Here is a 239,288-nt window from a genome sequence, read left to right on the forward strand (position 1 = left end):
TCTGATGGATATGGGGGAGCCTTTATCCAATCATTAAATATTTTTATACAGTTATAAATTTATCCTTTGCAGATCATGCACCTTCAATCTACTCCTGAGGAAGATGACAGATCCACGAAACATGTCACATTCTTGGATGCAATTTATTATAAAATCATACATTAATATTGTGACTGGATGCATAGATTAATATTACAATACAACTACAATTGAATTTATAAGATATTTTATAAATCATCTCTATATTACTAAATTGTATTGTGATGAGATGTGTACAGAGGGATTAATAAATATGCAATCATGTGTATTGGCTATACAGCTGTTTATTGGGCACATTGCTTCATTTGAAGTCTCATGACTTGATGTATATAGACTGTACCCACCATCTACTGAGTGATAGACTTCAATGAACCAGGTCATATTGTGCAGCTAGTCTACCTTGTACAGATAACTCACTAATACCAGAGGAAAGTGCCCGAGACCAAATAGGCTCCTGGCTTTACCAGTCTAAAAGCAGTTTTGAGCCCTATGGTTATTGCCAGTGTGGAATTATCACTTTTATTCCTCCATAATCACAGAATGCATATTGTGCAGTATGGGGGGTTATTTACGAAAAGGAAAATCCACTTTCCACTACAAGTGCACTTGGAAGTTCATTCACTGCAGATCCAAGGGAGACATGCAAGGAGGGGAAAAAATAAATAAATAAAACACCACAATAAAAATCAGCAGAGCTACCCCTCAGATTTACAGCGACTGCACTTTCAAGTGCATTTTCATGTGCACTTTTACAAAAAGGCAAATCCACTTTGCACTAAATAACCCCCATGGTCTGTTCGGCCTACATCCTTTCATACTGTAGGTTAGACATCAATAGAGACAATGTACCCACCATTGTTAGAAATCGATTTTGCTCTTGCCATTATATTAAAATTGCATGTGACCGCCTCAAAAAGAAAAGTTAAATTAAATGAGAACATCTTATGTAATCGTGGAAAACGTATCTACACTCAAGTGTTTTGCCGATTTATAAATGGAATGTTTTCTTATAAAAAGGTTAATGTGGTGCGCTTTCAGGTTACTCTAGGGCAAGAAATGGGTGCTCAAGGGAAATATTGCACACAAGTGGCTGCCATTAAGAATGGCCTGCAAACATCACTCGTCATAAGATTCTCTTGCTTGTAATAAGAAACGGTTCAGTTAACAAGGATGGATGGTAAAACCTCACTTGTCCAATACTCCCTAAAGAGACCCTATCTCCATATACTAAGAAGTAAAACACAGACAGGCTGATCGCTGTTCTTATGAGCCTCAAATTGCTGCATGAATGTTTCTTTTTAAAGGGCAGTATGTGACAAGAATGTCTCTTCAAAGACAAAGTCCAGCTTTTGGGGGAACCACTAAATCCATGTTTTTTTTTTTGCAGATGAGCCTCCAATGCATGGCAACTGCAATCAGTGGATCACATGTGCAACAGGAGGATCCTGTATACTTCCTCCAACTATTTCCATACTGAGGTACAGTCTTTCATGTTAGAGAGCTGCAGGAAAATGTCAATGACCTACCAGTGCAGCGATCACTTGTGTTCCATTGAGAACTACAAGTCTATCTACCGTGGCAGCAGATGGGACTTGTAGTTCATCGATCTCTCTGAATGAATGGGGGGTGGCTGTACAGGTGAAGCCCCCCACAGCAGCATTCATTTCAAATCTGACAGCTGCTGCAGGGGAGAAGATCACCCACAAGCTGTCGGGAGGGGGTCCTCTTGGCACCCCATGATTCACGCTAAAGGTGTGTAACAGAAGTAAAGATGGCATCCACCTTTAAAAGGGCATGTTCCCAATAGTGTAGCCGCTGCCCAATATCCCAGTGACAGCAGCACGGGAAAAAGTTCCGATACTAGCTGTCACTTTTTGAAAATCGGCGCAGGTACCGGCTACAAGACTGACTGAGAGAACACACACATATACACAGTGGAAATTAAAGATGAATGGATTACATTTTTTTTTTTTTATCGGTACTCACCTCTCCGCCAGCTTCCGGGTCTTCAGGGAGTTCCGTCGGAGATCCGGTGACGTCACAGACATTGACATCACTGGACGACTCCCCCCCCCCTCCCTTCCCCAAGTGCCTCCATCTGCTAACAAAGGGAAGGAGGAGTCTGGTGACGTTGAAGTTCTGATTGAGCATAATGCGTGGGGGGGGGGGGGGGGGGGGGGAGGAGGAGCTACAGATGACGTCACCCACTGCTGTCCTATGGAACCAACACGATTGTCGCTTTACATGCTGTGTTTTTATCATCTTTACGTGAGTAGTTTGCGTTTGAACACAAAAATGAAATCTTATACTTAACCACTTCAGCTCCGGACCAATAAACACCTTAAGGACCAGAGGTCTTTTTGCAATTTCGCACTGCGCTGCTTTAACTGGTAATTGCGCGGTCATGCAATATTGCACCCAAACGAAATTTGCGTCCTTTTCTTCCCACAAATAGAGCTTTCTTTTGATGGTATTTGATTGCCTCTGCGATTTTTTTTTTTGCGATATAAATGGAAAAAGAGCGAAAATTTTGAAAAAAAAAGATATTTTCTTCTTTTTGTTATAAGAAAAATCGAATAAACTAAATTTTAGTCATACATTGAGGGCAAAATTTATTCAGCCACATGTCTTTAGTAAAAAAAAATGTCAATAAGCGTATATTTTTTGGTTTGCGCAAAAGTTATAGCGTCTACAAACTAGAGTACATTTTCTGGAATTTACACAGCTTTTAATTTATGACTGCCGATCTCATTTCTTGAGGTGCTAAAATGGCAGGGCAGTACAAATCCCCCCCAAATGACCCCATTTTGGAAAGTAGACACCCCAAGGAAATTGCTGATGGGTATGTTGAGCCCATTGAATATTTATTTTTTTTGTCCTAAGGGATTGAATAATGACAAAAAAAAAAAAAAAAAAAAATTTTTTTACAAAAAGTTGTCACTAAATGATATATTGCTCACACATGCCATGGTTATATGTGGAATTGCACCCCAAAATATATTCCGCTACTTCTCCCGAGTATGGGGATACCACATGTGTGGGACTTTTTGGGAGTCTAGTCGCGCACGGCACCCCGAAAACCAATCACCACCTTCAGGATTTCTAAGGGTGCAAATTTTTGATTTAACTCCTCACTACCTATCACAGTTTCGAAGGCCATAAAATGCCAAAATAGCACAAAACCCCCCAAAATGACCCCATTTTGGAAAGTAGACACCCCAAGCTATTTACTGAGAGGCATGTTGAGTCCATGGAATATTTTATATTTTGCCAAAAGTTGCGGGAATATTACAAACTTTTTTTTTTTTTGCACAAAGTTGTCACTAAATGATATATTGCTCACACATGCTATGGGCAGAAGTCAAATTACACCCCAAAATAAATTCTGCTGCTTCTCCCGAGTACGGGGATACCACATGTGGGGGACTTTTTGGGAGCCTAGCCACGTACGGGACCCCGAAAACCAAGCACTGCCTTCCGGATTTAAATATAAAATGCTACCAAAAAACCTGTTAGCGATGGCAGGGATCAGGCCTGACTCTGCGATCGCTGCAGTTATGTGTTTAGTGTTTTGTAAGTGACAGTGATCGATCGATACTGCACTTGGGTGGGCTGGGCAGAGGGGCAAAACGCAGGTGCTAGCAGGTATCTGGGCTGATCCTGCTAACAATGCGTTTTTTTGGAACCCTAAACTGCTGGGGACGCTAGTATAGATCTGATCAGATCAGATATTGATCTGTTCAGATTCTATACCACTACGGGAGGTGTATGCTTTGCGTGTGGGTGTTAGCGGTACTGGCACTAACCTAGCGCTGCCTGGGGCGACGCAGACCCTGACCCTAAAACCTAATTGATATCACCCGCCGGGTGATCAGGGGGTTAAACCTTTATTGGGTAATAAATGGTGGGTGCCCTGATGCTATAAAAAACAAACTAACCAGAGTCACCCGTAACACTTATACGGTGATCAGTGGTGAAAGGGTTAACTAGGGGCAAACAGGGGGTTCAAATTTTTATTAGGTAGTATATGGGGGTCCCTGGCGCTATATAAAAACCTGACGGGGAACCTAAATAACTAACTGGCTAACCAGCGTCACCAGTGACACTTATACTGTGATCGCTGGTGAAAGGGGGTGAAAGGGTTAACTAGCAGCAATCAGGGGGTTAAAACCATTATTGGGTAGTATATCGGGGTACCTAGCGCTATAAAAACCTGGCGGTGAACCTAAAAAAATAACTAGCTACCTAGCGACACTGATGCAGCGTTCAGAAAAATTATCGCTTAGTGACACTGGCAAAAGGGGGTGAAAGGGTTAACTCTAGGGGCAATCAGGGGGTTAAATCTTTATTGGGGGGTGATAGGGGGCTACCCTGGACCTAACACTAACTGTCCTGACAGTTTTTACTGTCACAACTGACACTGAATGCATTGATCAGTAAAGAAATGATCAATGCAATCAGTGACACTGTGACTGGGGGGGCGTTTGTGTGCCTGTGTACCTACATGTCAGTGTAGTGTTGGTGCACACTTACTATTAGTCTTCTCCTCGTAGTCCGGTCAAAAAGACCGCCCCGAGGAGAATGACATCACTTCCTCCTTCCTGTGTAAACAATACACAGTGGGAGGAAGCTTCTCATTGGCCAGGAGCGATCCAGAGGGGGTGGCCGAAAACCAACGGCCATCCCCTCATCACGGAGCGCTCCTGGAGCGAACCGGACCGCCGTAACCAGCGGGAGGGGGTCCGATCGGACCCCCCACCCGCTGGAAGGCAATCACGTACATCTACGTGATTGTGCCTGCCTGTGCCATTGTGTTGACGTACATTGGCAATACGGCAGTCCTGAAGTAGTTAAGCGGTGAGCACTTAGATCTTTTCTTTCTACCCATGGCCTGGCATCTTTGCTGAGATCTAAGGAGATGTGAGAGAAGTTTATGGTCCGTGTTAACCGTTTTGATACCGACCTGTTTGCACAGGGGTCCATGCCATAAAGTGAGAGCCATTAGTGAGACCGGAGGTGGAGGGATTTTCACGCTACCTGTGAGAGGGGGGGGGGGGGGGGGTGGGAGAAGACTTACATCAGTGCTACAGTTTGAATTTAAAACGTATTTGTGTGAACTGTGAAGTTAAGTCATGGATTGTGGAGACTAACTAGTGTCGGGTGATTGTATATACTAGGGCCGAAACAACTAATCGATTATGAAAATAATCGATTACTATTTTCATAATCGATTTATCGGCCACTGACATAATGGGGTTAAAAAGAAAAACTAAAACGAGCCCTTTATAGTACAAAAAGAGCACATCGCTACTGTAAATATTACTTTCACTGTCCCATAGTAAAAAAATGAACCCCTTAGCCCTTGTACACACGGTCGGACATTCCGACGGAAAATGTCCGATCGGACAGTGTGGGGGCTCCATCGGACTGTTTCCGTCGGAATATCCAACGGAGAAAGTTTTAGAGCTGGGCTATAAACCTTTCTGACAACATGATCCGATCTGACTTTTTCCGATCGTTTGTAGAGAATTCCGATCGGACAAAGTGCCACGCATGCTCAGATCAAATTCCTAGACCAAAGCTATTGGCTACTAGCCTGAACGTAGTCCCGTCGTAACGAAATAACGTCATCACGTTACGTACGATCGGATTTTCCGACAACTTTGTCCGACCGTGTGTATGCAACACAAGTTTCGGACAAAATCCGTCAGATTTTGTTGTCAGAATGTCTGACCGTGTGTACAAGGGCTAACAGTTGCCATTATTTGCTCTTTTTGTACTAATTTGTTTTTTTAACCCCATTACGTTACTAAACATCTCAGGCCTGGGTCACGCCTCTGTGTTTTTTGGTGCTTTTTGCAGAAACGCACTGCAGTTCATTTCCATGGTTTCCTATGGGACACGTTCACATCCATGATTTTTTCAGCTGCTGCGTATTTGGAAAAGACAAGGACTTTTTTTTTTTAACGCAAAACTGTGCTATTTTGTGTTTTTCGGTTCAATATACTTCAATGGAGAAGCTGCAGAAAAGCATGTAATAACACAATTTGTGTTTTTTAATATGCCCAACAACAAATTGGCCAAAAAAAAAAAATGTAAAAATGCAAAATTACTTTTTTTTTTTTAAAGGTTAGTAACCGATTAATCGAAACAATAATCGGCCAACTAATCGATTATGAAAATAATAGTTAGTTGCAGCCCTAGTATATACCACTGACTAATGCAGAGTTGCAATGCAAGGAGATCAGCTAAAAGTAGCTGGATTTGTATGTGCGTTTTAATTTTTCTAATTTCGATTAATTATATCGATTAAATGAACAAATTTTTAATTACTAACAGCCCTAATATATTGTTTGTATATATTTATATGCGCACATCTTATTTTTTTTACCTGCAAATTTTTATTTTTTTTTTAAGTTTTATTCGTTAACCACTTCAGCCCCGGAAGATTTTACCCCCTTCCTGACCAGAGCACTTTACTATTTGGCACCGCGCTGCTTTAACTGACAGACAATCGCACAGTCATGCAATGCTGTACCCAAACAAAATTTGCATCCTTTTCCCCCCCCCCACAAATAGAGCTTTCTTATGGTGGCATTTGAGCACCTCGATTTTATTCTTTGCGCTATAAAAAACAAAAAGTAACAATTTTGAAAAAAATAAATAAATTTAATTTTTACTATAACATCCCTCCCATTAAAAAATTCTTCATCAGTTTAGGCCAATATGCAATTTAACAAAAAAAATGTAGAAAACACACAATAAGCGTATATTTATTGGTTTGTGCAAGTTATAGCGTCTACGCACTATGGGAAAGATATATGGCATATTTTTTACTAGTAATGGCAGTGATCTGCGATTTTTTGCTGTATTTCGACAGACAGATCAGAAAACGTTTGACACATTTTTGGGACCATTGACATTTATAGAGAAATCGGCACTATAAAATATGCACAAATTACTGTATAAATGTCATTGGCAGGGAAGGGGTTAACACTAGGATGATCAAGGGGTTAAGCGTGTGGGGATGGAACTAGCTAGGAGGGATGACAGATCGCTGTCCCTACATTGTAGGAACACACAATCTCTTCTCTCCTCTGACAGCACAGGGATTTGTATGTTTACACACAAATCCCCACGCTGGCTCTCGTGCATGCAATCGCACCCGCTGGCCACACGCATTGGTTCCCCTGCTGTGCAGTGAGCGCCCTCTGGTGGCTCCCCTGGGGGCAAAGCCATTTTATACATACACAGGATTTCACCCCCGAGACTCATTCTGCCACAATATATTTGTATGAGCAAGTCGGGAAGCGGTTAAGCTGAACTACGGCCAAAACAGGTAAATACACAAATGAAATACAGGCACGTCTAAAAAAAAAAAAAAAAACCATCAAGATAATTTATCTCCAATAAATTCAATTCAAAAAGTGAAAACTCATTATATACAGGATTCATTACACAGAGTGGTACATTTCAAGCATTTTGGCTTACAGCTAGCGAAAACCCAAAATACAGGATCTTAGAAAATAAATTTTTTTTTTACAGAAATGTTGGCTTACTGAAAAATATGCCCATGTACAGTATAGCATGCACTCAATACTTGGTTGGGGCTCCTTTTACACAAATTACTGCATCAAGGCGGTCTGGATGGAGAAGATTAGGTTGTGGCACAGCCGAGGTGTTATGGAAACCTAGGTTGCTTCGATAGCAACCTTCAGCTTGTCTACATTGTTGGGTTTGGACTCTAATCTTCCTCTTGACAATACCCTACAGATTCTCTATGGGCTTAAGTCAGGAGAGTTTGCTGGCCAATCAAGCAGTGATACAAAAGATCATTAAACCTGGTATTGGTTACTTTTCCTGGTCCACCGCTGTAAAAGGTCATGATACTCACTGCTGAAATTGTACCACTGTTCTGCCATGTACTGTACAAATTAAAAAAAATCTTATGTTAAAGAAAAAAAAAAACCTGGTATTGGTACTTTTGGCAGTGTGGGCAGGTGCCAATTCCTGCTGAAAAATTTAATCAGCATCTCCATAAAGCTGGTCAGCAGAGGGAAGCATGAAGTGCTCTAGAATTTCCTGGTAGAGGGCTGCGCTGACTTTGGACTTGATAAATCACAGAGGACCAACACCAGCAGATGACATGACTCCCCAAATCATCACTGACTGTGGAAACTTCACACTGGACCTCATGCAACTTGGATTCTGTGCCTCTCCACTCTTCCTCCACACTCTAGGACATGGGTCTTCAAACTACGGCCCTCCAGTTGTTCGGGAACTACAATTCCCATCATGCCTAGCCATGTCTGTGAATGTCAGAGTTTTACAATGCCTCATGGGATGTGTAGTTTCGCAACAGCTGGAGGGCCGTAGTTTGAGGATCCCTGGTCTAGGACCTTCATTTCCAAATAAAATGCGAAATTATTTTTTATTTTTTTGGAAAAAAAAACAGTCAAATCCTTTTTCTCCTTAGCCCAGGCAAGACTTCCTATGGCGACTCTGGGTCAGGAGTGGCTTGACACAAGGAATGGAACAGTTGTAACCCATGTCCTGGATACGTCTGTATGTGGTGGCTCTTGGAGCCCTGACACCAGCCGTACTTCACTCCTTGAGAATTCCCCCCAAATTCTTGAATGAGCTTTGCTTCACAAACCTCTCAAGGCTGTAGTTATCCCTGTTGCTTGTGCACCTTTTCCTTCCACTCAACTTTCCATTAATATGCTTGCATACAGCACTCTGAACAGTCAGCTTCTTTAGCAATGACCTTTTGCGACTTGCCCTTCTTGCGGCAAGTATCAATGACTGTCTTTGGGACAACTGTCAAGTCGGCAGTCTTCCCCATGATTGTGTAACCTACTGAAGCAGACAGGAAACCTTTACAGGCGTTTTGAGTTAATTATCTGAGTCTACAACATTCTAAATTTTTTGAAATTTGGGTTTTCATTAGCGTTAAACCATAATCATGAAAATTGAAAGACATGCTTGAAATATATCACTGTGTGCAATCTACATAATATATTGAAAAAACTGAAAGAAAATTAACTTAATGCTATTCTAATTTTTTGAAATGCACCAGTAAAAAAAAAAAAGTTATCCGTTCTGCTTATCAAAAAGATAGCATTTCTGTCAATCCGGATCTGATATTTAAAAAACAGCACAAAGCTGTCTGGTAGGGGGGAAGGAGACCTTAAATGTATCTGCTGCAATTTATAATATAATATAATATAATATATTCGACTCCTACTCACCTCCAGCCTGGGGCAACAGAACGAGATGAACTTGTTCACATCTCGGCACCATGCGATTTGCCTGCAATGCAGGTTCAAAAGGGAATATGGGATACACACTCCTAGGAAGACTATTTGCATACAGACTTCCCTAGTAATGCCCACATGCGACGCAAGATTGCAATCCAATAAAAGAAAAAAGGAGTGGCGCATGGACAGTCAGGCTAGGGTTAGACGATACCAGAGTCCCCTTAGCCAGGAAATTAGTTGGGCTCTGATTTTCTGCAGCTATGAACGATGTAAGCAGCTGACAATTGTACAGCAAAAATCAGTAAGCAGTTGCAGTACAGGAGCCTGTACAACTATTCGAAACTGAAGAGAAGGCTGGAGTTCACCTCTAAATGAAATCAGTAGTGACCCTCCACTTTGAAAGTTAGCTGTCAGGTTTTGGTCTTTATAGTCACCTCATACAAAACTGAAGTCTTCTTACTGCAGTGAGTGTACCTTCCCATTTTTGTAAGCTCATAACAAGAAGCAAGCAGGGCAGGCAGCTGTGTAGTAGATGACAGGTGTTGTCTCCCTCCTAATATTACGCAGCCCAATACTACAGCAAAGGAGGACAGCTCACAAGAGCATGCACAAGATGAGTATTGAGCTCTTCGACTTAAAAGCGGAGTTCCATCAGTTTTTATTTTTATTTTTTAAAGTCAGCAGCTACAAATACTGCAGCTGCTGACTTAAAATATGGACACTCACCTGTCCAGGGCACCCGAAGCCGATCTGTTCCTCGGTTCCCAGGTGGAGGCGCCGCCATCTTCGGTAAGGGAATCAGGAAGTGAAACCCGAACTTCAAAAAGCGGAGGTTCCATTTCTGGGTAGAACACCGCTTTAAAGTGTTACTAAACCCAGGAACTCTGCATTCACCATCTCTGGTCTCCCACAGTACATGGAAATGCAATAGTTTTAGTAAATATAAACTGCCAAGTACCTTTTCTTAGCAGTATATAGCAATCTTGTGACTTCTATCAGTGCCAGGTTAAAGTTTGAAGGGGTTTTCATACTGCTCTAGCTGTCCTATGAGGCTGCAGGACCCCCGACTGTCTGGAAATAGCTGAGTGCATGTGATCAGCACAGGGCCCAAAAAATAAATAAAAAACCACCCCACAAACTTTCTAGCAATACACACCAAACTGAGCATGTGCAGCCTTTCCTACCCTCTGTACTGCCCGGATATGAATTGCGGAAATTGGAAGGGGAGGACAGAGAAGACAGGATCAAGCAGCCTTTTTACACAACGCAGAGAATTAACCCCTTATGCTCCACAGTGAGTATAACAAGCATGCTTTACAGCATATACAGGCCAATTTTACCGTTTTGGGTTTAGGAAAACTTTAAGTCCATTGTAAAACAAAATAATATCTGTCAGTTATCTGATTGAATAAAAAGAATCCTTCAACACACTGAGCAAAAACAGAATTTAATTTGATAATTTACAGACAGCCGGAGCCAGTACAGAATAAACAAATCTGCTTATATACTTTATTATTAGTGCTTATATTGCTAGAAATAAAACATCTGGATTTCTTTTGTAGCATACGGAATCGTTCAAAAAACATTGCGGACTTTTCCTAACCATTATTTTAATTTATATAATAAGGAGGACAGATGGCGAGAAAAGGTGTGTACATCTGCTCCTACCTCAGGGGGCGGAGCACGCACCACCCGACACCTCGTCAGTCCTTGACACCTCAGTGACCACTCCCTCTCTTACTCACAGGGACTGAAACAAAAATAAAGAAAAAAACACAAACTGTTGAAACAAACTAAACGTCGTCAACTGAAGTGTCCCTTGAGAGTGCTGGCATCTTTCACTTTCAACATAAACAGTACTTTCCTTCAGTGCCATTCAAGCTGCTGCCAATATGCAGCCTGTAAACCATCAGCAGTTAGGATCAATGCTGTACAAGACTGCTGCTCGCTCCCCTTTAAGAATTCAGGAGGGTTCTCTGCTGGCATAAACCCAAACACACGTCAGAAACATGCTGGAAAGTGAGAAAGACAGGATCCAGATCACGTTGCATTGACTTACAGAGGAGACCGTATCTTCCAACTCCGCATGGGCGGAGGGGGAAAAAAAAAAAAAAAAGAAGAAAATATACAAGTAGTTCCACAGTCCAGCGACTGGGGACCGGAGTCCGTGGAAGAGCTTCCTCAGTGTCGCCTCATTTTTACTTTGCGGGCCGGGCTTCCCTCATCCTCCCCTGTGTCTGTGTAGCTGTCCACATACTCGTAGGGCCTCCTCCAATAGTTCTCAGAGCTGACAATGCTCCTTCTCCTTGGTTTTGGTAAAAGTACAGATCTTCGGTTTTCTTCTTTATCCATTTCAAGAATACGAGGTCTGAGAAAGGGGGGCAAAAAGATCAGGTTTAAATTATGGGCATTCAGCCGCTAGTTGAAATGGAATTCGTGCACATGTCAATCAGTGAAAGGGTTGTCACACTTTATCAGCACTATAATCAGGACCAAAAAGTCAAAGAGTAAATAAAAAGTTAAACTATTTTTCATTTTAGATGCAATAAAATGAGGGTTATAACCTTATAAGTCTTCTTTTTGCCGTGTCCCATCGGGAGGATTTCCCCCATCACTTCCTGATCCACAGCCAAAACAAAGTGAGGAAATCCTTCCAAAGCAAGAGAATTTTGGCGTCACCAGAACTAGTGTCATCATTGAAAGATTTCCACTTTATTAGTGTTCTGATGTCAACCCAAATTTTTTTTACTTTTAAAAACCGTAAACAGGGCAAATAGAGGGTGAATCTCTCTAATGGAGGCGCAGACAGCAATCAAATACCTCTCCACTAGGGCTGCAACTAACGATTATTTTCATAATCGATTAGTTGGCCGATATTTTTTTAACCGATTAATCAAAACAAAAAAGTGGGTCAAATTGACGTTCGTTTTCAACCACAGTGACGGGAAAATTTGGAAATAGAAAACTTCTTGATCAAAGGAATTTTCAGATAGTGTATGTGATTTTTGTTCAGAAATTAAGGGAAAATTTCAAACAAAAATTCTTTCATTCAGCGAATTTCACCTGAATATTCTCATCTGAAAATTGATCCGTGAGGCCAGCATAAGGCTTCGTACACACCTATGCAGTTTTTGCTGTTGATTTGTTTCTGCACTGCTTTTTGCTGTGCATTTTGATTTTTGTGCACATGATTTTACTGCAATTTGCTTTTTTTTTTAATTTTTTGGGGCAGAGGAAAAAAAAAAAAAAAGAAAAAGCACAGTTTTGCATTAAAAGTCCCTAACCCTTTCCAAATATGCAGCGGCTGAAAAAAAGCATAGATGCGAACGTGTCCCATAGGAAACCATGTAAATGAACATATAAATGTGAACCAGGCCTAAGATGTGTAGTAACATAATGGGGTTTAAAAAAAAAAAAATAAAAAAAAAAAAGCAGATAATCACTACTGGAAGGGGTTAATTTTTTTTCCCCGTAGAACAAAGTAATATTTACAGTAGTGATTATATTTTTGTACTATAAAAATGGCTAATTTTTTTTTTAACCCTCATGTTACTGGCCGATTAATCGATTATGAAAATAGTAATCGATTAATTTCCTAATCGATTAGTTGTTTCAGCCCTACTCTCCACTATATTTAAAAAAAAAAAAAAAAAAAAAGAAGAAAAGTTTTAAACAGCTCTCAAAACCACTGCAGGCTGCAATATTTGCCCTTAATCCAAAGCCATGTCCCTTACAGTACTTTTAGAATTTCAGCTTTCTAGACTTAAGCACTTGCTTACGGCACTGTCACCTCCTTTCTGCCCAGGCCAATTTTCAGCACTTAAACTTTGAATGACAATTGCATGGTCATGCAACTCTGTACCCATATGACATTTTAATAATTCCTCTGAGCTCTGTAGTGTGTAACTTCAGCTCCCAGCCCCTTTTTTCTGGATTTTGAAGGGATGTAAAGAAGTGAAAACTGCAGATAAACAGGTACAACTTATGTAGGAGGATTGTTCTCATCTGCATCACCTGAGGTCATTAAGTGTGTGTGTGCATCAGCAGCCACTAGTTCTACCCTGAAAGAATAAGGAAACAGGATGATTTAACTAGATTTAAACTAGAGTGCAAAATCTGGTGCAGCTGTGCATAGAAACCAATCAGCTTCCAGGTTATTTTGTTCAAACTTAATTGAACAAGCGGACATTAGAAGCAGATTAAGGCTGGGTTCACATTTCAGCGATGCGGGAACGCCGCAAATCCGCTGCGGGTTCCCGCATCGCATACCTCCCGGCGGCAGTTCACACTGCCCTATGCAAACTGCTGGGAGTGTCAGTGAAACGTTAATGACACCCCCAGATCAGTTCGCATATCGCAGTGCGATCTGCAAACTCTGACAGGAATCGGATCGCATGGTGTGAACACCCATGCGATCTGATTCTGCTGTGGACCAAAAAATGGGTCCTGTGCAAGTTTGGCCCGGGTGCGATGCGAATTCAGCCATACTATCTGTATGGCTGAACTCACATCGCAGAGATCGGATGAGATTTGCACTGCAATGTGAATCACATCCGGTTCTCGTCACCGCTGCAATGTGAACCCAGCCTTACTACCATGAACAGCTGCACCAGATTTTTCATTCTCCTGTTTTAGTAAATTAACTTGAGTGCTGGCAAAAGAACAAACAATGGAGGTGTTCTGCAGTGCAAACAGCATGCTGATAGAAGGAAAGAGCAGAGATTAGCTCTGTGTGCCACTTCTTTCACTGTGCAGTCACAGGATGGGGGTAGGCATAGGACCAAACTGTGTGGCAAAGCTGTATAAATCTCAGGACTGAATATTCCAATTACGGAAGCCTTCTAAGATGACACACACCCCAACAGGGGAAAAAAATAAAAGTTAGCTAAACAAATTTAGGAGTAAACTGGAGAAATCTATAATCACTTCTATACCTGTGAGCTGCGTCAGGATCAGCTTTGCGGTGGGATCGTTTTGGTTTCAGGATATGCTGCCTGTTGTTCCCAGACAGTCGTTCAGGATGATAAACTCCACTAAGGGCCTTTTCCAAACGTGGAGCCTCTGTTCTAGTTCTGGCAAGAAGAAAAAAAAAAAAAAAACACACTACTATAAATACCAGCATGTAGATGTAAGCAGAGCAGGACTACAAAGAGAAATACAATTTGCTTGCATCAGGTTGACAAAACGCAGGACCATGTATGCCTAAAACAATTAGTGTTGGTACCCAACATTTTCAGGCCTATTCACTGCTGTCAAATTAAGATCATCAGCCCTTAGACACAGTGGCTGCATTAATTTTCACTTTTCAGTAAGTACAGAAAATGTTGATTTTGCTGTGTCCTTGTCACTTCATGTGACCACAAAACAAGGTCATCTTTCTTCTGTAAGAATAACCCCACACTGTCCTAGCTATGGAGGAGTGTGGATTGCCTTAGCCCCGTGCCACTGCATACAGCATGGCTCCAGAGGGGGATCCTTACCTCCAACAGCTCCTTCAATGTCCAAGCAACTACAGCCTTCTTCCTAGCAGTCACAGACCAATCACTCGTGGCAGGGACAGCTGGAATCTTACTTTCCCAGGACCCACCGACAAGGCCGCGAGGCTTCCAAGATGGCGCCGACCAGGAAGGCCCAGAAGGCCGCAAAATCCTCCCAACTCGTCGCAGCTCAGCCTCAGAAGAATGCAGCTTCCCCTATCCCCTCCCCAGGGTCGGTGAGTGAATCAGCCACTCCTGCCTTCCCAGATAGAAGCTCTGAAATGCCCGACTTCCTTGGGGAGGACGACATCAGACACCAAATTTTATACCTCTCCGCCAGAGAGAACCTGGAACTCTCCACTAGCAGGGTAGAGAAAGCCTTTACAGAAGACTCTGCACAGCTCAAGGCTGACATCTCACATCTGGGCACCAGAGTAGAATCCTTAGAGGAGAGAATCAAGGAAGCTCTCCCTGTCATTGCTATGCTACAGGCTAAATGCCTCATGCAGGATTAGCAGATTGATACCTTACTATGTCAATTGGATGATGTGTAAAATCACAGTTGGAGGGCAAATATCAGGATCCAGGGCCTGCCAGAAGCCATAGCTTCCAGGGACATTATCCCTACACTGGTAGTCATCTTTAGGGAAATACCGGAACTACCAGCCTCTGCTCCCATTGAGATAAATCACGCACAGAGCACCCAGACCCCCCCCCCCCCCATCTCAAGATGTGGACAATCCCAGAGATATCATTTGTAAGCTTCATAAGTTCACGCTTAAAGACCGCATCATTCAAAAAAAAAAAAAAAAAAAAAATGCGTGGCAAGCCCTTTGATTTTGATGGAGCACATTTTTCTATCAAGATATCTCCAGACGCACCCTCATGCAGCACAGAGCACTTTGCCCCCTCTTGTCTGCAATCCAGAACAGACATACCACTGGGGTCCCCCCCCCCACCCCTTCTTACAAGTGAACCAAAGATGGCAAACCGGACACCCTACGCACCAAAGATGACCTCCCACATTATCTGCTCTCGGGTTGGACTCTGGATTTCCCAGACTGGAGAGGACTGTCTGACGTCTCTGCGATACAGCTTCCAACATTGGTTGACAACTGAACGCAGAAGTCGCAAGAGAGACAGACAGCATCCGGCTCCCGATACCTCGCTGGTCCCCTCCACTTCCAGAGACTGACAGAACAGGCTCTCTTGGACTCCATGGTTGCATCAGATCTTTTGCCGTTGCTGTGGGGTAACCCTGCTCCCTTACACAACCCTTTTCCTAGACTGTCCCACTTGATCCTACATTACTTTACCACTGCCGAGACTGTTCCAGAGAGCGCCTATATCTACCCAAGACACACGACACCCTGTTCTGGGTTTATTATCTGACATACACATTGATATTGCCCACGTTATAGTTTGGTATATCCCGAAATTGCCGCCACAGACTTAACTAGCAGTCTGCGGGCACTTGATCTAGATAAGGCAGGGCTCGACAAAACCCGGGCGCCAGGTCGCATTGGCGACTAGAATTAGCGACTGGCGCCTGGGGCAGCACAGCTGGGGGTATCCTGTCTCCGTGGACCCCCCCAGCGTGATTGCGTCGGGTCGCGCCGCCGGCGGCCGGTAATTGAGCCCCCGGCTTTGAGGCCTTCTGTGATGCTAGCTATTCCCTTCTGTGATCCTATTCCTTCTGGAATCTGGCGCCATCTTGTGGTGGCCGTTGGAATTACAACCATTAATGCTAATAGATCTCCTTCCATTTACTTAGAAAACCTAAACATTACATACATATATACATACATATATATGTATATATATATATATACATATATATATATATATATATATATATATATATATATATATATATATATATATATATATATATATATATATATATATATATATATATATATATATATATATATATATATATATATATATATATATATATATATATATATATATATATATATACACACACACACACACATACACACATACATACATACACACACTTTTTTTTTCTTTTTTATTCTAACAAACTAGAGAGTAAAATGGTGGTCGTTGCAATAATGTCTGTCACACCATATTTGCACAGCGTACTTACAAGCGCACTTTTTTTGGGGAAAAAATAATTTATTTAAGAAAAAAAAATAAGACAACAGTAAAGTTAGCCCAATTTTTTTTATATTGTGAAAGATAATGTTACGCCGAGTAAATTGATACCCAACATGTCATGCTTCAAAATTGTGCCCGCTCATGGAATGGCGACAAACTTTTACCCTTTAAAATCTCCATAGGCGACGTTTAAAAAATTCTACAGGTTGCACGTTTTGAGTTACAGAGAAGGTCTAGGGCTAGAATTATTGCTCTTACTCTACCGATCGCAGTGATACCTTACATGTGTGGTTTGAACATTGCTTTCATATATGCGTTCGCTTCTGCACGCAAGCTTGGCGGGACAGGGCGCATTTAAATTTTTTTTTTTTTTCTTATTTTTAACTTTTATTTTTATTTTTTTTCACTGTTCTTTTAAAAAAAAAAAAATGTGTGTCACTTTTATTCCTATTACAAGGAATGTAAAAATCCTTTGTAATAGAAAAAAGCATGACAGGTCCTCTTATATATGAGATCTGGGGTCAGAGAGACCTCACATCTCATATTTACACTAAAATGCAATTTAAAAAAAAATCGTCATTTGAAAAAAATAAAACAAATAAAATGTCCCTCTAATAGCTATGGACAATGACTTGGAGACAGGTGAGGGGCTGGGGGCGCTATCTTCCCCTCACTCGTCTCCATGTCAGGCCAGGGACAGGTCCAGATCGCCATCACGGACTTGGCTCCTAACTTTTTTAGCTGGCTCCTAGATTCCAAGCAAATTTGTCAACCCCTGAGATAAGGTATCCCCCCCAATCCAATCTTGGCAACTTGAAATATGCAGTGGACTTCCTAACGCTATGCTAGGAACATGACAAATGTGGTTGTATGCGCAAAGAAGCATGATCAGGCATGTGTACAGCTTTAACCCCCTCAGGTGAAACTGTGGTCCAGTCTTCTAAAATTACCTCAGGAATAGTACTCCCAACTGTACAATGTAACCCCTGAAAGCCCAGGTGCCCAGACTGGCGGCCATCCAGGAATATCAGGCCTCGGTTGATGTTCCTCCCTTGACCACCGATCAATGCGCCAAGCTGGAGCTAAAGATTACTCCCGATGAGCCAACAGTGAAATCCTTGCCCAACAGAAAAAGCCCTGGACCTGACGGATACACCAAGGCATGCTATAAGGCTTTCCTTGCCCTCTTGGTGACCCCCATGTGTAGCTACTTCATCTCCATAGCTGCGGTCAATACTATGCCCCCTGAGGCACTGCTGGCTCACATCATAGTACTTCCAAAAGAAGGCAAAGACCCTACAGTCCCAGAGTTATTGCCCATATCCCTCAACATTGATGTTAAATCCTGGCAAAAATTATAGTGAACAGACTGAAACACCTTATGCCCCATATCATCCACCTCGATCAAACAGGATTCATCACAGGTAGAGAAGCTAGAGACAATTCCATTAGAGCAGGGGTCTCAAACTGGTGGCCCTCCAGCTGTTGTGGAACTACAAGTCCCATGAGGCATTGCAAGGCTTACAGTTACAAGCATGACTCCCACAGGCTGAGGCATGATGGGACTTGTAGTTCCGCAACAGTTGGAGGGCCGCCAGTTTGAGACCCCTGCATTAGAGCTATCCAACTGATCCACTGGGCCCGTACCTTCCCAAAGCCTTATATAAAATTCTAGTGACGGATGCTGAACAGGCCTTCCACTGAGTTGATTGGTCATATCTGCGAGCGGTGTTAGAGACCCAAGGGTTAGAACCAGGTATGCAGACATCAATTATGGCCCTATACTACACACGTACAAGTTAAAAACAGGGTGCTTTCCTCCCAGTTCCCAATCAGAAATGGCACGAGACAGGGGTGTCACCTTTCACCCCTCCTTTTCGCCTTGGTATTAGAGCCGTTATTGCGTACCGCAAGGGCGAATGCAGATATAAAATGTCGGAAGGTTGACAATGCTGAACACAAGCTGTCAGCGTACACTGATGATGTGCTGTTCCACATTTCAGAACCCCTGACCTCGTTGCCAAACCTGATCAGAGAACTTAAGCATTTTGGACTGATTTCCAATTTCAAGATGTCTCAAAGTCATAAATCCTACCCACTCAACTGACCCCCTCTTTGGCAAGTAGCTTGCAGGCCGCTTTTCCCCCCTTTACCAGGTCCTCTTAAATATTTAAGCATACAGCTAACAGACCGTTTTGATACCCTTTAAACTACCCCCCCCCCCCCCCCCCGGTCAAGAGACCTTTCACAATGGACCAGGACTGCCTTTACGTGGCTAGGTCGAACAAACATAAAAATTAACATTGTGCCACGCATACTCTTCTTCCTACAGAAAATACCAATACCCCTGGCCAGAGACTTCTTTACCCTGATCTCTAGCATGCTGTCTGGGTTTGTTTGGAACGTGCAAAAACCCAGAATAGCTTTGAGTGCGCTAAAGAGTTCGGGTAGGTGGATTATGAGTCTGGGACATACAAAAGTATTATAGGGATATCACTCTTCAGAGGATCCTCAATTGGCGCTTCCACACTCATTCCAAGCTATGGGTCAAACATAGCATGTTTGGCAGGGAGGAACCTGATGTAGGCACTGTGGCTGTCAAGGGAACACAGGGGGCTGTCTTACACCGACGGTCCACGTTCTTTCCGTCTGGGCCTGGACTATCCCAATCCTGAACCTGGCCCTTCTGTATTGGACCTATGCTGGGGAGAGTGTGGACACCGGGGCACACTTCTACATATGGTGGGAGTGCCTCCTGATCAAGCCCTATTGGGAAGACATTAAATCCCAAAAACAAAGATAATCCTACGCCTGGATATCCCTCTATCCTGGTCCACTTACTCCATGTCCCTCAGAGCCCAATTAGTTGATATAAGAAAAGTGCACTGCCACATTTGTTGGATATGGCCAGACACTTACTGGATTTACTGGAAACAGCCCAAATTTCTACAAGGGAGGAATGGATTAGCAAGGTGAATGACATTCAACTGGCAGAGCACTGGATAGTGACCTGCAGGGGTACGTGAATTCAACATTATATGGGCACCCCGGATGGACTATGACCAACCCAGGGCACATATTGTCCAGTCTACAACTTAGCACTGCTACAGCTGGCAGAACCGACCCTTGGATCCCGCAAGGGTAGAGATACTCTTGTTGCGAGATAGCCTTCCCTATTCCCTCTGTAGGTTGTCTTGACCTCTGTGCGGCTCGCTCCATGCAGATCTGAAGATTCCACATAATACTTCACTTACATTATACTAACTGGATTTATAGCTATAGTGCCTTGCTGCTGAAGGGGAAGCCTCCCTTCCAGGGGATGGCATCGTTTTTTCCTTGCAGCACCAGATGTTTGCCACGTGCACTCCTGACCCGGATGGTGTGCTGGGAGAGGAATTTGGTCCCCCTCTCCCGGCATCACTGCCAACAGGATGCCCAATATCCTTTATAGAATTTCCAGAAACGTGGGCGGGCTTAGTGCAGGCTGTAGTGCTTGTCAGTGTACGCATGTACACAAACTTGCATATCTTTAGGATATTGTCCACGTGGGCTCAGTCCCAAGCTCTGCTCCATCCAAAGACAGCAGAGCTGACCCTGCAAAACCCTTGCCTGAGTTTGATTGTATCCAGCTCTGGCTCCCACTGCTGTCAGACTTTTCACCTTCATGCACTATGCACGAAGGAAAAAAAACAAAAAACACACACAAAAAAGTGGTTCTACACAAAGTTTAACCTTAAATGCATTAAACAAAAACCAAACAACCCCCCTTTCAATAGCAGGACCAAGCCACTGTATGTATGTATGTATGTATGTATGTATGTATGTATGTATGTATGTATGTATGTATGTATGTATGTATGTATGTATGTATATATATATACATACACATACATACATATACACTCACGCAGCCCAGCTTGGGAGCACGCCTGCACAAGTGCTGTTTGCTATGGAGGTGGTGCAAAACCACTGCACATAGCAGGTAAAAAATATTATAAACCCCCCCCCCCATTTGGGTGGCAAAAATATGAATGCAATCTACTCAGGGGGTGGTGGTACCTCTGGGGGAAATCTAGGATGGAAAAAGGGCCTGGGGGTCCTAGTAGATGATAGGCTCAGCAATGGCATTCAATGCCAAGCTGCTGCAAGCGAACAGAATGTTGACATGCATTAAAAAGGGGATCAACTCCAGGAGATAAAATTATAATTTTCCCACTCTACAAGACGCTGGTCCTGTCGCACCTGGAGTATGCTGTCCAGTTCTGGGCACCAGTACTCAGGAAGACCGTGCTGGAGAGAGTCCAGAGAAGGGCAACAAAACTAATAAAAGGGCCTGGAGGACCTCAGTTATGAGGAAAGGTTGCGAGCACTGAACTTATTCTCTGGAGAAGAGACGCTTGAGAGGAGATATGATTTCAATTTACAAATACCGTACTGGTGACCACACAATAGGGATAAAACGTTTTCTGTGAAAGGGTATTTAATGATACGCGGCCATTCACTTAAATAAGAAAAGCAGTTTAATCTTAAACTGGGCAGAGGGTTATTTACTGTAAAAGCAGATAGGATGTGGAATTCTCTTCCACAGGCAGTGGTTTCAGCGGGGAGCATCGATAAAAAAAAAAAAATAAAAAAAAAAAAATAAAAAAACGGATTAGATAAGCATCTGGACCACAACATACAGGGATATACAATGCAATACTGACATAAAATCACACGCATAGGTTAGACTTGTGTCTTTTCTTAACCTTGCCTACCATTTAATACAATAGAACTGGGAAGGCTCAGGAGGATGATGCTGCTATAGACAAAGTCAAAGTACTCTGTTTATGTTGATTGCACGCATCAGTCCTAATGGAGCAACCAAGATTTTATTAATTTAGGCTTTACTGCAGCCTTTACCATGAAAGGAGAAAATTTACCATATGCACAGTAGAACAAATAAGGGTTAAACAATTTGACAACGTATTGCTCCCTGTTCCCTCCTGTCCCAATGTCAGACAGATACACAGACACATGAGGATAGGTAGGTAGTAACACACACATGGGGTCTTAGGCACATAACTTGACAGCATTTTTATCCTTCACCACTAAATAAGAATTCTGCTGCCAAGTGTCTGCACATGCCATCTGTCCTTCTGAAAGTAGCGTCTTTTATAGTCAGGGGACCCCCAAAACATAGTGCTAAATGAGGATACAGATTTGAGAAGAAAAGTCAGTATCTGCAGTGTTGGGTGCGATAGACTCCAAAAAAAAAAAAAAATAAATAAAGTACAAAACACAGGAAAAGACAGCTGACTAACAGTGGAGGGAGGAGAACGCAGGGTGAAGCCAACCACAGTGTAGTTAGTTTCTCCTACACAACCAAAAAGGAATGTGACTATTTGCCTAGGGGGAATCCGAACTGCTTGGAACACATCAAGAAGTAAAGGCGGCTTTTCCCAACAGCAAGCCTCATAATTTGTTCCACTACACGAAGACATATTGTTTTGGTTTAAAACGAAGCTGCGTTTATAAGCTCATGTGTGACTTTCATTAGGTTGTAGCAGTAAATTGGCTTTAAACTAAAAATATGACAGACAACTGTGCAATTATCTCAATGTATATGTCAATGAGTGCATATGGTTGTTGTGAGAATCTGGACACGCCTTTTGTGGTTGAAATAAAAAAAAAAAAAAAAAAAAAAAAAGTGTTCAACTTACTTTCTAAGTATTACCACAGCACGTCTCTCCTTTATGTCCTGAGGTCTAATGCAGTGTGTGATTTCATCTGCTGCATACCCACTGCAAGAAAAAACAAAACAATCTTAAAAGGCTTGTCTTATTTAGTAATCATATTGCTCTCTTCTGATTATTAGAATAAAAATATAGGACTTCTAGATAAATGTGATCTCCAGTTTGCACAGCACTATTACATTGAGTCACAGTGCACTTCCAATACGATTCAATAAAAGAAACAAAGGCCCTGCTCCTTGGAGCTTACGATCTAAAAAAAAGTCAAAGTAAAAACACGCAGAACTAATTTTACTTGGTTGTGTGATGTCTCCCCCCCCCCCCCTCCTTTACGTTTGCTCTACACTGTGGGCCTCTGAGTGTGGACCTGCCCGTGGGGGCAGTTTGAACCAAGTTACATCTCTTTATAAATCCCAATAAAAAGATTAACACGCACACCACATCTGTTGGGAAGACTGAGAATGGGGAAAAAAAAAAAAAAAGAAGGGGGAAGTTTTGCATGTTTGCATCCCCCCCCACAGATGCTCACCCCCCATTTTCAGTCAGATTCAGGAGGTTGCAATCGGAGCCAGAAATTAAGACGTGCTGAAGCCTGCTAGCAGCTTGCTTAACCTCCCTGGCGGTTTCCCCTCCAGCTCTGTGGGCTCTGTCCTCCGCCCGATGCCTCTGTCGCGGCACACGAGGGCCGAGCCCGGCGGCAAGCTCAAAAAAAGTGAAATATTATAATACATACAGTACACTGTAATCTTACAGATCACATTACTGTATGAAATTTCACATCCCTTTTGTCCCCAATGCTTTGTCCAGTGCCCTGCATGCAGTTTTATATAGAGGTCGACCGATATGGGTTTTTCTTCGGCCGTTATTTAGAAATCGTGGCAGCCGATGGCCGATATATACGATACCGATTTTTTGGGGCCCATTTTTAATCCCCCCCCCCCTTCATCTCATAAAATCTAACAGATACCTTTCACACTGGGGCATTTTTCAGGCTCTTTTGGGCTAACAGCACCTGTAAAGCGCCTGCATAATGACTCCCCTGCAGTCTGTGTGGAAGCCCGAGTGCTTTCACACTGAGGTCCTGCAAGCAGCACGTTTGGAGTGGTGTATACCGCTCCTCCACCACTCCTGCCCATTGAAATGAATCGGCACCACTGCCATAGCGCATGCAATTTGGCAGCGGCACTTCACGGGTGCATTTAACCTCTTCCTCGGCCGCTAGCTGGGTTACAAGTGCCCCACTTGCAGCCAAATAGCACTGCTAAAATGACAGTAAAGCACTGCTAAAGCTAGCAGCGTTTTACCATCAACACCTGCCCACTCCAGTGGGCAAGCAGCCTTAAAGCGGAGGTCCACCCTAAAATGGACCTCCGCTCATCGGAATCCCCCCCCCTCCGGCGCCACAATTGGCACCTTTCAGGGGGGAGGGGGGGTGCAGTTACCTGGATAATCCAGGTAACTGCACCCACTTCCGGGATAGCTGTCTGCGGAAAGGGGCGTAGATTACGCCCCTTTCCGCAACTGCCCCGCTGCCTGCTGGGAAACAGTTCCCAGAGGCAGCGGGGACCGTCCGGATTGCGCCGCGTGGCTCGCGCATGCGCAGTAGGGAACCAGGAAATGAAGCCGAAAGGCTCCATTTCCTGATTCCCATACCCAAGATGGCGGCGGCAGCACCCGACAGACGACCTAGCGATCGGCTTCGGGTGCCGACATCGCGGGCGCGCTGGACAGGTAAGTGTCACTATTTTAAAAGTCAGCAGCTGCAGTATTTGTAGCTGCTGGCTTTAAAAAAAAAAAATAAAAAAAAAAAAAAAAAAAAAAAAAGCGGAGTCCCGGTGGACTCCCGCTTTAAGTAATAAAGAAAAATTCTTACAATTAAAACATTTATTAAACAAAACTCCAACCAGTTCACTTTTGTTTGTTTTTTAATCTAAATATTATACAAAAACAGGTAATCAAAACTTTTGGACGAAAAAAAAAACAAACACTAACTTTGATTTAAAAAAAATAAAAATAAATAAAAAGACCGCTGCGCATATACACCGTGTGACAAAATATTGCAACCGCTATTTTATTCCCTAGGGTCTCTGTGTGTAATAAATATATATAATTTTTGCGGGTTCCAAGTGATTTTCTAGCAGAAAATACAGGATTTTTACTTGTAAGCAACAAGTGTCACAAAAGATTTAGTCTTTAAATGATTAAACTGAGAATTCCTACACACTGAGTTGAGTTCATTCATAAGTGTAAACATTGTATCTCATTGGTCTTTTCTTGGCAGACTGCCCAGAGAGGAAACAAGTCCCTTCACTGAAGACTCAGGCAACTTGCATTGACTTCTATTACAGAAGTCATTCGCAAGTCGCTCTGAAGGTATAATTGGCCTTTTTATCAGCACAATCGGCCGATGCCAATTAAAAAAAAAAAACTGCAAATATCAGCCGATATATCGGTCAACCTCTAGTTTTATACGATATACACTTATTTTTGGCTAGAAACTGGAGATTATCCATAGCAACCAAAAAGTGTTCCTTTACATCAAAAGTGGTTTTAGACCAGCTAGAAAACAGTGATAGTAAATTAGAACACTTGCAGAATTGAGCGATAGTGAATCGTGGGTAAATTCATTTTATTACAATTATTTTAGAATTATATTTTATGATTGTGTTTCAAACTTCATCATACCCAGGATATCTAATAGACTCTTGTTTGACAGATTTAAGTGTGTTATTGCCAACAATTACAGGCCCACAATAAAAAAAAAAAAAAAAAAAAAAAACGCAAATTTCTATGCAAAATAATTGTACCGCTTTGAGTCGCAAAAATCTGACATTCATACTGCCAAGGAGGTTAAAGTGTCAATCGGCACTCCCACTAGGATCTGTGTTCAACATTTACAAACTGGAGTTGAATGGTGCTTTCAAGGCTAGCAGAAAGCCCTGCAAACGCTTTGTCAAAGCTTGCTGCTCAGACGGCCCCTATAAAAGCTGAAGCCCGTGTGAAAAACAGGTCCAAGGTATAGATAGCGTGGGGATTTTAAAAGCAATCATTCACTAGCAATATTGCATCAAGCAGTAACAGGCACTACTGGCAGAGAAAGTACACGTTTATTCCTTGCTCCTGCAGCACAAGATACGAGATCCTGTTTCACAGCCTACACTTTCCTAATATGGATTACTGCAAGGGCAAGCAGGAGTGTTTCCAAAATTGGAAAACCTGCCCGGGTCACTCAAAGTCCCCGTCAGCTTAACCTTAATATGTGACAGAAATCACGCACATGCATTCAAAGTGTAAACAAGAAATCACGCTCTGGACATGGATGTTGATAAAGTCAACATAAAGAACAAAAACATAAAAAAAAAGTCTTATCTTTTATCTCTATCCCTCACACATACAGAGGGCCCAAAAAATTTACACACTTTAACATATGCAAAAAAAAAAAAAAAAATGACTAGCTTTATATAAACTACTGTACATTATGTTTGAGTTAAGCAATCACATTAGGTGTTCAAAATGGTCACCATTAGCATCCAGACACTTCATTCCCAAACTACTACATGAACAACATTGACTAGACCAGCATTTCTCAACTCAAGGCGTCCCAACAGGTCCCGTTTTCAGGCTTTCCATTATTTTTCACAGGTGATTCGATCAGTTTCACTGCCTTAGTAATTACCACAACCGTTTCCTCATAGGAAAATCCTGAAAACATGACCTGTCGTGGTGCCTTAAAGCGGAGTTCCACCCAAAAAGTTGAACTTCCGCTTTAAAGCACTCCTCGCACCCTGACATTTGGCATGTCAAAGGTGTACCCTTTTTTGTGAGACTTCCTGTCTTCCTATCTTTGGCCACCTAGGCGACACCTCCTCTCAGCCTAGGTAGCCCCTCCCTGCAATCTTCTGGGACACCACTCAGGTCCCAGAAGATCGGCTGGCCAATAGGAGAGCGCAGTGCGCGCCCGGCCGTGAAGCCGTAAGCTGTCATGGATGGGTGCCCAGTTACCATGACAGCGCCGAGGAGAGGCGCTAGCCTCCAGGTAGCCACATCACTGGACTGTGGGGCAGGTAAGAGTTTTATTAAAAGTCAGCAGCTACGCTTTTTGTAGCTGCTGAGTTTTTTTTTCTAGCTTATTAAAAACGGGTGGAACGCTGCTTTAGAGGACTAGAGGTGAGGAAACCGTGGACTAGAGTGTACATGGGAATTGCTCCGCATGATGTTTCAATTTCTTCCTGAAGTACAGTCAGTGTAGGTCGTTTCCTATGGTACACCACATCCTTTAATGTTCCCCACCGATAGAACTACAGGGGTGTAAAGTCCATGGAATGTGGAGGGAATGGAGCAGCACCTCTACATCCTATCCAATGTCCTGGTAGAATGTCAGATCGGCTCCCCTGTCTCAGTGGTAGTGAACTGCTGCCCCATTGCCCCCAGTGACTGCCTCCTTGCTAGAAGCAAAAATTGCTCATCCGCACAAATGGACGCCAAGTATGAAATCATTAACAGTGCGACTACAGACAGCTTTAGGGGGGAAACAATATATACACATTGCTGTCATAAGTCAATAGGGAAAAAAAAAAAAAAAAAAAAAAAAAGAAGAAGAAGACAGATAATGAGCCCGGGTCATGTGATTTCACAGCTACAGGTACTGTGTCAAGAAAAGCCCAATGACAGCTGAGAGTTGCAGGAGCTGTGACAATAACATAGCCTTTCTGCCGTCAGCACTCCATCCTCTCTGCAGCAGCCGCTCACCAACACAAGGAAGCCAGTTTGCTGTACAGTTAACTGCCGAAGAGAAGCCATGTTGCAATGCAAGAACCACACTGACAGGAGGAGAGAGCAGAGTGACAAATAAGATCAAAAACAGTTTTGCCTCTCCTTTCACTGTCTAGTCAAAGGCTTGTGGGGGTTTGGGGGACTAAGTTCTGCTAAACTACAGAGAAAAATAATGTCTCTGCTCTGCCAGACAGGGCTTTATTGTGAGCGTCATTCAGAGCGGTGTAAATCTGAAAACACACAAAGTGCCAATTTCTGATGCTAAAGGGTTTCAGTACAACAAGCCTTGAGACTTAAAGTGATATTAACCAGTTGCCGACCGCCGCACGACGATGTACGTCGATAGCATGGCACGGGCAGGCATATTGGCGTACATGTACGTCCCTTGCCTCCCGCGGGTCGGGGGCCCGATCGGGCCCCCGCCCGGTGCCTGCGGCGGTCGGTATTCGTGCGGGAGCGATCCCGGACGAGGGGACGGCCATTCGTTCATGGCCACCCCCTCGCGATCGCTCCCGACGAATAGGAATCCCCCGTGACATCACTTCCTCTCCTGTAATGTAAACACAGGAGAGGAAGTGATGTATTCTCTCCTCCGTGTCGGTATTTTTCGTTCCGACACGGAGGAGAGCGGATCGGTGAGTTGCACCAACACTCTACACACACAGTAGAACATGCCAGGCACACTCACACCCCCCCTTTACCCCCCGATCACCCCCCCAATTACCCCTGCCCCCCAGTCACAGTGACACCAATGTCATTTTTTTTTTTTTTTTTTGCATTGGTGTCATTTGTGACTGTAATAACTGTTAGGGCAGTTAGAGTTAGCCCCCTTTAGTTCTAATGTACCCCCCTAACCCCCCCAATAAAGGTTTAACCCCGTGATCACCCCCCGTCGCCAGTGTCACTAAGGCTGGGTTCACATTGCAGCGGTTTATGAGAACGAATGTGATTCGCACCGCACTGCAGTGCAAATCACATCCGATCTCTGTGCGATTCGAGTTCAGCCATTCGCCGCACCCGCCGCACCCGCCGCACCCACCGCAAATTCGCACGGGACCCTTTTTTTGGCTCGCAGCAGAATCGGATCGCATGGGTGTTCACACCATGCGATCCGAGTTTGCAGATCGCACTGCGATATGCGAACTGATCTGGGGGTGTCAGTAACATTTCACTGACACTCCCAGCAGTTCGCATAGGGCAGTGTGAACTGCCGCCGGGAGGCATGCGATGCGGGAACCCGCCGCGGATTTGCGGCGTTTCCGCATCGCTCCAGTGTGAACCCAGCCTAATAAGCGATCATTTTTCTGATCGCCGTATTAGTGTCACAGGTGACGCTAGTTAGGCAGGTAGGTATTTAGGTTCGCCGCAGCTTTTTATAGCGCCGGGGACCCCCATATACTACCGCATAAAGCCCCCTGATTGCCCCCTAGTTAACCCTTTCACCAGTGATCACCATATAACTGTTACAGGTGACGCTGGTTGGTTAGTTATTTTTTATAGTTTCAGGGCACCCGCCATTTATTACCTAATAAAGGTTTAACCCCCTGATCACCCGGCGGGTGTCATTTGTGACTAATAACTGTTAGGGCAGTTAGGGTTAGCCCCCTTTAGTTCTAAGGTACCCCCCTAACCCCCCCAATAAAGGTTTAACCCCGTGATCACCCCCCGTCGCCAGTGTCACTAAGGCTGGGTTCACATTGCAGCGGTTTATGAGAACGGATGTGATTCGCACCGCACTGCAGTGCAAATCACATCCGATCTCTGTGCGATTCGAGTTCAGCCATTCGCCGCACCCGCCACACCCGCCGCAAATTCGCACGGGACCCTTTTTTTGGCCCGCAGCAGAATCGGATCGCATGGGTGTTCACACCATGCGATCCGAGTTTGCAGATCGCACTGCGATATGCGAACTGATCTGGGGGTGTCAGTAACATTTCACTGACACTCCCAGCAGTTCGCATAGGGCAGTGTGAACTGCCGCCGGGAGGCATGCGATGCGGGAACCCGCCGCGCATTCGTGGCGTTCCCGCATCGCTCCAGTGTGAACCCAGCCTAATAAGCGATCGTTTTTCTGATCGCTGTATTAGTGTCACAGGTGACGCTAGTTAGGCAGGTAGGTATTTAGGTTCGCCGCAGCTTTTTATAGCGCCAGGGACCCCCATATACTACCGCATAAAGCCCCCTGATTGCCCCCTAGTTAACCCTTTCACCAGTGATCACCATATAACTGTTACAGGTGACGCTGGTTGGTTAGTTATTTTTTTATAGTTTCAGGGCACCCGCCATTTATTACCTAGTCTCACTAGTGTACCCCTAAATTTAGGGGTGTCTACTTTCCAAAATGGGGTCATTTGGGGGGGTTTGTGCCATCTTGGCATTTTATGGCCTTCAAAACTGTAACGCCCTTAGAAAGCCTGAAGGCGGTGCTTGGTTTTCGGGGCCCCGTACGCGGCTAGGCTCCCAAAAAGTCCCACATATGTGGTATCCCCGTACTCAGGAGAAGCAGCAGAATTTATTTTGGGGTGTTATTTCACATACGCCCATAGCATGTGTGAGCAATATATCATTTAGTGACAACTTTGTGTAAAAAAAAAAAAAAAATTTTTTTTTTTGTCATTATTCAATCGCTTAAGGCAAAAAAATAAAATATTCAATGGGCTCAACATGCCTCTTATCAATTTCCTTAGGGGGTCTACTTTCCAAAATGGGGTCATTTGGGGGGGTTTTGTACTGCCCTGCCATTTTAGCACCTCAAGAAATGAGATAGGCAGTCGTAAACTAAAAGCTGCGTAAATTGCAGAAAACGTACCTTAGTTTGTAGATGTGACAACTTTTGCGCAAACCAATAAATATACAATTATTGACTTTTTTTTTACCAAAGACATGTGGCTGAATACATTTTGGCCTAAATGTATGACTAAAATTGAGTTTATTGGATTTTTCTAATAACAAAAAGTAGAAAATATCATTTTTTTTCAAAATTTGCGGTCTTTTTACGTTTATATCGCAAAAAATAAAAATCGCAGAGGCAATCAAATACCATCAAAAGAAAGCTCTATTTGTGGGAAGAAAAGGACGCAAATTTTGTTTGGGTACAACATTGCATGACCGCGCAATTACCAGTTAAAGCAGCGCAGTGCCAAAGTGTAAAAAGACCTCTGGTCATTTACCAGCAAAATGGTCCGGTCTGAAAGTGGTTAAAGTCTAGTTTTTTTTGGTTTAAAAAAGAAAACATGTTATACTTACTTGCTCTGTGCAGTGGTTTTGCACAAAGCAGCCTGGATGCTCCTCTTCTTGGGTCCCCCACCAGAGCTCCCGGACGCTCCCTCCTGCCACTGCTTGGTATGAGGGCACCCGAGCCAAGCCAGTGCTGTGGCTCGGCCCAGCCTTCTCTCCTCATTGGCTCACCGATTTGGACAGCCGTTTGTGTCTTAGCCAATCAGGAGGGAGAATCCCAGACAGCCGAGGCTCTAGTACAAAATCACTGGATCAGGAGGGGACCGCGGCGGCTGCACACAGGCTTTTTGTTTTTTGTTTAATAGTCATGCATAGAAAGGAAAGAGAAAAAAAAAAAAAAAAAAAGTGGCTTTACCCAAAATGGACGATGCACAGGTTGACTTTTAGCTTACCACACATGGCACAATCTGTACAACCAGTATTTGATCTACCACTTGTGATACAGGTCATTTTCTTTTAGAGCTTGTTTAAACCTGCAGCTGGGGGGTCAAGCTGCGTTTTTAACCACCCTTTAACTCCCTGTCACAACGCTTTGCTTCATGGCCAAAGCAGGAATTATACCTCGTCGCACTTGGCAGGTACCACTATCTGAACGTGACCCATTCAGTTGAATCGGGCTACGCTGTAACTGCAAACAATGCATGTGCTTGTCTGGCATTTAAGGGGGGGTGTTAATAAAGAAACAAACAACCCCCCGTCTGTCAAATACTCTCTGAAAAGCGATCTGAATACAACACTCACGGGGTTATTTGTACACTACAAAGAAGAAAAAAAAAAAAAAAAAAAAGGCTCATCAGTTTAACTGGCATCAATACCAAGAAGGTGTTATGCACAGATATGCAAAAATGGACAGGAATGTATGATGCAGCAACACACCCTACCATAAAAATAAAACATTTTTTATAAAAGACAACTGCAATTTTCTCTTTAAAACGTGGATGCCCTTTACTATCCTTTCAGGATTGCCAAAAAATAAATTTTAAAAAATCCTAAAAATGGGAAAAACACAAAAAAAATTCCCAGAAAAACTTTCTAAAAATAGAGCAACTTACAACCAAGGAGAGTTGGGTCACAACAAAAATTTTATAGCCGTCTGGAAGTGGCTTGTCCGGTTGCCTTCAGGTTCCACCGGGTAATACAAATATAATCTGAGGCTTAAAAGCTAATTACTATGTCCTGTTCAAGTGGATTACATAAAATGCTAATAAGGTTATTCAACAGAACCCCACAGTGATCAGTCATCAGATCTGTCAGAACAGCACAAAGAAGGCAGTAATGACAATGAAGTCAATATATTGAGCGCACAGGCTCAAAAGGCTGACAAATGCTGTCAAAACAAACTACCACACAGTCACAACAGACTACGTACACCTGATGTCTTGTATAAAAAAAAAACGTTTGGAAGGACCTGGAAATAAACATTTGCAGGAAGTAACAGCGCGTGAATCAACTGCTTTGTTTAAAATGAGCATTTGGCAGGATATGTTGGCTGTGTGCACCTGGCACACGGATCACGTTCCCTGGACTGCACTAAAGAAGAAAAAATAAAAAACACCCCACACAAGCACATTGGGAGCAGGTGGGAACGTTGTTGCAGGAGAGACGTTGCATGAGACACCGCATGTCTTCTGGAATAAGCTGAACCAACCTGCCTACCTATGGTCTTCTGTAGGCTGTAAGTATGCACAGCTCCTGTGCGCCAGGATCTCTGACATCGCTGATCAACCAAAAGTTTGGTTAGAACTTTAGCTATCCCCATTATCCTGGAAGTTCATAAAATCTATAATTCAAGAACCCGATACTGAAAGGTAACAGTTCTCAATAGCCGTTTCAATTAAGCCCAACAACTTACTGCCCCCCCCCCCCCCCTCATGCCAAGAGGCCGACACTTAACTGTGCCGACCTCAAGTGTACGACTTTCTGGAAAGAGCAAGGATACTGACAGCTGGAGCAACACAGCGAAAGCTAAATTAGACCTTCGGGATGCTTCACTTCATACGCACAGCCCTTGTGAATAAAATGAAGGAAGCGACATGACTAATTGCATCCCAATATCACATGGCAGCATGGCGTTCACTTTTAAAATGGAAGCCAGCACTAGGAAATGCAGAAAGCCAAAAATACTTGTAATCAAGTGAAATACAGAGATTCCATTGTCAAATTCCTAAAAATACCAGCAGCTTCAGTATCAGTCACTGCATTCTAACAATCTGTGAATCCAGTACTGTCCAGACAGGGGGTCAGGGGTCCTGGAGCCTCATAAGACAGTCAGAGGACAAAGAAAACTCATACAAGCTTTAAAAAGGGTGTTGTAAAGACTTTTTTTTTTTTCAAATAACAAACGACATGTTATACTTACCTCCACTGTGCAGCTCGTTTTGCAGAGAATGACCCCAAACCTGGTCTTCTGAGGTCCCTCGTCAGCCGTCTCAGCTCCTCCCCACAAGAACCAACCACCTTCATGTGAGCTCTCTCACATGGTGGTTAGTTCTTGCAGGCGTGCATCCGTGATACAGCCGGCGGCTATAGCTGCTAACTATTACTCGGCCCCGGCACACCACATCATTGGATGTGATTGACAGCAGCACGAGCCAATGGCTGTGCTGCTTTCAATCCATCCACTCTAGCCAATCAATGGGCAGGCTGAACGGCAAAGAGGACATCGGGGGCGAGCGCAGCAGGTGAACGGGCTCAGGTAAAGGGGGGGTGGTATTGCCAGATGTTTTTTCACCTTAATGCATAGGATGCATTAAGGTGAAAAAACGCAAACCTTTACAATCCCTTTAAGCAGGCACTGATAGAAGTCACAAGACTGCTATATACTGCTGATGGAAAAAGTTATTTAGTAGTTCATATTTACTGTGGGAGACCAGATATAATGAACGCAGGTTCCTGGGTTTAGTAACACTATCACAGCAGCACAAATGACGGAATCCTTGCGCTGCTTCTCTAGGCCAGTCGGAGCTGCAAAAGGCCGATATCAAGTCAAACTCAAGTACTTCTACTGCTTGCATTAAAAACACACAATATATTAGTGAACACAAAGCTGCATTCATTTGTCTTTTATACCTGCCTGGAGTTCCTGATCTCAACATCTGTTCATGCACAAGGTTTTAAAAAAACAAAAAATAAAAATAAAAAATTACATCAGCATGATACCCCTTTCACACCACACCGCCCATTGCGTCGGCGGTAAAACGCCACTATTTTTAGCTGCGTTTTACCGCCAGATTTGCAGCGCAGAAAGGGGTAAAACCGCAGGCAATAGCTGCGTTTTGCCGGTGGTATTACAGTGCTGCCCCATTGATTTCAATGGGGAGCAGTGGTGGAGGAGCGGTAAACACACCACTCCACAGAAGGCTGGCAGGACTTTTTTCTGACGTTCTGCCAGCGCCCTCGGGCTTTCACACTACACACAATGGTGCAGCTTCTTTAGGACGGATTGCAGGCACTATTTCTAACGCTATAGCACCTGCAAAATGCCCTGGTGTGAAAGGGGTCTTACAGCTAGTATTCTCAGAAGGCAAGATCTGCAGTAGCCACCTCGATATGCTCTCAGTACCACCTTCCTATAAACTAAGATGTGTGTAGAGGTATGCTCTGTATAGACATTTTTTTTTTTGGGGGAGGGGGCCTCCCCCTTTGTCAGGGCTGTGATGGCAAGTACGGTCGGGACTGATCTGGAATCAAAAGCCAACTACTATATGGCCTTTTAGATGCTGTCAAATAGAGAACTGCCATCACAGCCCTGCAAAGGGGGAGGCACTTTCCCTCAAAAAAAAAAAGTTGCCTTTACTCAGCACTTGGACAATTTTAATAAACCTTAAGTGTAATGAAACTCTACACTAAGCTCACCTCTAGAAAAATTGAGCCAATAAAGGAAGGGAGAGACCCAGGAGAGCTTCTGCTCTTGTGCACATCACTGATTGGGATCAGGCAAGTATAGGGGGGGGGGGGGGGGGTGGGGGCTGCACGCTGAATGCAAGAAGGTAGAAAGCCTTTAGAACCACTTTGATCTCTTCTGTACTATTCAAAAAAGGCTTTGGCTGGAATTAGTCTTTAATATGCAGTATGTTACTGGATCATGGGGAATCTTAGACAAACACAGGGAGAACATACAAACCTCATGTAGACAAAAAAAAAAAAAAAGTCAGTCAATGTAGCAAGGTATTCACCATTTCTAAATGATATTAATCTCTTGGCAAAGCACATACATTCAGTTGTTCTGCACACACACAAAAAACAGCCTGTTGAAGTTATCAGATTTCAAAACAAGTAACCCATCAGACCTCGGTCATATGATTGCAGACGTTCAGCTCTCATTTGGAAACATAAGATGGGGAAAAAAAAAAAAAAAATTCAAAAAAGCAGCTATAAACCAATACAGCTCCCTAAAAACCCCCTTCTGTAAGACCCCTTTCACACTGAAGACCGCCCAGGACTAGCGGTAAAGTGCCAGTTTCAGCAGCGCTGCATGGGCAGGAACGGGGCACTTTTAACCCCAAAGGGTTAAAAGTGCCACTGCCGAATCACTTTGGCAGCGCTGCTTATAGATGTCAATAGCAAGGAGGGTTTAGAAGTAGTGTATGCACCGCTCCAAAGATGCTGCTTGCAGGACATTTTTTCACACTGGGAAGGCATGAGAGGAGTTTTACGGGTGCTATTTTTTAGCGCCAAAACGTCTGTAAAGAGCCTTCAGTGTGAAAGGGGTCTAACTGAAAGACCAAAGTGCAGCAACATAAACACAAAATCAGCACAAGGGACATAACTTGCAGTCATTAGGATGTGTCCCTTGTGCCAACTGCATTTCTTTTAGGTGAAGTCCTCCTCTGTGCCCACCCAATCCCCGCAATCTTCTGGTGTAGTGGTGTTAATAGAAATAAAGGCCTATCATAGGCTCATAGCAAGAGTGCCTATTTCCACCCAGCTGCTCCATTCATAGAAGCACTACTTCCAGCTTTTATGAAGGGGGGCAGACATATCAATCAACTGAACCCTTCTCCAACCATAGACTGTTTCTTACTCACAGAAGCAGTACAGCTTCTATGAATGCAAGAGCTGGGCTGAAAAGGTGGGCACAGTCAGGCTTTCCTGACAAAAGCCTGTGGCAGTCTTTTAGAACCAGAAGATTATGGCAGTGTGTGTTTGGGGCAGAGAGAAATGTGTGGTGGAAAAGCATGGACAGAGAATTTCCCCTAAAAGAAAAAGAGGCATCCACACAAAATGGCTACACTCAAAGCATATGCAGAGTATATCTTGGTCTGGAAGGAGGAGAAAAACCTCAAATCCACCGTAAAAAATTAGATATATTCCCCCCCCCCCCCCCCCCCAACAGCTTAGGTCGGAGTCACTGTACTAACAATCCAACGTTAGTACAGCAACCTTCCCTGATGTTCTATGCACCCCCCCCCCCCCGCAACACTCCTGTCAGTGCTCTCAGCCATCGGCTGAGAGCACATATTGGGAGCCGTTCAGCTGCTGTTTTCCAGCATGCTCATCTGACAGAAGCCGGCTGCCATATACACAGGCCGTATGCCGGCTGTATTTATTGAACTGGCCAACATTGCCTGACATTCAGCCCGTGTGTACAAGCCTTTGTTAGGATTTGTTTTACCCTTGTCATGAAAGTGTTAAGAAGCCAGTAATCCTCTACAGAACTATATCATATAGGATCCAAATATTTTACAAAACAAATAGGCTTTCATTGGGGAGCCAAAAAGAAAACCCCTTTAGGCTGCTCTGGGATGACACGTTTTACAAATATGCAGCCTACTACTATCTAGAACTTAAAGGTCGTTTTCATAGTAAATGGAGTCACAGATGGTCTGCACTAGAAAGCGATGGGATATTCAGACACTCAAGTGAGCTGCAGAGTGATGAAAGCCTACCAAGCCAACAGCAACCCCCCCCCCCCCCCATGATCAGCAGCAGAGGGCCAGTGTAAAGGACTTACACTTTTTCCCTGCAATGTCCATTTAACATCTAAACCTGAAGTGAGCATCACATGCAATTACTAGCTTTATTGCTATATACATAGAGGATGTACTATGTAACATACATACATACATACAATGTTGAAATACTGCTAAAATGTTATCAAAATAGAAAGATGACTGGATTGTGGGGTTATTTGGCTTTAGGGAAAACACACACTCATGCTGCAAGCATTGGTCAAGTCTCCATATGGAATGTTATATTGGTACATTCCGCTATGGAACCAATGCCACATCATTGTGTCTATAGACTCCTGTAAGACACAAATTTACTAATCCTCAGCCAGTTAGCCATACAATCCTGCAATTGGCAGCAAGGCGGCTGTGTGACCCATCTAGCCTGGTATTTGTCCCGTCAGATGTGTGTGTAATCAATGACCTATATCACACAGAAAAGCAGCCTGGGGTGTTCTTGTGTCCTGTCATCAAGGCATTACCCTGGATTTACTGTGACACATCCTGCCATCCTAGCTTGTAAACACCAACTTATCTTAGCAGCTCAGCAGTCTGGAGACCTCACAGGCGCCAGCTGCAGTTGGAGAACCACAAGTATCAATCTCTTGCATCAGTCTATTACTCTTCCATGATTATGGAGATACCTGAAGTTCAAAAAGCTATTAAAAAAAAAAAAAAATGTAAAAGGCAGCCCCCAAAAAAGGACAAATGCCACAAGAGATTTGAATGCAACTGTAATTACAGTTTTCAGATCTAAAAAATAGGGTTAAAATATAAGTGGCGTTTGAGGTCATGTCATGCTTTTTTTTTTTTTCTTCTATTACAAGTGATGTTTACATTCCCTGAAATTGGAATAAAAGGGATACAAAAAAAAAAAAATAAAAAATAAAAAAATAAAACACGTATTGTTAAAGCGCCCCATTCTGACCACATACGTAAGTCACGCCCACATATGTAAACAGTTTGAGGTATCGCCGCGATCATTAGAGAGCGATAATTCTAGGAAAAGACCTACTATAACTCAAAACTGGTAACCTGTAGAAATTTTTAAACTTCGCCTATGGAAATTTTTAAGTGTTAAAATTTGTCACCATTCCACAAGCGGGCACAATTTTGAAGCATGACAGGTTGGGTAGCAATTTACTCTGCGTAACATTATCTTTCACAAAAAAAAAAAAAAAAAAAAAAAAAGTTTGCGTTTGCAAATACGGCGTTACAAAGTTATGCAACGACCGCCGTTATATTCTCTAGGGCATTTAAAAAAATTTTTTTATAGATAGAGAATATATAAAAATAATTTCGGGGGTTCTAAATTTGTAGCAAAAAAACCTGTTCAACTTGTAAACACTAATTATAAAAAAAAAAAAAGCCCAGTCCTTAAGTGGTTAAATTGTACCCGGTGCGACTGCAAGCTGAATCCTGACAGCTGTACTTACATCAAGACAACTGGCCACATGCCCGCTGAGCTCTGCAGCCTCACGGTGATCATTTGGAGCTCTATGAGTTTATGACAAGCCTTCATACACTTTTATATAGCAAGTTTATTAGCAACTCCACTTTTGTGGGGGGTGCAAAGAAAAATACAGCGCATACAATTGCAACACGAGTCATATTGCAATTGAAGGTTATTAAAAATTACCTCTCTCTTTCAATCTGCAGCCCTGTCATTTTCTGAAAGTGCAATATGGCTATGTGGAGCTGTTCTGTATACAGAATATGTACAAAGCGCCCCCCCCCCCCCCCCCCCCCCACGAGAAACTTTTCCTGCTTGCGTGATTGGCTCACCGATTTTACCGGAAGTCTGCCCCAATATACAAGTCAGATTTCAGGCATCCCCTGCAATAAAATTTCGTTTTGTGGGATCCTTCCAATAGGAAATCACATCTGAAGAGGTGCAGGCCCAGCAGTTTTCCCTCATTAGGGCCCTGCAGGTGCTGCAGCTGATAATTATGAAACCAAAGATTTCACTTTCCTACATGGACACCATTATACCCCAATCCCTATAGTTGCCGATGGGACTACAGGCACCAGCATGCCCTATCATCAAGTCTTTTACTAAGCTGCTTTTACTACATTTTGAAGATAAAGAACTTCATAAAATGAGACGACTTCACCCTCCATGCTTGTAGTTGAAGCTGCAGATCCACAGAAAAACTATTTTGAGACACCAGTTGTGTGCAGTATATTACAGAAGAACTATAAAGTTCAGCATCACTTGCACAGACAGGAAAAGTTGGCTTTTTCAGCAGAGCTAAAGAAAGTCCGTAAACAAAAGTATTAACAACATTGTGAAGTCACACTACTTGTGGAACCCCAGTCAGACCCTCATCATCCCCCCTAAGTTACCTGAGCAAGGTGACGCTACCCCTTCGCACAGGCAAGAAGAGCACAGGCTCAGAAACACGGATGGGCTTGAACTGAAACTTGCAGCCGAAGCACAAGGCCGAGTCGCTGAAGAAGGACACGGAGACGATGGGTCGCTCGAAGATGTGGATAGGGTCCACGTGAGAGACTATACAACCGCCGGGCTGATAGTCATTGATAACAGCGCTGTTTACAAAGCCGTCGGGGATGAGGCGGTGCTCCACCAGGCGACGGATGACCAGCTCGTGTACCCAGTCCGGGATATCATCCACTTCACCCTTGGTGTAAAGAAAAAATATAGAATCAATGAATAACCAGAAGTATTTTTCATAAAGAATGCAAAATAAAACAGGCTGAGCAGTAATATGAAAGGTCTGCTTACACTTTCTAGACCCCTTTCACAAATCACCTACTACCTGCAAGACGTAACTATATTTAAAATAAATAAAAAAGGGAAAGTAGTTTTTTCTTCAACTCGTTTTCCTGTACCCCCCATCTTCCACATCACAGGGAATAACAAAGTAATGGAAAGGGTCTTTAACATGGCCCTAGATAACAGCAAGACCTGAGAGGGGTTCAAATGCTTCAACCCTCTCTACCCAAAACTAAGAAAAACTGTTTGGTGGGACAAATGCTTATAAAATGCAGCAGTCGCTGTGAAAGACGGATAACTAACATTCCCTGTCTGGTGTACAGAGAAACCAAATTTGATTTTCTCGCATTACTGCCTGCACGGTGTCCGAGAGAGTACCCACCTGGGCTATGCTTCTGGTTCCTTATGCAGAGTACACAGGTAGGTGCAAAATGTTCTCTAGTTGGGGCCCCTCTTCCTTCTCTACAGGTACATCACAGTGCCTGGAGGAGTTGGCACCGGCTCGCAGTATGGAGAAGCCCACTTAAAAAAGGGATTGTTAAGTCTCATGGTTTTTCACCTTAATGCAATCATAGTACCCGTGTTCCCCAGGGGTACCTACCTTGGCATAGAAACCCCCCCCCCCCCCCCATCATAGTACCCCTGTCAGGTCATGTGTTCTCCAGGAGTACCTACCTTGAGGTAGACCCCCCCCCCCCCCCGATCATAGTATCCCTGTCAGGTCATGTGTTCCCCGGGAGCACCTACCTTTGTGTAGACCCCCCCCCCCGATCATGTCACGTGTTCCGAGGGTACCTACCTTGGAGTAGACACCCCCAATAAAAGTAGCCCTGTCAAGTCACGTGTTCCCCGGGAGTACCTACCTTGGTCTAACCACCCCCTCCCCAGCATAGCACAGGTCATGTGATTCCCGGGGAGAGCCTACCTTGGTGTAGCCCCCCCCAATCCTGTCATGTGTCCGAGGGTACCTACCCTGGAGTAGACCTCCCCCCCAATCATAGTACCCCTGCCAGGTCACGTGTCTCCCGGGGAGTACCTACCTTGGTGTAACCACCCCCCCAGCATAGTAACCCTGCCAGGTCATGTGTTCCCCAGGAGCTCCTACCTTAGTGTAGACCCCCCAATCATATCACATTGTCATATTTCGAGGGTACCCACCTTCCAATCATAGTACCCCTGCCAGCTCATGTGTTCCCCAGGAGTACCTACCTTGGGATAGACGGCCCCAATCATAGTAGCCCTGTCAGCTCACGTGTTCCCCAGGAATACCTACCTTGGGATAGACCCCCCCCCCGATCATAGTAGCCCTGTCAGCTCACGTGTTCCCCAGGAATACCTACCTTGGGATAGACCCCCCCCCCCGATCATAGTAGCCCTGTCAGCTCACGTGTTCCCCAGGAATACCTACCTTGGGATAGACCCCCCCCCCCCGATCATAGTAGCCCTGTCAGCTCACGTGTTCCCCAGGAATACCTACCTTGGTGTAGATGCCCCAATCATAGTACCCGTCAGGTCACATGCTCCCCCAGGGTACCTACCTTGGCGTAGACCCCCCAATCATGTCACATGTTGCCCGGGAGTACCTACCTTGGAGGTAGACACCCCCAATCATAGTACCCCTGTCAGGTCACATGCTTCCCCCCGAGGGTACCTACCTTGGTGTAGACCACCCTCCCCCATCATAGTACCCCTGTCAGGTCACGTGTACCCCCGAGGGTACCTACCTTGGGGTAGAGCCGCTCCTGCCCGGGGCCTCTCCTCTGTAGCTGGGCCCCGTACGTGTATCCTTCCCCGAAGAAGTACTTGTTGCGGAGCGGCGCCCGGTCCACCGTGTGATCCCGGTACAGCCCCTTCTCGGCCCGGGCCACCACCTCGTCTATCTTGGCCTCGATACCGGCACACTCCTCCGGGGAGAAGAGCCGCACCTGGCGGACCCCGCTCCGCACCTTCCGCGCCTCCTCCTCTTCCTCCTCCGCTGCCGCCACCGCTTCTTCTTCTTCTTCTTCCAGCTCCGCCTCCTCTTCCTCCGTGTCCGAGGCCGGCTGCTTCCTCTTCCTCACCTCGCGGGACTGCAGCTTCTCCCGCAGGTCGCTGTAGCCGCTGGCGGCCGACATGACTGGTCTGCGAGGTCGGGAAGGGGGAAGCTCGGCACTGCTCGGTCACCCGGGGCTGGGCATGTCCGCCGGTTCACTCACTGTCCTCCCATTTACTTTCTTCCCCTCACACCGGAGAGCGGATACCACTGCGCCAGCACCGTCCAAGGCCCGCCGACGTCACTGCTCCGATCTGAGGGGATCCTCTCTACCATTGGCCCGCGGGCGGGTCAATCAAAAGAGTGGGCGGGGAAACGTGCCGAGACGGTGTGCGTGTCCCCGCCACGGCCTACGGAGATCCTCTCTGCTATTGGCTCATGGTCCTGCCAGTCCTAACAATGGGCGGGGCAAAGAGGAGGTCACGTAGGACCCCCAGAAGCCAGGGCTGGCCATAGCTGTGCCTGCACGGACGTTTTACATAATACCCCAATGTTAGGGCTTTTTAAAACAACAGACGCTTGGGAATGGCGGCTAAGACAATTCAGGAATATTTTTGGGGCTGGCCTGCGAGAGTTTTACAGTCAGATAAGATTGTGTTAAGGATTAGGAGCTTCTGGCGCCTTTTGTTTTGGAGGCTTCACGAGAGAGTGTCGACGTGACCAGAGTAACGTCTCCCAGGGGGTGGAGTACAAAGATGGCCGCCGCACTGGGGGCTTCTGGGGTGCACCAAGGTGGCCGACAATGTTCGCGCGCTCCTCATGTGTGGAAGCTCCACTCCAAATCTACCGGGGGACGCTTTAATACAGTGACAGACCGGGCTTTAAAGTGGAACTCCTTCCAAACCCTCTTTATTAAAATGTAAAACCAAAACTATATATATCTTTTAGTTTTATTTTAAATAGGAGATGGATAAAAATCTATTCATACTATTTTTGGCCATCAGGCTGCATTCACTCCTTAGCGTCACATTTTTGGGCCTTTGTATGACTGTTTTTGTAAATATTTTTTTAACCACTTCAGCCCCGGAAGAATTTACCCCCTTTCTGACCAGGACATTTTTTCTTTGCGATACAGCGCTGCATCGCTTTAACTGACAATTGCGCGGTCGTGCGACACTGTACCCAAACAAAATGTATGTCCTTTCTTCCCCACAAATAGAGCTTTCTTTTGGTGGTATTTGATCACCTCTGCAATTTTTATTTTTTTTGCTCTTGAAACAAAAACAAGAAAGGCAATTTTATAAAAAATACATATATTTTTACTTTCTGCTATAAAACATTTTCAATTGCAAAGATGTAAAAAATACATTTTCTTCCTCAATTTAGTCCAGTATATATTCTTCTACATATTTTTGGTAAAATAATCCCAATACGCATTGGGATTTGCGCAAAAGTTATCGCATCTACAAACTATGGGATACATTTATGGAATTTTTATTTCTTTACTGGTAATGGTGGCAATCAGCGATTTTTAGCGGGATTGTGACATTGCGGCGGACAAATCGGACACTTTTAAAACTTTTTTGAGAATAAATATTGGGGTGAATATTAAGGGTCAATATTTGGGTTAGGGGTACATATTGGGGTTAGATTAGGGGTTAATATTAGGGTTAGGATTAGCGATAGAAGTTAACGTTAGGGGTTAATATTAGGGTTTAGGGATAATATAGGGGTATGGAATTTTTATTTTGTTTTTATTTCTTTACTAGTATTGGTGGCAATCAGTGATTTTTTAGCGGGATTGTGACATTGCGGCGGACAAATCTGACACTTTTTGAGAACCAGTTACAGCGATTACTGCTAAAAATATGCCAAAAATATGCACTGTCACTGTACTAATAACACTGGCATAGAAAGGGGTTCACACCTAGGGCGATCAAAGGGTTAACCCCTAGGAGGTGCTTACTAATTATGTGGGGGATGGTCTGGCTGGATGAAGACAGAGATTGGTGTTCCTGCTTAGCAGGACCACAAGATTTCTATCTTCTTACCTGTCAGAAAGGCGGTCTGCCTTGTTTACATGGGCAGATCGCTGTTCTGCCTCCCTGGGTCAGCAATTGTGGGCAGACATCGGGTCCGCCAAAATGCTGATTGACTCCCCCTCTATCCAATCGTCGCCGCAAGGTTATATTGCAAGAAATGATGTACAGGTACGTCAATATTTGGGTTAGAGGTACATATTGGGGTTAGATTAGGGGTTAATATTAGGATTAGAGATAGGAGTTAATGTTAGGGGTTCATTTTAGGGTTTCGGTATAATATAGGGGTTAGAATTAGGGGTTAATATTAGGATTAGGGGTTAATACTAGGGTTAGGGGTTAGAATTAGGGGTTAGGGGGTCAATATTAGGGCTAGGCATTAATAGTAAGATTGAGGTAAATATTGAGGTTAGGATTAGGGATTAATATTAGGAGTTAGGGGTCAATATTAGGGTTAGGGGTTAATATTAGGGTTAGGGGTCAATATTGGGTTAGGATTAGGGGTAATATTAAGGGGTAATATTAGGGTTAGGGGTTAATATTAGGATTGGGGTAAATATCGGGGTTAGGATTAGGGGTTAATATTAGGGGTTGGGGTCAATATCAGGGTTAGGGGTAAATGGAGTTAGGATTAGGAGTTAATATAAAGGTTAGGGGTCAATATTAGGGTTTGGGGTTAATATTAGGGATATGGAGTTAATGTTATGGGTTGGGATTAGGGATAGATTTTAGTATTAGGGGTTAATATTAGGATTAGGGATAGATGTTAGTATTAGGGGTTAATATTAGGATTAGGGATAGATGTTAGTATTGGGGGTTAATATTAGGATTAGGGCTCAATATTAGGGTTAGAGGTTAATATTAGGATTGGGGTAAATATTAGAGGTTTGGGATAGGGGTTAGTATTAGGGGTTAATATTAGAATTTGGGCTCAATATTAGGGTTAGGTGTCAATATTAGGGTTATGATTAGGGAGTGTAATATTAGGGTTTTTGAATTATGAGTTATTTTTTTTTTTTTCATAAATTATTTTTTATTACTTAATAATTGCATTTGAGCAGAAAAAACATGCTAAAAATGCCTAAATCAAGTGTTTTCAGCCGTTTCTATGTAAAAAAAAAAAAAAATGAACACTTAAAAAACACACAAATCTGCCTGATTTGAGCTACAAAGAAAGCTCCAGAACTATTTTGAGCTTCAGGCGACTTGTAGTGCAGATGTAAAGTGTCTCCATAGAGAATTATCTACTTTTTTCACCTCCAGAATTTTAGAGCTTCAAGCTACAAAACTCGGAGGTGGGAATGGGGCTTTAGTGTCCCACCAAAGAGACTTTTCTTCACTTCCTGTTCTATAGATAAAATAGGAAGTGAGGGAAAATCTCTCCAAAGTGAAGGGAATGGAAATCCCCTAATATTTGTCACCAGACCAGGAGTCCTCATTATAAGATTTCCCCTCATTGTGGTGAGGTGAATTAATAATTTCCCTCACTATTATGCCCTGTACACACGGTCGGACATTCTGACAACAAAATCCGCCTGATTTTTTCCGACGGATTTTGGCCCAAACTTGTGTCGCATACACACGGTCGCACAAAGTTGTCAGAAAATCTGATCGTTCAGAACGCCGTGACATACAACCAAGGGCGGACTGACAACTCATGGGGCCCCCGGGCAATAGGAGATTATGGGGACCCCGGGCAATAGGAGAAGATTATGGGGCCCCCAGGCAATAGATTACAGGGCCACACAGTATACACACACATACAGTATACACACACAGTATACACACACACAATACACATACACACACTGAAAGGTACTGGAGAAGTGGGGCAGCTATAATCTTGGGATTTAAAAAAAAAACACAGATTTTTACATACTGTCCCTGGTTTTATTGAGGCTGGCAACCCTGATGGGGCCCCTTGGTGGCATGGGGCCCTCGGGCAGTGCCCGAGTGCCCGAATGGTCAGTCCGCCCCTGCGTACAACACGTACAATGGGACTATAAAGAGGCCAGTAGCCAATAGCTTTCCTCTCATAATTTATTCTGAGCATGCGTGGGACTTTGTGCATCGGAATTATCTACACACGATCGGATTTTAACCACTTAATAACCGGCCTATAGCCGATTAACGGCTATAGGTCGGTTTGCTATCTCTGAGAGGCCGTTAATTAACGGCCTCCCGGAGAATCGTTCGTGCGCGCCCCCTGGGGCGCGCACGCCGGAACATCCGTGCTCGCCGAGTTCACGGGACCCGGCGCAACACGGATCGCGGTAAAGGACCAATGGCAGCGGTCCTTTACCACGTGATCGCTCCGTCCAATGACGGAGCGATCACAAATGTAAACAATTCGGCTTGCCGGGTCAAGCTAAGGTCATCAGTCTCCTCTCCTCACACCGATGCAGCGTGAGAGGAGAGGAGAACATTCCAGTGAAAATAAAAAATAACCGTGAGTGCCCAGCAGTGCCCAAATAGTGCCACAACAGTGCCAGAACAGTGCCAGAACAGTGCCAGACCAGTGCCAGACCAGTGCCATCTATCACCTGTGCCACATCTGTGCCACCTGTGCGACCTGTGCCACCTTTGCCACCTCTGTGCCACCTCTGTGCCAGCAGAGCCACCCCAGTGCATACCAGTGCATACCAGTGCCACTACAGTGCATACCAGTGCCATACCAGTGCCACACCAGTGCCACACCAGTGCCACCTGTGCCCATCAGTGCCACCTGTGCCCATCAGTGCCACCTGTGCCCATCAGTGCCACCTGTGCCCATCAGTGCCATCTGTGCCCATCAGTGCTCATCTGCGCCACTGCAGTGCCACATCAGTGCCGTCTGTGCCCACCAGTGCCGCCTGTGCCCACCAGTGCCGCCTGTGCCCACCAGTGCCGCCTGTGCCCACCAGTGCCATCTGTGTGCTAATCAGTGCCACCAGAGCCACACCAGTGCCACCAAAGTCACTATAGTGCCCATCAGTGCCACCTGTGCCCATCAGTGCCACCTGCGCCCATCAGTGCCACCTGCGCCCATCAGTGCCACCTGTGCCACTGCAGTGCCCCATCAGTGCCGCCTGTGTCCATCAGTGCCGCCTGTGTCCATCAGTGGCGCCTGTGTCCATCAGTGCCCACCTGTGCCCATCAGTGCCCACCTGGGTGTTAGCTTTCCAAAATGGGGTCACTTTGTGGGCGTTTCCATTGTCCTGGTGCTCCAGGGCCTTCATAAGTGTAATAGGTGGTTGAGGTATTAGATGTGTAATTTATGCTCCTAGAACGCCTGAAGTTGCTACTTCAATGTTGGACTTGTGTATGTGGCCAGGCTGTGTAAAAGTCTAACACATGTGGTATCACCGTACTCAGGAGGAGCAGCAGAATGTATTTTGGGGTTTCATTTGTGGAATGTATATGCCGTGTGAGAGAAATAGCCTGGTAAAATGACAATTTGGTGTGAAAAAAAATTAAAATAAAAAAAATCTTTATTTTGCAAAGAATTGTGGGAAAAAATTACAACTTCAAAAAACTAACCGTGCCACGTACTAAATACCTTGGAATGTCTACTTTCCAAAAAGGGGTCATTTGGGGGGTTTTTGTACATTACTGGCTTGTTAGGGTCTCCAGAAATGAGATAGACTGTCAGTACATCAGCTGTGATCAAATTGATACATTTTCAGTGATTGGCACCATAGCTTGTAGACCCTATAACTTTCACGCAGAATAAATAATATCCACTAATTTGGGTTATTTTTACTAAAGACATTTAGCAGTATACATTTTTGGCCAAATTTATGAAGAAAAATTACTTATTTGCAAAAAATTTTAATAGAAATGAAGAAAAATGCTTTTTTTTACAAAATTTTCGGTATTTTTTCATTAATAGCACAAAAAATAAAAAACGCAGAGGTGATCAAATACCACCAAAAGAAAGCTCTATTTGTGGGAAAAAAAGGACGAAAATTTCAGATGGGTACAGTGTTGCATGACCGAGTAATTGTCATTCAAATTGTGAGAGCACTGAAAGCTGAAAATTGGTCTGGTTATTAAGGGTGTTTAAGTGCCCAGTGGTCAAGTGGTTAAACAATCGGATTTTGTTGTCGGAAAATTGTAGATTCAGATCTCAAACTTTGTGTGTTGGAAATTCCGACGGAAAAAGTCAGATGGAGCCCACGCACGATCGGAATTTCCGACAAAATGCGATCCGGTCGCACATTTTCCCGTCAGAAAGTCCGGCCATGTGCACGGGGCATTAGACAGCAGCGGTCACCAGGATAACTGGAAAGGATACATTTCCCAATGGGGGGCTCAGAGAGTGATAACAACCCCACGGAGGTTCTAACAGTTCCCTAATTCTATTCAAAATGAAACAAACCCGATGTCAGATTTGTAATCCTGTGTGTTGCCCCATAAAGGAGAAATCCCACCACCTATTGTCCTGGTGACTCAAGCGGAAGTGCAGAAATGTCAGTGTACACAAACTTAAGCCCCCTACACACGATCCGAATTTCGGCCAGCAAAAGTCCGATGTGAGCTTTTGGTCATAAATTCCGACTGTGTGTGTATGCTCCATCGGAATTTTGCTGGAGGAATTTCTGCCAGCAGAAGAGTGAGAGCAGGTTTTCAAAAGGGAGTGTCACTCTTGCTGTGCCTTCTGGGAGAGGGTACTTAGGGTGCGGATGTCACGTGTTTCGGGATTCTGGTCCAGAAGTGCTTTCTGACTGTTTGGTCCTGGTCCTCCTGACCAGCCCCCAGGACTGTCATGGCCTGGGGTGCGGATCGACCCGACTTCAAGCCTCGGGGATGGCTAGCCCGAGGTAAAGAAACTGAAGGAAGGATTCGGAGGTGGTCCGGTGCCGTCTCAGTTAGTGGAGAAGCCCAGCAACTGTGAAGGTTTCCAGGGGAGGACTCTTCGGGAGAAGGCCACGCAAGGGTTGGCTTCTCAACAAGAGCCTGGACCAGCGGGAGACCCCAAGTGAATCCAAACTCGTGTGGTACCACTGGGCTGGCTGCAAGATACTGGTGCCATACAAGGGTTCTACAAGTTGTCTACAACCTTTCAGTTTCACTAAAGTGCTCTACACCAAGTCTGTGGCAGAGACTTGTATCTGATTTAAACACCTTGTTGGCTGCTAGACCTGGTGAGAGAAGGACTATCCAATAAGAGTGAGGATCCAGTTGTGAATGGCTGTTCTCTGGATTACCTGATATGAGAGGTGGGTTTTTTTTCATAGTGGCTTAACACTAAGAGTACCTGGACTTTTTCCCTACCTAAACCCTCTAACCCCACGTTGAGAGACTGTGTTTGTTAACTATCTTTTGCAAATAAAAATCCCTTTGAGTGGATCTGGTGTCAGTCTCTACAGTTCTTGGGCCATCTACCTCGGGAAACCCCTAGATACGCACAAGGTGAAGAAGGTTAGCCCAATTATTTCAGCTGCTCCTTCGGGGGTCAGTGCTACATAAATAACAAACACATCACACTTATCTCCACTGTGCACTCCATTTTGCACAGAGTGGCCCTGATCCTCGTCTTCTGGGGTCCCCCAACAGTGCTCACGGCTCCTCCCCGCATCGGCAAACCACCTAGGAGAAGCGCTCTCCTTGGGGGTCCCCGTGCGGGCATGCTCCCGAGTCCAGCATTTGAGTCTATAGACACAGAATGCTGGACTTGGCCCCGCCCCCTAGGGTTTGAGCACTTAAAGCGGAGTTCCACCCAAAAGGGAAACTTCCGCTTCTTACTCCCATCCGGTGTCACATTTTGCACCTTTTAGGGGGGAGCAGATACCTGTCTAATACAGGTATTTTGCTCCCACTTCCGGGCATAGATACCGGAGCCACCCACGGGTATCTACACCACTTCCGGCGCCTTCTCCGCCCCCCCCCCCCCCTGCTGTCTTCTGGGAGACACACAGGTCCCAGAAGACAGCAGGGATCCAGTGGGATAGTGCAGCGTGAGTCACGCATGAACAGTAGGGAACCAGGAAGTGAAGCCACAAGGCTTCAGTTCCTGATTCCCTTACCAAAGTAGGCGGCGGCAGCACCCGACAGCCGAGGGATAGATCGGTTTCAGGTGCCGACATTGCAGGAGCCCTGGACAGGTAAGTGTCCTTATTTTAAAAGTCGGCAGCTGCTGTATTTGTAGCTGCTTCCTGCATGTATCACTTCTGACAAGTTTTCCTGACACCAAGAGAAAAAAAGGTGATGGGGAGGGAGCTCCAGCACACAGCCTATGATTGACAGCCTCAGTTCTGTTCCTGTGGGCAGTGTGAAGTGTGCGCTTTGAAGAGATGTAGAGAAGTGACGACGGCAGATAAACAGGTACAACTTATGTAGGAAGCTTGGTCTTGTGTAACACCTGAGGCCAGTCATTTCACTGGGTATATGTAAAGGCGTACAACCACTTGAAGACCAGTTCTGTAATTAGAACTGAGACAGTAAATAATGCAAAGCACAAATATTTGAGCTAGAAAATAGGTGAACTTTAGTAAACTTGGATGTGAAGTCTTTCTAGTGGAATCCATCTCCCGCGCAGCCCGCGCTTCCTGCGTGTTCTGTGATGTCAGGCGTTGTTAAGTGCAGCAAGGTCTCCGGGCCTCTGAGCTCTACAAGACTCAGATCTTCTTGTCCTGCTTTGAACTTCTTATTTTTCTCCTCACTTGCCTGTCATTCCGATTAGGCAGATGTAGTGCGCCTTCAAATGCGCTTTGACAGCTCCTACATTCACACAACACAACCCCTTTGTCTCTGGATACCGGGCCACCGGCAGCACAGGGTTAAAACTAGCTGGAGCGTGTACCTGTCATGTCACTATTCGCAAATCTCTTCAGCCCATGTTATACTGTGCGGGCCAAGCTGGCACTGAGCTAGTGTTCTCTTCAAGTTGTAATTTTCTTTACATGCCAGGAAATATGAGACAGCAGTCAGGCCCCTTTTAAAGCAAACCTGTCGCTTCAAGTTAAAGCTGAACCCCGGGCGCAGAAACGTTTATTTAACCATTGGCGGACCACCCACCGCCTTTTTACTGCGGCAGGGCCGCCCGCTGCACCGGATCACATACATAGACAAGATCCAGAATTTCCAGATAGGAGGCGCGTGCACGCCACCCCATCTGTGCTGTCATTCGCTACAGCACAAGTCGATTAAAAGGTCCCGGCCAATGATTTGTGATCAGCTGAGCTGATGACAGTACAGAACCCTGTGTTTACTAAAAACACAGGGCTTTGAACACGGAGCAGCAATGCGACTGTTTTATGTCCCTGCAAAGCAAGGACAGAAAACAGTTCCATCTCTTAGTAAAATCAGCCCACATTACACATTGTTAGGCAGTTAACCCCTTCCCAGCCAGTGTCATTAGTACAGTGAGAAAATATATAGTGACGCTAAAGGTGAATTAATGCATTATGCATTAAGGTGAAAAAACATCTGACAGTGCCGGCCCCCTCAGCCCCCTTGTTTTACTTACCTGACCCCTTGAAAGTCCCGCGCTCTTCACATCCTCTTCGCTGCTCAGCCTGGCCATTGATTGGCTGGAGTGGATGGATTGAAAGCAGCGCAGCCATTGGCTCGCACTGCTGTCACTCACATCCAATGACGCAGCTATAGCTGCTGGCTGTATCACGGGAGCTCGCTCGCAAGTGCTTCTCAACATGGGAGGGAGCTCGCATGAACGTGAGAAGTACTTGCGGGGAGAAGCAGAGACAGCTGCCGAGGGACCCCAGAAGAGCAGGTTCGGGGCCACTCTGTGCAAAACGAGCTGCACAGTGGAGGTAAGTACAACATGTTTGTTATTTTTTTTTTTTCATATAATTCTCTTTACAACCCTTTTAAAGGTCGTCAATTCTGCAAACCTCTCCAGGCTGTCTGGTTATCATGGCAGCTGAGTGCAGTAGCTGGATCTCCGGATGACAGCAGGAAGCAGACAATCGCCGCTGTAACCAGTGTGGAACGCAAGATGGCATTGGGCTGGGCGTGATGTCACTGCGGAGCGCTTGTTAGCATGCTGATGTGGATGGGTGGTAATGCGTTTCAAAGCTTCCGCTTCTTCTTCACACCTGGTAGGGTGATGGACCTGTCAGTCTAATATAGGGAAATGAGTGGGAGGGGCGATCATTCGCTGACCTGACAGATATGTCAATCAATCGATTAGTACAGTGACAGTGTATAGTATTATCACTGATCATTGTATTAGTGTCACTGGCGATGTCAGTTCCCATCCCCAGCTTCAGTTAAAAAATTTTTTTTTATGTTTGGTCTTTTTTCACTTATATAATAAAAAAATAAAAAGATCCAGCAGTGATCAAATCCCACCAAAAGAATGCTCTATTTGTGGGGAAATTAAAAAAAAAATGAATTTGCGTACAGTGTTGCCAGTTAAAATAGTGCAGGGCTAAATAGCAAAAAATAGCGTAGTCATCAAGGGGGGTAAAACTTTCCAGAAGCTAAAGTGGTTAAATATATATATTTAGAGTTTATAAATATTATCTTATATAGTTCCTCAATAGCCACAAAGGATATCCATTTTGTGGGCACCAATTGCCTCTGCAAACCCAGATGTTACCATGTAAAATAGCAGTGACATAATCACTGTGCTGTACATAGCCTGTACAGGAAGCTGTGGGAGGGGCCCAACAGGCTCCAGCCACTACAGGCTGCCTGCAGATAACTACGGAAGGGGGAGGAGACCAGACCAGTCACCCTGCACAAGGAGAGAGATCAGCAGTGAGCGGTCTTTATTACAGGAAGCTCCTGCACAGAGGGGAAGTCTCATGCCCTGTACACATGGTCAGATTTTCTGATGGAAAATGTTCGATGGGAGCTTTTTGTCTGAAAATTTGACCGTGTGTAGGCTCCATCAGACATTTTCCATCGGAATTTACGACACACAAAATTTGAGATCTGGATATCAAATTTTCCGACAACAAAATCCAATTGTGTGTACACAATTCCAAAGCACAAAGTGCCACGCATGCTCAGAATCAAGCAGAAGAGCAGCACTGGCTATTGAACTTCATTTTTCTTGGCTCCTCGTACGTGTTGTACATCACCGCGTTCTTGACCTTTGCAATTTCCGACCAACTTTGTGTGACCGTCTGTATGCAAGACAAGTTTGAGCCAACATCCGTCATAAAAATCCATGGATTTTGTTGTCGGAATGTCCGATCAATGTTCGATTGTGTGTACTGGGCATTACAATGGATTACTGCTCAGATCGGGAAGATATACACAAAGCATTCCAAAATTAATCCCTGGTTCACACTGAGCTGCAATAATGAAACCATCACGATTTCACTCCCGCATATCAGTCCCGATTTCGGCGGCGATTTCAGACATCTGTGCGGGTTTCTGCACAGACGCCAATGGAAATTGCACCCCAAAATCGCAAGAAGTAGTACAGAAATTACTTTTTGAAATCAGTGCAGCGCCGTGAATGCAGCGTCGTACCAATTAGGACTCTGCCATTCCCGGCAATTGCTGCCAATTTGACATGCGATTTGACGTGTCAAATCTCAAGTCAAAACGCACCAGTGTGAACCAGGACTCAAGGAAGAATACCCATGGCTCTTGTATTTATATACAGGAGTTCAGCTTTAAATGTCAGTGAAGTAAAACACTTTCTTTACAGCAGAGCTTTGAGAAAATGTATTTTATTTACAATTAAATATGAGATAAAATGTGTTAAAACACCATGAAAAAAAAAAAAAATACAAAATGTATTTCAAGAAAAAAAGTAAAATACAGAACTTGTTATATCTATATATAAAACCAACAAAAATATTTGACCAAATGTCTATAAACAAGACACGCATCTCTAATTACACAAATGAGTTGCATAGAAAATAGGCACTAAGGCGACCATATACAATGTAAAAAAAGGTGACCATTTAGAGCGTCATGATATAACCCAGCGTCCAATGCTGTGAGCTCTGCTGGGCTCTTCTCTCTGCCTGGAAAGATGGCGGAGGGTGCTTTTTGTTTTTTTGGGTGATTTGATTGTTTTGAAGGAAGCAGGACATTTTCTGGATATTTTTTTTTTTTTTTTTCCCTATTCCAAACATTTTGCACGTGAACTTATTTGTGATCTGTTAGGATCCTTGCACACGGTACTGATTTATAAACGCTGGATATTCCTGGTAAGTAGGGTCCGTATATTGCGTGCATTCATGTGTGTGAAAATTGTGCTAGCTCCCAAAATACCAAATATTCAAATAAAATAAGGTACCATTCAAGGGGGAGGTGTGATTTATGCACATACACACAAAAATACTGCCCAATAATGTAAATTTTTTTGATCGTGGTGCTGTGCTTTGCGGGTGCTGCAAAAATTATACGGCATGTCGCATTCAGCAGGCAGCACAGTTGGTGGGGGAGGAAAGGTAAGTATGCACTGCTGGGGAGGGAGGTACTAAAAGCAAACCCGAGGATTTTACCGAAATGGGCAAAGCACAGATTTGCTTTAAAACATCATAAAGGGTGATATCTCATAGAATTTAGAACAGTGTTTCTCAACTCCAGTCCTCAAGGCGCCCCCCCCCCCCCCCCCCCCAACAGGTCATGTTTTCAGCCTCTCCATTACTTTGCACAGGCGAATCGATCAGTAATTTACGGTTTCATCTGAGGGAAATCCTGAAAACATGACCTGTTGGGGGTGCCTTGAGGACTGGAGTTGAGAAACACTGATTTACAATCACAATATTCAGACCTTGAAACATCTGCTTTCCTTGGTGCTGATATTAGCTTTTGTTCTTATAATGTAGCATTTATTTTCCATTAAATGGTATCTAGTCCCAAAAACAAAAATGTCATATTTGTTTCCTGTTGGTCTCTTAACCCCTTAATGCTGGCACCTCCTGGCCCTTTAAGAGGTTTCTGATGCCAGGAGGCGGAGCCGAGTTTCTGATCATGTGACTGCCTTGGCTGCAACAGTGGTCACATGATTGGAAAGCTCCCACTCACAAGTAGAGATCGGGAGCTTTCCATTAGCCGCCGGTAACTGTGGCGGGAGCACGCAGGGCAGCTCTGTTAACATTTTGGTATGCATATATGTGGCCTCTCGGCAGTGGCATCGGGAGAGGGGGGGAGGGGGGTGGAGCCCAAAATGGGTCCCCGAAAAGCCCCGGGTCTCAGGCATGCACCATTCTATTATTAGCCCGCCAAGCGGGGACCGATCGGATCCCGAGCGCCGCCGAGTGTAGCCGAGTGACATAGCAGGTCCCGCCTTCTGGAGCCTGCAGTGCATATGATGGACGTCCCACTGGTCCAATGCTGGGACCGCAGGACGTGTGACGTCCATCATAGGCGCTGTAGGCTCCAGAAGGCAGGAATTATCACAACCCCCCCTCCCGTGTTGGCCTTGGACTTCGGGCTGAAGCCCCTGGTCTTTTTGCCACCTAGCAACGCCCCTGCTTCTCGGTGTGAAGGCCCACCCGCCAAGATGCCGCATATATAGATACAGTCGGTTCGAAGAGGTTAAATATATCATTGAAGAAAAAACTGTTGATCCTGCCAGGAAATCTGGTGAGCTGATAACTTCCTGTGTCCCCTGCCTCTGCTGCACTGTTTTCAGTAACATTGTTCCCCAGGTAACTCCGCAACCCCCCTCCCATGTTGGCCTTGGACTTTGGGCTGAAGCCCCTGGTCTTTTTGCCACCAACAACACCCCTGCTTCTCGGTGTGAAGGCCCACCGGCCAAGATGCAGCGGGTGCAAAGAGGTTAAATATATCATTGAAGAAAAAACTGTTGATCCTGCCACGAAATCTGGTGAGTTGATAACTTCCCCTGCCTCTGCTGCACTGTTTTCAGTAACATTGTTCCCCAGGTAACTCTGAGGACTACAGAACCACATCCCTCTTATGGACAATAGGAGAGTGCCAGGGTTCTGAAGTACTTATTTTATTTCTGTTGTCGAAGTGAACAATATTATTGACTAAGTGTTGTCACCCTATGATAGGGAATGGTACTATCAGGATTTCCCAGTGAAAAGAAACAGGGAGAAAAAAAGCCTGAAAAAAGAAAACTAATGCAGCCACCACATCTAAAGCCTGGCAAGCTGCATTACATGACATTTTTGTTTTTGGGTTTGGATACACTTAAAAACAAACCTTTACAGAGAGAAATACAGAGACTGCCATTGCTGACTTTCTCCTGAAAATGCTTGTTGCCTGGCTGTCTCTGGATTCCATACCTTCTGTGACAGGAAGAAGTAAAAATCATGCCGATGAGAAAGGTCAGAGTGATATGATCAAATGATGTGAAGTGAAGTGAAGTCCCAGCTCATGATTTTTGCATTCAAATAGTCATTGACTTAAAATACTAAATCAACTGGATCAGCACAACAGCCATACAACTAGCATTTTATAATATGTTGCTTTAGGCAGTCCTTATATACCAGTGATAGCGAACCTTGGAACCTCAGATGTTTTGGAACTACATTTCCCATAATGCTCATGCATTCTGCAGGGTACGTGAGCATCATGGGAAATATAGTTCCAAAACATCTGCAGTGCCAAGGTTCGCCATCATTGTTATATACTGTGCTCTATTCTGATAGAAGTAGCTGATCAGCTTCCAAACATTTTGGTTGCCATGGCAATTTTTTTTGTTTCTCATTAAGACCCCTTTCAGGCTGAAAGCGCCAGACGTTAACGATAAGACCCCTTTAACACTGGGGCAGTTTTCAGGCGCTTTAGCTCTGGAAATATCCTCTGCTAAGCGCCTGAAAAGCTTTGAAAGAGCAGCAAAATGTGAGTTTTTTACCCTTCTTTGGGGTTAAAAGCGTCCCGCTAGGGGCCGAAAAGTGGCACAGAAGCCCCGCTAAAACTGTTTAAGGTACGCTTTTGCAACTCTTTTTGGTCCCCCGCGGGACACGTTTAGCCCCCCCCAAAAAAGGATTAAAAACTCACGTTTTGCTGCTCTTTCAAAGCGATTTTCAGTCGCTTTGAAAGCGCTGCATATTCATTCCAATGGGCAGGGCATTTTGGGAACGCTAAATACAGCGCTTCCAACCCGCCCCAAAGATGCTGCTTGCAGGACTTTTTGTAACGTCCCGCAAGCGCACTGGAATGAATGGGAGGCCTGAAAAGCGCCCCGGTGTGAAAGGGGTCTAACACTATGCTCAGGTGTTGACCAGCTAAGGAGTAGGAGTGGCCACAGGTCCAAAATTGTAAAATTCTTACACATGTACATGACAATGATAACCCCATGGACCCTCCAAACTGTATTTTGTTTTCAGAATCTGCTTTGGGATTCTGTTACGATTGGTCAGTTTAGATGCAAATATTAATTAGCACTGCTAAGAGTTCTATAGGAGTAATAATAAGAGTTTGTGTGGAATAACTGATATAAGGTGCAGAGTGAAGGCTCCTCTAGTGGCAGCAGTGGTTATAGCAGTGTAATCTCGCTGGGAGGGAGGGTCAGGCGTTTGTCACGACTTTGTAGTAGGTTCTCGACATGTACAGCAACCACTCTGCACAGCTCCAGGCCCTGTAGGAAAGAGAAGAGATGAGGTGACAAGGAGAACATTTACTGTATACATGGGGACAGAATCATGGATCACACAGTAAGCTGATACACTATTTTGTCAAAAGTATTGGGACACCTGCCTTTGCACGCACTAGAACTTTAATGGCATCCCAGTATTAGTCTGTAGGGTTCAATATTGAGTTGGCCCACCCTTTGCAGCTATAACAGCTTCAACTCTTCTGGGAAGGCTGTCCACAAGGTTTAGGAGTGTGTCTATGGGAATGTTTGACCATTCTTCCAGAAACACATTTGTGAGGTCAGGCACTGATGTGGAGGAGAAGGCCTGGCTCGCAGTCTCCTCTCGAATTCATCCCAACGGTGTTCTATTGAAATGGGGTAAGAAAACCCCATCTCATGTGCCGGGGTTGTATGTTGGGTGTATGTTGTTTGTTATTCTTGTTTTTTTTTGTATGAAAAAATTATAATAAAAAATGAACTGATAAAAAAAAAATGTGTTCCATTGGGTTTAGGTCAGGACCAGAGGCGTTGCTAGCTCTACAAAAGATCTGGAGCTAGAGTCCATAGCAGCGTAGTAAAGAAAGTCACACGCTTGGGCGGGTATATACAGTAATATACGTGTGTGTGTATATATCCCCAGAGAGCCCCCCCCCATATACATCAGGGTCCTCAAAGAGCCTCCTCCTTATATCAGGGTACTCAGAGAGCTCCCCTAAATCAGGGTCCCCAGAGAGCCTCCCCCTTAAATTAGGGTCCCCAGAGAGCCTCCCCCTTAAAATCGGATCCCCAGAGAGCCTCCCCTTAAAATCGGATCCCCAGAGAGCCTCCCCTTAAAATCGGATCCCCAGAGAGCCTCCCCTTAAAATCGGATCCCCAGAGAGCCTCCCCTTAAAATCAGGGTCTCCAGAGAGCCTCCCCCTTAAAAACAGGGTCCCCAGAGTGTCTCCCCCTTGCATCAGGGTGCCCAGAGTGTCTCCCCCTTGCATCAGGGTCCCCAGAGAGCCTCCCCTTGGGGACCTTTGCAGAGACTTGGGACTATAGGTTCCAGATTTGGGGCTATAGCCCCAAAAGCCACCCCCTAGCAATGCCACTGATCAGGACTCTGTGCAGGCCAGTCAAGTTCCTCCACCCCAAACTCACTCATCCGTGTCTTTATGGACCTTGCTTTGTGCACTGGTGCGCAGTCATGTTGGAACAAGAAGGGGCCATCCCCAAACTGAGCATGAAATTGTCCAAAATGTATTGGTATGCTGACGCCTTAAGAGTTCCCCTTCACTGGAACTAAGGGGCCAAGCCCAACCCCTGAAAAACAACCCCACACCATAATCCCCCTTCCACCAAATGATTTGGACCAGTGCACAAAACAAGGTCCATAAAGACATGGATGTGCGTGTTTGTGGTGGAGGAGTCCTGACCGCAACACAATAGAACACCTTTGGGATGCATTAGAGCGGAGACTGTGAGCCAGGTCTTCTCATCAAACATCAGTGCCTGACCTCACAAATGTGCTTCAGGAAGAATGGTCAAACATTCCCATAGACACACTTCTAAACCTTGTGGACAGCCTTCCCAGAAGAGTTGAAGCAGTTATAGCTGCAAAGGGTGGGCCAACTCAATATTGAACCCTATGGACCAAGACTGGGATGCCATTAAAATTCATGTGCGTGTAAAGGCAGCCATCCCAATACTTTTGGTAATATAATGTATGTATATATATATATATATATATATATATATATATATATATATATATATATATATATATATATATATATATATATTTTTTTTTTTTTTTTTTTTAATACCAGGAGCTTGGGGAGGGGGGACTTTGAGACTCTGATTCAAAAATATGCCAATAAGACTATTCACTTATGAATATCACAAACATATGATAAAATTAAAATGTGCATACAGTAAAATGAAGTAACAGCTTTAGGGCCGGTTCACACAGGGGGCGATGCGAGGCGACACGACTTGCCTCGCCTTGACCTGCCGCGACCTCAGCGGCGACTTGCAAATGACTTCTGTATAGAAGTCAATGCAAGTCGCCCCAAGGTCACCCAAAAGTAGTACAGGAACCTTTTTTCTGAGTCGGAGCCACTCGAGTCGCTCCTTTTAGAACGGTTCCATTGTACAGAACGGGGGCGACTTGTCAGGTCGCGGCGAGGCAAGTCGTGTCGCCTCGTGTCGCCCCCTGTGTGAACCGGCCCTTAGCAGAAAGTTAAATGGACCCCATTTAAACAATAATGCGAATATAGAATAAATACATTTAACATAAATCCCACTCTACTGTTTATGAAGGATGTAAAATGTATATGAATGCCAAGATGAGGGCAATGATTGCTGGGGCATGCTAGGTGACCACATAACATACCGCCTCTTATCTGGTCTTGTTAGACATCCAAGGGTAAAGCAAAGTACAGAACATACACAGAGGAGAGAGAAAGGAGCATTTCAAACACAGTCACAGCTGCACCCTGTTATTTAGGTTTATATATGAAATAAATATTTTACACAAATTATAAAAAAAAATGTAAACTTAAAAAATATATATAATTTTACTTCATGGGATGTATGGCCCTGGTTGATCCAGAACACTTTTATAATTGTATTAATGGCTCCTAATGCATGAAACAAACTCTTTATCAATATTATTATTCAGATTATGCTTAGATTTCATGCAACTGCAATAAGGACTGAAAATAGAGCTCCAGCTAAAAACTTTGTTAGTTTTAGATTGGGAAAGGGTAATAAACGTTAAGAGCTTTTTTTTATTACTGTTTTAATTCTTGCTGACAAGAAGTAAAAGTACTATTTAGGGACACAGACAACAATAAAAACATGACAGAGTTTCCATCCCTACTTTCTGTACTTTCTGCTATGATTAAAGACTACTTACTTTCTTGTTTTTTTTTTTTGTTTTTTTTTTTACTGCCTACTACAAGACCAGATCTTTCACGTTAAATATAGGCCACACTCCTTACAATTACTTTAAAACTGATCTCCAGCTTTTAGTGACGTTTAAATAGTTTGGAGTATTTCTCTGAGAGCTAGTCCAGACAAACGATTAGAATACCCTCACTAACACTTGCATAGGCTGGAAGCGCAGTATAAATACATACCTCCCAACATTTTGAGATGGGAATGAGGGACACCTACTAGAAAATGTATGTAGGCATAGGACACGCCCCCTGTCACCCCCCCCCCCTTAAAAGAGAATTAACCCCAAAAAAGGTTAATTAACCACTTAAGGACCGCCGTATTGCCAATGTACGTCATTACAATGGCACAGGCAGGCACAGGCTGGCACAAGCACGTACATGTACGTGCCTGCCTTCCAGCGGGTGGGGGGTCCGATCGGACCCCCTCCCGCTGGATACGGCGGTCCGTTTCCCTCCAGGAGCGATCCGTGATGAGGGGATGGCCGTTGGTTTCTGGCCACCCCCTCTCGATCGCTCCTGGCCAATGACGTACTTCCTCCCACTGTGTATTGTTTACACAGGAAGGAGGAAGTGATGTCATTCTCCTCGGGGCGGTCTTTTTGACCGGACTACGAGGAGAAGACTAAAAGTAAGTGCACCAAAACACTACACTGACACATAGGTACACAAACCCCCCCCCCCCCCGATCCCCCCCCGCCCCCCCCCAGTCACAGTGTCACTGATTGCATTGATCATTTCTTTACTGATCAATGCATTCAGTGTCAGTTGTAAAAGTAAAAACTGTCAGGGCAGTTAGTGTTAGGTCCAGGGTAGCCCCCTATCACCCCCTAATAAAGATTTAACCCCCTGATTGCCCCTAGAGTTAACCCTTTCACCCCCTTTTGCCAGTGTCACTAAGCGATAATTTTTCTGATCGCTGCATCAGTGTCGCTAGTGTCGCTAGGTAGCTAGTTATTTTTTTAGGTTCACCGCCAGGTTTTTATATCGCTAGGTACCCCCATATACTACCCAATAATGGTTTTAACATCCTGATTGCCCCTAGTTAACCCTTTCACCCCCTTTTGCCACTGTCACTAAGCGATCATTTTTCTGATCGCTGTATTAGTGTCGCTACTGTCGCTAGGTAGCTAGTTATTTTTTTAGGTTCACCGCCAGGTTTTTATATCGCTAGGGACCCCGATATACTACCCAATAATGGTTTTAACATCCTGATTGCCCCTAGTTAACCCTTTCACCCCCTTTTGCCAGTGTCACTAAGCGATCATTTTTCTGATCGCTGCATCAGTGTCGCTACTGTCGCTAGGTAGCTAGTTATTTTTTTAGGTTCACCGCCAGGTTTTTATAGCGCTAGGTACCCCGATATACTACCCAATAATGGTTTTAACATCCTGATTGCCCCTAGTTAACCCTTTCACCCCCTTTTGCCAGTGTCACTAAGCAATCATTTTTCTGATCGCTGCATCAGTGTCGCTACTGTCGCTAGGTAGCTAGTTATTTTTTTAGATTCACCGCCAGGTTTTTATAGCGCTAGGTACCCCGATATACTACCCAATAATGGTTTTAACATCCTGATTGCCCCTAGTTAACCCTTTCACCCCCTTTTGCCAGTGTCACTAAGCGATCATTTTTCTGATCGCTGCATCAGTGTCGCTAGGTAGCTAGTTATTTTTTTAGGTTCACCGCCAGGTTTTTATATCGCTAGGTACCCCGATATACTACCCAATAATGGTTTTAACATCCTGATTGCCCCTAGTTAACCCTTTCACCCCCTTTTGCCAGTGTCACTAAGCGATAATTTTTCTGATCGCTGCATCAGTGTCGCTACTGTCGCTAGGTAGCTAGTTATTTTTTTAGGTTCACCGACAGGTTTTTATAGCGCTAGGTACCCCGATATACTACCCAATAATGGTTTTAACCTCCTGATTGCCCCTAGTTAACCCTTTCACCAGCGATCACAGTATAAGTGTCACTGGTGACGCTGGTTAGCCAGTTAGTTATTTAGGTTCCCCATCAGGTTTTTATATAGCGCCAGGGACCCCCATATACTACCTTTTTTTTTTTTTAACAAATTCTGTTTATTAATTTTGCAAAACATACAAAACAATGGACGCGCCTATGACACATCCACAGGCCAATGGCCAAGACTAACTAACATCAACAACTAACTAATCCAAACCAATCACCCCCCCAACAACCTCCCCCCCCCCAACCCAGAGTCACAGCCCGACCGGTACCCTTGTACCTTCCCTTATACGTTCAGTGTCTGAATCCTGCGATAAGTTAAGAAATTAACAGAATACTCGTCAGGACAGTCCCACATACATGCCTAAATCATCAACAGTTCACATTAGCAAATTCCTCCTTATGCTTCACCTTTGCCCCCAACCCGACCACCTCCTTACTATATAATATCAACCTACGGTGGTGCTGGAATTAAGCCAGGAGTGCCAGACCTTATCGAATTTCTTCATACACCCTCTGGTCTCATAGGTGCGTTTATAATAAGGCAGCATCGTGTTCACCAGGTTTTTCCAAAAGGAAACCGTCGGGGCCCTTGTTTTCTTCCAATGCAAAAGAATGGACTTTCTACCGTAAAACAATAGGATACTCAGCATTGTTCGCATGGCTCGTGAAGGCACCACCTCATCAACCAGGCCAAACAGGCATATTCTAATAGTCTTAGGAATAGGTACTTGAATCAGTTCAAAGATGCACAAAGTTATGTCTTCCCAAAAATCCTGTACAAGTGCACAGTCCCAAAAAATATGGTTAGCATCCGCTGGGGAATGAGAGCACCTCCAGCATTCCGAGGAGACGCCTGGAAAAATCTTACGCAACCGGGCTGGGGTATAATAGCTTCTGTGCAAAAATTTGAACTGGATCAATCTGTCCCTAGCGGACACCAGATGTTGAAACGGCCGGACCCACAGATCATCCCAGTCCTCCACTTGAGCATCCGGGACCTCAGTTGCCCACCTCTCTCTACATTTTGCTATAGCCTGAGGTGTGATTTGGAACATTTCCCTGTAGGTCACTGAGAGGGGCTTGACCAAGTCCTCCCCCAACAACAACCTCTCCAAGGCTGACGGCATAGACTCCACCCTCAACTCCCGAAACTGCGTTTGGAAGGCATGCCTAATTTGCAGAAATCGGAACAAGTAACTATTTGGCAGGCCATGCCTAATCTGCAATTGGGGAAAGGTCTGCAGCTCCCCGTCTCTGGTGATATCCCCCACGGTCTTGATACCGGCCACCACCCACAACATGGGGTCCGGGAGGTTATAAAAATGCGGCAAGGTCGGGTTCATCCATAAGGGAGTAGAAGGGGACACCCCTCTAAAACTGGGACACGTTAATTTAACCGCAACACCCCATGCTCTGATAGTAGCCTTCATGGACAACGTCAATGGTAGCTCCGATTTGGTACCCCTAAACAGGGCGAAGCGCAAACTATCATACGCCCCAAGGTGAGCCGCCTCCAACACTGTGGCCACATCCCCATCATCAACCGTCAACCATCGGCGTGCAAACACCAGCTGCCCGGCGAGATAATACTTGTGCCAATCGGGTAGAGCCAGGCCCCCCCTCTCTCTGGGTTCCTGCAGAACTTTAATTCCCACTCTGGGTGTCCCAGGGGCCCAAAGAAACGATGAGATTATACTGTCTAGTTTGCGGAAATAGGACTTCGGAACCCAAACCGGTGCGTGCCGAAGAAAATATAACACCACCGGGAGAAATTTCATCTTCAGCAAACTAATCCTTCCCATTAAAGACAGCGGGAGTTTAATCCACGTCTGCGTTTTCTTCTTAAGGAGCTGTATCAGGGGTAGTAAATTCAGGGCCACATAGTCTTCCACTCTCGCTGTAACCTGCACTCCCAAGTATTTGAGGGACTCAACCCACTGCAGTGCCATCCCGGGGTCCGCCCTATCTCTTGCCGCCACATCAATGGGTAAAATTGAGGACTTCCCCCAGTTCACCCTTAGTCCGGAAAACTGAGCAAAATGATCTATAATCCCCAAAGCCACTGTCAGGGATTCCCCAGGGTCATTTAGGAATAATAACATGTCGTCCGCATACAATGCAAGAGTCTCATCAATTGTCCCCACTCTAATATGACCAATGTTACTCGAGGACCGCAATGCAACAGCAAGCGGCTCCAGAGCTAAGGAAAACAAAAAGGGCGAGAGAGGACAACCCTGTCTCGTCCCCCTGCCCACTGCAAAGAAGTCAGACGTGGCCGAACCCAGTTTAATCGCCGCTCTCGGCTGGGAATATAACATCGCTATCCATCTTCGAAACTGTGGACCGAACCCCATGACCTCCAACACTGTGTTCATGTACAGCCAGTCCACAGAGTCGAAGGCCTTTTCAAAGTCTATGGAGACCACAACTCGGGATGCGTGCGCATGCTGTTTAACCACTTTCAGACCGGACCATTTTGCTGGTAGAGGTCTTTTTACACTTTGGCACTGCGCTGCTTTAACTGGTAATTGCGCGGTCATGCAATGTTGTACCCAAACAAAATTTGCGTCCTTTTCTTCCCACAAATAGAGCTTTCTTTTGATGGTATTTGATTGCCTCTGCGATTTTTATTTTTTGCGATATAAACGTAAAAAGACCGCAAATTTTGAAAAAAAATGATATTTTCTACTTTTTGTTATTAGAAAAATCCAATAAACTCAATTTTAGTCATACATTTAGGCCAAAATGTATTCAGCCACATGTCTTTGGTAAAAAAAAAGTCAATAATTGTATATTTATTGGTTTGCGCAAAAGTTGTCACATCTACAAACTAAGGTACGTTTTCTGGAATTTACGCAGCTTTTAGTTTACGACTGCCTATCTCATTTCTTGAGGTGCTAAAATGGCAGGGCAGTACAAAACCCCCCCAAATGACCCCATTTTGGAAAGTAGACCCCCTAAGGAAATTGATAAGAGGCATGTTGAGCCCATTGAATATTTTATTTTTTTGCCTCAAGCGATTGAATAATGACAAAAAAAAAAATTTTTTTTTTTTTTTACACAAAGTTGTCACTAAATGATATATTGCTCACACATGCTATGGGCGTATGTGAAATGACACCCCAAAATAAATTCTGCTGCTTCTCCTGAGTATGGGGATACCACATATGTGGGACTTTTTGGGAGCCTAGCCGCGTACGGGGCCCCGAAAACCAAGCACCGCCTTCAGGCGTTCTAAGGGCGTAAATTTTTGAGTTCACTTCTCACTACCTATTACAGTTTTGAAGGCCATAAAATGCCAAGATGGCACAAAACCCCCACAAATGACCCCATTTTAGAAAGTAGACACCCCAAGCTATTTGCTGAGAGGCATGTTGAGTTCATGGAATATTTTATATTTTGCCACAAGTTGCGGGAAAATTACAAACTTTTTTTTATTTTTATTTTTTTTAACAAAGTTGTCACTAAATGATATATTGCTCATGCATGCCATGGGCATATGTGAAATGACACCCCAAAATAAATTCTGCTGCTTCTCCTGAGTACGGGGATACCACATATGTGGGACTTTTTGGGAGCCTAGCCGCGTACGGGGCCCCGAAAACCAAGCACCGCCTTCAGGCTTTCTAAGGGCGTAAATTTTTGAGTTCACTTCTCACTACCTATTACAGTTTTGAAGGCCATAAAATGCCAAGATGGCACAAAACCCCCACAAATGACCCCATTTTAGAAAGTAGACACCCCAAGCTATTTGCTGAGAGGCATGTTGAGTCCATGGAATATTTTATATTTTGCCACAAGTTGCGGGAAAATTACAAACTTTTTTTTTTTTTTTTTTTTTTCACAAAGTTGTCACTAAATGATATATTGCTCACGCATGCCATGGGCATATGTGAAATGACACCCCAAAATAAATTCTGCTGCTTCTCCTGAGTACGGGGATACCACATATGTGGGACTTTTTGGGAGCCTAGCCGCGTACGGGGCCCCGAAAACCAAGCACCGCCTTCAGGCTTTCTAAGGGCGTTACAGTTTTGAAGGCCATAAAATGCCAAGATGGCACAAACCCCCCCCAAATGACCCCATTTTGGAAAGTAGACACCCCTAAATTTAGGGGTACACTAGTGAGACTAGGTAATAAATGGCGGGTGCCCTGAAACTATAAAAAAATAACTAACCAACCAGCGTCACCTGTAACAGTTATATGGTGATCACTGGTGAAAGGGTTAACTAGGGGGCAATTAGGGGGCTTTATGCGGTAGTATATGGGGGTCCCTGGCGCTATAAAAAGCTGTAGCGAACCTAAATACCTACCTGCCTAACTAGCGTCACCTGTGACACTAATACAGCGATCAGAAAAACGATCGCTTATTAGGCTGGGTTCACACTGGAGCGATGCGGGAACGCCACGAATGCGCGGCGGGTTCCCGCATCGCATGCCTCCCGGCGGCAGTTCACACTGCCCTATGCGAACTGCTGGGAGTGTCAGTGAAATGTTACTGACACCCCCAGATCAGTTCGCATATCGCAGTGCGATCTGCAAACTCGGATCGCATGGTGTGAACACCCATGCGATCCGATTCTGCTGCGGGCCAAAAAAAGGGTCCCGTGCGAATTTGCGGCGGGTGCGGCGAATGGCTGAACTCGAATCGCACAGAGATCGGATGTGATTTGCACTGCAGTGCGGTGCGAATCACATCCGTTCTCATAAACCGCTGCAATGTGAACCCAGCCTTAGTGACACTGGCGACGGGGGGTGATCACGGGGTTAAACCTTTATTGGGGGGGTTAGGGGGGTACCTTAGAACTAAAGGGGGCTAACCCTAACTGCCATAACAGTTATTAGTCACAAATGACACCCGCCGGGTGATCAGGGGGTTAAACCTTTATTAGGTAATAAATGGCGGGTGCCCTGAAACTATAAAAAAATAACTAACCAACCAGCGTCACCTGTAACAGTTATATGGTGATCACTGGTGAAAGGGTTAACTAGGGGGCAATCAGGGGGCTTTATGCGGTAGTATATGGGGGTCCCTGGCGCTATAAAAAGCTGCGGCGAACCTAAATACCTACCTGCCTAACTAGCGTCACCTGTGACACTAATACGGCGATCAGAAAAATGATCGCTTATTAGGCTGGGTTCACACTGGAGCGATGCGGAAACGCCGCGAATCCGCGGCGGGTTCCCGCATTGCATGCCTCCCGGCGGCAGTTCACACTGCCCTATGCGAACTGCTGGGAGTGTCAGTGAAATGTTACTGACACCCCCAGATCAGTTCGCATATCGCAGTGCGATCTGCAAACTCGGATCGCATGGTGTGAACACCCATGCGATCCGATTCTGCTGCGGGCCAAAAAAAGGGTCCCGTGCGAATTTGCGGCGGGTGCGGCGGGTGTGGCGGGTGCGGCGGGTGCGGCGAATGGCTGAACTCGAATCGCACAGAGATCGGATGTGATTTGCACTGCAGTGCGGTGCGAATCACATTCGTTCTCATAAACCGCTGCAATGTGAACCCAGCCTTAGTGACACTGGCGACGGGGGGTGATCACGGGGTTAAACCTTTATTGGGGGGGTTAGGGGGGTACATTAGAACTAAAGGGGGCTAACTCTAAGTGCCCTAACAGTTATTACAGTCACAAATGACACCAATGCAAAAAAAAAAAAAAAAAATGACATTGGTGTCACTGTGACTGGGGGGCAGGGGTAATTGGGGGGGTGATCGGGGGGTAAAGGGGGGGTGTGAGTGTGCCTGGCATGTTCTACTGTGTGTGTAGAGTGTTGGTGCAACTCACCGATCCGCTCTCCTCCGTGTCGGAACGAAAAATACCGACACGGAGGAGAGAATACATCACTTCCTCTCCTGTGTTTACATTACAGGAGAGGAAGTGATGTCACCGGGGATTTCTATTCGTCGGGAGCGATCGCGAGGGGGTGGCCATGAATGAATGGCCGCCCCCTCGTCCCGGATCGCTCCCGGACGAAAACCGACCGCCGCAGGCACCGGGCGGGGGCCCGATCGGGCCCCCGACCCGCGGGAGGCAAGGGACGTACATGTATGTCCTTATGCCTGCCCGTGCCATTCTGCCGACGTACATCGGCGTGCGGCGGTCGGCAACTGGTTAATCTGTAAATGGGTAAAAAGTCGTCTTAAATTCGTGTCCGTGGACTTACCCGGCATAAAGCCAGTTTGGTCAATATTAACTATCGAGGGAAGCACCGTAGCTAAACGTCTGGCCAGTATTTTGGTGAGAATTTTTAAGTCCATATTAAGCAGGGCAATCGGTCTGTAAGACGCACATTCCAAGGGGTCCTTTCCCGGCTTCAATAAGAGGACCATGTACGCCTCCATCATAGAATTCGGGAGGGAACCTTGCGCAAGACAGTGTCTCAAGAGTGCATGAAGTCGGGGGGCCACCAGGTCCACATTAGCTTTGTAAAAGTCTGCTGGGAACCCGTCCGGGCCAGGGGCCTTACCTGGGGGGGAATGCAAAAATCGCTGTCTGTACCTCCGCAAGCGTTATTTCGGCTTCTAAAAGGTCCCGGTCCCCTTCGGAAAGTCTAGGAATAGGTAGGTCACCCAAGAATGAAGTCAATGCTGACTGATCATAGGAAGGGATGGGGGAATACAGTGCGGAATAGAATTGAACAAACTCCTGCATGATAGCCCCCGGATCGCTAATCAGTCCCCCACCCTTCTCCCTAAGAACCGGGACACAGGTGAGGGAGCCATGACCAGCCACCAGCATTGCCAATAGTTTCCCATTCTTGTCGCCCTCAGCAAAAACCGTCTGGGCCTGTTTAACTGTGTCCGCACGAGATTGACTCGTGAAATGAAGCGAGAGCGCGCGCCTTGCCCCCAACAGGGCCTCGTATGTTGCACCTGACGGAGAGTCCGCGTGCGCCCTGGCTTTCTGATTTACCTGTTGCAGTAAGTCATCCATCTCTGTCCCATCAGCCACCCTGGCCATTTTTATAGCTGAAATAAAGTGCCCCCGCGTCACCACTTTAAACGCATCCCATACCACACTTGGGTCAGCCGACTCATCGTTTATAGACCAGTATGTTTGCATCTCCCCTGATACCTGGTCCTGGACCAAGTCATTTTGAATCCAGCCTGGGGAGAGCCTCCAACCCCCCCTCCTCCCCCCTGATGGAAATGTCAAGATAACTTCAAGTGGATTATGGTCTGTCAGTTCCCCCGCTTGGTAAGTCACCCCAGTCACATATTGCAGCAGTAACTTGTTCCCAAACGCTAGATCAATTCTCGCCGCCGACTTGTGAGTCGTCGACACATGCGAATACCCTTTCTCCAGCGGATGTTTCCATCTCCACAATTCCACCAGTTCGGTCACCGAGCACCAACCGAGCAAATCAGCCGATACCCCCCTGTGCGGGTTGGTGGTATCCAAGGCCGCATCAAGAACGGCATTGAAATCCCCCAACCATAGCACAGGAAGGTGAGCATACGGTGCGAGCTTGGCCAAGAGATCATACAACACCCTGACCTGAAAAGGTGGCAGGACATACACATTAATCAATACCATTTGTTTGTAAAAGACATCCAGAACTACAGCCACAAATCTGCCTCCTGGGTCAGAGATAACTTGATGAATTTTATAAGAAACATTTCTAGAAATCAAGATCGAAACGCCTCTGGCGAAGGTGGAATACGTCGAGTGTAATGCTCTCTGTATCCAAGGTTTGCGCAGAGCTAAGACCCTGCTACCATCAAGATGGGTCTCCTGTAGGAGGATGATGTGTGGCTTGGACATTTTAAGAAATTTAAACACAGCAGCCCTCTTTACCTGATGACCCAACCCTCGGACATTCCATGAAACAATTTTTACATCATCCGCCATTAAGCATATTGACCATACATATATCAAGGCATCTGTCTAAAGGTAGGATAAGTGCACTCCAGACATAAAATACACAAAGTTTGTATTGATACCCTATAGGAAATTTCCCCAGTCGAGCTGTGACTCCCAGAAACCCCACCCCTGCCTGTATACCAGTAACAACCCCAACCAGTCCGGTATTTAGCTTTGTCCTGAACCCCAGAAACACCACAAAAAAAACAGTTGTGGTATTGGCACTGCCATGCCGCAGTGATCGGTAGTCCTGCAGAACCAAAGTCAATCCTCTCCCACTCCACATTGACGCTCCAACTCACATAAGAGCCATGTAGCAGGTTATAGTGAGCATCCGCCACAGCACGCAAACAGGTGCCACCCTTCCAAGAGGACCGTTTGTCAGGTTCAGGGTACACGGGCTACCCCCTCCCCCTTCTCATACCCCAATGCAGGTGGGCCCACCTCACCCAGAAGTTCCCCAAGGTAAAATAAGGAAAACGAGCGAGGCCAGTCCAGTCTTCAAAACAGGGGAGAAGAAAAACAAAGGCAACTGTGAGTATAGAATCCCCAGGAGCAGACCCCAACAGTATTTCCCCCCCACAGGTTCAAGACCCACAAAAGGAGCAGGCCAAGTGGACTGAGATTTATGGCCAAAATAAAAAAAAGGGGGAAAAGAAAAGGGGAAAAACAAGGTATAGTTGATTCGTGTTAGCTGTGGGCACCGCAATAAAACACCGCCATGCACTCTGGAGGGATAGCATTACCAGGACATAACAGTTCCGAGGGAAAATCCTCTCACCAGCTGAAGAAGAGCGCACTCACAATTCCTTGTCCATCCAGTCACTGGCCTCCTCAGGATGTTCGAAGAACTTAACAGCCCCCTTGTATTGTACCCGGAGCTTGCTGGGATAGAGCATACTGTACTTTATCTCTTTCTCACGCAGTCGACGTCGCACCTCAGTAAAAGATCTCCTCTTCTGTTGCGTGGCTGCAGAGAAATCCGGAAAGAGCATTATCTTGTCATTGCCATGGCGCAGCTCCGGGACCTTCCTGGCTCGGGTCAGGATCACATACCGGTCCCGGAACTTCAAAAACCGGACCAGGAACGGCCGAGGGAAAGCTCCCGGGGGTCGGTGACCCGTCGGGACTCTGTGCGCCCGTTCCACCACATATGTAGGCGGCACCTCAGTAATAGACAGCAGTTGTTTAAAGAATTGTTCAGCAAAGTGCGCAGGTTGGTCACCTTCAGCGCCTTCCGGCAACCCCACCACTCGGAGATTATTACGCCTCTGACGATCTTCAGCGTCAATAGCCTTATGTTGCAGCGCTTTGACCTGCTCCCTGAGCTCCGCCAGCTGAGCCCCATAACTGTGGGACGTGTCCTCCACCTCTGACACCCTCGTTTCCACAGTGGTTAGGCGGCCCCTTATCTTGTCCAGGTCATGTCTGATCAAATTGCATTCTGAGGAGAGGTGGTCTATACGGCCCACAAGTTCAGCTTTACTGGCATTGATGGCTTCCAATATGGGCCTGGTAATGGCATCAGTATCCACCGCTGAGGCCGTGGCTGACAAGGGCTCAGCTCCTTCCTTCTCCCTCTGCTGCGCCATCCCCCCTCCTGTATGCTCTGCCCGCTGTGAGGATGGTAGAGGAGACAAGATGGCGGGGGCGGGGCTTAGCTCCGTGCCTCCCGCGGACTGTGAATGGCGCTGGTCCCTGCGCGCTCTAGCTCCCTTTCGGGCGGCTGATGATGGCATCCCCAGCTGCAGCTCACCTTCCCCCAGCGGATGCCGGTGATCGGTAGCGGATGGCGGCTCAAAATCGGTCGGATAATGATCCGGAGGTGCGGAGCTGTGGAGGCCCGCTGCTGCCTCGATCACATCCGGCCGGAAGTCCCCCATATACTACCTAATAAAAATTTGAACCCCCTGATTGCCCCTAGTTAACCCTTTCACCACTGATCACCGTATAAGTGTTACGGGTGACTCTGGTTAGTTTGCTTTTTATAGCATCAGGGCACCCACCATTTATTACCCAATAAAGGTTTAACCCCCTGATCACCCGGCGGGTGATATCAATTAGGTTTTAGGGTCAGGGTCTGCGTCGCCCCAGGCAGCGCTAGGTTAGTGCCAGTACCGCTAACACCCACGCGCAAAGCATAAACCTCCCGTAGTGGTATAGAATCTGAACAGATCAATATCTGATCTGATCAGATCTATACTAGCGTCCCCAGCAGTTCAGGGTTCCAAAAAAATGCATTGTTAGCGGGATCAGCCCAGATACCTGCTAGCACCTGCGTTTTGACCCTCTGCCCAGCCCACCCAAGTGCAGTATCGATCGATCACTGTCACTTACAAAACACTAAACACATAACTGCAGCGATCGCAGAGTCAGGCCTGATCCCTGCGATCGCTAACAGTTTTTTTGGTAGCATTTTATATTTAAATCTGGAAGGCAGTGCTTGGTTTTCGGGGTCCCGTACGTGGCTAGGCTCCCAAAAAGTCCCCCACATGTGGTATCCCCGTACTCGGGAGAAGCAGCAGAATTTATTTTGGGGTGTAATTTGACTTCTGCCCATAGCATGTGTGAGCAATATATCATTTAGTGACAACTTTGTGAAAAAAAAAAAAAAGTTTGTAATATTCCTGCAACTTTTGGCAAAATATAAAATATTCCATGGACTCAACATGCCTCTCAGTAAATAGCTTGGGGTGTCTACTTTCCAAAATGGGGTCATTTTGGGGGGTTTTGTGCTATTTTGGCATTTTATGGCCTTCAAAACTGTGATAGGTAGTGATAGGTAGTGAGGAGTAAAATAAAAAATGTATGCCCTTAGAAATCCTGAAGACGGTGCTTGGATTTCGGGGGCCCCGTACGCGGCTAGGCTCCCAAAAAGTCCCACACATGTGGTATCCCCGTACTTAGGAGAAGCAGCAGAATGTATTTTGGGGTGTCATTTCACATATGCCCATAGCATGTGTGAGCAATATATCATTTAGTGACAACTTTGTGCAAAAAAAAAAAAGTTTGTAATATTCCCGCAACTTGTGGCAAAATATAAAATATTCCATGGACTCAACATGCCTCTCAGTAAATAGCTTGGGGTGTCTTCTTTCCAAAATGGGGTCATTTTGGGGGGTTTTGTGCTATTTTGGCATTTTATGGCCTTCGAAACTGTGATAGGTAGTGAGGAGTTAAATCAAAAATTTGCACCCTTAGAAATCCTGAAGGTGGTGATTGGTTTTCGGGGTGCCGTGCGCGACTAGACTCCCAAAAAGTCCCACACATGTGGTATCCCCATACTCGGGAGAAGTAGCGGAATATATTTTGGGGTGCAATTCCACATATAACCATGGCATGTGTGAGCAATATATCATTTAGTGACAACTTTTTGTAAAATGTTTATTTTTTTTTGTTTTGTCATTATTCAATCCCTTGGGACAAAAAAAATATTCAATGGGCTCAACATACCCATCAGCAATTTCCTTGGGGTGTCTACTTTCCAAAATGGGGTCATTTGGGGGGGGTTTGTACTGCCCTGCCATTTTAGCACCTCAAGAAATTAGATAGGCAGTCATAAATTAAAAGCTGTGTAAATTCCAGAAAATGTACTCTAGTTTGTAGACGCTATAACTTTTGCGCAAACCAAAAAATATACGCTTATTGACATTTTTTTTACTAAAGACATGTGGCTGAATAAATTTTGCCCTCAATGTATGACAAAAATTTAGTTTATTCGATTTTTCTTATAACAAAAAGAAGAAAATATATTTTTTTTAAATTTTTTTCGCTCTTTTTCCATTTATATCGCAAAAAAAAAAAATCGCAGAGGCAATCGAATACCATCAAAAGAAAGCTCTATTTGTGGGAAGAAAAGGACGCAAATTTCGTTTGGGTGCAATATTGCATGACCGCGCAATTACCAGTTAAAGCAGCGCAGTGCGAAATTGGAAAAAGACCTCTGGTCCTTAAGGTGTTTATTGGTCCGTGGCTGAAGTGGTTAAACCCCCAAGTGCTTTTTTTACCACTACTATTCCTTTATATTGGCTTTTAAAATGTACAAATGCAGCAATTTAGAAATCAGGTGAAAGTTTTAGCACTGGGAAACATTATTTGAAAGATAAAAAGTGTTTTTTTTATACAACTATATAGATCAGACCAAAATGAGGGACAAATGAGGAGGAATGAGGGACAGAGGGACATTGCTCCAAATCAGAGACATCCCCTCCAAATCAGGGACAGTTGGGAGCTATGTAAATAGTATATAGTAAATGGCATATAGCCTCAGCACTGTGTTCTGGCAGAAGAATGGGAACTTCCCACCGCACTCCTAGAGCAAGGTCAAGTGGGGTTGCTCAGCCATTTATAGGGAGCTTTTTATTGTATGAATGAATACAAAGCTTTCTGTGATTGGCTGAAATGGGCAGATAGCGTCATGATCTCCAACTCCAGCAATAAGAGGAAGCTGTGTATTCATCCATAGAATACAAAGCTGCCTGTGAATGGCTGAGCAGTGCTAAGCCCAAATCGATTTTCTTCCAGGAGTGGGATGTGAAGTTGCCATTCCACTGCTGGAACCAAGCTTTGTATACTGTATGTAAGCTGAGGCTACATAAGGTTCATACAGCGCTCCCAGCTGCTACATATGTTAGCGAAGTTAATAGTTCATTTGGACCAGCTATTCAAAATGAAAATCTGGGGATTAGCTTTAAAAGCAAGAAGAGATCTCAGTACTGATCAGATCACCCGTATTATAACCCACCATAGATAAAACTTTTGTTATCCTGAACTCCATGTTCTTTGTACTGTACCCAGTGGACCACACAGAGCAATGTCTGTGTTTTTTGGTATGGTTCTGTATCAGAAAGAGGCCATGTGTTACCTGTTCCAGCTGTAGTTGTGTTATCCGTTGTGATGTCATGTCACCCAGCAGTATATCCACATAAGGGTAACTGAACCCCGGTGCTGGACGCTGAGTTCTGGTGCTCTGGATGTCCTTCAGAGGGAATGTCACCATCAACTCCTGCAAACCAAAAATTGAAGTGTAACTCATACTGTGATGTCATTAAAAAGTAGCAAAAAAGCCTAAAAAAATAAATAAAAAAATCCATAACCAGACACCTGTTTTTCACTAATATTATCTGAAAAGCCACAACCAGACCGAGCTACGTCACCAATCTTCTCTCTAAATATCACACAAACTGTCCTCTCCGCTCCTCTCAAGGCCTCTTGCTCTCTAGTTCCCTTGTCTCCTCCTCCCATGCTCATCTCCAGGACTTCTCCAGAGCCTCTCCCATCCTCTGGAACTCTCTACCTCAATCTGTCCACCTATCTCCTTCAGGGAAGCCTATCATGCCTCCAACTAACTGAACTTTTATCACTTCCATCATCTCATCCTCCCCAGTTATAACCTTTTGTACCACTTACCCCACCCCAAGTAGCACAGTGGCGTAGTCATTAGCACTCTCATCTAGCAGCAATAGGGTTGCTGGTTCAAATCAAGACCACAACACCATCTGACTGGAGTTTGCATGTTTTCCCTGTGCCTGTGTGGGTTTCCTCCAGGTACTCCCGTTTCCTCTCACACTCCAAAGACGTGCTGGTAGGATAATTAGGCCCTGTCTATAAATTGTCCCTAGTATGTGTTTGTAAGTGCGTCGGGACCCTACAGGGTAAGACTGCACTATATCAAGATTCAACTCAACTCAACCCTATTAGATTGTAAGCTCTTATAAACAGGGCCTTCTCAACTCTCTTTATTTTATTGTATTGTAAACCTACTGACTCCCATTTTATTGTACAGAGCTGCGCAAACTGTTGGCGCTATATAAATCCTGTATTATAATAATATTAATAATTGAAGGGGTCGATTCAATAAAGGCTAATAGACAGTGCACTTTTGCAAGTGCAGTTGCACTCGTTTTCCCCAGAGCTTTGTGAATCTGGAGAAGCTCTGCTGATTTCCATAATCCAATCAGGTGCAAGCAAAAATGCATTTTTTTTTTATATTTTCCTTGCACCTGATTGGATATTTTTTACAAAGTGAAGCTTCACCACTCATTCCCATTCATCAAGTTCTGGTAAAAAATGAGTGCAAATGCACTTGCAAACCGCACAGTCTATTTGCCTTTAGCAAATCAGTCAATAAGTCTCAAAGTGGAATCAGGATCATACACACTGCTAGCCCTACAGATGACCATAGCTCAGATGAGGTTTCTGGAGAGGGCTGGGGAAAACTGAGGGATGGTGTCTCTGGGATTAGGGGTCTCTCCAAAAGGGGCCCTTGCAGGGGCTCTCTGTGAGACTGTAAGGTGCTTCAGGGCCTGGAGGGAACTGTGGGAGACTGTGTGTGACACCATTGTAGGTTGGGGGTATTATGGGGAACTGGAGGCTCTGCAATATGCTGGGGGGGAGGGGGCACTGTGGGAGGCTGAGTGGAACTGTGGAAGGTTGGGAGGTGTTGTGGGGGCTGAGGGGTACTGCAGTCCATTATAGAAGGTTTCAGGGGGCACTATGGGAGCTGGAAGGCACTGTTGGAGATTAGAGGTTCTGCAGCTAGTTGGAGGCCTGGTAGGAGAGAGACCACAGCCTGGAAGCAGGCCAGTGCCCAGTGGTTGAGAACCACCAATGTAGACAACTGAGGGATATGTTTACTAGTGCAGGAAAGGGTTTTCCCATGTTTGAACACAGCAGCGACTCCCTTTCCTCCAAGGAAACTAAAAATCTTTTCCCATATGTGTGCTATAATGGCAAACTGGAGTGAAAAGTTGTGTATGTATCAACTAAAGGTAACTAAATCTGAAAAGCAAGTATTTCATCTATGAGCTTCTCATATGCGGCTAATCTAATCACAATATAGACATTCCAAGGCTCGCATTAGGTCCCCCCTTATATAAGATGAGTTTTGAATAAGCCATATTCCACCGCCAAAGCCTGGTGGTTTATATGCAGTTGGGGCAATCATGTCACTGTAGGTCCAATAATTGCTACACAAACTAAAATGTAGATAGTGTGCACAGACCAACATAGGACTATGATAAATGGCAGGTAGGTGAGTATGATAATGTGGGTATGTGGCCTTAAAATACTTAGCATATGGCTGAGTTTGTATAAATCACCATTTAGGTGATCTGTAGAATATCAACAGTAGACCTTCAGACCTCCAGAGAGGCCAGATTTGAGATCAGGCCTAAAGTGCCCCTTACCTAAGGTGACAAGGCCACCAAAGGCATGCTGACCACATAACTGAATTTTAGCACTGTCACCCACCCTTACAAGAGCAGCAGGAATCTGACCCTGAGGGGCATGTGAAGCATCTATTTCACTATCACTGGAAGTAGTATGCCAGCTCTGCAAGACCTGGATACCTTAGGGCAGGGATGCCCAACCAGTGGCCCGGGGGCCACATGTGGCCCGTGGAGCCCTCTAATGTGGCCCTCGGCCTCCTGATCTAAGGTGGCAGGTTGGCAAGCCCAGATCACGGGTTGCTGACGCGCCATTCCAGAGCAGCAGTTTTGTGAATGAAGCCGCTGGTAGTGGAAGCAAGTGGCTGTGGAGCAGAGCCACATAAGCCAATGCTTTCTGTATCCTGTCACAGGCGGAGTGATACCAAATGCACTCCGCCTAGGACAGCAACAGCCAGTGATACCAGAATGCAAGACGGTTATTAAATGTAAGTTTACTACTAAATTCACAGGATATATGGATATATCTGTTTTGCAGTGACTACTGGGCTGCTTTCAAACTGCAGAAAATCCACAGGTTCACTGCGCTGCACCTGCGGTTTGGGCAAATCGCAGAGCATCAGTGTGAAAGCAGCCTTAGGCCCCTTTCACACGATTGGTCTGACCCAATCGGACTTACTATTCACCTCTATGGAGCAGCAAATGTAAATGGACTTGTGTCTATTTACACTTGCCTACCTAAAAAAAAATAGAAAGGGATCTGCCCCTTCCATCTGGGCAAACCGGATTGGATCAGAGGGCCCACAGAGTAGAGTGAGCTGTGTCAGTGGACACGGACCTGTCATCCTCCCGCTCCACTCATTGTGACCCGCGACCAGTTACCAATTCACTTAATTGGCCCTCGCTCTTCAAAAGGTTGGGCACCCCTGCCTTAGGGTACACTTGCTATATATCAGTGTGGTGTCTGTCTCTATACTCTTACTAAAGGGAACAGTGAAGGGGAAAAAAAGCCTTGTCAGGGTCACAGGATATGATATTACTCATCACATGAGGAAAGCAGATGTCACATCTAAGGTGGCCTTAGGGTGTCCTTGTGAGATCCATCCCTTCAACATAACAGAAATATTTGCCGATTTCATGCCATTTATACATACATGGGTTTCTTTGTTCAGGAAATTCAGCCCATTCTGATTGATAGCCAGGATACATGGAGAGATGACCATGTTGTTACTACAGCTCTGGATGTAGAAAAAAGAAGAGCCAAACATGGGGAAGGCACTGACCAGACCTGCAAGAGGAGAAAGTATATTGCCATTTCATGTGTTGTCATCCACACACAGCACTGACAGCAATTTAGTAAGATGAATGCCTTTAAAGCAGAACTTAAGTCTCACTCTGTACCGGCTCTGCCCTCCCTCCAGCACCTGCCATTATTGCACATGCACAAATGCCCTGAAGGGCTCTGCCACACCTTTGGGTCCTGGCAGAGCCCTTTGGCACATCTGCGCATACGTAAGTGATTTTCCACACATGTGCAAAGACGAGGGAGGTTTGGGGCCATCCTGACAGCTGTCTTTTGCGCATGCGCAGGAAAACCATTTGTGTGCACAGATTTCAGTGAAAACCAGCACTTGTGCAGCTGTGCCTCAGGGTTTACTTGGGACCTGAAGCCCTGCGGCACATCTGGTGAAGGTCTGCTTTAAAGTGTATGCCTAGGCAAAACTTTATACTAGATTTGATAGAACAGTGTCCCAGAGACACCAGGAAGTGAGAGGAAATCTTCCCCCTTTTAGACAGTTGTCACTGAAGTAGGTGTCCTAATGGGAAGATTTCCCCCCACCACCTGTAGTGAAAAGCATAAATAGTTGGATTTCTCATGACTTTCTGTTCCAGGACAGATAGAGTGGGTGAATCACACCAGCGGGGGTTACAGACAGCAAAAAAAAAAAAAAAACCCTTAAGGCTATGCAAAAGGAATGTGACTGTTCCACTCCTTTGGGGCTCTTTCACACCAGCAGCTGGGGGTGGGAAAAACAGGTGGCCAAGCCACAGTTTTACTGTCACTTGGCCACCCTTCCCAATCCTAAGAATACAGCCGGACAGGGCTGTACACATGCGGCGGCCACAATGCTTTGCTTCTTGGCCATGTCATTTTTAACTCAGGCTGCAGGGTTTGACAGGCAGCACTGCCTGCCAAACTCGCCCATTGAGTTTAATGGAGCCACTCTGCATCTGTAAACCAAATGCTTGGCGTGTACTTGCAGCATGGTCCCACAATGTTAAATTGGCATTCAGCAATTTAAAAAAAATAGAGGTTAGGAGGCAGCGGTGGTGCCTGCTCAATGGCTGTCAGCCACTGTTATACTGCTCTATGGAAAATGATCCACGACAGATCATTTTTCAGAGGGTGGTAAGAATTACTGCAAATGTGAAAGAAGCCTCAGGCGAGACAGTGCCTGTGTCCAAAATTATGTTCTATATCACAGCAAATTATGAAGAAGGAAAGCCAACATGTTTCAGGGATCTGTGTCTTCATCAAGGCTAATAAAAAACCTTTTTGGTTTTATTTAATAAAAAGGTAATAGTTAATAAAACACTGATAAAAAAGAATCCTATTACAAAATGTTTTTTTTTTCTTTACCAGGCAATATCAGTAGAGAAAAATAAAATAAAAGAATCAGTTATCAATTGAGATCTGAAAGTGGTCCTAATCCTTCATTACTTCCAAAGTAGAAAGAAAAATGCAGAAGTGGGATATGAAGTGCAAATAATGCCAAATGAAAATTACTTTGGTGTGGTGGTACAGGTGAAACTCGAAAAATTAGAATATCGTTCAAAAGTTCATTAATTTCACTAATGCAACTTAAAAGGTGAAACTAATATATGAGATAGACTCATTACATGCAAAGCAAGATAGCTCAAGCCGTGATTTATCATAATTGTGATGATTATGGCTTACATCTCATGAAAACCCCAAATCCACAATCTTTGAAAATTTGAATATTACAATTAATCAATAAAACAAGGATTGTACATAGTACAATATCAGACCTGTGGAAAGTATAAGCATGTATATGTACACAGTACTTGGTTTGGGACCCTTTTGCAGCAATTACTGCCTCAATGCGGCATGGCATGGAAGCCATCAGCCTGTGGCACTGCTGAGGTCTTATGGAAGACCAGGATGCTTCAATAGCAGCCTTCAGCTTTTCTGCATTGTTCGATCTCATGTCTCTCATGTTTCTCTTGGCATTGCCCCATAGATTCTCTATGGGGTTCAGGTCGGGTGAGTTTGCTGGCAATCAAGCACAGTAATCCCACAGTCATTGAACCATTGGTACTTTTGGCAGTGTGAGGTGGCAAATCCTGCTGGAAAATGAAGTCAGCATCCCCATAGAGCTCGTCTGCGGAAGGAAGCATGAAGTGCTCCAAAATCTCCTGGTAGACGGCTGTATTGACCCTGGACATAATGAAGCACAGTGGACCAACACCAGCAGATGACATGGTTCCCCAAATCAACACAGAATGTGGAATTCAAGCATCTTGCAGTGTGTGCCTCTCCATTCTTCCTCCATATTCTGGGTCCTTGGTTTCCAAATGAGATGCAAGATTTACACCCATCAGAAAAGAGGACTTTGGACCACTGAGCCAGGTAAGACGCTTCTGACGCTATTTGTTGTTCAGGAGTGGCTTGACAAGAGGAATATGACATTTGAAGCCCATGTCCAGGACCCGTCTGTGTGTGGTGGCTCTTGATGCACTGACTCCAGCCTCAGTCAACTCCTTGTGAAAGTCCCGAACACTTTTGAATGGCCTTTTCCTGACAATCCTCTCCAGGCAGCGGTCATATCTCATATATTAGTTTCACCTTTTAAGTTGCATTAGTGAAATAAATTAACTTTTTCACTATATTCTAATTTTTCGAGTTTTACCTGTATATTCTGGATAAGACCTGTAGTTCCAGTGGAAGCTCCTTACTTACCTAGGAACTGAGCTCTTCCCTGGTGAGGACTCAAAGGCTGAATCTGCTGCATGTGCTGCATCACCATGTTCAACCATGACTGAGGCTTCACTGACTTATAGAACTGATTGGGGATATAATCCTGGACCTCACGCCTGCAGGAGGACAATACAGGGAATTAGAGCACAAAAGAGCATCACATAAGTGGCACAGGTAAATATATTCTCTAGTTGTTGGGTTTTAAAATATGCTATGATATGTTAAAGCCCAACTCCAGGCAAAAAAAAAAAAAAAAAGTATTGCTTGTATTTTTTCTTTTGTCTAGGGGAACCAAAAAAAAAAAAAGGATTTACTTACCTGATCCTTTGCTCCTTCTCACAGCTAGACTGGTTCCTGCAATCTCTGCACCCCCAGACTTCAGCAGCCTAGGGTTCTGACGTCATCAAGACCAGAGCCAGGTCCACAGCCCTGCTTTGGACATGACGACGCCAAGGAACAGTCCACTACTAGATCGTTGTGGAGCAACGCCTGCCAGGTGAGCAAAAGATCAGGTAAAGTAAAACTGTTTTAAAAAAACAAACACAAATTCTCAGCTCACTTACCAGCCAGTTCACGTTAAAAATAAGGGGTTTCGTTTGCCCACATTTGCAAATATATGTGTAAGCTGCAGCGGCCACATCACACCCCACCAGTATTATCTACAGTCCTAACTATCATTTTGAGGGTCTCCTGAGTTGGAGCACATACGTAATAATGGATAGATTAAGGGCAGATATGCCTGGAGAGAGCCCATCCTCCTTAAAGATATAGGGATGCACTGAACCCAACAATGGCAGTAAAATTGTTTCTTCTCTTCCCTGGATAAAACAAGCAATTAATGCAAGGGATATTTTTTTATTTGCTCAAAGTTGGGTTTAACCACCTCAATACTGTAGGTCATCCTTTGGTTTAAGTGGTTTTACCGGGATTGTGCCTGCACCTGCAGGCATCATCCCAGTATCAAAATTTGAAGCCGATTCCCTCTTTGACAGAAGTGATTAGAGTGGCTGTCTCAATCACTTCTGTGGGTGGCGGAAGGGGGTCCACCCCCCGCTGCCTTTTCTGGGCTCTGCTGTTTAATCGCAGAGACTCGAACAATATGTCCGGCAGGGACAGAGGCACTACAGAGAGAAACTGACATTGGGGGTTATTTACGGAAGGCAAATCCACTTTGCACTACAAGTGCAAACTACAATTGCAAAGTGCACTTGAAATTGCACTGGAAGTGCAGTCGCTGTAAATCTGAGGGGTAGATCTGAAATGAGGGGAAGCTCTGCTGATTGTATTATCCAATCATGTACAAGCTAAAATGCTGTTTTTTATTTTCCTTGCATGTCTCCCTCGGATCTACAGTGACTACACTTCCAAGTGCACTCTCAGTGCAATTTCAAGTGCACTTGTAGGTTGTACTTGTAGTGCAAAGTGGATTTGCCTTTTGTAAAATAATCCCCATTGTCTGACGTTGGCTTCTGAGATCATTTAATGTTCATTGACAACTGCATTTGACCTGCATTTGGTCCCTTTTCAGACCTGCATTTGACCTCCTTCTAACCTGCCTTAGCACCTATGTCAATGGGCCCTTTGTTCTCTTCAAGTGGGTTTTGTATTCTGCTTACTTAACTCATCCACCAGTTTTCAATGCGCATTGGAAAAAATTATCTGACAGATGTTACATGACAAAATGTAAAGTTGGTTTACGTACGCGGTAGGCAGGTAAACACTATCTTTAGCGCGATGTTGTAGGGCCGCCAGTCTTGAAATTTGCTGGAACTGTTGCTCGGTGGGCTTAGCATGAGTGAAGACATTAAACAACCCCTTCAAGTAATCCGGTAAGACCTATCAAGAGAAAGTAAAGGAACTTTACTGATTGTTTCATCTAAATCTAGCACTAAGCATACAAAGAAAGTCAAAGTTAGCCTCCACCAAGTCCATTGCTCTACTGTACCTGGTTATAATGCATGGTCACATACAGCTCATTCTCAAACTTTAGTGGCTGAGCCCAGATGATTCTTCTGAACCAGAACATGTAGTTGCTATCAGTCTGCTCCATTTCAGCTGAAACATCCAGGATGTATTCCTTCCTATTTAGAGGTCTCACATTCTGACCTGTAGGAAGGGAAGATCACAGGGGGATAGTCTGAGAATGGATTTCCAGTGTTTGTCTAGTCAGGAAAGGTGAGGTCTTATGCAAGACAAACTGTTTTATTTCCTTCATATCTCCAATCACATTAACTGCATTTATTACTGAATAAAACTTGGATAATTATAACCTATGCATTTGTTTGCATTCAATATAATGGTAAGTTAATGAGTAATAGCACAAAAGGAATACTGAAGGCAGAAGAATTGTCCAGCTTCTTGTAACAGCTTCCTTCCCATGGGCTATTAGTTGGCCCATAGCTTGGCCAGGGGTCTAAGACTGGGATATATATCTCTATCTATCTATCTAAAGATATATCTATCTATACATCTATCTATATCTATCTATCTAAAGATATATCTATCTATACATCTATCTATATATATCTATCTAAAGATATATATATATATATATATATATATATATATATAAGATATATCTATATCTATCTATCTATCTATCTATAATATAAATATATATACACACACACACACACACACACACACACACACACATATAATATAATATATATATATTATATAGTATATATTATATATATATATATATATATAATATTATAATATATATATATATATATATATATATATATATATATATATATATATATATATATATATATATATATACATACACACACACACACACACACACACACACACACACACACACACACACATATATATTTACATTTTTAAGATTTTTATATTTTAGGTTAAACAGAACACAGATATTGTATCTTTAGGCTTCAGCTGGGAGGGAAGTATTGTTCCCCATCTTACCCCTGTTGGTAACAGCAAAGATGGCATATTCGTGGTAGGCCTCATCTCTGTGCACCCCCATCTCAGTGCAGATCTCTTCTATGACATCAAAGGCCACCTATATCATAAAATAATGCTATCAGGGGTGTATTTGTAAAAATAAAAAAAATGCAGAGCTATCCATTCTGTGAAACTGCACATACATTTGTCTGTGCAAATTGAAGCAAAGTTGAATGGTATTAGGCCATTTCCTCCCAGATCAAATGTTATTCATTTACAGAATAGAGTGAATCAGGAAAATCCTGCATTATGACCACTGGAAGGAGCTGACAATCATAGTAAACAATTATTTATTTCTCATGAATAACATTCATTTTTGACATAAAACAGTTTAATAACATTCGATTGGGGAGGGGGGTGATCAAGCTATATGCAATAGAGAAAAGGGAGGCCAACCTTGCAGTATCTGGCACAAATCCATAAATCCAAATACTATCTGTAAACTACCATCTGCACAATGAGAAGCAGCAATGGCTGCCTTCACGTCTGTCCAAGGAAATGTTTCTTCCAAATAACACATATAAAGGAAAAACGTAAGCTAGCTATAGATCAGGGGTGCTCAACCAGTGGGCCACACGTGGCCTGCGACCTCAAATCAAGGAAGTGCATGCCCACGCTCTGGAATGGCTGACCCGCTATTCCAGAGCATCAAAGTACATGGAGCCAGAGCCGGCAGAGGAGGGAGCAGGAGCCACATAAGCCAATGATTTTTCTGTAGCCCCTGTTCCAGTCAGAGTGATACCCATTGGAGAGCAATGCCATCAGTAAAGAGAAGAGGAAAGGGTTTGGGTATTAAACATCACATACACTGTACTTTTGTAATGGGCATATTAGCATTTAAAAAAAAAAGGAATATTAGGCTGCTTTCACACTGATCCGTGGGTGCAGCACAGTGCACCTGAGGCTTTCCTGTGGGTTAGCGGCGCTGAGCCATAGACTTTTATTATATCCTGCGGGTTTTGTGCGCTTTCTGAAAGTGCACCAAAACTCCTGAATGCAGAAGTTTTGGTGCGCTTTTCAAAAGTTCACCGCACCCACAAGATATAATAGAAGTCTATGGAAAAGCACAGCTAACCCTCAGGAAACCTGCAGGTGCATTGTGCTGCACCTGTGGTGCAAGTGAACCGCAGCACATCAGTGTGAAAACAGCCTTATAGGTGACTCAGGACAGTAAGGGCTCGTTAACCTTTGCAGTTTGGGGGGCAGTAAAACCCCATACTTCATTGTGGCCCACGACCGGTTACCGAGTTACTTAAAGAGGAAGTAAACTCTGCTACGAAAACTTTCCCCCCCCCACCCTTGCAAAGTAAAGGCATAATGTGCTAGTATGCATCGCATACTAGCACACTATTGCCACGTACACACGCAGCCGACTATCCGGTGGACTTAGTCTGGCGGACTTCCCGCCGGACTGTCCGTCCGACTTTCCGAACGGGCTACTTGCCTACACACAGCACTTTTTCAGCGGACTAATACGGTGTGCTAAGTCCACCGTACTATCCGCCATACTTTTGAAATGAACGGACTCGCCCACACACGCGGAGGAAAGTCCGCTCATTTGGAGCACGTCTCCAGGTAGGCAGGGCCCGCGAAGGAGACGTCGCTGGCCCCGCCACCTGGTATGGACTTGAAGGGGAACCCCAACGCCGAAAAAAATCAGCGTGGGGTTCCCCCCCAGGTCCACATCAGACACTTGTCCGAGCACGCTACCCGGCCGGCCAGGAAAGGGGGGACGAGCGAGCGCCCCCCCCCCCCTCCTGAGCCGTACCAGACCACGTGCCCTCAACATGGGGGGTGCCTTGGGGAAGGGGGGGCTGCGCGGCCCCCCTACCCCAAAGCACCTTGTCCCCATGTTGATGAGGACAAGGGCCTCTTCCCGACAATCCTGGCCGTTGGTTGTCGGGGTCTGCGGGCGGGGGGCTTATCGGAATCCGGGAGCCCCCTTTAATAAGGGGGCCCCTGGATACCGGCCCCCCCAACCCTATGTGAATGAGTGTGAGGTACAATGTACCCCTACCCATTCACCTGTAAAATAAAGTACAAAACAACACAACACACAAGGGTTAAAATAGTTTATTGCACAGCTCCGGGGGTCTTCCGTCTTCGGGGGTCTTCTCGCCGGACTCCTCCGCTATCTTCTGCTAGCTCTTTTACTAGCGGAGGAGCCTGGCTTTCTTCCTCGCTGCTGCCCTCTTCTTCCGACGTCGGGGGTCTTGTCCCCCTCTTCGTTTCTTCTGCCTGGCCACCGCGCCTTCTTATAGCTCTTTTACAGGCGGTGGCCCGGTCTTCTGTCGCCGCTGTCATTGCCGCCTTCTGTTCTTCTCTTCAGATGTTGACTCGTTGCATCCTCCGCTCACAATGGCTCCGACGTGACGCGTGGCGACTTATATAGGGACATCACCGGATGATGTCCCCGCCCATTATGGTGTCACAGTCCCAGAGGAAGTAACGTCATGGGCAGCTGTTCCTTCAGAGCGCATACACCGATGACATCATTGGCGCAGTATACAGTAAATATCTCCTAAACGGTGCACATTTAGGAGATATTTACAGTACCTATAGGTAAGCCTTATTCTAGGCTTACCTATAGGTACAAATTACACAGGGAGGTTTACAATCTCTTACAGTGGCCCTCGCTCTTTGAAAGGTTGAGCACCCCTCCTGTAGATAGATTAAGTTCACCTGGCCTAGCAGGGACTGGATGAATTTTTGTCCATGTGTGGCCACTCTCGCTTGACAGAAGTCAATCTATTGATCAACTTCTGTTGAACAGGCTTGTTGGACATTTTTTCTCAATCACCGGATGCAGCCCAGAGTGCCCGCTGTCAGAATAAAATGGGGGTTATTTACAAAGGTAAATCCACTTTGCACTACACATGCAAACTACAAGTGCAAATTGCACTTGAAATTGCACTGAAAGTGCACTTGGAAGTGCAGTCGCTGTAAATCTGAGGGGAAGAACTGAAATGAGGGGAAGTTTTGCTGATTTTATTATCCAATCACGTGCAAACTAAAATGCTGTTTTTTATCTTCCTTGCATGTCCCCCTCGGATCTACGGCGACTGCACTTCCGGCTGATAAAAAAATAAGTCATCTGTGGCTAGCTTTGCACAATCTAAAAACTAGACAACTTCTTCCCTTTACTTTAAAAAAGTCCACCTAACTGTTCCCAATCACCAGTATATTTCAAAACCCATTTTAGGATTTTGATCTAAATAACGGAACTACATAAGGAAAAAAGACTAATATTGGGTGGACTTTATACGAAACATTAGTATTTAATCTAAAAAGTATTAGGAATATTTTATTATTCAATTATCAAAAATGTCATACACATAAAACAGTCAAATAGGTACAGCAATTATTTGAATAAAACATAGTGTTGCTTGACCCATATTGCTTGACCACTGATATTCTCCAGTAAAGTATATAATACAATAGTTAACGGAACTGACCGAACATGTTTTTATCTTGAGATGTCGCTCAATTCCTCCAGGTAAGAGGAACAGCTGTCTCTTGGAACTTCTCCCAGCCTTGGGGGGAAAGAAACATAATAAATAATCAGGTTTTATAGGTTAGCATCCACAGAAATGGTCATTTAAGTTCTAATTTTGGGAATAATCAGTTTCTCTATGAATCTATTCACCCTTATATAAATCTTTCTTTTTTTTTCTTTAAAGCAGAATTAAACTCCATTTTTATTTTTTTTAATAAATGGACCTCCAGGAGATATATGCTATAATGTACTTTCATGCATGGCATAATAGCACGTTACATAGTTACATAGTTAGTCAGGTTGAAAAAAGACACAAGTCCATCCAGTTCAACCACAAAAAAATAATAATAATAATATAAAAAAAAATATATAAAAAAAAATAATAATATCAAAAAAATAAATAAACACACAACAAAAAAAACACAACAATATCATTATGACAGACTTTCCAGTCAAATAATGCCCTCCAGTGTTGCACTGTCAGCACACGTGCTGCCAGGGGCACTGGCATTTTCTCCCGGTTTTCCTTCTGGGTTCCATCTATACAGCCACTTGAATAGCTGGGTTAGGAGGATGTCACTCCCGCAGATGTGCACAGAAGTCACATTATCATGGCACAAAGCGGTGCCGTAAATGTATGCTGAGATGCGCATGCACGGCTCAGTGTATATTACTGCTGACAGCTAGGGGGAAGCATTTATGAGAGCATAAACCAACCGATTCTCTTCTGTCATAAAAACCCAGCATTTTTTGTAAAATGAGAGTTTAATTATGCTTTAACAGCCTTTTAACAAACCCAGTCAATGTAAAGAAAAGAGATGTCACTGCAGTTCTATCTAGTGGTAAAATATGGTTACTGCATGCATTACACAGTCTAAAAATCTAAGAAAGTGAGACAAGATACAGTGGAACTTTGGATTATGAGCATAATCCCTTCCAGGAGAATGCTTGTAATCCAAAGCACTTGCATATCAAAGCGCGTTTCCCCATAGAAGTCAATGGAAACTAAGATAATTCGTTCTGCATTGACTTCTATTGCATGCAATACCACATGTGGCCAGAGGTGGAGGGAACTCGGAAAGGCTCGGAAACACTCGAACAGAGTATTTCTGAGTGTTTCCGAGTATTTCCAAGTGGTTCTGAGTATTTAGGAATAGCTCTGAACGGCTCCAAACCGTTCCGAGTGTCTCTGGCACCCCCGCACCTCTGCCCAAATGCGGTACTGCACACCTAATTAGCTTGAATTCTGCTAGTTTTGCAAGATAACACTCGCAAACTGAGTCAGAACTAAAAAAAAAAAGTTGCTCGTCTTTCAAAACGCTCGTTAACCGCATTACTCATAAACCAAGGTTCCACTGTATATAAATTATAAGTTCTACTTGGTGGTTGATTGGTCATTCTGTGTTCAGGCAAAGACATTTGCTACTTTTACTAACTGTTCCACAATCCCTTTTGATGTTTTGAATTTATTTATCTCACATCTACTGATTTTACACATTCTACAATCACTGACCTGTACTGGGAGGCTATACCCCTCCTTCTGAAAATGCTAGTTGCTTGGATGTAATACTGATCCAACAACTTCTGTCGTTTTTGAGTCAATGACCTGGAACAAGTCTGTAGATCGGGAGTTGTGACTTCATTCTGACGTCACTTACTGCAAGCTTCTTCTAGGTTAGTGGCTCATTACAGTAAAGTTAAATCTCCAGCACCACTGCCAAGCAGCTATCTCTCACAGTAGGGGCTCAGTAAAATCAGCCTTCATATTTATCTAAGTATGGGTTTTCTGTATATGTAGTCAGGCTTATGTTCCCTGGCCAGTATACATGCCACTTACCACCATGGCTTTCAGTTCCATGGCACTGGGGAATTCACACCGCCCTCCATACAGCAACGTTTTGCGTAGGTTCTGCTCACAGGCTTTTGCTATCCCTGTTAAAACAAAAACAAAGGGACATGAGTGCATAAGAAGTATTTTGTCACAGTGTGTGCTCGAAATGGGAAAGCCTGGAGAAAAACTGAAAAAAATTGGGAAAAAAACAAGGTTTTTTTCTGGGTTTTTTTTCAAAGCCATTTTTTGCTTTATTTTTCCATGAAAATTTGAAACAAATTAAGTGTAGAATACATTCTTTTACACTGATCATACATTCCACAGACCGAAACTTCGCTAAACCAAAAAAATGACGTGTGTGCGTAACCCCACCTTACGCGTTTCATCCGTGGACGTCCCAGAGTTAAATGAAAGTTCCAACAAACGTTCCAATGATCCTTTGAAAAGCCGGAAGCCTTGGATTTCCCAGGACATGCGCAAGGAGCGAGTGATCGGTCTGGCAACCACCACATACTCACTACATGCGGTTTACCCCTGAAGGGGTGCTAGGATCTGGTGAGTAGGGATTCAAAAGGGAGCACAAAAGTCACCCATCACTCTGCTCAAGGACTGGAAACGAATTTCAGCACAAGTCACTATGAATATTGCACAAGTCACTTGAAAATTGTGTTATCAGCGATCATATAAGACTGGACGGCCTTTTAATACTTATATATATTGACTTTCTTCTTTTTTGGTTTTGCTTTTCACAGTGTTTAGTTGAAGTTTTTTAAAAAGATCACACTTACCAATTTGTGTATAGCTAAAAGCACTTGCATGTGCTGTTTTTTATCAGTTTACAATTTATGTCTAAGCCCTTGTACACACGGTCGGACATTACGACGGAAAATGTCCGATCGGACCGTGTTGTCGGATAATCCGACCGTGTGTGTCGGATTAGTCCGGCTCCAAGAAAAAGTCCGGCTCCATCTGACTTTTTCCATCGGAATGTCCAACCAACAAAGTTTGAGAGCTGGATATAAAATTTTCCGACATCATGCTCAGATCAAATTACGAGAGCTATTGGCTACTAGCCGGAATGTAGTCCAGTCGTAACGAACGTCATCACGTTCCGAACGATCGGATTTTCCGACAACTTTGTCCGAGTGTATACAACACCAGTTTTGGACAAAACCCGTCTGAAAAAATCTGACGGATTTTGTTGTTGGAATGTCGGACCGTGTGTACAAGGGCTTAGAGGAGACTCTAGGAATACTCAATTTTGTTGTCAATACTGTATATATATGTATATTTGATGAATGCACATTTTTTTAAACAAGGCTCCATTATCTTAAGAGCCGGTTCACACCAGGACAACTTGTCAGGCGACTTAGCCGCCTGACAAGTCGCGTCCCGTTCTGTACTATGGAACCGTTCTAATAGGAGCAACTGAAGTCGCTCCGACTTAGAAAAAGGTTCCTGTACTACATTTGGGGCAACTTCAGGCGACTTGCATTGACTTCTATACAGAAGTCGTGCTGCCTCAGTGTGAACCAGTTCTTAGAAGGTGGAGTATTTGAGCACGCTCCAATTCTCACACCTGGTGTTAGTTCACTTGAGTACACTTTCTATGAGAAGAGTGATTCACTAAGATCACTTGTTAACTTACAGGCAGCATCACTCACCCCTAACTCACACGTACTAATTTTGCTATTAATTTTGCTATTAATGAGCTCCTTAATTGGGGACCCCCAGCGGAGGCTGCAGCCTAACTTACACCTAAGCGCGGAACTATTAAAATATATACATATGGATTTGTCTCTGTCTCACTGTAGTCTCTCTCCCCCCCACCGACAGATGTGTTCCTGGATGTCGGTAAGTATGAGACAGCCCGGGAACCGTGGGAGCCCACACAAGCTACTACTGCAGCCATCAGCTTGTAATAAAGGTTCACTTTTTGGACGTACATAGTACGTCCAAAGAGCTGAACTGGTTAGTTACTGAATAAGCTGTACTTTTATTTCAAGCATAATACTTTTAAATACACGGCATTCACCTTCCCAGTGTAACAAAATTACTTTCAGTATGTGAAACTACTCCACGCTGATTTTTTTTTTCAGTTTTCAAAAAGCATTTTTTTTCCCATTGCTTCTAAATTTCTGGAAATAGCGTGCCCTCTATCTATTTTTTTTTTCATACATTCTGACAAAAAGCAGTACATAAAACAAACAGACAAACATAGCACACAGATTATAGGTGTGACAGTGGGGTGGATTTACTAAAGGCAAATAGACTGGGCACTTGTGCTCATTTTCCTTAGTAAATGTAAATATAATAAAGCTTCACTTTGTAAAGAATACCCAATCAGGTGCAAGGAAAAAAAAAAAAAAAAAAAACAGCATTTTTGCTTGAACATGATGGAAATCAGCAGCGCTTTACTGCATTTACTAAGCTCTGGGGAAAATGTGTGCAACTGCATTTTCAAAGTGCACAGTCTATGTGCCTTTAGTAAATCCACCCCAATGCAACACATTTTCCTATCAATCTAGTATTTAGACAAACACTGAACAAGGTCATGGAGGAGATTTACTAAAACTGGTGCACTCAGAATCTGGTGCAACTGTGTATGGTAGCCAATCAGCTTCTAACTTCAGTTTGTTCAATTAAGCTTTGGCAATAAAACCTGGAATCTGATTGGTTTCTATGCACAGCTGCAGCAGATTTTGCACGCTCCAGTTTTAGTAAATGACCCCCCTCCCCATGTGTCCAGATGTTTGTTCAGTTTCTCGAGTCCGCTGATTACCTTGAAAGTGCAGCCCCGGGCTTCGGCACGTGTCCTGCAGGAACTTAAACAGGTACGGCTTTAGGACCTCTGAACATCTGTGATAAGCTGTAAGGATGTATAGAAGCCTCCAGCCTCTCTGGCAGCTGTCCCTATATAAAGGAGCAGAGGGATTGGTTGTAATTTGTTACAATAAACAACTAAAAGGGATCACATACTGTATAATTAGTGGTGTATATTTAGCACAATGTTTTTGCTTATACAAGATACAGTATCCTTTGTTCTGGCATATGTGCAGATTGGCCACTAGAGGGAGCATTTAATGGTTCAGTGCCATTGCTTTGTCTCTCTCTTAACAGGTCAGGTGACTCATAGGCCTGTACTGTATTGTAAGTTTACCTTTAAAGTGTATCTAAAACCACATTTATATTTTTGTTTTACATACAGTATGGAAGTGTTAAAACCTTGGTTCGGCTAATATATTCATCCATTCTGATGACTGTCAGTGGGCCAAAAAATAATGGGAAATCGAAAATGTAATGGCTATCACAAGAAGGGGTGAGGGAAAATCTTCCAAAGGGGACACCTGTTCTGGAGACAGCTGAAAAAGGGATTTCCCCCCATACTTTGTGTATCTGGGACAGGACGTGAAGTGAAATCTCCCCAATAGGACATGGTCAGTGAAGGGGTGTTAACTCTTCTCTGCTATATAAAATTACCTTTCCACTGATCTTACTTTCCATCTGCTGTGTATGCAGGGCTGGTGCAAGGATTTTTGACACCCTAGGCGAAACCTCATTTCGCCACCTCCCCCCCCCCTACTCCACCCCCTTTGCCCTGTATATGTATACCCCACCTTTTTAATGAAGCGCCCATCAAATGCTGCCTCACCAGCACCCATCAAATGCAGCCTCACCAGCGCCCATCAATGAATGTTTGCTTGCTTCCATTCATTCGGGAGTCGGGAAACAAATACAGTCCTCTGCCGCCAGTGCGCCTCTGACACTATTTTGGAATGGAGCAGCGGCTGCCTGCTGAGGCTGAGACTTATGCTGGCCATACACTATATGAAAAAAATTGGGCGAACCCAATTTTCGAAAAACGAACGTTCAGCCGTATGTAATGACCGTTAAATCATTTAGTGGCCATAAATAAATACAATTTATGTTCGTTTTTTTACATATACCTAGTGCAGACAGGTCGGACGGGAAACACATTAACCTTTCAATTTATCGAACGTTCGGCAGAAAATTTCCAAACTTGTCCTTTGTTTTTTCGGCTCAAAAACGTCCTAGTGATTATCGAAAAAACAAACGAACGGTCTAATGAACGAATTTCGGCCTATTTTTCGTATAGTGTATGGCCAGCATAAGTTGCTTGCTCCAGAGAGAAGAGAGTAGGAACACCAGTGACCGGGCGCCCTAGGTAGCAGTGTGCCTAGGCAGCTGCCTAGTTTGCCTAGTGGTAGCACCGGCCCTGTGTGTATGAGAGTTACTTACGTCTTAGTACTGGAGTTGTCTGTGATCTGCTTTATGATCTGACAGTAGCTCTCATCCTTCAGCACTTCATGTTCCCCACATATCTGCAAAGGCAAATGACAGCTGATGAATGTCTTCCATCTCCCAGTATATTTTTAAATTATACTGCTGAGAGACTGCCCTGCTGCTCAGTGAACAGCCATTCACAGAACATTTTGCTTTCTCTCCATAAATGCAAAGCCTTCTCTGATTAGACAAGGTGGGGTGGAGGGGACGTCACAATCTCCACCTTGTTCAATTAGAGAGCACTTTGCATTAATTGGCAAAATGTTAATTTTTTTTTCTGAATAGTGCCCATGCCAAGCAGGGGACATCCTGAGTTCACTAATCAGCAGGGTAGCCACTCACCGCAGGGCCTGCAAGCTAGGGGCAATCACTGTAGCAGAGAATACTAGTTATTTCCAGCTTCCAAGGGGATCACACGTACATATGTCCAAGTTGGACCATGGTAACTATGCAAAAATACTCATACTCAACATTTTTCTTTAAAATCTGAGCTTGGTCCCTCCACTTTCTCAACCAGGGTTCCGTGGAACCCTAGGGTTCCTCCAGAGGTTGCTAGGGGTTCCTTCAGCATTGGGCAATTTCTGCCTCTCAGGTAAGTTCCCAGTGACACCATTGATCTTTTTAGCTATCTGTAAGGAGGTAATTCTTCCCAATGACCACAAGTGTGAGGACCATTCTTCCCACTGACCATCACACTAATGTATCATGAGTTGTAGATTTCTCATTTTTAGCAGGGGTTCCCTGAGACCTGGAGAACTATTTCAAGGGTTCCTCCATGTTGAAAGTCTGATCTAGGAAGTCCACAGTCCCTGATGAACTCCTGCAGGAGATCCGGAGTCTCTGCCCATCTCCTGTAGGAGGTCCACAATCTCGGAGCATCTCCTGTAGGAGGTCCAAAGTCTTCTAACATCTCCTGTAGAAGGTCCACACTTCTTAAAGTCTTCTGCAGTCCTAGATATAATTAATATATTAACAATCCCTTAGTTATGTCAGGGGTCACAGTTAAAGGCCCCTAATACCACCTAAGTTGACCACCACTGAGTTAAACTGCTGCGTTTTCAGTCGTAATAACATACAAAACTGTAGAAATCTATAACTGTACATGGTTGAATTAATATTTTCATTTAAACAAGAAAAACAGCATTAAAAAATCATTAACAAAATACCCTTAACACGGCGGTGACCACATCCAGCTCAGACTGACCCTTCAGGGGAGTGTCCCCCATGAACCTCATCACAGCTGCAGGAAAAGAGAAGGTCAATTTACAGATCTTTACAGTTCTAATAAACAGCTGACTGTCACTAGCTAACTTACTAAGCCTCGGTTTTCACTAGTACGACTTGTCATGCGACTTGGGACTGCAAAGTCACATGACAAGTCGTACCCCATGATATCCAATGAGTACCGTTCATATCTGTGTGACTTTAAATCGCAGCGACTTCAAAGTAGACCCTGCACTACTTTGGTCCCACTTTGATGCGACTTGAGGTCCATAGCCCTCAAGAATACACAGGCATTGTTTTAAGTCGCATCAAAATCATGGCAAAAAACACTGCAAAATCGCGTGATTTTCAGGTCGCAATAGTGGAAACCTTCAAGGAAAAACTGTTCAGTTAAGGAATCTAAAAGGGGCTTGGGTAAAATGGCAGAAAATTGCCATGATAACACGTAATTAGGAAAAAAGCTACAACAAAGACTTAAACAATTTTAAGACAATTAGGTGGTAAGTGTTTTATATTAATTTCATATTTGTACCAGTTTTGTACCTGACAGGATGTGGATAAGCAGTCTCACTCTTCCCCCCTCTATATACAATATTTTATTTAATCGACGTGCTGCATTAAGCTCTGCTACTGTTTATGTTTTTGATAGAATTATACTGTTCTTGATCATCCGTTAATCAAATTATAGATATCCTATCCTCCTGATGAAGTGGTAACAGTCCACGAAACTAGTTGAAAGAGATGTTATCCATGATCAACTTTCCCATTGCGATCTCCCTTGTTTGGGGATCATTGTCCTCTTATTGAGGATCATTGTCCTCTTATTGGTGATCATTTTCTTGGTGATATACATAGACTGTAATGCTTTTAACCTGTAAATGATTATTACTTTTGTATTAATAAACTTTTGTAGTACTTTTATACATTTGTCTACCCAATTGAATGTATTTGCTTCACTGTACCGAGATAGTCCAATTGCCCCATTTCTCTAGAGAAGCTTGGTTGAGGACCAAGCTCCTGATCCCTTTATTTTGTACCAGTTTGTGCTAATTTGTTGTAATATTACCTAGGAATAGTTCAGAGGCAATCCTGTTGATGCTGCTGTCACTGAATTCAATGAGAGATTCTTGTATGGGGTTCTGTAAAGACACAAAGAGCAGGTTATAGGTAGGCTGAAAGAACAGTGATTTTGCTGGTGCCGAGGGCAACGAGTCAGAAAGTGTTTGGACTGGTGAGAAGCAGTAGTAAAACACAATCACTGTACTGCACGGTAAAACAGGAAGCAGGAAGCCTGAGTATGTAATGAGCAAATGTGTCTGCCCTAGAGTTGCCACCTGTCCGGGATTTACCCAGACATTCCGGGGTTTTGAATCATGTGTCTGAGTTTCAGACCACCTGAAACCCGGACACAATATTCAGAATGAACTGCGGCTCCCCAAGTAACCAAGTACCACAACCGCCGAGTGCATAGGTGTGCACATGGGCCCTATCTCCATACACAGACAGGAGAGGAGAGAGGGCTTGATCTGTTCCTCCTAACGGTCGTTTGTTTGTTCCTGGAGGAAACACTGAACCTCAAGCTACTATGGCCTGTTTATATATACCTATGGAGCTTATATAGTTCTACTGATTGTGGGCAGGTATAGGAGAGTTCGATATATCCAGTTTGGAAGGAATATATATCTGTCCATATGGATTATTGTTGAAGCCCTTGTTTCTATGGACTGAAAATCGGTGAAAGGGTGTTGTTCGTTCTAACCTTCTCCTCTCTATTACTCTCCCCCTTTAATTATCTTAATACTTACGGTGTATCTCCTTCCTCTCCCAGTGAACCATATGAGTTTATATTTATATCTATATATCTTTTCGCCATCAGCCCTATACACGGTCGCTGGTATTAGTAAGAAACTGCCTCTTGCTTTACACAGTGATTCCTGGGTGATCATCTGGGAGCTCTCCATGTGGAGATATTTCTATGCTGACAAGTGAGACCTGTTCCTTCCAACTACCCCCAAGTGTGTCCTGACGAAGCAAAACAGCGAAATGCGTTGACACACAGGGGCTCACTGCCGTTTATTTGGTGCTAACTCTCTTGTTTACACTACTCATTACTATCATATGCCTATAGTATGTTTTTAATTATTTGTTACTTGACCTGTTTGATATGACTTATTGTTAATAAAATATATTTTTGTACTATATCATTGTCCATTTTGCCTGTAAAGTCTGAATTAGGGCCCTGTAGCCCTGTACCCTTCTCTCTTCTCCAATCAAGTTTATACAGATGTGGCTTTAGGAGTGTTATTTTAATTTTTGCCCGCCCCCTCTGTCTGCCCACCCACACTCCAATGCCTGACATTCTGGGCTTCAGCAAAGGCATGTGTGGGCTGGAAGTTTGAAGCTCAGCAATCGGCAGATACATCACGGAATTAAGGAGTCGATGCCTGAGCCTCCATTCTCAGGTGAGTGAGTTCACCATCCAATGTCTGTGACTGAAGTCTCCCTCCTCCCTCCTTCTCTCCCCTGTCTCCAAGCGAGTGAGTACAGTAAGGTAAGGGAGACCCAGATGTAAGGGGTGCCCTGTCGACTCTGATGTAATAGGGGCTTTGGGAACCCTGATTTAAGGGGGGATGCTGGAAACTCTGATGTAAATTGGAGGTTTGGTGACCAGAAACCCCCTTACATTAGAGTTCCCCTTTACACCAGAATCCACGGTGTCACCCCATAAAAATTATATTTTTGCCATGCTCCGCTAAAGCTGCTCGGGTTTGGCTTGAAGAAAAGGTGGCAACCCCAGTGCCCCAACATACATGTGCCGTTACATACTTTACATAGAAACAGCATAAAAATATATTGATTTTTTAAATGACTATTTTAAAGGCATTGAAATGTATTGTATTTCTTTCAACCTAACAAATACATTTTGATAATTAAAGAGCTTGTGCCCCCGTCACCTTGGTAAATTTCAATAATTCAGCAGGATCTCTGGACTCCTTGCTTTTCTTCGAGCCTGGTTTGGAGGAATCTCTGCAATAAGAGACATAAAAAAGATTGTTAAACTTGTCAGGCATCCTATTAGTAAACATCAGATATTCACACTTATTTCTCCGGGAATATACATTTTTTACAAGTAGAGGAATAGTATTTTTTGACAGCGATTTGACATCAAAAACGGCATCCCTGCAAAGCAAACAACCAATCCAAAATAGCTATGGTATTAAAATTCAGACAGGGGTTGTAGTACCTCCTGTCTCTATCCACAACCCAAGAGCTTATCCCTTCACACCCAAACATATATGAATTACACAGGTTCTGAGGATAATTTAATGCAGATAAGGCAACAAGTGACCACCTTAATCAGCCACAGAACCTATGAAATGAATATGTGTTTGGTTTTAAAGGGATGAGGTGGCAACCCTAGTTTGCACTAATGTTTTTGTTTTTTTACTGTTACTAGACATGTGCAATTTGTTTCGTTCGGAATTAGTTTTACAAATTTTGACAAATTCATTAATTCCGAAATTTCTGAAATTTCTGAATTTTAAATTTCAGAATTTTCCAAAATTTGGAATTTCGGACATTCGGAATTTCGAAATTCGGAAATTTTGGAATTTTGAAAATTCAGAAATTCGAAAATTTGGAAATACAAAAATTTGAAATTTCAGAAATTCGAAAATCAGAACAGCCGCCATCAGAGTAGCATGTTCCTGGTGGGGGGGAGGGGATTCCTCCATTCACCTCAATTGTGTGGATGGGGAAATTGGTTCGTTTTTTGCATTCAGCCCACTGGCCAAATGAAAAAAAGCTTATAGCGTACAGCCAGCTTTAACCACATGTCTATGGGTTCCAAGATAAAACCAAAAATAAAAAAAATCACTAAATTTAACTTAAATTTTAAGCCAAAATGTAAAAATCTATTTGCCCCCCCCCCCCCCAAAAAATGCTTTTGTTTTCAAACTAATCCTCTTTCCGGCATTGTCTCTCATAGATACACAATTCTTTCATCCAGAACCTATTCTCTTCTGGTTTGAAAGGACACACAGCATCCTTTATCCAACTTTCTGTGAGCCAAGGTTGTTATGGACAAGCTCCTGAGCTCACAGGATAATGTTGCATAGAGAAAGGACCCATTTAGAGCAAAGTATTTGAAAGCCCTCCATATCCTTTGTCATTGCTCTTTGCAAAAAACCTGGTGCTCATGGTTTGGGAGAGCATGTGCCCTCCTCCACTTGATGCAATGCTAGGACCTGAGCAGCCAATCTTCAGGGCCAAACATTATCATATGTGGAGAGGAGCATGTCAAAATTTGTTTGTTTTCATTTCATTCGTTGTTTTGCTTTTTTTCAGAAATTCAGAAATTCGGAAATTCGAAAATTTGAACATTCAGAAATCTGAAAATTCAGATTTTCAAATTTCTCAATTCTCGGATTTTCAAAAATTATAAAATCCGAAAAATCTAAAATCTGAAAAAAGAAAGAAAATCAGTAAAATTTGAAATAATAACAACTAACTATTAAATTATAGGTATTGCAATTTCCTTTCAAATTTGGCTGAAAATTATAATACCTATAATTTAATATTTATTATTAGTTAGTTATTATTTCAGATTTTCAGTTTTTTCGAATTTTCAGATTTTCATTCTTTTGAATTTTCAGATTTTCATTCTTATTCTTGGATTTTTAAATTTCCAAATTTTAGAATTTTTAAATTTATGAGATTTTAAATATTCAAATTTCCGTAATTAGGAATTTCCGAAATTTAGAATTTTTGGAAAATTAGAATTTCCCAAATTTAGAATTTTCGGAAATTTGAACATTCAGAAGTTTGCAGAATTAACAAATTTGTCAAAATTTGTTAAACAAATTTGTAACTAAATGAATTGCACATGTCTACAAGTCATCAACACCGTGTAAGCTGTGGCACCATGTAGCTTACACAAAGACTAGACAACAATGAGGTTGGGAACAAGTGGGTTTGTGCGTGCTCCTTCAAGAGACACTTATTTCAATGTCTCTTTAATGATTGTTATTTCTAGCCATATTTTCTCTCATTGACCTCATTGCTGGAAATAACAGGGTTAAGCCAAATTACAAGGGTAAATATTTTATTTTTGCTCTGCCCATCCTCTTCTGCCCCCAAGCACAGGCCCAGGAGAGGCTATTAATAAAGCCCTGATAACAGGGATAGTTGAAGTTTAGAAAAATGGCACAAAAAGTATCCAACTCACCCTGGAGCTCTCTTCTCCTGCTCTTCTTGTGCCATCAGCCTCTGGCCCTCTCGGAAGTACTTCTTGGCAAACTCCACCATGTTGTACGGACTGCCCTGTAGTACAATCTCAGAGGTAGATGGGTCAGTGTAATCATCCAAGCTTTCCGCGTATTCACTGGGAGTGGGCGAACCCTGCATAAGTAAATGAAGACCAATTTAAAAGTAAGTCATCTAGCACTGAACAAAATGTTTTAGGTGGGGTAGGTGGGGGTAGGACGATTTATTTATAAACAATTAAAGATTGGGAAAGAGCAGGTCCGAGTTAACCTGTGTTACTGGCAAGTCCCCCAACCAGGGTTGGAGGCTGCCATAATCTGACTCATGGAATGGCGCACAGTTTGAGGCTCTCTCCTGCTTTGAGAAATGGTGGCCTCCAGCATTGGTTGGGGCAGATCAATAAAGGCCCTCCTAAAATACAGGAGAAGACAAGCTCAATGTACACTTTAACTTACATCTGTTTTTCTGTCAAATTCATGAGCCACAGCCGTTGATGCAACAGCTACGGCCACCGCTGCCGATGCTGCCGCTCGGCTCTGCCTGTTCTGTGGCTCCCCCTTCCTGTCCGCTGGTAGATTTACAAAATCCGGAGCTGCAACCGGCTGCACGCACTCTCCTGGGAACGAACCTGACCGACCATGGAGGGCTCCAAACTTCCAGCCTAAGGAGGAAGAATAGGATTTTGGTATTATTGTATTATGTATATTGTCTGTCCATTCGCATTACACATTGCATCTGGTGACTCCCACCTCTGTTGCTAGGGCCTTTTGTTAAATCACGGTAAATAATGTTTAAAGTCTAATTCCCTCTTTCCAGAGTGGAATTGAGCTTTAAGGCATGCTAAAGTGACCTTAGTCCATATTATTGAAGGGTTAGAACATGCTGTCAGCTCTGTTTAGTGTGCCCTTTAGGCCTCTTGCACATGGTACTGATGTTTGAGCTTCTGCTTTTTTGGACTTCATTTAGAGTATTTGTTTTGCATGAATTTGCTCTTATTTGCACATATATGCTCACGATACCTTCCTAAAAAAAAATTATTCATATTTATGTTCCAATGCGCGTATTTGTGCACACCGGTGCAAAAAATATTGACTGGGAACACAGATTTTTTTTTGTACTGGGGAATACTCTGCGTTTGTTTATGCCCCTGTGTGCACAGGCACATTGTAAATAATGGGCTACAGTTTAGCTCAGTGAAAAAAAAAAGCTGCAGTGTGCAAGAGGTCTAAGTGCATTTATGACAAAAATGTTATTTTTCTTTTTAGTGTTGGATAGAGCGTGGAAGGGTTAGAACCCCTGTCATTATTTTATTGCTATATGTATTAGATCCACCTCCCCCAACATGTTTTGCCTGCAGCGGCTTCATCAGGAGAAGTGTTGCCAGATAATAAGTGGTATACAAACAACACATATGTAAATTCATATGTACAAATATTACCTTTATTTATGACGGTAATATTTGTAAATATGATTTTACATATCATTATCATATCAGCTTATTATTTAGCAACACTCCTCCTGGTGAAGCCGTTGTCGGCGAAACATGTTGAGGAAAGCAACAGTGTAGCCTTGATGAAGAAGAGAAACATTAAAACTTCTGCTGCATTTGTAAATTAAACTGTATATTTTTCATTGTGATTTTAAATGGATACTTAATAAAAATGTAAAAAATCTTACAGGATTTGTATCGTTTAGCAACGTAAAAATCCCACATATTTTAAAATTGTTCTAAGGCCCCATGTACACAGGAAGCTGTTAAACGTACGTTCAGAGGCAGTTGGATGCTTTTTTCAACTGCCCCTGAACTCATTCAATGTTATCCTATGTGACCGTGTACACACACTCATTTATTGCCGTTTTTAGGCAGTTGCGTTTAACAGCATTTCTTTGAAAGCAAAAAAATGGGTTAAGACACCGAAGATTTCCACGTTTCAGATGGCAAACGTGACTAAACGCAGCAACCCCCGTTTAGCCGCGTTTCATTTATAGGCGTTTTTCATTTTTGCCAATTTTTTTCTAAACGCTTCTAAACGCAAACGCAGCAAAACGCGGCTAAAAGCGGCATGTAAACGCAGCAAAACGGACGTTTTAAACGTTGGTTGCTATCTGTCAAGTTAAATTGTTCAGGACAGGTTGTAAAAATGGCCCGTGTACATGAAGCCTAAAAAAAAAGAAAAACACACAAGAGTTTTTAACTGTTCCCCATTCTATCCAAAATGAAAACTAAAATGTTTTAGCTTTATATTTACTTTAAGCACTAATTTAGCTTGATAAATCAGGGCCTTAATGTACTATAATAATAAAAAATATTCAAGCGTTTCCCCAATACCCATATAGCTTGAAAGAGGTGTCACAAACAAAACCCAGGAATCAGGAGCACGTCTAATGGAAACAGCACACAAGGAGCAAGCAGACTTATCAATGGTGCCAATAGACATCAAAGTTTTGAAAGGACAAGACAAAGAAACATGCGGAGAGCAGAGACATGCCACAAAAAACCCACCAAAATCTTGAATGCCGCGTTTCAACTCCTCCAGATATACAACTTTCTTCCTTACCACACAGCCATAGTTTTGGCCTGATGAAGAATCCCATTGGGCAGCGTGAAAATTCACAGAACAAGTTAGAGTGATGGGAAGAGTGCCTGTCCCATTGACATCAAATTAATACAGTGCCAGTTTAGTACCACTTTGGGCCTATAAAAAAATGATATGTACTACTGTTGGGTACTCATGATTAAGCCTCCCATTGTTATCCATGGCCGTGCTTTAGATACCTACTACCTACAACAGTTGGCACTGACCTTTTTGTAGTCCATCTAGAGGCTGCAAACGGATGATATCTCCTTTATGGAAACTCAAGAAATTCTTGTCTTCCGTCACATAATTCTGCACAGCGACCACATAATTGGAATCCTGGAAATGCAAAACAAAAAGTAAATTAAGTATAATAAAAATATCAGTAGTACAATAGAATTATATCACTGACCCTGGCACTCAATGTGAAAAAACAAAACGAATATCTCTAAAAAAGCAGCTGTTATTGATCATATGTCAAATCTTTAAATGTATGTAGAAACACAAATCCAACCGTAGCTATAAAAAGTATTGCCACATTAAAAGCGCTAATAATTAGCTAATTAATTAAGAAACCTGTGCAGAAAAGTTCATAAACGCTGCAGAAGCTTATATAATTAAGAAAGACATATAGTTCATAGAGTCCCCCAAAACGCAGTTCAGAAAGTGCGAGAAGTGCTCCAAGAACCCACAGGCTTTAGAGGAAATCCTTTCAGCGAATCCACACAACACCAAGCAGGCAGAAGAAACCTCGTGCTCTGTGTGACCCCCTTTGGTTGTGCACTTATCCCCCTCAAGGGTTAATTATCAGGCGCTTCACAAATCACCCACTGTATTACTCAATAGGATGCCAAAGAATGAATGCAGATACGCGCCCATCAGAATATTCCTCAGCTGAAGAATCACTCTCACTAGGATCTCATTTATAATTCAAATGGTCATGCGAAAAACACAAACACAAAAGGATCCATAGTGTAACTTGTTTAACTGTTAAATTGCACTCCACACACAATAAAATCTGCTTACAACGTAAACAATTGACTCTTGCATCAAACACCATTCATATGTGTCCAGCTACGATCGGTTAAATCTCACCGATACATCGCTGAAGATCATTAACAGACAGTGGCGGCGAGTCCCGGGATAACCTAAAATAGCATGTGGACACAGGAAAGCTGCATAGTCACGCCCATACGCGTTTCGCCATCACGTCTTCATCAGCGTGTGTGGCTATGCAGATCAGCATGTCCGTTATATAGAGATACTTTTCTGCACAGGTTTCTTAATTAATTAATTAGCTAATTATTAGCGCTGTTAATGTGGCAATACTTTTTATAACTATGGTTGAATTTGGATTTCTACATACATTTAAAAAAAAAAGTAAATTAAGACCCCTTTCACACTGGGGCGTTTTTCAGGCGCTTTAGCGTTAAAAAAAGCGCTTGTAAAGCGCTTGAAAGAAGCCTCATCTGCAATCCCAATGTGAAAGCCCAAGTGCTTTAAGAGCCCTTTCACAATGTCAGCGCCCGACAAATGCTTGTAAAGTGCTGCTTAAACCAGAAGCGCTTTACCAGCGTTTTTTGAGCGTTATTGGGGCGCTTTTAACCCCTGCTAGTGGCCAAATAAAGGGTTAAAAGTGCCCACAAAGCGCTGCTGCCAAAAGCGTTTTTCAGGCGCTTCCCATTGATTTCAATGGGAAGGATCGCTTTAGGAGTGGTGTATTCACTGCTCCAAAAGCGCTGCAAAGAAGCTGCTTGCAGGACTTTTTTTGATGCCCTGCCAGCGCTTTCACATTGGGATTGCAGTTGCAGCTTCTTTCAGGAGCTTTACAGGAGCTTTTTTTAAAGCTAAAGCACCTGAAAAACGCCCCAGTGTGAAAGGGATCTCAGTGTGAAAGCACTCGGGCTTTTACATTGGGATTGCAGTTGCAGCTTCTTTCAAGCGCTTTACAGGCGCTTTTTTAACGCTAAAGCGCCTGAAAAACGCCCCAGTGTGAAAGGGGTCTAAATTAACTTTTGCTGTACAGTCAATACAAAAAAAATAAAAAAAATAAAACTCTGTGGCTTAAATATACTGTATATACCTGTCCCATTATAACTTACCTTTTTCAGCTCCATGAGAAAGCTGTCTATCATACTTTTCACCTGGCTGGACCTTGAGGAGAAGAGAATAAGCTTCTCATTGGTCAGGTTGAACTCCAGCATGTTCTTAGACAGCACCGTGACAAACATGATGTCCGTATAGCTACAAGGGCACAAAAACAGAGGGCTTTTATTTAAAAGCAACGCCAACAAAAATATAGTCCATTAAGGCTGGATTCATACCTATGCATTTTTAGTGCTTTTTGCATTTCGCAGATTTGCACTGCAGTCCATTTATCATGGTTTACTATGGAACACGTTCTGTAGTGCAAATCTGCAAAATGCACTAAAAATGCATAGGTGTAAATCCAGCCTAAAAGATAAACTTTAAAACTGCTTTTGCTGCAATACTCACCTTTAATCCAGAGCAGTCCCCTGCAGTACTTCTTTTCTGCCTCAGTTTTCCAGTTTTAATTTTGGCCACCATCACTCAACCTACTTCCACTGAGCCCAGGTTGTCATGTATTTGCCCCCAGTCTGTGACTGAATAGTTCAAGCTGAACTCCAATGAGAAGAAAAATGTCCTTTGCAATGGGGCTCTCCCCCTGCACTGCAAGGGTAAATGTTTGTCTTTAGCTAGGGAACCCGTAACAAGTATTTTTACATACCCCATCCCTAGCTCCTGTGGCAGCTGGCTCTTAAATCTTCTCCCTGATGCTGCAGCTTGTAGGCAATCCCTCAGCGATCTCGTGTACAATGCAGGGTTACTTGATAACGTCGCAGTGCCTGCGACTGCTGGAGCATCATAGTGAAGAAGTGTGGGACTAAGCCTTAAAGCATTGAAGGAGCCTGCAGGGGTGGGGAATCAGGTAAGCAAATCGTTTTTTTGCACTAGATGTCCTGAGTCTGATGGCCAGCATCATTCAACCCACTTTCTCTGAGCCCAGGTCTTCCTGGGCCCACCCCAGCCTATGATTGGACAGTGAAAAGGGAGAAGCAATACAATCCTGAGCTCATCTGTCTGTCTCCCTGTTTTCTCCTCCTATTAGCAGCACATGAATTAATTGGCTCCTTGTACTGCTATGCTGTACAAGGACTGCAAAAGGCTAATACCAAGACAAATTTTCATATTTACTTTGCTTGAATTTTTTAAAAATATACATATTAGGCTGGCCATACATTTCACAATTTTCTTGTTCAATTTTCATTTAGATTTACCAAAAACCAAACCTAAACATTTCCAATTTGTATGTAATCAGACAGGCCCTTGCACTACATAGTTGAAGATACCAGTAAATCTAAAAGAAATTGAATACCGTATATACTTGAGTATAGGCCGACCCAAATATAAGCCGAGGCACCTAATTTTACCATGAACAAATGGGAAAACTTATGGACTCTAGTATAAGCCTAGGGTGGGAAATGCAGCAGCTACTGGGTAAACAATGCCCATCTGCAGCCTCACTGTGCCCATTTGCAGCCTCACTGTGCCCACCTGTATCATCAGTGCCCATCTGCAGCCTCACTGTACCTATCTGCAGCATCACTGTGCCCATATGCACCCTCACTGTGCCCATCTGCAGCCTCACCGTGCCCATCTGCATGATAGACGGAACACTGATACACTGAGGCTGCAGATGGGCACAGTGAGGCTGCACCCTCACTCGAGTATAAGCGAAAGGGGGATTTTTCAGCCTAAAAAATGTGTGGAAAAACTTGGCTTATACTCGAGTACATACGGTAAGTATTATTAGTTGAAGAACATTGTATAATGTATGCCCAGCCTAATTATGTGTTTATGAATACAGAGCTGTATTACCTGTGCCTAGAACTCAGCTTTAAGGAGAAAATAAATTTTATTTGCAGGGTTTAGGAAATCTGGACCAACCATTTCCCTGTCTTTTCATGCACCTTAAACTTTATATACAGAATAAGTTCTCCATTCTAATATACTGTAGATGAACCTTTTTCAACCAGGGTGCCTTGAGGTTTCTTCAAGGGTGCCTTGGCAAAAAGCCTAAAAATGTATCAAAAATTGTATACAAGACAGCAGGTGGATCAAGCCTGCCTTTAGTTACACAAAGCCATGGGTTTTCATTATGTCCCAGTATGACTTTCTAGATACTGGCATCCTAACAACCAATGATGTCATCAGTTGATAGGGAGGATGCCTGCTGCCTCCACAGCATCCTTGTTTGATCCTCCCCTTCCCCTCTCCCACAGTGCTGGGGTCACATTAGCAGACTGATGGAGAGAAATTGAGAGAGAAGAGAAACATTGGCATACTAGTCAGTACCAGTGAGCAAAAGTGTATTTGCTTTAGAAGTATGAATCACCTCTAACATTGGGTGTCCTACGTGTGAATGTTACTGCATTATGTAAAATTCTTTGAATATTTTTTGACATTTTAGAATGGGGATCCTCTAGACCAGTGATGGCAAACCTTGGCACCCCAGATGTTTTGGAACTACATTTCCCATAATACTTCTGCACTCTACGTTGTGGTTGAGCATCATGGGAAGTGTAGTTTCATAACATCTGGGGTGCCAAGGTTCACCATCACTGCTCTAGACTGTCCATCATTTAAAGGGTGCCTTAAATGAAAAAAAGGTTAAGAAACACTGCTGTCGATCATATAGTTCCAGTAAGGCAAGGATTTAAATATTTAGTTATTTAAATGATTATAACTGTGTAAGCTCGTCTGTCAACAGATTACATTTGCCATGATCTTTAGCTTTATTTATTTTGTGCCCTGAATCAGGTCAAGGGTCAGAAGGAAGAGGTCACCTAAAATCTGACAGCTACTCCACCAATCAACTGGTCGACTTCATGGTGAAACTCACGTTGTCTTCCCAATTATGAATATGCATTAGTAGAGCCCTGTAGCTGTAGATATTAAAAAAATAATAATAATAATGTTAATTGTGAATAGTTCTCTTTATATGTAGTGGAGGGAGAGGGGGGCATCAGCCAAATTTTAAGATGTTTCATGCTCTGTGCTGAAAACTGGCTGCTGTACAATAAGAAGGTAAAAAAGTAAAAGTAAAGCGATCGCATTGAGTGCTTTTCATTTTAAAACACTGAATTTCTTTTATAAGGACGGTTGGCATTACCAGGTCAGACGGATACATTTCAGCCCTTTCGCTAACCTGTAGCTCCGGAGGACTCTCAGTTGCTCGGGTGTATTGCCACCACTCTTCAGCATCTTCAGGAGCTTTATCCCAGTATGAGAAACACCAAGAATCTGCACACCAGTGCCAACACTACCCTGTATGGGAAAGGCAAATAGACACTGAGACTCATCCCAGCTTAATTAACATCACAGGGGAAACAGCACGGTAAATCTAATATTTGATTGGTTACTGTGGATTACTGTATGCAGTACGGTCTTACAAAAATCTGGCCAATTGCTGGGCCTGAACATTATCATGTGTGGGAGGGGCTTATCAGCTCTGCGTAAGCTCTGACACCATAAGACACAAAGCTTACGTAGGGTTTGACTCCTGGCCCTGTGGTGGATGGCCGGGAAGGCAAGTATAACTGGGCCAGGAGGTGGGGGGGGAGACAAGAGAACCTGTCACTTTGCCCATTCAGGTCTCTAAGGATGACCACATAATATCATCCACCTTCCTTTATCAATCCCATCTGAAAGACCATGTACTGCTGCTTCCTAATGTAGCGGATGACATTTTGGACAAAGTGTCATTCGATTGTAAATTTAGTTTTTTGCCTCAGAACGGTAATGGGGTTCTGAGGGTTAATTATGTAGGTTAACTTTGACATCAGTTTGGCTGGGCTGTGTTAGAGTTCTGCCTGGTCATGTGTACAGTGAGGTGCACATGACAGGCCAGAACCAGGCCTGGTTGGACGTTTTGGGTATCAGCTTCCCTGGAGCCAATCAGTGGGTGTGCCAGGCCCCACTGAGGAGTCTGGAGAGGGGTACTTAAGATGTTGAGGTCACATGTTATGGGTTGTTGGTTCGTGAGGCCTTAGCGGTCTGTTCTTGATTTCTGGACCAAAGTAGCCCCGCGAGGGGTCCCGTCACGGGAGCGTTCGACGCTCCGCAACATGCTTTGTTGGTTAGCCCCACTAGACCCGCCTGGTCTGGGGTAGGGATCCGTCTGTTCAAGAGTCTCGGAACCGGCTGGTCCGAGGCGCAGTAACTGAGGGAGGATTCAAAGTGTACCGGGTGTGCTCTCGGCTTGGAGGGGCACCGCAGCTCATGAAGGTGACCGGGGGAGGACTCTTTGGAGGAAGGCCAACAAGCTGGCATCCTGAGAAGTGCATGGTTACTGAGTTGGGAAGGACATTGACGAATCCAAGCTTTTTCCAGTACTACCAAGGAGACAGAGAACGTTCCAGGTACTGAGGAAAAGGTTCCTGTTCACTTTCAGTTACAACTTGTTCAAGGTGGGAGATTTTACAAGTTCTGAATCAAAGTGCTGACCGCCACAATCTCTGGCTAGAGATTTGTTAAGCCTTGAAGCTCCCAGCTGCGAGTGGCTACTCTCTGGGTGGTACTAGAGACTTTGTTATGTCTGTAATTCAAGGTGCCCGAGTTCTTCACCCTTGCCCTCTCTGTTCCTATACGAGACTGTGTTGTTGGATGTTACCCCTGCAAATAAAAACCTTTCAAAAGGACTTTATTGGTGTCAGAGTCCAAAGTTGTTGGGTATCAACCCTGGGAACCCCTAGACGTGGAAGAACAAGCCAAGCGGAGGTAACCGGCAAGCTCAAAAATTCAAGGCCGCTCTGCAAAGGGTTATGGCCACTACACTAACTTTCCCCAGGGGCTATAACTGAATATACATCCTGTTCTCTTACCGCTGCTGGGAAGAGTCTTGAGAAATACACTTCCCATTCCTCGCGGGCAGCCGCCACTACCTTCTTTTTCACAGCATCATCAGCGATAGCATTAATGGAGTCCAGCCTATATTCAGCTGCAATCGAAAATCAAACTCTTGTTATACCAGTGATAAGACCAGTAATAAAACTTGGAATGAAAAGTAATCGGAACTTGTACCATTTCTAAAAAATAACACATGTATATGCAGATGGCTCAAGTCTCCAAGAAGACTAAATGTATCAGTTATATATACACAAATTATGGAATATGGTAGCGCTAGAAGGGTTTCCACTCTCCTATGTGTGTCATTTACCAATCCTTAAAGCGGAACTAAAACTCTATCTGAGTACCAAAAACGAAAAATGCTATTTAATTCATATTTTATATTCAAGTCAAACCCACCCATCCTTCCATGTCTCCACTCTTTATTTTGTTGAAAAATCATTTTGAAAAACACCCCCCTAGCATGTCTAGCCTCAGCTATATTGAGTACGGGCAGATGATTCGTATATAGCACACACATGCCAAACACAAGGCATGCAGGCCAAATCTGGCTCAGCAGGCCATTTCATGTGGCCCTCTCCTATAACTGCGCCACCCCCTTGTCTGTGCCCTCACCTTGTCTCAGCAGTTGGCAGCAGAGAGGAGGACAGAACTCCACCTACAGATCCTGCGCTTTTCCATGGGGGGTACACTTTGATGTAAGGAAGGGTGGGGGACTCTTGACTTCTGATGTATAGAGGGTGGGTGCTCTGGACATCTGCTTATAATTATTATGAGAATAATACAATTCTATGCCAGTTGGAAAGGAGGGTTGCACACCGCTGGTATTATCTACAGGAAACATTACTGGAGACTACTCAGACCAGGAACAGTCTCCAATAAAGTTTCTTGAGCGTAAGTGGGCTCCATGCTGGTCTGCACCTGCCCTTCGCGGCTTAAGTCTTCAGTTATTACTAAAACTAGTAATTAAATGCAGAGGCATTCATTTAATATGATAAAGAGTAGATATATTTATATACTCTTAAAGGTACAACCGGCCCTTTGAGAGCAACCATAATGCTGATGCAGAACACAATGAAATGGAGTTTGACACCTTTGATATAGCATTTCATTCCTGGAATACATCTGCCCTTAGCTCAGGCATGCAGGCAGGAAGTTTGAGTAAAACAAGTAAATATCCTATACCTTCCTATCCATTTACTATGCTAGCAGCATAGGGATTAAAAATAGTTCATGTTGATTGAGAAAGTTTAGTTCTGATTTAAATCCTGAATATATCTAATAAAGTAAACATAGAAAACTTTATTGAGGCCCACATAGACATGTGCCTCCATCCCAATTAATTTGCAAAAAAGGAGAGGGTTTGGGACTTTAAATGAGGCGTGTACACTGTCGGGGTCAATGCAGTGAACACAATCTTGGTATGAATACATAAACAAGATAGTTGCACATAAATGCAAACTTTATTGAATTGTCTGTCAATATTTATAACCACGTTGTAACATGATATAACAATTGCTCAATAAAATTCCACAGAAATAATGCAGCAAAAATACACAATAAAATCTAGACATACATTATGTACATGATAAAACACTAGAGGGATTGTCGCACAATATGCTCTACGCGTTTCGCGAAAACATGACTTCCTCAGGAGCAGGTGCTATCCAACTATCTATAAAGAAGGCGTATGTAAGCATCAGTGTCGCTATATCTCAATGGTATTGAAATTATTGGCCCAAAAATGAGGAATATTTTAGAAATGAAGTGTGTAGTGGCTCCCATGGTCAATGCCAGGTACCGACTACCAAGGCTAGGCCCATGGGTCTAGCCTTGGTAGTCGGTACCTGGCACTGACCATTGGAGCCGTTCTTGTGAGTCTCTGCACTACTTTGGTCTGACTTTGATGTGAGGTCCATAGACCCAGGCATTGCTACAAGTCGCATCAAAGTCGCAGCAAAAAATGGCAGGAAAATCACGCGACTTTCAGGCCGCAGAAGTGTGAAAGGGGCCCTAAAGCTAGAAGATAAGCTTGGCAGCCAGAAAAATAGTATTTTCAGAAGGAGATTAAGAATAGCAGTCATTTTCGAATCCATCTGCCCAACGTCCAGACGGTCAGTGTTAGTTTTTTGTTGTACTCACTTTGTGCCCACACCTGATTGGACTGTTGTATGATTACAACAAAATGGTTTGGTTTGTATGCCGTTTGTGACAATAAGTAACTTAGACAAAATATCCATTATTACAGTTACTCTTACCCAGCAGAGATCTCATTTTCTGTCTCTCCTCCTTGGTGATTCTGACGCAGCTCTCAGACAGGGTGTCATTGACCACCTGTAACATTAAAGGGGAACAACAGTAAGTGACCCCTTCATGGTATTCTGAGGGCACTTCCACTCATAGGCACCGTAGCATGTGTACAGCCCTGCTGTAGTGTTAGAATTTAGGTGAGCAGCTGGGGAGAGGTAAAACCACGGCTCAACCACCTGTTTTACTGCTCCCTTTCCAGTCGTGAGATAGAGCTCATAGGGTAATGCTTACCACACATCAGCTTTGCCTACATGAAAAAGCTATTTCTACTGTGATCATTGCTAAACACAGCATTCTCACCAGCTAGATGCTTAGCAAATGCATGCAAGGAATGACATGGTGTATACATAGCCTAAATGTGGGCCAAGGGCTAGTAATAAGTACTGGTGAGTAGAAAAGTGTCTCACCTGTCTAAAGACCAGATCCAGGATGAGAGGATTGTTGAAGCTGTCTCTGGGATAGAACACCTGCAGAATAATACAATACATAAGACAGTAGGCCTTGTATACAATATGTCTGAAGGAAAGAACAGTTCTTGCAGTCTGCAGTTAGAGTGCCCCTTTATCATTCACTAAAGGGTCACGAATAAGAGCTCAGACTGGGGAACTGGAGAAACAACACAAGTCAGCTGTGCTACTTTGCAATGAGCGTGCTGGCAGAGAGCATACCTCCCAACATTTTGAGATGGGAATGAGGGACACCTACTAGCAAATGTATGTCGGCATGAGACACGCCCCCTGCCACACCCCTTTAAAGGAGAATTAACCCCTTTTTTAAGTCCTTTTTTTTTACCATTACTATTCCTTTATATTGGCTTTTAAAACAAATGTAGCAATTTAGAAATTGGATGAAAGGTTTAGCGCTGGGAAACATTTTTTGAAAGATAAAAAGTGCATTTTATATACATCTACATAAATCGGACCAAAATGAGGGACAAATGAGGAGGAATGAGGGACAGAGGGACATTGCTCCTAATCAGGGACAGTCCCTCGAAATAAGGGACAGTTGAGAGGTATGCAGAAGGAGAGAGCAGAGTGACAGGGAGATGAGCTCATCAGTCCACTGCTTCTTCTTTCAATACTCTTTAACCCAGGTGGGGGAGAGACATAGCCTGTAAGTGTTACTAAACAGCAGATATTGTTCCCTGATAGACAGGGCTGGATTGTGTGGCAGGGCTGTGTAAATCTCAGGAATGGGTGGACAGAACTACAAAACACCTCCCATATATGTATTTCTTCTTCCATTTGCTCTCCAATAGAGTAATAGAAAAGAATCCCTGTGAAATGTCCAAGTTGCCCTAGCTGGAGCTTACACCTGCCCCTCATATAGGGTTGCCACCTCATCCCTTTAAACCTGAACTCATATTAATTACACAGGTTATCTGGCTGATTAAGGTGGTAATTAAATTCACTCAGTGCCTTAGGTGCAATAAATTAGCCTCAGAAACAGTGCCCCCCCCCCCCCCTCCAGGCAGTCAAAAAAAAAAAGTTTAATACTGGCTCTTTAAAAAAAAATACAAAAAAAGTCCTAGTACTTGTGTTGTCCAGAGTTCTACAATAATGTCCATAAAAATGACCATTATATGTGCGATGCACCTAGAAATGCAATGTTGTAGTGCTACACTTAGGCATTCATTTGGTGTGTATATATATATATATATATATATGCGGAGTGTAATCTATGAAAGTTTGTGTACAATGAAAACTGCTGTGATATATCCAATGTTCAATAAAAACCTTTTTGATTAAAAAAAAATATGTGTTTGGGTTTAAAGGGATGAGGTGGCAACCCTACCCTCATACCAGGAAGTACTCAGTATCTCCCATCACCTCTTTCCGGATGTAGATCCTCCAGGGCACATTGCTGTAGGTGTAATACTCCTCGCTGTACTGCCGGTGAAGCTGAGTCTGGATGTTCTCCTGATCTTCTGACAATTCCCGTGAGACTGACACTAGAACAGCAAATACAACAGCATCAATGACTGGATCGTTCACACCAGATTACATGTGTTGTTGGCATAGACATGGGTTTTAGTCATGCTATGTTTTTGAAAGACTCCTTTTGATTTGTCAGCACAACAAAAATGTGGCGTCAGGACAATGCAATGCACTGTTGTGAACAGGGGTGGTGCAAGGATTTTTGTCAACTTAGGCGAAACCTCATCTTGGTGCACCCCCCTGGCTCCACTTCTGACCCCCCCTTTGCCCTGCCCATTTATACCCCACCTTTTCGAAGAAGCGGCCATCAAATGCAGCCTCACCAGTGCCCATCAAAGGCAGCCTCACTAATGCCCATCAAATGCAGCCTCACCAGCGCCCATCAAAGGCAGCCTCATCAGCGCCCATCAAATGCAGCCTCACCAGCTCCCATCAAATGCAGCCTCACCAGCTCCATCAAATTCAGCCTCACCAGCGCCCATCAAAGGCAGCCTCACCAGCGCCCATCAAAGGCAGCCTCACCAGCGCCCATCAAAGGCAGCCTCACCAGCGCCCATCAAATGCAGCCTCACCAGCACCCATCAATGAATATTTGCTTGCTTCCATTCATTTGGGAGTCGGGGCACAGACACAGTCCTCCGATGCGTGTGCCTCTGACACTATGTGCGAACAGAGCAGCGGCTGCCTGCTGATGCCGAGATTTTGTTTCTTGCTACAGAGAGAAGAGAGTAGGAACACCAGTGGCCAGAAGCCCTAGGCAGCAGTGTGCCCTAGGCAGCTGCCTAGTTTGCCTAGTGGTAGCATCGGTCCTGGGTGTGAACAGGTTTTATCAAAAACAATTTATTCCCTCATGTTCATGCATTGTTGTAGGACAAGAAAACACAATGGCTGGTTTACTAAAGGAGTTGTGAATAATTACTCAATACGTACTTCATTTAATCAAGTGAAAAACAAATTCCTGTTTCTTTCTTTCATCTGCATACAATTGGGTAATAATAGTGAGAACAGTTACAATTTATTTGAAGATTCTCAACACTTTAGTCAGTCAACACCACTACATCTGGTATTCTGGTTCAAAGATCCAAGCATGGAGTCTTCTTTCTTGACTGATCATCTTCACAGTGGTATGTTTATTAAAGAGACATGCTCTAAAGCCCAACTGAACCTTTCCTGAAAGGCTCCATGGCAGCATACGTGTGGGTAGCCCCGCCTCCACGATTACCCAATAGGACCCAACTCCCATAAATCTTTGCTCCTGGCCACTATCAGTGTTCCTTTTTTGTCCTCCCCAGTAGGACCAGATGGTTTCTTTCCTGGAAATAAAACTTCACGACGATCGATTGGCTGATTGACTGAGAAATTTTCCTCCGATAGGCCCTGACTGTTAAGCAGGGTATGGAGAGTATTTGCAGAGTAGCGCTGAAGAAAGGATTTCCTACCTGAGTGCGCACGGTCTGTGTCCCGTTGCTATGGGTGACCATTATCTGCTGGAGGTATGGCGTGTGTGTTCCAGTCCGTTCGGCCAGGTGATCGTTGGTGGAGTGGTGAGCCTTTTATCTATCCATGGCAGCATTGTATTTGTGTGTATTTCTTTTGTTTGTCTTGCGGTCTCCTCCATGCCATTTGCGTTCGCTTCCGCGTTCCAGCAAACCTCTCTCCTACTTCCGGGTTATGCAGGCGTTCTGCGCATGTGCGAACCCGGTATGAGACCGAGGCTTGGTTCCCGCGCATGCGCGCGAGCGCCTCGCGTCTGACGTCGGCGATGACGTCACGGGCGCCAAATTTAAAAGGCTTTGGAAGCTGTCAGAACCCTGGGAATGTTTGCAGTGGTCGCAGCGACTTCCCGGGGCTGTCAGCGCGGCGGTTTAAGGTAAGAGCATGTCCCTTAGGCTGGGGAAATGCTTTTAAAAAAAAAAAAAATGTGTGTTTTATTTTTCTCTTTGGTTGCAGTGTTTCTTAAACTGTGGGTTTATTGTGAATATGGACGCCTTACTGCCTCCTAGTGGCCAGCCCGCTCATGTTAGGTAGGTCTTTAGTATTTATGCTTTTTATATATTGGAGAGAGTGTTTGGCATAGGTAGGATTGACTGTTTATCCTTTTCTCTCTCTGTCTGTTTTACCCTTACAGCCCTTCTGGGTCTGATCCACAACCTATCACTTCTAGACGCAGTGGATCATCAAGATCACACCGCCATAAATCCTCCTCAAGATCTAGCCAGCATAGGTCAAGATCTGAACAGCATAATAAGAATTATTCTCACCCCCCTGCTGCTCACTCCAGCAAGCGTACGGAAAAATCATGCTGGGGGTGCAGGATGCCTGTTCCTTCGGACGTATCCTTATGCGATCATTGCTTCTCCAAAGCTGCAGATGAAAGGGATGATGCAGACCAGCGTTTGGAGTCAATAGTAAGACGGGTTGTGAAGGAGTCTCTGCAGGAGAGGGATGCTCTACAGCTGTGTGAATCCCCGTCAGAATTATTGGCTCCTCCACCTGGAGAGAACCCATTGCAGGAGACATGGGAATCCTCTCAGCCAAGCCGCCTATCTGCTCCCATCTCAGATAGTGAATCTGACTGTGAGGATCCTGGTTTAGGTTTTGACTATGGACTGGTGCCTTCATTGGTCAAAGCAGTGAGAGAGGCTCTGAAGTGGGAAGACCCTATTACTTCCCCACCAAAGCAGAGAAAGTTCTTTAAACAGCTCAATAAGGAGCGACAATTTTTTCCCTTCCTTTCAGAGTTGGGTGACATTATTACCGAGGAATGGAGCAAGGTGGATAAAAAGGGTTCTATGCAGTCAAAAATCCTGAAATTATATCCCTTTAAAGAAGAGGATGTGAAGCACCTGGAGTCAGCACCACTGGTGGATGCAGCACTCATGCGTTTGGTGAGATATGTAACCCTACCCTTAGAGGATACGGTATCCTTTAAAGATCCTTTGGAAAGGCGGATCGATTCAGACCTTAAGAGGATATATCTGACTTCTGGAATGGCTTGCAAACCAGTGCTTGCAATGGCAGCGGTATCCAAGGCCATAGAATCATGGGCTGACTCTGTAGAGGAATTCCTGAGGGGTATTTCTATTGAGTCAGCAAAAGACTCCCCTATTCAAGAAATCAGGATGGCGTCTGCCTTTTTGGGGGAGGCATCTATTGATGTTATCCGCCTGATATCTCGGGATATGTTAGCAGCAGTCTCAGCTCGCCGTGCGTTATGGCTCCGTCCATGGCTGGCGGATCCAGCATCCAAACAGGCCTGGTGCCGTATTCCCTTTGAGGGGTCATCTTTGTTTGGTAACAAGCTGGATACTGCCATATCCCGGGCTACAGGTGGGAAATCTGGGTTTCTTCCCCAGGACAGACGTCTTCAAAATCAAAGGCGTCCATTTCCTAGAAGACAAGGCCCTGATCGTGCCAGGGAGGCGCGGAGCTATAGACCTGGTCGAGAATTCTCAAGGTCATGGAGATCCAGGCAATCTTCTTTCAAAAATACCTCAAAAGGGGGTTCGTCCGGCAAGCAGGATTCCGCGAAATCCTTTTGAAATTGGGCCCGCTCAAACTTGTCAGGTGGGGGCTCGTCTTCTCCACTTCAGGCATGTTTGGGCGGCCTCAATTCGGGATTTTTGGACTGTAAAAACAATTTCCTCAGGTCACAAGTGGGGTTTTATCAGCACCCCAAAGCTAAGATTTATTCCCACAAATCTTCCAGAATCAAAAGAGAAGAAACAAGTCCTATTGACCTACGTGAACTCTTTACTGGATCAAGGCGCAGCCGTTCCCGTTCCAGAAGAAGAACGTGGAGAGGGCATGTATTCCCCTTTGTTTCTGGTTCAAAAGAAAAACGGCACATGGAGGCCGGTAATAGATTTGACCCATCTCAATTCCTTCACTCGCAAAGAGAAGTTCAAGATGGAATCTCTGCTTACCATCCAGCAGTCCGTGTATCTGGGGGACTGGATGATATCAGTCGATTTGAAGGACGCTTACTTCCATGTTCCCGTGGCAAAGGAGTTTCAACAATACCTACGCTTTGCAGTAGGCAATCAACATCTGCAATTTACATGTCTTCCCTTTGGGTTAACAACGTCCCCACGGGTCTTCTCCAAAGTTCTTTTGGCAGTTGTGGCCTTTCTCAGAGTCAAAGGTGTTCGTCTCCATCACTATCTCGACGACCTTCTTCTGCTATCCCAGAACAAAGATCAGCTCTTGGAGCACAAAGACCTAGTCATCTCCACTCTACAGGAGTTCGGGTGGCTTCTGAACTTAGAAAAGAGTCACCTAGATCCAACTCAGTCTCTTGTTTTCCTAGGGGCGCAGTTCAACACAGCAGAAGGTACTATCGCCCTTCCAGAAGAGAAGGTTGGAGTCATACGAGACAGGATTCATGCAGCCCTTGCAGCATCCCATCTCTCGGCTCTCCAATGTCTGAGGGTGATTGGCACAATGTCAGCCACCATTCCCATGGTAAAGTGGGCCCAGTGGCACACTCGTCCCTTTCAGAAGGGGTTTCTACAACAGTGGGACTTATCCAGCCAGACACAGCGCATATTCCTCACTCCAGCCATGAGGACGTCTCTTCTTTGGTGGCTACAGGGGAAGAACCTGCGCAACCACCATTCAATCATTCCCATCTCATGGGTCACGGTAACTTCAGATGCCAGCAACCGAGGATGGGGCGCTCACTGCCTTTCGGAGGTCGCTCAGGGCAGGTGGACGTTTCCATCACAGAGAGTCGTCTCCAATGTTCTGGAGCTAAGAGCGGCCTTCCAGGCGCTTCGGTCATTCCATCATCTGACAGCGAATGCCTCGGTCATGCTAAGGTTGGACAACACAACCGCGGTGGCTTACGTAAAGAAGCAAGGGGGAACTCGCAGCTGGTCCCTGTTACAGGAGACGGAGCCAATAATGAATTGGGCTCAGAAGAATTTGTCCAACCTTTCTGCAGTCTACATCCCAGGGGTGCAGAATGTTCAGGCGGACTTCCTATCGCGTGTCGAGTTGGACAACAACGAGTGGTCTCTACACCGGGAAGTATTCGATTGGCTCCTGACCTTAGGATTGTCCCTGGAAGTCGACTTGTTCGCTTCCCCGTGCAATCGGAAGCTTCCGAAATATTACTCAAGGTTCAGGGATCCCCAGGCATATGGGATAGATGCCCTCACAGAACTTTGGAAGTTTCAGACAGCTTACGCCTTCCCTCCAGTTCCGGTGATCCTGCAATTCCTTCGGAGACTCAGGTCAGAGAAGGCGGAGATTCTCGCAGTGATTCCTTTCTGGCCCAACAGACCTTGGTTCCCTCTACTGCTGCTCCTCAGTTTTCGAGAGCCAGTTCCCCTGCCTCTCAGGTCGGATTTGCTATCTCAAGGCACAAGGTTACATCCATGCCCATCATGTCTGAACCTCAAGGTATGGTTTTTGAGAGGGAAAGGCTAGAAGCTCTTGGTTGCCCGGAAGAGGTCATCCCAACCCTTCTCAATTCCAGACGCGGGAGTACTAATAGGGTATATGAGCGTATATGGTCCAAGTTTTCGGCCCATATGTCCACCAGAGAAAATTCTTGCAGTTCTCCAACAATACAAGACATACTAAGCTTTCTTCAAACAGGCCTTGATTTACCTCTAGCTATCAGTTCATTGAGAGTCCAAGTATCGGCTATTTCAGCCTTTACGGGTATTTCCTGGGCAAACCATGCACTGGTACAACAATTCTTCAAGGGAGCTACCAGGCTCAGACCCCAAAGAAAACCAAGGTTTCCTAAATGGGACCTCCCTTTAGTGCTGGATTTTCTCTCAAACCTTGGAAAGGATTCTACGGAGCCTCTGTCCATAAGGGATCTCACTCTCAAGACCATCTTCTTGGTAGCTATAACCTCAGCCAAGAGAGTTTCTGAGATTAGGAATCTAGGTTCGGAAGAACCCTTTCTGACTTTCTTTCCAGATAGGGCAGTATTGATTCCCATGTTGGGATCGCATCCCAAAGTAACCTCGGTCTTCCATGAGAATCAGGAAGTTGTGCTTCCCACTTTCAAAAACTCAGAGAGTCAGGATGTTCATCCTCTGGACGTAGGACACGCGCTGAAACAATATTTGGAAGTCACAGCTCCCTTTAGACAAACGAAATTTCTTTTTGTTCTCCCTCATGGCAAGAATAAAGGATTGCAAGCTTCGGCTAGATCTATCTCTACCTGGATCGTTCAGATCATTCAGAGGGCGTACAGAGCAAAGGGCTTGGCTCCTCCTGAGGCATTAACGGCTCATTCAACACGGAGTATTTCAACATCGTGGGCAGCTTCTCGCCATGTGGCGCCTGAAGTTATTTGCAGAGCGGCCTCTTGGTCTTCTATTAATACCTTTGTTTCTCATTACTGTGTAGAGCCAGCGGCTCTGTCTTCTGTTAATTTTGGTTTGCAAGTTTTGTCGGTTGACAATGCTAAATAAACTTTTGTTCTTTGCTCGACATTTTGCCCACCCGGGTGTGTTTGGCGAGTTATTTCCCACACGTATGCTGCCATGGAGCCTTTCAGGAAAACGGAAAATTTATATCAAATACTTACCGTAATTTTCCTTTCCTGATAGGCTCCATGGCAGCAGGAGTTCCCTCCCAAATGTCTGGAGTCGGCTAGTTACGGAACACTGATAGTGGCCAGGAGCAAAGATTTATGGGAGTTGGGTCCTATTGGGTAATCGTGGAGGCGGGGCTACCCACACGTATGCTGCCATGGAGCCTATCAGGAAAGGAAAATTACGGTAAGTATTTGATATAAATTTTCCGTTTTCTATTAAATAAATAAGTAAAGTAAATAAATCTAGTACAGGGTGCCAGGTATAGGTCCTGGATGAATGGTAAATGTCTCCATTATTTGGGTTATGACCCCTCTAAGGGGGTGAAAAGAAGCACTGTGGAGTACTCAGAAATTCTCATCCCTGAGGGGTTTCCGGGGAAATCCAGTAAATGGGGAAAACTGACTTGCAGTTTTCCCATGATTATTAAGTCCTAATATGGGACCCATAATTCAGAAACCGAGAGATTTTTAGGAGGGGAAAAGCCTCCCAACTCTGACTACAGGTATCCTGGTACCAAAAGGGTTAATATGCCTGCAAGAGGGCTGATAAGGGCAGGAAGCTGCCAGCAGGTGTCTATGAGGTGTTGTGTAGAGCAGAACACACTTGTGTGCTGTTGGATTACTGAGAAACGACTGTGTCGGGGTGACTCTCCCTTTGGACATTCAGAGCAGATGAGGGACTTCAAACCCTGTTAAGGGACAAGGTAATACTGGCGGTGAGCTGAAGTTTGTTTTTTTGTATTAGAGTAATGGACTGTTTTGTTTTTTTCATGCTGGAAAGAAGCTATTTCATTTGCCTTTTTGAAAGATAATAAAAAATGTGCCTTTTTAAATCTAAAAGGAAAATTGTACAAGAAAATCGTATAATGTATGGCCAGCCTTAGTAAGGCGTCAGACACCCATGTGACCTCCTACCTGGAGGAGCTGTGGTTGGCCTGACATGGCTGACAGGTGGTAGACTGACAGGTTTCTTATTCTTGATGCTGGGAACAGGTTTTACCATAGCCACCGACTCTCTGGGAGGCTGGATTCCAAAAACAGAACAAAAAAATGGTTAAATACAAAGGAATTTTTTTCTAAAATACTTATTTCACATTGAACAGGCTGCTGTATCATTCTATGCTTTATGGAAAGTCTATAAAATACACACATCATCAGAGAAATAGAGAGCTGCCATTGCTGACCCCTTATGAAAATGCTAGTTGCCTGACTGTGTCTGGCTTTAACATTATCACAGACTTAAAAAAAGCATGCTGCAAACTAAACTCAAAAGTTAGAATTCTCTAGGCTAGAACTAAAGGCAAAACTTTATTATTTTCCATTTTGGATAGAGCAAGGGAGGGTTATAACCCCTGTCAGAGTTTTTTCACCATCTGTGTCCCATTTCCCTTCACCTGTCACAAACCAAATTGGAAGTGAGAGATTACCCCTGCAAATTAAGGTAATTCCTTGGGGACCCTCAGGTCACCAGAACTAGTGTCCCCATTGGAAGATTTCCCCTCTATTACTTTTCTGCGGACAATCCAACATTTAGGATTTTCTTTTACTTTCCCTTTTTTTTTTTCCCCCATAAAGATTTTTATTAAAGATAATGAAAGACATTACAGATGTAATAATACAAACGAATAAGGCTCCAACTGGAGTACCAACAATAGATACACATCATCAACATAGCCAACAAGGTACTCCAAGCCTAAGATATTGTCAACACTCTCGGCAAGGCCAGACATAGAGATCACATTGAGACATTCTTTCATTGTAAGGATTGTGTAGGGTAAGGTTTGTGCCGGTCGACCTGCCTAGATCTCACGAAAGTTGGGGCTTCTAGTCTGATTCACGACCTGTTCTCTGCATGCCTGTTTTCCTGAGAAGAGCGGACCAGAGGGCCAACTATTAAGTCGGCCCCTCACTCCAAACCCTCTGCCTGTTAGGGCTTGTTTAGGAGGGGGATAAGGAAGGGAGAAAAGATGGGGGAAAAAAAAAGAGAGGGAGGGGGAAAAAGAGAGGGAGGGGAAAAAGAGAGGGAGGGGAAAATGGGGGGGGGGGGTGTGAGGAGTTAGGAGAGGGGGTGGGAAGACCACCAGCTATTCTCCCCATCTACTCCTCTCAGCTCAGTGTTTAGAATGTGAACGCCTATTGTGCCGTCAGAAAATATCTATAGTAGAGATTAACCGAGCCTAGCTTGCTAGCCATTATCTCGCACCAGATCTTGGTATCCTTGAGAGTTACAGTATTTAAACCAGGTTTCCCATACAGTCATAAAGCACTTTCACTTTTAATGATAAAGGTAAGCAGAGAAAATAGAGAGGGCAGATCTCCTTAATAGGGGCACAGACAGCAATAAAAAACTGACAGCTGTTCTAATCCCTCTCAACTATATCCAAAAACAAAAAAAAAAGTTTTGCCTTTAGTACACTGATTGAAATTCAGCCAGTTCAACAGAGACAAGATTCAGTGAGTGGCCAGGGGCGGACTAACCATTCAACCACTCGGGCACTGCCCGAGGGCCCCAGGCCACTAGGAGGCCCAATCAGGTTTGTCAGCCTCAGTAAAACCAGGGACGGTATGTAAAAATCTGTTTTTTTTTACATCTGTCTCTGAAATATCCCTTACTGACATCCTTTTGGTCTAAAAATTCTGAGATTATAGCTGCCCCACCTCTCCAGTACTTTCTCAGCCAATAGAAACATGTCTGTGTATACTGTGTGAACATGTATGTGTATACTGTGTGATTGTATACTGTGTGGCCCCATAATCTATTGCCCGGGGGCCCCATGAGTTGTCAGTCCGCCCCTGTGTGTGGCTATACTTGTTTGACAAAGGTTGATCATTTGATTGCATTCTGTTAAGGGGACATGCTAGAAAACTTCTCGGTCAGCTGCTGCAGCTAATCAGCTACAGCTGTTGATCATTGTATTTTGACAGTGGCAGGTTCCGCTGCCAGAATACAATGTCTAGTCGGGGGGGGGGGAGGATTGCTCCATCTACCTTGTTTGTGCGGATGTAGGAATCTGTTTATAGCCTGCTTTATCTCTACATTTGTTCCAAGTAAGACTCTCAAAGTGCTCAAGCCAAGGCACCAGTATGAATGCTGGGAAATTAGTCTTTTGGTAAGAGATAAACAATAACAGCCTCTATAGCTCTCACAACAGATTTGTTTTAAATTAACATGACTTTTAAAGCCTAACTCCATAAAAATGAAAATCCTCCCCACCCTGCAAGGGTTAATTGCTTGTTTAGTGTACTTACCGTACCTTACACCATTTCCAGTGCTGCAACCGTTCCCCAGCATCTCCTCTTCAAGCTGCAACTTGTTCTAACTGCACTCCAGCCTCCTAAACATACAATACAGGGTTAATGTCCCTGTATTGTACATGATGATATTGAGGCTCCACCCACAAACTGGAGCTTTTGACAGGGGAGGAGTGCACTGTAGCCAACGGTTCGGGAAGACAGGTGAGTAATACAGCCTTTTCTGCAATCCCCTACACCAGTGTTTCTCAGCCAGGGTGCCGTGGCATCCTGGAGTGCCCTTTGGGTTCCCCTGGGTGGGCACGAACATGAGACACAATCTGCCCTGTATCAAAGATTGAGCAGGGAACTCTGTGATACAGGGATGGGGGGGATTTGAGGTTAAGAAGGATATTGATATGACAGGGGGACTCAGATTTTATGGGGAGACTCTGTCCTAAGGGTACTTTGATGTGAAGGGGGCTCTCATGTATATGGGGACCTCTGATGTGATGGGATGGGAAGCCTCTAAATCTGTGATGGGGGATGGGGGGACTCTGATATATAGGTGGGACATTGATGTGATGGGGGACACTGATATGTAGGGGGACCTCTGACATGATGGGTGCCACTTACATGAAGGGAGGTGTCTGATGTGAAGAGGGGCTTCTGAAGTTTGATCAAGGTGGTCATGTGCATTGTCTTAGGCTCAGGTTTCCCATTAATAATGTTTATCACAATTTAGACAGGGATGCCTTTAAATTTTGCATACTTTTCAAGGGGGGCCATGACAGAAAAGAGGTTGAGAAATGCTACCCTAACAAGCAATTAACCCCTGCAATATGGGGGGGGGGTCAAAGGAAGGGAGGATTTTTTTATTTTCATGGAGTTGGGCTTTAAATATAAACTATGTTAAGCTTTGTTCTCTGCCATAACAACTGTTATTTTCAGCTACGTGACTGTCATTCCAACCATCTCAGATATATTATTCAAACACAGTTTTTTGATACAATGATGTTTATGATGGAAGTCCTTTAAGGACAAATTCATTTAGGTTGTGCTGTGCTTTAAGCAAAAGAAGGTGGATATAACTGAGTGAGAGCTAAGAAGGAATTTAAGCCTTCAAATTTTTGGATCCATATAAAAAATGCCAGAAGTTTAAGTTTATATTAAAGTGCATATTTAAATACAATAGAGTGAACTTTCAAAATTTTGATAAAAATTTCAACCTGCATAACAATTGGCAAATGGCTACCTTTGGGACATAGGACATATTAGAAACCGGTGTTGGACCTTTCATTGGTCGGCTGGCCATCTGCTGCCCTTTCAGGATTTTCAGTGCTTCTTCATGGGGGTCCAGTTTCCGCCCCAATGGTCGCGTAGGCTCTTTCCTATATTTATAATATGATAAGGATAACAATAAGTATAGTTACACAAAGGCTAAATAGCTCACTCTCTTTTGGATGGACCACTTAAAGAAGCCATCTTGTGGGGACAACCAATCTTTCAGTATATGCATACAATGAACAATAGTCAGACAGTGTGATTATAATTAATATAACAGTAACCCAGATAACAGAAACACGATGAGGGTACTGTAGTGCCACCCTCGAAGGAGCCGTTTGATGATTTTGGGTTATCTGTTCTGGGCCTCAACTCCAAGAATGACCCCGGCTCCTCTGGCACACCTGGTTTAGAGAAAATCACTGCAAACACTTTTAAGGACACAAGTGTTTTCCTGGCTGTGGATTGTTACCAGAAACAGACAGACATCCCTGGTAGTGATAAACAAGTTGAATATATTGAAAGGGAGAAAATGGACTTGGGCCTCATCTAAAAAATCTACAAAACTATTAGGAGATAATGGGAGAAACCCCCAGAATCCTACAATAACAGACTATATCGGCCACAGAAAGAAGACATATTGTGTAAAATCATTGAATATTTATTTGAAAAATGTAAAATAGTTCTTTAAGAGAGATTTGGTAATGCCCTTACAGGGGACAATATTACATAAAATATACATAGTAGATATATACAAATTAGAAGAACATGGTCCATGCAATGGCATGATATTGTCTGTGCGGTCAATGTTTTGCCATTCACTTGGCGCAGTGTCACTGGTTGACCCCTTCTCCTTTGTGGGCGGACATAGGCATTCTCCTGGGTGGGGGTGGGGGGGTGTTCCGCTGTGTCTGTGTTTGGCCCCCACGATCTTGTTTGTATCGTTGGTGGTTGCTATGGACACATCCTAGCACAGTGATGGCGAACCTTGGCACCCCAGATGTTTTGGAACTACATTTCTCATGATGCTCCACTACACTGCAGAGTGTATGAGCATCATGGGAAATGTAGTTCCAAAACATCTGGGATGCCAAGGTTCGTCATCACTGTCCTAGCACATGTGCAAGTGTGCGGCTTTGGGAGCACGTCACGCGCAGACGTCATCGCTAGTTAAGTTAAATATATTATCATGGTTTAAAATATGTGGAAACTTACAGCACTGTTAAAACTTGCTGCAGAGTATCAATATAATAGAAATGGCAGCCTTCAATATTTAGCAACTGTAAGTAATAAAAAAACAGCATATATCTATATGCCCATAACACGGGTGCTGAGAGGGAGAGAGAGCTTTGTCAACTTCTCAGCTCTTTCTGGGCCACAAACACCATTGAGAGATAAAGAAAAAAAATGGGTTAAACAGATACAGTAAACACAGTTGTGTAGTGTTACAGGTCCTGGGGTGAAGAGTACTAGTGTTTTCAGCTAGCAAACGTGGGGACCTTGTTTTTGGAGTGGGTTTAAACAAGCTTGAGTGAAGCAGTAAATATTTAGAATGTTCCATTAGTGATTTATAAGGACAAACCGCTAAAGGTGGCAGCTCCAAACAAGCATCCTCTGAAACTAGAAAGAGGAATTGGTATCTGCATGCAGTGTTTGTACTGTTAAGAAGGATGTTGGGTTTGCACCTGCTCACCGATCCTCTGCACAATGACACAACAAAAATACCAAATGGTACTTAAGGCTCCTGGCGAAGTAGTAAGGCATCCGATCAGGATGACTGGTAGCGAATGCTCACAAGGTGACTGGACAACTGCTGACTCAATACCAAGGTGGATATTGCAATTACAGAAGTGGTGTGGGCCATCTCCACTGAGCTGGGTGGTGCTGGGCTACTGAGCAGAGTCCCTGGGCTGAATAGTGGTGGACCGTGTGGTTGTCCCTCTTTCTGGCTCCCCTCAGGCTGCTCTCTCTCTTCTATCTCAGCTCCTTTTTCCCCTCAAACTCCCTGCAGCCTAATAAAGCTGGAGCGGTGTGGAACTCTCTCCTGCTTCTGGTGCCCAGGCTGGCACAAGCCCAAGGACTTTTGTGGTTTGGTCTCTCTCCCTCTATCTCTCAACCACCTGTCTCTCTCTTCTCTCTCCACTCCTTTTCCAGGTTTTCTGCCGAAATAGCCAACTCATCAAAATCTCCAACTACGTCACTTCCGGTGCCTCTCCAGCAGCAGATTTCCATGAGTTGGCTTTACTGGCCTCAGATCTACCAATCGCCGCAGTGCCTGCTGGAAACTTGGGGTTAGGCAATGGTACCCCCTGTCTTCGGGACTACATGTCCCATGATCCCCCTCTGGCCTCCTGAGATTGGTTCCTCCCTTCGGCCAATGGGGAAGGAGGGGGAGGAGTCAGAATTGGCAGGGGGCAGAGACAGAGCAGTGCGGCTCTGTCTCTCACACTGCTGACAGGAGAAAGGGGGGCCGAGCGAGCAGCGGGCGAGAGAGACACACATGCCCACTACTGCACTCTCCCTCAGTTCCTGCAGGTTGTTCCAGTCTCCTATTATGATGGTGCTCTGAGGGGGGGAGAAAGCCTGCAGCCGCCACAGCACAGCCACTCTAGTCCCCTGTGAGTCTCCCTGCTGACAGGAGAAGGGGGGGTCAGGTGAGGGAGAGCGGGAGACAGAGCAGCAGGTAGGACCTGCTACAGAAATGAGGAGGTTATAGGCTTAAGCAAGCTACTTAACACTCTTTGACTCCTTTGCCCACCACCACCACCCAAGGCATAAATACACCACAAAGTTGGTTTGGACTTTAAAGGAGAAGTATAGAATACAAAAAACAAACACACATAATCACCTATATGGCTGCAGCATTGATCCCCGCTCACTTTAAGACCAAGAACTGAGTGATTACATGAACACTGATCACTCAGTATTTGGCTTTCACTGAGCAGAGAGCAGCTCTTTGCTCTGCCCCTCCAGTGCTCACTGGATTGCTGGGCTTTGGAAAGGAAGAAAGCAACTGGCTCTCAATGCCGTGCTTAGAGGTTGAGCCAGCTGTTGGTTAGCCTTCTGGGTGGTTCCTAACCCTTAAAGTCAGGATCCCCTTAGAGCCTGGACCAGCTCTGTGATATCAGCTGACAGTGGGCTTTAGCCTGCTGTCAACTGTATCTAGGTCACAGAGTGCAGAAAAAGGTGCACTCCTGTGACCCAGAAGAGCAGCATAGCCAAAAATGATTTGGCCATACTTCTCTGTTAAAGACCACAACGGCCTATTTTTAAAATGTGTATGAAACATAAAATAACAATAAGTGCAAAACAGTTTACATTCTACAAAAACACCAACGGTAAAAAAGGGGTGTCATGGTCAGGGGTCAGGCTTGAAGAACTAACCAGTATTCATCAGAGCTCCTGATGTTGGAGGTGGGTTTTGCTGCATGGTAGTATCAGGTCGCGGTCCTCAAGATCGCCCACCAGGAGATAAGCAAGCCAGGGTGCAGTAGCAGATATAGCAGGTTGGTATCCAGCAGAAGTGTAGTTGAGGAACAAGCCAAAAGTTGGTAATGAGTGGTACCAAAGATACAGATGGCAGGAGGAGTGACAAGGGCGAGATATTGGCTGAAGAGAGCACAATAGTCTGGCAAACGGGAAGTGCAAAGGCATGACTTACACAGGAAGTTCATGGGAGGAGCAAAGGGTTTGAGAGAAAAAAGACAGAAGGCAAGGTTGTCTGAGCAATCAGAAAGGGAGCTGTACAGCATCTCAGGTGGTTCTGCAAGAAGAGCTACTGCCAGACACAGCAGAGGGTGCAGGTTCAGATCTGGGTCCTGACACATGGATAAATGTTTTGGAAAGTCTGCAGGGTACTAAAACAAACAAACAAAAAAACCCTGTGTAATACAGCCCCAAACAGCACCACATCACATTCTTGGGGTTGCACTCTGACCACGGCCATTGACAAAACAATTGACCCACATTTTTTAAACTCAAACATCAGTTAATACAGAGTTTTGAAAATAAGATATCAGCGACACAGGGAATGCATCGTTTTTTAGTGAGCAAGTCAACTCAGATTTGCATTGCTAGCCCTTGTACACACGGTCGGACATTCCGACTACAAGATCCGTCGGATTTTGACCGACGGATTTTGTCCGAAACTGGTGTTGCATACACACGGTCGGACAAAGTTGTCGGAAAATCCGATCGTTCAGAACGTGATGACATTATTTTGTTACAACGGGACTACGTTCAGGCTAGTAACCAATATCTTTGGTCTATGAATTTGATCTGGGCATGCGTGGCACTTTGTCCGATCGGAATTCTCTACAAACGATCGGACAAAGTCCGATCGGATCATGTTGTCGGAAAATGTTATAGCCCAGCTCTAAAACTTTGTCGGTCGGAAATTCCGACGGAATATCAGACCGTGTGTACAAGGGCTAAGACAACGGAATAAAGTACAACCATTGTGTAACTTTGTACAGTAAGGAGCAGAACCTGCAAAATGTATATATGCAGTACCTAGAAAATATGACTGCCCCATGTACAGTACATATATAATTATCAATTATAAATAGAAACAGCTGATCCCAGGTCCATGCTTGTCTAAAAAGACTATGCATAAAAGTTGACTCAATGAATCAATAGACTCTTCTTTGAGGAATACTGATCAAGAATATAAAACAGGGATATGCAATTAGCGGACCTCCAGCTGTTGCAAAACTACAAGTCCCATCATGCATCTGCCTCTGGGTGTCATGCTTGTGGCTGTCAGAGACTTGCTATGCTTCATGGGACTTGTAGTTCTGCAATAGCTGGAGGTCCGCTAATTGCATATCACTGATATAAAATAATCCCCAGTAGTAAGAAAAAGACTCAGATATGACCAGGTGACCTTTCTAATGCTACAGAGATCTCAAAAACCTCAGCATAAAATCAATCTTTATGAATGCTAATGCAATGAACTCACCTTACAGGTTGAGGTACAGGCCTTACTGCATCTGGCTGCTTGTACTGATTAATGATGTCCTTGATGTTGTGTGTAGGTTCAGGAAAATGCTCAGAGTTCAAAGTAGAATGATGAATGAGTTCTTCTGGCCTTGGACGGTTAGATGGACCTAAAAGTGTAACATATTTGGAGACAGACAATAAAATGTTTGCCTATTTGGCTCCATGCACACTGAAGCTCAAAAAAGCTTTTTCTGGATGCCAGATTGCTGGCAGAAAACGCTGGTTGAAAAACTTGCTTTTAACAGCGTTTTGTACTAGCGTTTATGAGCGTTTATTGCATTAGCGTTTATGGGCGTTTTCAATAAAAATACACAGAGGACACTCCAAAAATCCCACAGTACATTCCAAACTCCTACAATGCATTGAAAAAATAGAATGCCGAAAACTAATTAACGCGTGTTTATGAGCGTTTATCAGCGTTTGTTGTTTTTTGGCGGTGAAAAACGGCACTTTGAACGCGAATTTCTGGCATTCAGAAAAAAGCCCATAAACTCCACTGCTCATTAAAGCTGAAAAACATCCATGTGTGCATGGACATATAGGCTAACATAGAGTGTAGTTTATGGGCTTTTAAAAAAAACGCCCAAATTCCAATAAACTGCAGTTTATGAGCTCCAGTGTGCATGGAGCCTATATGTTGGCAAGCAAACCAAGTATTTCCATTAATGTTACAACAAAAGATCTTCTCGCTGTTATCTTGATAAATGATGGAAGGTGACCACTGCTGTATGCTTCACAGAGATATCTGCTCTGATCTGTTGTGTGGCTCCCTATAAAAATCTACTCAGGCCTCCTTAGAAATTCTTCCTACTTCTGTAGCACTTGAGTGGTTGAATGACCAATTTACAAGCCTGAAGCACTGTGACATGTGGGCCATAGCGTGCCATGAAGTTAAATACTCTATATCAGCCTTTCTCAACCTTTTCAACACAGAGGAACCCTTGAAATAGTTCTCCGGTCTCGGGGGAACCCCTTCTAAAAATTAGAAGTCTACAACTCATGATACATTAGTGTGATGGTCATTGGGAAGAATGGTCCTTACACTTGTGGTCATTGAGAAGAATTACCTCCTTACAGGTAGCTAAAAAGATCAATGGTGTCAGTGGGAACTTATCTGAGAGGCAGAAATTGCCCAATGCTGAAGGAACCCCTAGCTACCTCTGGAGGAACTCTGGTTGAGAATCACTGCTCTATATGGCCAAAAATACATAGATTTCCCTCAAGTGTTTTTCAGTAATGGGCACTGTTAATGCTATGGAATACAAAGAAATCCCAAATAAGTGTGGTATCAGTTTGCAGTCCAACCTCATTATACAGTGAGGAGAAAAAGTATTTGATCCCCTGCTGATTTTGTACAGTAGACTGATACAGTTTTGATCAGTCTATAATTTTATAGGTAGGTTTATTTTCACAATGAGAAATACAATACCAAAAAAAAAATCCAGAAAAACGCATTTCAAAAAAGTTATAAATTGATTCGCATTTTAAAGAGTGAAATAAGTATTTGATCCCATCGCTAAACATGACTTTGTACTTGGTGGTAAAAGCCTTGTTGACAAAGATGTCAGACGTTTCTTGTAGTTGGCCACCAGGTTTGCACACATCTCAGGAGGGATTTTGTCCCACTCCTCTTTGCAGATCCTCTCCTAGTCATTAAGGTTTTGAGGCTGATGTTTGGTAACACAAACCTACAGCTTACTCTACATATTTTTCATGGGATTAAGATCTGGAGACTGGCTAGGCCAATCCAGAACCTTAATGTGCTTCTTCTTGAGCTACTCCTTTGTTGCTTTGGCTGTGTGTTTTCTGTCACTGCCCTGCTGGAATACCCATCCACGACCCATTTTCAATGCCCTGGCTTAGGGAAAGAGGTTCTCACCCAGAATTTGACAGTACACGGCCCCGTCCACCATCCCTTTTGATACAGTGAAGTTGTCCTGTCCCCGTAGCAGAAAAACAATCACAAAGAATAATGTTTCCACCTCAATGTTTGGCGGTGGGGATGGTGTTCTTGGGGTCATAGGCAGCATTCCTCCTCCTCCAAACATAGCGAGTTGAGTTGATGCCAAAGAGCTGGATTTTGGTCTAATCTGACCACAACACTTTCACCCAGTTCTCCTCTGAATCAGTCAGATATTCAGTAGCAAACTTGAGACGGGCCTGTACATGTGCTTTCTTGAGTAGGGGAACCTTACGGGCGCTGTAGTCCTTCACGGCATAGTGTATTATCATTTGTTTTCTTGGTGACTATGGTCCCAGCTGCCTTGTGATCATTGACAAGATCCTCCCATGTAGTTCTGGGCTGATAACCTCACCATTCTCATAATCATTGAAACTCCACAAGGTGAGATCTTGCATGAAGCCCCAGACCGAGGGAGATTGACAGTTATTTTGTGTTTCTTCCATTTGCGAATAATCGCACCAGTTGTTGTAACACCCTCTCGCTAAGCTGCTTGGCGATGGTCTTGTAGCCCATTCCAGCCTTGTGTATGTCTACAATCTTGTCCCCGACATCCTTGGACAGCTCTTTGGTCTTGACCATGGTGGAGAGATTGGAATCTGATTGATGGCTTCTGTGGACAGGTGTCTTTTATATAGGTAACAAGCTGAGATTAGGAGCACTCCCTTTAAGGCTCAATTCACACTAGCGCGTTTTTTGATGCATTTTGCATTTTGCAGAAATGCAAGGAAATTTTTTAACATGGGTTTCTATGGAACATGTTCACATCAATGCATTTTTGTGCCTCTGCGTTTTTGGAAAGGGTTGGGGACTTTTTTTCATGCAAAATGCAGCGTTTTGCATGTAATAGAAGTCAATGGACCTGCATCAAAAAACGCAAGCGTTTTTACCGTGTTTTTGCTGCAATTTGCGTTTTGCGTTTTTTTTCCATTTTTTTCACTGTATATATCTGGTTGCTAAGCAACCACAGTGTAAAAAAAAAACGCAAAACGCGTCAAAATCCCGGTAAAAACGCGTGTCCAAAAACACGGCAAGCACCACAAAAAGCACTGCAAAAACGCTCAAAGGCAACATGCATAAATGTGAATCGAGCCTAAGAGAGTGCTCCTAATCTCAGCTTGTTACCTGTATAGAAGACACCTGGGAGACAAAACTCTTGCTGATTGATAGGGGACCAAATACTTATTTCACTCATTAAAATGCAAATCAATTTATAAATGCGTTTTTCTGGATTTTTGGCAAACTACAAATTCAGCAGGGAATCAAATAATTTTTTCCCTCACTGTATCTGTTTGTGTTCCAGCATGACTGTACCCCTGTGTACAAAGCCAGTTAAATAAAGACATGGTTTGAAATGGAGGAACTCGAGTGGCCTGTATAAAGCTAAAGCCCTGACCTCAACCCTACTAAAGACCTTTGGGATGAATTGAGAAGGCCATTTGCAAGCCAGGTTTTCCTGTCTAACTTCAATACCTGACCACACAAATGCTCTTTTGGCTGACTAGACACAAATTCGTACAGACACTTCCTAGAGGATTGAAAGCTGTTATAGCTGCAAAGGAGGACCAACTCTAAATTAAGCACTCAACCTCCGGAAGATTTACCCCCCTTCATGATAAGGCCATTTTTGTGATATAGCACTGTGTTACTTTAACTGACAATTGTGCTGTCATGTGACACTGTACCCACACAAAACTGATGTCCTTTTTTCCCACAAATAGAGCTTTGTTTTGGTGGTATTTTATCACCTCTGAGTTTTTTTAGTGTTTTGCGCTATAAACAAAAAAAGACCAACAATTTTGAAAAAGGCAAAACAATATTTTTTACTTTCTGCTATAAAACATATCTAATAAAAAAATTTACAAAAAAAAAAAAAAAATTCTTGATTAATATAGGCAAATATGTATGTATGTATGTATTCTGCTACATGTTTTTGGTAAAAAAAAAATCCCATTAAGCGTATATTGATTGGTTTGTGCAAAAGTTATAGCATCTACAAACTATGGAATATTTACTGGAATTTATTTTTATTTTTATTTTTTTACTAGCAATGGCAGCAATCTTATAGCGACTTATAGTGGGACTATGATATTGCGACAGACATTCGGACACTAACTGACACTTTTTGGGAACCAGTAACACTAAAACAGTGATCAGTGAAAAAATATGCACTGTCACTGTAGTAATGACACTGGCTGGACATGGGAAGGGGTTAAACATCAAGGGTGGGGGTCAGAAATCTGTGCAGGTGATAGGTGCACCGCGAACAGGTTCGTACACTGCTGACGGCTGCCTTCTAAGTGCCGGTCCTTGCCTTTCCTCCCAGACAGCTCCGCTGCACCATCCTATCCCGGTCTCTCCCTCCCTCCAAACCCCCCTGCCCCCTCCGTGGCTCTGCCGCTCTTTCTATGTCCTGGTCCCTCTCTCTCTGCCTCCCCCCTCCAGGCTCCTCCACCGCTGTGATCAGTGAACAGCGGAGACCAGGAGGAAGCACAGCTCAGGACTGAGGGTGGGGGAAGAAGCCGGCCAAATTAACTTTTTAAGTTAAACCACTGGTGATTGGTTGTTAGGTCACAGGGTGGTCCTAAGCAACCAATGACTAGCTTACTAATATGAAAATTGCCTCTGCCAGCCCCTGCCCACCGTCCAGAACTGTGCTGTTTCCTGGTCTCCGCTATGGAAAAAGGAAGAGGGGTCAGACGTTACTGCTATAGGGGAAAGGGGGGGGGAGCAGAGGACACCACTGTGTGTGTGTGTGTTTGTGTGGGGGGGGGGATGATGCGAAGGGGCAGAGGACACTGTTATGGGCAGGGTCACCCCTATAACAGTGTCCTCTACTACCCTACACATCACCCCCCACCCCCCCTGAACCCTGCATTCTGAGCCCAATACACTCCTTAACCCTGAATTCTGAGCGCAACGCACTCCTGATCCCTGCATTCTGAACGCAACACACTCCTGATCCATACATTCTGAGCACAACTTACTCCTGATCCCTGCATTCTGAGCATAAAACGCATTCCTGATCCCTGCATTCTGAGCACAACCTTACTCCTGATCCCTGCATTCTGAACGCAACACACTCCTGATCCCTACATTCTGAGCACAACTTACTCCTGAACCCTGCATTCTGAACGCAACACACTCCTGATCCCTACATTCTGAGCACAACTTACTCCTGATCCCTGCATTCTGAGTATAAAACGCATTCCTGATCCCTGCATTCTGAGCACAACACACTCCCGATCCCTGCATTCTGGGCGCAATTCACTCCTCTTCCCTACATTCTAAGAGCAACACACTCCTGATCCCTGCATTCTGAGCGCAAAACCCCCTGATCCCTGCATTAGGAACGTAAATGCACTCCTGAACCCTGCATTCTGAACCCTGCATTCTGAGCGTAAAATGCACTCCTGAATCCTGCATTCTGAGCGTAAAATGCACTTCTGAATCCTGCATTCTGAGCGTAAATGCAGCTGAAGAAAAATTTGTCAGTGTCTCTTTACTAGACTTTTATACATTTTATTTTCCCAAAGAAAAAAATCTCCCACTATATTTGTGAGCAACTATTTTCAAGGATGAAGCACATGAAGAGCAAAATTAGAACCAAAATATCTGCATACCTGCATTCTGAGCATAAAACGCATTCCTGATCCCTGCATTCTGAGCACAACCTTACTCCTGATCCCTGCATTCTGAACGCAACACACTCCTGATCCCTACATTCTGAGCACAACTTACTCCTGATCCCTGCATTCTGAACGCAACACACTCCTGATCCCTACATTCTGAGCACAACTTACCCCTGATCCCTGCATTCTGAGTATAAAACGCATTCCTGATCCCTGCATTCTGAGCACAACACACTCCCGATCCCTGCATTCTGGGGGCAATTCACTCCTCTTCCCTGCATTCTAAGAGCAACACACTCCTGATCCCTGCATTCTGAGCGCAAAACCCCCTGATCCCTGCATTAGGAGCGTAAATGCACTCCTGAACCCTGCATTCTGAACGCAACACACTCCTGATCCCTACATTCTGAGCACAACTTACTCCTGATCCCTGCATTCTGAGTATAAAACGCATTCCTGATCCCTGCATTCTGAGCACAACACACTCCCGATCCCTGCATTCTGGGCGCAATTCACTCCTCTTCCCTGCATTCTAAGAGCAACACACTCCTGATCCCTGCATTCTGAGCGCAAAACCCCCTGATCCCTGCATTAGGAGCGTAAATGCACTCCTGAACCCTGCATTCTGAACCCTGCATTCTGAGCGTAAAATGCACTCCTGAATCCTGCATTCTGAGTGTAAAATGCACTCCTGAATCCTGCATTCTGAGCGTAAATGCAGCTGAAGAAAAATTTGTCAGTGTCTCTTTACTAGACTTTTATACATTTTATTTTCCCAAAGAAAAAAATCTCCCACTATATTTGTGAGCAACTATTTTCAAGGATGAAGCACATGAAGAGCAAAATTAGAACCAAAATATCTGATGAGTACATTGAGAATTCATTGAGAATTGCTACTCCATCCATTAAACCAGATATTGATGCGTTCGTTTATCAAAAACAGTGTCGCACTAGTTTTATGTTGCCCTCTTTTCACTATGAGTAATTGTTAACTTGTGATCTGTCCAACTTGTTCTACTCATCAACTATCCTTAGGTTAATGTAATTTATGTGTGGCCTAAGACAATTCCTCTTCTTCCAATGTGGCCCAGGAAGGTCAAAAGTTTGGACAACCTTGCTCTACGGCGCGTACACACGATCGAATTGTCTGGCGGACTCGGTCCGCCGGACCACAGTACGCCGGACAATTCGATTGTGTGTGGGCTCCAGAGGACTTTTTCATCGTAAAGTCCGGCGGACTTAGAAAGTAGTTTTGACTCAAAATTTGTCCGCCGGACTTGGCTTTCAGCGGACAATCTGTTTGTCGGTGTGCTAGTCCAACGGACTAAGAATGACGCATGCTCTGAAGCAAGTACGAGAAGGAGGCTACTGGCTATGAACTTCCTTTTTCTAGTCCCATCGTACGTGCTGTACGTCATCGCGTTAGAAATCGCCGTACTTCCGAGCGTCCGTGTGTGGCCAAGTCCGTTCGTTATAAAGTCTGGTGGATTGTTTGCCGGACCAATTCCGTCAGACAATTTGATCGTGTGTACGCGGCATTAGTGTGCTGGAGTGTACTAATTTCAGCACACACCACAGTTCCATCTGCATGTTCCATGGAATTTGTAAGTTCCACCTTTTGTCCTGTTTGCCTTTTCACTAAAGGCAAACTTACCTGGCATTTGGCGGAATGAACCCTCTCTGGAGGGGGAGGTATGAGTCCTGTAGGGAGGTGATCCATTTACAACATGCTTCTATAAACAGAGAAGAGATATGTGTTAATAATAATGTCAACATAACTGAAATTTTATAAGCATACAGGGCCTCGGTTATCAGTTTAAGAGTAATCATCAGGTTCTTTCTTCAAATTCTATCCGGTGTGGGAGAAACTTGGTAGCTATTATTTGGTTGCTATAGGTAAGACAGACAGTTTACTCACATATACATTTTATATGGGAGGCATAGAGACTTTTTACCTGGGTTGGTACCCCAGTCCTTGGCATTGGAGCCACTGTTGGGGTCACCCTATATGAACTACCCCGGCTGGATGGAGTGCTAATGCTCGGCTTGGGTCCTGTGGCAACTGGTGGCTCCGCAGTAGAGCTGTTAACCATTTGTTGTTGTATGGCCATGGCCTGCAAGGTCATCTGCTGCGCCTAAAGAAAGATGGACAAAAATGGTATCAGGTGTTTATTGGCTTGGAAGACAAAATAAAGGACAAAGGCCACATGTCATTTATGCTGTGCCATGTTTTCAACAAACTTTGAACTTTACCTAAATTTAAAAATTAAAAAAATGTTTTTGACGTCATCAACAACTTAAATCAGAGTAACCAACGTTGAGAAGCTGGCAAATCACAAATTTTTAACGAATTATGTTGTTTAAAGCCTCGTACACACTGCTAGTATTTTCTTTTTGTTCAACCCAACTCAGGTTGGAGCCGCTATACTAACAATCCGTTGTTAGTACAGCAATCTCCCCTGCTGAGCTATTAGATAGTGTTCTGACAGGGGTAACGTCCCCCACCAGAAATCACCGATCAGTGCTCTCAGACATTGGCTGAGAGCGCTGATTGGGAACCGGTCGTCAGATCTTTTTCGGTCCTGACCCTTTGACAGATCGTTTTTATTGAACGGACTGATGTCGCCTGACATTCGGCCCGTGTAAATCAGATTTAGTGTGTGACGTCCGTGTGAAGGGGCCCTTAATTGTCTGAACTGTAAAGCAATAGAGCTCTGATCTAATATGATTTCCCATGCAAAGTGCTAGGTAGATATCAAGACAGATACGGATACCTATACTAGCTGTACTGAAAAATACATAAATATTTTCTATGAAAAAGTACATTATTTAAAGAGTGATTATTTCATAGTTGCCTGGAATTCTGTACAATAAAGCTTGCTCACACTCACCAGTATCATGGCTTGCTGGTTGATATAAGCTTGCTGTTGAGCATATAAACTTGGATCCATACCTACAAAAAGGCAACAATCCACAAAGTGTGATGTATACAGTATGCAAAAAACACAGTGAGCAAAACAACAGTTTGTGTTATTCTTCTGTTATAACCATTATAGTAGGGGTGCTGAGGGTATTATAGAGAGAGTGAATCTAATGGAAGTGGTTTCATAATTATCAATCAGCTGCTGTAATTGCAGGGCTCTAATGAGGAAAGTTACAGCATTTGCATCCCTTTTTTCCTATTGGGAGTATCTCACCAAAAAATTACAGTTTTGTTGCAGGGGAGGCCTGAATTCTGATCTATATCTTAATGATGACTTCTGGGTAAATCAGCGAGCCAATCACACAAGCAGGAAAATATGTTTCTGGGGGACATTCTGTGTACAGAAAACCTCCTGGTAGCCATATTGCATTGCATTTTAAAGAAACTTACAGAGCTGCAGATTGAAAAGGAAAGGTCATTTTCAATAACATGTAATTACAATATGACTCGTGTCGCAGTTGTATATGCTATATTATTTTTTTGTACCCTTTAAGGCAGGGGTCTCAAACTGGCGGCCCTCCAACTGTTGCGAAACTGCAAGTCCCATCATGCCTCTGCCTGTGGAAGTCATGCCTGTAACTGTCAGCCTTGCAATGCCTCATGGGACTTGTAGTTTTGTAACAGCTGGAGGGCCGTCAGTTTGAGACCCCTGCTTCCTGGACAGGCTATCCTGTCCACAGGGTGACAACATCACTGGGTGGTTTCACTGCAGAACAGAAGAGGGTTGTCACCTTGTTAAAGGAAGTGGAAAATTGATTGATTTACTGCCAAGATCAACAGATAATAAAATTACATTGCATGGGGGGGGGGGGGGGGGGCAACAATTAAAAAATAATTATTTCTATTTTCCAATAGACTGCATTTCTGGTACCTGAATGTCTGCTGGGGAAGCTGAGAATCACTGTAGTAGGTGATGCTACTACAGTAATAATGGCTGTCATCGTCTGGATCCAGTGGAGAGCAGCTTCCCCCCTGCACAGCGATCGCAGGGTGTCGCTCTTTCATCAATACCGCCATTCACAGAACACTTTGTATTTTTTTCAAATTAATGCAGGCCGTTCCTTGAATGGACAAACTGAAGACTGATGCCGCGTACACACGACCGGACTTTTCAACGGACTAGATCCGACGGTCTTCCCGACGGTCTTCCTGACGGACTTTCGGAGGAGGCCCAACGGACTTTCTGAATGAAATGGACCTGGCCACACACACGACCGGACTAAGTCCTTTTTCGAAAGTCCGTTCGTTTTGAATGTGATTACGTAAATGGGACTTAACAAGGAAGTTCAATAGCCAGTAGGCAATAGCTGCCCTTGCGTCGTATTTGGTCCATCGGACTAGCACACAGACTAACAGGTTTTCCAGATTTTTCGTCCGTCGGACTTGAATCCGTTTAATAGATTTGAAACATGTTTTATTTCTAGGTCTGTCGGACTTTTGGGGAAAAAAAAGTCCGCTGGAGCCCACACACGATCGAATTGTCAGACGGATTCCGGTCCGCCGGACCAAGTCTGCCGGAAAGTCCGGTCGTGTGTACGTGGCATGATGTAACCATCCCTCCTCTCCACCTCATCCAGTCAGAAAAACCCTTGTATGCATTGCAATAATATATAAGGCGTTCTAAGGGTAAAGATCAGCAATTGCTGCATACTTTGTGAGCCCAAGATTTTCTATGAAGAGTGGGGACTATGATAATAACAATGAGGATTGCGGCTCACCTGTATGGTGGGATCCTTCTGCTGGAGTATTGGACTCCCCTGGAACCTCAGTCCCATCCCTCCCTCCAACTCCCCCTCCACCCTTCATCTTCTGGGACATTGCCGTCAGCTTTTCCAGATCCTAGAGAAGAAGAGAAGAGAGGACAGGTAAGAGGTGGCTTTGCTCAGCAGGGATGGAGTGAAAGTGATCTCTGACGAAGAGCCAACACACAGAGAGGGATCAGGTGACCGTGACCCAAAAGTGGCAACAGCAGTCTTTCAGCGCAACATATGGCCTATGCAGTTGATAACTAATAAAAACCAATTTCCCTTGGGATTAAAAGGTAAAGTATTCTTAAAAATAAATAAAAGATCCCTCACCTTCACAGATGCTGAGATCTCTGTAGTTATGTAAAGTTCTATGCAGCCTATTACTTTTCTGGTATAATAATTTTTATTGAGTAAAACAATATCAAGATACAGGCTTGAGCAAAAAAAAGGAAGAAGCGCGCAGGGGAGCAAAACAGTAAATCGCATTTTTGAAGGTTTCAAGGCAAAAAGTGAAAGCAATTGGCGCAGCCTATTACTTTATGCCAGCCTTTGGCAATGTATTTACCCCGAAAAACAATGCTGAAATCATATTTTGGCCCCTTTATAAAAAACCCAGGGTACATTAGCAAGATCAGTAAATTGCAGATAATAAAACGATAATTATTATAATGATTTTCTATGGGTCCGTTTCATTTAGCCAGCTTTTTGTTTAGTTTTCCCCTTCACAATGTAAAGGAACCTTCAAAGTTATCTATTGAAATTTTTTTTTTTTTGTTTTTTTTAGTTTTGGATAAAAAAAATTGTAAACATTTTTTTTTATTGCTGTCTGTGTCCCTGCCTGGTAGATTTATGTTTTTTGTCCTGGCGACCATTGTCACCAAGGCAGAACATGATGACAAATCCAAAACTTTACAGTTGTCACTAAAACTTTAAAAAAAAAGGAAATCTTTCAATGGGTATACCTGTTCTAGTGAGGTGACAACTGTCTAAATACACTCACTTCCTATAATGTCTGTGGGACAGGAAGTGCAGGAGAATATCCTCAGTTGGACACAAGCAGCAGGAAAAAAAACAAAAATGCAAAGGGCCAAAGTATATTAAGGGATTGCCATGCACCACAACTGGCCACATTATTACAAAATGATTACAAGATTTATTAGACATATTTAAAATTTGCACAACAAAAAACTTGAACTTTCCCAGAGAATGAAAGATTTTTATAGTATAAATTTGAAATATAGCTAAAAAAAACTAAAATTTTATATAAACAAACCTGTATATTTCTCTAGTTGTGGTGCCTGAAAAATCCTTTACTATACTTTGGTCCTTTTGCAATTGAAATTGGTATGTGGCACCTGCGTGTCACCTATGAGATCTTTATATGAGTGGCAAAAACTGTCAGGAATTTAAACATTTCTTAAAGAGGAAGTAAACCCTGATGGGTTTACTTCCTCTTTTTTTCCCTGCAAAGGTAAAGCATAATGGACTACTATGCATCGCATAGTAGCTCATTATGTGTCACTTACCTGACACAGGAGCCAGCGAAGTCGCCGCTGATCCCTGTAGTCCGCCGCATCCATGTTGCTGGTGGCGTCTCGCAGCTCCGACGAATCACAGCGGCGAAGCCGCGATGACGTCACTCCCGCGCATGCGCACGGGAGTCGCGTCTCGCAGCTCCGCCGCTGCCACTCGGCGAAGCCGCGATGACGTCACTCCCGCGCATGCGCACGGGAGTCGACAAATTTGGCAAATCCATTCATGGATTTGCCGCATTTAGTGCGCCTGCGCGCCGCTGTCTACGGCGCATGCGCCGTAGACAGCGGTGCCCATTTTCGGGCAAATATCTCCTAAACCATATAGGTTTAGGAGATATTGCTTGGACCTACAGGTAAGCCTTAATCTAGGCTTACCTGTAGGTCCAAGTTGTTTGGAAGGGTTTACTTCCTCTTTAAGCCTCGTACACACAATCATATTGTTGGCCAACAAAACCGTGGAATTTTGTCCGATGGGCATTGGTGCAAACTTGTCTTGCATACACACGGCCATACAATTGGTGGCCAACAATTACGAATGTAGTGACATACTTTTTCAGCTCTTTAGCACCACCCTTTGGGCTCCTTATGCTAATTTCGTGTTAGTAGAAGTTTGGTGAGTGTTGATTCGCATTTTTCTTTTTTCGTTTTTCAGTTGGCGCTTTTCATTTCGCGCTTTTCAGTTCATTTCTGAATGGCCGTTCGTCAACCAGACATGTTGCGGAATCGGAGGAGATAACGTGTTATTTATTATTGGCCTTGGAGTTATTGCTTTGACATCATTTTTTTGGTTGAATAAGGATTTTATTTGGGATATTTTCTATAGTTTTGGATGCATAGAATGCACTTTTTGTGTATAGCGAAGTTGGTGGTATCTGGATATTGCTGTGAAGTATGAGTGTCAGTGTGTGTAACAGGATACTGCGACTCCTCCGTGCGGTGAACCGTCAAAGTGACTGGCACACAGGGGAGAAGTCAGATCCAGTGTCTGGTGGATTAAATATGACTTGTATCCACCAGAGCAGCATTTGCTTTTTTTTTTTAAAGGAAAAACAACAAACTTTGTGTTTTCAATCCTCTTTGTCAAATGTTACCGTTTCCTAAAGCTTCCATGCTCCCATGGTGACCCACCAACAGGGTCTTGCAGGCAACCTCATGACCAGACACAGTAGTCTGTGTCTCAGTTCGACTACCTTTTTTAAATATCAACAAAGGAAGATCAGATGCTAGGACCCAAGGAGAGACAGGTTTGCGAAAAAGCCAGTCAGTCTAAGCTGATGATCAAGCTGGTCTCATACCTTATTATCTCCTTTTGTATTCAGTGCTGTTCAACCTAGATCTAGTATAACTTTTGTATTTACTTTGTTTACTTTAACATAGATCAAAAGGTCAGTACACCCAAAACTGATTAATTTTCTGCTTTGGCCCCAATGCTATGGGGTTTTATTTCTCCAGCACCATTCTCCATCATCATCCATCATAAGTGAAGAGATATAAGTTCAAAGTGGACACTAGTTTGAGGTTACACAGGGCCGAGGGTTATCTTCCTGCTCCCGTGACAGTAGCTGGTGCTTCGGTGTGCACAGCCTATTGTATAGGGCATGTTGGCGAATCTTGGCACCCCAGATTGTTTTGGAACTACATTTACCATGATGCTCAACTACACTGCAGAGTGCATGAGCATCATGGGAAATGTAGTTCCAAAACATCTGGGGTGCCAAGAGTCGCCATCACTGGTATAGGGTGTGCACCCCAAAGCTCAAACACAGATGCGTGTGTGTATATGTATGTGCGTGACAGTAGAGCAGAGATTGGTGTCAGCAGGACAGTGGATGGTGTCAGTGAGTAGAGCAGTGGACTTTGTCAGTAGGGCAGAGGACAGTGTCAGAAGAGCAGTGGACGGTGTTGGTAGGTGTTAGTAGTGAAGGGATTGGTGTCAGTCGTTTTTTATCTTTATTATTGTATTTTTTTCATTATTGTTTACAATTTTTTATTATTTCTTACCTTTTTTTAGGAGCCCTGTTGGGAGGCTTTGGTGAAATATCAGGGGTCTAAATATAAAGGAATTTTGGACAGAGATTTCCCAGTCTCTTTCTCTGCTGCCTCAGCTGCACTGGAGAGTGAATGAAAGGCAAGTGCTCTGTGCTGAGCAACTTCCTGTACATTCACCCCTCCTCCCGGGCAACAGGGGGAATCTGTGACACACTGGTTTATTAGGGTGTGCTAAGGCACACCTGGCACACCCCGTGTGCTCGCCTATGTCCTGGTGCATGAACAACCAATCACAAATCAGCTGAGCTGTCATGTGCATATTAAAGACAGACCAAATGAGGGACCACTGGGAGGCACAATTGGCGCCCATTAACCCTGAAGTGCCGTCACATCCGAGAATCATCTATTTAAATAGACCAAAATAAGATATTTGAACCGCAGTTCATGGACTTTATGGGCACAACTACAACAGGTAAAATAAAATACAAGCTTTATTGATACATAATAAAAAATATATCATTAAAAATCATGTAAATTTTAAAAGATAGCAGCATGCTAATTTACCTTGTATGTGTGAAAGCTTTATTTGAAAATGCATCCGGGTGCATTCTTTGCTATATCTGATATTTGATGTAGCTGGCACATTTGGAATATTGTTTCTGACCGATCTGTTCTGTAGCAATTCTATGTTAGCACCCTTTGCTCCTGAGGAAGCAGCATACGGGAAGAAGGTGCTGTGGTCAGATGAGGGCTGAAGTTTGCAAAACGCTATGTGTGGGGGAAAACTAACACTGCACATCACGCTTAACACACCATCCCCACTGTGAAACATAGTGATAGCAGCATCATGTTGTGGGGATGCTTTTCTTTAGCAGGGACGGGGAAGCTAGTCATAGATGATGTGAAGATGGATGGAGCCAAATACAGGGCAATCTTAGAAGAAGAGTCTGCAAAAGACTTGAAACTGGGACAGAGGTTCACCTTCCAGCAGGACAATGACCCTAAACACACAGCCAGAGCTACAATGAAATGTTTTTTATCAAAGCATACTCATATGTTAGAATGACCCAGTCAAAGCCCAGACCTAAATCCAATTGAGAATCTGTGGCAAGACTTGAAAATTGCTGTTCACAGACGCTTTCCATTTAATATGACAGAGCTTGAGCTATTTTGCAAAGAAGAATGTGCAAAAATGTCACTCTCTAGATGTGCAAAGCTGGTAAAGACATCCCCAAAAAGACTTGCAGCTGCAATTGCAGCGGAAGTATTGACTCAGAGGGACTGAATACAAATGCACGCCACACTTTTCACATATATATTTGTAAAAAAAATGTTGAAAACCATTTATCATTTTCCTTCGACTTCACAATTATATGCCATTTTGTGTTGGTCTATCACATAAGATCGCAATAAAATACATAATACGTTTTTGGTTGTAACATGACAAAATGTGGAAAATTTCAAGGGGTGTGAATACTTTTTCAAGGCACTGTACATTTATCTTATGAACTGGAAAAGGATTAGGTAGGGGTCCACTCGTATCAAAGTCAGTCAGGCATAATGTGTATTAACCAAAGGTATGTTCTGAGAAGGTGGGAAAGAAAGAAAGAAGGAGGAGGTTGAGGATAGATCGCGTCCATGTTTTACCAATGTAGATAAAGAACAATTTTCTTACCCCATTCCCATAAGACAGAACAGGGTCAAACAGACTGTCCAAATAATGGTCCATGCCTTTCTGTGATGGAGGTTCACTGAGTGTGTCTGAATCTGTGGGAAGAAAGCAAAATGGCTCATCACCCAGCCCAGTTTACTTCAGGCCACGTGTTGACTGGCTTTTCTTTCTGCTGCTTCTTTCCCCATAAAAGTTTGGGTTCCTCATCACATTCTGTTCTGGCATCAATGGTCAACAGGACAAAGAGAGTGGGTGAATTTCCAGACAGCAATAAAATGCTGACATAGGTTTTAAAACTTCTCTACTCTTTCTGGAGATAAAAGAAAACGTTTTGGCTTTAGATATACTTTAAGCACCACCAGCCTGAGGCTCGGTTCACACAGGACGCGGCACGACTTGCAGCGCCGCGACCTGCCGCGACCTGCCGCGACCTCAGCGGCGACTTGCAAAATGACTTCTGTATAGAAGTCAATGCAAGTCGCCCGAGGTCGCCGCAAAAGTAGTACAGGAACCTTTTTTCTAAGTCGGAGCGACTGGAGTCGCTCCTACTAGAACGGTTCCGTAGTACAGAACGGGGGCGACTTGTCAGGTCGCGGCGCGGCAAGTCGTGCCGCGTCTGGTGTGAACCGAGCATGAGTCATAAGGCTGGCTAAGAGAGGGGTGAGAACCAAAGCAAAAGTGTGTTATATGCAATGGCCTTTTTAGACAGCTTGTGAAATACAACTTATTGGGAGCAGAGAACAGGAGCTAATGAGAAGAGTAATTAAACCTCCTGCAGCTCAGACATGACATTTGTAGGACTCAACCCAGTGTTATATTACTATATAACCTCAAAAACCCTCATAAACGGCCTACCCGGCCCCCCCTCCAAACCTCGTCCCTCTTAACAAATGACTGGACAGATTTGGAGTAAAGGGCCATCAGGCCTAAACTTTATTAACAAAAATATAATCTTTAATAAATACCAACATTTAAATATGGTAAAACTTTCCCAGCCTTTCCAAGGGGTCATGGGTACGTAGCATCACAACATAAATGGTCACTGCAATCAACTTCAACTGTAACCTCTTGACCTCCAGACGGCAACCCCTGTCTCGGAGGCTATAACCAACTGTAGCAGTGACCTACCCGTTTTAAACCCTTCCAGGTTAAACCCTCGTAACCTAGAAGTACATAAAACCACCCCCATCCCATGGATGAGTATGAGTAACAGGCCTTTTACCTGTACCTCACTTCCTCATCTAAAGCCCCCAGAACCGCCAAACGAAACACACTGTCACCCGAGACCAAACCCCCGTACTAAAACCAGGGAGGGTGGGTGGGGATTCCTTCCTCCTCCGCTCTCCAACTGCTAGCATTGCCCCTGCTAGCACGTACTAGACACTGTGGCTCCGCCTACCCTAACCCTTAAAGCGGCCATACTCCCTTAAAACGGCGACTGTGCAGTCCAGCACATGTCATGCCATCCCTATGCCTACCTCCCCCTTGTGGATGCTAGCTGCGGGAATCACTATAAGCAGAAGCTTTTTTTTTTCTCTTCAAATTCCTTGGAGCTCTTATTTTTAATTATACACTATGCTACTTCTAAAAAAGGGCATTCTGACTTTTGGTTTTCACCACAAGATTACATGGGACAGTTCTATTCGTATATGTACAGGGCATCACAGTTGCTAAATAATGGTGTAAAAATGTGTTGTGAAGCATTGTTTCAATGACTGTTGAAGGAATACCACGCACCAGCTTCATGGGAATTTACTTACCGTGGCTGTAATACCCCTCAGAATCAGGAACCCCCTGAGGTGGTAAGGAAGGGGCTTTCATCATTGGAGGAGGTGGCACCTCTTCATCCACATTGGGGTCGTTCCCAAATACTCTGCATGTAACAGGAGAAGAATTAATCTGAAAACTATATAAAATAAATGAATAAATACATTTAATTGCCTTCATTTTGTTCCACACATTGAGGCCTGTTAGGTAGCATGACTGCAATTAAGATACCTACACACTCCGCTGCTCGGTACTCTCACGAACCCCTTCAGAGGTGATGAAGTAAGACTTCTGCTTGGGGAATTCTCTGGGAAGCTCCACATTTGAAATCAAATCTAGGACATAGTCATGACCAGCCAGCTCTGACCACTGACCGCCATCTTTAATAGATACCGACCAGCCTCTCCATCCCTCCATCACCCCTCTGTGGATCCAAGGCAGAAACATTTTAGTCATACATCAGGAAGACATGTCTGTTAATGAAAGCCATTTTAGGCTACCAAGGACCTACACAATGAATTGGCAGCCAATTTGTGGACAATAATCAGTCATTACTTCTCAAGGACTTAAAACCTCTCAAGGGGCAAAAGTGCTATCCGCAGTATCCAATGGGTGGTGAGATTTCAGCGGGGAAGGAAGCTAAATTTGCCTCAGGGCCTATTCCCAGCTTGATACACCTGCTATATCTCACAAAGAAGCCTTCATAAGAATAGGATATTAAAACCACACAAACTGGCACCTCTCGATCTGAAAGAGCTATCGCTCTACTCCATGACACCACATTCCTTATTCTGTTGCAGGGACTAACCCCAGCAACACTCATATCAACAAAAACATTTTTTTAGCACTTTAAATCTCTTTCTTGGAGTCCATTATAAGACAAAATGAAGTCATATAACATCAGGTTAAACAGTCACCTATTGGAGGGTTGGACACTGGCAAACAAAAAAAATGTAGGACAGCCAAGGACAACCTTTACCCAACACACCTCAGTTATTTGCTAGTGTTTTAGGAAGCTAGATGTATTTTCTTCAGCTCTGCTGGGAAAAGTCTAATGCGCATGTTCGAACACATCTGGATTTAGCCAAACATCCTGGTCTTCGCCCAGGAAAGCTGATAAAAATACATCCCCTTGGATGCTAGCAAATGACTCAAGAATGCTGGGAGTAGGAAGGGTTATTGTCACAAGAAGTACTTACCAAGGCCGAGATGCCAAAAGCGGTTCGCCCTTGCGACTCCGTTCCCCGGAGGTGGTACAGGGAGTGAGTGGTACGCAGAGGCATGGGCCACCAGCAGGTGCAAAGTTCATGAAGAAGGCTGTAGAGTAGTGCGGAGGGTTAGCCGAGGTTCAGGAACTGGCTGAGGGTCCGGTGTAGAGTTTACCGGACAATCCAGAACACAGCAAGGGATCAGGCACAAGAGGAAGTAAACAAGTCCATAAGGCAGGCCAGGGGTCAAATCTGTGTAAGCAAGTAAGCAAGTCCGTTGGGCAGGCCGAAGGTCAAACACTTGTAAGCAGGTTGAGCAGAGTCCATAAAGCAGGCCGAGGGTCAAACACGTGTAGGCAGATCAGGCAAAGTCTGTTAAGCAAGCTAAAGGTCAGAACGAGGAGAACAGCATCGTAGTCAGGAACAATCCGGGTCACAGCAGGTAGTCAGATATGGCAAAACTGGAAACAGATACAAATGGGAAGCTGACAATAAATCAGCAACCTGTTTGGACGTCAGAGACGTTTGAAATAGCCCCGCCATAGCGTGCGCCGTCACGCACACTCGCGAGTCACTGCTGCACACGTGTGCTATTGTGCACACGCGTGCTCCGCACCATTGGGTCGCGCACGTGTGTGCGTCGGAGTGCCAATCTGCTGCGCAAGCTCGCAGTAGCATGGCGAGCATCGGTGGAAAAAGTCCTTCTCTGACAGTTATTCTGGGTTGAGCTACATATTTTTGCTGCCAATGTTCAAATCCTCCTGCAATATAGCCATATGGTATATGACTTATGTCCTTCCATGGACAATACAGAAGTAATGATTATTACTGAATTGTAAAAATATACCTGTGCCTGAGGACATCTCCTGCTAACTCTTCTCCATCAGTCCATGAATGGATAGGGCACAGAATATTTGTACCTAGACAGAAAAGAGACAAAGTGTTGTGTAAATTAATGGTCAATGGTTAAAACAATGAACAAATGTTCTGGATTATACATGATTCCTCCATCATCTGTGCCTGTTTTCTGTTGTAATTTAGGAAAAGATGTAAAAATTTTGCAATTACATCCAAACTGCATGACCCATCACATCCTGTGACCCATCCATTTCTACCAACCACTGTCAAATTTCAGCCACTATCCCCTACTTGAAGTTTAGGATATTTTGATTCCCGTATATGTGTTACTAAGATGCTGTATGTTCTTGTTGAACATTTTTTTCTGTATCTGACTCTTAGTGGTTATATGGGCCAGCTCTCCAGGCATCATATCTGAAAAACTTGAGAACCTTTTCCTTCCTTTACAAAGTAAGTCACCTGGTCAACGCTCCCCATTTGCTCCAGGTTGGGACCTGCATGCAGAATGTGATAACGCTTGTGCATAACCAATTTGTACACACAAACTAGGGCCAGCTTAGACAGTAGCCAAATATCCCACCAGCATGTCTTTTGAGTACCCAGAGGAAATCCTCAGATGAGCATGCAAACTCCATGAATATAGTGTTCTGGCTGAGATTTGAACCATGGACCCCATTGCTGCAAGGCACAAGTGCTAACTACAAAGCCACTGTGCTATACTGGATCCTGTATAAAAAAAGTTTTATTATTCAAATGTACTTAGAGCAGCATAATATTTATGTATGGCCCCACTACCTGAGGCTTATGTCCCGTACACACGAGCGGAAATTCTGCCAGCAAAAGTCAGATGAGAGCTTTTGGTCCGAAAATGCGACCGTGTGTATGGTCCATCAGACTTTTGTTGGTGGAATTCCAGCCAGCAAAAGATTGAGAGCATGTTCTCAATTTTTCGGTTGGAAAAAGTTTTGATTGGAAATTCTGACCGTCTGTACCAATTCCGATGCCCAAAATTCCTACGCATGCTCGGAAACAATTCGACGCATGCTCGGAAGCATTGAACTTAATTTTTTTGGCTCGTCGTAGTGTTGTACGTCACCTCGTTCTTGACGGTCGAAAGTTCAGCGAACTTTTGTGTGACCGTGTGTATGCAAGCCAAGCTTGAGCGGAATTCAGTCGGAAAAACCATCCAAGATTTTTCCGACGGAAATTCCGCTTGTGTGTACCGCAGCATTAGATGTTTTCTTAGAAGATGAGATCTTTGGTATAGAGAAGAAATATAGATAATCTTATAGCACTTTTTCAGTATTACATATTTACAATTGTTATTAAAGTGCATTATAATTTTATATATTCTCTCCCTCTTCATACCATCAAAGCAGTAGATAGCCAGAGCCATGTTGGCTCTCTCTCGGCTGGCAGTCCATTCTAGTAAGCATGGAGGGAAGGTCCTTGCTGTCTCCGAACCCTGCTGGGACTTTTGGATTGCAAGGATGAGTTTATGTTGACATACAGGCTTATATCCATTGTAAGCAAAATCTGATACATATCTGCAAAGTAAAATTAATGTATAGAGACATGTCATTGCACCTTCATTTTACTTTAACAAAATTATGCAAAGAACAGTCATGAGCAGAACCTTTTAACCAATGGCATTTTACCTTTGATTCACGTTTTAATCTGTCTGGAACAATGAACAGTAGAGACTGAGAGTTTTAATTTTCCCCAAATTTCTGTGAAAATCTGTCATTTTGGCCAAATACATTGGAGTCAATAGGGAAGGTGAAATGAAGGTAATTTCTGGCATATTTTTAGGGGGCGGTGAGCTTTAAATGTCTTCTGGGGGTTACAGTAGCCTAATTCCACTATCCTGGACCTGTTTTTGTGCCAAGGGAGGTCCTTCATTAGCCTCATTACTTAAAGTGGTTGTAAACCCTTACAAATCACTATGACCTACAGGTAAGCCTAGATTAAGGCTTACCTGTAGGTCCAAGAAATATCTCCTAAACCGTGTAGGCAGGCACTGCATGTGCCATAGACAGCAGCGCGCAGGCGCACTGAGCGCGCCGCTGTTAACGGCGATATGCCGCAAGTGGCGGCTCCTGTGCGCGGGAGTGATGTCACCGCGGCTCAGTCGAATGACATCGCCGGAGCAGCAAGACCCACCAAGAAAATGGACGCTCCGTACACAAGGGGACAGCGGTGACTTCGCTGGCTCCTGTGTCAGGTAAGTGACACATAATGGACTACTATGCGATGCATAGTAGTCCATTATGCTTTACCTTTGCAGGGAATCAAAGAGGAAGTAAACCCATCAGGGTTTACTTCCTCTTTAAAGTGGTTGTAAACCTCAGACGTGAAATATGAACAAAGCATATCTTTCTATAGTGTGTTCCTGTTGAAATACAGGGCACTAAGTGTAATTTATCTCTGCTGATTTGTTTCTGTGCTATCAGCATGAATTACTTCTGATGAGATTTCCTGACACCAAGAGAAAAATGGTGATGGGGATGCCACAGTCTGTGATTGACAGCCTCAGCTCTTTTCCTGTTTGCTGCATGGAGGGGAGTGTGTCCCCTCCCTTCAATCAGCTCTCAGAGCTCTTCTTGCCGATGTAACTTTAGCGCTCCACCCCCTGCTTTTCAGAGCTGAGAGATTGTGTGTAAATTCTACACTTTAAATAGATGTAAGGGAAAGACACTGTAGATAGACATGTACAACTTATGTAGGATGATTTGTTTCATCTCTGTGTATCAAATAAAGTCAGTCACCTCACTGGGTATATGTAAGGGTAAGGGGATTTAAAAAAAAGTAAAATAGCAAATCTAAAGTGAAGGTATACAAACAAAAAATAAATACAAAAAAGGAAAAAATGAAATAAACTAAACTACTCTAAAGGATGTGAAATCAGACATGGAAAAAAAATAGAAAATCAATATTAAAAAAAATACAGACTCAGGAAAAATACACTAGATGATAGTTTACATTACAACAAATGATATTCAATATATCGCCAATATATTATTCAGCCCTGAATAGGAATAAAAAATAAATAAATAGGGTGGTATAAATATTGCCCTCTTAAATGTACTATATTTTCTTTTCCAATATTTGTATTAAAGTTTTGCAAAATACAATTGCAAAGGTATTTTAACACACAATGTACAAAAGTGTTGTCAACAGTGAATGCACAAGAAAATAAAAAAAATACTATATTTTCTTGAAATAGTTCATGTTCTTGATCTTACTTGAGGAGATATTTGTCCAGATTCGGAGATGGTGCGAAGCTGCTGAGACAACAAGCCAACAGGTACCAGCCACGCTCTTCGTTGTTGGGGTTGGTGTTCCGCCACACCTGATTGGCTATTTGAGTCAATATCTCATCTCTCAGGCCCACATTAGACAAGCACTTCTGGATGACATAATTTCCAAACACAATTTCCTGGATCTCATTAAGGAACGGGTCACCCATGAACCTCAATATCTGGAGGTGGGGAAATACAATGTCATTACCACTGAATGCACAGAAATCATACATATTCTCAACCAGAGCTGGTGGCAAGGTGGAATGTACTCTAGTGTACTGTACACTAGTCATTTTGACCTTTTTCTTTTTGCTAAGGATTTACATGTAAACCCCAATACTGGATAGACTGAGTGCAGTGATCCTTACTCAGTGACTAGTTGCATACAGGCACAGTATAGAAAAAAAGGTCCGCTCACAGAATTAAGTACAGTTCTGAAGACCCCTCTAGTTAGAATACCACCCCACAGCAGAAGGTACAGTATTAAGATAGCCGTCCACTGAGGGAAGCACAATTCTGGAGACCCATCTAGTTAGAATAGCAACTCACATAAGAACGTGCAGTTTTGGAGGCCCTTTTAGGACAGCAGCCAACAGAAAAAAAGTACTTTCTAATTAGTATAGCAGACCACTGAAATAAGTACAATTCTGGGAACTCATCTATTTAGCATAGCTTCCAACAGAAGGAAGTACAGTTCTGGAGACTCCTCTAGTTAGGAACGTAGCCCACAAAATAAGTACAGGTCTGGTAACACCTCTAAGTAGTATAGCAGCCAACAAAAGGAAGTACAATTCTGGAGGATCCTTTAGTTAAGACAGAAGCCCAGAGGGATGTCACCCCATACCTACATACATGTCAAGCCACAACATTCCTGGTTAAACAAGGTTGCTCACCTGCTCAGCCATCTACTTACAAAAAGTTTTAGTGTCTAAATACAAAAAAACACTAGGCAGGGTAACTGCAGATCTCTGTACTCATGCTTGTTTATCAAAATATCCCTGCTTGAGGGCTCTGGATCAGCTTGTGACTGCATGTAGCACCATACTTCACATCTGATTGTGTATTTTGGGTAGTAAACTTTCAAATTTTACCTAGGCTTACTTTGTCCAATGCCTCTCTGCTGCTGGTCGGTTCTCTAAGGAATGCTTGAACAATTCTGCTTTTCTGACACGAGGCTACCAAATCTGCATGGGCTGAATGGTGCCTCTGTTCTACAGCTCATTTACCTTTTTAGGATGACAAATCTCACCTGTACAACAACAGGCACAGACTCTGTTTCTTCGCAAACCTACAAAGCACAACGTTAGGCTCAACAGATCAGACAACCTCCTCCGGGCCACATGTAGACCCCGGCTTGTGCACTTACCAATTTACGTGTCCATCATCCTGCAATTTTATAACCATAAGAACCTATCGAAGCAAACCTTGCTCAGACTAAATTCCAATGCACCCATGGAATTTGCCCATAATTCATTTGTCAACATATATGGCTGATAGCTATGGATGGCATAGCCACCCCTTTGACTCTGCCACTTCTTGGAACAGGGCTACTGTGCTTATTGATAAATGTGGCCATTCAATTTCATCCCTGATAAGCTTATGGTTGATAGTCCCCTTTTGGCTAGACAATTAGACTAACCAAGTACCTAGACGCCTCTATGAAAAATGTAGCCCTGACCACTGGTATAGATGTAAGTATCTAAATATAGTAAGATGTCTTGATACTTAAAAGACTGCATTTACCAGTTTGAAGGCAGTAATAGCTTGTGGTTTTAAATCATCTTCCACTGGAAGCAGAGAAGATCCAAGAGTCATCGTCAACATGCCAAACAGTGGTTCCTGCAGACAGAGATCACAACGTTACGAACACATCAAATCTGAGTGGCCTTTTAAGAAGTTACAACTTTTCACATCCAACATGTAATAGTTCAATGACATCCAAATAAAAAAAAAAGAACTGCTTAAAAAAATGCACCAGAACCCAACAGAACTTTAAATAAGAAAGAAGATTTTTTTTTGTCATGCAAAACATATTTCAAAACAGGAGTTACAGTGTTAAAAATAAAAGATAGCCCAGAACATTCTGAAGAACAGCTAAACAGCCAGTTTCCAAAAAAGGAATAAATATTGTGTACAAAGACTTCAATTGATATCCAATGCACCACTATGTACAAGAAAATCAAAACAGAAAGTCTCTAGTCCTTAAAGCGAAATTCAAAGCATTGTAAAAATACTAACTTTTTTTAGGCACATGTAACACATTTAATTGATATTGGGAGGAAGTCTGCTCTGCAAAATTCTCAGTTTTCAGTAGGTATGAATGCTGACAATGTGTGTTTGGATCCATGTCCAGACAACAAATCTGTTTGCATCTACTGCTATAGGCTGCCTGCATACAGCTCCAAGGCGGAAGCAAACACAGAAAACAGCAGTGCAGCATGCAGGCCGGTTGTTGCCACCTATCTGAATGAGCCTTAAGGCTTGCTACAGATGAAACAAAAAATTCTATTGGCTTCCACTTTAATACACAGTCTATGTTAGTGCTCCCTAAACTCTGGTCTACAGGCAGAATTTTAAGCAGAGGGCCCTGCCAGTTAGATTACAATCTTAGAGGGGGTATATGGCCCTTTACTTGCCTTGGGTCTTCAGGGCACTACTCCTCCCACTCACACCAATGATGGGGCAAATTTCTGCCACTGACACCATTATTGGTGCACTATTACTCCCTCTAGAACCAATGATGTGGCACAATTCCTTCCTCTGACAACAATGATGGGGTACTATTCCTACCACTGACACCCGTGATGCAAAACAAAACTTCCCACAGACACCAAGGATGAGACACTATTCCTCTCACTGACACCAATGATAAGGCACGATTCATCCCACTGACAGCACTGATGGGGCACTATTCCTCCCATTAATACCAACAACGGGGCACTATTCCTCCCACTGACTGAGACAATGTGGCATTATGCCCCCAATCATTGACTAGGTATTTTTGTACTCCTACTGATCATCAGGGCATTGTTAACTATCAATGATACTGTTGCTGGAACATCTTTTACTCCCACTGGCCACAGTCTGGCTACCCCTAAAATTTAAAGGACAGTGAGCTGGCCATTTGTTTACAAAGTCTGAGGACCCCCTGGTCTATGCAGTCATTATACATTCCAGCAATAATTTTAAGTGTTTTCTTCCCCTATAAAAATACACACTATGACTGTATGAACATTACACATTAGTGCCAAATGCTGATAAATTCTAGATACTTACCCTAAAGAAAACCCGCACATATTTGAACATGGGGTAGTTGTTGATGTCGAGGGGCAGATTAAGTTGAGTGCCCACCTGGACCCTGGGCTGGTGAGTAGATATAACACATTGTACCAATACGTTTATCTGAGCTGGGAAAAGAAAAAAGAAGAAAGCTTTATTACCATCTATTAAAAAAAGCATTTGGCTCACTTCCTTGCCTTTTGTGAATCCGTAAATGCTAACCTCGTTAACCATTAACCATGACATAGGCAAGCTTTCTCAAGGCCCCCTGTATAGAAGCAGCTGATCGCTGTACAATAATCGTACAAGCTGAAGTTAGAAGCTGATTGGCTACCATGTCCATCTGCACCTGATTTTGCACTCTCCAGATTTAGTAAATCAACCCCAAATATCCATCATTAACAGTGTCCCATCAATATGTGAGCTTTTTCAACTGCCAAAGAATTTATAATTCTTTGGAAGTGGTCTTTTGATTAGAGCATCCCCGCCAGACAGACCTCAACATCCCCATTGATGCAACACCTTAGCATGGTCTGGAACACACCCCCACCTGCTGATTGGACAATGAGGGGGCAACAGCGCACTGATCCTGCCTTTGCTCAGCCTGCTCTCTCCATGCATGCATGGAGTAAAATTAAATTGGCTCAAAGTACTTTCCCTCCTTCTCCTAGTCTGAGTTCAGCTCTACAGTGTTTGTACATTTAAAACATTTTTTACTTTATTTATAAAATTATATACAGAAGTCCTTTATTCTTTAATATGTGTTTGGAGGGCAGCTTTAAGCAGAACAATGAAAATGCTGCACAATTGGGCTAAAGACTGTTGGTAGAACAACAGCATGTAATGTAAAGTACTGTACTGCGAAATATATACTGTATGCATTATACTTATCTATGCAGCAGGTGGCGCTGTAGTATGATAGTGTAATAATGTGTATTCTATGATATGACAGGATGTACCATCTATCTAAGTTTAGTGCACTTGTTTGTGGTTAGTTCCTGTCTCATGTTTCCTCATGCTGTAAAGGCATGCAATGCTAATCCTCCATAAAAGTAAAGCTATTGCTGCAAACAAGAAGCTTCCAGCGCATGATTTCAATACTCTGCACAACAAAGACAAGCATCTAAATTTCTTCCGGCTTCTTTTCTTTCCAGGGAAAAGACCAGTGATGGCTCTTTAAGAGAAGCTTCAGCAAAGAGATGGCCCCTGCCCCCACCTATAACTGGCCTTTTCTTTCCAGAGAAAAGACCAGTGATGGCTCTTTAAGAGAAGCTGTAACAAAGAGATGGCCCCTGCCCCCACCTATAACTGGCCTTCACAGCAAGGAGCACATGGAAGGGCAAAAGCATGAAAGACAAAGGAAATTCCCAGCTCAACTCACCAACCAGTCTGCTTACCAACCAAATTAACCTGTCCAACAGTCTGTGTTAAAAACAGGGCCTAGTTAGCACACCTTTGCAAAAACATACGTAAGCTGCAAGGCCTCTTCACGACACCCTGTGCATTGCTTGCAGTCCTAACACTACTAAATTCATGAGAATCTCCACAGTGGGAGCACATGTAAAGAATACAAGATGTATTCTTAATGAAGCAGCTGCACAGCGAGAGTCATTGCTGTGCTTCAGTCCCAATTGTCAGTTTCATAGCTCCCAACTGTCCCTGATTTCACGGGACTGTCCCCGATTTGGAGCAATGTCCCTCAGTCCCTCATTCCTCCTCATTTGTCCCTCATTTTGGTCTGATCCATATAGATCATATAGATGTATAAAAAATGCACTTTTTAGCTATCAAAAAGTGTTTTCCAGCGCTAAACCTTTCATCTGAATTCTAAATTGCTGCATTTGTATATTCCACAAGTCAATATAAAGGAATAGTAGCAGTAAAAAAAGTACTTGTGGGTTTAACCAGCCTTGTTTTTTTGTACAATTCTCCTTTAAGGGGCGTGGCAAGGGGCATGTCCTATGCCGGCACACTTTTGCTGATAGGTGTTGGGGGGTATGCAGTTTCCCCACCAGAACTTTCACCATCAGAGGCTGCATATAAGTAACATTTATCAAGAAAGAAGCAGCAGCCACCAGTGGGACACACATCATTACAATAGTGTTTCTCAACCTTTTTACATTAACAGCACCCTTTAAAAGTATGCAAAATCTGGAGGCACCCAGTCTGAAATGTAATTAATGTCAGCCTTACTTATCAATGGAAAATATGAGCCTGGGACAATGCACACAACCTCCTCAATAAAATTACAATCAGAAGCTTTTCTTCACACCAGGGGTCCCCCAATCACTTAGGTCACCCCATCACAAAGCCCACTAATCACACAGCTCCCCATCACAGAGCCTCCCAATCACACAGTCCCCTCTTCATATCAGGGCTCTACCTTCTGGTGATAGCAGGGCAGCAGAAGGCAGGAGGTGGAGCAGGTCTGGAGGAGGTGGTCGTCCATCCTCTCCTGAATGCTGTGGATAGGCCTGCATACCACCTGCCTTGGATCAGCATCATGCATTGTCATAGTGCAATCATGCCAGTCACCAACATCATATCTAGTAACAAATGACACTGTGCCTCGTGGTCATAGAGTGTTATTGCTTGTTATGGTGCTGGAGGCTGGCCCAACTCATTACTCCAATCCAGGACAATTTTACGATGCCCGGTGGGAGCCCAAAGGGAACCCCAGATGAAAAACACTGCATTAGAAGTAACTTACTGATGCTTAGCTAAAGACAAAACATTTTTTGGTCACACTTAAGCTTTATTTCCCCTAAGTGTGCAACTTACCTGGTGCTGTGCGAAGGAGTCCAGCCAGTTCAGCTGGGAGCTCCAGATTAGTGACATTGAACACTTCCCTTTTAGTCAGTTCCTGGAAATAACAAGGAAAGACAGAAAGATGCAATCAGCAAAATGAGATAGTTCAAATGTGTACTCTTTCTACAGGCAGCGGAGACATTTGTACAATTTTTTTAACACTGTGTGGTATATGAATGAATTATGACTTATATTAGTAGCAGCACCTACCTGCTCGGCCTTCTTGCGTTCCTCTTCAGCCTGCCTGCGGACCTCAGCCTTCATCTATGAGCACAGGATACAGAAATGTAAGCTATAGATACATATAAGATACCAGCATGATGGTCACACGACCCCCCAAAAAAACATTATTCTAATTTCCTCTACATTTGCACACTTTACATAGTTGAAATAAAGTGCAGCATTTTGTTATACAGCTTACACAAGTATCTATTGCAGGAATGTAGATCATTAAAGAATCCACCTATATATAGCTGATAACAGAGGTTACTGCCTCATGTAAATATTACAGATTACAGTCACAAACCATGTCATGCAGCATGTCTACAGGCTCTGACCATGTCCTACATCATGTCTACAGCAGCCTTTCTCAACCTTTTCAACACAGAGGAACCCTTGATATAGTTCTCTGGTCTCGGGGAACCCCTGCTAAAAATGTGAAATTTACTACTCACTACGACACTGATACATTCATGTGATGGTCAGTTAAAGGAATGGTCCTTACACTTGTGGTCATTGGGAAGAATTACCTCCTTACAGGTAGCTAAAAAAAAATCAATGGTGTCAGTGGTAACTTATCTGAGTGGCAGAAATTGCCCAATGCTGAAGGAGCCCCTAGCAACCTCTGGAGGAACCCTAGGGTTCCACGGGACCCTGGTTGAGAATTACTCGCCTACAGTCTCTGATCATGTCCTACAGAATGTCTACAGTCTCTGACCATGTCCTACATCATGTCTACAGTCTCTGACCATGTCCTACATCATGTCTACAGTCTCTGACCATGTCCTACATCATGTCTACAGTCTCTGATCATGTCCTGCAGCATGTCTACAGGCTCTGACCATGTCCTACATCATTTCTACAGTCTTTGACCATGTCCTACATCATGTCTACAGTCTTTGACCATGTCCTGCAGGATGTCTACAGGCTCTGACCATGTCCTACATCATGTCTACAGTCACTGACCATGTCATTCAGTATGTCTACAGTCTCTGACCACGTCCTGCAGCATGTCTACAGTCTCGGACCATGTCCTGCAGCATGTCTACAGTCTCGGACCATGTCCTGCAGCATGTCTACAGTCTCGGACCATGTCCTGCAGCATGTCTACAGTCTCTGACCATGTCCTGCAGTATGTCTACACTCTCTGACCATGTCCTACATCATGTCTACAGTTTCCTACCATGTCCTGCAGTATGTCTACAGTCTCTGACAACATCCTACAAGATGTCTAGAGTCTCCAACCATCTATAACCATGTTCTACAGCATTCTCCAGTCTCCTATAGTTAACCTTAGAATTGAATTCACTTAATATGATCTTTGGCACTTTGTTGTTGTCAGGGCCAGTTTAGGTTTATAACAGAAGTCATTGCATAATCTAAATAGTAATATTACAGCTGGCATGTATAGTAAAAATTTGATCTGATGTTTAAGATAAGTTTTAGAGCTTGAGGCCCTGGTACCCAATCTCTGGCCCTATGGGAATTTCTGAACAGCCCCTGAGGTCCCTGCAGACAGTGGTGTGTGTTTCCTTACTGCCTTTTAATAGTAGTGAGCCCGCAGAAAGGCAGAGTTCTCTTTTGTCATAAATGTATCTCCCTGTATGTAAACAGTAATGTACACTGAGCCAAGCATGTGCAGCTCAGCGTACATTTATGGCGCCCATCTGTGCCATACTGAAGTGACTCCTGTGTGCATGCACAGGAATGGTTTCATTGTTCCATGGCCATTCAAGCAGTCGAACAGACTGAACATGGAAGAAAGACTGGGAGAAGAGCAACACAACTGGGACCAGCTGACAGAGCAACGCTGGAAGACTGGTATAAACCCACTGGGGCCCATTTAAAAGAAAGATATATAGCAGAGTTTAATTCCTCTTTAAGAAAGTTGACCAACACTGGATTAGGGTTAGGTAGGTTAAGGGTAAAGTTTAGGGATTGGGGAAAGGCCATGGGTTAAAGTGGTATTAAACCCAAAAGCAGACATTTATTATATTGCACCTTACCAATTCTTCAAAGTGATGGTAGGAAACTAGAAACAGGGCATTCATTCACCACCAAACAGAACAGCAATGTTCTGGGGCCACTAAGGTCCCCTTCCTTGGGTAGCAGTGACAGTCTTACTGGAACTCCTTGATGATGAGATGCAGTGAGATTAAAGGCTCCGCTTTCCAGGATCCATTACAATAGTCTGATGATGGGCCCTTGTCTTGGTGAGCATTGAGCAAACACAGGATTTTGTCCTTCCCCTCCTCTACTACCATGATAATGTTGCGATCTTTGGTGCACCTCAAATCTCACTTTTTCGTGTGGCTCCATGCCCAAAATAATGGCTCTATTAGCCTTTGGTTCCTCTCAGCCCTCTATGTAGAAGCCCACCGCTGACCAGCCCCCTAATGCATCCCCAGGGAAGAAGCAGAATGACTCACACTGGGCCCCTCTTCTGGAGCAAAGCGTACTTGCTTCATGCTGTTCTGTAGTTTGCATTCACTGATCGGTTGTCTCCTCGAAGCTGGGCAAGGTGCGGCCTGGTCCAGCCCTGTTCAGGTCATACTTATTTATAGTTTAGGGATTGAAAGGCTCTGGAGCAGTGATATCACCGATATTAACAACAGTCACTTTTCTCTCTGTGCCAGAACACATTGCTTACTACTGCACTGCCCTGTTATAAGATCTCAGCTGAACATGTGACAGTCACTCCACCTAACACTGATATTTCCGTAATGACAGGGAGCACGTGCTTTGCTAATTGGAGAGCTCTTGCTCTCACTCATCATGTGGAGTGTTGGGCCTCTGCAGAGAGACCACTGTGTCCATACATAGAGCAAGGGTCCTTCTACGTAGCATGCTGGCAGGTGACAGGCTTTTTTACCCAGGCTATGGCTGCTTTGGGAAGAAAATGATCTGTAAGATTGTGCACACCGTTTGCTTTGATGAACTTGGAAGCTGATTTGAATGGAAGGTATATTTTGGCTTCCAAATGAATTTTGCTTATGAAGGATGGAAGCAGTGCAGGTCTCAGGCTATATCATTGATGTGTATGTAGGCTGTGCCTTTGTGTTTTATACAGAAGCTGACTGCTGGACTTTGAGCTCGGACAAGCAGCGCAAATAAATATAAAAAAATAAAAGCAGAACATTTCTGACTCATGCAGGCGGAAAACCAAATTATTTTTAAGCAGTTTCCAAAGCGCTTGGTATTTTTATTTTAGACTTGTATATTTTTTCAGTGTATTGTTTTATTATTTTTGGGGATAAAATAATTAGTGAAAAAAAAAATATTTTACAATTTCTGCACACTTTAGAATAAGCCCTTAAATCTTTCAGTCTGATAATGTTATGAACGTGTGGTAGACTTTTATTTTTTATATGAGAATCAATCAGAATTTTTGATTGAATTAAGTATTGATGAGATGAGGTGACAATTATCAGGAATGTGTATATGGAATTTCATCTCTGTTATCAGACTGGTATTCTATTCTGTACCACTTACCTAAACTATAAAAATTCTCATGAAAGAAAATATTTAATACAGTGTTGTAATCAACAAGAAATATTTTATGTAGAACTAACAAGTAACTGGATCTAATGGATATAAGCCTCCTGTAAATTGGGCACAACAGGACTCACATTTGGAGTAGGTTGATACTAAGGTTGAACCAATACCATTTTCTTGCCGGCGAGTACGAGTATCAATACATTCGCTCAAGTACTCGCTGAGTACCAATACCCTTGCGTGCGATTCCAGCTCATTCAAAATGAATGGGCTAAAATTGCACTGCAAAGAATTGCATGATATTTCATCAGAAATGCGGTGCGATTCCTGTTTGAATTGCATGCGGTTTTCCCCATCGCTCCTGTTTGAACCCAGGCTGAAATCACTATGACAAGCCTGGGTTCACACGGGAGCGGTGGGGAAAACCGCATGCGACTCAGATAGGAATTGCACCGCATTCCTGTTCAAATCGCATGCGATTCTTTGCAGTGTGATTTGAGCCATTCATTTTGTTTTGGCGCAAATCATACCGCAAAGGTATCAGTTTCAAGTATCGGAGCATTTTCACGAGTACTCGTGAAAATACTCAGTATTGGCACCAGTACCGATACCAGTGCAAAACTAGTTGATACTCCAAACTAGGAATGCCCAAACTAGGGCTTGTGGGCCATATGCGGTCTGCTACAAGACTTTTTTTGACCCACAGCTAGGGTCAGTGGTATATCATCAATGTGTACTGACTGAGGATTAGGGACTGAGTATAGGGACTCTGATATAAAAAGGCACTCTGCTGGGGGCCCTAATGTAAGAAGAGGCTCTGCTGTGAACCTTGTAAGGGGGGCTATGATGAGCACCTTGATGTAAAGAGGACTCTGATGGGGACCCTGATGTAAGGGGGGACTCTGATGGGGACCCTGATGTAAGCAGGGACTCTGATGGGGACCCTGATGTAAGGGGGGACTCTGATGGGACCCCTATGTAAGAAGGGACTTTGATGAGGGCTTGGTGTAAGTGAGGATTCAGATCAGTGTGTGGCCGGTGGTATATATATTATCTTAGGGGGGCAGCAAACAGTGCCCAGCCAGCCAGCCACACCCCCCCTGTCACCTTCTGTAACACCACCCCCCCTTCGGGTTGGGGTCGGTCTGTCACCTGCAACACTTACCCCGGGCAGTGCTTTCCTCTGGGCGATGGGCAGCAGGCTTTCCCAGTGTTTCCTTCTCTGCATCATGTCGGTGTCCTCGCCATGCATCTCCTCCCTCCTCCTCCCTTGGCCAATAGGGTAGCTTCCCCTTTCGGCCAATCGGGAAATGGGTCTCAGGACCCGTTTCCTGATTGACTGGGAGGCAGAATCAGTTTTACAATAGCGAATATTCATTCGCTATTGTCACGCAACTGGGTGGGCCCGGAGTTCAGTGATCTGCCCCCGCCCTCGAGCCCACCCTCTTTTGAAGCCTATTAGAGCATTTAGAGAGCCTATTAGAGGCTCTAATCACATGCTTCAACCCCCCCCCCCTCCCCTGATTGCAATCCATGCATCCTGCATGTAGATTAGGGGGCCAGACGCATGCATAGGGGGGACAGCATTCGTGCACCCCTTATGGACGGGCCGCCACTAATTCCTATGGTAACCCTGATTTGTAATTTACACAATGTAGCTCTCCTACTGAAAAGTTTGGAGACCCCCGGCTCTAAACCAGTCAGGTTCTGTTCTGTTGGTCTGACACTGATAGCATGCCTACAGGAGGGGAGAGCAGAAGTATGAACTCATCAGTGTGCTTCTGCTACTATATTGTGCAATGAGCATGCTGGGATGGGCTGATGACCAAACATTGCTGCTAAAATAAGACCCAATATATACACACTATTACATTTTCTGCTGATTTTTGTCTTTGTATTTACCAAACCATATAATATGAGGTCAAACCTTAGGAGTTTCAATTTGTATGCAATCAAGCAGGCCCTTGCACTACATGGTTTTGGTAAACCTGAAGACAAAAATCTGCAGAAAATCTAATAGTGTGTATGGCCAGGTGACCAAAATAGCATATATTTTAGAAATTAAAACAGTTGTGCCTTGTACACATGGTCGGACATTCCGACAACAAAATCCATTTTGTGCCAAACTTGTCTTGCATACAAATGGTCGGACAAAGTTGTCGGGAAATCTGATCGTTCGGAACGAAGTGAACTTCGTTACATATGACGGGACTACGTAGAAGCCAGTAGCCAATAGCTTTGGTCTCGTAATTTAATCTGAGCATGCGTGGCACTTTGTCCGTCGGAATTCTCTACAAACGATCGTAAAAAATCAGATCGGATTTTGTTGTCGGAAAATTTTAGATCTAGCTCTCAAACTTTTTCCGTCGGGATTTCCAACGGAAAAAGTCTGATAGAGCCCACACACGATCGGATTTTCCAACAACATAATCCGATCGGACCTTTTCCGTCGGAAAATCCGACCGTGTGTACAGGGCATTAGGCTCGGTTCACAGCAGGGGTCTGGTGCGTGCTGGTTCACCTTTTCAGGTCCAATTTCAGCTCGAATTTTGGGCTGAATTCGGACCTGAAACAGACCAAAAGATACACATCGTTTTTGTGCAAAACGCACTGGACCCGCTGAGAAGGTATATGAACCGGCTCCATAGAGAGAAGGACAAAATCTCCTGCTATTGCGAATTGGATGTCGTTTAAACGTTCTGGTTACTGTCTTGCCTCACATTCTGGTTAAAATGTGTTGGGGGGGCCACATAGCAGACATAACCTGTGTGTTGGGTCTTCACTTGTCTGGACTAGGCCCCACATTGCTTTGTTTGTTCTTTTGTTTATCTGTTTATCTGACACATTTGGATCAAGCGAGGATTGTTCGCTGTTCTACTGACTGTTCTTTATTGTTTTACCAAAACAATTAATAAAAACCATGAAAAGTAATGGCAAGCTATGTATATGAATGTGCAGTATGTAAAGTGTCATATAAATGCCTGTAATAATAAAATTTTCCTAAAATTACACCAATGACTCATCAACTTACCCTCAGATATCTTCTCCGGTTCACGTACATACGGACCACAGCTCGGAACCTCTGCAAACTCCTCCGATAATTCTGATACCTCCGTCTGGTGATGGAAAGAAAATTTCACTTTCCAGAAAAATACCTTTTTGAAGAAAATGTTGTTTTTGCCAGTACATTCTATACAAGTATTTTAAACACTTAAAGACCGGGCCTCTTTTTGAGATTTGTTGTTAACAAGTTAAAAACTGGGTTTTTTTTGCTAGAAAATTACTTAGAACCCCCAAATGTTATACACTTTTTTTCTAACACCCTAGAGAATAAAACGGCGGTCGTTGCAATACTTTCTGTCACACCGTATTTGTGCAACGGTCTTACAAGCGCACTTTTTTTTAGAAAAAATTCACTTTTTTTAATTAAAAATTAAGACAAGAGTAATGTTAGCCCAATTTTTATTTCTATATGGTGAAAGATAATGTTACGCCGAGTAAATTGATACCCAACATGTCACACTTCAAAATTGCGCCCGCTCGTGGAATGGCAACAAACCTTCACCCTCAAAAATCTCCATAGGCGACGTTTAAAAAATTCTACAGGTTGCATGTTTTGAGTTACAGAGGAGGTCTAGAGCTAGAATTATTGCTCTTGCTCTTCCCGATCGCGGCGATACCTCACATGTGTGGTTTGAACACCGTTTTCATATGCAGCGCTACTCACGTATGCATTAGCTTCTGCACGCGAGCTTGGTGGGACAGGGCGCGTTTCTTATTTATTTTACCATTTCGTTTTTATTTTTACACTGTTCTTAAAAAAATAAAAAATAAAAATGTTGTTACTTTTATTCTTATTACAAGGAATGTAAACATCCCGTGTAATAGTAAGTAAGCATGACAGGACTCTTAAATATGAGGTCTGGGGTCAAAAAGACCTCAGATCTCATATTTACACTAAAATGCAATGAAAAAAAAAAAAAAGAAGGAAAAATGGCCCTTTAAGAGCTATGTGCGGAAGTGATGTTTTGACATTGCTTCTGCCCTGCAATGGTATGGAGACGGGAGATGGGGGGGGCATCTTCCCTTTACTCGTCTCCATACCCAACTAGGAAGAGGATTTAGGTTTAGCACTGGAAAACACTTTTTTGATAGATAAAAAGTGCATTTTATATACATCTATATAGATCAGACCAAAATGAGGGACAAATGAGGAGGAATGAGGGACTGAGGGACATTGCTCCAAATCAGGGACAGTCCCTCGAAATCAGACACAGTTGGGAGCTATGGCTTCACGCTGCACCTTCCCAAAAGGTGGTGCTCTGGTGACAAGTGTCGAAAGCCTCATACACACTATCAGATTTTTTGCAGATTTTTTTCCTTCAGATTTACCAAAACCATATAATATGAGGTCAAACCTTAGGAGTTTCAATTTGTATGCAATCAGACAGGCCCTTGCACTACATGGTTTTGGTAAATCTGAAGGATAAAATCAGCAGAAAATCTGATAGTGTGTATGGGGCTTAAGAGGGAATTCCTCCTCATTTTGGAGAGATTTGCTCTCACTTCCTGTTGTGTCCCCAGCACAAAAGTGAAGGAAGCCTCCCCTCCACTCCCCCATTTCTTGCTTTATCCCAATGTTTTTGGATACAGATATACTATACTTTCATCTTACAAAGTAAAAATTTAAATTTAATGGGTGAGAAGTACTTGCAGTGGTCATGCATAGAACAGTATGCAGAGCTACTAATTATTTGCAGCTTCCCATGCCATAGATTAAAACATAAAGCACTGCTAATAATAATTTTCACTGCTGTTTACTCAAGTAGTGAGATGAGCTCTACAACACTGCAATTTAGCTGATAGGCTGGTTTCTCAAGATCAGTCCACCCTCAAGTTTTATATTTCATTCATACCTAGCCAAGTAGCCTCGTGCCAGTGCCTGCAGATTAATGATCTGGTATCGCAATGTGGTGTAACGTTTCCGGGTGAGGTACCCGCGGCTGTATCGCTGTAGAGTCACAGCTGCCTTATTCATTAGTTGGTCCCGTTTACTTTCCAGTTGCTGGTAGAGATTCTCCTTCATGAAAAGCTGAAGTGAAAAAGAAAAGAGAGAGGGGATCTGAATGTCAGTATTGGCAAGAACGACTAAGACAAGACATGTGAATACCAAATATTCTGGATGATAGGATAGTACAAACTACTCTGCCACTATATATCAGAATATTTATTATACAATTGTGTGTGAATTCACCTTCCTTTATCCAGAATCTATATAAAGAAGTACAATATCACAACAAGGCTGCCTTTTAAATAACTATCTACTATTATTCTTATGATTGATTTAATAGTATGTAGATAGATAGGAAAGAAAGGAAAGAAAGAAAGAAAGAGAGAGAGAGAGAGAGAGAGAGAGAGAGAAAGAGAGATAGATAGAAATAAAGAACAAATGAAAAAGAAAAAAAAGAAAAAGAGAGATGGATAGAAAGAAAGAAAAAGAGAGATAGAAAGAAAGAGAGAGAGACAGAAAGAAAGAAAGAAAGAAAGAAAGAAAGAAAGAGAGATAGAAAGAAAAGAAGATAGATAGAATGAACAAAAGAGAAAGAAAGATAAATACAAAGAAAGAGAGGTAGAAAGAAAGAACGAAAGAGAGATAGACAGAAAGAACGAACTAACGAAAAAGAAAGAAAGAGAAAAAGAGATGGATAGAAAGAAAAAGAGAGAAAGAAAGAAAGAAAGATATAAAGAGATAGATACAAAGAGAGAGAGAGAGAGAGAGAAAGAAAGAAAGAGACATAGAAAGAGATATAGAAAGACAGAAAGAACGAAAGAGAGATAGATAGAAAGAAAGAACGAAAGTGAAGGAGTTAGAAAGAAAGAATGAAAGAGAGAGAGAGAGAGAGATAGAATGAAAGAGAGAGATAAAAAGAATGAAAGAGAGAGAGAGATAGAGAGAAAGAAAGAGATAGATAGAAAGAGAAAGAAAGAGCGATATAAAGAAAGAGAGAATGAAAGCGAGAAAGAAAGAAAGATAGATCGAACGAAAGAGAGAGAGAGAGATAGGTAGAAAGAGAAAGAAAGATAGAAAGAAAGAAACGGAGATAGAATGAAAGAAAGATAGAAAGAAAGAACGAAAGAGACATATAGATAGATAGACAGATAGAGAAAATATTAGATCATTTTGATTACAGTAAAACATATATAGATAGATAGTAAGATTCCCTGACATCATCCAATAGAAAACTGCTTGATTCTTTGGATTGGAATTGAATGCCGGTTCAGCCCATGTCATGTTCAGGTTGTAGTAAATACCTTGCTGACCCCAATGCAGTACATATTGGGGGATACAGACGGACACAATTTTCTCAGCAAAGTCACACATATCTGCCCGTCTGCATGGATATTACGTCCCAGGTCCATAACACAGCGATACCTGGGGATTTAAGATGAAGTGCAATTAAACAGGATGCTAAAAAGTTCAAGGAAGCTATACTGATATACTGTACACCAATAAGTGTGTAACTCATGCCATTTAGTGATGAATATTAGTATTAGAATATGATGTAATAGACCAGGGGTGGTCGACACTTCCATAGAACCACACAATAGCAGCACAATTTTGCACCTCAATGCCCAAAAATTACAGTTCTGCTGCATCCTTTGCAACATATTACAGTGCACACTGAAGAAGATGGAGTGCGGTAACCCCCCAGCATCGATGTCAACAAGTGCAATAATAACCCCCAACATTGGTGCCAGTGAGTAAAATAATAATCCGTAGAATTGGTGTCAGTGAGTGCAATATTGACCCCCAGCATTGGTGCCAGTGAATAAAATAATAATCCGTAGAATTGGTGTCAGTAAGTGCAGAAATAACCCTGGAAATTGGTGTCAGTGAGTGCAATAAAAACCCTGATCAGTGAAAACAATAATAACCTCAACATTGGTTGCAATGAACGCAATAATAGCCCCCAGCATTGGTGTCAGTAGAGGCAATAACTACCAGCACTGGTGTCAGTGGACGCAATAACTCCCAGCATTAGTGTCAGTGGATGCAATAACTCCCAGGATTAGTGTAAGTGGACACAATAACTCCCAGCATTGGTGTCAGTGGACACAATAACTCCCAGCATTGGTGTCAGTGGACACAATAACTCCCAGCATTGGTGTCAGTGGAGGCAATAACTCCCAGCATTAGTGTCAGTGGAGGCAATAACTCCCAACATTAGTGTCAGTGGAGGCAATAACTCCCAGCATTAGTGTCAGTGGACGCAATAACTCCCAGCATTAGTGTCAGTGGACACAATAACTCCCAGCATTGGTGTCAGTGGAGGCAATAACTCCCAGCATTAGTGTCAGTGGAGGCAATAACTCCCAACATTAGTGTCAGTGGACGCAATAACTCCCAGCATTAGTGTCAGTGGATGCAATAACTCCCAGCACTGGTGTCAGTGGACGCAATAACTCCCAGCATTAGTGTCAGTGGATGCAATAACTCCCAGCATTAGTGTAAGTGGACACAATAACTCCCAGCATTGGTGTCAGTGGACACAATAACTCCCAACATTAGTGTCAGTGGATGCAATAACTCCCAGCATTAGTGTCAGTGGACACAATAACTCCCAGCATTGGTGTCAGTGGAGGCAATAACTCCCAGCATTGGTGTCAGTGGACGCAATAACTCCCAGCATTAGTGTCGGTGGAGGCAATAACTCCCAACATTAGTGTCAGTGGATGCAATAACTCCCAGCACTGGTGTCAGTGGACGCAATAACTCCCAGCATTAGTGTCAGTGGATGCAATAACTCCCGGCATTAGTGTAAGTGGACACAATAACTCCCAGCATTGGTGTCAGTGGACACAATAACTCCCAGCATTGGTGTCAGTGGAGGCAATAACTCCCAGCATTAGTGTGAGTCGAGGCAATAACTCCCAACATTAGTGTCAGTGGAGGCAATAACTCCCAGCATTAGTGTCAGTGGACGCAATAACTCCCAGGATTAGTGTAAGTGGACACAATAACTCCCAGCATTGGTGTCAGTGGAGGCAATAACTCCCAGTATTAGTGTCAGTGGAGGCAATAACTCCCAACATTAGTGTCAGTGGACGCAATAACTCCCAGAATTAGTGTCAGTGGACGCAATAACTCCCAGCATTGGTGTCAGTGGATACAATAACTCCCAGCATTGGTGTCAGTTGATGCAACATTAACCCCAACACTGGTGTCAGTGGAAGCAATATTAACCCTCAGCACTGGAGTCAGTACTAATGCACTGAGTTGGTGGTCAGTAGTAGTGAATTTAATGACCCCCCCCCCCTCCAATTGGTGATCATGGCAGTAAAAATTAACCCCCCCACCCCCTTTCGGCAGTGAAAGTTAACCATCCCCATACTGACACCATTGTTGAGGGTTATGGCAGTGGAAATTAACCACCCCCCAACTGACATCATTGTTGAGGGTTATGGCAGTGGAAGTTACAGATAACTCTGCCTACAGCACAGTCTCTCTTTCAGTGCCAGATCCCGGAGCACAGGGAGCCCTCCAGTACCTGCACTTTGCCACTTTGCAATCTATATGATGCCCAATAGCCCATGGTCCACAAGCAGAGGGCCGGAGGCCATGTGTTGAATACCAGGGAAATAGACTATAAAAAACCTAAAACAAAAAAATAATTAAAACAATACTAAACATATTTAGTGATAGCTCTGAAAAGTACTAAACAATTGTATTTATAGTGCTGAAAATCCGATTTTACCTGGTCAGGAAGAAATGGAAAGGGATCCGAACAGGGAAGCCCTCCTTCCGTATGCGAATGGTCTCCAAGATCCCAGAGTATTTCAGCTGACTGACCACAATATCAGCCTCAAACATCTCAGGCTCCTGCAATCATTACAGATCAGACTCATATATCGTATACATCTGTACTGTAGAAGGGACAACTTGTACAAATACAGATAATTTTTTTAAATAACATTCTGCAGAAGAATGTCTCCAAAATACTTTGTTTTTAAAGTCTAACTAAAGTCCGCCAGGTTCACCCCCTCTATTTGTCCTGTTTACCTTTATCACCCAAATTTTGGGTTGTCATCAGAACAGGAATAGATGGGAAACATTCCAATGGGAACACGAGTTCTGACGACATCCAGAGATTTCCTCACTTTGGAGGGATTGCCTTTTCGTTTCCTATGTTAGCTATTGGACAGAAAGTGAAAGCTTCCTAGTGGGACACAGATGGCAAAAAAAAAAAAAAAACCTGATAGTGGTAACAACTCTCCCCTAATCTATCTAAAATGAAAAAAAAATGTTGCCTTCAGTTCTACTTAAGTGACACTGCATCTAGTAAAATAAGGGAATAAAAGACACCAGCCTGTAAAAGAAGAGTAATGTCGAATACACAAAGATTGAGAGCAGGTTCTCAATTTTTCAGATGGAAAAATTTTCTATCGGAAATTCTGAACGTGTGTATGCAATTCCGACACGCAAAAACTCACGCATGCTCAGATTCAACTACGAGACGGAAGCTATTGGCTACTGGCTATTGAACTTCCTTTTTCTAGTCCCGTCGTATGTGTTGTACGTCACCGCCTTCTTGACGGTCGGAATTTGGTGTGACCGTGTGCATGCAAGACAGCTTGAGTGAAATCCCATCGGAATTCCATCAGGGAAACCATCAGAGCTTTTTCCGACCAAAATTCCGATCTTGTGTACGCGGCATTATAGTACCGTATATACTCGAGTATAAGCCGAGATTTTCAGCCTCTTTTTTGAGGCTGAAAGTGCCCCCCTCGGCTTATACTCGAGTCATCGCTGTCTGCCCGCTCGATCAGCGTGTCGAGCAGACAGACAGCGGCCATTCTATGATTCAAAAGCCGCGCCTCCGGCTCCGCCTTCGCCTGTGATAGGCGGAACACTGAATTTCCCAGCAGCCTGTGTTCCGCCTATCACGGGCATCGTCTCATCCTCGTACTACGGACGAGGATGATACGACGTCCGTGATAGGCGGAACACAGGCTGCTGGGAAATTCAGTGTTCCGCCTATCACAGGCGAAGGAGGAGGCGCGGCTTTTGAATTTTACAATGGCCGCCGACGAAGAGGGCACGGGACGGAGGCAAGGCAAGGCACGGCACGGGACGGGACGGGACGGGACGGGACGAAGGCAAGGCACGACACGGGACGGAGGCTCGGGACAAAGGCTCGGGACACAGGTAGGCTGGACACACACACACACACACACACACACACACACACACACACACACCTGTACTGCCCACTAAACATGATGGGATTTTTGTCGTGGCTATGACGCAAAGTGGCTGCTGGATGGTCTTCTCTGTGTGGGTGGCCAGCGGGAATAAATCTGCGACTCAACTATTCCCTTTTCCCTGCCAAAGTGAATGGGTCCTCAGCCCTGGTTCACACTATATTGCCATGCAGCTAACACTGCAAACCCTATTCATTTCCGCACTGCGTTTTGCGATCTGCTGCGGGTGTAGGTGCAGGTAGGCTGGACACACACACACACACACACACACACACACACACACACACACACACACACACACACGGATGGAGACACACACACACGGATGGATGGATGGATGGAGACACACACACACACAGGGATGGATGGATACACACACACACAGGGATGGATGGATGGATGGAGACACACACACACAGGGATGGATGGATGGATGGATGGAGACACACACACACAGGGATGGATGGATGGATGGATGGAGACACACACACACAGGGATGGATGGATGGATGGACACACACACACACAGGGATGGATGGACGGACACACAGGGATGGACGGACACACAGGGATGGACGGACACACAGGGATGGACGGACACACACACAGGGATGGACAGGCATGTCTCACCCTCGGCTTATACACGAGTCAATAAGTTTGCCAGTTTTTTTGGGGGTAAATTGGGGGCCTCGGCTTATATTCGGGTCGGCCTATACTCGAGTATATACGGTAATTATTAGTCCCTTCAGCAATGACTCCTCTTTCTCTATTTAGTGTCTATATGGTGCGTCTAACACCATATGTATCATCTAGGTGCATTTTATTCTCCTCCTCTTCTGCATATTGACATAATAGCATCACACAATTGCTGCAGATTTGTCAGCTGCACATCCATGATGTGACTCTCCCATTCCAACACATGCCAAAGGTGCTCTATTGGATGAGATCTGGTGACTGTGGAGGCCATTGGAGTACAGTGACCTCATTGTCATGTTCAAGAAACCAGTGGTGAGATGATTTGAGCTTTGTGACACAGTGCATTATCCTGCTGGAAGGAGCCATCAGAAGATGGGGACACTGTAGTCATAGAGGGATGGACATGGTCAACAACAATACTCAGGTAGGCCGTGGTGTTTAAACGTTTTAAACAATTGGTACTAAGGGGCCCAAAGTGTGCCAAGAAAATATCCCCCACACCATTACACCACCACCACTCTGAACCGCTGATGCAAGGCAGGATGGATCCATGCTTTCATGTTGTTTACACCAAATTCTGAATGTTGCAGCTGAAATCGAGACACATTCGACCAGTCAACGTCTTTACAATCTTCTATTGTCCAATTTTGGTGATCCTGTGTGAATTGTAGCTTCAGTTTCCTGTTCTTAGCTGACAGGAGTGGCACCCGGTGTGGTCTTTTGCTACCGTAACCCATTTGCGTCAAGATTTGATGTGTTTTGCGTTCAGAGATGGTATTCTGCATACCTTGGTTGTATCGAGTGGTTATTTTACTTACTGTTGCCTTTCTACCATCTCAAACCAGTCTGCCCATTCTCCTCTGATCTATGGCGTTCACAAGGCATTTTCCTCCACACAACTGGCGCTCACTGGATATTTTCTCTTTTTTCGGACCATTCTCTGTAAAACCCTAGAGATGGCTGTGTGTGAAAATCCCAATAGATCGTCAGCTTTTGAAATACACAGACCGGCCGATCTGGCACCAATAACCATGCCACATTCAAAGTCACTTAAATATCTTTCTTCCCCATTTTGATTCTCAGTTTGAACTTCAGGAAGTTGTCTTCACCACGTCTAGATACCTGAATGCATTGAGTGGCTGCCATGTGAATGGCTGATTAGCAATTTGTGTTACCAAGCAATTGAACAGGTGTACCTAATAAAGTAATATCGTAGGACTAAACATATAATCTAGAGCTACATAAATGACTTGTGATCAACCACTACTTAGAAACAGATCTCCCATTAATCAGCATGTAACTGGTTTGGGGAATCTTGCTACTGTCTGCAATCACTGGCATCATGGTGCAACTAAAATTGCATGTAATCTTCACCAATAATTTTAAAAGAAATTTACTAGATATGCGCACTGACAAAAAATGTGTTTGTTTTCGTTTCATTTGTTTTTTTGCTTTTTTTTTTTTATTAGAAAATTCGGAAATTCAGAAATTTGAAAATCCCAACATTCGAAAATCTAAAAGAAAGAAAATCAGTAAAATTCGAAATAATAACTATCTAATAATAACTAACTATTAAATTATAGATATTGGAATTTCCTTTCAAATTTGTCTGTTTGAATGTATGACATTTCGAATTTCCAAATTATTGAATTGTGAATTTCCGGATTTTCGGAATTCAAAAATTTGGAAATTCAGAAATTCTAAAATCCGAAAATTCTAAAATCTGAAAAAAAGAGAAAAAATCAGTAAAATTTGAAATAATAACTAACTAATAACTATTAGATTATAGGTATTGGAATTTATTTTCAAATTTGGCTGTTTGAATGCCCAAAATTTAGAATTTCCAAATTTCCATTTTCCGAAATGTCGAATTTTCCAATTTCCGGATTTGGAACTAAACAAATTGCACATGTCTAAAATTTACTGATGTAGGACAAGGTTTATAAACTACTGTATGAATAGATTTAGTTTTACAGCAGCATGTACAGAACCCTTTGCTGTCATCTGCATTTGCTTGAGTCAACATTTTCCATTCTTTACCTTTTTGCTATTGGGTTTGATGCATCGAACAAAGAAGGGGTTGCATCTGTAGTAAAAACACAACATTAAAAATAACTTTGGTGAGTAATAAGGTATTACTGGACACACATCATAAGAAAAATATGCTGACACTTTTTTAAATTTATAATGCATGATTGTTGTGGGTCCATGATTCAGAACTACTAAACCCCAGGGATGAATTACATCACTAGAGCCTATAGCAGGCATTGCTAAAAGGTGGACGGACAGCCACACCATTTAGCTGCTTGTGTGTCCTCTCTTTCTCCTGATGCTGCTGTCCTCTTCACATGAGCGATCGGTCTGGATGGAGGGCGGGAGGTGCCCCGCTTTTCAAGTTAACAAGGGGCAGATTGGTTACTATGACACTCCCTTCATCCACAACGATCGCCCTCCCTGCCTTCTGCTATGAAAGGTAGGACTGGAAGGGGGGGGGGGAGAGATGATCACACTGATGTAAAGGTTAAGGGGTGTATTGTTAAGGCGGGCAATGTAAAGCGTGGAATGCTATGGAAAGGGGGACTGAGACATAATGGAGGTGCTGCAATGTAACGATGGGTGCTAAAATATAAAAGGGGAGCTACTGTAAAGGGATGGGGGCTTTGATGTGAAGGAGACTGTAATGTAAAGGGGCCTGCTATATAAAGGGGGTACTTTGATCTAAAGAGGGGAGACTGATGTAAAGGGGGGGGGGGAGGCTGTGATACATAAGTGTGGGGCCCTATATTGTAAAGGGAAATCTAAATAGACCTCAGGTTCATCCAACCAATCCCAATGCTTCTTTTTATATCCTAACCCATAGAGGAATATATCAGGTGGGACTTGGTATATTATTGAGGGTGGGGCTATACAATCTGATTGTACAATCTCCTTTAGATCCACCATTAGGGATGAGCCGAACACCCCCCGGTTCGGTTCGCACCAGAACTTTCGAACGGACCCCAAATTCGAACGAACTTTAGAACCCCATTGAAGTCTATGGGACTCGAACGTTCGAAATTAAAAGTGCTAATTTTAACGGCTAATATGCAAGATACTGTCCTAAAAAGGGTTTGGGGACCTGGCTCCTGCCCCAGGGGACATGGGTCAATGCATAAAATGTTTTTAAAAATGGCCGTTTTGGCGGGAGCACTGATTTTAATGACAATTAAAGTGAAAAAAAAAAGTGAAATATTCCTTTAAATATGGTGCCTGGGGGGTGTCTGTAGTATGCCTGTGAAGTGCCACGTGTTTCCCGTGTTTAGAACAGTCCCTGTACAAAATGACATTAAACGGAAATAACAGCATTTAAAACTGCTTGCGGTTTTAATGTTATATCTGGTTCCTGCAATATGGTTGAAAATCATTGAGAAAAATGGCATGGGTAGCCCTCCCTGCCCATTACTAGCCTATTTGGGTCTTGTACGCATATTAAGGGGAACCTTGTACCCATATTAAAAAAAGGAAATGCGTGTGGCCCCCAGGCCCTATATACTCAGAACAGCAATATACAGGCGGTGCAAACAAGACAGGGACTGTGTAGGTTTGTTGTGTTAAGTTGAATCTGTTCGTAATTTTCAACTGGTACATTTTTAAAGTGTAGCTCCAGTCAAAAAAAATATTTTTAAGCTTTTTGGAAAACATAGGGAAGGGTTATCACCCCTGTATAATTTGTTTTGTCGTCCATCTTTTTTCATCTCACTTGCTGTTGTCTCCTTCCGTTTGCAAGTAGGAGATGTTTGTAAATTGGATGTTTGAAAGTAGGGGCCTGCCCTATATGCTCTGCAGAAATGGCGGAACAAGGTGTTGGTTTTGCCACAACATTGTAAGCCCTCAAAGTGACTCTTGGTGGGCATTGGAGCGCCCTGCTGTGAACGATTATATCAAGAATTGTAATTACATGCCATTGTTGAACAGTGGTAGAAAAATTTACCTTTGGTGGTTGTGGTGCTGGTGCCACAACACTATAAGTCCTCACCGTTACTCTGGGTGAGCACAGGAAGGGGCCCTCCTGTGAAATATTATATCAAGAATTGTAATTACATGTCCCTGTTAAACAGGGGCAGAAAAATTTGGCCTTAGGCACTGCTGCTGGTGCCACCACACTGCAACCTCTCCCATATACTCTAGTTTTATTGCAGGAATTAGCCCTGCTGCAAAGCATTGCATCAAAAATTGTACTTAAACGCCCCTGTTAAACAGGGGCAGAAAAATTGGGCCTTAGGCACTGGTGCTGGTGCCACCACACTGCAACCTCTGCCATATACTCTTGTTTTATTGCAGGAATTAGCCCTGCTGCAAAGCATTGCATCAAAAATTGTAATTAAACGCCCCTGTTAAACAGGGGCAGAAAAATTGGGCCTTAGGCACTGGTGCTGGTGCCACCACACTGCAACCTCTCCCATATACTCTTGTTTGATTGCAGGAATTAGCCCTGCTGCAAAGCATTGCATTAAAAATTTTACTTAAACGCCCCTGTTAAACAGGGGCAGAAAAATTGGGCCTTAGGCATCACCCATAACCAGAAATGTTCTTCCAACATATCAGCGGAGGAGGAAGAGGATAGACAATCAACATAACAGGACAGTCACTCAGCATCAGCATAGGCAGTCTTGAAGGGATGTGATATTTCAAAAAAAAATTATTCTGTTACATCAGCTTCAGGTGCTTGGTAGCTGTGGGTGATCCAAGACTGATTCATCTTGATGAAGGTCAGTCGATCAACTGATTCGGTGGACAGGCGCACCCTGTGATCGGTAACAAAGCCACCAGCAGCACTGAAGGTGCGTTCCGAAAGAACGCTGGATGCAGGACAGGCCAGTAGCTCAATTGCATACTGCGCAAGCTCTGGCCAGTGATCCATCCTCAAGACCCAGTAAGCCAGAGGATTTTCGGTGGGAAAGGTGTCCAAGTCTGACCTTGCCCCTAGGTATTCCTGCACCATGTAAATCAGACGCTGGCGATGGGTGCTGGAACCGATCATACCTTGGGGCTGCGGACTAAAAAATTGTCTGAAAGCATCAGTCAGACGGCCACCTTCTCCACCGCTCCTTCTGACCGATTCCTCAGCAACACGTTGTCCAGGACCAGGAGTTTGTAACCTCCCAGTCTCTGGGAACGCGTTGCACAGACCTTTCTGCAAGGCCTCCCGGAGATGTCTCATCCTCTGCTCCCTCTGCGATGGCAAGATAAGGTCGGCAACCTTACCCTTGTACCGTGGATCAAGGAGAGTGGCCAGCCAGTAATGGTCCCTCTCCTTGATCCGAAGAATACGAGGATCCTTCCGCAGGCTTTGCAGGATCAGGGAGGCCATGCAGCGTAGGTTAGCTGAGGCATTCGGTCCAGAGTCCTCTGGGTCACTAAGGACAACATGATCCGCAGCTACCTCCTCCCAGCCACGTACAAGTCCACATGTTTCTTGGGACTGTAAATCATCCCTACAAGACTGCTGCTGCTGAGTGCCAGCCTCCACCTCCATGCTGACACAATCATCCTCCTCCTCCTCTTCCTCCTCCTCATCCTCTTCCTGTGTGATGGGTGGCACAGCAGGAACACTGTCTGGATAAAGGGGGCCTTGAGAGGCAAGGAAGTCCTCCTCTTCCTGCCTCTGTTCTGCCTCAAGTGCCCTGTCCATTATTCCACGCAGCGTATGCTCCAAGAGGTGGACAAGAGGTACAGTGTCACTGATGCATGCACTGTCACTGCTCACCATCCTTGTGGCCTCCTCAAACGGTGACAGGACAGTGCATGCATCCCTGATCATGCCCCACTGGCGTGGTGAGAAAAAACCGAGCTCCCCTGACCCTGTCCTGGTGCCGTAGTCGCACAGGTACTCATTGATGGCCCTCTGCTGCGTGTGCAGCCGCTGCAGCATGGCCAACGTTGAGTTCCACCTGGTGGGCATGTCACATATAAGGCGGTTCTTGGGCAGGTTCAACTCCTTTTGGAGCTCAGCCAGCCGAGCACAGGCATTAAATGATCGGCGGAAATGCACACAGACTTTCCTGGCCTGCTTCAGGACATCCTGTAAGCCGGGGTACCTGCCCAAGAACCGCTGCACCACCAGGTTAAGGACGTGAGCTACACAGGGCACATGGGTCAGTTGTCCCTGTCGGAGGGCGGAGAGGAGGTTGGTGCCATTGTCACAAACCACCATTCCTGGCTTAAGCTGGCGTGGCGTCAACCACCTCTCGGCCTGCCCCTGCAGAGCTGACAAAACATCCGCCCCAGTGTGGCTCCTGTCCCCCAAACAAACCAGCGCAAGCACGGCATGCATCGTTTTGCCTGCGTACTTGCGTAGCCCCTGGAACGCCTACGAAGCACCGCTGGTTCTGAGGACAGAGCACTGGAAGAGGCCATGGAGGAAGAAGAAGAGGAGGGGGTGGAGGAGAGAGGTGTGTCACAACCAATAGTAGCATTTTGGAGGCGTGGTGGCGGAACAACCTCCAACACTACTGCACCTTGTCCTGCATCCTTCCCAGCTGCCAGAAGAGTGACCCAATGGGCCGTGAAAGACAGGTAACGTCCCTGTCCATGCCTGCTGGACCATGAGTCAGCGGTAATATGCACCTTACCGCTGACCGCCCTGTCCAGCGAGGCAAGGACATTGCCTTCCACATGCCGGTAGAGAGCCGGAATCGCCTTCCGTGAGAAAAAGCGTTTGGGGACCTGCCACTGAGGAACCGCACATTGTACAAACTCACGGAAGGAGGCCGAGTCTACCAACTGAAAAGGCAGCAGTTGAAGTGCTAGCAATTTAGCCAAGCTAGCATTCAACCGCTGGGCATGTGGATGGCTGGGAGTGAACTTCTTTCGCCGGTCCAGAAGCTGGGGCAGGGACATTTGCCTGCTATAATCGGACGTGGGTGTACCGCTAGCAGAGTTCCCGGAAGCACTTGGCTGTGACACACCTAATTCTACACCTTCATTCCTCTCAGAGCAGGTTTCAGAGAGGACTGAAGGTCTAGTGGGGTTGGAGATGCCAGCTGATGAGGAGCAAGGAGAGGTCCGCTTTGTTCTTTGGTGTGGGTCTTTGAGGTACGCTTGCCAACGAGCTGCATGGCAGGTCAACATATGTCTGGTCAAGCATGTGGTGCCCAAGCGGCTGATGTTTTGGCCACGCGAGATACGCTTGAGACATATGTTGCAAATAGCAGCGGTGCGATCTGATGCACTCGTCTCAAAAAAGGCCCACACCAAAGAACTTTTAGAATAACGCGCAGAGGCAGCGCCCTGCACAAACGGAGCTCTGCGGTGTGATTCAGTCGGTGTGCTGCCCCTAAGCTGGCCCCCGGAGGGCATCCTGCCTCGTTGGACATGTGCCTCCTCCTCCTCCTCCTCCTCTCTCCTTCCAGGCACCCACGTGGAGTCAGTGCCCTCATCATCCCCTCCCTCTTCATCGCTGTAGCAAACCTGGCAGTATGCTGCAGCTTGTGGAACATGACTGCCAGATTGCTGTCCTTCTTGAGTATCCCCTCTCTCTGCGCTCACGCTACTGCCTTCCTCTAGCTGAGTGTCATCATCAGAGCCCACAAAACACTGGGCATCCTCCTGGAGCATGTACCCAACACTGTGCTCAAAGAGTTCAGGAGACTCCTCAGGAGGACGTGGTGGGTCTAGGGAAGGAGTCACTGATGATGACATTGAGAGGAGGGAAGACGATGCGTTGGCAGCTGCTTTGCTAGTACCCTGAGACTGGGTGAGAGAGGATGAGGAGGATGAAGAGGGCTTGGTCATCCACTCTACCAAGTCGTTGGCATGTTGCGGTTCAACATGTCCAGCTGCCCGAAAAGAAGGACAAGCATGTCCCATGGCCACGTGCTGATGACAATGCCCCGCGTCCACGACCAGCACTGTTGTCTCTAGACACAGAGCCTGCTTGCCCTCTTTTATCGGCTCGCGCCTGTCTGCCTCTCCTTGCTGGCCTTCCAGACATGGTAATGGCCTGAAGGGAGTTGGGTAAAACAGCAGTGTAATGGAGTCACACAACACCCACTAAGCCCTGCAGATGGCTCTATTAGAGAACAGCAATAAACGGTAGATACAGGTGTATATTGTGCTGGAGTCACACAACACCCACTAACTCCTGCAGATGCCTTTATTATAGAACACCAGAGATAAAGGGGTATACTGTAATTGAGTCACACAACACCCACTAAGCCCTGCAGATGGCTCTACTAGAGAACAGCAATAAAGGGTAGATACAGGTGTATATTGTGCTGGAGGCACAAAAAACCCACTAACTCCTGTAGATGCCTTTTTTATAGAACACCAGAGATAAAGGGGTATATACAGATGTATACTGTGCTGTGCTGGAGGCACACACAACTTCCAATAACTCCTGCAGATGGCAAGTGGGCTCAAATAGAGAAGAGCTATGTAGGTGGATATAGCGGTGTGTACTGGGTACAGAGCACGCAGACAGCACGCACAAGCTCCTAACACTACTGACTGCAAGCTCTATTATAAAAGATAGATTACTAGCTATATAGGTGAGGTGAATATAGCGGTGTATACTGCGGTCAGGGCACACAGACAACAACCACTACACAACAGCAAGATCGAAAATCGGCCGAAAACGATCGGTGTGTATTGTGTTTAAGGTAGACAGAACACCCACTAACTGCTTCAGACGCCAACACACTACACTAGGCCGCCGCGCTGGCGGCCTTATGTAGTGTGGGGCGTGTACTACACAGCCTGAGCTATGATTGGCCACAGGCATCCTGCCTGTGGCCAATCATGGCTCTCCTCGCTGCTGGCGCTGTGATTGGCCAAGCATGCGGGGTCACAGTGCATGCTTGGCCAATCATGAGCCAGCAATGCACTGCGATGACGCAGTGCATTGTGGGCCGTGAGCGCCACACGAATTTGGCGCGAACGGCCCATAACGTTCGGAATTCGCCGAACGGGCGAACAGCCGATGTTCGAGTCGAACGTATGTTCGACTCGAACACGAAGCTCATCCCTATCCACCATAAATCATGTTGTGCATGATTTGATACTAATTGCATAGATTGCATAGGTATGACTGATATTACATAATTTTGGTAAAGCTAAAGGAGATTGTATAGAGACTGTATGGCCCTGGTGCCCACCCTGCGGCCCGAAGGCCGCATGCAGCCCATTGGTATAAAATGTGAGGCCCTGAGAGCTCAACAGTCTGTAGCGGGAACATTGATTAGGGTAATAGCATTGATCTCTACTAGCACCATGCAACATGTTCCCTGTTCCGTATTGTCTTCTGCAGCATACCCCCAGCCAAAAATATATCCTGTCCACACTCTCTGACCCTCATTTCCTCTATTAGGTCTGTGGTGGCTGACAGTCCTCTCAAGCATTGCATATATTGAACATCATGTGCGGCCCTTTGGTGATGTCATGGGCCACATTTGAGGCCCCCTTTAGCTCATAAGTTGACAACCACTGCTGTATAGTGTATGGGCAGCTTTTAGATCAGCTCAGAGAAATTGAGCATGAAGATGGATGTTGTGAACAGCCCTCCTTTTCCTATTCCCCCCATCCTATTGATGTCAACCTCCTGTGCCCCAGACACAGAATTACTCACCTCTCCATTTTTTCCACAAGTTCCAGAAGGGACTGCTGAAACTTGGCTGCCACAGTCTGTGCCTTAAACTTTCTGGTCGTGGTGCTGCTTTTTCCCATCACGGTTTTCTGCTGTGCTAGCAATTGCGCATGGCTGAAGAACAAGTTGGCCACTACCTGAGGAAACAGAAGAAAGGACATAAAGACCATATACAACCCATATGTAACCTCCATGTACCAGTCATCAAGGTACCTAATGTATACTGTATGCCATAAACCAACCTTGTTTCACCCATGTGCAACCACCACATAAAGCCATCAAGGTTCACTATACCACAAGCCATAAACCACCATCTATCACCCATCTGCAGCCATCAAGGTTTTCTGTAACGCATGCCATAACCCAACCATCAATCATCCATGTGCAACCACCATATATCAGCCATCAAAGTTTTCTTTACCACATGCCATAAACCAACAATCTATCACCCATTTGCAACCACCATTTCAGCCATCAAGGTTTTATTTACCACATGCCTGTCACATACCTGGTTGGAGGCCGAAGTGCAGAGAGGGCTCCCCTTGCAGCTAAGTGCAGTACACCCCTGAAAATGGTACAGAAGGTGTAATGCCCAAAGAAGCACAGGTTGCCAGATGGGTAGAGGAGAGTAGAGCCAGTGGTCACCTGAAGTAAACTGGATAATGCAGGATACACAGCTCGGCCAAAGTCTCTAGGAATCCTCAGTAACACTTGGCAATGGTGCGTGCAGGAGGCAGCAGTGGAAGCCAGACCAGGGGGTCAAACCAGGAGAGCAGATCAGTCAGGTCAGGAGCAAGCCAGGTCACAACAGGAAATCCAAGTAGAATATGCACAGAGGCTCAGGAACATAGGAAGGCTGACGACAATCCAGCAATGTGATGGGCTCAGCAGCAGTCTTATATAGGCCAAAAAAGTGGCCACATCTGTCACATTGTGCGTACACGCGTTCGCCAATTAGCACCTTTGTGCATGCACGTACGCACGTTAGCACCGTTGCGGACCTGTGTACACCTGTTCACACTTCTTGCACTAGTGCACATGGCAATGTGCCGGAAGTGTCCATTACCAGTACTGGCACTATTGCCAGTTCTCCTACAGCCATTTCCCTGACAATGCCATAAACCCCTAATCTATCACCCGTGTGCAACCGCCACAAATCAGCCATCAAGGTTTTCTTTACCACGTGCCATAAACCACTAATCTATCACCCATGTGCAACCACCATATATCAGCCATCAAGGTTTTCTTTATCACATGCCATAAACCCCTAATCTATCACCCATGTGCAACCACCATATATTAGGCCATCAAGGTTTTCTTTACCACATGCCATAAACCACTAATCTATCACCCATGTGCAACCACCATATATCAGCCATCAAGGTTTTCTTTACCACATGCCATAAACCACTAATCTATAACCCATGTGCAACCTCCATATATCAGCCATCAAGGTTTTCTTTACCACATGCCATAAACCACCAATCTATCACCTATGTGCAACCACCATATTAGTCATCAAGGTTTTCTATAAAGCATGCCATAACCCAAATATCTATCATCCATGTGCAACCACCATATATCAGCCATCTAGGTTTTAAGCACAAAAACATATGCACAATGGGTGAAAATGTGTTATAAATCACAGCCCAGCATTAAATAAAATGTAAACAGAAAGCTGCCAACATATCCATATACAGATATTAATAATAATCTAAAACCATACATGTACAGCGCTATCCTCAGTGTTCACAAACATCAAACATAGGTAATGCCCCTTTCAATCTACAATATACCACATGCAATTTATGTTTGAAATAAAGACTTCATTTCAAACATAAATTGCATGTGGTGTATTTTAAATTGAAAGGGACATTACCTGTGTTTGATGTTTGTGAACACTGAGGATAGCGCTTTACATGTATGGTTTTAGATCTCTATACTACATACCACAAACCAACCAGCATACATCAGCCATCAAAGTTTACTATCCGGTATGTCATAAACCAACACTGCCTTTTTTTTCTCAGTTGTAGAGATTTAATTATTTTAGGCACATTTATAAAGAAGCAAAAAAGTCACTTATCATTGGTTAATTATTCACTAGAGAATTTCTAAAGCCCATTGACTGATCAGCATTGACCAGTCAGGAGACATTTGCCAGCAGTTGCCAACATCTGAATTTTCCACTTGAAAAACTCACCATCTCACTGGTTGAATACAGCTCCTACAGTCAGTGAGCAATTATCAGCGCTAATTAGCTGGTATGGAAGGTGCATTGAACAATCTGGAATTATCCTTCATTGCCCCCATACTTAATGCAAAGATTTGGCTTCTTACCTTAATTTTACTATTCACAAAAAGATCCAGGACGTCTTGTTTGACTTGATCATAGTTTTTATCCAAAAATTTGTGCACCTGAAAATAAAAATGCAAGGTCGCAACTGAAATTTGTTTTATTTATATAGAGCTACTATAATTTTTTTATTTTCTTTTATTTTGTTGCAGAGAGAATGAAACGTGTTTTAATAATGTCAATTGTTGCTTTTTTTTGTTTCTGTTTTAGACAGCACAGAGAAGAAGTCTGACAAATTGTATTGCTTTCAGCCTCATCTTTTTTTAGATTTCTTCTCATTCTTCTCACTGTTACCAGTTCAAAGAAGCAAAGACTGAAAGAGAGGAAACTCTATCCAGTGTGGACACAGACAGTAATAAAAGCACATATATTAATAAAGTGGGAAAAAAAAAGTGGGGAAGGGCTTTAATTGCAGGGAGTGGTCACTTAATTTCAATAGAAGTGAAGGCAGTTGCAAAGCATTAACGCCAGCCAAACTGTGCAGGCAGTGTTATTTTCCTCTCACTGTGACGTGACGCAACACTAATCCTGCCGTATGAACACCCTCATCCACTTTCTATTTTAACAGTTTTGATTGATATTGCTAGGCGGTCGGGATGCAGTAAAAACGCAACACAATTGGCTATTTTCAACACCTAAACCCAGGGCCTCAAAAGTGATCAGTTCCCATTTCAGCCTGGTAAAAATAAAAAAAACACATCTCATAGGGCATGAGAGAACGTTGCCTGATGCAACCCATTCAACGTGTCCAAAATGCTCATTAAAACTATAGGTATGTTAATGTGTGTTAAAGTCTGCTTTAGAATTCAGCGCTTGTGTGAAAGATGACGTCTAATCAGACAAAATGCGTTTGGTGGAGTTCTGTCATTACCATTGTGCCATATTATGTAATTTTAATCGCTGATCGCATTTGAAATGTGAGTGTCAAACTTATTTACCTTTTTTATTAAAAACTATTTTAAGAACGTTATCACACTATATGGAACCTTTTTTCCATTTTGGTTTCATTGTGTGAGCTTGTGAATCCTCCCTGGCCGTCCTCCTTACCACCTGAACTATATTTCTTGTCCGTTTTGGGAATACACTGGAGACCATTACTGCTTAAGTTCGAGTATGATTGTGATTATCCGGATTACTGTTGGTTCTACATCACTAAGGGTGTATATCACCACAAGCCCATTTGACTCAAGAGGTATACGCCCCTTTAAGTCTAACCTTTCCTGTAAGCCTTCCTACAATTGGTGGCGGTCTCCCTACAAGATTTCCTTATCAACATGTCTTCATTGATGTTTTCTGTATTAGATGTTTTCTGTATTAATGATGTCTCAGAAATACTAACCTATTGACATTGTTCATCGATACCAGACCCTTGTGGTTCTCACTGTGTTCCTTTTATTACAGTATTTCTTCACATGGTGGACACTATCACATATTTTTTAGTATTTTCTAGTATTGTTGGTAGCACAACATAATATTCATCACTTCTTATTTTCTTTATTAGTGTGAAAGAGCCCTTATAGAGGTGTTTCCAAATTTTTAAAACGCGATGTGATTTACCTGATAAGTGACTTTCCCAGCAAAGTGTTTGATCCCAAACTCGGGTAACGGCATCTTTGGTTTACAGTACAATTCGCTGGTTCCATGGTGGTAGTGACATTTCTGGAGAAATGTGTGGTCAGTGGCCTACAAGAAGCAGAGACCAAAGCACCATATAAATTTGCATTTGAAAAAGCATAGATGTAACCATGATTTATTTAAATTAGTATATAACTTGATTAGTTTGTGCTGTTTATATATCTCCTTGAAGTTCTGCTTCTATGAAACCCTGAAGAGCTCCGTGGGGGTGTGTCAGATAGCTTGTCCCCTGCTTTGTAATATGGGTCCACCCATTAGCCTCTATTCCACTACTGTGCCCTGCACAAATATAAAAGCTGAGGAGTGGAACCACACCTCCCAGTGGGGAACAACTTATCCAAAACACCCATGTCAGATGGCAGCAGCACCAAGAACTCCTGATGACCCCCCAACTGCCAAAAAGGCTATTTATAAACTTTATTTTTTATAGGCTTGGTCTATTTGAAGTTTTTTAACAGAGTTGCTATAAAATATAAGTATAAAAATATGGGGACTTCTGTTTGCTCTATCAGGTTTATCCAGACACATAATTTACCAACCAAGTATGTACATCCACTAGAGCAGCTTTATAGACCTTCCTAGTTACCTGTGGGAAGCAGCTTTGGTCATCGAGTATTCTCAGGATTCCATAGGGCTTGTGGGAAATAATGTCTATGCATGCTTGGTTATCATTAAAGGAGATCTCTCTCCAATCAATCTGTTCTCGGATGTACTCCTCCTGCAAGAAAATACAAATACCAATGTTAGTCTTAAAAAAAAAAAAAAATGCACTATTTTCCAGGCTTCAAATGGTAGAGATATCTATAGCTGCTAAAAGGTGTCTGAGGATGAGTTCAGTCTTCTTCTGTGTTACTGAAAAGCTGGAACCTGCCATGTACGTTGACCAAACACATGACACAGTAGTCATATGTTCAGTAATATTCTACCCTACCATTGTAGTGGGAGGGATTGTTTCTCCCATGTGAATGGGCACCAACCTATACATTTTTTTTTGTGCATAAATGATCACGTTCAATGGTAAATTTTGAGCATCAAAAATTTAAGCAAGGTCAACGTTCAAAGTACTTACCTGCTCCTCTCTGAACACAATCTTGTTGAAGAAGAATTGCAGATATTCATTAGCATAATTAATGCACAGCTGCTCAAAGCTATTAAAATTAAGGTCCTGTAATAAAAATAAAAATGTTATTAGCTGAAATAATACAAGAAAACATAGTTACCTAGTTAGTCAGGTTGAAAAAGACACACTTCTATCTAGTTCAACCATAAAAATAAAGAAATAAATAAAATAAAAAATATCATAAAATCCCATATACACAATCCTATACCCACAGTTGATCCAGACACTAAATACTGTGACTGCATTAAAATGTCAGACTAAGATATAAGTTTTGGGGTGCATCGATGTGGCCACTGTGGCTTACACATGTTTGTTTGTGTGTCTTTTGGACGGGGTCAATTTGGTTTTATTGCAGGCTAGTTGGTAAGTTTCATAGTTTCATAGTTAGTAAGGTTGAATAAAGACACCAGTCCATCCAGTTTAACCTGAGTGAGTGTCTACAATCCCTATCCCTGTACATTGCACTCCCACATTGGTCCCTACCCTCAAGGAGCCCACAATCCAAGTTCCCAAGTTCCCCATTCATATACTAGGGCGAATTTTGGACAGAAGCCAATTAACCTACCTGCATGTCTTTGGATTGTGAGCTGGGATTTTTCATTTGTTTCAAATATGAGTTTCCTTTTAGCAACATTTTATGAGCACCATCATTTGCAAGCTGCCCTGGTGGGGTCAGTGAGACAGTCTACATGTTTTTTTTAAACACACGTCCTTTTGTAAGGTAAATTTTCATTTTTTTTTACTAAAATAAATTTCAGTGTCCTTATAATTGCCAAGGGAAGAAACTAACCATGTCCCTTGGTCACTGAGGTTTACAGGTTGTAAAGTATTCAATCTAGTATGATAGGGTTCTAATAGGTCCTTTCCACCAGGCAAGAAGAAAGCCATGCCAGGTTAGACAAGGGAACCTGGTGGGCTAGTATTGGTCTGGCCAAGTCCAGAATTCTGAGGAGTTTATTGACTCCTGATAAGGCAGTCCTATCTAGATCTGATTTTAGGAAAGAAGAGAACCTTCATGGCTAGTGCCCCTGGCAAGGATGCCAGAAATAAACACTATGGGTTTGGAACCCTACTGTATAAGTAAGGCATATAATCACAGCACTTTTTGCTTGCCCTTGTTTCCCGGTTTAGGGTTTTGTGACCAAGGTATGGAGAATATTTATAACTGTCAGGTAGGCTTTGCCTTTGTCATAGCACACAGGCTTCTTTGCATATTTTTCTCCCACAAGGATGGAGAGTCTAAGGCCGCGTACACACGGGCGGATTGTATGGCCTACTTAGTCCGTCATACAATCCGACGGACAGTCCGTCCTACTTTCGAATGAACGGACTTGACCACACACGGATGCACAAACAGTCCATCGAAAGCTTGCGCGATGACGTGTACAGCACGTACGACGGGACTAGAAATAGGAAGTCCAATACACAGCAATGCAACCTTTCGCCGTGTAAATCCTTTCTGAGCATGCGCCATTCTTAGTCCGTCGAACTAGCCTACTCACGAGCGGATTGTCCGCTGAAACCAAAGTATGACGGACAGAATTACGGAAATTCCGAAATACTTAGTACGCCAGACTGCACGCTGAAAAAGTCCGCTGAAGCCCACACACGAGCGGACTGTCCGCTGAAATGTGTTTCGACGCACTAAGTAGGCCATACAGTCCGCCCGTGTGTACGCGGCCTAAGTCCCATTTGTGGGGGAAAGTATGATCATTAGATCATTAAATCCTTCCTGTCTCTTCATAGCAGCCTTCAGCTTAAGCTAACCCATGAGAAGGGGGTTCCATCCGACTGTAGCCAGGTGTATTCAGACCACCTTTTCCATATTAGCAGCTTTGCACTCCAGAGGGAGTTTAGGAATAGACGTTCCTTTTTTATTTTTTATTTTTTTGGAGAAGCATCATTATGGAATCCTGTACACTTTGTGTTTGGTCAGCCATTCCGTTTTTCTTTTTTTTTTTTTTTTTTTTTTTTAAGTTCTAACATACAAAAAAGAAGGTGCAGTACAATGCAGTATCATAAGTACAGTGATTCCAACACACATGTATCAGAGTATACATAATGCAAATAACTGCCAAGTTGGATGACAGCTAGACTTCTGTAAATAAAAGAAAATCACTGGTTGTGTCTCTAGAATGAGTGTACGAGAGTTGCCACTCAAAAGCAATATCATGCAAGATGTAGGTTTTCAACTGTCAGCATTTAAGCACTGCACTGATTGGAAACAAGAAATAGGGAAGAGCAGAAGATAAGGTTATGGGTAGGGGAAGGGGAGAAGAGTGGGGAGGGAAAGAGAATAGAATCAGTTTTTTTATGCCTTTGGTGTTTTTGGGGGTTTTTTTGCACACACACTGCAGGCTTGGAAAAAAAATTAAAAATAAACTCTATTTAGATATTACTTAAAGGAAAAATATAAGCAACCTAAAGTGACATTGTAGGACGTCTCCCCTTTATTAACTATATCTGCCGTATACAGTAAATCAGATTAATTAATTCACCCATTTCTACAGCAAATGATAACCTCCAAATATCAACATTTCACTATATACACCCCCATTACGGCCTGACCCACACTTCTAACCAGTGGACCTGAAGAAACCACAGTCCAGACAAATACTTCTTCTCCTAAAAATTTCATTTGGCCACAGATACAGGCACAATCACTTATGAACAATTTCTGATGTCAAAACTTCTATGCATGAGCTTTGTTTTTGAGTCTTATTAGTTACTCTTGCTGTTTAAGCCCTGATCAAGGTGTTTTTTTTTTGGTCCTCTTGAAACGCTGGTAGCCTTTAGCACTCCTGTTGTTGGTATTAATAAAGGATGCTTGAGACCTCTATGACATAGAGTTGGTTGGCCTCCATTTCTTGGAAGGGTTCCCTGTGTTGTGGCTGTGTGAGCTGTGAGGCTGTGAGCTGCCAAACCCAAGCCATTGGTCACAACCATTGACTGAATTTTTAGTACTAAAACAGTGAGGCTGGGATAAATGTCTCTTTTTTTTGCAGTTTTTATTAAAAAATAAATCTAGGACATCTCACCTCAAAACCATAGATATCCAGTATAGCAATGGACAGGGCATCTTGTCGGGGATATACCAGCTTGTTAATTCTGTCTGTCAGCCAGCTGAAGAGTAGGGAGTATAAAATCTTGGCAATAGCATCTCTGAAAGACAATGGCAACATTACTAATATTGCTTTATAAATACTGGCTAAGAAAGCAAAAATGATCTCCATATGGAGGATGCTAAACACAATCAATTAGTATAAAAAGCTTAAAGGAAAAGGTTTCATTCACACAAGCCTAAAAAAAGTGTACGCCCGTGTGAGGCCTGTGTGTGCACACATGGTGCCCACACAGGTGTTCCATGTATATCCGTGTAAGCAGTCCCAATTTATTCGTATTTGACAGCTGTGTGGATGTGGGTCCCTGAATGCAGACAGTATGTGTTTGAGGACCTGAACCTGCATGGATGTCAAATTGGGAGTAGGAGCTGTGTCTGTGCAGCTGCTGTGTCCCAATCGACATGAAAGGGGCTGCCTTGAATGGGGATGCATGGAACACGTGTGCATGCCCGTGCAGATAAACACGGGTCTCTCACGGGTGTACGATTAAATATGTCTGTATGAACTACTCTGCTAAGCATTCAAACCTACCATATAGCAACAATCAAATGCAATTTGAGAAAAACGTCTCCTATTTTTTGTGGGCTAAAAAAATTTCTTCAAAAGCTTTGCATGGACACAACTGGCCAATATGCACTGCTGGGACAAAGTCCTTCAACACTCAAGTCAAAAAGAACAAAGTGCGCACTCCTGCCCCATGAGCTGCGAATTGTTACAGGTCCTGCCCTTTTTACCCCCTATGCCACGCTAATGATACAAAGCCAGACTTTTTTTTGGTCGCCCATTGGCCCAGCTTTGCCGGAATGCCAGTGGCTGAAGGTGGGTTGAGTCCCAATAGCCTTACCAGGGTAGGCTTAGTCAATTGTCTGTTTGCACATAACATGGCTGTTTAAATCTATTCTGTTTAGACAAAAATTCTATAGAATTAAAGTGATCCTGCTGAAAAATCAAAGTGTAGTCATGTGTAGTTTATTTTCTCCACTGCAGGTGGTGCTCAACCACAGCTGCTTTGCAGCTGAAGAGGAAGTCAGGTGGAACCCGGTTTCTCTATGGCTTCCTTGGTCACTGTGGAAGCGGTCCGATTGGATGCCGTTGCCCCATGTGACTCTGACAGCCATCTTGGGTCAGACAAAGCCTATTTAAGGCCCTGCCTCCTGGGTTTTGGCACACTTTATGCAAGTGGGTAGTGTAGGGAAAGGAACCCCATCTGTTAGAGACAGTAGCAGCAGTAGAGAAAGGTTCCTGATGAGGAGGGAAAGCGTAGGATCACATCTCTCCTGGACATTTTCCTGATTGGGCACGAAATGGCCAGACTTATTCTGCCTCTCTCTATAGATGCTGTCGCTCTGGCTGGAACCCACTCTGTTCACTTTGCTGTAACCATGAGTGCACCTGGTTGGGCAGTCTTCTCACGGGGGTTTTTGAGAACTGTTTGTTTCAATACAAGTTATTCAACCTGAATGTGTGGAATTATTGCGGCCGCACCATGCTGCACCCCACCTACAAATGTCCTGTCTAACAGTAAACAGCAAAAGATGCCCACTATTACCTTTTTTATCTGTGCACATATCTGATTTAGTTTCACCTTGAAACTTAATTGCTAAGCATGCCCTAACAACTGCGACTCTATTGCCCATGGACAATGCACAACTGGGCACTAAAGGGCATTCTGATTGGACAGTAAATAAGCCCCTATATAAGCAAGACTGCACATTTTTAATAAATCAAGACTAAATATTCAGATACTTATGTAAGCCGGGTCGTGACTAGTTCTCTTAAAGGCTTACCTGGCATCGACAGCACTATCCACCGACAGTGGAGTGTAGATCTTCTCTCTCAAAGTTTCCTGTACAACCAGAGAATATTATTATGATCTGCAGCCTAATATCACACACATTCTGTAAATTATTGTGTATTTATTGTTTTACTTACCGTCACTTTGTAGGTGATGGATTTCTGTAGCCCCTCAGGGGATATCTGGAGGAGTTCTGACACCACGCGTATCTCACTCGCACTCACTACTGAAGCCACTTCCTGAGACTCGGTCTAAAAATCAAGACACATAATACTGTATATTCATTCCAAGTCAAGGTTAGTGTGTTATTTTTATCTCTTTTCTTTGGAACCCTAAAACAAGTCTCCAGACAAAATGATTAGTCTTTTGAAAGATAAAATTAAAAATAAAACATTACATTTGCTCCAGAGATTTCCCCCCGCAGGACTTTTTCTACGGCATGATGTCCTCAGTCCCCTGGCCAGCATCATTCAACCCACTTCCTCTGAGCCCAGGTCATCATGGACCTGCCCCCATCCTGGACAGGTAGGCTTTGCCTTTGTCATAGCACATAGCAGCAGTGGTAAGCTCTTCTGTTGCACTGCTTTTTGTCAGTGCAATAACTGATTGGCTCCTACTACTGCTTCTTCTTATAGCACTCCAACTCTGATCTACAGGGACTGCAACAGGCTGATACCAGTTCGGTTTCATGTACATGTACTTCTTTCATTTAAAAATACAATAAATTATGTATTATTGAATACGTTGCTGCATTCCTTTGTGTATTTAATATGTGCCAGAGTTCAGGTTTTAAGCACCACTATTGGCGGATATAAAATATTCACACTGAATTTGCACTCAGTCCCTACACTTCAGCACTGTTTTAAGCCAAATCAGGTACACTTTAAAGCGGAGTTCCACTCATAAAATTAATTTTGCGTTATTCAGCTGCATTAAATACAATTAACCACATTTGGAAAAAAAAAAAAAATTTTTTACTCACCTTTTCATGTCTGTTGCTAGGGGGTCCCTCGTAATCTGCCTCTTCCTCTTCACAGCGCCCGACGTCATTTTCCTCAGAGCCCGTGCTCGCTAGTGCTCCTGGGAAATGCTTGTCATCATTTCCCAGGAGTCAGTGGGCAGCTCCGAGGGCATCGTTGCCATCACAACGGGGGCAGGCACTTCCGACGACGTTGCCCATTGTGATGGCAACATCAGAAGTGTACGGCATTGCACCGTACATACAGCACATGCGCGAGAACAGAAGGTGCATGCTGGTTGCTCAGCTGCACCGGAGCTCGTAAGATAGTGCTTGTGGGCTTCACATGCCCACAAGCACTATGGAAACTGCCAGGAAAGAGGAATATAAGATATATTCCTCTATGAAATAGTAAATCGAGCGCCGATTCAGCACAGAAACGCGAGTGCTATAAATAAACTTTAGAAACAAAAGATATTCATACAAAAAAAAACATTTTAACAGTGGGAACTCCGCTTTAAGCCTGCCAATTAATTAGTCCAAATACAGGTATGTTTAGTTTAGCATTTGCTTAAAGCTGAGATACTGGCAGATATAAAAGACACAAATCACTGCAGCTAAGCATTCACTAAAAAGAAAAACTCAAATGTATTATTTTTAATGCAAGAAGTATAAGTATCTGAATTTGATCTGGTATCAGCTACTTGCAGTCCCTGTACAGCTCAGAGTGGATGAGAGAGGAACAGCAAAATAAGCCAATCAGTGTAACGTGCTGCTTCTTCTTTCACTGTCCAGTCACAGACTGGCCAAAGGAAACACCTGTGTTGGTAACCTAATTGAAATAGAGAAAATTGTGTCTGAGCTGTGTAAATTTCAGAATTGGATGAAGAGTTACTGAAATATAAATGCTTTTGCAGGTAAAAGAGTTATCATATATATATATCAGTGTGTTTAGCTGTTTGCCCCAGTTTGAGCTTAAAAAGAAGCCTTATCATTTTCACGTGTTTATATTAAACTTTTTACCTCTCCTAGTTCTGTAAAGATGTAAAAACTGTAAAATGATCACTTATCAAGATCCTTATAGGATGTGTCAGACATTAAGGAATAATTTGTGTTTAATAAAAAATCTACTACAGATATGCCCCAGTTAAGTTTGTGAGCTCGCACCTCATATTTCTCAAAGTAGACATTGCCCAAGTGCAGGATGGAAGACAGAACTCTGAAGATGCTGTCCTGATCCTCTCCATTGAAGCTGAGGGATTCCATGGCGTTGAGGAGCCTCCGAAAATCTTCTGCATCACTTTTGGATGGGATCTCACAGTTACCTCCCTGAATAACAAATAAAAGGCAAATGAAAGTGGAACTCAAACCAAAACATAATTTATTATTTAGGATAGAGTGGAGTAGGGTTAGAACCTTTGAGGGGTTTGGAGCTTGCACAGGGCTGAGGACTCCATCACTGCCCCCTATGTGACAGCATTGGCTACTTGAGTCGGCGGTTGCCAAACACTAGGGGTGTCAAATAGGTGCAAGGAGAGATTTCTCCACCCTGTGTAGGACTCTTCTCCTCACTTCTGTGAGTGAACAGAGAGAGGTGGGAAGGTATGTACAGTGCCTTGAAAAAGCTCTGGCTGTATGTTTAGGGTCATTGTCAGGCTGGAAGGTGAACCTCCGCCCTAGTCTCAGGTCTTTTGCAGACTCTAATAGGTTTACTTCTAATGGCGCGTACACACGACCGGACTTTTTTCGACGGACTAGGTCCGACAGTCTTTCCAATGGACTTTCGGGGGGAGTTCCGGCAGACTTTCTGAATGAACGGACTTGGCCACACACAATCACACCAAAGTCTGACGGATTCCAACGTGATGACGTACGTCTGAACTAGAATAAGGAAGTTCATAGCCAGTAGCCAATAGCTGCCCTAGTTTTGGTTTTTGTCCGTTGGACTAGCATACACACGAACGGATTTCTCGGTCGGCGGAGTTCTAGTGGGAAAATTTAAAACATGTTCTATTTCTAAAGTCTGCTCGATTTTTGGCAAGCAAAGGTCCAATGGAGCCCACACACGATCGAATTGTCCGACGGACCTTTGCTGTCAAAAAGTCCAGTCGTGTGTACGTGGCATTAGAACTCTGCTTTAAAGAGTGTGCATTCATGCTTGCAAATCAGTGTTACTTTTTGCATTTTCCATGTGCCATTTTGTAGAGTGGGAGGAGATAAAATGCTACCATCTTAGGGAAGTGATGTAATCACTCTCTTCTGCCTCATTCCCATGAGGCGGATTCGCTCAGCAGAGTCCGCCAGCTCAGCAGGAGATCTCTCCGTTGATCTCCGCTGAGCTGGCGGATGACAGGTTCGTCTCTGCTCACTGAGCGGGGAAGGGGCCTGACAGAGCGCCGCCAATTCCTATGATGGGATTGGATAAAAACGGACAGCATGTTTTCATCAGATCTCAACTGACCCGCCAGGATGGATGCGAATGTCAATAAAGTGTATATTTGCATGATAATTTAAAGCAGTTTATTGATATTAATTATTTATGTTTACTCGGTATTCCAAAGGCAGTTTTTTTATTTTAAACATGTGACCAGCAGCAGAGGACTAGAAGCTCCTCCTGCTTATGTTTCCCTGCAGGCTGGGAGAGAGCTGGGTCATGTGACAGATCTATATCTATTATGAAAAAGGTACTTAGATGTTTTTTTTTTTATTAAAATAATTACAGGACCATCATTCATATACAGAAATAGACGAGGCAATGTGTGTTTAGTATCACTTTAAAATGAAATACATCAAACTAAATTCTACTAGTGTATGGCCAACTTTTGTATGCCATATTCCCTATTCTTTTATTTCTCACCTTATTGTTCACACTAATGTACTGCTAGCTGTAGATACAGCAATTATTATTAAGGGTTCCCTAAAGGGCCTAAAAGTTATTTCAAGGATTCTTCCAGTTTGAATTTTAAAAAGGCTGAAAAGGGCTTTTTAGAGGCGAACATGTTTTTATTGTATTACGTTTTAACAGTAGAAGAAAGAAACAGTAATCAAATTCAACAATATCAATATGAAAGGCCGTTCCCCAAAACATATCATATATCCAGGCTGAAAATTGTTCAGTGAATACAATAACAAAACACATTGTAAGTAAGTAAAGTACATAAATCAAGTGTACAGATGTCAGAGGAAAAAGGCTTTTTAGACTGTAATTGCTCTACCATTGCTTGTACTGATTATTAAAAAAAAAAAAAAAAAAAAAAAAACCCACACCACACCACATTGTTTATAGTGAACAATTTTCCAAATTAAATTGGAAAGTAATTTTAACCAAAATTTTTTCGTCACAGATCATAGAATAGTGCATTGTGTTTTCTTTAACCACTTGCCGACCGGCGCATGCTGATGTACGTCGTCAGAATGGCAGGGACAGGCAAATGGGCATACAGGTATGTCCCTTTAAATTTGCAGCCATGTCATCGCGTACACGCCGGGTGGAACCTCCATGAGTCCGATTGCGGGTCCCACGGACTCGATCACCGCGGGGATACCCGCGATCGCCTCGCGGGGAGGAAGAATGGGGAGATGCTAAAGTAAACAAACATCTCCCCTTTCTGCCTAGTGACAGTGTCACTGATCTCTGCTCCGTGTGATGGGAGCAGAGATCAGTGACATGTCATAGACAGCCACGCCCCCCACAGTTAGAAACACGCCCCTGGGACACACTTAACCCCTACACTGCCACCTAGTGGTTAACCCCTTCACTGCCAGTGTCATTTACACAGGAATCAGTGCATCTGTATACCACTGATTGCTGTATAAATGATAATGGTCCCAAAAATGTGTCAAAAATGTCTGATGTGTCCACCATAATGTCGCAGTCATGATAAAAATCGCTGATCGCCGCCATTACTAGTAAAAAAAAAAAAATTATTAATAAAAATGCCATAAAACTATCCCCTATTTTGTAAACGTAATAACATTCGCGCAAACCAATCAATAATCACTTATTGTGATTTTTTTTTTACCAAAAATGTGCAGAAGTATACCTATCGGCCTAAACTGAGAAAACATTTTTTTTATATATATTTTTGGGGGATATTTATTATAGCAAAATGTACAAAAATAATGTGTTTTTTTTTCAAAATTGTCGCTCTTTTTTTTGTTTATAGTGCAAAAAATAAAAACCGCAGGGGTGATCAAATACCACCAAAAGAAAGCTCTATTTGTGAGAAAAAAAGGACGTCAATTTTGTTTGGGAGCCACGTCGCATGACTGTGCAATTGTCAGTTAAAGCGACGCAGTGCCGAATCGCAAAAAAAGGGCTCTGGTCTTTGGCCTGCAAAATAGCCCGGGGCTTAAGTGGTTAAAAATGCCTTTGTGAAATGTTTCCCAAAATTACTCTGTCGGTGGCCAGCTGGAGAAGCAATTAAAATAACATAGAAGATTCAAGGTAACTCAAAGCTCCTAAATCTGAGACGTACCTGATTCAAGTAGTAATACGTTTCAGCATCCTGCAGGTAGAAAAGTTGCTTTTGTTGAGCTGGGAGACCTGCCAGCATCTCATAGAAAATGTGGTAATTCCTTTCGTTTTTGGCCTGAAATATGACAAGGGGATATTTTCTCTCATAATTTTCAAGCATTTATTATACATGTACTCTATCTGGGAAGCCTGGTTTAATAGAATGTGTAAAAACAACAGTAGTAGCTGACCACTAACAGTAGCTCCCAAGTAGGAACAGTTTCCCTGTCCATAACAGCCCCTGTGTTTTTGTAGAGTCATCTCCTGATTATTTGTCTAACTTTCTTATTACAGTCTCCTAAAATCTGTCAAACTACAGCAAAAGGTTCACTACTGGTGTAGCACCCTCTACCAATAGGTAGGTGTTAGTAATAGTTTTTTTACTAGGAACTGTCAGCACAGGCAAATTTAGGCAGGCCTATGCTGCAAGCTAGGCCTGTCTGTTTTGATCTGGGGTCTGGGAGTGGTCAGTGTAGCAGTGGGTGTGACTACCTGTACTCCAGTTCTGAGGTGCCTCCCCTGCTTCCAGTGAGAATATTCTGGAAGAGGGGCCGGGCCTGGAAATGGAGTGGCAGGCAGCTCATGTGGGAGCACTGACCAATCCCCAATTGGTATTACCAGGGGGCGGGCTTCCTATATAAGCTGAGGTAACATGCCACTGGGGGGAGTTGTCAGCTGTGTGATGTGGAGGATGGAATACTAGGCAGCAGCAGGAGGGTACCCTCATCTGGGGGGGGGGGGGGTGGTGCACCAATCACAGGAGGAGGCCCAGGGAGAGCTGTGAAGGAACTTTACCTCTATGCGGTCATTGGCAATGTCTTTATCATCACAATGTGGTTGATAAAGAACTACTGGAGCAGAGGGGCAGATGAAGCTGTCGGAACATATGGTCTGGTCAAGTTCTCCATCAAGGACTCAGGGCAGTGAAAGGTTGGTGAGTGTTACTGTAGTGGAGGGCTGGATGTGCCAGGAAGTCTGTGAAGGAACTTTGCTTCTACATGGTCATTAGCAAAGTCTTCATCATTTACACGGTGAATGATGAGGAGTCCTGGATCAGAGTTGAGACTGCGGGGATCTGTGTCAAATTAATGTGGCCAGAGGGTGCAGAATTTGCAAGCTGGGCTGGCTGGGAACAGTAGTCCACCATCCAAGAAAATGCTTTTAAACTACTAGGCCTCCGGGGAGAGGTGCTGCAGGCCTTAGGCCTAGTAGTGGCGAGCAACCAGAGCCTGCTTAAGGACTTATTCAAAGTGGGTCCTTCTTGCTCATAGAAGAAGATGTGACACTATTTCAGAATTAAGAAGTTTGTGCAGGAGGAGAAGAAGTTCTGGGACCATCACTCTTACACGTTCAAGAGTGCTGTCCTCATTCTTTACACAGTAATGGCTGAGGAATTCTTGGATGAAATAGTCTGGGGGAGTTAAGCAGAGGAGGAGCAACAGTCTGCATGGAGATACAGGAGGAATATTATACTGATTATAAATGCACATCATCTCTTCTGGCTAGCTATGTGCTAATGTGTATAATCTTTAAAACACGATGGCAATTAAACGATCCTATGGGCATCCCATATACCATTTTCCCCAACCAAGTTGTATCCCCCAATAAACAGAAAACAAAACCAGCAAAAGACTGTTCATTGTCCTTGCAAGTGATGTATGGCAGCGGGGTGATTTGGTGGATTGTCTGTTACTAGTGGCAACTACACACACTACACTGGCGATTCACACTTTGGCCTTGTACTAATCCACATGTATACCCCAAGAGCCTCAGAAAGAAGATTAAGGAAAAGAATGAAAAGATGAGTCTTCAACTAGATATAAAAACTGAGGTTATGACAACAGGAAATACAGCCAATTACAGAGTTGATAAGGAAGACATAGAATTAGTGGAAAGCTTTTGCCTTATTGGATCAATTATTAACAAAAAAGGAATCAGTAGTCAAGAAATTCAAAGCAGACTGACCCTTGCAAGAGCAAAGATGAAAGACCTAGGAAAAATATCTTAGAAAGCTCTGAAGAGTCTAGGTCTAAGTACAAAGATCAGAATTGTCCATGCTGGACCATGAAGTAGCAAGATAGGAAGTGCATTAATGCTTTGATCTTTGCTGTTGGTGAATAATTCTAAAAACACTGTGTACAGCAACCGCAAGGTAAACAAACAGGTCCAACAAATAAAGCCCAACCTTTTACAAGAAGCCTTATTTTGGACATATTGTGAAAAGACACCAAGACACGATGCTTGAAGAATTTTTCAGGAAAAGGAAGAATATGACCAGCGATAAGTTTGAGTATGAAGAAGCCATATGTATGTCAAACTGAAAAAAAAGCACACCTGGGCTATGGGGCATCACAATGTACAGGTATGAGGTTGTGTGTTGTGGTGTGCTGCATTGTCAAAAAAGAGCAGGTATGTTTTTTGTGTACTGAGGCACTCCGGGAGTCTGTTCCAAATTAATGGGCTGCCTATGAGCCTCATTATATGCAAACTGTGTGTAATCAGAGGGGCAGATAGATGGTCAGAAGCGGAGGGAAGTGTTTCTACCGGGTCATGATGGAGGACTTCAGATGATATCAAATGCAGGACTTACCTGAAACACAATTCTAGATTTTTCAAGCAGGTATTGGGATGTTATGGCACCACAAATTATACCCCTGTGCAGAAAAACATTGGGGAAAAGTGTTAACGACATGAACATAAATGCCATAACGCACAGGAGAGGGTAGTGCATTTTTAGGGCTTGTGTACACAGGCATTTGTTTGTGTCAGAACTGCATTTTTCCCATGCAATTTAATGGAAATATAAAAGCATCTCAGAAGAAGGCCAACAGAAACTCAGAAGAAGGTCAGAAGTAACTCAAAAATAGGCCAGAAGCAAGTCAAAAGCAGGCCCCAAACAGCTTGGAGCTTGAAAGCACAACAGAAGGAGGTCAGAGGCCACTCAGAAGGATGGCAAAGGCGATTCAAAAGAAGGTCAGAAGGATGTTAAAGGCAGCTCAGAAGAAGGTGAAAAGAGTGTCAGTAGTTTACAGGAGGGTTGGAAACAGCTCATAAGGAGATCAAATGCAGCTCAGAAGCATCAAATGTAAGTTTGACGTACCTACTGTAAAAGTATGGAACATTTGGCTGTCCTCACAAGCCCTTAGACGGGTTCCATTTGAATTCACACGTGGTTGAGAACCCAAACTGTGTGTGTTATATGTCTATGTCCCAGATATCATATATACCATGGAAACATTTTTAGTCATAGAACTTTATGTGGACAAAACACGGAGTATCAAAAAAGACACAATTTTACTTCATTCCATTTAAAACATTACAAAACATATTAAAAATACTCTACATAGAGGCCACACAAAATGTCCACAGAAAGTCCTATGACTACAAATGTTTCCATAAAATATTCATTTGAACCCACAGTGGGCTCTGCACTACAAATTGTGATGTAGATAACTGGGTATCTTTATGTATTATTTGGCCACACTTGTTACAATCTGAATATATTGTCCAAAGTCTGATTGTCAACCAATAAGACTATTTTCTAATGGATTACAAACAGAAAATCATCAATTTTACATTGCTTTAATTAAAAATAATCCAAAAAACGTACTCCTCCAGGTAGATCTCCACAAATTTGCCAAACCGGCTGGAGTTATCATTCCGGACTGTTTTGGCATTTCCGAAAGATTCCAGCAGAGGTGTGGCCTCTAGAATCTGAAGAACAAAGAAATCCATATCTGCTTGTTTTTGTATACAGTATACACCCACACACAAAATAGACACATATACATCCATATGAACAGTTACAGTGGCATTGCCATACAGAGACACAGATATGCTCAATACATAAATCACCACACATTACATAGAGAGCTGATAACAGGTAAATACCTCTATCTACCGTGTCCGAGGTGAGTGCATTCATAGAAAGGAAGCAGAGTCAGGATTTAGAATTATGAACTGTGAACTGGCCATTACTGGAGCACAGACACACTGATGATGATTATATACTGCTTCTATCAATTGCCATTGCTCCTAAACTAAATAATAGTAATATTCTTTCTTTCGTTTCATCATTCTCTTTATCTCTCTATGTTTATATTATATCTTTCTTTCTTTATATCTACCATTCTCTTTATCTCTCTATGCCTATACTATATCTTTCTTTCTTTATATCTACCATTCTCTTTATCTCTCTATGCCTATACTATATCTTTCTTTCTTTATATCTACCATTCTCTTTATCTCTCTATGCCTATACTATATCTTTCTTTCTTTCTACCATTCTCTTTATCGCTCTATGCCTATACTATATCTGCCTATACTATATCTTTCTTTCTTTCTTTCTTTCCTTTCTTTCTTTCCTTTCTTTCTTTCCTTTCTTTCTTTCCTTTCTTTATTTCTTTCTGTATATCTACCATTCTCCTAATCTCTCTATGTCTATACTATATCTTTCTTTATATCTACCATTCTCTTGATCTCTCTATGCCTATACTATATCTTTCTTTATTTCTTTCTCTCTATCTATAATTCTCTTTATCTCGCTATGCCTATACTATATCTTTCTTATCATTGTCTTTATCTCCCTATGTCTATACTATATCTTTCTTTCTTTATTTATATCTACCATTCTCTTTATCTCTCTATGCCTATACTATATCGTTCTTTATTTCTTTATCTCTATCTATAATTCTCTTTATCTCTCTATGTCTATACTATATCTTTCTTTCTTTATATCTACCATTCTCTTCATCTCGCTATGCCTATACTATATCTTTCTTTCTATCATCCTCTTTATCTCTCTATGTCTATACTATATCTTTCTTTCTATCATTCTCTTTATCTACCTATGTCTATACTATATCTTTCTTTCTATCATCCTCTTTATCTCTCTATGTCTAATATCTCTCTCTCTCCCCAAAATAAATGATACCACAATACACTATTGCATGCACAGAGAGCTACCGCGTGTTGCAGTGATGCACACATTTATCGCCTGTAGTGTGAACCAGCCATGAGGCATCAATATACATATTAGCCAGCACACCAAGCAAGGATCTTCAAATAACATCCAAATGATTTATTCCAAAGTGATCACATTACATCTTACCTCTTCAACAGGCATGCGACTATGTCTGATGACTGTACCTTAAGGAAGGCACATACAGCAGTACAGTCAGCCAGCATTCTTAATTTTTGTATCCTAATTGGTGAGATTTCCCATTATCTCCTGTCGTGGTTACACCCTATGTGTTAGGATATGACTGGGTGTCACCAGCACATAACCTGAAGAGAAATCTCTGTAGTGGGAGCACAGACAGAAACAGAGAAAGAAGAAGAGAAAAAAACCTCACCTGGTTCGTCACACCGCGCCTCTGGTTAACCGCTACCAGGTAACGCAGGACGAGTTTTGTGGCCTCCGTTTTACCAGATCCACTTTCACCACTAAAAATAAATAAACAGTTTTTAGTATGCCAATACTCTCATTGAGAAACCTTTCTAGCAGTTTCTTCTGTCTCTCTGTGCCTTGAGTGGTGATGTGTTGTCTTGTTTGGATTGCCAAATCTGCACAACTGTTGCAATTTTATTTTAGGGAGAATAAAACATTAGAATTAGAAACACCCCAAGATAAGTGGAAATTCCCAAAACTCCAATGGTAATTAGTAACAGAGCCAAGAACTACTGAGAAATCTTGCCGTTGGAATTCCCAAGAGATGTATAAAGTTACATAAAAGCCTGCCCCACCAGACTCAACCCTTTAACTGAAATATTATTTTTAAGAGATCTGACCCTTTTCAAAGGTGATGGCTTATGCAGCACCCTACCCCTACTACTAGTTTCAATTGTTTATTTCTCATGCTGCATTGTTAAAAAATGTAAGATAAATGAAAAATAAAACAGAGGAAGTGAGACTTCCATGTTATGGCTTCAACGGGTGACTTTTAAACGCTACACTTAGTGATAGATGGTGGTACATATGATCCTACAGTGATACTCACCTAATGATAATACACTGGTTGTGTTTGGCATCCATTAGTTTGGTGTAGGCGACATTTGCAATAGCAAAAAGGTGCCTGCAAGAGAAACATGGATAAGCATTGCAAATAGCAAGGTATGGATTATGCCCGCCATACATGAGCACAATGCTATATGAATAAAATATTCCCACCAAGTCTCATGCAGGCAATTTGTCTGAAATGCTTCATAGTATGGACTTACGGAGGATTTTCTCCCAAGGCTCTACCTTCGTAGTGCAGCACATGGTCTGTCCCATAAATATTCAACATCTTGTAAGGGTTTAATGAGATGAGGATGCTACCAATATATGTCTAATGGGGGGGTGGAGAAAACACATGTCAATAGTGAATTCACTCAAATGAAGATATGAACATAAATGTACAAAATATAACTGGATACTAACATCATTCATTTAGTAATAACACCAAGGGTAGTTGATCCTGGGAATATCCTATTGCCTCCTATGGGGTTAGGAAGATCCCCCTCCCGGAGCAAATTGGATCATGCTTTATTAATTTTATTTTACCTTTGTCAGGAGCTACTGTGGGTTTTCATTTATTTTTTTTATTGGTTGAACTAGATGGACTTCTGTCTTTTTTCAACCTGGCTAAATATGTAACATGCGTACTTACATAGATCAGATCTCGTTCAAACCTCTTACGTAGGTTGTTAAGAACTGACACTTCCTGTAGATCTCTGCAAGAAAAAAAACAATTATATGATTGTATCACAAATAGCACAGAGTATAAGTTTACCTTAAAGCGGAGCTCCAGCCCCCCCATGAAAAAATTAAATGTCAGCAGCTAAAAATACTGTGTCTGCTGACTTTTAATATTAGGACACTTACCTGTCCAGGGATCTCGCAATGTCGGCCTCCAGGGGATAGGAGGTCGCACTCTGGCTGCCTGGAGCGCCCCATCAACTACACCGATGACCAGATAAATGTCACCCGCCCGGATTACACCCCAGGAGACCCAATGACAGATGAGCTTATTTTATTTATTCTTCCTGTAATTATTCTGTATCCACTTATGTAATTAAAGTTCTTGGGATACTGCACTTAGATTGGCGCATCCTTTTCTCTCTCTCTCTCTTATGCCCTGTACACACGGTTAGACATTCCAACAACAAAATCTGTCTGATTTTTTTCTGACGGATTTTGGCCCAAACATGTCTTGTATACACACGGTCGCACAAAGTTGTTGGAAAATCTGATCTTTCAGAATGCTGTGACGTAAAACACATATGACGGGACTATAAATGGGCCAGTAGCCAATAGCTTTCATCTCGTAATTTATTCTGAGCATGCATGGCACTTTGTCCGTCGGAATTGTCTACACACGATTGGAATTGAAACAATCGAATTTTGTTGTCGGAAAATTTTAGATCCTTCTCATAAACTTTGTGTGTCGGAAATTCCAACAGAAAAAGTCAGATGGAGCCCGCACACGATCGGATTTTCCGGCAACAAGATCCGATCGCACATTTTCCGTTGGAAAGTCTGACCATGTGTACAGGGCATTAATCTCTTTGATCATACCGAATTATCATAACTCTGAGGACAGCTGCCACAGGTGATCCCTCTACACCATCCCAGTATATATTTTATTTATCCCAGCATTGTGCTACTAAAGGACTTCCTCCCACCACATACCACTGTGTCTGTTTTAAGAGACATTGGATTACTGTAAAGCTGGCTGGACTGTCTATTGTCCTATGCGCCAGTTTCTTCCTCCTTGTAACTGTCATAGCCACCACTACTACATTGATGCTTGCTGTCTTCCAGATCCCATGCCATGCGGCTGCCCTGCTGCATAGTAACTGTAGAGGGTCACTTGCTCGGCACAGGCACCATTCAGAGAACTCAATCAACTTTCTCAGTGAATACATGGCATTCTCTTATTGTATGAGGTGTCCCACCTAATCAGAGAATGCTTTGCATCCTTCAAGAAAATGCAAAGTCTTCTCTGAATGGCACCTGTACCAAGTAGGAACCCCCCCGGTTACTATACAGGGCACAGGACATGGGAAACAGCAAGGATAATTTTAGTAGCAGTGATTCTCCGCTTCCACAGGGATTGTCCGGGTATGAAATATAAATATTTACATTGGTCAAGGTGGACTAATGTAACTATGCATGAAATAAAAAATGGAATTCAGCTTTAATATACTTAAAACAAAAAAAAGTTTTCAAATATGACTTTCAATGTTTTCCTTGCTCTTGTTATCCTCTGAAATTAAAGCAGACCTCCAGCCCCCCCACCAAAACGTTAAAAGTCAGCAGCTACAAATACTGTAGCTGCTGACTTTTACTATTAGGGCACTTACCTGTCCAGGGATCCTGCAGTGTCCTCACCCAAGCTGATTCTTGAATCGGCTCTTGGGTGCTTGTGCCGCCATCTTGGATATGGGAAACCGTCAGTGAAGCCTTGCGGCTGTGCTTTTTTAATGGGCCAGCTGCGGCAAACTCAGCAGGAAGTGGGAGCGGATACCTGTCAAAATTAGGTAAGTGCTCCCCCCTTCTCCCTACAAGGTGTCAAATGTGGCATCGGAGAAGAGGAAGGAGGCAAGCGGAGCTTCCCCTTTTGGGTGGAGCTCCGCTTTAACGAAGGTTCTGCCAGTTTACATTTCTTTCTGTTATCTGAGGATCCTTTCTCCGGGTGTCTTCAGTTTTTTTTTTTCTGAACATACTGTATATGCCAAACCACTGAATATACTAAAAACACTTACTCTAGCTGTGTCAAATCCTGGACCATGTTCTCATCCTGCCCTTGGCCTGGTTCCATGTACTGTGAGCTCCGCATGGGCTGCATCTGGCAAGAACCAATGACATGACAAAATAACAGGAAATGTAAAAGTTAAACTTTTGATTCTTCAAGGGTAATTTTTCTCTCTCTCCTTCTGTCTGCAAGTAAGTCAATTTTGGGTAGCAGCAGAAAGGTCAGTATAGCCCTCAACTTCTTATATATCAAGGGGACTTCAGCTAGGGGTAGGTTTATATCCCCCACAACCACCTTCCCAAACCAACTGTCCTAAGCTGCCCATTTCTTACCCTATTCAAGTGGTTAGTCTTATGATGGACCAATTTTAGTATAACCAGCCCGCCAATACATGGATCGAATCTTGGCTGGTGCTTGCTAAACCAGCTGAGATTCGATCCCCCTATGGCCGGCTTAAAACTGTCCATACACTGGTACATATGCAAAAACAATTTTGAAGGAAAGGTCTCATCAGTACATTCAATAATGCCAGTAGAGGCTTAACAAAAGTATTTGAAATTGAATTTGCTTTTACCTTTCAATTTTGGTATAAATGGTTTTGTCCAAGCGAGAAACCACATACACTGGAAAATATTTGTTCCTTCAAAAAAAAATATCCAAAAAAGATTTAAATGTTCAAGCTAAATTCTATTAGTGTTTAGGAGTTCATGAAAAAAAACAAAAAAACATCAATACTCACCTCTATCGGTCTGATGCTGCAGCTGTCCCACGTCTGCTGCAAGCCTGAGAACGGAGTGATCACATGCCCGCTGATCTCTCAGTTCTCGGTCAGCTCTGAGTGGAAAGCAGTGATTGTCAGAACTCTCCGCTCTGCTCCTCCAGTGCTTAACGGTGCGCTGGACTGAAAAGGCTGCGGGTGCAACTGGCTTCGATTCTCAGCCATGAACTGTCAATCAGACAGCTGGGTGGATCCTGAAAAATATTATCAGGATATTTTCAGAGCCTGAAACAGCTCTGACACCTCAGCTGACAGTGGGAAATAGGTCAATAGGTATGGCCAAAAATGCTTTGGCGTTTGGGGCAGAAAGGCTAAAAGGAACTGTCTGCCTACTATGTGTCAGTACAAACTGAAGACTAAAAGGGCCAGCCTTAGATGGAGCAAATTACTTTCTTGCAACCACCCTCCCGCTAAGCCATTCGGTCCCCCGGGAAGGGGGGGGTGGAGGAAGCTGTCCCCGCCAGGAGAACACATGCACTAGCGGTAATCTCATCTAAAATTCACCAGGCTGGTTGTACCCAAGATGATCGATCAATCAACTTGGGTACATTCAGCCTGCCCATACATGGTTCAAATCTTGGCTGCTGAACAAATCTATGGCTGGCTTAACTCTAACCATTTTTTGCCAGCAACTTGGTCGTAGATGTACAGACCCAGAGTGGGTTAGATCTAATTTCTTATAATATTAGTCCACCAACAAAAATGTACAAAATTTGCAGAGACAACCACGAGGACCCAGTAGTAGTCTAAATTGTATTATACTACTGTAACTAATGTTCCGGACAGTTAGCACCTGATGTATTTGACACTATGGAGGTTATTTACTAAAGGAAAATCCACTTTGCACTGCAAGTGCACTTGGAAGTAAAGTTGCTGTAGATCGGAGGGGGACATGCAAGGAAAATAAAAGAACAGCATTTTAGCTTGCACATGATTGGATGATAAAATCAGCAGAGCTTCCACTATTTTCAGATCCACCCCTTAGATTTAGAGCGACTGCACTTCCAAGTGCACTTGCAGTGCAAAGTGGTTTTGCCTTTCGTAATTAACCCCCTCCTCCTCGTTCCTGGTTGCCCTGCTGCTTTAGGTTATACAGTCCTTACTTAGATGGGACATTGCTACCTAAGTGCATATTATTGGGGGTATTATTTTATTCACGAGAACTTTCACGTAATAATGAATTTCCTTTTAATGTGTATGCAGCAGGAGGAAAGCGTAAGCTGTAATGTCAACACTATGTGATGACAAGTTGATGGGGAAAAGTTTTAACACCAACAAGGCGTTCACTGTCTGGAGGTTAGTTTAGGGTGTTGGTGTTGGTGTTGGGGGGGGGGGGGGGTAAAAAATAAATTTAAAGACAATTCTTGTATTATTATTTTTAAATTCTGAATAGAAAAGGTTAGAACCCACATTTTTTGTTTTTTTCTGTTGTCTGTGTCCCAGCTGGGGCTTGGGGGATTCACTTTTTCTATTTGCCCTGGGCACCACTATCACTGGTACAGAAGTATAATGGGAAATCCAAATTTCTACAGTTGCCACCAGAACAGGAGGTATGGGGAAATTTCCCAATGGTGACACCTGTTCAAGTGACATATGTCTACCCTATCCAAATAAAAAAAAAAAAGCTTTTGGCTTTAGATAAACCTTAACCCCTTGTCGGCACCTCTCCTTGGCTCTTTAGGATGATCTTAATGTGGAACTAAAGTAAAATGGATAAATCTTATAAGCAGACAGGCTATTTATTGCAAAAGAGACAAGCTATCTCTTTTCTGCAAAAAAATAAAATAAACCCTCCTGCCTGCCTGCTGTACTTTTCATAATGCTCATTGAACTGCACATGCATAGTTCAGTTTACGTTGCCTGCACAGTGCCTGTGTGCTGTGATGACTAACTCCTGCACATTGTCATGCTGGCCAATCGAGATGGAAGAAACCGGGAGAAGGATGCTGGCGCGGGATCTCGTGGACATCAGACCACTGGAGAGGAGTATTTGTGGCTGTAGTTCAGCTTTACCGCCGGGAGGCGGAGGCAAAGTTCCTGATCATGTGACCACTGTGATTGGTGCTTACAGCAGTCACATGATCGGGAGCGCATCCCACAGGCACCTGATTGTAAATGGTGACTGGAGCTGTCAAAAATAGCTCAGTCAATGTGAGGCCCATCTGCTGTGCTTCTGCATGCATATATGCATCATGCCGAAAGTAAGAGCTTATGAAAAGTAGCCATATTGCCACAGAATGTAACCCATTGCCATAAAAGGTTTTTGTTTTCTAGGTCAGGCTTTTTCAACCAGGGTGCCTACAGGTTTCTTCAAGGGTGCCTTGGCAAAATGCCTAACAATTGCCCCAAAATTGTATACAAGCCAGTGAGTGGATAAAGCCTGTCTTTTATTTACACAAAGGCACAGGTTGTTCATTGTACACCATGCCATAAAAATGTCATAAATCTATCCCCTATTTTGTAGATGCTATAACTTTTGCACAAACCAATCAATATACACTTATTGTGATTTTTTTTTTTACCAAAAATATGTAAAAGAATTCATATTGGCCTAAACTGAGGAAAAAATTAGTTTTTTTATATATTTTTGGGGGATATTTATAGCAAAAAGTAAAAAATATTGCTTCTTTTTCAAAATTGACGCTCTTCTTTTGTTTGTAGCGCAAAAAATAAAACCCGCAGAGGTGATCAAATACCACCAAAATAAAGCTCTATTTGTAGGAAAAAAAGGACGTAAACTTTGTTTGGGTGTAACGTCGCATGACCGCGCAATTGTCAGTTAAAGCAACGCAGTACAAAATTGCAAAAAGTGCACTGTTCAGGAAGGAGGTAAAAATCACCCCGCCAGGGAAAAAAAAAATCTAAACTGAAAGCAAAAAGTAAAAAATATTGCTTTTTTTTCAAAATTGTCGCTCTTCTTTTGTTTGTAGCGCAAAAAATAAAAAACGCAGAGGTGATCAAATACCACCAAAAGAAAGCTCTATTTGTAGGAAAAAAAGGACGTAAATTTTGTTTGGTTGCAACGTCGCACGACCGCCCAATTGTCAGTTAAAGCAACGCAGTACAAAATTGCAAAAAGTGCTCTGTTCAGGAAGGAGGTAAAATCACCCCCCCCCCCCCCCCCCCAGGAAAAAAAAAATCTAAACTGATGACCTCTAGGGGCTTTTAAAGTGTCGCCTATGGAAAATATAGATTTCCATAGCTTGTCACCATTTCATGGGCGCACGCAATTTTAAGGCTTGACATGTTGGGTATCTATTTAATCGCCGCAACCTCATTTTTTATATTTCACAAAAACATTGGGTATTAAATTGTCTTTGTGTGCCCTATAATTAACTTTAGTATATTTTTAACTGAAATGTTTGCGTTTTATCAACTGTTGTGCTAATATTAGGTAACATAAAAAATAGAACTACCACTATTTTATTCCCTAAGGTGTCTGCTTTCAGAAAATATATAATATTTTGGGGAGTTTATGTAATTTTCAGGCCTAAAATGATTTTTTAAATGTGTGCAAAAAAATGCAAAAACGGCTCTGGCAGTAAAAGGGTTAATGAATAATAATGGTGCACGCGTTTACTGCAGACATGTACACCATCGCTGTTGTGACCTCACCACTGAAACCTTTGCCAACAGTACATCCAATTCCTAATTCAATACTTCCCTCCCATTCTCCTGCAGTCGCTGGGCTTGGATCAGGTCCCCACATTTACATAAATCCCTATTGTGAGCGATACTGACTTCAGTCTGGCCCATTCAACCCCCCTCCTCCGACTTTCCGTTATATCATTTGTTAGAAGCGAATATAAAGTGTATTGTGTCCTGGTGGAGATCAATGCAGGTTGAAATCGATAACTGGCCAAAGCTGGAGGGCAAGGCTTGGCGTAGGGGGGCATCTGAGATCACGTCCCACTTCTCAACTATGAGCTGCAAGGTTACTAGGAGTTCACCGAACACAAGGCACAAGGAAGAAATATAAGGGGGGCATTTAAATTAATTTCTAGGAATTCTACAGCACCACACTTGATATGCGGTTAAAGCTAAACTCAAAGAAGATATAAAATTTTTAGTGAAAATGAATAAATGCAGAGTTTGGCGCCACCACTTTCGAAAAAGACAGGCACATGCAAAGATGTGCCAAAAGGCTTCGGGTCCCAACAGAGCGCTTGGGCACATCTGCATGCATACAGACAGGGGGAGATTTTCCAGACATGCACAGACAGGGCAAATTTGGGACATCCATGACAGCCCCATCTCTGAGCATGCGCGGCAGACTCTGCCTATGTGCAGACGTGCGGGAAAACTGCATATGAGCAGATGTGCTGCAGTGTTCTGAATCGCTGTGGCACATTTGTGCATGGGCAGAATCTAGAATCTGGGAGGTGGGGGGGGGCAGGATAGTGATTCTCACCTAGGCAAGATATGCAGATGTGTTGTTTTGCAGCAGAAAACCTATTAAATCCATAGCTCCCAACTGTCCCTGATTTCGAGGGACTGTCCCTGATTTGGAGCAAAGTCCCTCTGTCCCTCGCCCCCCCCCTCATTTGTCCCTCATTTTGATCTGATCTATATAGTTGTATATGTAGCGGATGACATTTGGGATCAAATGTCACACGCATTGTAAATTTAGTTTTTGCCTCAGGACCCTACAGTTCTGGGGGTTAATTGTGTAGGCAGGCCTTAACACCAGTCTGACCAGGCCATGTTTGAAGTTCTGCCTGGTCTTGTGAGCGGTGAGGTGCACATGACAGGCTAGAACCAGGCCTGGTTGGATGTTTTGGTATGGCCCTCTCAAAGCCAATCAGTGGGAGTGCCGGGCCCGCTGAGGAGTCTGGGAGGGGGGTACTTAAACAGGTGTGGGTCACGTGTTCAGGGTTCCGGAGTTGTTTGTGAGACCTGTGTGGTCTGTTCTGGTTCCAGGACCGGGGTAGCCCCGTGAGGAGTCCCGGTCACGGGGTGTTCGACACCTCGCAACATGTTCATGTCTGTGGCCCGATAGACCTATCTGGTCTGGGGTAGGGATCCGTCTGTTCCCAAATCTCGGAACCGGCCGGTCCGAAGCGCTGTAACTGAGGGAGGATTCAAAGTGTCCGGGTGTGCTCTCGGCTTGGAGGGACACCACAGCTCGTGGAAGTGACCGGGGGAGGACTCTTCGGAGAAGGGCCGACAACTGGCATCCTGAGAAGTGCCTGGTTACTGAGTTGGGAAGGACATTGATGAGTTCACACTTTTCCAGTACTTCAGAGGAAGCGGGAAACGTTCCAGGCATGGTTGGAAAAAGGTTCCTGTTCATCTTCAGTTGATTGTTCAATTTTTGAGTCAACGTGCTGACTGCCATGACCTCTGGCTAGAGATCTGTTCAGCCTTGAAGTACCCAGCTGCGAGTGACTACTCTCTGGGTGGAAGTAGAGACTTTGCTAAACCTGCAGTTCAAGGTACCCGAGTTCTTCACACGTGCCCTCTGTTCCCTAAAAAAATTTTTTTGTGAAAGTTCTACTGCAAAATTAAACCTGTGTCAGTCTGCAAGTCATTGGGTATCAACTCTGGGAACCCCTAGACGCGGAGGAGCAGGCAAGGAGAAGGTAACCGGTAAGCCCATTCAGTCAAGACCGCCCTGCAACGAGTTATGGCCGCTACATATATGAAAATGCACTTTTTATCTTTCAAAACGTTTTTCCCAGTGCTAAACCTTTCATCCAAATTCTAAATTGTTGCATTTGTAAATTTTAAAAGCCAATATGAAGGAAAAGTGGTGGTAAAAAAGAGGCCCCTGCGGATGTAATTAACCTTTTTTGTTGGTTAGTTCTCCTTTAAGGGGGTGTGGCAGGGTACGTGTCCTATGCCTACATACATTTGCTAGGAGGTGTCCCTCATTCCCATCTCAAAATGTTGGGAGGTATGTAAATTTTAAAAAAATTTAATAGGGGGGCTGAAATGAAAATCTATTTAGGGTGAAGGTCTACTCTGATCATTCATACATCATTGCATGCATTTTTTAAATACAAACACCTGTATCTGACCTGGTGTCAGCCTCTGGATGTCTCAATACAGCAGGGCTGCAGTGTAAGAGGAAGAAGCAGCACAAGGAGCTAATCAGATGTGCTGACAAGAAGAATTCTGATAGTAGAAGAGAGCAGAGTGACATAGAAATAAGCTTATCACTGTGCTGCTCATTCCTTGTCCAGTCACAGGTTGGGGTGGGTCCAGGAAGACCTGGGCTCAGAGGACATGGGTTGAATGAGAATGACCATCAGGCTGAGGTAATCTAGAGGCAGAGAAAAAAAAAGGCACTACAGGGGAAATTTCTGAACCGATGGTTAATATTGCAGCACAAGTATTTTAACTTTTAATGGTCTATTAATTTTTATCTTTTTTTTTTTACTTATGGCTGGAGTTCTACTTTATAGTACATATAAACCCCAACTGGATGACATTTCCTTTGCTAAAGCACTCTGTGTCATGAACAATTTTTTTTATTTTATTTTTTTATAAATAATACTTTTTCATTCTTTTTTTCCCATCATAGTGCTGATGATCTCCTGAATCCTCTTCCAGCTACTTCCTGTCTACAGTCACTTGTTCCAGCATTTACTGGACAAGTTTCTTTAAACTGGCTTCCTGAAAGTGACAATGTTGGAACATGCCTATGTAATACATGTCAGCACAGCTGCTTGTAGTCTCCACCATGGGTGCAAATGACAGGGTGACAACACAGAAGCACAATTGGGAGACAGTTGTCACCCCATAAAAGGAAGTGCCTGAAAAAGGACGTTCATGGCATGATCACGAGGTATTCGTTTTTTTTTTTAAAGAAAATGCTGCTGACCTAAAGAGATTTAAGCCCTCGTTCACATTGGAGCCAAAAAGGTCAAGTCGCATGACAAGTCGCACCCTCTTGTCGGCAATGGCCTGTGTTCGAATTGGTGCGGCACCGACTTTGCGGCGCCGCATCGATTTAAAACAGTAGTTCCTGCCCTACTTTTGGCAATTTCGGGGGCGACTTGAATGGACATCTGTGCATGAAGCTGCACAGATGTCTTCAAAGTCGCGCCGGAAGCCGCACTGACATGCGGCTTTGAAATTGTGCATTTTAAGATAAAGTTGCATGATTTCAAAGCTGCATTTAATGTGAATGAGGGCTAAAAACTATTTTTGAATTGAAAGCTTTAATTTTATATTCATTAAAATTAAAACATTAAGACCCCTTTCACACCAGGGCGTTTTGCAGGCGCTATAGCTTCTTTGGAGCCCTGTGTTTACCGCTCCTCCACCGCTGCTCCCCATTGAAATCAATGGGGCAGCGCTCTAATACCGGCGGCAAAACGCCGCTATTGCGGCGTATTGCCGGCGGTTTTAACCCTTTCTTTTTTTAACCCTTTAATAAAAAAAAATTATAATAAAAATTACATAAATCTATCCCCTAATTTGTAGACGCTATAGTTTTTCGCAAACCAATCAATATATGCTTATTGTGATTTTTATTACCAAAAATATGTAGAAGAAAACATATCGACTCAAACTGAGGGAAAAAAAATAGCTTTTTTTTTTAAATTAGGATGTTTATCATAGCAAAAAGTACGAAATATTTTTTTTTTTTTCAAAATTTTCACTCTTTTTTTGTTTATAGCGCAAAAAATAAAAAATGCAGAGATTATCAAATACCACCAAAAGAAAGCTCTATTTGTGGGAAAAAAAAAGTACATCAATTTTGTTTGGGTGCAGCATTGCATGACCAGGCAATTGTCAGTTAAAGCAACGCAGTGCTGAATCACAAAAAAAGGGCCTGGTCATTTAGCAGCCAAATCTTCCGGGGCTGAAGTGGTTAAGGGGGTGCGCTACATACAGGGAGACAATGGTGAATGAACGTAGCCACTCTCTAACAGGAAGTCAGATCACAGCAGCAAAAAAAGATTTGAACAATAGAAGGTATTTTTTGAGTTAAGAAGAATACATATTTGAATAGAATTTTTTTTTAAATCAGAGTTAGTGCACTTTAACACCAGGAGGTGGATTCAATTTCCGAATACATGATCCCTGTGATAGGCTGTTTTTTGGACTCCTTCACATGGCCGAGGGGCAGTAAAACTAGGCGGCTGACTGCACACAACAGCACACTGTTCTAGTGCCTAAGTAGATAGATTGATGGATAGATAGATAGATAGATAGATAGATAGATAGATAGATAGATAGATAGATAGATAGATAGATAGATAGATAGATAGATAGTACCCACCACTACAAAAAAATAACAGTTTTCCTAAACAATAGTTTCAATAAACAAGTATTCATGTTCTTCACTGTAATGCCTGACCAAATCATTTTTAAGGAAACACACCTAACTGTACTGAAACAACTGTATATAGTAGTACAGTTAAAAGTGACATGAAAAAGAACATACCTTGTCGTCAAATTGAGGTCCGTGGCCTTTTCCAGTCATCTGCTGCCAGCCTCCCCGGGATCTCATGCTTCCATGTGCAAGGTAGCTAGCGACCTTTTCCTTGGCTCTGCGTGAGCCCCTTCTTAGTGTTTCAGTCCATGGCGGATACATAGATTTGTTGGGGGCCCTCATACCTGGCATCTCTTGAAAATGTCCCACGTGTTGTCTTGGCCAGGGTGGTTTTCGTACACTACCCCGTAGGCTACCTCTCAGGCTTCCCCGAGGACTACCTCGTCCTCTGAATGCTTCCATCCTGTGAACTTGGGGCATTACTACAGCATATCTTCCCACAGGATCTTCAAAGTCACCCTCGTAGAAGTCTGCTGGTTGTTTTGGAGGTCCATAAGCCATTGCAGGTTGTATTGGAGGTCCATAACCCATTGCTGGATGTTTTGGAGGTCCATGACTCATTGGTGACTGTTTCGGAGGTCCATGACCCATAAATGGATCTCTTCGTGGAGGATACCTTGGGTGCGAATGGTTAGCACCAGCTAAAGTAGGGGACCCCCGGAATTCTAGATGGAGAGTGGATCCCGTGTTTGAAGATTCATGATTTGCTTGATTTAATGACTCTGCCATGAAACCACCTAAAGACTTTGGTGCAGGCTGAGAAGGTGACTTTGGATGGCTCATATTTCCTGCATAGGGCATGGGATTCCGCTGCAGTGTTTGATTGGGGGAAGGCTGCCAGTTATCTTGAGAATGTGTTATATTGTGTGATGGAGAAGACAAAGATGGAGATTTTGGCCTATGCGTACTACCTGCCATTTGACCGAACTTCTTTACAAATGTATTTGAAGCTGCTTTTTCTGGAAGATGGGTAGCCACAGGACGTTCTTGTCTGCCTAACAACTGTTGTGATGGTGGAGGACCTTGAGACATCCCTACAAGAGGCTGACCAATCCTTTTCCAAAAAGGATTTTTTGGCTCAGGAACTGAACTTGCTGGTGCTGACATTTCTGATGACTGTCTTAAGCCATTATATGGGTCCAGGAGTGGAGATTTTGGTTTTACTGGGTGAGACTGCAGAGCATCTCGATTAGCATCTCTGTTTTTAAATGAACTACTTCTGTGCATGTTTAGAGGTTGGGAAACTGGATGTTGTGGTAACCGGTTCAAAGTGCCTTTAATACTGTTATGTCTACCCATTAAAGGTGACCTTGGCGGATCAGAAAATGGAGGAGCTTGTGTAGGTGGCTCATTAAATTCACTGGGTGTGAATCTGCTCCTTTGTTGGTTTGCCATTTGAGAAATCGGGGGCCGGGGTGCACGATTTAAAGACCCTTTCATGCTGTTGTGTCTTGCCATCATAGGAAATTTTGCTTGATCTGAGATTGGAACAGACTGAGAGGAGACCTCACTGAATTCATTGGGCATCATATGTCTATTCCCTTGTCTTTTTAATACTGGGGAGGCTGGGAATTGCGGAGGATGGTTCAACGTTCCTTTAATGCTGTTATGATGCCCCATCAATGGCGATCTTGGTGTATCGGAGAATGGAAGAGATTGAGAAGATCTATCATAAGATTCCCTTGTCATGGAATTTTCACTTCCTTGCCTGGGCAGGGGGCTTGGCACTTGTCTAGGCGGATACAAATTAGATGAATGGCTGTCATGTCTTCCCAATAATGGTGACTTCGGCGGTTCAGATTGGGCACCGACTGCTCCATACATATTTCCTTTTCTTTGGGATGATTGCTGTTGGGGATTAATGTTGTTGTCGCTATATGGTGACATATCTGCCATTGACCCTCTCGGTGAAGGTGAATTTAGCGGTTTCATCTCACTGGTGCGCCTAAGATTTTTCATGAAAGGATTCATCACTGAACTTTTAGGTGCCCCTTTTGTTTCCTCAATATTTCCCCAGTTTTGGGTGTTATTTATTTGTCTTCCCCCAACAACAGGCGACCTCTGGTGGGCTACTTGGTTTTCAGTATTAAATTTGGAACTGTGAGCAGGCATCTTCATTGGCTGTGGTGACTGAAACTCTTTATTTCTGATGCTGCCAAACCTTTGGAGAAGTGGACTTGATCTGGGAGATGTTGTGCTGGAATGGGGTTGGATATCCTCTCTGCTCCTCATTCCTTGGACCTGCAAAGTGTTAGAACCATGCCTAGGATTAATGGATGGTTGAGTGCTTAGAGGGTGGCCATGGTCATTTCTAAAGCTGTTTCCCCGTCTAAGGGAAGAAGGTGATGATGGGGATGCAGCACTTGTGTTGCTTAATGTTCCTACAGGAGATGTTGTTGGAATAGTAGAGTTTGAAGCCCAATGTGTTGTTCTTGTTGGTGAAGGAGGTCTTTGAAAATTTGTTTGGTTAATTTGAGGTGATGGTGAACGAACTCTCTGTCTAAACGAAGAACCTGGCTGGAGTTGTGCATGCTGATTCTGGCCAACAATATTGGACTTGTTCAGGCCAAATGCATTCATAGAAGGTTTTGGAGAAACTGGCCTCTGTCGTGTTGAAAGATTTGGTGATGGAGGCATGGTGACATCTTGTGGCTGCTTATTAAATCTTGGATGCATGTGTGGTGATGGAGGACAATTTGATTTAGACTGCTGTAAAGAAGAGTTTGTTTCATTGCTGTTGTTGTTAGATGTTAACAACCCAGTTTTCCTTGGGAACTGTGATGTTTCCATTCCAGTCAACTTATGGCCAAATCGTTTATGGTAAGGTAAGGTGGGGGACCTCTCATTTTCTAGATCTTTTTGCAAGGCCTCTAGTTGCCGCGCATTAGGTGTGTCAGCATTGTGGTAATCATTGATGGGGCTAGGGATTCTAACGTGTTTTACAGGTAGATGTTGGGAGGGTGCTCTGGCAAAGGAAGTTTCTGAAAATTGACTTCTGGGTGGTGGGGAAACAGGATGCCTTTGTGATTGACTATCATTGCGCTTTAAGATTGGCTTAGGGGAGAGTGTCCTTTTCATAAACTGTCCTAATGGACTACCAAATGCTCTAGGGGAGTAGTCTTGAGAACCTGAATCTTGGTAATGTTCTTGAGGAGGATTCAATTTTTTTCCTATTGGTTTTGTTGAAAGCAGCTTTTGAACACCTCTTGCATGCTGCTGGCCAAAGCTTCTTTGAGCTGACTTTGTAAAAAGGGATCTTGTAGCAGGTTGCCTTGTTTCCCACTGCTGAGGTCCCAACAAAGGCTCATCTTCACCTTCTTCCTCTTCTTCATCAAAATCTGTAAACGATATATGAGGAGATGGTGGCAATTGAACGTCCAGTCTCTCTCGACCAAAGAGTTTTACCTGAGGCCTTGGAAACAATTTATATTTCCTGTTTCGGGAAAAAATAGCAGAATCTTCTTCTAAATCCTGACCATTGAATTGGTCACTGTGTTCTGCCATGGCCCCTAAGTCCTCATTTTCCATTATATCATCCAAGGGGTGAGCATAGGGGTTTACAGGATCTGCATAAGGGGATCTACTGTAGTTACCTGGACCCATTGTACCATATGCATTATAACCATCTGTTTCTTCCATTTCAGAATATGGATCTTGTCCACTAAAATAACCATATGAGTCAGCCTCATTTTCACTTTGGTCATATGGATTTAGTGGATCCCCTGAATAATCCATTTCATTTTCTTCATAGCCATAAGAGGAATAGGTATTCTGTGGATGATGGACTTCAACCTCATAATCAAAATAGTTATTCTGACTTTTAAGGAGATGACTCTCCTCATCGTAATATTCCATGTTCTCCTGATAAGAAGTATAATCTTCTTCCATAGGGTACCCAGAATAATTATCATAATCCTCCTCTGTTCCACCATATGGGAAACCTTGCCCATTTTGGTCATAGGGATAGTCATATTCCTCATTAGGATAGCCATAATGATCAAACCCACACTCCTCATCTTGGTAGTCATAATAGCCAACTGATGGATCATCATACCTGGTCCCTTGTCCACCTTGCAGATATCTTTGAGTTGGAAATCGCTGGTGACGGTAGGCTTCAAAGTCCTTAGGATGTCCATAGACATCCTCATTTTGGCCATAGAACCTGTGACCACCAGGGAACCGTTTTATATTCATCCTGTATTTTTGAAGCTCTTCTTCTGAAGGAAAAGGCAATTTCTGGGCACCCATCCTAGTCAGCCAAGCATCCTGTATGGCTCTTTCATTTTGGAAATATCTTGTTTTTTTGGACAGAAACCTTTTGGTCAACCAACTGGCAGCTGCAGAAACTTTAGTAAGCACTTTAGCTCTAGGTTTAAACTTTAGTTTAGCCTTTTTCCTACTAAAAAGGCCTCCAAACAGCTTATTTGGGCCTTTTTTTTCTTGGTCAGGTTTTGGAGCATTGCCCCCCAATCTGATAAGCAAAAAGGAAGGCCTCGGCTTTGAACTATCGGGTGGTTTTGGCAGTTGCTTTTTTGACGATTTCTTTAAACCCAGCATAAGCTTTGATGTATTTTTCAGCATCGCTGCAGATTTTTTTTTCTTATCTAACAACGATGAGGCAGCAAATTTGTTCCTGAATCCCATGAAGAGCTTTGAGGCCACTTTGAAATGTCCTTTTTTGGATCTCTTTGGCTTGAGTTTGCTAAATTTCATAAACATTTTTGAAGTGGCCTTTAAACTCCTCTTCTTCTTGGCTGGTGGAGGTGGTTTTTTGGCCAGCCCCGCCATGGCTTTTGTCGCTCCCTTTAGCTGAGCCCTTGTTAAATCCTTCTTCTGCTCCTTAGCTTTGAGATCCATGGCAGCACCAACTGCTCCTTTTGCCATACCCTTGTTCATGCCAGCCATTGCTTTAGAAGCCCCTTTTAAGGCTGCCACACCCTTGTCTCTACCTCTCCTAGCTCTTGCTGGTCGAATATCTTCTTCCTCCTCTTCCTCATTCTTGCTCTCTTCGCTTTGCTCTTTAGCAACCTCTGGCTCAGAAACCTCTTCTTCGTCTTCGCTTATTTCCTTCTTTCCCTTCCTGGCATCCCTTCCCTTTTTCTTGTCCTCTTTTTCTTTATCCTTCCCTCCTTTTCTGTCATCCTTCCCTTTAGCTTCACTCTTTGCAGGCGCAGAAGACTCCTTCCCGCCACCTTTCTTTGCCGGCTTTGCATCACCTTTTTTTCCCCCCATGACGACAGCTTTCCAAGCTCATGCTAAAGTTCTTGTTTTCAGGGATTCACTCAAAGTTATATCCCAGAGCTTCTCCTCGGTTTAAGTCTATTGACATCAGCGGCAGGCTGATATCACAGTGGGTAAATGGCAAGTCTAACACTCTGCGGAATTGAACGCTCATGCTGTTAGGCGATACTCCAAAAAAAAAAATCTAACAGTGACCCAGCTGCAACCAATGCCGTTACATTAATTAAGAAAAATACCTTAGCCTACGAAGCTGCCATCAAAGCAATTCAAAATGCTCATGAATATAAAGTTCGCCGTAGAGTGAACATCTTCAGTTACCTCTCCAAGGGTGTAAAGTTATGACCCAGACATACATCCTTTCCTCAAGCAGATGCTTCTCCCAAAATGATCTTGTTTTCTGAAATTCTCCTGGAAAAGTTGTAGATTCCAAAGTGAAAATGGCTAATGTATTCACTGGATCCTCTCCAAGCACGAACAAAACAAAAATCCAAATTGTGGCATTGCAAGCTGGAAGGAATTCTCCTGATACCGTCACAGAGTAGATGCGAGGCTTCTGCAGTGCCGGGAAGTAATATGCTAAGATATAGAGGTGATTCTCCTGTGCTGTAACACTATCTTCTTGGCTCAGTTTAGTATGAATAATGCAAGTAGCCTGTACCATTCCTACTTTACCACTCTCAGAGTTTTTACAAAGAAAAGACTTAAGTGGTAAGGTGCAATCATTTTATAAGAAAGAACAAGTCCAGGAGAGTGTTGGTGCAATCCCAGCTGAACTTCTTTGCAAAGGGACTTTTAGATTAATTCTGAACACTAAAATTATTACTAGGAATAAATGTTCTAGTTGATAGCACTATAACTGACCCTGGACAAATGTAGCAAAACTGTAATATGACCATATGCAATGAGGATGCAGCATAATTGCTTGTGTGCTTCTGTGACAGCCGTCCCCATTGGGTGACCACATAGGAAATAAGGCCTATGTCACAATTGCCCTTCAGTCATTGGTCTCTAAAAAGAGCAAGGAAAATACTCATCATACAGTGATGATTTCTCCTTGACCGGATGGGTGAGGTGCCACTTGCTTGCTAATAGAAAGTCTGTGGAATCTCCCTTGCAAGAGAGTTAGACCTGGTTCACACCAGTGCGATTTTTCATGTGATTTGACAGTTCAAAATCACATGACAAGTCACACTCCATTCCCGGCAATGGAACTGTTCAAATTATTATTATACACGATTTATATAGCGGCAACAGTTTACACCGCGTTTTACAATGTATAGGGGGGGCAACACAATTACAGTTCAATACAAAAGGTACAGGAAGGCCCTGCTCATAGAGCTTACATTCTAATGGGAGGGGGTGGTGGTACAAAAGGTAATAGCTGCAGAGAAGGATTTGATGGGGGTGGCTCGGGGACAGTTAGGTGGGTGTGGGATAGGCTTCCCTGAATAAATTAGTTTTCAGAGATCTCCTAAAGGTGGACAGGGTAGGGTCTGATCAGATACACTGGGGCAGGGAGTTCCAGAGGATGGGAGAGGCTTTGGAGAAGTCCTGAAGGCGAGCGTGGGAGGAGGTAACAAGGGAGCTAGAGAGCAGGAGGTCCTGGGAGGAAAGGAGGGGATGATTTGGGCGATATCTGTAGATGAGGTTGGTGATGTAGATGGGGGCGACTCAAGTAGCAGTGACTTTGAGAAAGGTTCCTGAACATTTTTGCAATTTCATTGCAACGTTCATTGACTTCTGTTCAACGAAGTCGCAAGCTGCAATGAAATCAGAGATCCATATTGCACGGAACTGCGGCTTTGAAATCGCACTGAAGTAGCGCGATTTCGAAGCTGCACTGGTATGAACCAGGGCAAAAAGACTCCTAGCTTATCTGGTCAGCGAGGAAGCCTTACAAACAGGTGAGTATTTTCTCAGCCTGTTTCAGCATTGTTTATATCCTCTCCGCTTGGGAAGTGAGGGAAAATCCCCCAGTGGGGACACAGACAGCAATTAAAAAAAAAAAAAAAACGAACCTTTCCACAATCTATACAAAAAAAAAAAAGTTTTGGCTGGAGTTATGCATTATCAGTTTACCAAAAAGATAAAAATTAGATAACCCTGGCTTTGTCGGTTCAAATCCCAACCACTACCTTATCTGCATGGAGTTTGCATGTTCTGCCTGTGTGGGTCTCCTCCCACACAGACATGCTCATCAGTTAATCAGCTTCTTTCTAAACCAGCCCTATCATATGTATTTAGCCCCGTTCAAATATCTTGATTTGGAGTCGCTGTGATTCTGCCCCTGACCCCAAATCACCCCATTATCCTTCAATGGCGCCCCAATCATGATTGTTGTGTGGCAAATCGCGTGAAGCTTGTCTTCCAAAAAGGAGCAGGAGCCTCTTTTTGGGCGACAAGCGTGTATAGGGCAGTCCATTCATGTGAATGGTCTTTCCTATGCGACACGCAGCTATGCATGCACATCGTAATATTAAAATCGCATAGTGGGAACACCTGTATGCAGTGGCAGCTGATGTTTTTTTTCAGCGACCGATGGCTCCTCCCACCCTCTCTGCTTGCCGGTCGGTCTAGGCACCCCATCTAGGCGGGTAGCGGGCAGTGGTTCTGTGTCCTTTCCTCCATCGGTGGCTTCCAGTGTGCAGCTCCTCCCTTCCTCCTACTAGGCATCCAATAGGATCGCCTGTCCTTTCAGACATATGGGTGATGGGTGTCAAGACCCACTTCCTGAATGGCCAGGAGGAGGATCAGTGTTACAATAGCAAATATTTATTCGCTGTTGTAACACACTTGGGTGGGCTGTGAGTGCATCCCCCCCCCCCCCCCCCAGCCCACCTTATTTTTAAGCCTATTAAGCCTCTGGCTCTAACCAGTGCTTCAACCCCCCCTCCCCTCCATTGGAATCCATGCATCCAGTGTCCTGAAAGGGGCCGGATGCATGGATGGGTGGATGGGGGAGACGGTGATGGATGGGGGGCGGCTCTTGTGTGCCCTTGTATGTGAGTTAGGGATCTGAGATTGTAAGCTCCTTGGGCAGAGACTGATTTGAAAGTATAATAAATATGTAAATTGTTGGTGTTATATAAGGATCTGTAACAATAAAATTCTGAATGCAATTACAATGCCTTGAAAAAGTATTCATACCCCTTGAAACTTTCCACATTTTGTCATGTTTCAGCCAAAAACGTAAATGTATTTTATTGGGATTTTATGTGATAGACCAACACAAAGTGGCACATAATTGTGAAGTGGAAGGAAAATGATAAATGGTTTTCAAAAAATGTTTACAAATAAATATGTGAAAAGTGTGGGGTGCATTTGTATTCAGCCCCCCTGAGTCAATAATTTGTAGAACCCCCTTTCACTGCAATTACAGCTACTAGTCTTTTTGGGGATGTCTCTACCAGCTTTGCACATCTAGAGAGTGACATTTTTGCCCATTCTTCTTTGCAAAATAGCACAAGCTCTGTCAGATTGGATGGAGAGTGTCTGTGAACAGCAATTTCCAAATCTTGCCACAGATTCTCAGTTGGATTTAGGTCTGGACTTTGACTGGGCCATTCTAACGCATGAATATTCTTTGATTTAAACCGGGGTCTCCAAAGTTTTCCAACAAAGGGCCAGTTTTATGTCCTTCAGTCTGACCGGAGCGTCCTGACGGGGGGGGCTGTCCCCCTTTCAGAACACAACAGCTCAGTGAGGGAGATCGCTGTACTAACGTCATATCATTAGTACAGCGGCACCGACCGGAGCTGACAGTTTTTTTTTTTTTTTAATAAACCCACTGGGTTGAATGGAAAAAAAAATGAATAATGTGTACCAGGCTTAAAGGCTGTTTTGGAAATATGCTTAACCTCTTGCACCTTTTGGACAAAGCTAAGAGACTGATTGCGATTAGACTAAAATGATGCACACACATATTAGCAAGCTTTATTCACTGTTCCTATACCACATGTCCACTTTAGCTCCACTAAAGTGACTGCTAAGTGCCTCTCACCTTGTATGTGACAATACACCAATTGTAACCCTGCATACCGTTGGTGGCTATTGATCTTTTCATCTTTTTAACTACCTTCTTCGCAATTTCCTGACACCGAGGAGCTGTGAAAAATTAATGACAGCTGTGGATTCAGGTCTCTTTGAATTCATAAAAATTTCATCAGAGATGTTTCCAAATTTGTTGTTTGTTTTGTGTGCACAGATCGGTTTCCCATCTCAAGGAAAAAAAAAACACATTGTTGGGGACATAGTGGAATGACCTACAAGCTGACTCGCTCAGTTGTGACACCAAGATGCCACTCATGCCGCGTACACATGACCGGACTTTCCGGCAGACCAGGTCAGACGGTCTTCCCGACAGACTTCCGAATGAACGGACTTGCCCACACACGAACGGACCAAGTCTGTTCGAAAGTCCATTCATTTTGAACGTGATGGCGTAAGACGGGACTAAAAAAGGAAGATAAATAGCCAGTAGCCAATAGCTTCCCTTGCATCGTATTTGGCCCGTCGGACCAGCACACAGACGAACGATTTTCCCGATAGGAATTGAGTCCATCAGACAGATTTGAAACCTGTTCTATTTCTAGGTCTGTCTTATTTTTTTTTATGAAAAACTATCGGATTAGCCCACACACGTTCAGATTGTCAGTCGGACTAATTCCGTCGGACCTAGTCTGCCGGAAAGTCCGGTCGCGTGTACCCGGCATCAGAGTTCTGCCCTGGGTTTACATAGCTGAGACTGCAAAAAGGGGACTGTAGTTAAAGCAAAAACAATATTTTTATTGCTTTTGTTAGAGAAGGAAAGGGCTAGAACGACCATTGGTGTTTTACGGAGATTAGAACAACCATTGGGGTTTTAAAGAGGAAGTAAACCCCTTCAAACCACTTTGACCTACAGGTAAGCCTAGATTAAGGCTTACCTGTAGGTCCAAGCAATATCTCCTAAACCTATATGGTTTAGGAGATATTTGCCCGAAAATGGGCACCGCTGTCTACGGCGCATGCGCCGTAGACAGCGGCGCGCAGGCGCACTAAATGCGGCAAATCCAAGAATGGATTTGCCTAATTTGTCGACTCCCGTGCGCATGCGCGGGAGTGACGTCATTGCGGCTTCGCCGAATGGCAGAGGTGGAGCTGCGAGACGCGACTCCCGTGCGCATGCGCGGGAGTGACGTCATCGCGGCTTCGCCGCTGTCATTGGTCGGAGCTGCGAGACGCCACCAGCAAGATGGATGCGGCGGACTACAGGGATCAGCGGCGACTTCGCTGGCTCCTGTGTCAGGTAAGTGACACATAATGAGCTACTATGCGATGCATAGTAGTCCATTATGCTTTACCTTTGCAGGGAAAAAAAGAGGAAGTAAACCCATCAGGGTTTACTTCCTCTTTAAGGAGCTGAGAACGACCATTGGGGTTTTACAGAGATTAGAACGACCATTGGGGTTTTACGGAGATTAGAACGACCATTGGGGTTTTACGGAGCTATGGAGATTTACCCTCTCTGTTTGTCCTGGTGACCACTGTTAACTAGTGTTAAAGTGAGAGAGAAGTCAAACATTTTGAGTTGTCACTACAACTGTAATAGAAGGGTTTCCTGTGCTTCTTGTTGAGGCTACAGGGCAGGAATTGAAGGGAAACTCAGAAATCCTCCAAATTTGGCACATGGAATGGGATAAACAAACAAAAACCCCCCAGAGATGGGTTTTTTTCCTTCTCTATCTGAAATGAAAAGAAAATTTAGGCCTTAGGTATACGTATATAATACCATGGCAGAATTTCCATTAGATTCTCTTATGCCGCGTACACACGATCAGACTGTCTGGCGGACTTAGCCCGGTGGACTTTGAAGCGGAGGTCCGCCGGACTTTCTGAACGAGCGGACCCGCCCACACACAACCGGACTTTTGGACTATGGCGGGAGTCCGCCGTACTTTTGAAATGAACGGACTTTCCCACATACAGAGGAAAGTCCGTTCATTTTGAACGCGGCTCCAGGTAGATGGGACTAGCGAAGGAAGTCAATGTCGCCGCCTTCGGCGGCAAGATTGATGCGTCGCTGGCCCCGTCGCCTGGTATGGATTTAAGACCCCTATCTGAGCACACAGCCCGGCCGGTCAGGAAAGGGGGTGGGGACGAGCAAGTCGCCCCTCCTGAGCCGTACCAGGCCGCGTGCCCTCAACATGGGGGGTGCTTTGGGGAAGGGGGGCCCAAAGCACCTTGTCCCCATGTTGATGAGGACAAGGGCCTCTTCCCTACAACCCTGGCCGTTGGTTGTCGGGGCCTGCGGGCAGGGGGCTTATCGGAATCCGGGAGCCCCCTTTAATAAGGGGGCCCCCCAGATACCGACCCCCCACAATGTACCCCTACCCATTCACCTGGTGAAATAAAAAATAAAAAAACACCACACAAGGGTTTAAAATAATTTATTGCACAGCTCTGGGGGTCTTCTTCCGTCTTGGGGGGGTCTTCTCGCCAGACTCCACTATCTTCTGCTAGCTCTTTTACTAGCAGAGGAGCCCGGCTTTCTTCTTTGTCGCCGCCCGGGGTCTTCTTCCGACTTCGGGGGTCTTGTCCCCCTCTTTGGTTCTTCTTGCCAGGCCTCCGCTTTCTTCCTTTAGCTCTTTTACTAGCGGTGGCCCGGTTTTCTGTCGCCGCCACCTCTTCTTCCAACTTCTGGGGTCTTGTCCCCCTCTTCGGTTCTTCTTGCTGGGCCTCCGCTCCTTCTTCCAGCTCTTTTACTAGCGGTGGCCTGGTCTTCTGTCATCGTCGTCGTCACCGTCGCCTTCTCTTTTCTTCTTCTTCCTCTTCTTCCTTGAGATGTTGACTCAACGCTCTCTCTGGCCGCAATGACAGGGGCGCGTTGCGCGGCGACTTATATAGGGACAATGGTCATGGGTGATGTCCCCGCCCCTTATGATGTCACAGTCCCAGCATCCTCTGTGCTGCTCCTAGTCCCCCCCTTCTTTGAGTGCCCCTCAGCCAACAGCTTGCTAAATCACAGCTCATTGTATTCATTTAGACACAGAGACCCCACCTGGACCTGCCCACTCTCTCCCCTGATTAGCTGACTAACTTTGATTGACAGCCGCGGGAGTCAATAGCGCCGCTGCTCTGTCTCAGCCAATTAGGAGGAGTGCACTGGATGGCTGAGGGGATCGTGGACATTTCTACACACAGAAGGTTGTTTAACAAACAAATTTTCGAATAAACGAAAATTTACAAATTTTAAAAAACCCTAAATTCCCCAAAAAATCTTAAATTCGTAAAAAAAAACGGAAATTCTAAAAAACTTGAAAATTTGGAAATTCCAAAAAAAACATAAATTCGTAAAAAACACATTTTTGGGCAGTGCACATGTCTAGTGCTACACAAGGATTCCTTGTGTAGTCATGGTCCTGCTAGTGCATGCTGACATTAATTAAAAACAGTGCTGTTTACCAACTTAAAGCGGGAGTCCACCGGGACTCCGCGTTTTTTTTTTTTTTTTTAAAGCCAGCAGCTACAAATACTGAAGCTGCTGACTTTTAAAATAGTGACACTTACCTGTCCAGCGCACCCGCGATGTCGGCACCCGAAGCCGATCGCTAGGTCGTCTGTCGGGTCCTGCCGCCACCATCTTGGGTATGGGAATCAGGAAATGGAGCCTTTCGGCTTCATTTCCCGGTTCCCTACTGCGCATGCGCGAATTGCGCTGCGCAATAAGGACGCTCCCCGCTGCCTCTGGGAGCTGTGTGTTTCCCAGCAGGCAGCGGGGCACTTGCGGGAAGGGGCGGGCACTTGCGGAAAGGGGCGTAAGTTACGCCCCTTTCCGCAGAGAGCTGTCCCGGAAGTGGGTGCAGTTACCTGGATTATCCAGGTAACTGCACCCCCCTCCCCCCTGAAAGGTGCCGATTGTGGCACCGGAGGGGGGAGGGTTCCGATGAGCGGAAGGTCCACTTTAGGGTGGACCTCCGCTTTAAAGATAAATGAAGTAATACAAAATTGTCAATATGCAATCCAGAAGAACCATAAACATCACTAGTCCATCAATAATATACCCTGATGAAGTCATGTGTTCGTGATGTAACACATGGGGCATGTCAGAGGCCGGAAGTGACTTAAACAATGCACCAGGGAAGGCTCTCTAAATGTTCTTTCTTAAAGGGGTTGTAAACCCTCCAGGTTTTGTTATTATTATTTATTATTAATTTGTTCCGTTCCATTTGTTTAGATGCGACATTTGTTATTTCGGATAATTCGTAACTTCGGATAAATTCATATTTGTTATGTTCACTAACAGCCAAATTTGAAATGAAATTCCAATGCCTATAATAGTTAGTAATAGTTAAGTTATTATTAGTCAGTTATTTCAGATCTTCAAATTTTCTGGTTTCGAATTTCCAATTTTTTTTTTACTTTCCGATTTTTTTCGAACTTCCGTTTTTTTTTTTAAATTTACGAATTGCAATCATAACAAATGATCCGAAAAACTAAAAACTAAAAACAAACAAATCAAACGGAAACTAAAACAAACACATTTTTTGAATTTCTGTTCTTATCCGTATTTCAGAATTTCAGATTTTTTTTTTAAATTTCTGAATTTCAGATTTTTTTTGAATTTACAATTTTTTTCTGAATTTACGATTTTTTTTTTAATTTCTGTTTTTTTTCTGAATTGACGATTTTTTTTAAATTTCTGTTATTTTTTTTTTTCATTTCCGTTTTTTTTTCTAATTTACTAATTGCACTCATAACGTATGATTCGAAAAAAATAAAAATAAAAACAAACAAATGAAATGGAAACGAAAATGAACACATTTTTCGAATTTCTGTTTTTATCCATATTTCCGAATTTCCGTTTTTTTTTTTAATTTCTGAATTTCCGATTTCTTTCGAATTTCCATTTTTTTTTTCGAATATCCAATTTTTTTTTTCGAATTTCCGTATTTTTTTTCGAATTTCCGTTTTTTGTTTCTAATTTACGAATTGCGCTCATAACGAATGTTTTGAAAAACCAAAAAAAGTCCAAATTGTTTCGAATTTCGTTTTTTTTTTTTAATTTCTGCTTTTTTCAATTTTTTTTCAATTTTCCTATTTTTTTACTTTTTTAAAAAAAAAATTACAATTTCAGATTTTTTTTGGAATTTATGAATTGCGATCATAACGAATGACTTGAAAAAACCCCCCATAAACTTCACTAATCCTAATGTATTAGTCCATCAATAATATACCCTGATGAAGTCACGTGTTTGTGAAGTGACACATGGCGCGTGTCGGAGGCCGGAAGTGACGTAAGAGGAGCGCGCTTGTCCTGTTTTTTTTTGTGGTGCTTGTAAAGTTTGTATATTGTAATTCATTCTTTATTGAATAAATTAGCACACTTTTAAATACTGCACCAGGGGAGGCTCTCTAAATGTTCTTTCTTAAAGGGGTTGTGAATCCTCCGGGTTTTTCATTCTATGCATTAAGGTGAATTTTTTCTTACCTGAGCTGATCGTTCCAGCGATGGGGGCAAGCACAGTAGCTCCAGCTGCTGTCTTGGGTCCTCATTGATTAGATTGATAGCAGCGGGAGCCATTGGCTCTTGCTGCTGTCAATCAAATCCAGTGACATGGGAGCCGGTGGGTGGAGCCGAGTCCTGCGGTCTGTGCCAATGGACTGGCAGGATGGTCGCCGGAGTCTCTATGATCGTTCGGAGGGCGGGCACGATGTTATGACGTCATGCCCGGCCTCTGTATTCAAACAAATGGCGCCGCCTCGGCTGGGAAGCCGGGATCGGTTATTTTTTATTTTGATTTCAGGCTTCCCAGCCTAGAGGTGAGATGTGGGGTGTTATTGACCCCATATCTCACTGTAAAGAGGGCCGATCATGCCATATTCCTATTACAAGGGATGTTTACATCCTTTGTAATAGGTATAAAGTGATTAAAAAAAATTTTTTTTTTTTTTTTAAAGTGTCAAACTAAAAAAAAAAATAAGTAAAATTAACAATAAAAATGTTTTGTTTTTTAAAGCGCCCCTGTGCCCGTGTGCTCACATGCAGAAGCGAATGCATACGTAAGCCCCACCCACATATGAAAACCGTGTTCAAACCACAGGTATCACCGCGAACGTTAGAGTGAGAGCAATAATTATAGTGCTAGACCTCCTCTGTAACTCAAAACATGTAACCAGTAAAACAATTTAAAGCGTCGCCTATGGGGATTTAAGTACCAAAGTTTGACGCCATTCCACCAACGTGTGCAATGTTGAAGGGTGACATGTTAGGTATCTATTTACTTGGCGTAACTTCATCTTTCACATTATGCAGTAATTTTAGAATTCAGGTGAAAGATTTAGCACTGGAAAACACTTTTTGATAGAGAAAAAGTGCATTTTATATACAACTATATAGATCAGACTAAAATGAGGGACCAATGAGGAGGAATGAGGGACAGAGGGACATTGCTCCAAATCAGGGACAGTACCTCAAAATCAGGGACAGTTGGGAGCTATGCCTATAGAGTGGAGAGGTGTTTATTATAGAATTTACAGCACAGTGTATAGAGTGGAGAGGTGTTTATTATAGAAAATACAGCACAGTGTATAGATTAAAGGGGTGTTTATTATAAAATAATGTATACAGCACAGTGTATAGAGTAAAGGGGTGTTTATTATAAAATAATGTATACAGCACAGTGTATAGAGTAAAGGGTATAGAGTGGAGAGCACTGACTTGTAAGATGAATCCCCCACACTCCCTTCTCCGCTGTGTCAAGTCCTCACTCAGTCCCGGAATAGTGGAGCTTCCTCACACCTGTTTTCCTGGCTCTGTCCAGTCTCTAATCCAGGCTCTCTCTCTCTTTCCTCAGTAGTCCCCCCCCCCCCCCCCAAGCCTAGATTGGACCTTGATGTTTTCACAGTGTTCCTCTGGCTTTCTCTCCCTGTCCCTGCCCCAGGGGCACAACCCCCAGCACAGGGGTCTCCTCCAGAAGGCTGGACCCTGGAACTCTACACTCCGACTGCCAGGCCTCAGAATATTTATAGACTTTCCCATCACCTACTGGACACACCTTCCCAGGGATTGTCCGGAGTCCCATATTCAGGCTGCTTGTTCTGCTCTCCCTCCCACTATACTTCTCCAGAAGACTGGGGGGAGCAATCAACACCTGCTAAACTGATTACAGAGGACCTACTGTACCTAAGTTTACCTAGCAGCCTACTCTGAACTAAGAGTGTGTTACACTAGTGTGAAATACATAATGTACAGCACAGTGTGCAGAGGGGAACATTGTGAATATATAATGTACAGCACAGTGTGCAGAGGGGAACATTGTGAATATATATAATGTACAGCACAGTGTGCAGAGGGGAGCATTGTGAATATATAATGTACAGCACAGTGTGCAGAGGGGAACATTGTGAATATATAATGTACAGCACAGTGTGCAGAGGGGAACATTGTGAATATATAATGTAAAGCACAGTGTACAGAGGGGAACATTGTGAATATATAATGTAAAGCACAGTGTACAGAGGGGAACATTGTGAATATATAATGTAAAGCACAGTGTACAGAGGGGAACATTGTGAATATATAATGCAAAGCACAGTGTGCAAAGGGGAACAGTGTGAAATACATGAAGTATAGTGCTTTGTGTGCAGCTATGTGAAATACTTACAGTGAACAGAGTAGAACTTTGTGAGTTATTTATTGTTTGGAGAAGCGCGCAGAGTAGTAAAGTGCGGATAAATCGCGCTGCCCCCAAAAGCGTGTCTTAATAGTTTTGAGAATCAATATGGCATTACCAACCAAGTATCTGAAAGACATATGAAAGCCTTGGGTGATTTATAACAGTTCTATGATCACAGCGCACACTTTCATTTTATGACATCAGCATTGTAATAAACAATACAAGCTATAGTTTTTTTGACAATCCAATAAAAGCTTACCTGAAAAAAGTCTTCCACATCTTCCTGGATTCCCTGCAATTTCTAAGGACTACATATCCCATGGCACCTTTCTGCCTGCAAGCACTGATTCCTGTACTGACCCCACCTCCTGAAACTCCTCTTAGTCAGTGGCGGCCCGTAAATTAGGGGCGCCCTTGAGCTGCCCCCTCTCTCAACTCTACCCTTTATATGCTATGGCATAAATCTATCCACGGCCACCATAGACACCCCCTATTCATGTGTCCCGCCCCTTTCAGGGCAGTGGGTGCATAAATTACAGCAGAGTTAATTTTTTTTTGGAGCACATTATTAGAGCTAGAGGCTCTAATAGGCTTCAAAATAGGATGGGCTCGGGTCACAGAGGATGCGAACTGAGCCCACCCAGGTGTGTTACAACAGTGAATGAATATTCGCTGTTGAAACATTAATCCTCAATCCGTCCAATCAGAAGCGGGTGTGAGACACGTTTTCAGATTGGCCTGAAAAGAGAAGACTTCCGTTTGGCCACCGAGGAGGAGGGAGAAAACGAAAGCCACTGCCGCCATAATGACTCAGAAAATGGGAGGCCACCGGAGAACAGCAGGAGAATGGGAGGCCGCCGAGCAGGGGAAGTCACAGCCAAGCAGGGGAAGTCAATGCCGAGCAGGGGAAGTTACAGCCAAGCAGGGGAAGTCACAGCCGAGCAGGGGAAGTTACAGCCAAGCAGGGGAAGTAACAGCTGAGCAGGAGAAGTCACAGCCGAGCGGGGAAGTCACAGCTGAGCAGGGGAAGTCACAGCTGAGCAGGGGAAGTCACAGCTGAGCAGGGGAAATCACAGCCGAGCAGGGGAAGTCACAGCCAAGCAGGGGAAGTCACAGCCGAGCAGGGGAAGTCACAGCCAAGCAGGGGAAATCACAGCCAAGCAGGGGAAGCCGCCGGTGAGGGGATAAGTGCTGCTGACCGATCCCGAGGGTTGGGGGGGTGGTCGTGGCATTCTGTTTGCTGCCCCCCCCCTAAAAAAAAAAATTTCCACCAGCCGCCAATGCTCTTAGCACCACTGTAGTTCAGAAGGCAGGTGTTCTGTCAGATTAGCGAACGGAAGTGACGTTCTGTCAGCTGACAAAAGATACACTAGCAGGTTTGCTAATATGACAGAACACCTGCAGTCAGAAGATGGCAGCGGACATATATGCTTATATACAGTATTTTGAAACCAGTGAGACTGTTTTGAAGTTTAATTTTTAAAGCCTATAAATTTGGTGCTGAGCAAGCAGTCTGTTGTGGAAATTTTTATGAATGTATGTTGTCAGACGTCCCCCAGTGTCAGTTTTGGTGTAATATGCTCATGTGAGCGTATTCACACATACAGATGTTGGTGGAAGACCATTGGCTTCTGAAACCTTCCCATGTACACGGCCGATCGGTTTGCTCTTTTAGGGATGTTCGTTTATGCCTCACCAAGAGATTGGCCACCTCATGGTGACTGCATTAACGCTCCTAGCAAACAGATCTGCCTACATGGGAACCATAGCATAACCATACAAAAATTATGGCCCACTGAGCCATGATAGAGTATGGCCCACTGAGCCATTCTAGAGTATGGCTCGCATCATTGGTAGCGGTGGGAATGTGCACACAATCGTGTTCAGAGCCATGTAAGTGTTCAAATTGTGAGACACGAAGCTTGCCGCATGTCTCTGCGCATGGCTCTGTACACGACCATCTGCACACGTCACTACTGGAATTCTATTTGAATATATACATGTGTGATTGGTTCTTTTGAAAGAATACAAGTGTCTGATTGGCTGATTCTTAAGCCACCACCTTCCTTTGTTATTCATGTTTATAGTATAAATAAAAGAAGCATATCATGGTAGAGAGGATTTTGCAAAGCTCAACATGATACCTGCGTCTGTCTGTGTTACTTCGAGATAAACAAGCGGCATTATACAACAGAGCTATGATTGTTCTTATTAGCGCACGGAATTATCTGCTTATAGGAGAAGCTTTTATTAATTCACAACACAGCCACCTACGATCGCTCCACAGAGAGCCAGAACAGAGATTTGTCAATGTAAACAAAGCAGATCCCCGTTCTGTCAGGGGAGTACAGAGAGATCGTCTGTTCCTAGTGATTCCTAGTGATTAGAAACAGCAATCTCTCTGTACTCTCAGTGAGTCCCCTCCCCCCACAGTTAGAAACGCCTCCCAGGGAACACATTTACCCCCTTGATCACCCCTAGTATTAACCCCTCCCCTGCCAGTGTCATTTATACAGTAATCAGTGCATTTTATAACACTGATCACTGCATAAATGTAGAAAGTGTCAAAAGTGTCTGATCTGTCTGCTGCAATGTTGCAGTCCCGCTAAAAATCGCAGATCACATCAATTACTAGTAAAAAAATGTCATAAATATATCCCCTATTTTGTAGACGCAGTAACTTTTGCGCAAACCAATCAATATATGCTTATTGCGATTTTTTTTTTGTTAACCAAAAATATGTAGAAGAACACATATCTGCCTAAACTGATGAAGAAATTATTTTAAAAAAAATATTATTATTATTATAGCAAAAAGTAAAAAATATAATTTTTTTTTTTTTAACTTTTGGTCTTTTTTTGTTTATAGCACAAAAAATAAAGATGGCAGAGGTGATTAAATATCCCCAAAAGAAAGCTCTATTTGTGGGCAAAAAAAATGGCATCAATTTTGTTTGGGTATAGCGCCGTATTACCGCGCAATTGTCAGTTAAATTAATGCAGTGCAGAATCACAAAAAAACGGGCTGGTCATTAAGGGGGAAAATCCTTCCGGCCCTTAAGTGGTTAAACAACCGCTGTGTTTTTTTTTTTTAATACTTGACCATTTGTGTTTTTTATGTGAAATAGTGGCACATAAACGCAACCGTCTTAATTTCCAAATGTTAGTAACACAAGTTAAATAGTTAATTAATAGTATTGTACATATCGTGTTCCACCATAAATGTACCCGCACTGACTCACACCCGTCCTCTGTGCCTGCACTGCCCTCACACCATCTTCCTTATTAAATATACAGGAGGGTGATGTCAGGGGTGCTTTAAGTAACACGGTGTAAACAGACAGAGAAGTAGCCCCGGCTCGGTGATGTCACTTCTTGTGTCTGGACTAATCTACAAAAGAGTATTTTTAAAGGATTATGTGATATCAAAGTCCAAAGACAACTTTATTAACAAAAATTATTTAAAATGTATGTCTAGGCAAAATAAAAAAATAAATAGTACATATAATTACATAGTTACATAGTTAGTCAGGTTGAAAAAAGACACAAGTCCATCTAGTTCAACCACAAAAAAAATAATTATAATAATAATAATAAAAAAAATAAAAAAATAATAATAATATTTGTATGCAATAAATTCACAATTGCTAATGTTTAGTTTCTTTACAGAAAAATACCTGCCAGAAATCCAGGAAGCTTCTAAATACCTATAGTGAGCTGATAACTTTGTCTCTGCTGCACTGAAATTTCAAGCAGTGATCCAGGCTCACCTGGGTCCTCCTTTGCTGAACTACAGAACATCCCCCTCTTTAGGTAAAGTATAACTAAAGGCCCTTTAACGGCTTCAGCCACGGAAGATTTTACCCCCTTCCTGACCAGAGCACTTTTTGCGATTCGGCACTGCGTCACTTTAACTGACAATTGTGTGGTCGTGCGACGTTGCACCCAAACAAAATTGACGTCCTTTTTTTCCCACAAATAGAGTTTTCTTTTGGTGGTATTTGATCACCTCTACGGTTTTTATTTTTTGTGCTATAAACAAAAAAAGAGTGAGAATTTTAAAAAAAACACAATATTTTTTACTTTTTTCTACCGTATAATAAATATTCCCCAAAAATATATAAAAAAATGTGTTTAGGCCGATATGTATTCTACATATTTTTGGTAAAAAAAAAAAAAAAAATCACAAGCGTATATTGATTGGTTTGCGCAAAAGTTATAGCGCCTACAAAATAGGGGATATATTTATGGCATTTTTATTATAATTTTTTTTCAAAATTTGTAATAGTGGCAGGATTTACAGTATAAACCTCCCTACTAAAATGAAAAAATAAAATAAAAATATTTGCCTTTAGTTCTACTTTAGGAAGATGAGGAGAAGGAAAGGAGTAGCTTATGGCTGGGTTCACACTAATGCGGTCTACTACATCGCATGTCATTTGTACAGGAATCGCACCAGATTCCTGCACAAATGACACGTGGATTCCGTGCGGTGCAAATTGAACCATACATTATGTACAAAAAACATGCAGAACACTTTTTTTTGTCGGCACTGGAATTAGATCGCATTGGGTGTTCAGACCCATGTGATCCGATTCCACAGTTCGCACTGCGTTTTGCAAACCAATTTGGGGGTGCCATTAACTTTATATTGACACCCACAGTTTGCAGAGCGCAGTGGGAGCTGCCTGCGATTCTGATGCGATGGCCGTGGTTCCCGCACCGCATCAGTGTGAGCCCAGCCTAAACATAGGTACAGGATCTGATTATGCTGTCTATTCGAGGGAGCCTGGATTACAAAACTGGTTGAATCAAATTAAAAAATGTGCCTGATAAAGCTCACATACAAGTATCTCGTCTGTGTATTTAGCTCTTTGCCTAGAGTGTGGCCTTTAACCCTTCTTTTTTTTATATATATATATATATATATATATATATATATATATATATATATATATATAAAAGTAAAGGCAAACCCCGATTTACATTTTCAATAGGGTAAGGGGGAGATTTCCTTTCACTTCCTGTCCCATAACCAAAGCAGGAAGTGAGAGGAAATACCTCCAAGTGATACAATCCCTGGATGTCCCCACCATAGCTCCCATTTGTCCCTGATGTCGAAGGACTGTTTCCCAGTGCTAAACCTTTCATCCAATTTCGAAATTGCTGCATTTGTACATTTTAAAAGTCAATATAAAGGAATAGTAGTGGTAAAAAAAAGTCCTTGTGGATTTATTAACCTTTTTATGTTAATTCTCCTTTAAGGGGGTGTGGCAGGGGGAGTGTCCTATGCCTACATACATTTGTTAGTAGGTGTCCCTCATTCCCATCTCAAAATGTTGGGAGGTATGGTCCCCACAACAAGTGTCTCCATTGGAAGATTTCCCCTCTTTTAGTGTTCTGATGACAACCCAAAATTACTTATCTGAGAGGGAGAAATTGCTCATTGCTTACCCCTGGTTCACACCTATGCATTTTTTTTAAATGCGTTTTTAGTTTTACAGAAACACGCTACAGTCCATTTATCATGGTTTCCTATGGATGTAGTTCAAATCTGTGCATTATATGGAAAGGGCCAGGGACATTTTTTGGTTCCATAGACTTCAATGGATCAAAAGTGTGTATTGAAAACACAAAATGCACCTGCATAGGTGTGAATTGGGCCTTAAAGAGGAAGTAAACCCTGATGGGTTTTACTTCCTCTTTGTTTCCCTGCAAAGGTAACACATAATGGGCTACTGTGCATCGCATAGTAGCCCATTATGTGTCACTTACCTTATGTGACACAGGAGCCAACAATGTCACCGCTGTCCCCTCTTCCACGAAGCGTCCATCTTCCTTCCGGGTATCGTGGCTCCAGCGATGTGATTGGCAGCAGCCGCGATGACGTCACTCCTGACTCTTGGCGCATGCGCAGTAGACAGCGGTGCCTGTCTTTTGCAGATATCTCCTACCCAGAAGGAAGATGGACGCTTCCTGGAAGAGGGGACAGCAGTGACATCACTGGCTCCTGTGTCAGGTAAGTGACACATAATGGGCTACTATGCAGTGCACAGTAGCCCATTATGCGTTACCTTTGCAGGGAAACAAAGAGGAAGTAAAACCCATCAGGTATTTCTTACACCTACAGGTAAGCCTTAATCTAGGCTTACCTGTAGTTCAATGTGGTCTGTAAGGGTTTACAACCACTTTAAGGAACCTCTAGCGACCTATGGAGGAACTGGTTGAGCTAGATCTTCCCAGTATGGCAATTACCAAGGGTGACACTTTAAACTAGAGACAGCACCGATCTACATCTTCTAGTGCTCATTCCATTAAAATGAAATACTGGCGTCCATAGAGATTCTGTTACGCAGGCAACCAGCTGT

The 239,288-nt window shown here is 43.6% G+C and overlaps 2 protein-coding genes across 2 annotated transcripts; both read right to left on the bottom strand.

The window, feature by feature from the left end:
- Positions 1-10,730: 10,730 nt before the first annotated feature.
- Positions 10,731-41,638, bottom strand: ALKBH5 (alkB homolog 5, RNA demethylase). Its single transcript, XM_077449445.1, has 5 exons — positions 41,055-41,638; positions 38,940-39,235; positions 22,606-22,686; positions 14,234-14,371; positions 10,731-11,667 (listed from the first exon to the last, which is right to left on the bottom strand). Exons 1-5 carry the CDS (start codon positions 41,442-41,444, stop codon positions 11,481-11,483), a joined length of 1,092 nt encoding a protein of 363 aa, XP_077305571.1. The 5' UTR covers positions 41,445-41,638; the 3' UTR covers positions 10,731-11,480.
- Positions 41,639-53,883: 12,245 nt separating this feature from the next.
- MYO15A (myosin XVA) lies at positions 53,884-221,255 on the bottom strand. The gene is made up of 62 exons (XM_077450192.1): positions 216,135-221,255; positions 206,969-207,051; positions 204,220-204,294; positions 203,575-203,665; positions 201,831-201,934; positions 200,811-200,874; positions 198,183-198,296; positions 194,872-195,033; positions 192,884-192,997; positions 192,739-192,797; positions 190,868-190,991; positions 187,779-187,874; positions 187,296-187,427; positions 186,632-186,757; positions 185,059-185,136; positions 182,701-182,855; positions 175,137-175,182; positions 170,894-171,018; positions 168,450-168,570; positions 167,054-167,229; positions 165,169-165,253; positions 158,634-158,687; positions 158,397-158,478; positions 155,613-155,743; positions 154,080-154,175; positions 152,280-152,515; positions 150,403-150,581; positions 149,024-149,096; positions 147,204-147,392; positions 146,962-147,074; positions 145,205-145,296; positions 139,976-140,096; positions 138,166-138,227; positions 137,230-137,409; positions 136,929-137,007; positions 129,642-129,789; positions 124,653-124,788; positions 121,082-121,190; positions 113,497-113,618; positions 112,075-112,134; positions 111,616-111,691; positions 109,333-109,448; positions 107,658-107,776; positions 104,530-104,671; positions 102,655-102,766; positions 102,355-102,429; positions 100,307-100,512; positions 99,814-99,986; positions 97,541-97,613; positions 95,653-95,725; positions 94,529-94,602; positions 93,318-93,400; positions 91,840-91,970; positions 89,064-89,158; positions 87,186-87,263; positions 83,692-83,788; positions 82,697-82,857; positions 82,454-82,587; positions 80,734-80,867; positions 77,906-78,039; positions 74,450-74,590; positions 53,884-56,809 (listed from the first exon to the last, which is right to left on the bottom strand). Exons 1-62 carry the CDS (start codon positions 221,253-221,255, stop codon positions 56,708-56,710), a joined length of 12,042 nt encoding a protein of 4,013 aa, XP_077306318.1. The 3' UTR covers positions 53,884-56,707.
- Positions 221,256-239,288: the final 18,033 nt, after the last annotated feature.

This window comes from Lithobates pipiens, unplaced genomic scaffold, assembly GCF_037356315.1.
Source record: "Lithobates pipiens isolate NorthernLeopardFrog02 unplaced genomic scaffold, aLitPip1_a1.2 Scaffold_22, whole genome shotgun sequence".
Classification (NCBI taxonomy): Eukaryota; Metazoa; Chordata; class Amphibia; order Anura; family Ranidae; genus Lithobates; species Lithobates pipiens.

Coding starts and splice junctions, on each gene's coding strand:
- MYO15A (XM_077450192.1), bottom strand. CDS start 221,255: ATGGGGGGAAAAAAAGGTGATGCAAAGCCGGCAAAGAAAGGTGGCGGG. Junction 124,789..129,641: donor CCTGTACCTCAACCTGTAAG/GTGAGTTCATTG, acceptor TTATAAATATAG/GAAAGAGCCTACGCGACCAT. Junction 95,726..97,540: donor AATTATTGAAATTTACCAAG/GTGACGGGGGCA, acceptor GTGTCTTTACAG/AACCCCATACAAGAATCTCT.
- ALKBH5 (XM_077449445.1), bottom strand. CDS start 41,444: ATGTCGGCCGCCAGCGGCTACAGCGACCTGCGGGAGAAGCTGCAGTCC. Junction 14,372..22,605: donor GCTGTGGTAATACTTAGAAA/GTAAGTTGAACA, acceptor TCTTCTTGCCAG/AACTAGAACAGAGGCTCCAC. Junction 11,668..14,233: donor GATCCTGACGCAGCTCACAG/GTATAGAAGTGA, acceptor CCCCTTTCTCAG/ACCTCGTATTCTTGAAATGG.